General features: G+C 48.3%; 7 protein-coding genes and 1 long non-coding RNA gene across 21 annotated transcripts; 4 read left to right on the plus strand and 4 right to left on the minus strand.

Annotated features, from left to right (window-relative positions):
- Positions 1-11,164: 11,164 nt before the first annotated feature.
- Positions 11,165-15,536, minus strand: LOC143839138 (uncharacterized). 2 transcript variants are annotated; one of them, XM_077340966.1, is made up of 3 exons: positions 15,345-15,536; positions 13,864-13,981; positions 11,165-11,614 (listed from the first exon to the last, which is right to left on the minus strand). In XM_077340966.1, exons 1-3 carry the CDS (start codon positions 15,492-15,494, stop codon positions 11,274-11,276), a joined length of 609 nt encoding a protein of 202 aa, XP_077197081.1. In that variant the 5' UTR covers positions 15,495-15,536; the 3' UTR covers positions 11,165-11,273. The 2 variants fall into 2 exon arrangements, with proteins under 2 accessions (XP_077197081.1, XP_077197082.1); XM_077340967.1 differs by having other exon boundaries at positions 11,168-11,614; positions 13,864-14,086; positions 15,345-15,481.
- A 7,636-nt stretch (positions 15,537-23,172) lies between these two features.
- Positions 23,173-58,045, plus strand: GYS2 (glycogen synthase 2). The gene is made up of 16 exons (XM_077340232.1): positions 23,173-23,698; positions 30,396-30,577; positions 36,726-36,917; positions 37,492-37,677; positions 40,972-41,116; positions 44,476-44,593; positions 45,545-45,665; positions 46,861-46,967; positions 47,496-47,555; positions 48,059-48,137; positions 49,105-49,218; positions 50,614-50,740; positions 51,686-51,781; positions 53,604-53,767; positions 54,881-54,961; positions 55,892-58,045. The coding sequence occupies exons 1-16, from the start codon at positions 23,578-23,580 to the stop codon at positions 56,111-56,113; spliced, it is 2,115 nt and encodes a 704-aa protein (XP_077196347.1). The 5' UTR covers positions 23,173-23,577; the 3' UTR covers positions 56,114-58,045.
- Positions 58,046-59,402: 1,357 nt separating this feature from the next.
- Positions 59,403-66,960, minus strand: SPX (spexin hormone). Its single transcript, XM_077340234.1, has 6 exons — positions 66,868-66,960; positions 64,840-64,920; positions 64,673-64,730; positions 63,053-63,115; positions 62,353-62,439; positions 59,403-61,520 (listed from the first exon to the last, which is right to left on the minus strand). The coding sequence occupies exons 1-6, from the start codon at positions 66,871-66,873 to the stop codon at positions 61,462-61,464; spliced, it is 354 nt and encodes a 117-aa protein (XP_077196349.1). The 5' UTR covers positions 66,874-66,960; the 3' UTR covers positions 59,403-61,461.
- A 6,018-nt stretch (positions 66,961-72,978) lies between these two features.
- On the plus strand, positions 72,979-127,843 carry IRAG2 (inositol 1,4,5-triphosphate receptor associated 2). Of its 5 annotated transcripts, none has more exons than XM_077340236.1 (39): positions 72,979-73,145; positions 75,325-75,356; positions 76,286-76,910; positions 77,720-77,830; positions 79,842-80,022; positions 80,947-81,023; positions 83,695-83,773; positions 84,870-85,028; positions 86,106-86,223; positions 86,587-86,637; positions 87,340-87,417; positions 88,093-88,149; positions 94,133-94,192; positions 95,743-95,807; positions 95,919-96,018; positions 96,670-96,783; positions 96,953-97,054; positions 97,786-97,949; positions 98,575-98,689; positions 100,114-100,276; positions 102,001-102,062; positions 102,444-102,518; positions 107,062-107,155; positions 108,045-108,186; positions 110,561-110,642; positions 111,870-111,907; positions 111,991-112,055; positions 113,710-113,820; positions 115,003-115,060; positions 115,847-115,874; positions 116,836-116,976; positions 117,361-117,492; positions 118,690-118,837; positions 120,038-120,075; positions 122,655-122,729; positions 122,824-122,885; positions 124,413-124,514; positions 126,502-126,600; positions 127,313-127,843. In XM_077340236.1, the coding sequence occupies exons 3-39, from the start codon at positions 76,319-76,321 to the stop codon at positions 127,554-127,556; spliced, it is 4,182 nt and encodes a 1,393-aa protein (XP_077196351.1). In that variant the 5' UTR covers positions 72,979-73,145; positions 75,325-75,356; positions 76,286-76,318; the 3' UTR covers positions 127,557-127,843. The 5 variants fall into 5 exon arrangements, with proteins under 5 accessions (XP_077196351.1, XP_077196352.1, XP_077196350.1 ...); XM_077340237.1 differs by having other exon boundaries at positions 111,994-112,055; positions 115,000-115,060; XM_077340235.1 differs by having other exon boundaries at positions 72,980-73,145; positions 115,000-115,060.
- On the minus strand, positions 127,138-153,039 carry DNAI7 (dynein axonemal intermediate chain 7). 5 transcript variants are annotated; one of them, XM_077340242.1, is made up of 16 exons: positions 152,964-153,008; positions 150,894-150,908; positions 149,446-149,536; positions 148,628-148,719; positions 147,829-147,930; positions 145,636-145,773; positions 144,172-144,318; positions 142,854-142,957; positions 140,750-141,035; positions 138,726-138,834; positions 137,286-137,449; positions 136,296-136,446; positions 134,897-135,093; positions 130,546-130,716; positions 129,384-129,497; positions 127,138-128,245 (listed from the first exon to the last, which is right to left on the minus strand). In XM_077340242.1, the coding sequence occupies exons 1-16, from the start codon at positions 152,964-152,966 to the stop codon at positions 127,973-127,975; spliced, it is 2,157 nt and encodes a 718-aa protein (XP_077196357.1). In that variant the 5' UTR covers positions 152,967-153,008; the 3' UTR covers positions 127,138-127,972. The 5 variants fall into 5 exon arrangements, with proteins under 5 accessions (XP_077196357.1, XP_077196355.1, XP_077196356.1 ...); XM_077340240.1 differs by having other exon boundaries at positions 134,879-135,093; XM_077340241.1 differs by lacking the exon at positions 150,894-150,908 and having other exon boundaries at positions 134,879-135,093; positions 152,964-153,039.
- A 384-nt stretch (positions 153,040-153,423) lies between these two features.
- On the plus strand, positions 153,424-158,069 carry ETFRF1 (electron transfer flavoprotein regulatory factor 1). The gene is made up of 3 exons (XM_077340251.1): positions 153,424-153,594; positions 156,629-156,707; positions 157,119-158,069. Exons 2-3 carry the CDS (start codon positions 156,663-156,665, stop codon positions 157,332-157,334), a joined length of 261 nt encoding a protein of 86 aa, XP_077196366.1. The 5' UTR covers positions 153,424-153,594; positions 156,629-156,662; the 3' UTR covers positions 157,335-158,069.
- Positions 158,070-159,335: 1,266 nt separating this feature from the next.
- On the minus strand, positions 159,336-206,054 carry KRAS (KRAS proto-oncogene, GTPase). Of its 5 annotated transcripts, none has more exons than XM_077340248.1 (6): positions 205,920-206,054; positions 191,662-191,783; positions 181,733-181,911; positions 181,043-181,202; positions 169,329-169,414; positions 159,336-165,103 (listed from the first exon to the last, which is right to left on the minus strand). In XM_077340248.1, exons 1-6 carry the CDS (start codon positions 205,969-205,971, stop codon positions 165,076-165,078), a joined length of 627 nt encoding a protein of 208 aa, XP_077196363.1. In that variant the 5' UTR covers positions 205,972-206,054; the 3' UTR covers positions 159,336-165,075. The 5 variants fall into 5 exon arrangements, with proteins under 5 accessions (XP_077196363.1, XP_077196360.1, XP_077196365.1 ...); XM_077340245.1 differs by having other exon boundaries at positions 169,291-169,414; XM_077340250.1 differs by lacking the exon at positions 205,920-206,054 and adding an exon at positions 204,647-204,850 and having other exon boundaries at positions 169,291-169,414.
- Positions 206,055-206,141: 87 nt separating this feature from the next.
- On the plus strand, positions 206,142-207,596 carry LOC143838614 (uncharacterized). Its single transcript, XR_013231432.1, has 2 exons — positions 206,142-206,343; positions 207,114-207,596. It is a non-coding gene; the product is annotated as an uncharacterized LOC143838614 (long non-coding RNA).
- Positions 207,597-241,462: the final 33,866 nt, after the last annotated feature.

A 241,462-nucleotide genomic window follows, 5' to 3' on the forward strand; every position in this document is an offset into this window, starting at 1 on the left:
TACCCGAAGGAGTCTCAAAGCGGCTTACAATCGCCCACCCTTCCTCTCTCCACAACAGACACCCTGCAAGGCAGGTGAGGCTGGGAGAGCTTTGAGAGAACTGACTGTCCTAAGGTGACCCAGCAGGCCTTGCGTCTCAAAGCAGCTTACGACTGCCCACGAGGGATGTACAAAAATTTGTACCATTCAGATTCAGGCCAAAACTATTTGGACTGAGTCTGAATCTTAGGAATGCTCCTCCCTTGTTCAGATTCAGCCAAATTGATTTAGCTGAATTGGAAACATTCTGGGGGGGGGGTGTTTCTTCCCCTTACTAGGCAGCTGAGAGTATCTCTGCTGCCTGAGAAGGGGGAGGAAGAGAACACCAACTGCAGATCATGACAGGCGTGGGGAGGGATTTAAAGGGAGCAGGCAGGATGCCTGTTATTAGCCATTCAGTGCATTGCTCTCCCTTTAAATGCTTCCCCAACCTTAGCAGGCAAAGCTAATAGCCATTGATGGGCCTCTGCTCCATGTTAACCCAGGCTCCTCTTGAAGCTGTCTATGCTCTTGAGCAGGGGTGGTCAAACTGCGGCCTTCCAGATGCCCATGGACTACAATTCCCATGAGCCCCTGCCAGCGAATGCTGGCAGGGGCTCATGGGAATTGTAGTCCATGAGCATCTGGAGGGCCGCAGTTTGTCTACCCCTGCTCTTGAGAGATGGGGAGAAGTATTTTCTTTACCTTTATCCCACGCATAATTGTGTGAACCTTTATCATGTCGCCTCTCAGTCGTGGTTTCTCTGAGCTAAAGAGCCCCGAACCCCTTTAACCTTTCTTCATAGGTGTCCCATCCCATTAATCAGTTTAAATGTGCATAAGGAAGCTGTCAGGTGAATTCCACAAGCGGGGCACCACCACTGAGAAGGCTCTGCCCCATTTACTACTAGCTGAATTTATGCAGATGTGTCTCCTTCCAGAACTCAGATGAATCAGCAGGCTCATAGGGGAAGAGACAGTTTCTCAGGTGTTGTGGATGACTGTCTTATTGGCAGTGTATAATTTGTTCAAGTATTTTCTAGTTTTCTTGAGAGCAAATGGTGTAGTGGTTAAGAACAGCATACTCTAATCTGGAGAACTGGGCTTGATTCCCCACTCCTCCACTTGCAGCCAACTGGGTGATATTGGGCAAGTCAGTCCTTTTAGAGCTGTTTTTGTAGAGCAGTTCTCTCAGAGCTCATTTAGCCCCCTCTCACAGGGGGGTCTGTTGTGGGGCAGGGAAGGGAAAGACATTTTGGGACTCCCAAGTAGTGAAAAAAAGACAGCGCTTCTTCTGTTACACGTTGAGTAACAACCAAAGATTGAAGAAAGGTTTTATTCAAACAGAATAACAAAACTTCATTCATATCCTGTGCAGTTCATTGTCTTATCCAAGACTCTGGCCTGCCTCCTAGAAGAAAGGATTTTCTGTTTCTCATTTATTGCCAGTTCTTCTGATTCTTCGTAACCCACCAACAAAACCAGGAATAATTTGGAAATTATTATTTAATTCATTCATACCCCACTTACCTCCATGAGGGGGACCCAAAACACTTTATACCATTCTCCATTTTTATCCTCACAACAACCCTGTTAGCTAGGCTAGGTTGAGGGTGTGTGCCTGTCCCAAGCTTACCCCAGCCAGTTTCCATGGTACAAGTGGGGATTCGAACCCAAGTCTCCCAGATGCTAGTCCCAGCACTTTAACCACTGCCCCAGTGGAGAGCAGATGTACTGCAGAGATTATGACAAAGCAATAGGTAAAAGGCATCCCCTGTGCAAGCACCGAGTCATGTCTGACCCTTGGGGTGACGCCCTCTAGCGTTTTCATGGCAGACTCAATATGAGGTGGTTTGCCAGTGCCTTCCCCAGTCATTACCCAGCAAGCAAGCTGGGTACTCATTTTACCGACCTCGGAAGGATGGAAGGCTGAGTCAACCTTGAGTCGGCTGCTGGGATCGAACTCTCAGCCTCATGGGCAGAGCTTTCAGACTGTATGTCTGCTGCCTTACCACTCTGCACCACAAGAGGCTCTTTTTGTGAGCAATATAATGTGCTAAATTCATCCCTTGCAGCTTCTGTAGCAGTTTCCTCAATCTTATGTAATAGCAGAGGATTCTTATATTATGCCAAAATCTGCGCTTGGAGATCTCAAATGCTTTGTCGGTGCCCACGAGACCAAATTCTACAGTGATCATCTGAGCTTTGCTGACAAACAAGATAAGGACCTCGATTGAAGGCGAGACAAAAGAGTTTAAAGGCAGTGCCAGTGATATCAAAAGGCACTGGTATCCAAGGTTATCTTTGCAGGATTGCTTTATCGTTTTGTTTTTACAACTGAGAATAGAAATGAACTCTGCCTGCGCTGGAAGCATGCCACAAAATTTGATAGGCAGGGCGTCCTGTGGAGCAACAGTTCATTTGCTCAAAGGCAGGATATCCTGGATCGCTGCTTGTGAGAGAGTCCCTGCAGTTTTGCTTGTTAGCTGCAAACAGAATAATTCAGACACAAGCGAGTTTCCTTAAGAAGAGAAGAGCTGGTTTTGTATACCCCACTTTTCACTACTGCAAAGAGTCTCGAAGAGGTTTACGAACACCTTGTCCTTCCTCTCCCCACAACAGACCCCCTGCAAGGTAGTCAGAGAGCTCTGAGAGAACTGTGACAGACCAGGGTCACCCAGCTGCCTGCCTGTGGAGGAGCAGGTAACCAGACCCCAACACCAAGGGGGACTGTAGTTGTGGAAGAACAAACAACAGCAAAATATTACCTTGGGTCAATCCCTGTTCTTTCAAATTTCTCTCAGCCTCACCTACCTCACAAGGGGCCTGTTGTAGGCAGAGCCGGCATGGTGCGTAGTTAAGAGCCGCAGCTTCTAATCTAGAGAACAGGGTTTGATTCTCCACACTTCCTTCACATGCAGCCAGCTGGGTGACCTTGGGCTAATCACAGTTCTCTTATAGCTTTTGTCACACAGCAGTTCTGTCAGAGCGCTCTCAGCCTCCCCTCCCTCACAGGATGTCTGTTGTGGGGAAAGGAAGGGAAAGGTGATTGTTAACCACTTTGAGACTCCTTCAGGTAGTGAAAAACGGGGTACACGAAAAAGCTGTTTTTCTTCTTGAGAGAACATGATGGGGGAGGTATAAAGTTTTGAAAGTTATCTGAAGAAGTAAGATTGTCTGATGAAGGTGCCCAGTCATTTTCCTGGTACCCCGTTATTTATTTGACAAAATGTCTCTTCCCCATAGCTCAGAGAAAGACCCGAATTTCCACCCACCTAGAAGTCCCTTTGTGTCTGAAGGGATAATCCATTTAGAAACAATTAAAGCTGCTGGAGTGGAACCAGGTGACAGAATATGCAAGATCGGTAGTTTGCATGATTCAAAACCACATGAAGAATATCCCACAGGGGGCATTGGAGGACATGTGCAGTTAGCATAGGAACTTCCTGATATTTTTCAAATAATCTCTTCCAAGGTCCTGGTTGGCTTCTTTGAAGACTTCCTGCTCCTTTGAGTTCACTTCCTCCCTGCTTGCCTCTGGAACAGGTTGAATGAATGCAGAACAACAGTTACACAGTTATGAATCTCTCTCTCTCTCTCCTCTCTTCTAAATAAAACTATTATTCTTTTAAGCAGCTCGGTGCTGCAGTTTCCGGCATATTTAAACTCCCCGACACCAGGGAGGACACAAGGAATGTGTCGCATGTAGTTAGGTCCTCTGGTCTGGCCTTGAAGTCCAACCACCTGCACAGCAGAAAGCCTCGGTCCACACCACAATATCCAGCTCATGACAGGACCGGCTCTCAAAACAGATTTCCCCTTTATTATCCAATTCCAAATTGTCCCACCCTTTCCACATCTTGTAAGCCAGTACACAAGGGAGAGACTGTGGCTCAGTGCTAAAGCATCAGCTTTGCACGCAGAAGGTCCCAGGTTCAATCCCCGGCATCACCAGTTAAAAAGACCACGTGCTGTGAAAGACCTCGTGCTTGTGACCCTGGAGAGCTGCTGCCAGCCTGTGTAGCCAATAGTGACCTTGATGGACCCCTGTGTATCCCTTACCAGTTCTGGAACCAGCAGCACTGCTTGCCGTCAGCCACTGGCTTTCCATTCCTCTCTGCTTTACAGGGCATGAATACCCCATAGATACAGGGGCGGGCAGACTGTGGCTCTCCAGATGCCCATGGACTACAATACCCATGAGCCCCTGCCAGTGCACTGGCAGGGGCTCGTGGGTATTGTAGTCCATGGGCATCTGGAGAGCCACAGTCTGCCCACCCCTGCCATAGAAGCTCCAAAGCGCTCACTTTCTGAATCTCTCTCCTTCTCCTTTCTCCTTGCCTGCTGCAAACGCAAACGGTGAGTAAGGCCATTTCCGGAAGCGACAGCCAGACTAGCATGTTGCATCTATTACAAAGCTTACAAACTGGCATGTAAAATTGTGACAAGGCTGAGCCCAAATTCATTATCTTGGCCAGCGGCGAAAGCAGAATTACAATTGCCCCAAATGTTCTAAGACAGGCACGATCCATCACTTTTCCCAAAGAAATGCGCCTCTGCCTCAAACCTTATCCCCAGAATAAAGCTCGGCTGGTTTTAAAGGGGCCGCCGGATTAGAATTTTGCTCAGCTGCTTCAGACCCATCTTGATCTTGCTGCCAGATGGTTTCGTCCCTTCATCAGATATCTAATCTTTTTGGGAAACTGCCCCATAGCTCAATTTTTGAGACATTCTCCAGGGAGAAGCCATGTTGGTGGCATCGTGGTTAAGAGTGGTGGCCTTTAATCTGGAGAACCAGGTTCGATTCCCCACTCCTCCTCCACGGGCTGCCAGCTGGGTAAACTTGGGCCAGTCCCAGTTCTCTCAGAGCTCTCTCAGCCTTACCTACCTCAGAGGGTACGTGTTGTGGGGAGGACAGGAAGACAATTGTATGTTGCTTTGAGACACATGGAGTCTGCTAGGTCACTTTGGGCCAGTCACAGTTCTCTCAGAGCTCTCTCAGCATCATAATCTTCCTCTCAATGGTGTCTGTTGTGGGGAGAAGAAGGGTAGGCGATTATCAGCCGCTTCGAGACACATGAGGCCTGCTGGGTCATTTTGGGCCAGTCTCAGTTCTATCAGAGCTCTACAGGGAGTCTGCTGGATGTGGAAAGGGAAAGTGATTGTAAGCCGCTTTGTGACTCCTTTGGGTAGAGAAAAGCGGCATATAAGAACCAACTCTTCTTCAGTAATATCAGGGCTCTCTCAGCCTCTCCTACCTCACAGGGTGTCTGTTTTGAGGAGAGGAGAGGAAGGGAAGGTGTCTGTCAGCCGTTTTGAGACTCCTCCCGCCAGTAAAAAAGCAGTGTTCAAAAAACAACTCTTTCCCCCCTCAACTTGATAAGAACTTCCCATCCAGACTTCATTAGAGGACCCCTCATTAGACTGTACCGTGCCGTGTGCAACGCAACTGTGGTTTTGTGGGAGCGCACATTTGCATGGCTAGAGAAAACAGACCCAAAGACCACCCTGTGTTCATTATGCAATTAGAAGCGCTATTAATTCATCAGCAGATGGGGGGGAGACAGAAACCAGGAGGGTGGAAGAAAAGAAAACAAAGGCAGAATGATACAGGCCCATTTCCATCAAGAGAGGAACCAGAAGGAACACGGATCTCTGATAATTTCTCCTCAGTGTTGCCTCCCTTTTTCAATTCTTTCTCAGAAACGGAAAAGTCTTTCTTTTACACGTCTTATCAAAGAAACAGAACAGTACGAAGCCCCGTCTGTTAAAGTTTGGGATTTTCTCTTGTTCTGCTCCTCAGAAAGGAGCAAATTGAGCAACCGTTTGCTGAACAATGCCCAACCGTGAGCAATTTTTCCCGGGCTCAAAGCAGGCGGCGCTAACGCTGTAATTCGTCCCACCCCAAATTTTGCTCCTGTGTTCCACGGTCCCTTACAAAGTTACAAAGTGACTCCGAATGTTCTTGGAGTTTCGTTTGGCTTCCCTGGTGTTGGAGGGAAGCAAGATCCCTCCAACACAAGATCCCTCCAACAGTGTATACGGCACTGGTCAGACCACACCTGGAGCACTGTGTGCAGTTCTGGAGGCCTCACTTCAAGAAGGACATAGATAAAATTGAAAGGGTACAGAGGAGAGCGACGAAGATGATCTGGGGCCAAGGGACCAAGCCCTATGAAGATAGGTTGAGGGACTTGGGAATGTTCAGCCTGGAGAAAAGGAAGTTGAGAAGGGACATGATAGCCCTCTTTAAGGATTTGAAAGGTTGTCACTTGGAGGAGGGCAGGATGCTGTTCCCATTGGCTGCAGAGGAAAGGACGTGCAGTAATGAGTTTAAACTTCAAGTACAACGATATAGGCTAGATATCAGGAAAAAAATGTTCACAGTCAGAGTAGTTCAGCAGTGTAATAGGCTGCCTCAGGAGGTGGTGAGCTCCCCCTCACTGGGAGTCTTCAAGCAAAGGTTGGATACACACTTTTCTTGGATGCTTTAGGATGCTTTGGCTGATCCTGCGTTGAGCAGGGGGTTGGACTAGATGGCCTGTATAGCCCCTTCCAGCTCTATGATTCTATGATTCTAAGATGAGAAAGACTGATGTGAAGAGATGGTGGGAATCTTAGAACAGTTGCTCGTGGACGTTTTACTGCCTGTTGTAACAAGTTTGTAATTGGTTTCTACCCAGGTCTCACCAGCTCCATTTACCGAGAGGCATATGAGTGTTTATGGTTGCCATCTTCCAGACCTGGTCTGGAGATTTCCCTGAATTGCAACTGATTTCCAAACTGCAGAGATCCATTCCGCTGTAGAAAACAGCAGCTTTGCAGGTGGGATTCTATGCAGGGGTGGCCAAACGGTGGCTCTCCAGATGTCCATGGACTACAATTCCCATGAGCCCCTGCTAACATATGCTGGCAGGGGCTCATGGGAATTATAGTCCATGGACATCTGGAGAGCCACCATTTGGCCATCCCATAGGCGCTTTTCAAATTCTCACCCAGTGTGGTTGTCATAGCCACAAAATGGCTGCCGTTGGAGGCAGAGCCAACTACAAAATGGCTGCCTCATCTTGCCCTCCCCCATACAGTGAAGAGTCTTGGGCTGTTGCAGCAGCTGCTACCAACCGAAGCAATATTCTTAAAAAATTTGCACAGCCTATCCTATCTCCAATGGCTAATCAGAAGCCTTGATGGCTAAAGCCCCACCCGGCCCACCTATTTCCTAAAAACCCTGGGCGGGCACCAGGAAAGGCCTTGGTGGGTGCCATGTTGGGAAACTCTGGCATAAGATTTCAAGTCTTGGCCTAATCTAACATGGCTGAGTTCCAGGGATGGCCAAACTGTGGCTCTCCAGATGTTCATGAACTACAGTGCTCATGAGCCCATGCTGGCAAGGGCTCATGGGAATTGTAATCCATGGACACCTGGAGAGCCACAGTTTGGTTCCCTCTGTGGTAAACTGTGGCCCACCCGCTTGTATAAATAAGCCAGTCTTGGTTAAGTACCGGGATGTCTCCGATGGTTTTGTTCTGTTCCTAGAAATCAGGCAGTGTCCTGGCAAGTAATAAATAGGGCTCTTCCACACATTGGGCCTTGTAGCGTGAACCTTGCTGTATTGCAAAGCATAAGAAATAACTGATTCACCGACACTCCACACTTCTTGAGCTGTCTTGCATGTTTCTGGCTGCTTTTCCTGCTTTAGTCTTGTTGCACTTTGGCCTACCAGCGTCAATCCCCTCCCGGCATGGCTGATTGACAGATGAATTTCAAGCAATCCTCGTTCTTGTTTTAATAGACTTATTTGTTTAAACGTCTAGCCAAACCTTCATAGAGGTACAGACAATCTCAGACCAAGTGCCTATTCGTTGCTCCAGGCTGTTCGACATTTTTAAAAAGCACTTCCCGTCTCCTGGAAGAAGGGAGAGGGAGGTGGGTGCAAGGGTGGGACATTGGAGGCGGAGGTAGCGCTTCTTTGCCTCCATACCTTTCTTTTGTGGCCAGGGCAGGAAAGCGCTTTTAGGTTGGCGAATCCACTTTATGCAATTCCCCAGCTAGCGCTTTAAAATGGCAGATGTAGCGAGCAGTTTGCTGGCCAGACACAGGAGGTTGGCGACGTCATGCAGAGTGGCTGGAATATAGTGTTTTCACAAGGTAAGCATTTCACTATATTTATCATGTGCGGAAAAGCCCACATTATTTGGGAGCCAATCATAACTGAAGACACGGACCAGGGAGAAAGGGAGGGAGGAGGGGGTTTCGTCCCTGGGGCTGGGCTTCAAAGAGGTGGCGTCAAGCAAAACAGCTTTCCTCCTTCCACTCCCCTAAGGTTTTCATGTAAACATGATATGATCTCAAGGGCAGGTGTGTTAATTGGTGTCTGGTTGTAGCTGGTTTCTTATCATCTCAAGGCCAGCTCCCTGTCCTGGGTTATTGCTTAGGTGAAAAACCCAGGCGCTTGAGTTGGAAGGGGGAAGGAGCAAGGAACGCGGTAAATGTTCTGGAAATTTCCATCCGGTATGTCACCTGATTAACACTCTGGAAGGCCTGACCATGTTAGGACGAAACGTTAAATTTGGGCCTTGGCGTTGTGAATCAGAACTAGCTTGGATTGCAAGCTAGAAAGCAAGGTTGCCAGCTTTGGGTTGGGAAACACATGGAGATTTTGGGGGTGGAGTTGGGAGTGGGCGGGATTTGTGACAGGGAGGGGCCTCAGTATAATGCTCTGTAGTTTGCCCCCCAGAGCAACCATTTTCTCCAGGGGGACTAATCTGTTCGGTCTGGTTAGGAGCTATAATTCCAGGGGGTCCCCAGGCCCCACCTGGAATTTGGCATCCCAGTAGAAAGACCTGAATTGGTTGTGCGGTGTGTTCTCTTTCAAGCTGGTGGTTACCAAGGTTGATTCTGCACTTACTTTGTTTTTTCCGTTGTGGATCCTGCTGAATTCAGATTAATTTGAACTCGGGTCTTCCTCTATCCCCCCCCCCATCCCATTGAAACAAAAAAGTGTTCTGCACATGATTAGGGAAGCTCAGAGTGGGGAGGGGAACCAAGTGCAGCAGGAGGCTCTTTCTTTTCTTGAAGGAGGGGGAGATGATTGGAGACAGCAGAGGAGGGGGAATAAATCCAAGAGGCAAATCTCTGCTGAGAGAAGTTAGGGCTTCTGGAGCACAGTCACTTTAAAACAAGCCTTGCAACCGGGAACCAGGAAGTGTTTGAACTGATGCCCTGGCCAGTCTGCACTATACCAGTACACCAAGCTGTAGATGGCAGGGACTCATTCAGACTGGGAGTGGGTATAAAGCCCCATGCAGATTACACCCACATCTCCTCCTCACCAGAGATAAAGGGAAGCCATGTTGGATGAGGCCAGTGGCCTCTGTGTCACACAGTGGTCAAAACCCAGGTGCCCTCAGGAGGTCCACCAGAGGTCCAGAATTTCAGAAGACCTCCCACTGTTGTCCCCCCAAGTGCCAAAAGTACAAAGCATCATTGCCCCAGATATAGTGCATGATATACTGTGTAAGGCATTATACCGTGCTGACGCCCTCCCCTTCGGGCTGAAGTCCCTCTTCTCTCCATGCTCCACCCCCAATCTCCATGAATTCCTTATCTTGCAGCTGTCAAACCTAGTGCTGTGGAATCCTTACATTAGTGGTCCCCAATCTGCGGGCTGCGGCCCAGCACTGGGCCGCGAAGGCCATGGTGCCGGGTCGCGGCTCCCTCTCCCCGCCCCCCGCCCCCCGCAGTAAAAAACTTCCCAGGCCACAAGCTTGCGGCCCGGGAAGCTTCTTACTGCGGGAGGGCGGGGAGAGGGAATCAGGGCCGGGCTGTGCCCGCGCGGGCCGTGCCCACCTATTGCGCATGCACAATGCACAGGGCGCGGCCCGATGTGTGGGTGTGGCCCCCGCGGGCGCGGCCCCCGCAAGCGCGGCCCAATGCCCTGCCGGTCCCCAGCCTCAGAAAGGTTGGGGACCACTGCCTTACACCATGGCATGGGAAAGAGATCAGAGAGGTGGTCCACTCTAATTCGGCACACAGGACCCTTCTTCATGTTGACTGCAAGCCCAGTAAAGGGGGGCAGTAGAAGCATCCTTGACATCCACCTCTGCAGGAACATGGGCTCCAAAACACGGCACCTATGTCCGGAAGCAGCGTCCATGAATATGCTCCCTCCAGGAGGTCAGCAATATGCGGCCAGAAATCAGCATCCCTAATTAATTAGTGTATTTATTTATCGTAAGGCATGTGTCATGGCGCCAGGAGATCCGGTGATTGTCTGGCAGCCAGACAAGGGACCGCTGGAGCTGGCTGGCCATTGCCTGCCTCTGCATCATGCGCCATAGTGTTTCTTGGAGGGACAACCACTCACATCCTTAGAGGTTTCCCAGCCAAATGCTAGCCTGGGTCTGGCTTGTTTAGCTCCTTCCGTGGAGGGATTGTGTGCATAGGCCCAGTGGGTCACCCTCTTGGGCTTGAACCTTGAATCTTATACGTGCTGTCTGTGCATCCTGTGTGCTTTGCAGAGCAACATGGCGCCAGATTTCATGTATGTCTAGACTGTTCTTTGAAAATTTCAAAAGTACACTTCTTAAATTGGACTTTCACGCATGCCGAGTAGGGCAGTTTCAATCCACTTCAGCGACAGTTCGCAAGTGGAGTTTGCCATTCCATGCAACAAAATCCAACTGTGAAAGTGCATTGGAATTGGATCAAAAGTGCATTATTTAGTGTGCGTGAAAGTGCTCCACAGTCCACTGTGTTTTCACACATGCCGAACAACGCAGTTTCAATCCACTTCAACAACCATTTGCAAGTGGATTTTGCCTTTCCACACAGCAAATTTCCAGTTGCAAAAGTGCATTAGAACTGGATCAAAAGTGCATTATTTAGCGTGTGCGAAAGTGCCCAAACTGTGTCTCAAAGGAAGCCATAATTTAGCAGTTGCTAATATGTGAACTGACTGGCGACTGCATGAGCACTTTCTCACACACGAAATAAAGCACTTTTGATCCAATTCCAATGCACTTTGCATCCTACATGTGTACCGATTTAGTTAAGAAGTGAGGAGGAATGAACTTTAGTTTTGAAACCCCTGGAAGGACAAAGAACAAACGAAATCTGGTTTGCAGAAGTAATGAACATCCTGGGTTTTTTTTTTACAAGCAAGGCTTTTGGAGAGGATTCCTTCTACCCCCCTCCCAGCCGTCATATGCTATCACTGCCCAGGGACATGCTGTCTTCGAATGGCTTTGGAACACTTAGCAGTTTTCGGCCCAGGGTCCTCCACACTGAATCCCCCTCCTCTCCGGTCTGAGCTTGAGCAGAGCTTGTAGTATTTGGCCGCTGGTTTCGGAAACCGATTCCGTGTCGCTGGCCAGGACGCCTTCCTCCTGCCGTTTCCCGAAACGCAGCCCGAAAGGGTTGAAGTTAAATTTGCTCCTGGTGAAGCGGAGCCTGCAGGAGATCTGACTCTCGGTATCGCTCTCCTGGAGGAAGTAGCAGAGGCTGGAGGGATTGGACAGCTTAAGGACCTGGGAGTCCCGGGCGGCTTGGTAGGAATTCCTCTTGGCTTCCAAGTCGTTGTCCGGGTCTGCCAGGTCTAGGAGAAAGAGCAAAGAGCAGAATCATGCAAAGACACTTGAACCATCAGAACTAGCCAGTGTGTGTACCCTAAGGTAGGGGTGGTCAAACTGCGGCCCTCCAGATGTCCATGGACTACAATTCCCATGAGCCCCTGCCAGCATTCGCTGGCAGGGGCTCATGGGAATTGATTGTCCATGGACATCTGAAGGGCCGCAGTTTGACCACCCCTGCCCTAAGGGCTTTCCCGCATACTCATTTTCCTTACTTGTAAATTCATTTGGGGTCTCCTCCACCCCCGCTCCGTGGGACATGAGTTTTGCTTCCTCTAGTGGTGAATTAGTTATTATATTAGCTGATGTCCATCCTATACTCTTCTGAAGAACTATTGAAAGACAAACAGATTTCCCTGACAAAGCCTATTTGCAAAACACATTTTTGGATATTTTGTGTGTGTATATATATATGTTTTTATCAGTATATACCATATTTGCCGGCGTATAAGACGACCGGGCGTATAAGACGACCCCCCCAACATTTCCACTCAAAATACAGTACTATGAGCCACTATGGGCAACTATGTCTATCCCAACTGAAGTGCACCCGGCGTATAAGACGACCCCCCCCCCCCCACTTGGAGGCATGTTTTTCAAGGGGAAAAAGTAGTCTTATACGCCAGCAAATACTGTATATGTTCTATACGCTAGAGGGCATCACCCCAAGGGTCAGACATGACCCAATGCTTGCACAGGGGATACTTTTACCTTTATATGTTATAAATAAAAATAAAAATAAAAATAAAAATAAAAATAAAAATAAAAATAAAAATAAAAATAAAAATAAAAATAAAAATAAAAATAAAAATAAAAATAAAAATAAAAATAAAAATAAAAATACATATACATATACATATACATATACATATACATATACATATACATATACATACACACACACATGTATATGTATGTAAATATATATATATATATATATATATATATATATATATATATATATATATATATATATATATATATATATATATATATATATATATAATAATAAGTTAATGACTGGCTCTGTCACTGGTGTCGTCGGGAAAGGTTTGGATTTCTGGATCATGGTCCGCGATGTCAATATGAGGGGCTACTGTCAGGAGACAGGGTGCACCTCCCAAGGCACGGAATACAGTATTTTGGGGAGAACCCTCGCACACCTGGTGAAGAGGGCTTGAAACTAAATCCGAAAGGGGGAACGAGACGTAAATTCAGAACTTTTGGACTTGGCCTTTTAAAAATCTCCTATCATAAAAAAAACCCCCTGCAGTTTAAATCTGCCGGGAGGTATGTCCAACGCAAACCAATATAATATGTAATCAAAACATACATAGAATGGGGGGAACCCTGTAGGAATATTACAAGCAAGGAAAATGAGAATGCAGAAAAGACCTGATCTAGACTGCACTATTGTATATACTGCGTCTGCCTCACCAAACTTTCTCTCCATGTTTATAAGAAACCCACCCAGCCAGGGTTGCCAATCTCCAGGTGGGGCCTAAAGCTCTCCTAGAATTCCAGCTCATTTCCAGAACACAGATAGGGCTGCCAGCCTCCCGGTGATGCCTGGAGAACTGCTGGGAGAACACCTGAACTCCAGAGAGCAGTTCCCTTGGAGAAAATGGATGTTTTGGAGGGTGGACCAATCTATGGCAGGTCTGCAATTGCCATGCGCCCTTGCCAGCACACGCAAGCAAAGGTTCATGGGAATTGTAGTCTATGGACATCTGGGGAGCCACAGGTTGCCCACCCCTGGTCTATGGTATTAGATAAACTGCCCAGAGCCGTATGGAAGGGCGGTATAATAACATGAATGAATGAATGAATGAATGAATGAATGAATGAATGAATGAATGAATGAATGAATGAATGAATGAATGAATGAATGAATGAGTCAGTCAGTCAGTCAGTCAGTCAGTCAGTCAGTCAATCAATCAATGATAACCTGTTGAAGTCTCAACCCTCCCCAAACCATGTTGTCTGCAGACTTCCCCCCACCTCTCAAAAAATCTCCAGGCAGAAGTTGTCGGCTCTAACAGCAGAAGACGGTTGTTTTCAAGGAATTGGCCCTCTGGACAGGCAGGCTGTATGGCTTCCCATCCCTTATGATGCTCCATCTCTCCCCAAACTCTACTTTCTTCGTCCTGTCCCCAGACCTCTAGGGATTCCCCAATATGAAGCTGGCAGCTGTGCAGACACATGACCGACGTACCTGAGAAATCAACCTGCAGGACGGATCGGATGTCCCCGTAAAGAGGTTTCCCAAAAGCCGCATTCTGGTGGACGGTCAGCACCCAGACGAGAAGCAAAAGCCTGAACATTTCACCGTCCTGATTTGGGGAGGGGGGGAGAGGAGGGGCTTCGTTAGTGACAGGTCAGATCTTTTTGATTTCCTGCCTTTGCACTGAGTTCGCCTTCGAGGTGGCCCAAGAATCCTGTTAATGAAAATGATTTTTTTAAACCGTTAGCTGCCGTTCCACAGTTGAAGAATCTGTGCTCAACCCAGCAATGCCCTGAAGCTGTGTCCATACCAGTCCTTCCTTTTCTCAGCTCCGCCTCACAAGGGTGTTGTGAGAATGAAATGAAAGGAGGAGACCCTGGATGCTACTTTGAGCTCCTTTGAAGAGGAGGAGGAAATGGTCATCTCATCAGTCCATAGAAAGAAACTGGTCATTGCTAATGGTTATAGTTTGGTAGAACCCTAGAGTTAGAGGGGGCCATCCAGGCCATCTAGTCCAGCCCCTTGCTCAGTGCAGGATCAGCCTCAAGGATCCAGGAGAAGGATCTGCCCAGCTGCTGCTTGAAGACTGCCAGTGAGGGGGAGCTCCCCACCTCCTTAGGCAGCCCATTTCACTCCTGAACTACTGAGAATGCAGATCCTCCCCTCTGATATCTAGAAAATAGCATTTCACAGATAATTTAAACCCATGACTGCGGAAGGAAGGAAGGAAGGAAGGAAGGAAGGAAGGAAGGAAGGAAGGAAGGAAGGAAGCTGGGTTTTTTTGTACGCTGCTTTTTCCTACCTAAAGGAGTCTCAAAGTATCTTACATTCGCCTTCCCTTTCCTCTCCCCACAACAGACACCTGTGAAGTAGGTGGGGCTGAGAGAGCTCTGAGAGAACTGCCATTGGCCCAAGGTCATCCAGCTTGGTTGCATGTGGAGGGTTGGGGAATCAGACCCGGTTCTCCAGATTACAGGCCACCGCTCTTAACCACTACACTGAGCTGACTCTCAAAAGGAAGGAAAGAGAAAATTAGTAGATTACAGCAGAATTAGTAGATTACAGCAGAAAGATTAGTAGATTACAGCAGATAGATTAGAACAAGAGAATCCAGGGAGGGGGGGATGTCAACATAGATTTTAACAGAAAATCCTACAAAAATTGAAATCCTAAAGAAAGGAGAACAGTTCTGCGATGTGCAGAAATAGAAAACTGCCTAAACAGAACTAGAACCATTCCCAAGAACTGTTGGGCACACAGGGGTGATGTGAGAATGAAATAGAATCATAGAATCACAGAGTTGGAAGGGGCCATAGAGGCCATCTAGTCCAACCCCCTGCTCAACGCAGGATCAGCCCAAAGCATCCTTAAAAAGATGGAATCCAGGAACTTCTCTGGAGAAACACGCTCCGTACAGCCCCGGCCCTGGGGGATGCTCCACATCCCTGCAAGTCTGAATGCAAAGCACTCACCTTTGTGAACAGTCCAGCCTCTGGTGAGTTTCTCCCCTCCACTTCAAGTGCTCCACAGTGCAGGCAGGTCTCCTTGGTGAAGCAAACCAGCTTCTGCCTATCTGGGTTTTGTAGGCTTCGTAGAATTACGAACTTGACACAACAAATCATGATTTCAAAAGAACAGAAGCGGCAGCCCCCTCTTGCTGCCAAAGCCGACCCACCTTCTTATGGTGAGGTTGTTTTGCGGAGAGCGCCACCTGGTGAGCGGCTTTCACTGTGCAATGAGCTCCATGTGTAGTTTACCGACTCAGTTCTGTTTTAGAAAGCTGGGGAGAGGCTGTGGCTCAGTGCTTCTGGCTTGGCACGCAGAAGGTCCCAGGTTCAATCCCCAGCATCTCCAGTTCCAGGACCAGGCAGCAGGTGGTGTAGATTTCAGTAGATTTCAATCTACAGGAGGGATTGTGGTTCAGTGGGAGAGCCTCTGCTTGGCATGCAGAAGGTCCCAGGTTCAGTCCCCGACATCTCCAGGATCTGGCGTTGAGTTTAAACGCTCAACACAGATAGCCTGGAAGACTATTTCCATTTCCTCCTGCTGGTCAGAGCTCTCTGCCAGCTGGATATCTGGCTGGGCTAAGCCCTCATCCAGCTGAGGCTTGGGTGAAATTGGGAGCTCCTGGAAAGGCTTTTCCTCAGAGGAGCCCTCCCTAACAGGACCTGGGTTCTCAACACCTTCCCATTGTCCTGTAGTGCTGTTTGCTTTCCCCCACCTTCTCTCTCCTCAGAGTGGCTGGGGAGATCCAGCAGCTTTCTCCACCCACCATGGCCTTTGGGAGATGTGTGGGGTGAGAAGGAGGCAGTCCATCAAACCACAGCCTTCTCTATCCAGCCCAGCCTTTGGAAGAGGTGGGGGTGGATGGGAAGAAGGCAGCCCCCCCACACACGCACACCATTTCAGCCTTCTTTACCCAGCCTGCCCTTTGGGAGATGGGAGTGGGTGGGCAGCCCATCTCCTATGGCAGGGGTAGTCAAACTGCGGCCCTCCAGATGTCCATGGACTACAATTCCCATGAGCCCCCTGCCAGCATTGCTGGCAGGGGGCTCCTGGGAATTGTAGTCCATGGACATCTGGAGGGCCGCAGTTTGACTACCCCTGCCCTATGGTCTTCCCCAAGCAGCCTAGCCTTTGGGAGATGTTGGGATGGGTGAAAGAGGCAGCCCCCCTGTGGCCTTCCCCACCCAGCCTGGCGTTTGGGAGATGTGGAGGAAGGAAGGCAGCCCACATCTCCATGGATTACCTGGCCTGGCTTTTGGAAGATGTGGGGCTTGGTGAGGATAGCATTGACCTGTGTATGGGGGTGTGGGTAGAAGGACCAGTGCCCCTCCAAAACAGCTGTTTTCTCCAGGAGAACTGATCCTTTCCCCCTCTTTCTTTCTCTCTCTTTCATCTTCCTGAAGGACCCCACCTGGAAATTGGAAGTCCAGCTGGCTGCATATGGAGGAGGAGTAAGGAATCAAGCACAGCTCTTGAGATTAGAGTCTGCTGCTCTCAAGATGGAGCAGGGAGTGGGTGTGGGTGTGGGTGTGGGGGGAGAGGGATAGAACCTAGGAAGGTCACAGAGCAGGTGTAATTGCTGGTGCCCATTGTATTCCTGAAGATGAAACTCAAATACTTTGGCCACCTCATGAGAAGGAAGGACTCCCTGGAGAAGAGCCTAATGCTGGGAGCGATTGAGGGCAAAAGAAGAAGGGGACGACAGAGAATGAGGTGGCTGGATGGAGTCACTGAAGCAGTCGGTGCAAACTTAAATGGACTCCAGGGAATGGTAGAGGACAGGAAGGCCTGGGGGATCATTTGGCATGGGGTTGCGATGGGTCGGACATGACTTTGCACCTAACAACAACTACAACAATTGTATTCCTGGATGTAACGGCCTTTGCTTCTAATCAGAAATATAAAGTTGAAGCAACTCTTAATTTTAGCCTTTCCTTAGTATCAGACCCTTCCCTGGTATTTACAAGTTACTTTTAGCACAGCTTGATACCTGCTCTCCTAAATTTTACTGGGTGAAAGTTCATTTTTTAATATAGTGAAGAAAGAGAGATCTGCCTTCTCCACTATAGAACAAAGTCAATTTCCAATAATTGAATGACCCTTAGACAGTTGTAATCATGACCACCCCATCAACATCTCCAGTTAAAAGGTCTTCTTTGGGGGGGGGGGACCATAACTATATATATTCAGTTCTCACCAAACCTGGCAGGCAGGTAGAAGGGAGTCAGCTGAAGGTCTCCTTCAACTTTGGTGTTTCTAGCATGTTGTTGCCTATGCTGGCAGGGGCTCATGGGAATTGTGGTCCATGGACGTCTGGAGGACCACAGGTTGACTACCCCTGTTCTATGTGATCCCATGCCAACAGAATGCACCTGGAGAACTCTGGAGTCCAGCACTGTCCAAAACATGTCACTCTGAATGTCCATATTTGGGGCAGGGGGAAGTACACAATGGGCAGGACCCCAGATCCATTCTGCTAGCAGATCCAAACCATTTTCCTCCAGCCAAAAAAGAGAATTCCTGGATGCCTACAGCTTCTGCACAGGATGGCTTCGTCTTGTTGCAAGTCTTGTCCTCAAGGCTTGTCTCAGCAGAGATTTGCCTCTTGTTATTCCCCCCTCCTCTGCTGTCTCCAATCCTCTCCCCCCTCCCCTTGTTCAAGAAAAGAGACTCCTGCTGTGCTTGGCTCCCCTCCCCACTCTGAGCTTCCCCAATTGAATACAGAATACTTTCTGTTTTAATTGGAGGGGAGGGGTTAGAGGAAGATCCGTGTTCAAATCTATCTGAATTCAGCAGGATCCACAATGGAAAAAACAAAGTAAGTGCAGAATCAGCCCTGGTTGAGAAGGCCTGTTCTATTAAGTCCGCAAATGCTGTAGGAAAATCAGTTTTAGCTGGTGTTGGGGGACCTCTGCTGGTATGAAAAAGAAAACAAGACTCCAGCAGCCCCTTAAAGACAGTGTCATTGGCCGCAGATTGTGTTGTGCTACTTCAGACCAACACAGCTGCCCACTTGAATCTTCTTCAATAGGAGCTTTTATGAGTCAGAGCTCACTCACAAAAGCTGGTGAAGAAATAAATGCCGGTCGGTCTTTAAGATACCATTGGATTTTTTGCTTTATCAGATGATGAGCAACTGACCACTTTGCACGCCATCAGGAATTTGGGCGTGACCTTTGAGGCCTCACTTTCCACGCAGGCCCAGATCTCACCAGGCATTTTACCATCTGCACCAGGCAAACGTACCTGTGCCCTACCTGGCCCCGGAAGAACCTGCTACAGTCATCTATGCAACGGTCACCTCCAGACTGGATTACTGTAACTTGCTTTACATGGTCCTGACCTGGAAATTGTAGCTTGTGCAGAATGCAGCTGCTCGGGTCCTCACGAAGGCACATATTAGATCTGCCCTCCAATGGCTTCATTAGTTGCTGGTTGAATTCCAGATCAGGTTCAAAGTTTTGGTGCTGACCTTCAAGGCCCTGTGTGGTCCCAGGTTCAATCCCTGGCATCTCCAGTTGAACAATTTGGCAGTAGGTGAGGTAAAAGACCTTTACCTGAAAATATGGAGACCTGCCACCAACCTCAGAAGACAGTACTTTTCTCAATGGGCCAAGGGTCTCCGATTAGGTAAGGCAGCTTCATGAGCATTCATGTGTTCACACAGTTTGTAGGGATGCCAATCCCCAGGTAGGATCCCCTGGAATTCTAGCTTATCTCTAGACTAAAGAGATCAGTTCCCATGGAGAAAATGGCTGCTTTGGAGGGGGGAATTCCATAGCCCTGCCCCCAAATCCCACCCACTCCCCACAAAAAATCTCCATCCCAGTATTAACCAGCCCAGAGCTGGCAACCCTGTTTATAGGGTAACTATAAATCTAAAGCAGCCTTTATCAACTTTTTTACTGTTGAGAAACCTCTGAAACATTCTTCAGGCTTTAAGAAACCCTAGAAGTGGCGCAACCGTGCAGAATATGGTTGGGAAGCAGAGCTGTGGACACGCCCACCTGGGGCCCCTCCCCTTCCCGTCCACTCTAGGCCAATCACTGGCCATTTGGGGAGAGGGAAACAAGTCAACATGACAATATATGGTCATCTTACCCAATAAATGTTTAACAAATTACACAAACACACACTTATTTATTTATTTGTTTTCTGATTTGTATACCGTCACTCTCGGCTCACCTGGCTCGTGGCAGTTTACATTAATTAACTGATTGGTTAATTAATTAATTCACTCCCACCCATTTGGGAAACCTTTCCGGGGCCATCACGAGACCCCACAAAACCCTGGATGAGAAAGCCTACTCTAAAGGAATTCGTATTACAAAATTAAGAGTCCTTTTCTCCCATAATCCACTAGGGGGACTCATCTGCATTGAATTCCCCAACTGCGGCTCAGCTAAGAGAGGAGGGGGCATCTAGACTAACTTTGATTGTGTTCAGATTTCATCTCAGTTTTGTCTCTTTCTCAGACTATCCTGGGGGAAAAAAAGATTGTATCCTTTGTCCTCACAAAAGATGGAGCTCGTTTTGGATTTTTTAAAAACAGTTTCTCTTGCAGGCATGCACACCTGTGTTTTAAGGCAGGCTCAGGTGGGTTGCCTTGTTGCTCGGAAACAGCTGAATCAAGTCCAGTGGCACCTTGAGGATGCACAAAGTTTTATTCAAGATGTAGGCTTCTGTGTGTAAGCACTATCTGGTAGGGTGGCCGGGTCTTATCTTCATTGGTCTAAAAGAGGCTGCTGGACTTAGATGTGTGTTTTAAGTATTCATGTATTTCTTTGTGAGCATAGAACAGAAAGGCACAAAGAAATCTACTAGATCCGACTAGGCCAGCCATTCTCAACTTTTGTTTCTTATATCAGTGGTCCCCAACCTTTTTATCACCGGGGACCACTCAACGCCTTTTACTGAGGCCCGGTGGGGGGGGGTAGTTTACTCCTCTACTCTCAACCACTGCCCTAACGCTCTCTGATCGCTATGGTAATGTTTAAACATCCCTTCAAAATAAGATACAGACACACCACAACAATGAACATAAGGAACATTTTATTTTCATGGAAATTTTAACTCATGACAATGACAAATCAATGGGAACCTTGAGCTTGTTTCTCTGCAACGAGATGGTCCCATCTGGGAGTGATGGGAGATAATGACACCCGAAGTGTGTTGTAAAGGGCCGGGGGGGGGGGGGGGGAGAGAAGGCGTCCTTCGCAGCCCACCTCCAGTTAGTCCATGGACCACATGTGGTCCGCGGCCCACAGGTTGGGGATCGTTATCTTATATGATGCTTTTCTCTTCCCGAAGGAGTCTCATAGAATCATAAAGTTGGAAGGGACCTCCTGGGTCATCTAGTCCAACCCCCTGCACTATGCAGGACACTCACAACCCTATCGCTCATCCACTGTAACCTGCCACCCCCTTAAGCCTTCACAGAATCAGCCTCTCCGTCAGATGGCTCTCCAGCCTCTGCTTAAAAATTTCCAAAGATGGAGAACCCACCACATCCTGAGGAAGCCTGTTCCACTGAGAAACTGCTCTGACTGTCAGGAACTTCTTCTGGGTGTTTAGATGGAATTTCTTTTGAATTAATTTCATCCCATTCATTCTGGTCTGTCCCTCCGAGGCAAGAGAGAATAACTCTGCCCCATCCTCTACATGGCAGCCTTTTATATGCTTCAAGATGGTTATCAGATCTCCTCTCAGTCGTCTCCTCTCCAGGCTAAACAGAGCAAGCTCCCCCAACCTTTCCTCCTACATCTTGGTCTCCAAACCCCTCACCATCTTTTTTGCCCTCCTCTGGACACGCTCCAGTTTGTCTACATCCCTCTTCAACTGGGGTGTCCAAAACGAGAAGTCGGTGCTCCTAAGCATTACACCCAGCTGGCTTTCACAGAAACCCCTAAAACTTTCCTCAGACTTTGAGAAACTCAAGAAGTACTGCAATGGTGCAGAATATGTCTGGGAAGTCTAGCTGTGTACATGCCTACCTGGGGAACCTCCCCTCCCCACCTGCTCCAGGCCCATCTTTGGCCATCCCCAGGCCCCACCCCAAAAATCTACAGGCATTTCCCGGCTGGTAGAATCATAGAATCATAGAGTTGGAAGGGGCCACACAGGCCATCTAGTCCAACCCCCTGCTCAACGCAGGATCAGCCCTAAGCATCCTAAAGCATCCAAGAAAAATGTGTATCCAACCTTTGCTTGAAGACTGCCAGTGAGGGGGAGCTCACCACCTCCTTAGGCAGCCTATTCCACTGCTGAACTACTCTGACTGTGAAATTTGTTTTCCTGATATCCAGCCTATATCGTTGTAAATGTAGTTTAAACCCATTACTGTGTGTCCTCTCCTCTGCAGCCAGCAGAAACAGCGTCCTGCCCTCCTCCAAGTGACAACCTTTCAAATACTTAAAGAGGGCTATCATGTCCCCTCTCAACCTCCTTTTCTCCAGACTGAACATTCCCAAGTCCCTCAACCTATCTTCATAGGGCTTGGTCCCTTGGCCCCAGATCATCCTCGTCGCTCTCCTCTGTGCCCTTTCAATTTTATCCATGTCCTTCTTGAAGTGAGGCCTCCAGAACTGCACACAGTACTCCAGGTGTGGTCTGACCAGTGCCGTATACAATGGGACTATGACATCTTGTGATTTTGATGTGATGCCCCTGTTGATACAGCCCAAAATGGCATTCACCTTTTTTACCGCTGCATCACACTGCCCAGCTCAGAGCTGGCAGCCCTGTAGAAGAGCGACTGAGTAGAGTTTTCATTGGTCAAGGGACAGAACAAAAGTGGCGTGCAAGACCACTGAATACGGTCTGCAAAATGAACACACGTGTGAATCTGCAAAATTCAAACCGGGCCACCTCGTTTCAGGGTGTATATTGGATCTCCATGTCCTCCCCAGTCATAGGACAGGATATATGGCCAATATTAGAAATTAGCTTTCTGAATTTTAACTATACCAGGTTTCAGATCATATTTTAACAGCCAGCATGGCATAGTGGCTGAGAGTGGCAACTTCTAATCTGGGGAGCCGGGTTTGATTCCCTGCTCCTCCACATGCAGCCCGCTGGGTGAACTTGGGCTAGTCGCAGTCCTGTTGGAGCTATTCTCGCCGAGCACTTCCCTCAGAGCTCTCTCAGCCCCACCCACCTCACAGGGTGTCCGTTGTGGGGAGAGGAAAGGGAAGGCGATTGTAACCCGCTTGGAGACTCCTTCAGGCGGTGAAAAGCGGGGTATAAAAACCAACTCTCCTTCATCTAATATACAATACAATGCCATACCTTTATTGGCATAAAGCAGGCTAGCAAGATGAGCAGAGATAGTCAAAATACACCAGTCAGTTTGAATTTGAAGACTGAAGACAGAAATTCAGCCATAATATAAGTGACATCAGCATCTTTAATCACAATAAAAATCAGCAGATCATGTCTTGCTTCGGTAGCATATATAGTAAAATCGGAACGATACAGAGAAGATACAGAGAAGATACAGAGAAGATACAGAGAAGTGTGGCCCTTCTTCTAATATAAAAATGTTGTAATCCACCTTTGAGTCAGAGGAGGCAAGGCCGAATAGGTGTATAGTAAATTAATAATAATAGAAGAAGAAGAATTGGTTTCTTAATAATAATAATACAATTAACACTCAAGTGCCGAATGCAACAGTTTAGGAATCGGCAGGACCCGTGAGGATCACATGTGCTTCACCGGCAAGGCAATGGGGCAGAGCTTAACCCCAAAGCCACCCAGGGCTGGATCCTCCCCCAGGACTTACCTTGAGGCCCTCCAAGGGAGCTTTACTTAGTCCTGAACCTGGGGGCTTTCGAGCACAGCTCAGCACAGGCCTGTGAGGGATTGTGCAGCCACATCTGGGCCTCCTTTCGCTCCTGGCTGCCCAGCCCACTTGGAATTTTCTCTGTCTGCCAGCCGCCGCCGCAGTTACAGGATTGTGTTGAGCTAATTGAAAGACTGGTAGCCAGAAAATGCTTTAAGTCCATTAGCTGTCAAGCGCTCGGGGCAAGAACTCCGCCCCCCCCCAGCCCCGACTTCTCGAAGCCTCTTGTTTTCCTGACGGACTTTTCTAGCGCAAAGCAGCAGTGAGAAAGGACACTGCTTTTTTTTTTCTTCCAAAAAAGGGGGCCTAAAGATCATAAGGCTGAGTGGTGAAGAACCAGCAAAAGCTCCAGACCTCAGATGCCTCTAGGTCGGCGTCTGTCCGTCACCTCCCTCAATGGGCTGCCCCAGTGGGAAGACGAGGACTTACCTGTGGAGGATTTGTTGCTCTTCGAAGTGGCCTGGGAGGTGACTAATAAAGGTTGGTACCCTCTTGTTTTTAAATGTGTCAGCAACTGGTGCTCCGTAATGTTTTTGCCTGGAATGCAGAGTGGAAGGGTTTGTAAGCGCTAAGGACCGAAGGAACCAGGGTGGTTAAGGAAAGGACAGTCGTCTCATGCAGAGAAGATGCTAAAGAACTGTTGCACATGTGTGGAACTTTGCAAAGTTGGGTTGGTTTTCTTGCTGCCATGATTTTCATGGTGTGGGAATATGTGCAAAGTTTCAGCCACAAAATGTAATTTTTTTCCGAACTGCACACCTGTTTCCCCCCAGGGATTTTTAGCATGCAGGGAAATGCGTTCTTCAGATTGTATTGATTTTATTGATTCATTCATTCGTTTAATTGATATACCGCCCTTCACTGTGACATTTCAGGGCGGTGTACTTGGAATGGTAGAGCTAGTATACTTAAACCAACCTTTCTCAGCTTTTTGCCTGTTGAGAAACCTCTGAAATATTAGCTTCAAGAAACCCCAGAAGTGAATCATAGAATCATAGAATCACAGAATCATAGAATCGTAGAGTTGGAAGGGGCCATAGAGGCCATCTAGTCCAACTCCCTGCTCAACGCAGGATCAGCCCTAAGCATCCTACAGCATCCAAGAAAAGTGTGTATCCAAGTGGTGTGATCATGCCAAATACGGTTGGGAAGCCTAGCTGTGTACATTCCCCCCTCCAGGCCCATCATTGGCAATTTAAGGGGGGGTCAACATGACCATATATGATGATATCACCCAATAAATGCTTAACAACTTTTGAAAAAAATTAAAAAGTAACGCTCACCCATTCGGGAAACCCTTCCAGGGCCCTCAAGAAATTCCAGGGCTTTACGAAACCCTGGTTGAGAAAGCCTGGTTTATATATATATAACAATATGAACCGAAGGCAGAATGAACATGAACAGCCAGGCAGCAATAGAAATTCGGGGACTTTGCACACAGGGTAATAGATTGCAGTAGATCGGGCCGTGTGTGTTTGTGAGCAGGTGGGCAACAGCCTTAGGTTGGGGTGTGTGGAGTGTCGCTTGACAAGGGGCAGAGTTGAAGGAGGTTCCTGATTCCGGTCTCAACCAGAAACCTGTAACAATTGTACATACAAGGAGTCTTCCAATTGCACATATCATGTGCATGTACTGCCCTGGGACAACACACAGTTTGTCTGTGTGTGTACAGGCTTGGTATGCACTACACCAAATCCTGATTCTTTCCAAGATTCCAGTTTGTGAATACCAAAACCGAAAATTCGTACATTGGCGCTTTCTGACAACACCGCTGATATCTGGAAATGGCCAAAATGGAGCGAAAATTCTGCATTCACTGGAAATTAAGCGAAATGTCGGAATTCAAATGTTCTAAAATCGCAAATCAAAATCTTGCTCTTGAAATGTTGGCTTGTATGTTTTTGTACCGTGGCAATCCAAGCTGTATCTGGAATTAGGAAGGTTTGTATGTGAGTGGAGGGGAATTCAAATATAATGAAAATTCGGCACCCGCTAGAAATTAAGCAGAATATCGGACTTCGTACGTTTGAAAGTCACACTTCAAATTTTTGCTCTTGAAATGTTGGCTTGTACATTTTTGTACTGCAGCTTCCCAACTTGTATCTGGAATTGAGAAGGTGTGTGTGTGGCGGTGAGGGGGGGGGTGTTCAAATATAAAATTTAAATTTTTGTGAGCCAATTCCAGCTAGAAGGTTTTGGTCGAGAATCTTTTCCCACCTGAAAGAAAATGGTTTCATCTCTCAATGACACGCCGCTCCTGCAGACCAAATCTTACCCTATCGCATTGTTTATTGGATGAGACCCTGCCCCCTTCCCCCAAACACAGCTCTCCTCAGATCCCACCACAAAATCACTAGGAATTTCCCAATCTGGAGCTGGCAAGCCCTTGTCAGGCCTGGCCGCAAGAATCCCTCCCCCCCAAAGCCCCTGCCTCCTCCCCCTTCCTTTTTCGGACAGAACCAAGCAGGGAGTACTACGGCCACCTAGCAACATTCTCTGGGGGGGGGGTCTGTTTTTTTTAAAGCTACAGGTGCTTTTAAAAATCATTTCTGGCTTTTTAAAACCACCCAGTGTGTTATTTTTAGATTTCACATTATTCTGCAAACCTAGGCCCCCTTCAGCAGACGTTGGATAATGCACTTTCTGTGTGCAGAACAGGAAAATCTACTTCTAAAGTGCATTGGAAGTGCATTATCTTAACATGTGCAGACTTTTTCAGTTTTTTCACTGTTCTCTCTAAGCTCTCTCAGCCTCACTTACCTCACAGGCTGTCTGTTGCGGGGAGAGGAAGGGAAGGCGATTGTGAGCTATTTTGAGATCCGTTTGGGTTCCATAAAGCAATGGACAACAAACAACCTTCTTCTTCTCCTCCTCTGAAGCCAGGTGGCTGCTGGGCCCAGTTTGGTTGACAGGTGGCTAGCTGCCAGCCCACCCTCAGCATCACTGCAATGCTCACTGCCATGTAGTCTCAGCTTCCTTCACCACCATAGAAAGTAGTTGCATTGACTGCATATGCACAAGCAATGCTCTTGCTTAGAGGAAATTTTCTTAACACCATGTGATTTTTTTTACAGTTTTCAACTTTCTTTCTTTCTTTCTTTCTTTCTTTCTTTCTTTCTTTCTTTCTTTCTTTCTTTCTTTCTTTCTTTCTTTCTTTCTTTCTTTCTTTCTTTCTTTCTTTCTTTCTTTCTTGCAGGAAAATCTCTTTTTCCCAGTGGGGCTTGATCTGCAGATTTAAGCAGCCGCCCACGCTTGAGAAATAGATGTATAGATGATTGATGTACAGATGTATAGATGTACAGAGTTCCAGCGTCCCCCTCCACTTTGGCCACTTTCTCAACCCTGAACTGGCAGCCAATCTTGGTTTCATAGTTCTTTGGACCAAAGGCACCCTGTATAGGGGGGGGGGGGCTGGCCTGATTCAGTCCTGAAAAGATTGACCAACCTCACCCCAGCATGTCCTGCTGAGTTATATTTTGCAAGTAGAGTATTGCAATGGAATTAGAGGGTGAGACCTCTGGTCATCCTTCAGATTCACTCAGGGGGGTTCTTTGCAACAAAAGAGTCCGGGCGGTAGCAATGTGGGGGTGTTCCCCTCACTGATGCTGAAAGCTTTGCACGGTGTGAGTGTGCAAACAGCCATCAAGTAGCAGCCAACCTCTGGGGACTCCGTGAAATTAATGAGCAGTAGGCTTAGAACGGATTTTGAGGGCTGATGCATAATAGAGGTTGACAAAATTATATATGAGACTAGGGACAAAGCCCATTGCATTCAGGAATACAACAGGTACTAGATAAGGGGAGGCAGAGTGCAAGAACTCTGTGGACAGCCTCTCCCTCTCCCCAGGACCTGGAAAGGCTGCAGGCAGCTATTAGGGAACTCACCAGCAGGGGCAGCTCTCACCGGCAGGGATCTGCAGCCTCCGAGCCTCAGAGGGAGTGAAAGGAGGAGGGGGTGGTCAGGGGTGGGGGACGGAAGGCGATTGGCTGGCTGCTGGACAGACAGGCAAACGGAGGAGGAGGCACTTAGGGGTGGGACGTCTGCCCTGAGTGGGTGTTAAGCACTGAGTGGCACTTAACTTAAGCCATGAGACACATTCCTCCTCCAAGCCCTTACCCGAAATATTAGGTGGAACAGATAAAGTAGAGAAAGAAGTCCTTTTCTCCTTTCCTCACACTACAAGAACTCATGAACACTCAATGAAATTAATAAGCAGTAGGCTTGGAATGGAGAAGAGGAAGGCCTTCTTCACACCTAAAATTCACTTCTGCAGGAAGGGGTGGTGGCTACATGCAAGAAGGGATTGGATAGACGTAGGGAGCAGAGGTCTTTCAGAGACTATTAGTCACAAAGCATAAAGGGAACACTCTGGCAGCAGGGATGCTTGGGAGGGGAGGCACAGTGGGAGGGTCTCTTGGGTTCTGGCCCTGCTGGTGGACTTCCTGATGTCCCTGGGTTTTGGCCACTGCGTGACGCAGAGTGTTGGACTAGATGGACCATTGACCAGATCCAACATGGCTTCTCTAATGTTCTTACAGGTGGGACACTCTGTCTGGGGCAGGGATGCTCTGTATTCTTGGTGCTTGGGGAGCAACAGTGATCACCTGACTACTTTGGTAGGCAGACTCTAGGGCATTATGCCCCATGGAAGCATCTCCCCTCTCCAAACTCACCCCTGCCCAGGCTTCACCCCCTAAATCTCTAGGTATTTCCCGACCCAGAACTGGCAACCCCAAGTGGACACCCAGGTTATCTAAACAAAATCTCTGTGTTTGGCTGCAGAGACTTTAGACCAGGGGTAGTCAAACTGCGGCCCTCCAGATGTCCATGGACTACAATTCCCAGAAGCCCCTGCCAGCGAATGCTCTCAGGTCCCCGTTGAAGGCTGACCTTGGCCTGGTAAATAAACATTCAAAAATATTTGTTCTCCAGGCAGTTGGCAACCCTGCAAAGTGTAGGGCCCGGTCTTTCAGAGAGAGACTGATACACAAGGGCAAAAGTTGGTTCTTTCTCTCTCTCTCTCTTTTCATTCTTTCATTCTTCCAAAGGGGAAGGAGAGGGTGCTCTCTTTGACTATGAAACTGGGGTAGAGGTTATGATTCCTCAGCTAAATGTTGTCAAATGTACACCCAGGAGTAAAGTTGCTCCTCTTGATTATCAAGGATCTTGAGTTCCCTTGGGGGGTCATGTAATTTCCCCCCTGTCTTCTTGTAAAAATCCTACATTGTCCCTTCCCCAGGTTGTTATCCTAACAACTGTTGGTAAAGGAGTACTGGCTGCTTAAAACAGGGATTCCCAAACGGGGGTCCGCGTCTGCGCGCCTTTCCCCTCCTGCCTTAATGGACTTGGCCAAAAGTGACGGAACTGGCTGCCTCTGCCCAGAGGGTTCAGTGGGTCGGCCATGGGTGTAAAAATCAAAGGGGGGAGAGTCAGTTGTGTCATGGCATGGGGGAATTTGGCTGTCTTCCCACATCCTGCCATTCTTTCAAGCCAACACGAAGTGGAGCCGCTGTATAGCGGTTAGTATGGAAAGAGCAAAAGGAAGGCAAAGGGTGTGGATGGTGACGTCACTTCCAGCGGCATGTCACTTCCAGGGGGCGTGGCAGGGAGGCGTGTCGGTTCCAAAGCCCCCTGTAGGATATTCTCCATATCCAGTTGAATCAGGCCCTGTACTGATCTAGCAGAATCCAATCGGAAGTCTCCAAAAAGCCAATCTGGACACCAGAGGGGATTGTTTGAAAAACACCAGGAAGCTACTAATCTAACTATGCTAAGTACGCATTGCCCCTGATGCCCCCTGCAGGATATTCTCCATACGCTGTTGAATTAGGCACACTACTGATCTTGCAGATTTCGACAACAACCCTGGGAGGTAGGCTAGGGTGATAGAATGATATGAGTCACAGGTCTCCGGGTGAACTTCTCATCAGTACGGAGATCTGAACCCCTCGTCTTCCGGTTCTTAGTCCGGAAAGGTAGACTCTGTTGAATTATACCCCATAATTCCTTCCTCTCCACAAATCCCAGTCTTTAGACTTTACCTCCTCCCCGCAAAACACACACACCAATCTCCAGGTATTTCTGATCTTGGCAGCTTTATCCAAGACTTTTTCTTTTTGCTGTAACAAGCTAAGACGGCTATCCCACAGAAAGCTGGGACCTACGGTGGATTGGACAAAGACCCATCTCTCTGGTCTTTGGAATAGCTGCAGATCTAAGAGGAATTCTGAACTCTCCACCCAGCAGCCAGAAATGAAGCAGAGAAGAACGGGCCTAAGGCAGGCGGGTCAATGCGTAACTTCGAGTAAATCATTGACCGCTGGTCTCTCGCTCTGTGTGTGGCTCAAGATAAAGAGAAGATTAGATGAGAGAGGTGTTCAAAAGCCCTGAAAACTTGACCCCAGGAAGACAAACAAGAACCAGGCCTTTGAAGTCATCCTCGGGGCGAAATTCCACCAACCGAGGTCCCAAAGCCATCTTTTACACTTTTATTTGGGGTGAAGGAAGATGGACCTGAGGGATATCCGCTGTAACAGGTTGGGCAGCAAAAAGCAAGTTCAGAGACAGTGGTGGTCACTGTGGTTTAATGGTTAAAAGTGGCGGCTTCTAATCTGGCGAGCTGGCTTTGATTCCCCGCTCCTCCACATGTAGCTGGCTGGGTGACCTTGGGTCACTCACGGTCAAAGAATCATAGAGTTGAAAGGGATCTCCAGGGTAATCTAGTTCTTCTTCTTCAACAAGCTGTATATGGTTTAATCCAGTTCCTCCTGTTGTGGTGACCCCAAATTATGCAAGTGTTCTTTCCCAGAAATTAAACTGAAACCCACTAATGGCGTGCAGATCCATTGTTCATGATTGTCCGGGGTTTCTCAGTTCAGTTCTGCCTCTTGTCCCACCATGCCGATCTCACTCTTTTCTGCTGCTCCAGACGGATAAACATTCTATCTCGATCTACCCTGCAAGGCTGTTGTGTAGATGGCAACCCGCCAGCCAAGCTGCTTGCCCTGCCGTGACCCCTGTGAAAGGGTTGTTCGACCCCCAATGGAGTCCCGCCCCCAGGTTGAGAACCACTGCCCTAAATTAACCCACAAAAGGCTCTGTCTCCTGAAAAGAGCCCCGCAAACTTCAGCCTAACTCCGATGCTGACATGTTTTTTTCCCCCTCATTCCTTTCCAGTTGGCGGCATCTACACCGTGATCCAGACAAAAGCCAAAATCACGCTGGACGAATGGGGCGAGAACTACTTCCTCATCGGCCCTTATTTCGAGCACAACCTGAAGACTCAGGTGGAGGTGTGCGAACCTCCCAATACGGCCGTGAGCAAAGCGATGGATATCATGAGGGAAAACGGATGCCAGGTAAACGAGGCCTTCCTTTCCGTTTCCTGAGGCGATTAAGCCGACGCTGAGGCGATTAATGCACTCAGGTAATGCTCTCCTCATCCCACGCTAGCGTCCAACGGCCCTCCGGACAAGGTCCATAAACCTGTTTGCGCAGGTGTTAGAGCGGCAAAGGTAATCCCTCCCCGGTTATTTTGGAGGAAGGCACCCGCTTATCCAATTAGACGTGCTAAGAGTCATCTATCAGCCCGTCTCCTTAATGGGATTTGAGTGCTCGGTTTCCCGTCCCTGAATAAGGCAGTCCAGTTTCTACAGACGTATCATGACCTTAGGCTGGCTGGACAGCTTGCACTGCAGTGCAGAAATTAATACACTTAAAACGTCAGGCGGGAAGGAGAAAGACTTATGGGAGCTCGTCAACAAATCGCTGGGGCAAACGGCAAAATTTGTTAACGCCCGAAACAGTGAGAACCATCGGCCAGACAGGAATAAACAAAAATATTATGAGTCCAATGACTTTTTTCTTTCCAGAATTCCTATTGGTTTAAGAGTCAAGGAGCACCTAGAAGGCTGACAAAATTGGCTGCAGGGGAGGAGCTTTTGGCAGGGGGCGGGACACTGTGGCTTTTGACATATTTGGAGGCCCACCCTAAGCGGGGGGAAGAAGCCAACTGAGCTGTCAAATCTTTTACAACCGTTTTGGCGGTTTTGAAATCTTAGTGAAGCTGTCCAAGGGAATTCATGACATGTGCCCCCTGCTGCAATGCTGTTTTGCTGCTCAGAGAGCACATTTGCAGGGATCCTAGCATGGCTTGGCAGTCTTTTGAGGGCAAAGTTGGTTTCTCTTATGCAATTTCTGCAGAGTCTGGCCGTTCTTCGACTCTTTTGGTTCTTCTTGTCCGGCCGTGAATTGCTGTTGTCAGGTTCCATCATTTCCCACCCATGGTGGCTTTCGGGACAAAGTTTGGCCATCTGATTCCATCTGCAGACATTTCTTGAAGCTTTTGTGAGGCCAATCCACGTATCTCTTGGATTCTGTCCATCCACCTTGTTCTTTATCTACCTCTTCTTCTGCTTCCTTCTATCTTACTATTATGCCTGTAGACTGAGTAGTGCTAATGCAAACCACTATGCAAATCAGACCTGGAGAAGTGAGCCAATCGTTGACTAGAACTGCTGGGACTTGATAGACCAATCAAAGGGTTTTGTGAAGGGCCAATCAGGCTTCTTGGCAGTCCGTCCAAAAGAGTATATAAGTTTGTGGGTTTATCAGTGTTTACTTCAATAAAAGAGCTGTGTTTTCGTAGAACTTTGCAGTCTGGGTCTACCAAACCTGCGGACTTAATACTAACCAAGCAGTCAGTTTTTCTATTTGAATGCATTCTGTGAACAGAGCAGAGTTTTTTTCCCCCAGATCTTTGCTTCAAGAGGGTGTTGGGTTTAATTTGGTCCAGAACAGATCGATTTGTTCTTCTTGAAATCCGAAATAATTTCAGTCATCATCTCCAGAATTCAGTCATCATCTCCAGAATTCCCTCCTATCTCTCACACTGCCTTAGGGTCCAGCTTTCCCACCCATATATTACCACAGGAAAAAACATTGCTTTGACAATCCGGATCTTTGTTGCTTTAGGATGCTTAGGGCTGATCCTGCGTTGGGCAGGGGGTTGGACTAGATGGCCTGTGTGGCCCCTTCCAACTCTATGATTCTATGATTCTATGAAATATCTTTGCCCTTCAGATTGCGTAACCCATGTTCATCTGAGCCCGGTTACATATCGCACATCTTACTGTACTGCCCATCAGTCTCCAAGCTTCGCCACCAATTGATTGACCCAATTTTGGTCGACTCCGTGCGCTTCCCCAGAAGCGACACGCAAGTTTTATTATTAGGGAAGTTTCCTACTGTAACAGAGAAGGTGGTTGAATTTCTGGCCATAGTTCTTCAAAACGAAACTTGCATCTGTAAGGGATAATGTGCTTCTCTTACAACCACCCCCTTCCCAGGATGAGTATTAGGGGTTCTTTTTTGGTATTTTGATTTCCCTTTTAGCTAATCACTAGTGAGAGTGGTGTAGTGATTCAGGCCAGTGGCTTCTAATCTGGCAAGCCTAATTTGATTCCCTGCTTCTCCACATGCAGCCAGCTGGGTGACCTAGGGCCGGTCACAGTCCTGTTAGAGCTGTTCTCACAAAGCAGTTCTGTTAGAGCACTCTCAGCTCCACCTACCTCACAGGGTGTCTGTTGTGGTGGATCTTTAGAAAAGCCCCTTTCCTGGTTGCCATCCTCTCTCCCCTCCTCCCTCCTTCCCCCTCTCTCCATTCCCCAAAAAATATGCCTTCTTTTTAAAAGGAGGTGATCGTGTTACAACGCTGTTTCTAAGTTTTAAAAAATTAGTCTTGCATTTTTACACAGCAGTGTTATGACTTTGTAACATTATAACCATGTTTTAAATTACATTTGGGACACTTTGGGGAAAAGGGAAGAGAATGGGGAGTTTAAGGGACACAACAAAGACAAAGGTGTAAGCAGGCACCATTTTGCAAAAAAAGACATTTTTGGAAAAGGGGAAGGTGGTAAAGCACGATGGAGGCTGCCTCCATAGGACTCAATGCAGAAAGCATGTTGCGTATTTCAGCCTGGGAAATAAGGGGAGGGAAGCCAAAATGCAGAAAGGCTACAGTCGACTCACAGCATCCAAAGGAAATACAAAGTGAGGCTATATCAAAGTATATCTCCTAATGCGGAAACTGTCCTAGGTAAATTCCAGGAATACTCAACGTGTGTGTGAGGGGTTCATGTCTTTCAAACAGCAACATAACCCATTAAATGTGGCCCCAGCATCAAGAGTCACAGAGTTGCTTACCTAAAAGCATTTCATGATGCTTTCAATGGAATTCTGCCTGTTTGAAGTCCCCCATTTAAAATTTCCTCCTCTCCTCTAGAGAACCAGTAATGCTCTTTGCCATTTTCTGTGTGAGATTGAGTATCATCCATGACATTGTTGCTATCTTCATTATTTGACCCATGTTGGCAGACTTTAATATGTAGGCTGCCCAACGAATGCATAGCTTTATTGAGACCTGAGACAACTTAGTTAAGAGACAGAGGAGAGAGAGAGAGGGTCCAAGCAGTCTAACTGACTAACTGTTCTTTTTCATCTGAAGGTTGAAGGGAGGAAGTGTGTTCAAAGGAGCAGGAAGTCTCCAACTGGACTCAGGAGGAGATTATTGGGAGAAAAAAAACACCAGGAAGTTCCTAATCTAACTATGCTTAATTCCCATGTCCTCTGATGCCCCCTGTAGGATATTCTTCATAAAACATCAAATCATGCACACTACAGAGATTGCATATCCTAACAACCCAGAAGCTCATAGCCTCCAAATCTCCTTTGGCTTTTCACCAATCTGCCCCATGTCTCCCTCGGTGCTGTGTAAAGTTTTCCCCAGTACCTCTTCCTTCAACCCCTGTCACCTCCCTTAATCTTTCCATCGTGTCCTTCTTTAATCCTGTCCCTTAATCTGTCTCTGCCCTCCAGCTCCCATAGCTCCCCACTGTGCAGACCGTATTAAATCTGATAGATTAACCTCCCAATCCCAATTTATCTCAGGGGAGGGTCCTTTGTATGAAGGATCCTGCAGAAATCGGTAGGGGGTAGGATAGATGACCGGGGACCCAAGGTAGGGCAAAGAGTCAAGAGCTGTTTAATCACACCCATTCCAATTTGCGAATGCCTAATTATAACTGTTAATAGATCATCTGTCGTTTCCATGGATTTGCAGGGCAGGGCTGCTGGCATCCTCTTAATGGTTTCTCCAGGCCCCAGCCATAGGCCTAGCAAAACAGCCCCATTCTACAGGCCCTGTGGAACTGATTGAGCTCCCTCAGGGGTCCTGATCTCATTTGGTAGAGCATTTCACCAGGCTGGGGCCAGCCCCGAAAAGGCCCTGGCCCTGATTGAGCCCAGTTTTATTTCTTTGGGCTGGGAAACCTGAGCAGATGTTGATTGCTTGTCCTCAAGACTCTCTGGGGGGCATATGATACCCTGACCCCAGTCAAATATTTGGTGAAATTCTGCCAGATGGCCACAAACATTTCTTTAACGTCTGATTTTACTTGCTGGTGCCATGTTTTAAAGGGCTTGGGAGAGAAATCCAGGAGTTTGGAGTATTTGGACAAAACCCGGCCAACCTACCTGACGGAGATCTTAAAAATATCTCGGCTGACAAGCCATGGAGGCGGAAAGTCTGAACATACCACCCATCCCTTGACGTCCTCGGCGATGCTCCATTTTAAAACATTTTATACTTGCTGAGACATGCCGCTTGGATTACTCTCTCCTTCCCCCCTCTTCCAGTTTCCAGTTCAGGTTTTTAAAAGGGGCGTATCGAAGTCCTTATGCCTGCAGGTAGAAATGGGAAGGGGGTTAGTGCGGAATCTGAACAATGGTTTTAGGACTTTGGGTCCCCCGGGGCAGGTTTCAGCGTGTCTCTGCCTCCGCAGTTTGATGAAAAGACAAAGATGAGAAAGCAGGTCTGAGACCTGGGTGGGCTTTCGCCTGTTCTGCTCACAGTGAATGAAAGGATCGCGTAGGACCACCCAGCATATTGGGACGTTCTCAAACGCATGCAAAACTTCATCCTGACACTAGGCAAGAGATTTCTCCATATAATCTCTGCTGCCCGCAGCGAGATGGCTTATTTCTTTTAACGATTGTCACTGTTTAAGCAGTCAACTAAAATCGCACCATGGTTTAATGATCATAGAATCATAGAATCATAGAGTTGGAAGGGGCCATACAGGCCATCTAGTCCAACCCCCTGCTCAACGCAGGATCAGCCCTAAGCATCCTAAAGCATCCAAGAAAAGTGTGTATCCAACCTTTGCTTGAAGACTGCCAGTGAGGGGGAGCTCACCACCTCCTTAGGCAGCCTATTCCACTGCTGAACTACTCTGACTGTGAAAAACTTTTTCCTGATATCTAGCCTATATTGTTGTACTTGAAGTTTAAACCCATTACTGCGTGTCCTCTCCTCTGCAGCCAACGGGAACAGCATCCTGCCCTCCTCCAAGTGACAACCTTTCAAATACTTAAAGAGGGCTATCATGTCCCCTCTCAACCTCCTTTTCTCCAGGCTGAACATTCCCAAGTCCCTCAACCTATCTTCATAGGGCTTGGTCCCTTGGCCCCAGATCATCCTCGTCGCTCTCCTCTGTACCCTTTCAATTTTATCGACGTCCTTCTTGAAGTGAGGCCTCCATCACTGCACACAGTACTCCAGGTGTGGTCTGACCAGTGCCGTATACAATGGGACTATGACATCTTGTGATTTTGATGTGATGCCCCTGTTGATACAGCCCAAAATGGCATTTGCCTTTTTTACCGCTGCATCACATTGCCAGGTCCTGTTCTAGCATTCTGACCACTACAGCCTAGCCTACACCCCACAGCACACCAGTAGGATGAACTGGAGAGGAGGAAATCTGGGGGTTCCGACACCCGGTCGCACAGCTCCTAAGATGTAGAGCTATCTGAGAACATCCTCACCTAGCCCTATAGGAATGCCAGGCCCCCGGTGGGACCTGGAGATCCCCTGGAATCATAGCTCATCTTCAGGCAGCTAGATAGACTTCAGCAGTGAATTGATTTTGACTCTGAGTTTCAATCAATCAATATTTATTTACGGTCATTCAGACCAAAATTCAAATACGTGCAATTAAAAACTATTTGTTGTTGTTAGGTGCGAAGTCATGTCCGACCCATCACGACCCCATGGACAATGATCCTCCAGGCCTTCCTGTCCTCTACCATTCCCTGGAGTCCATTTAAGTTTGCACCGACTGCTTCAGTGACTCCAGCCAGCGACCTCATTCTCTGTCGTCCCCTTCTTCTTTTGTCCTCGATCGCTCCCAGCATTAGGCTCTTCTCCAGGGAGTCCTTCCTTCTCGTGAGGTGGCCAAAGTATTTGAGTTTCATCTTCAAATTAAAAACTAAGACAATTTAAAAAGACAAAAAACAGTAATGGTATTATAAAAAATTTTTTTTTAAAGACTCTGAGTTTCAATTCACACTTGGTGCGTTCTTAAGAAATGAAAATATCAAGATTTCCAACACGTTGTCTGCCTTTCGCCCGATGGGAACGTCACACCTTTCTGTTTCTAACAGGTACATTTTGGCCGGTGGCTGATAGAAGGTAACCCCTACGTGGTGCTGTTTGATATTGGGTCAGCGGCTTGGAATTTGGACCGCTGGAAAGGGGAATTCTGGGACGCGAGCAGCATCGGAATCCCGTACCACGACCGAGAAGCCAACGATGCACTCATGTTCGGGTCTCTAACGGCCTGGTTCTTGAAAGAGGTAGGATGCCAGACTTGGCAGATGGCCACATCTATCCTGAAGATGGGCAAGGGGAAGTTTTTCCAGCTAGGTACATGGTCTTTTCAGCAGTAGCCTTGAGCATGCGAGGCGGAAGGAGGAAGGAGGGAGGGTATTTATTTTCTTTTATTTATTTATATTTATATACCGCCCACCCTGATGGCTCAGGGCGGCTTACATGAAACAGGAAAAAGATACAGATAACAGAAAGAACAGGTGATAACAGTAATAACATTATAATAACAATAATATTGGCAGCCTTCAAGCAAAGGTTGGATACACACTTTTCTTGGATGCTTTAGGATGCTTAGGGCTGATCCTGCGTTGAGCAGGGGGTTGGACTAGATGGCCTGTGTGGCCCCTTCCAACTCTATGATTCTGTGATTCTAATAACCTTAACATGATTGCAAACATAATTCAACGTCTCAAAGACCCGTTTGCTTCACAAACAAACCATGGGTCATTCATGATGTCTGAGCAGAACCCTGATGTGCTTAAATCTTTACATCTTTAATCTTTAAATAATAATAGCAACGACGCATCAAACTCTTTGCAGCTGTCCGATCAGTTGGAAGAGAAGCCGAATATCATTGCTCACTTCCACGAATGGCAGGCTGGGCCAGGACTGATCCTCTGCCGGGCCAGGAAGCTGCCTGTGGCGACGATCTTCACCACCCACGCCACACTCTTGGGGAGGTACCTCTGTGCGGCCAGCATTGATTTCTACAACCACCTGGACCATGTAAGGAGGGAAGATCTTCCCACTTTCCCCTGTTGCCCCTTTAGCACCACAGGTGCTTTCTCTCCCGCTGTGCTACTTATTGTCTTTTGGGGTGTTGCTTTCAAGGTTTGGTATCGTTTTTTTAAAAAAGCTTTTATACTTACTTATTACTTTAAAAGAGCCTCTTGTGGTGCAGAGTGGTAAGGCAGCAGACATGCAGTCTGAAGCTCTGCCCATGAGGCTGGGAGTTCGATCCCAGCAGCCGGCTCAAGGTTGACTCAGCCTTCCATCCTTCCGAGGTCGGTAAAATCAGGACCCAGCTTGCTGGGGGGTAAACGGTAATGACTAGGGAAGGCACTGGCAAACCACCCCGTATTGAGTCTGCCATGAAAACGCTGGAGGGCGTCACCCCAAGGGTCAGACATGACTCAGTGCTTGCACAGGGGATACCTTTACCTTTATTACTTTATGATTCTAATTTGTATTGCAAGGGTTCCCTAGGTGGTACATGTGAGTGCTGGGGTGTACCTGTCAACACTTTGCCTGGTGCCCACCAAATGTTATCAGAATGCGGGTGGGGCCCAGTAGGTCACTTGCCCATCATGGCTTCTGGTTGTCCACTGAAGATTCATAAGAACATCCTGCTGGCTCAGACCTGTCATCTTTTTAGTCCATCCTCCTGTGTCACAGAGTGGACAACTGGTTCCTCTGGACAGCCAACAACAGGGCAGAGAGGCCAAGGCCATGATAACATCAGAAGAGCCCTGCTGGATCAGACCAGGGGTCCATCTAGTCCAACTGCCTAAGGAGAGTTCTGCTGGGTCAGACCTGTGATCTTTCTAGGCCAGCCTCCTGTCTCACGCGGTGACCAACAAGTTCCTTTGGACAGCCAACAACATGGCAGAGAAGCTGAGGCCTTCATAAGACCATCAGATAAGGGCTGCTGGATCAGACCAATGGTCAATCGAGCCCAGCCTCCTGTCTCACACAATGGCTAACCGGTTACTCTGGACAGCCAACCACAGGGCAGAGAGGCCGAGGCCTTCATAAGACCATCGGAAGAGGCCTGCTGGGTCAAACCAATGAGGGTCCATCTAGTCTGGCATCCTGTCTCATGCCAGAGGTCCAAAAAGAGGACATAGAGGCCAAGGCCTTCCCTTGATGTTGCCCTGGACACAATAGTGGTTCTTGACTACTTTCAAAGCAAGGGAGAAGCAGAGGAGGTTCACTAACTCCTGTACATGAAAGCTTTCACCCAGAGTTAAATTTTCTTGGTCTTAAACATGCCGCTGGACTCAAACTCTGTTCTGCTGCTTCGGACCAATGCGTCCACCCACGTGAATCGAGGATCATAATTCAGTTTGTATATTTCTGTTTCCACTTACAATTCTGGAATGACCAGTCTGGAGAATTCCAGTGCCGGCCACCCCACTCCAGAGCCTGCAGACACCCTCGTCTCTGTGCTTTCCCGCAAGGGACTGAGGCGGAACTCAAGGGGTTCTAGAGCTCATGGACGGTCCCCTCTTGAAAGGTGGGCGTTTGAAGGGTGCCAGGACAAGAGAGGACCCCGGATCCATCCTGTTGTTGCTGCCCCCCCCAGTTGCTTGCAGCCCGCAAGAGTACTTTCTGACAACCTCTCGCATTTCGTAAGAGATCGGCTGGTTTTAATGAGGCCATCTCCGGCTGTGAAAAGGTCATTTTGCCCCCGAGGCCCAATGAGAAAGCAGGGGAGGGGGGGGGAGAACCCAGAAGCTTCTTAGAAAAAGAACCTAGAGAGGCAGATCTGCGTGAGGCATCCTCCCCTCCGTCCGTCATCAGAAGACGATGAAGGTCAAGGGAGTGATTTGTCCAGTACTAAAAGGCTCCCGGACCTCAGGGCATTCGGCTTTCCTTTAACCTTTCAGATGAGACAACTGCTTTTTAAAAGGGCAGGTCGTGTCTCGATTCCTCCCCCCACCTCCCATGCTTTCAAATAGGATTTATGACATGTGTTGTTGTTGATGTTTTTCAAAAACACGCTTGGAATCAGATAGGTTTTCTCTGCACGGAGCTTTCTTGGAAAGTTCTCAGGCAGCTCTTGGGCTCGGCATGAAAGCGGGGCAGGAGGAGGAAGGAGAGGGGCGCATGGACGCATGCAGCTGCCCTCTGCTGAATCAGACCCTTGGTCCGTCACGGCCAGTATTGCCTCCTCAGACTGGAAGTGGCTCTCCAGGGTCTCTGGCAGAGGTCTTTCACATTGTCTTCTGTCTGTGGCAAGGGCTGACTAGTCTCCAGTTACTTATGGTGACCCCAGCAAGAGGCTTTCAAAGCAAGGGAGAAGCAGACGGGGGTTTGCCAATTTCTTCCTCTGCAGAGACTTCCTTGGTGGTCTCTCATCCAAGCTTTATGGTGACTCCAGGAAGGGGGTTTCAAGGCAAGGGAGAAGCTGAAGTGGTTTGCCATTGCCTTCCTCAGCAGAGCCTTCCTTGGTGGTCTCTCATCCAAGCCTGATAATGCCTCCTGCAAGGGGCTTTCAAAGCAAGGGAGAAGCAGAGGGGGTTCACCAATTCCTTCCTCTGTAGAGCCTTCCTTGGTGGTCTCTCTTTCAAGCCTTGTGGCAACCTCAGCAAGGGGTTTTCAAGGAAAAAAATAAGTGGAGATAGTTTGCCATTGCCTTGAATTTTGACTGCAAGCTCCATGTCTGAAATTATGATTGTATATTGTTGGGAGCTTCACATTTTAAGTGAAGGCCCCCTCCTCTGGTTAGGTAGCTTCACGGTCATAATTCAGAACAAAGTCTGAGACCGGTGGCACCTTTAACACCAACGGCATATAACTCTGGGGGTAAGCGTTCATGGGCATGCCCACTTTGTCAGATCCATCTGAAGTGTGAACAGGAAACTCATACCGTGCACATGGAAAGCTGGCTTCTAAGTTATACACAAACTATTATATTGATTCTGGTCCATTACATGGGATTTTCTTTTTGCATAACAATTGTACTGTGTAACCTTTTGTTTTTATGGAATGACAATTGCAGATGAATGACAATCCCGTCACATCATTCCCCTGCTATTGTCATTTGCCCGGTAATGTCATTCAACATTCCGCAGGAATTCGAAAGAGTAACATGCATTTTTAGCATGCATCATGGATACAAATATCTCTCTCTCTCTCTCTCTCTCTCTCTCTCTCTCTCTCTCTCTCTCTCTCTCTCTCTCTCTCTCTCTCTCTCTCTCTCTCTCTCTCTCTCCCTCTCATATTTTGGATGCATGTATGTGTGCAAGTATTGCTTCAAGGTTTCCATAACAGTTTGTATTTCTTGCCCTTTGACAGTTCGACATAGATAAAGAAGCTGGCGAGAGACAGATATACCACCGATACTGCATGGAGCGAGCATCAGTCCACTGCTCCCATGTCTTCACCACAGTCTCTCAGATAACTGCCATAGAAGCTGAGCACATGCTCAAGAGAAATCCCGGTAAGAACGGCATGGCTGCCCCTGGAAGAGACCTGACTGTGCAGATGAGCAGGCTGAAAAATCTCTAGGGGTTTGGGGGACAACAAAATGGCATCTTTAAGACCAACCAAGATTGATTCAAGGTGTGAGTTGTCGAATGCATGCACACTTCCTCAGACAATGGAACAGGGATCATGAGAGTACAGATATAAGGAGGGAGTAAATTAGTAGCAAATTAGTAAACTGTGTCATAACATCCCAATTATGCCGCATGATGATTCTTTGCTATAACAAGCTAATCAGTCCTTTGGGTTCAGTTGTAGTACACAAAAACATTGGAGAAATAAAAATGTCAAGGTTAGTAATTAACGGCAGACACTTTCCCAGTTGTGAAGAGATTTTCCCAGATGGGGAGAGATTTGGGGGTGGAGCCTTGGGGGAGGTGGGTCTTGGGGAGGGGAGGATGCTCCACAGGTTACAACACCATACAGCTCACCTTCCAAGGAAGCTATTTGTTCTCCTGGGGTATTGACCTCTGTTCTCTGGAGATGAGTTTTAATTCCAGGAGATCTCCAGGCCCCAACTGGAGTTTCCAAATATGAAAACTGGTCGAACCACGGAGATACAAACAGAAAGAAAGGAGGCTGTATAATAAAAGTTTTTCAAATCAAACAATCACGTCTCCATTTTGTTGTGAAAACCTTGGAGCTATACATTATAAATATTTATAGTTACAAATGTTATGTACGCTGGAGCAAGTCACTGAAGAAAACTGTATCTTTTGAAAACGAGTGCGTAAATCCGGGACTCGTTCTGGCTAGCTCCAAGATTCACACAGTAAAATGGAGATGTGATTCTTTGATTTGAAAAACTTTATTATACAGCCCCTGGGTCACAGTTTGGTACTGTTTTAAGACCGTTTTAATGGGATTTTATTGTTTTGGGGGTTTTATGCTGTGACCCGCCACGAACCAGCTTGCAGGGAGTGGCGGGTAAGAAATTTAATAAATAAATAAATAAAAATAAATTTGTACCCAACTGGAATTTGGCAACTAAAATGGAGGAGTTTGAGGCTGGTCATGGTAACCTGTGAGCCTTCCTTCCTTGCATACCCAGGGAATTGCTGATCACCACTGTGGGGTCGTAGGTGAATTTCCTCCAGGCCAGGCTGGATTCTGGAGATTCTTGGTAGAGGGATCACTTGGGCATGAAAGTGGGGTCACTGTGGGTGGGGAGGTAGTTGTGAGTTCCTGCATCATGCGGGGGTTGGACTAGATGGCCTTGGAGGTCCCTTCCAACTCTAGGATTCTATGACCATTCTTAACCAAGCAAAGAATTGTTTTGTTGATTACGGAATGAAGTTTGAGTCCAGCAACACCTTTAAGGCCAGTGTTAATACCCAGAGTTAAACTTGGTTGGACTTAAAGGTGCCATTGGACTCTGTTCTGCTGCTTCAGACCAACACGGCTACCCACCTGAACCTTTGTTGATTACTGATGTGCATTTTAACAGATTTATCAAACAGGCTCTGCTGCCTGGAGCTGGCTTGCTGGTAGGGCGGTATAAAAATCAAATAAATAAATGAAATACACAGGACCACTAATATACAAGGGCAGGGGAAATGCATAGCATCCGTGCCTGACCAGGGATTTCTGAAATTTCGCTCTCAAGTTTTCCTGTGATCTTTCCCGAAACTTTACAGTAGAGCAAGTTTGGGAAAGTTCAGAGAACAATTGGGGAAACTACAGGGAACAGGGGTTGGGGGGGAGGAGGACTTCTCAAAAGCATCGATCTCAGGGCATAACCCCCATGTGGAAACAGCCCTAGATTAGAAGCATTTAGTCTTTGGGATGTCAGTTGACAAAGCGGTGAAATACGCCCGGACTCTTGTTGGTCAAAATAGGGTCAGTGAACCCAGCAACAGTAGATCATTAACCCTGAAGCCTCTGCAAGGTCATGAGCGTAGAAGCAGAACGGCTGTCAAGAGAGCAACAGGCCCTGCTCCAGAGTCAGAACCATGTCTACCACCGGGATTCCCAACCATGGGTCTGTGGACTTCTGGGGAATTGCGGGAGCTCTGAAGTGGCGTGGTCTGGGCTGTCATCTCAGCTCCTGCTTTTCTTTCCAGGCTACATGAGGTGGAGCTGCCATAGTATCAGGAAATTCTGGGGAAATGTGGGGAGAGGGAGCAAAGCAGAGTGAAGGGGGTTGATGTCACTTCCGGGGGTGTGGCCAAATGACATCATCTCCGGGGCTCTTCAGAGCCTGAAAAATTATTTCCTCCACGGTCCAGTGTTCTACTCACTGACAGCCGCTATACTTCAAACGCCAGTATTTCTGTGAAGTTCTAGGCTGGCGTCAAAGTTTACTCTGCGAGGAGTCCCACTGATGTTAATCCGGGGGCTCACATGTCAGTCCTTCCAAGGACACTGCAGGCTCCTCTTTGCAGCCCGGACAATCTCCAGTCTTTGAACTCTGATGGTGGCTGTTTTGGAACTGCTCCGGTGTTTTCAGGCATTAGCCAAAAGAGGTCAAGTCTAAGTGGGTATTATAAGAAACAGACAGAGAGATGGCCATTTTGGGTGTGTTTAGGCATACATGAGATGCTTTTTAACAGTCACTGCTGTGGCTCCTGGTAGAGCAGGGATTTAGCCCCTTCTACGGTTGTCAGCAATGACAAACCATCCCTATTCATCTCTTCCCCCCCAAATCCTACGGGGTTGGCTGTGCCTTGGTAATACTTTCCCAGAGTTGCCAGCCCTACAGAGGCAAAACCTTGGGGACTTTGGGGGGCAGAGCTCGGGGAGGAGAAGTGGATGCTGTGACATCACTTCTGACCGAACTCCCAAGCAAGGTGTTTCAGCTCCTCTCTCGCACCCCTCTAGGAATTGCCTCAGTCTCGATGACAAAGACCATAGAGATGAGAGGAAATTCCTAGAATGTCTTGGATGGTCACACAGAAGTGACCACAGGGTCTGTACTATTGCTACCCCCATTATTCTCTCATTGCTCAATCAAGCGAGTGTGAGTAAAGGAGTGCAGAGGTGAGAGTTTGCCCATCACCGGTGGGCAACTGATAACACTAGCCCTTTCCCTATGCCATTTTGCAGTCGCTATTACCTACTGTCCCAGGTGTCCGAAAGATAAACTCTCAGCTGCTCTCAACATTCCATTTCTCAGCTGCTCTCAACATTCCATCCATCTCTCAGCTGCTCTCAACATTCCATTTCTCAGCTGCTCTCAACATTCCATCCATTTCTCAGCTGCTCTCAACATTCCGTCCATCTCTCAGCTCTTCTCAACATGCCATCCATCTAGAGTTTTCTTTTCTTCGGGACCTACTGAGATATTACCGCTTGTCTTCTGCTTTGTTTCCCTAGATGTCGTCACTCCAAACGGCCTGAACATTAAGAAATTCTCAGCCATGCATGAGTTTCAAAATCTGCATGCCACTTGTAAGGCTAGGATCCAAGAGTTTGTTCGAGGCCATTTCTATGGGTAAGACCCCAAACAAGTAGCTGGGTGGCCCATTTACATGCTGTTTCCTATGTGCCCGAGGTGCTGTGTCTCAGTGTTGGCTGAGAAACATATGTTTACCCAGTCTCACATAAAGGAGCATGTATTCCCAAGATGACCTCAACAAGTGGGTGTCATAGAGGGTCCACTAGCATTGACAGGTCAAGGCTGCACACGAAGGATGACATGGGAAAGATTCTCTCTTCTGTGCCTGCTATTTGGATGGATGGACAGAAGTTCAGATGATGGATGGATGGATGGATGGATGGATGGATGGATGGACAGATGATGGATGGATGGATGGATGGATGGATGATTGATGGATGGATGGACGGATGGATGATGGATGGATGATTGATGGATGGATGGACAGAAGGTCAGACAATGGACGGATGAATGGATAGATGATTGATGGATGGATGGACAGAAGGACAGATGATGGATGGATGGATGGATGGATGATTGATGGACAGAAGGACAGACGATGGATGGATGGATGGATGGATGGATGGATGGACAGAAGGACAGACAATGGATGGATGAATGGATAGATGATTGAAAGACGGACAGAAGGACAGATGATGGATGGATGGATGGATGGATGGATGATGGACAAATGGAAAGATGATGGATGGATGGATGGATGGATTCATACATGAATCCACATACCTCATCTCTGCTTAAGGCTATGGGTACTGGAGAATCTATCCCTCTCTGTCAAACAGACTTTCTTCTCCTCTGATAAGCAAATCTATGGACTCCACAGCCCAAGATACAGAGGGATCTGATGACTATTCAGGTTCCCTACATGGAAAAGCTAGGATGGGGATTCTGTTTCCTGCAACTAGCAGAAACAACGTTCCCTCCTTACAATACCAACAGCAAGAATTGTTTGGCTAATGGCTACTTTCTGTTTCTCTCTCCCCTTTTCAGCCATCTTGACTTCAGCCTTGAAAAGACCTTGTTTTTCTTCATCGCCGGGCGATACGAGTTTTCAAACAAAGGAGCCGACATGTTTTTAGAGGCCTTGTCTCGATTAAATTTCCTGTTGCGGGTAAGAAATGTGTGACGATTCCTTTTACTGAATGATACCCTTGATTTAGTGGCTTCGCTATCGCCTTCTCTGGTTGGTGATGGATCTCCAGTGCAGACCTTCCAGTCCTGGGCTGATTCTGCACTTACTTTTTTTATTCCGTTGTGGATCCTGTTGCATTCAGATCGATTTGAACTCAGGTCTTCCTCTATCCCCCTCCCTCCTTGAAACTGAATGTGTTCTGCACTTGATTGGGGAAGCTCAGAAGGGGGGGGCAAGCACAGCAGGAGCCTCTTTCTTTTCTTGAATGAGGGGTGGGGGGAGAGGATTGGAGACAACAGAGGAGTGGAGAATAAATCTAAGAGGCAAATCTCTGCTGAGAGAAGTTAGGGCTTCTGGAGCACAGTCACTTTATGACAAGCCTTGCAACTGTGAACCAGGAAGTCTTTGAATGATGCCCCGGCCAATCAGGGAAGACTGCTTTGCTACAGCCTCATGGCAGCAAGTTACTTTGCAAAGAGCAGAGAGCTGCACTCTTCCTGATGCCAGTTTTTGAAATATTGAGGCTTATATCCACTCCAGCATATTGTGGGGGAAAGATAGGGTCACCACGAATCAATCGTGCTTATTGCAGAGGGGAAATTTAAAGTGCTCCAAATCAAAATGCAAATCGAATTCAGTGTAGATGGGAGGGATTGATTCAAACTGGGACTGGGTAAAAAGCCCCGTGCAGACTACACCCTGGTGTTGAGAATCCTTGCAGGTAAGCTATTATTTCGTTATCGAATGGTGTGTAGTGCAGACGAAAGATCTGACGATTGTCGGGCAGCTGGGCAAGGGACATTCAGCAGTGCTTTCCCATTGCCTGCCTCTGCATCACGACCCCTAGTGTTCCTCGGAGGAATTACCACCCAAATCCTTGACGGTCTCTCATCCAAATGCTAGCCAGGATCTTCCAGGATCGGGCTTGCCTGGGCTATCCAGGTCAGGGTGCAGGGGAGGGGTATCAAAACAGGGTCCTTTGTGTACAAGGCACGTGTACCATCGATAACAAAGCCCATCAATCAGGAAAAGAAGTGGCTGCACATTTTACTTTGGGCAACTCGGTGGAGAATTATGGAGAAGCCAACGCAAACTAGCTTAAGCGTAGAAACCAATTCCTTGTCCCTGAGGTCTTCGGGAAGAGAACTGAGAAAAGAACTGTATCCTTTTTCAGGTCCACAAGAGCGAAATGACAGTTGTTGTGTTCTTTATCATGCCAGCAAGTACTAACAATTTCAACGTGGAAACCCTCAAGGGCCAGGCCGTCCGAAAGCAGCTCTGGTAACTACCCATTTATTTCTTTCTCTGTCTCAATTATCCATTTATTCTGGCAAGAGATAGGCTCGGGGCTCTTCCTTTTGTGAGTCCTTTGCTGCACATCCCATAAGGGGACTTATACCTTACGACCCAAAAGAGTCTCAAAGCAGCTTAAAATCACCTTCCCTTCCTCTCCCCACAACAAACACCCTGTGAAGCAGGTGAGGCTGAGAGAGCTCTGAGAGAATTGCTCTGTGAGAACAGCTCTCTAAGAACTGTGACTGACCCAAGGTGTCCCACCTGGCTGCATGGGGGGAGGAGTGGTGAGTCGAATCCGGGTCTCCAGATTAGAGGCTGCCGCTCTTAACCACGACACCACCACCACGTTTTCACTAAAAATTTAACAAGGTCTCCGCCAAAGGGGGCTCTACCTTGTCAAACGTGCAGGGGGGAAACAAGAATGAAAGATAATGAAAGTTGAAAACATGGTGGGGGTGGGAAGGAAGGGAGAATGGAGTGTCCTTACTCTTAATGCCTCACTTGCTCCTGTAGGGACACGGCACATTCGGTGAAAGAAAAATTCGGGAAGAAGCTCTACGAAGCGCTATTAAGGTGAGACTTGTTGAATCCCCTGAAATTACGATGCAAAGTTATGTGTCTAGCGTTGCAAGCTCAGAGTTACGTATTCATGGAGGAGCGCTATAGCAATACGCTTTTGCTGCTATAGCAGTATAGCATATTTAAAATGGGAAAGCACAACGGGTCCCAATTTATCGGTTTATCCTAGTAGCACGTGGAGCACATGCTACGGACCCTGCATTTCCAGGGGCCCCGTGGTGCTGTACAGTTTTGGGGGCTTCACAATGTGATTGTTAGTGCATCACATATGTGGCTTGTGGGCCACAAGAACAAAAAAAGGGCCCTGTAAATCCTTAAATTGTCGCTGGCACTACAGGCCCTGCAAATCCTTACATCATCACCATATGAGGTGTCCTGCATGAATGAATTCCCAGCAGTGCTGGCTGGAGAAGGGCCAGCCTTCGCGTGAAACCTTCAAGAGCTTGTTGAAGCCATCTTGTTGCTTCCCTAAAAGACCTTCCTTATTACTTCTACAGAGGAGAAATCCCTGATATGAACAAGATCCTGGATCGTGACGACATGACTATCATGAAGCGAGCCATCTATTCCACCCAGGTTTGAGGCTGGGTCCCTTGTTGCTATGCCTGAAACACAGATACCCACGGGGAGGGAGGGAGGGAGGGATAGATGTCTGCCTCCACCACGGTGAGGCCCAGGCCACCATTGCCCTCCCAGCCCCATTCCTCCCCATCACCCACACCACAGAGCGGCCAGGGGGCCAGAAGGACTCTGGTGGCCCTGAGCTCACAGAAACAGTCAGCAGCCAACAGGGAGGCCACTGGTAGCCCTGGCCTCACAGTGGTTGCTGGAAGTCAAATGGGAGGTAGGTAGGCCATGGACCAGGAGCCCTCTGGCAGACCAGGCCTCACAGTGATGGAAGGCGGGCGACAGAGAAGCAGGTGGGCAGGGGGCCGGGAGGGCTCTGCATGGGCATGGGGTCATGAGATGCTTCCCCTCCACTTGGTCACCTGCCTCAACCATTCCCTAGTGCTTGGTGCATTCCTGCCTGCACTGCTCTTTGCCCCTAAGTAAAAGACAAATATATGCAAATTAATCTTACACCTCTACATTCAAACCAGCCACCTGTTGAATTCTTTTTTTTTTAAGTTGGCACCGTTTATTTAAATGTTGCACCAAAGACTGACTGTTCTCAGCTTCCTTTGGGATGAAGTTTCATGATGATGGGGCCACTAACAAGAAGGCCCCCCTTGGCTAGGATCATAGAATCATAGAGTTGGAAGGGGCCATACAGGCCATCTAGTCCAGGGGTAGTCAACCTGTGGTCCTCCAGATGTCCATGGACTAAAATTCCCATGAGCCCCTGCCAGCAAACGCTGGCAGGGGCTCATGGAGATTGTAGTCCATGGACATCTGGAGGACCACAGGTTGACTACCCCTGATCTAGTCCAACCCCCTGCTCAACGCAGGATCAGCCCAGAGCATCCTAAAGCATCCTCTAATATCTGCCCTTTTGTCCATTTGGTCCCTTCTCAGTTCTTTCTCTCCTGTTGTTCCCCGGCAGCGACAGAGCCTCCCGCCGGTGACGACCCACAACATGATTGACGATTCTAATGACCCGATCCTCAACACTATCAGACGTATCGGGCTGTTCAACAGTCGAACAGATCGGGTTAAGGTGACCATCTGAACGGTTTCTGTACTATGCATACATAGGTCTTCCCCCTTTGAAATGGACCGGACTTAGGAGCAATTAAAGCCAGTTTGGTGTAGTGGTTAGCAGTGTGGACTTCTCATCTGGCGAGCTGGGTTCAATTCTTCACTCCCCCACATGCAGCCAGCTGGGTGACCTTGGGCTTGCCACGGCACTGATAAAACTGTTCTGACCAAGCAGTGATATCAGGGCTCTCTCAGCCTCACCCACCTCACAGGGTGTCTGTTGTGGGGGGAGGAATGGGAAGGTGACTGTAAACCACTTTGAGACTCCTTCGGGTAGAGAAAAGTGGCATTTAAGAACCAACTCTTCTTCTTCTTCCTTCTTCCTTCTTCCTTCTTCCTTCTTCCTTCTTCCTTCTTCCTTCTTCCTTCTTCCTTCTTCTTCAACTGACTCCGATCAGTTTATACAGGGGCTTGAGCTCTGGATACACACTGCATATCTAGTTTGCCCAGGGAACCTAGTCCTCCTGGGAAGATCAAGACGGGTAGCCGTGTTAGCAGTAGAAAAGAAAAAGAGCTGCTTTTTTGTACTCCACTTTCAAGGCAAGGGAGAAGCAGAGGTAGTTTGCCATTGCCTGCCTCTGCAAGCCGTCCTTGGTGGTCTCTCATCCAAGCCTTATGGTAACCCCAGCAAGGGGATTTAAAGGCAAGGGAGAAGCAGAGGTGGTTTATCATGGCCTTCCTCTGCGGAGCCTTCCTTATTGTTCTCTCATCGAAGCCTTATAGTGACTGCAGCAAGGAGCTTTTGACGCTCTGACGCTCTGGCCAATCAGGGAAGACTGCTTTGCTATGAGGCGGAGAAGAGAGTTAATTTTTAAAAAAGCAAACATTTGCACACTTCCTGAGGCCAGGTTTTCAAATATCGCGGGGGGGAAAGGTAGGGTCACTCCCTGGACCAATCATGCATGTTGCAGAGGAAAAATTTAAAGCGCCCCAAATCAAAATGCAGATCGAATTCAGTGTAGACAGGAGGGATTCATTCAAACTGGGGCCTATTCTGCACACAATAGACAATACACTTTCAATGCACTTTAGAAGTAGATTTTCCTGTTCTGCACAGGAAAATCCAGCTGCGAAAGCACATTGAAAGTGCATTATCCTATGTGTGCACACTGGGATTGGGTAAAAGCCCTGTGCAGACTATGCCCTGGATTCCTCTTGCATGCTGCCAGTTCAGTAATGCATTTCCTTGCATGGAAGGCAAACAAATAAATTATTTTCTAAGAATTCTAATATCCCAAGGATTGTGCACAATAGTTGTTGCATATATAAGCAATAGCCCTGCTATTGATGGCAGAGATTTGTAGAGTTGGATAACTTTTTTAACACCTCTGGCTAACTTTCTTGAACTCTGCAGGTGATCTTGCACCCTGAATTCCTTTCTTCAACAAGTCCGCTTCTGCCAATGGACTATGAAGAGTTTGTCCGGGGATGCCATCTCGGGGTGTTTCCATCGTACTATGAGCCCTGGGGCTATACCCCCGGTAAGGTATCTTGCTAGCTTTTATATATTAAGATTCATAGAATCATGAAGTTGGAAGGGTTCATAGAGACCATCTAGTCCAAACCCTGTTGATAATATTAATTGATAATATTAACATATACGATTCACTGCCAGAAGATGTCTGCAAGAATATATGATTTAAAAAAAGAAAGTACCTGTATTGGGCTGTGCCAATATCGCATCTAATTTTAAACTAGGCTGTAGAGGGCGGATCCTTAAATCCACAGACTAGGGCCATTTTTACAAACCTGAGAGGGAGAAAAACTGGGTTTGAAATCTGTATTCTAACAAATATATTATGGGAGAGTCAGCCTGATGAGATAATACAAGCAATGCCTGTAGGCTTTAGGAAATGAATGCCCTCAGAGGCTATTTTGGGAGTTCCTAAGCAAACAGCAATATTGCCAGCCTTCAAGCCTTGGCTTCTGTCATTAAAAGTCAAGGGTGGTGGTGGAGTAGAGACCTTTCCAATGCTGTTTGGTCTCCCAGACCATCCCTGATCCCCTCCTCCTTATCCTGAAGGACTAGTCAGATGATTCTTTTTTTTTAATTCTGTTTTATGTCATTTTCTGGTAGTTCAGTTACCTCTCGTACTGTACTCATTCTCTACTCTGCTTTCTACTCACTTTCAAATGCCTCTTTCCTTGACATTCAACTCTGTTCATCTGTTTTTACTTTCAGGTTCTTCTTTTCAGGCTCTTCTGTTTATCCTGGCTTTCTCTGTGGTCTCTTTGGTCACCGATCCTTTCCTCCTTTTTTTCCTTTTACACTTACATTGCAAGTTTGCGGACAGGGTGTCTCTTAGTTTTAAAGTAGTGCAGCATCTGGCTGTTATATCTATTAATAAATAATGTTTAAGTAATAACGATTAATATTTAAGTAATAACAATGACTAAAGAACAAACTTTCCCTTGTCTTCTGCTAGCCGAGTGCACCGTCATGGGAATTCCCAGTGTGACCACCAATCTCTCTGGATTTGGCTGTTTTATGCAGGAGCATGTAGCTGACCCAGCAGCTTACGGTGAGACTGTTTGAACTCAAAAGCTATTTTGAGCATCCACCATGTGACACACAGTGTTGGACTGGATGGGCCACCGGCCTGATCCAACATGGCTTTTCTTATGTTCTTATGGCCTTTCTGGTGGATCTCCTGATGGCACCTGGGCTTTGGCCACTGAGTAACACGGAGTGTTGGACAGGATGGAACACTGGCCTGATCCAACATTGCTTCTCTCATGTTCTTTTGGCCATGCTGGTGGACCTCCTGATGACTCCTGGGCTTTGGCCACTGTGTAACACAGAATATTGGACTGGTTGGAACACTGGCCTGATCCAACATGGCTTCTCTCATGTTCTTTTGGCCATGCTGGTGGACCTCCTGATGGCAACTGGGTTTTACCCACTATGTAACACAGATTATTGGACTGGATGGGCCACTGGCCTGATCCAACATGGCTTCTCTTATGGTCCCACTGGTGGACCTCCTGATGGCACCTGGTCTTTGGCCACTGTGTGACTCAGAGTGTGGGACTGGATGGGCCATTGGCCTGATCCACCATGTCTTCTCTTATGTTCTTATAGACGGAACACTCTGTCTGGGGCATTGATGCCTTGTATTCTTGGTCAATCCTGGTTAGTACAGGGACAGAAGCCCTTTAAGGAAGTCCACGATTGCTATGCAAAGGCAGGTAATGGCAAACCACCTCTGTTCTTCCCTTGCTTAGAAAAACCCTCCATGTTTGCCATGAGTTGATGGCATTTCCCACTGCCATTCCGCAAGCCAATGGTGCAGCTCAGTTTTCCAGTCTAGAATGTGAGCTTTGGGGCTCCAAGATCCACTACAATAAAAACAGCGAGATGAAAAGATCGAATATGAATCATAGAATCATAGAGTTGGAAGGGGCCATACAGGCCATCTAGTCCAACCCCCTGCTCAACGCAGGATTAGCCCTAAGCATCCTAAAGCATCCAAGAAAAGTGTGTATCCAACCTTTGCTTGAAGACTTCCAGTGAGGGGGAGCTCACCACCTCCTTAGGCAGCCTATTCCACTGCTGAACTACTCTGACTGTGAAAAACTTTTTCCTGATATCTAGCCTATATCGTTGTACTTGAAGTTTAAACCCATTACTGCGTGTCCTTTCCTCTGCAGCCAGCAGAAACAGCATCCTGCCCTCCTCCAAGTGACAACCTTTCAAATACTTAAAGAGGGCTATCATGTCCCCTCTCAATCTCCTTTTCTCCAGGCTGAACATTCCCAAGTCCCTCAACCTATCTTCATAGGGCTTGGTCCCTTGGCCCCAGATCATCTTCGTCGCTCTCCTCTGTACCCTTTCAATTTTATCTACGTCCTTCTTGAAGTGAGGCCTCCAGAACTGCACACAGTACTCCAGGTGTGGTCTGACCAGTGCTGTATACAATGGGACTATGACATCTTGTGATTTTGATGTGATGCCTCTGTTGATACAGCCCAAAATGGCATTTGCCTTTTTTACCGCTGCATCACACTGCCTGCTCATGTTTAGTTTACAATCCACAAGTACCCCAAGGTCTCGTTCACACACCGTGCTACCTAGAAGCGTATCCCCCATCCAGTAGGCATGCTTTTCATTTTTCTGACCCAGATGCAGAACTTTACACTTATCTTTATTAAATTGCATCTTGTTCTCATTTGCCCATTTTTCCATTGTGTTCAGATCTCGTTGAACTCTGTCTCTATCTTCCGGAGTATTTGCCAGTCCTCCCAATGAATGATTTTTTAAAAGATTATGATGCATAAAGACAGATGCAAAGGAATCCTCCAAAGGTTAAACGCCTCTGTGTCTGCCTGCCTTGTCTCCTACAGGTATTTACATTGTGGACAGGAGATATCGCTCTCCAGATGAGTCTTGCAACCAGCTGACGCAGTTCCTGTACGCCTTCTGCCAGCAGTCCCGTCGGCAAAGGATCGTCCAGAGAAACCGAACGGAGAGGCTCTCGGATTTGCTGGACTGGAGATACCTGGGCAGGGTACGCTAAGCCAGGGGTAGTCAACCTGTGGTCCTCCAGATGTCCATGGACTACAATTCCCATAAGCCCCTGTGGAGGACCACAGGTTGACTACCCCTGCGCTAAGCTGTGTCACGCAGGTCCCGTCTCTCCCTGCTTTTCAGAGAAGTCCCTGTATCACTCTGTCTGTTAAGTTGAGGCTATGATACTTGGGTCCCGTTATGAGAAGAGAAAAGTCTCTGGGGAAAAACCCGATAAAGCTGGAGAAGGTTGAAGGCCTCAGGATAAGAGGAAGGCCCAGCATGAGATGGCCCATGTCAATAAAGATGCCACGGCCCTCCGTTTGCAAGACTTGAGCACGGCAGTTAACGATTGGACGTTTCTTCCACCCCTAAATTTTAGTATCTTATCAGAAAAGTTAGCAGGAAGAAAAGTTGCAGAGATTTCATGTAACAAACCCAACCATCTTGGAATTCCTCTGGTGGTCTCAGGTTAATTAAATTAGTTAGCTTTGCCATTACCGCAGGCTCCCTAAGTGTTCTGGTCTATATCAGAATATTCTTGCTGCTTCCACCTCAATGCAATCTGGCAGGGGTGGCTGCATGAAAGATTTCCCTGGCTTGTTTTGGTAAGTCTGCAGGGAAAACACTTAGCGGCATATTTTTCAGATCCAAGGGAAACTTAAATCCAAGAATAGTTTGTAGCTTATCGTGGACTTTTAAAAACAATTTTTTAAACAGAGGCTGGAGAGCCATCTGACAGAGAGGTTGATTCTTTGAATGCAAAGGGGTGGCAGGTTACAGTAGATGAGCAATTGGGATGTGAGTGTCCTGCATAGAGCAGGGGGTGGACTAGATGACCCAGGAGGTCCCGTCCAACTCTATGATTCTATGACCTTTCTCCAAAACATTCTTATAACTTTACAAGACCCCCCAAAAAAAGACCCAATAGTCTCACGGCATCTCCAACACACACTATCACATTGACTTGACACTCTGCAAATAACTTTAGATGTTAGGTACCCTCTATAAAACAGTTTTATACCAACTCCCTCTCAATATCTGACATTGTGTCCCCATTAAATAACCCTATTGTTGAATGCCGTTTTCTCTCCACCTTCCATTCGTCTTGCAGTATTACATGCATGCCCGGCATTTGGCTCTGAGTCGAGCATTTCCTGAAAAATTCGAGATGGAACCAAACGCTCCTCCAAAGGTAACTTTTGCTGAAAAGGGTGTCATTTAAGGATCAGCTTTCTAAAATATGAAGGGGGTGGTTGGGAAATGACTGGGAACACAAGACAAGTCAAGGCTTCTGCTTGTAACGCAAAGACCTTTTCATGCCCGGTGAGTAGGAGGCAGCCCCGCCTTCCCACTAGTTATCAGCTAAGCCTCCATCTTTCAAGAAGCTTCACTTTTATCTGCACAACAGCCCTCTGAAGTAGGACAGGCAGAATTATCAGCCCGTTATCACCGAGTGATTCGCTAGGCCTGTGGCAAAGCCAAAAAAGACTCGAGACTTGATCGAGGCATGCACATTTGGGTGTGAAAAATCAAAACCAGGGGTAGTCAAACTGCGGCCCTCCAGATGTCCATGGACTACAATTCCCAGGAGCCCCCTGCCAGCGAATGCTGGCAGGGGGCTCCTGGGAATTGTAGTCCATGGACATCTGGAGGGCCGCAGCTTGACTACCCCTGATCAAAACTCACAAAAATTTGGCCTTGCAGCTCCAGTGAAAGGGCCCAGGCAGTAGGCAATGGGAAAGATCCCTGCCCGAGACCCTGGAAAGCTGTTTCCAGTCTGAGTAAACCACATCGTCTTTGATGGACTAATTTCATATAAGGCAGTATCCCGTGTGTTCCTGTAACCATTTCCTGTCCATTTTCTGCCTTTATTTCTGGGATTAAGAGGGGCAGCCTCTAATCTGGACAGCTGGCCTTGATTCCCCATTCCTCCACAGGCAGCCAAGCTGGGTGACCTTAGGTTAGTCACAGTTCTCTTTAGAGTTGCTCTCGCAGAGCAGTTCTTTCAGGGCTCTCCCTCCAGCTGCCTCACAGGATGTCCGGTGATTGTAAGCCACTTTGACACGCTTTCGGGCAGTGAAAAACGGGGTGTAACAACCAGCTCTTGTTCTTCCTCTTTCAGACCGAAGGATTTCGGTTTCCCCGTCCGTCGTCGGTGCCCCCTTCGCCCTCCGTATCTCAGCACAACAGCCCCCACCAAAGCGACGAGGAAGACGAAGACGAAGATGAAAGGTACGACGAAGAGGAAGAAGCCGAGAGGGACCGGCAGAACATAAAATCCCCTTTCGGCATCAGCACTGTGCCCCAAGAAAAAAAGAAGCCGCATGGAGAATACAGGAACTGATCAAATCTCTTGGCTCCTGGCTCCCCTGGGCACTGCCCGTTCAGCCCATACCTGTATCACCTTGAAGGTCAACCTGACACTAGGGGAATGCTCATGATGGTACATGAGCTCAATGTTGGAAAGATCTCTACTTCCCCCTTCTTCTGAAATAGTTTGGATGATATATCTTTCCCTTCCTTCCCTGTGCTGGAGGTAGAAGACATTCAGGGAAGGACATTAGGATCGTATCCTGGCTTTTGAATTTGTGTGCCTGATACTGGAGAGAGGAGGATCAAAGCATTCCAGTATCCGCAAACATGGCGGGATTATTGGGGAAGAAAACTACCGCCATGGGTGTATCTACTAAGCCTGCTGCTGTTTTTTAAAAAAGGGGAACTCATTGAGCATTTTAGAATATTCTATATCTAAGTCAATGATGCTGGGAAAAGCAAGGTAGGGAAAGATGAAAGTAGTGGGCAAAGAGGAAGAGCCAACCTAGAGCAGATTGACTCCCATCTCGAAATCCGTAGCCCTCAATCGGCAAGACTTGATGGGACTTTCTGGAATTTGTTAATTCATAAGGACCTGTGATGCACACATTAGCTAATGCACTTTAGATGTAGATTTTCCTGTTCTGCACGGGAAAATCCAGCAGCAAAACCACATTGAAAGTGCATTATCCAGTGTGTGCAGAATGGGTACAGCAGGTCTCCACAAGTCGGAAGTGACTTGATTGTGCTCATGACACATATGCAAATTCAGTTGGTATTCTGCAAGCACAGATGTGCTCTTGACCACCTCTGGAGTACGGTGTTCAGTTTTGGGCACCCCAGTTGAAGAAGGATGTAGACAAACTGGAACGTGTCCAGAGAAGGGCAACAAAGATGGTGAGGGGTTTGGAGACCAAGACATAGGAGGAAAGGTTGGGGGAGCTTGGTCTATTTAGCCTGGAGAGGAGACGACTGAGAGGGGATCTGGTAACCATCTTCAAGTATTTAAAAGGGTGCCATATAGAGGATGGAGCAGAGTTGTTCTCCTTGCCCCGGAGGGATGGACCAGAACCAGTGGGATGAAATTAATTCAGAAGAAATTCCATCTAAACATCTGGAAGAAGTTCCTGACAGTTAGAGCGGTTTCTCAGTGGAACAGGCTTCCTCAGGAGGTGGTGGGTTCTCCATCTTTGGAAATTTTTTAACAGAGGCTGGAGAGCCATCTGACGGAGAGGCTGATTCTGTGAAGGCTCAGGGGGTGGCAGGTGACAGTGGATGAGCGATTGGGATGTGAGCGTCCTGCATAGTGCAGGGGGTTGGACTAGATGACCCAGGAGATCCCTTCTATGCAAATCCTTTTTTCTATCAATCTTAACCAGATTCAAGTGTCTTTTAGCCAGTATCATTAGGCACCGAGAAATTGAGTGCTGTTTTCAGACCATTAGTGTTATGTCAGATTATTTATGGACCAAATTGCAGACCTTTGATGTCATCATCGGTGACTGTCTTTATATATTTCTGGTTAAGTTGTTTAAAATCAGCAGCAGGCTTAGACAGGTTTCTAAAAACAGTGCTTTTCTTTCCCTTTCCCATATGGCTAAAATGAATGTTTTCTTTGGAAGATTTTTAAAAAAATACAGAATGCGAACATGAACAGAAAAAAGAAACAAAATGGGTGAAAAACGAATACCAAGTCCAGCCGTCAACCTTGTTGAGCGTAGCAAATGTGATCTTCTGGCTTTCTTCTGGGTTTGCACGTACTGTAGATTAGATTTCTGATTCTTGGTAGTTTGACATTGTTAGTTCTGCTGCAAGGACCCGAAACCCATAGCAGAGAGCATGGGAACAATGGCTACCCTGCCCCCTCCTTGGCCTTCTCTGGACCAAGATTTCAACAAAATGGCAGATCTATAATGTAGAATCATATGTAGATGTGGAATTAAATCTCATTTGTTATCGCGTATGTTTTTGAAACATTCCAAGTCAGGTTGCAAAAAAAATCTAAAATAGATTGGGCCTAAATTGGATCCAAAGGTGCCCTTCTGCTTACAGAACATCTCCTTCCACCTGGAGAGGGGCACCTTGAATCCCTTTGTTTGGATCCAAGCCATTATGGGGATTTCAGAACTTATGATTTTTGGCCAACCATGCTCAGCCAAACCTGGGGACATCCTTATGCAAAAAGAGCCCACCCCCCACCAAGTCCTCTTCAAAATTGGAAATTCCATCGACACTAAATGATAGGCTGTCCTGTTTCATGTTCGCCTTGAATTTTGACTTTTTTTGAATTTTGAATTTTTTCATTCGCTTTGTCATGATTTGAAGATTCAGCTCAAACGAGAACGTCCCCCGTTCTTCATTCTGTTGTCTATTGCTTTTCCTCCCTGGAACCTGGGGGGCTAAGGGGTTTCAAATAGGGGGCTTTGGGCAAGCAGCCCCAGACACCTCACTCTGTGCCCATTGAGGTGCCCATTGCAGGATCTTTGCTTCTCTGGGTGCTGGGAAAATAGAGAGCTTGAGGGGAAGGAAAGTCCAGTGACACGCAGAACAGGGAGGGAAAGGGTCCAAGCAAGAAGTTGGTTACGGAGGAGGAATCCAAGGAAAGACACAGAGCCTTGATCCCCCACCCAAAAAACAGGCAGTTGTGAAAGGACATTGAGGAAAGAGAATTGAGGCCATGAACTTTGTGTAGGTTAGAGTTGCCAGCTCTGGGTTGGGAAATACCTGGAGTTTTGGGGGGGTGAAGCCTGAGGAGGGCAGGTTCAGGGTAAAGGTAAAGGTATCCCCTGTGCAAGCACCGGGTCATGTCTGACCCTTGGGGTGACGCCCTTTAGCTTTTTCATGGCAGACTCAATATGAGGTGGTTTGCCAGTGCCTTCCCCAGTCATTACCGTTTATCCCCCAGCAAGCTGGGTGCTCATTTTACCGATCTCAGAAGGATGGAAGGCTGAGTCAACCTTGAGCCAGCTGCTGGGATTGAACTCCCAACCTCATGGGCAGACAGCTTCAGACAGCATGTCGCTGCCTTACCACTCTGCGCCACAAGAGGCTCTAGGTTCAGGGTAGGGAGGGTGTAATACCATAGACTCCACCTTCCAAAGTGGCCATTTTCCCCAGGGGAACTGAATTCTGTTGCCCAGAGATTGTAATCCCAAGATCTTGATAGGTCCGAGAAGTGGGCTAAACTGAATAAAATGAAGTTCACTCAGTCTGACCACATCCTAGAAATCCAACTCAGATGAAATTCCCTTTAAAAGGAGGTTTCAGTTAAAAAACATCCAAAGGGGAAATCCCAGATCTTTCTCACACAGCTTATCTTGTATCCCAAATAGTCGATTTGACCAAACCTCCCCAACCCGCAAACCTTGACAGGAACATATCTTGGAGAGTCTGCTTAAAACGACACATGGGATGTCATCTCATCACATTCAATTTCAGACAATATAATCCATACCTCTAATGAACCATAAATTTATTATGGTCTCTTATTATCGTCTCTGGTCTCATTATAAGTCTCTGATGAATTTATTTGACGTGCCCTGAGAGATCAAGGGAGGGAGGGATACAAGTTGCAGAAACACACGTAGTTGTTTCCATTTCTTTTTTATTAAGTGACCCATCCACAGAGGCGAAACTCCAATCTCTCACTTAGGTGTAATAATAATTCCCCCTTTCCCCCAGTCCGTCGTTTCCGGGATAACGTGTGGTGAACCAGAAATTGACATAGTGCGGATAGCAGCACGGCTGAAAGTTTTACTGAGTTCGACAGTGGAAGTTTAAAATGCAAAATGGAAACCCAGAAATACCAAAAACACTAATAGGACAGAATAAGATCACAGACTTTTATGCAAACTAAAAATAACAAACGAAAGGTTCGGTGCCTCAAAATTTCGTGCAGGGCAATTATTTCTCGGAAGGCTGGGGAAGCAAATATTCACACACAAAAAAACTTTTTCACTCTTTGTATTTGCCTTTATGGTTATTCCCAGGCAGTGTTTCTATGAGCTGCTGATGCCTCAACATTATTTTTGTATCACGTGAGAATAGTAGGTCACTACCTGAGTCTAGCCAAATATGACATGATCAAAGTCTACCCAATTGAACTTCACTAGAAGTCTTCCTTTTAGCACTCTCCTTTGCCACATTCTGGCCTGTCTAATAGACATTCTGCTGTCCATTAACTCTAATTTTTGCCACCTTCTTTCCTTGTTCTGCGAAGCATTTGCTGATCTTTCCCTCAGTTGGAGAATAAGGAAAAACAGTCAATGCCAATAAGAAAGGAGGAGAAAAGGAACCAGAAATCCCATTGTTTCTTCACTTGTGTGTTCCTGTTGCTGTGGGGGGGGGGCGCACATGTTTTGCTCCTTTTAGGGTTCAAATCAATTTTCATTATTTTATATTCCGCATGAAAATCCTGCAATTTAAATCCGCAGGGAGATATGCTGGACATAAAGTGATGAAATACTGAAACGGCCACTAGGGGGAGCAAAAGAAATGCAGAATGGTGGTGGTGGTGGTGGGGGGGAAACGAGACATCCTGAAGCAACAGAAGCACACAAGGGAGGAAAATAAACATAGTGGGGAATCTCACAAAGGGAGAGTTATTACACTGAGAACTAAGTTTGGGGTGGAGGGATGGCAGCTAGAGAAAAAATTAAGCAGTTCACTTCCAACACTTTTTTCTTTAAAGAAAAAATGGCATTAGACCTCTGTTACAAATGTTTGCATGCTGCTTAAAAACAGGCCTTTGAATTTGCAGAAGACATTTATTCTCTTCAGAATACTCTGAGAGTGAAAATTCTACAAGAGGGATCTTTAGCAGCAAATTCTCTGTGCCCCCTTAAACCACAATTCTCAAGATTCTTTGGGATTAACCATAACAGCTAACCTCCTTTTTTTTTTTTTTTTAAGCTGTGTGTTTGTAGTTGAGTCCCCAGGCATCCAAATTGCCCACTGTTGAAGGAGAAAAAATTAACTCGAGATTTTGACCTAATTTTGTCGTGGCAGTTTCTTTCGGTTTCAAATTGTCAGCGATCCAAGCTCTGGAAATCTACGACCTGCCAACGCATGCGCAGGGGGTAGGAATTTTTTGTCATTGACTCCAGAATTTTGCAGAGCCAAAAAGAAAATTGGAAAATCTGTGACAAATCTGGGACTCAGTGCCGTAGTTAAGCGCACGCAAAACAGGTTCGGAAGCTTACAACGGTAATTCATCAACATACGGCATTCAGGTGGTTCATGGCTGAGAAGATACGGCAGGGAGCTGAGGCAGGAGGGCTGAGCAGACAAAAGGGAATCGTTTAATTTTTCCCATAGACAAGAAAATTTGTTCTAAGTACATTGAGCGTAGGGGTGATTTTGTCTAATGCTGGCCAGTTTTCACCAGTTTACTAGGCCATCCCCGATGTAGCCGGGATTTTCATTGGTGTCTTCTTCACCTGGAAAGAAAAAAAAGACAAAAGGAGATAGCGTAAGGTGCAGAAAGAACCAAGAAGAGTGGCTGCAGTGAAGAGGAATACACAGATTCATGGAAGATAGGTCTGTCAGAGACTATTCGCTGTGGTGACTAGGATTCCATCTGAGCTGTGTGCATGAGCAGTCGCTCAGTAAGAAGAAGAAGGAAAGTTGGCTCTTATAAGCTGCTTTTCTCTACCCGAAGGAGTCTCAAAGCGGCTTCCAGTCACCTTCCCTTTCCTCTCCCCACAACAGACACCCTGTGAGGTCGGTGAGGCTGTATAGAAGCTGCCAAGTTCAATCCCTGACATCTGTAGTTTCATAAGCAGATCCTGAGCTGAGAAAAAGACGCTGAAGCCTCTAGAAATCAAAGATAATTCTGAGATGACTAGGCCAGTACATTGACTTTGATATTCAATAAGAAGAAAAGCTGGGTTTTTTATATCCTGCTTTTCACAAACTTCTCTCCCAGAAGGAGTCTCAAAGCGGCTTACAGTCGCCTTCCCTTTCCTCTCCCCACAACAGGAACCCTGTGAGGGAGGGTGAGGCTGAGAGAGCCTTGATATTTCTGAAGAAGAAGAAGAGTTGGTTCTGCTGTGCTGCTTTTCTCTACCTGAAGGGGTCTCAAAATGGCTTAGAGAGCTCTGATATTACTGCTCAGTCACAACAGCTTTCTCAGTGCTGTGTCAAGCCCAAGGTCACCCAGCTGGTTGCATGTGGAGGATTGCAGAATCAAACCCGGCTCACCAGATTAGAAGTCAGCAGTCCTAACCACTACACCAAGGAAGGAACAAGAGGGACCAAACGTGCTCTTACCTTCCTCTTGCGCCTTCCGTAGAGAGGAAAGAAATAAGGCTGCCACTTCAGAAAGGGTTAAAGGGTTTGTGTTTGAGCTGCGGGTCTCTGCAAAGACAGAAAAGAATCCACATGCTTAGTTCTCGTTGCAAACCCCAGGGAAACATCAGAGTTTAAAAACATTCAATCACAAATAAAATACAGAGCATGAATCAAATATAAATTTAGTTTTAAGTTTTAAAATTACATTAAAAGCTGCCTCCTTATTATAGATAACGTTTGGATGAATTTTCTTTTTCTTTTTTCTTTTGGATGGATGGATGAGAGCAGACCGCTTTCTGTTTCACACAGTGGTCATCCATATGGCTCTGGAAGACTTACAAGCCAGGGACAACCACATCAGAGATGGCTTCAAGGGCAGCCCCACACAGCGTGTGTTACAGTAGTCTAGCCTTGAGGACTCCATAGTGCTGATTTAGCAGGCTCAGGTCAGCCAGTTCCAAAAAACCAGACGCCTCTGCCACTGCATCTCCTGTACAGAGGTACGCTGCCTCCGGATGTGGAAGCTCTGTTAAGCCCGTGATCGCATAATCCCCTTTCCTACTTGGCTACACATTTTATTTTATATTATTAGATGCTTCCCATGTGTAACTCGGCCATACGATCAATCAAGCAAGTAATCAATAATCCTGTCTCCAGTGGTTTCACAAGCCCCACTTACCTAGCTGCAACCTATCGTAAAGGTCCTTCCTCTGGCTGTCCTCTGAGATGAAACGACGGCCCTCTGGAATGCAAAGACACATGGCTAAAATGAGTATCACATCATGCATGGCCATCGCAAAGCCCAGCTGGCCACGATCTGCGATTTCAAAATCAAAGCTGCGAGGAGGGCAATTATACAGTTCCGGGAGATTTTGCCAGGCAGTCTCACAAGACTAATTTTTATAGGATGAGATTGCCCAGGCCTGAATTGCAGAAGGACTTGGCAGGAAATGCCTGGGTTCCATATAATTTGGGAAGGTTTGGGAGAGGGACAAGGTGCACCGGTCTGCTAAGGCACAGAGCATGGGATGTGGTTGTCATGAAACACTTCCACCTTTGGCCTTCCAGCTCCAGGTTGAGAAATGCTTGGAGATTTGAGTTGCCAGCCTCCAGGCGGTGCTTAAGAAAATCTCACGAGAAGGAAAAAAATGAGATTGTAACAACAGTTATTCTGACACAAAAGCCTTTACAAGACCAACTTTGAAAGACATTCAGAGAGACCTTCCAAACTGAGCTAAGAATGGCTACTGGTAAAAGGCTATTTTCTGGAAATGGAATCCCTTTCTTCAGAAAACTTTTAGATCTGCATGAAAGCAAATAATAAGATCTAAACAACAAACTAGATCAGTTAATAACTTTTTATTCACATTTCATTTTGGAAGGTTTCACTGATCTGGGCATATTTCAAAGTCGTCTTTGAAAGTGTTGAAAGTGTCAGAGTAAATTTTGTTACCATCAACATTTTTCTTCCTATTTTTTGCCTCTCCCGGGAATTTCTCTATCACCATGTGGCCAATCTCTTTTACCAACCTCCAGGTGGTAGCCGAAGATCTCTCCACTGCTACAACCGAACTCCAGGCGAGACAGATCAGTTCCCCTGGAGAAAATGGCCTCTTGGGAAGATGGCCTCATTCTACCCCACAAGCCCCACCCCTCTCAAGCTCCACCCTCCTCTGGCACCACCCCCAACATTATACTGTAAATGTTATCGCTATAAGAGGAAAGGGCCATTTGTAGGGCTGCCAACCTCCAGGTGGGGCCTGGATTTCGTCCAGAATGACAACTCATCTCCAGATGACACATGTGGGTTCCCCTAGAGAAAATGCCAGCCTCCAAGGGCAGATTCTATGATCACCATCATCACCCTTAACCGTTATTGGCATTTCAGAATATTACAGAGTATATATGATAGAGGGCCAGAGCAAGAGAAAATATACCATCGATTCTCCCTCCCCCAAATTGCCCCCTCTTAAGGATGCCAGCCTCCAGGTGGGACCTGGAGATCTCCTGGAGTTAGACTAAAAAGGTCTGTTCCCCAGGAGAAAATGGCTGCTTTGAAGGGGGGGGGGGGACTCCATAGAATTTTACTCCACTGAGTTCCCTCCCAGCCCCAAATCCCACCCACTCCCAGCTCCACCCTTCAAAGACTCCAGGTATTTCCCAACTCAAAGCTGGCAACCATACCACATCCACAAAGCCTACCCCCCTCTCCTGCAGTCACCAGGACTCTCCCAAAACAGATTTGGCAACTGCTCCCACTCGGAACAACGCCCAAGGAGAAACCCGTCATTAGACTTACGTGCGCCTTTTAAGTAGAGCATAGCCTGCGGAGTCCAGTTTCTTCTTTGGAAGTGACCCTTTGCACCAAAAGGAAAGAGAAAAAGGACATGACTCAGTGGGCATGCAGAGGCCAGGATTCAATTTGTGGTCTGCAGCGGAGCCTGTGAGCCCCCAGTGTGCTCTTACCTGAGGAGCGCTCCAGGAGTAGGAGAGGAAAGAAGCCGAGAGGAGCAAGGCCAGGGCTGTGGCCCTCCCTCTGCGCAGCCCCTGAAAGAGGAAAAGGGGCCAGAAGGACTCAGCAGGGATCAACCTGAACAGATCCCCCCTCTGACTCCCAAGACAGAGAATATATTATGCCATGCCTATAGAAATATGCAAGATCTGTAGAGTGCATAGCTGAACAGCTCGCTTATTTATTTTCTTACTTATATTTATTACATTTGTATACTGCCTTCCCCTAAGACTCAGGGCGGTTCACATAGAACACTGAAATCCACTGAAATCACAGGGAAACTCTTCCACTGATTGGTTCATTTGGAGACTTCCTGCTCCTTCGAGCCCACTTCCTCCCTCATTGCCTTCAGCGGAACAAAGTTAATTTATCAGTCAGTTAGTTAGGACTGTTTCTCTCCTCCCTCTTTAATAGTCATTTCAGTTCTCAATCTTCAGCCACTACCTGGACTTGGCAACTGCAAACTGGGAGCTCTCCCAGAGCTTACAAAGCTCAGCTCTTTCACTGAAATCAAGGAGATTTACATAGGACTTAAAGGGCTCAGCTTTTCCACTGAAATCAAGGAGACTTACATGGGAGTTATAGGGCTCAGTTCTTCTATTGAAATCAAGAAGATTTACATGGGACTTACAGGACTCAGTTCTACCATGGAAATCAAGGAGACTTACTTGGTCCTCATCCCTTCCACTAAAATCAAGGGGACTAAAATCAAGGGGGTTTAGCTGGATCCGAGAGCATGGGGCTTTACTGAGCTACATGAACCAGGCTCTAGTCCAGTCAGAAGCTCTGCAGGGTTACCTTTGGTTAGGACTGGGATGGCTCCCCCGAGGAAGCCCAAGATGGCTCCCTGCCTCTGAAGGTCCCTTGCCTTGAGGACCCGGGAGGGTCACCATAAGTCCGTTGCAACCTGACAGCAATGTCCACCGCCTTCCACGCAACTCAAGGCTTAATCCCAATGAAACGTTTGATCCATTACGGAGTAAACAACACTGGGTATTTTTAATGGCCGGCCTTCCACCCCCTTGAAACGAGAGTCAGTGCTCAGAGGCCATCATACAGTCCAATCAGTGCTTAAAATCAATCCTAAACAGAGTTGCACCCTTCAAAGCCAGTTGCCACCTGGGGTGTGAGAAGAGTTTAAGAGCCAGTGGTGTAGTAGTTAAAACCAGCTTCAAATGTGGTGAACTGGGTTTGATTCCCTGCTGCTCCTTGGGCTAGTCACAGTCCTGATAGTCACAGAGCCGTTCTCGCAGAGCTCTCTCAGTCCCACCTACCTCACAGGTTTGTGGGGAAAGCAAGGAAAGGCGATTGTAGGCTGCTTTGAGACTCCAGGCAGTGAAAAGCAGGGTATAAAACCCAACTCTTCTTCTTATAACTCTGTTAAGGGTTACTCTGTTATATTGCCTTTCCAAAGTGTGAACAGCTGAGAGCTTTTATCTCATTTCTGATTGTAATCTTCATTCAGTCGTTCTCAATATCTTACCACTTTCCCACTTATTTCAAATCAAACCCAAGGGTCCTCTTTTTAAAAAATTCCTGCTGTGTAGAGGTATTCTTGAGATTTGACTGGGGCTCAGAGATTTCGAAAGCAATAACAGGGCGTGGGGAAAGTTCTCTTGCAATGTCAAGGACTCTTAACTTCTCTCTGGCCCTCGGGAAAATCCTTTTGTCATTTGACCACAGGCCTAGTCCCTTAAATATTTAAATATACTTCCTGGGGAGATAACTGGACTCATTTTATTACCATTAATAATAATAATAATCTTTGAAGCCTGGAAATAAAAAGTGATTTCCATCGATTTCCTCTTGAGCTTCTAAGCTTAGCTAGACTTTTGTTTACTGCGCACAAACCATCTTTCTTAATACAAACATCACTAATACTTAAGCCGTCTGCAAAAAGCATAACAGCCCCCCAAAATCCCTGAAAACAGCATCCTTCGTCAACTAGAAACAGAGAAGACTCCAGTGCAATAGCCACGTACCTTCATCCTCTGCTCTCTTGCGGATGTCAAGCTTTCGGTAGCTACAGGTCGCCTGGAATACAGTACATGGTGCGCCTGTCATGTAGGAAACCCTATTTAAGTCTTCCGTGCAAAGGTGCCCTCCCCTCGGAGGCAGAATTGAGCGTTCTAAAGGGACCTCTTGTCATGTTGGACAAATAGGGATGGAACAGTTGACGTTTCCCGGAGACAGGGGAGGAGGAGGAGGATTCGGAGACCTTCCGGGAAAGGGTGGACATGTCTGACATCTGTGCTCACAATTGCGTTAGGTGAACGCATCAATGTCAAGTGCCCTTTAGGAGAGCAGATAAAGTTGTCAAACTTAATGAAAGCAGTGTTAGAACCAATAGCCGCCGCGGGTATTAATGAAGAACGTGACCCTTTCATAGAATCATAGTGCTGGAAGGGACCTCCTGGGTCATCTAGTCCAGCCCCCTGCACTGCGCATGACACTCACATCCCAATCACTCACCCACTGTCACCTGCCACCCCCATCACAGGATCCGCCTCTATATCAGATGGCTACCCAGCCCCTGTTTAAAAACTTCCAAAGATGGAGAACCCACCACTTCCCGAGGAAGCCTGTTCCACTGAGAAACTGCTCTGACTGTCAGGAACTACTTCCGGATGTTTAGATGGAATTTCTTTTGAATTAATTTCATTCCATTGGTGCTGGGCCATCCCTCTGGGGCAAGAGACAATAACTCTGCTCCATCCTCTATATGGCACCCTTTTAAAAACTTGAAGATGGTTATCATATTCCCCCCTCAGTCGTCTCCTCTCTAGGCTAAACAGACCAAGCTCCCCCAACCTTTCTTCCATACATCTTGGTCTCCAAACCCCTCACCATCTTTGTTGCCCTCCTCTGGACACGTTTCAGTTTGTCTACATCATTTTCAACTGGGGTGCCCAAAACTGAACACAGTACTCCAAGTGAGGCCGAACCAGAGCACAGTAAAGTAGTACCATAACCTCCCATGATCCGAACATGATACTCCGTTTGATACTGCAAAGAAGTCTTCCCTGATTGACCAAGGCATCAGTTCAAAGACTTCCTGGTTCCCGGTTGCAAGGCTATCCTTAAAGTGACTGCGCTCCAGAAGCCCTAACTTCTCTCAGCAGAGATTTGCCTCTTGGATTTATTCCCCCTCCTCTGCTGTCTCCAATCCCCTCTCCCCCTCACCGCTTGTTCAAGAAAAGTAAGAAAGAGGCTACCTCTGCGCTTGGATCCCCTCCCTGCTCTGAGCTTCCCCACTGTCTGTTTCAATGGGGGAGGGGGGATAGAGGAAGACCCAATCTGAATTCAGCAGGATCCACAACAGAAAAAACAAAATAAGTGTAGAGTCAGCCCTGGTGACCAAACTGCACACATTATTTCAAATGAGTTTGTACCCTGGATCTTCAATGCCAAGGCCATAAGATTTACTAAATGATTTGAGGTCATCTCTGAATGCAGATAGATTACACTCAGAATCAACCCACGTCATTAAGTTCCTCACAGTATTGCTGGCAGAGGCTCCTGGGAACTGTCCATAGACATCTGGAGAGCCACAGTTTGGCCACCCCTGCCATAGTACAATTAATAACTGTGAAACAGTCCCATGCAGGGATCAGGAGAACGTGAAGTAGTGTTCTCTTTCTTTCTTTTCTTGAAGGGGGAGAGGACTGGATACAGCAGGGGGGGGGATAAATCCGAGAGGCAAATCTCTGCTGGGTGAAGTTAGATCTTCTGGAGCGCAGTCACTTTAAAACTAGCCTTGCAACCAGGAACCATTTTCTCCAGGGGGACTAATCTGTTCAGTTTGGATATGAGCTATAATTCCAGGGGGTCCCTTGGCATCCCAAAATACTTGAATTGGTTATGTGTTGTGCTCTCTTTCCAGCTGGTAATTACTGGGGCTGATTCTGCACTTACTTTGTTCTTTCCATTGTGGATTCTGCTGAATTCAAATCGATTTGAACTCGGGTTTTCCTCTAACCCCCCCCCCCCAATTGAAACAGAAAGTGTTCTGCACTCAATTGGGAAAACTCAAAGCGGGGAGGGGAGTCAAGTGCAGCAGGAGTCTCTTTCCTTCCATTCTTGAACGGGGTGGGGGTGGGGGCAGAGTTTGGAGACAGCAGAAGAGGGGGGAATAAATCCAAGAGGCAAATCTCTGCTGAGTGAAGTTAGGGCTTCTGGAGTGCAGTCACTTTAAGACAAGCCTTGCAACCGGGAAGTCTTTGAACTGACGCTCTGGCCAATCAGGGAAGACTGCTTTGCTACATGGAATGGGAATGGAGTTAATTCGCGAAAAGCAGAAATCTGCCCACTTCCTGATGCTGGGTTTTCACATATCGAGGCTTACATCCACTTCTGGATATCGTGGGGGAAAGGTAGGGTCACTCAGAATCAATCATGCATGTTGCAGAGGGGAAATTTAAAGCGCCCAAAATCAAAATGGAAATCAGATTCAGTGTAGACGGCAGGGATTTAGTCGAGCTGGGAGTGGGTAAAACCCCCATGCAGACTACACCCAGGATAGAGTCCAATATGGCTGCGTCCTTGCCTCATGGATCCCCCATGTTAGTTGGTGTTTTGCAGGATGTTGAAAGCAGCTGTCCCTAATGATAAAATTATTGGATGCAGCAAAGGCCATCGTGAGGCACAGTCCATGGTCATTTATCTTCCACAATAAATAAATGCCCATTGTATCCATTTCAAACATTGGACATTTAAAAAAAGGTTTCCTATTTTGCATCTGGTAATCTTGATCAATCACACTTATCTGTGTACATTAGCAATGCGCTGATCTTCGTGCAGCTCCCCAGTCGTAGACACCAACACGTGAAGCTACTTGTACCGAGTCAGACCCTTGGTCCGTCCAGCTCAGTACTGTTTACTTAAGCAGGTAGCTGTGTTGGTCTAAAGCAGCAGAACGGTGTTGGAGTCTGTCGGCACCTTGAAGGTCCACAAAGTTTAATTCTGGGTTTAAGCTTCCCCGTGCAGGCAAATTCCATCAGATATCTGAAGAAGGGTGCGTTCACACAGAAGCTTATCCCCAGAATGAAACTGGGCTGGTCTTCAAGGTGCCACCGGACTCAAAACTTTATTCTACTGTCGACTCCAGGCTTCCTCAACCAGGGTTTTGTGAAAGCTCAAGGTTTCTTGAAGGCCCTGGAAGGGTTTCCTGAAGGGGGGGGGGTAGGTAATATTTTATTCATTTTTTAAATTTGTTAAACATTTATCAGGTAAAATGACCATATACGGTCATGTCGAGCCACACGTCTCCTCCCAAAATGGCCAATGACGGGCCTGGAGAGGGTGGGAAGAGGGAGGGGCCCCAGGGGGCGTGGCAACAGCTATACTTCCTAACCATCTTCTGTAAAATCACCATCTTCTGGGTTTTCTTGAAGCTTGAAGAATATTTCAGGGGCTTCTCAGCACTAAAAAAAAAAAAAAAGTTGAGAAAGACCAGTCTGCTCAGCCAGGCAGACACTTTAAAGGGACTCAAGTCAAGGTCTTAGCTGGAGAGGTGAGGGATTGAACCTGGGACTTTCTGTACATCAAGCAGATGCTCTGCCACTGAAACACAGCCCCCTCCCCAAAATGAAATGCATAATGTTTCCAAAGAAACGAAAGGCCCTTGGTTGTTTTGTTCCGAGCCCTTCCGGATGTGTTCAGTGCTCAAAAGTACTTTACGTCAAATGTCCACCTCCCGGCCGGTTGTCCTGCCGGCGAGAGACGCCTTCTGTCATGTAATCGATATCCCAAAGTCGGTCTCGTGAAGAGAAGATCACTGCATCAGCAGGGTCTCTAGTTAAAGGGAACTCCGAGCTCGCTTGGTTCTGAGTGAATGACCTCGGAAAGGCCAGCGGTCTGTCTACCTTGACGCTGTCCATCACAAACTCTGAGCTGCTAGAACAAAATTATTTGGGTGAATTTGTTATGGGTTGGGGTTAAATGCTGGCCTGCTCAGATGAGGCAAATACCATCCAAGGGATGAGTCAGTGCTGATCCCATGAGCACCACAGAAAGTAGGCTTCCTGACTTCAGGGAAATTCCTGAAGTTTTTGGGATGGAACTTGGGGGGGGGGGAGGATGGGATGCCAGTCCCCAGGTGGGACCTGGGGATTCCCTGAAATTATAGCTCATCTCCAGATTTAAGAGATCAGTTCCCTTGGAGAAAATGGCTGCTTTGGAGGGTGGAATCCATAGCATTCGACTCCACTGAGGTTGCTCCCACGCCAAATCCTGCCCACTTCCAGTTTAAGGTGATCTCCCAGCCACTTCCTGTTTCTTCAGGAAGAGAAAGAGCAGATGTGTGTGTGTGCTTTTGGAGAAGCAAGTAAGCTGCGGCCATTAACACTCTGCTGATGTGTAGGCATGTAGTCTGCTTCAGCCAGCCACAGGGGCTTGCAATGTGTTTTCTTTATACCTATCTTTTAAGCTTTTGTACTCTGCTTCAGTAAGGAGACTGAAGCAGGTGAATATGATATATTTCTGTAAACAGTCTTTCCAGTAAAGATTTGTTCTCTCTGGATCCATCTGTGCCTTATCCACAAAGCTAACTAATAACTACATACCTTCAACATGCTCTGTTACATGGCAACTCTAATTTTCTGGAAGGACTCAGGACCAAGTCAAGTCCAAAAGTCCTGAAAGGTTGCCAGATTCAGGTTAGGTAACTCGTGGATATTTGTGATGATCAATTTGAACTCGGGTCTTCCTCTACCCCCCCCCCCCCCAATTGAAACAAAGTGTTCTGCACTTGATTGGGGAAGCTGATCAAGGCAGACCAATGTGAGCTGAAAGCCACCAACCCATTCCAAAGTGACCTTTTAAATGAAGCGGGCAGGAATATATTCCAAAGAAGGCCAAGATTTATCATCAATAGTGTGAAGTGGTAGTTAAGACTATCAGACTAGGATCTGGGAGAGCCGAGTTCAAATCCTCACTCTGCCATAAAAACTGGCTGGGTGATCTTGGGCCTGTCGCACTCTTTCAGGCTGACCTACCTCGCAGGGCTGTTGTGAGGAGAAAAAGGAGAGAACAATGCAGGTCACTTTGTGCCCCCATTGTGGGAAAAGGCAGCGTATAAATGAAAGGAATTAATAAACCAGTTTTGGGGAGGGACTGTATTGGAGTGGTAGAATGTCTCCTTTGCGTGCAGTTTGGTGAACCAGCTTGTTGTAGTGGTTGAGAGCAGCAGCTTCTAATCTGGAGAGCTGGGTTGGATTGCCCGCTCCTCTACATTCAGGCATCTGGGTGACCTTGGGCTAGTCACAGTCCTGTTAGATCTGTTCTCACAGAGCAGTTCTCTCAGAGCTCTGTTGGCCCCATCTATCTCACAGGGCGTCTGTTACAGGGAGAGGAAGGCAATTTGTAAGCCGCTTTTGAGATTCCTTTGGGCAGTGAAAAGCAGGGCATAAAAAAACAACTCTTCTTCAGATAGATTCAGGTGGGTCACCACGCTGGTCTGAAGCAGCAGGGCAAACTTTGAGTCCAGCAGTACCTTGAGGACCAACCAATTATTATTCGAGGTGCAAGCTTTTATTCAAGGTATAAACAAGCCTGAATAAATCTCGGTTGGTCTTCAAGATGGATTCAAACTTTATTCTGCTTTCAGGTATGTAGTCGCGTTGGTCCGAAGCAGCAGGACAAAGTGAGTCCAGCGGCACCTTTAAGATCAACCAAATTTTCTGCAAAGTGTAAACGTATATGCCGAATAAAAGTTCGTTGGTTGGTCAACCTGAAAGCTTATGTCTTGAATAAGCCTCCTAACGGTCCTGGACTCAACTTCTATTTTGTTCTGGTGTGCTGAAAGTTCCAGGTTCAACCCTCAGCATCTCCACCTAAAAGGACCAAGAGGTCAGTGATGGGAAAGACCTCCACCTGAGAACCCAAAGAGCAGCTGCCAGCCTGAGCCAGCAATACTGATCATGGTGGACTAAGAGCCACCTACATGTGTGCTCATTGGGGCCAAAGCCATGCATTTTAATGATTGGGATTTTAAAGGGGGAGGGAGGCAAAGGAAACGCAATACCTCTTTTCAAAAGCCGGTGAGGGGGGTGGGGCTGCAGTGAGTTAATTAGACCCAAGACAGGTGTTTGTGGTCAGGTGATTTCCCCCAGATGGGATCTGATTCAGCCCCTGGAAGACACAGACAGAAAGCAGATGGAGATCCCCTCACTGGTCTGGAAAGGCAACTAGAGTGGTTGGAAGGGTTTTTGTTTTGTTTTTTCTCCAACAGAACTCTCTCTTCCCTCTTTGTGCATTTTGGGTAGGTTGTGGTTTATGGTTCCCCCCTTCTTCCCCACCCCATTGTATTGAAGAAAAACTTAAGAGATCTTTTAAGCAACTCAGTCAAGATGGGTAGCCATATTGGTCTGTCTGCAGCAGTAAAGGTAAAGGTATCCCCTGTGCAAGCACCGGGTCATGTCTGACCCTTGGGGTGACGCCCTCCAGCGTTTTCATGGCAGACTCAATACGGGGTGGTTTGCCAGTGCCTTCCCCAGTCATTACCATTTACCCCCCAGCAAGCAAGCTGGGTACTCATTTTACCGACCTCCGAAGGATGGAAGGCTGAGTCGACCTTGAGCCGGCTGCTGGGATCGAACTCCCAGCCTCATGGGCAGACAGCTTCAGACAGCATGTCTGCTGCCTTACCACTAAGGCGGATCTGAAGAAGTGAGCAGTGACTCACGGAAGCTCCTCTTAAGCCGTAAATTTTGTTAGTCTTGAAGGCGCTGCTGGAATCTCTTGCTCTAGTCTGCTTTTAAGAAACTGAACATTGTTTGAAAACTGACCTTTGCATTATCTGCACAAAAGCTTGTGTGCTGTTGTAGTTAAGGAGTTGGATTGGGGAGATGCCCTCCCTTTCGGAAATTCGTTAAGTGGCTTTGAGGGAGTGGCTTTCTTTGAGCTTGGCCTACCTCCAAGGGTGGTTGTGAAGATAAACAGGGGAGGACAGTATATGAAGCCTGAGTTCCAATGTGGTGTAGTGGCTAGGGGGCCAATTTGGAGAACTGGGTTTGTTTCCCTACCCCTCCACATGCAGCCAGCTGGGTGCCCTTAGACTAGTCACAGTTCTCTCAGCTGTTCTCTCAGAGCTCTCTCAACCTCACCTACCTCACAGGGTGTCTTGTGAGGAGAGAAAGGGAATGGTGTTTATAAGCCCCTTCAGGACTCCTTTAGGGAGTGAAAAGGGGGGTATGAAAGGCTCTTCTTCCCTTTTGGGAAGATTGGAATCAAACTACAGTATGGTTTCCAGAAAGGCAAAACTTATTGCTAGGCAGTTAATGGAATATCCAGGTGACGTTTCTAAACTGGAAGCATGTGGATTATCTGCAGCATTTTGAGTAGGTGTGTGTGAAAGAAGCAATGTTTCCCCTGGGTCATGTAACCCAGGGGTCGTCAACCTGTGGTCCTCCAGATGTCCATGGACTACAATTCCCAGGAGCCCCTGCCAGCAAATGCTGGCAGGGGCTCATGGGAATTGTAGTCCATGGACATCTGGAGGACCACAGGTAACCTACATTTGACAATTGATTGATTGTATGCCATGTATGCCGTTAAAGCCAGGAGATCCGAGGGGGCGTCTGGCAGCCAGCCCAAAGATGTTTGGAGGTGATTTTGCCATTACTTGCCTCTGTGTCCTGACCCCTCCTGCTCCTTGGAGGAACTCCATCCAAATCTTTGGAGGTCTCACCTCCAAACACTTGCCTGGGTCAACTCTGCTTAGATTCAGAGTCTGGCCTTGCCTGGCCAGCTTGGTGTAGTGGTTAGAAGTGCAGACTTCTAATCTGGTGAACCTAAGGTCACCCAGCTGGCTGCATGTGGAGGAGCAAGGAATCAGCTCACCAGATTAGAAGTCCGCACTCTTAACCACCACACCAAGGCAGCCCTGGGGAGGACAGGGACTTTAGTGGGACGTAATGCCACAGAGTCCCCCCTCCAAAGCAGCTATTTTCTCCTGGCAAATTGATCTCTGTAGTCTGGAGGTGAGGCGTAATTCTAGGGGATCCCCAGGTGCCACCTGGAGGTTGGCATCTGTAGGATGGTGCTCTTGAGGCTATGAAGCTGGTTCTCTTCTGTTCTATAGAATATGGGCCCAGGTAGGATGCTCAATTCTGATATCTGACTGATGATGTTAACCTGGATCATGACAAGGGTTGCTGAGAAATACCTGGAGTCTTTGGGGGTGGAACTGGGAGTGGGGTTTGCAGGAGGGAGGCGGGGGGGGGGAGAGAGGAGAAGAAGGGATGGGGGTCTGACAAATGAGGAGGAAGGGAAGGAGGCACTTAGTTAAAAACCATTACAGAGAGACTTAATGGTGTTTGAACTGATGGGGGGAATCTGCGTCCCTCGCCGGGCAGGAAATGGAGGGGGGAGGATGGGATCGAGGGTGGGACAAAGCTGAGCAGACAGTCATGCATTTCACCCTCTATACATTCTTTCAGCTGGTTGTTCGCCGTTGGCTCACACGTTTTAGGTAAGTAAATCCACTTTTCTCAATTCCCAAAATTGCAAGTTAAAAAAGGTGAAATTGCGAGCTGGCTGCTGGGCAGCCTCCAGATGTTGGCAACGTCATGTGGAGAGGCCAGAATATGATGCCTACATTCGGAGGCTGTACAGCTACATTTTTCACATGCGGAAACAACCTTTGTCTGGAACAGGACACATGTCAATGCAATAAGCAATCTTGCTCGCTGTCTTTTTGGTCATTTTATTTTGCTTGTTGTGACCCACAAAATGCTTGTTGTGACCCACAAAAAAGATAGAAAGCAAGATTGCTCATTGCACTGAAATTTGTCCTGTTTCAAACACAGTTTATAGTGATGCTAATTTTTCACTGTGTCTCCCACATTGTTGTTGTAACACTGTTCTGGAGGCAAGCAGGGAGGAAGTGTGCTTCAAGAAACAGGAAGTCTCCAAATGAGTCAATCAGGACACAGGAGGAGAGTATTTGAAAAAGTTTCTGCTCTACACATGCTAATTGAATATCCCTCCCCCCAATTCCCCCTGTAGGATATTCAATATATTCTCTACTACTTCCTATACTGCCCCTATAGGATATTCTGCCCCTATAGGATATTTAATATATTCTCTTGAATCAACCATACTGCCCCCTATAGGATATTTGACATATTCTCAGGGTGTCTGTTGTAGGGAGAGGAAAAGGGAGTCGACTGTAAGCTGCTTTGAGACTCCTTTGGGTAGAGAAAAACAGCATATAAGAACCAACTCCTCTTCTTGAATTATGCATACTGCCCTCTACAGGATATTCGACATATATTCTTGAATCATGCATACTACAGAATTGCAGATTCCAACCTATTTAACTCCAACATCCGCTGAATGAAGCACAAGGGAGAATTTAAAAGTGGTTTCCTGATTTGTGCTGTCTTCCCGTTCTGCTAGGCGATTTCAGAAGCCAAAGAAGAGGGGCGAGAGATGTCCAGGGGGATCGGTCCCGGCAAACGCCACCACAATCCGGTGGACAGCCTGTGTCGGAAACTCCAGTCGATCAACATGTTGGACAAGACCGCCAATCCGGCCCTGCAGATCCCAAAGCTGCGCTCCAAGAACTTCGACAGCCCGCAGGGCAACGTGAAGAAAAACCTGGAGGAGATCTTGAAGAAGAGGACTTTGAAGAGCAGCGAGGCCAGTGGAACCAGCAATGAGGCCTCTCTCCTCAGTCCTCTCAGTGACGAGGTCTTCTCTCCAGGCTTCTCAACGGTGGTCCCGAGTCACAGGCGCATCTCGGATATCCGCTTTGAAAACAAGACCTTTTCCGTCGGTAGAAATAAAGACCGATCCGGTCGGCTGGGCCTCCCGGCAGTACAATCAGGGAATTTTGCATCACCTCCCTTCAAAAGCAGAGAAACTGCCCTGGGCCAGTTATCTGGTACCCCCGGTACAGAGCACAAAAGTGGAGTTTCTCTAGAATGCAACTATTTCACATCAAGTCCCAAATTGTTTGCCCAGGAAGTGAAGTCTGAGCAGCCAGGGTTCCGGTCTCCGGTAGCAAAAAGGCTGTCTTTGGGTAAGGGGAAGGAGGGTTAGCTCTTGAGAGGCAGTGTGGTGTAGTGGGTAGAGCAGTGGGGAGGTGTTTTTAGAAGGCTTCTGGTTGGTCGTTGGAAATTAGATTGAATTTATGGATATTTAAAGGCGTTGCTTTGGCTGCAGCTGCCCCCACAGCACAAAGAATCTTCCCTTTGTGACTGAAGGTCAGCTGCGGCAGCCATTTTGAGCCTGGCTTCTTCTCCTATGACAGCCATTTTGTGGCTGCACCTGCCACAGTCTATTAGGATCCAAAAGGTGACTGCAGGCTCAAACAGGCTGGGAACCCCTGGAATAAAGCAACAGCTAAACAAGGCTAAAGAAAGCCAAATTCCCGACTTAGCCCAAAAGTTTACAAGGGAACACCGGGTCAGAATCTCCCCCAGATTAGGCATAGTTTCAAATTTCTTGCTTTCTGGAAAGCGCTATTTCAGTTTTGCATTCTCCCTCAAAGAAATCCTACTCTTGATTTTCATTTCTGTCGAATTTCCTCACATGGATTTTTCTCCTTATGAAACAGATGCACTTATGCCAATGCATGTGCTTTAGTCCATCGTCTGTCGGTGTTTCACGTACATCGTACATGGCGGTGTCCACAACCATTATGCCCATTGATGCAACGCCAATGCACCTGCCAAACCTGCAGGAAGAGGCAGAGAGGAATGGGACTGGAGAATTCCCCCAGAGCTCGCGTGCAAGTTTTGTTTCCACATCTTGATGGGAAATGACAACCTGTAGCCATGTTCCTGGTCGGGGAGCCTTCACAAATGTCAACTTTGCTTTCCTTTGTAGGATGCAGGCGATCGGCCAGGACGAAAGACTATGAAAACTCTGACATCAGCTTGATCTGTGAGGAAGACCTGCTGACGACCATCTTCTCCGCGTGCGATGTGGACAGAAGAGGTAAAATTAGGGATGCCAGTCCCCAGGTAAGGCCTGGGGATCCCCTGGAAGGACAGCTCATCTTCAGACTGAAGAGAGAAAATGGCTGCTTTAGGGGGCGGGCTCCCAGAGCATTGTGCTGTTTTTGTTGTTGTTGTTGTTATTGATATAATATTAATATATTAGCGATGTAATATAATATGAATAATAATAATACTTTTATTCATTCATTTATTCATTTATTTATATACTGCCCCTCCCAGCCAGCCAGCCAGCTCAGGTAGGTCACAATGAATAAAAGTACAATTTAAAATCAAAACAAACTAAGCCCGTCCACCCTGCCATGCAGTGGGTGCTAATGCTCCCTCCTACCATGAGTTTAGGTGGTTTGAGAGGGGGGTTATTATTATTATTATTATTATTATTATTATTATTATTATTATTATTAATAATAATAATAATAATATTTATATCTTGCCCCGCACTTAGAGTTTCAGGACCTCTAACAACACAATTTAAATACATATTAATTGCAATAAAAATTATAAAACCATAATCAAGATAAAACCAAAACAATTTACAATTTATAGGACTAGGATTAAGGTAAAGGTAAAGGTATCCCCTGTTCAAGCACCGAGTCATGTCTGACCCTTGGGGTGACGCCCTCTAGCGTTTTCTTGGCAGAGGATTAATTGACCTCTAGTCACTGAAATGCCCCCCCAAGACTTATAGGAGTGATTCCTGGTGAAACACTGAAAAGAAGGGAGAGTGGTAGGTAGGTAGGTAGCTTTGTGGGTATGGAAGGCCCATAATTACCTGGTTGTATCTGTGCTGGCCTCAACCAAAGGCATGGCAGAAGAGCTTTGTTTTACAGGCCTTGCAGAACTGTTGAAGTTCCGACAGGACCCTGATATCACTTGGGAGCTCATTCCAACAAGCCGGAGCCAGTGTCAAAAATGCCCCGGCCCTGGTTAAGGCCAGACATGCTTCTTTGGGGCCAGAGACCACCAGCCTGTTGGCATTGGCTGAATGTGCAGCCATTCAGAGGAAGTATTCAGATAGGCTGTCCCTAAGAGACCCTGGACCCAGACCGTATAGCCTTAAAGGCTAGTACCACCACCTTAAACTTGATCCAGAATTCAACTGGGAGCTAGTGCAGTCACCAAACAACTGATGTTATATGGGGCCTCCATGGTGTTCGAGTGAAGACCTGGGCAGCCTCTGAGGTCCTATCCATTCCTGCTCTGCCCCCGAAGTCTCTGGGTATTTTCTGACCCACAGCTGGCAACCCTACCCCTCTTCTAACTCCTAGCAGTCTTTACATGGGTGTTACAAGGTTTATTCAGGACTTAACATACTTGATAGTGCAGAGGAGAGACAGAGATAGTTGCAACTACATGTCTAGCTGAGAGAGAGAGACTGAACTGTGGCATCCAAGAAGAAGCAGGAAATTTCCCTAAGAGTAGCAATCCGGAGACAGACCAGGAACGACACTTAACAGGAGAGACGGTCATGACCTCACTAGCCTATTTAATAGTCTCTTGCTGCCTCCTGCAGGGTCATTGTCTATTCCAAAATTTTCAACCAAGATTTCATGAAACACAGAGGTTTCTTGATGGCCCTGGAAGGGTTTCCCAAATGGGTAGAAGTTAGTTAATTTTATATTTTTAAACTGTGTTAAATATTTATTGGATGATATGACCATTTATGGTCATGTTGACCTCGCCTCCTAAAATGGCCAATGATGGGCCTGGAGGGTGTAGGAAGGGGAGGGGCCTGGGGTGGGCATGTCCACAACTCTGCTTCCCAACCATATTCTGCACGATAACACCACTTTGGGGGTTTCTCAAAGCTTGAAGAATTTCAGGGGGTTCTCAATGGTAAAAAAGTTGAGGAAATCTGCCGTAGGGGAAAGCCCTCTTATGTCCGGGGAATGCTGGCGAGCAGCAACGAATGAGAGTTGACATTACGGTTCCCTTCTGCAAAATCAATAATGACACTTGGATGCTCGCTCTGTGATTTTTGGCTTTAGGCAAAGTGGCCGTTTCCACAATTGTTGACTTCCTGAGACATACGACCAGCCGCTGTTCTGAAGACAGCAGTCTTGAAGATCTGTGTAACATGCTCGACCCCGACCGCAGGGACATCTCCATGGACCTGGACACCTATCACGCCATTATGAAAGAGTGGATTGACGACTGCCGGCAAAACTGGTAACCGAATGTGCTGCCACCCCCATCCCCATGAACCAGTGTTGCCTGCCATTTGTTCTTAGGAGAACATCTTTCTCGGTCTATGGTTGAATTCACCCTTAACTATGTCTTCTAAGTTATTGGTAGGCTATCTCAGGATGTTTTTGAAATATGTTGTCAAGTAATGTATACATTTTTCCCCAGGCACATACCTGGGTGTTTTGGTGCCTGGGGCAAGGGTTGGAGCTTGGTGATGCAGGGGCAGGGCTGAAACCCTGTAGCTACCTGAGAACTCACCCATAACCCAACTTACCTTGTTGCCTGATGTCTTGCCAGGTGGAACACAGCAGAAGGGCCAGAACACAGCAGAACACAGCAGAAGGGCCAGTCGCTTTAGGCAGCGAGTCACCTGCCTCAGCCTTGGGGCTGTGGTGTGTGGGGTAGAGCAGCCCGGCCCAGCAGCCCTGGCTGCAGGGCATTCCCAGGCCAGAGCTGGTCAAAGTCACTGCCGTCAAACGCCCCACACTGTGCTCGTCAGCCCCCGTGCACAGTTTTATAACCTCAGCTCTTGCAGTTGCTTTTGGTTGCATACCACGCAGTGGTGCTCGTGCAGAAGGAGAGGAAGGTCCCTCCCCTTCTCACATCCTTCCCTCTTCAGGCTCCACCCCTCTAGGAATTTCCCAACCCAGAGTTAACTATCCGGTTTTCGAGAGATGAACAGAGATGGTTTGCTCGTTCTTCCTCTGCATAGTAACCCTAGATTTCCTTAGTCATCTCTCATCCAAGTACTAACCAGGGCTGACCCTGGTTAGCTTCTAGACAAGTAACCTAGCCTGGGCTATGTATATCAGGATATCCTGGATCATAATGAAATGTACAAAATTCCTATTTCTACTTAAGCGGTCCAAACTTGTGAAGAGATAGGGCTTCCTTTTCTTTTTCTAGGAAAGAGGAATCCATTATGGAGGGAACAACAGACTTGGAGGAACCCCTGATTAAGCTGCATGACAGCGTTCTACCAGGTACCAAATGCACCACATATGGAAATCAGTCTCTCATAAATCATAGGACTGAATTTGTGTACCTCTTACCCAGTATGCTAAGGTTATATTTATTGGCAGAGTTTGAATATGCAAAGAGGGTTATGGGCCCAGGAAGACCAGACAAAAGTAGTATATGTTGTAATGTTTAGAATGTGTGTGTATAATGCTAAGCAGAAGTGGCTTGAAATCTGCATGAAGCTCATCAGATTACTTCAGGCCACTCGTTCTCTTTTAGTGTAGCCTGCCTCGTGGGGTTGTTGTAAGGGTGGGATAAAAGTATATAGACTGATGCAACAGTTTTTGGGTCTAGGAGTGGAGACATTGTGCCACAAGCCCTGCACTAACATGCCACTAAATAGGTAGATAGAACCACTGAAGGGATGAAGCCCACCCAAAATGGCTGACAACATTCGCACAGTTCTCAGGGAACCAGGAAACTCTCACTTGTCCATAACACTTTGAGTCAGAGTTCAGGAATATTTGTTGATGTGAATGAAGCTAATAGGAGCTGAGTTGCCATCTTGCCTTTTTGTCTAATGCAGCCTTTCTCAACTTTTTTTCCATTGAGAAACCCGTGAAACAGCCTTCTGGCTTCAAGTAGCGCAATTGTGCAGAATATGGCTGGAAAGCATAGCTGTGTACACGTCCAACTGGGGCCTCCCTTTCCCACCCCCTTCAGGCCCATCATTGGGTATTTTCGGAAAGGGTGGTGGTTCAACATGACCATATAGGGCCACATCACCTGATAAATGTTTAACAAATCTTAAAAATATACAAAATATTAATTACCACCCATTTGGAAAACTCTTCCGGGCTGTCATGACACGCTGTTTGAGAAAGCATAATCTAATGCCTCATGGTTTGATAAGGTTGCCAGGTTCTTCTGGCAACTGGTAGGGGGTGGGGTGGGGGACTTGACAGGAGCAGCAGGAAGCCTATGTATAGTGACATGTCTATTTCATTACCCATGTGACCTGGAAGTGACTTCATCACTTTTGGAATGTTAGGGTGACATCTGATATTTAGGCAAAACCCCTGAGATAAGCCCGCAGTTTCAGATGAAGGTTAATCCAGAGTTTGGTAAATTTGGCCTCCACTGTAGATTTTTTACCCAAATACCAAATGTCGCCCCCAGTGTCCCAGAATTGATGGTGTCACTTCCGGGTCACATGGGGTACTGATGCTGCCTTATTTTCTGGGTGTGTCATTTCCTCTGGTCAGCTGATCGGCAATCTTATTGTGGGAAGGAGCACAAAGCTCTGGGAGGATGACGTGGCTGGAGCTTAGGCACGAGTTGACCACACCTGCCGCTTTCTGCACTGCTGGAGAGAAAAAAGGGCTGGGGGTGGGATGTAGATCAAGTGCCAAATCAGTCTGTGGCTGGCGCCAGCAGTAAAGGGCACCTCTTGCAGACTCTGGAAAGGCGGAAGTCGCTGCACCTGTTGGAAGCCTCCAGTTGCAAGGAGAGAACAAAGGCAATCAAAGAAAGCAGTGATGCAGATCTAAAGGGATCTTTGGTAGATAGCATTTTATTTTACAAAATGTAAGTTTATTTAAAAAAAAAACATTTGTTAGCTGCCTTTCTGCCTTGCACAACTCAAGGCGTTTTGCGAAACGATTATTAAAACACACACACGACCACAGTTTAAAATCTTCAGTAAGGATTTCCAGTTAAAAAGACAACATCAGGCAAATGCCACCCTCAACAAAACTATCTTGGAGATTGGGCTAGGTGCAGCTCCCTGGGGAGGTGGCTCCATAAATGTGGGGTTCATGGGAATTGTAGTTCATGGCCACCTGGAAAGTCACAATTTGGCCACCCCTGTTATAGGGGTTAAGAGCAGTGGCCTCTAATCTGGAGAACTGGGCTTGATTCCCCACTCCTCTTCTACAGACAGTAAGGTGACCAGATTGTCCCACTTTTTGAGGGACATCTGGAGGCACCTGTCCAATTGTACTTATGTTGAAATTAAATATATCTATATTACAATACTATTTTTGCTTTATATGTGTTCTATGAAACTTTTTGTTGCTCCAGATAGACCAAATTTTTCATCAAGAACCCCCTCCCCCCCCCCCGGTCAATGGTGCCCCGCTTTACCAATGTTAAAATCTGGCCACCTTAACATACAGCCAACTGGGTGACCTTGAGCCACCCACAGTTCTCTCAGAGCTCTCTCAGCTTCACCTGCATACCTTATGGGGAGAGGAAAGGAAGGCAATCGTAAGTCACTTTGATAAACGTGAGGCCTGCTGGGTGACCTTGGACCAGTCACAGTTCTCTCAGGGCTCTCTCAGCCTCATCTACCTCACAGGGTGTCTGTTGAGGGGAGAGGAAGGGAAGGTGATTATAAGTGGCTTTGAGATTCTTTCGGGTAGTAAAAAGCCGGGTACAAAAAAACAGCTCTTCTTGTTCTAATCGTGACTGTAATACCCAGTCGTCGTCCTCTCCTGTGGTAAGCACCCAACCATGGTCAGCTCAGAAGCCGTGAGGCTTGGCTGCCCAGCTGGCCTGGGGCCTTGCTCTCTGAAGCACTGCGCAACCAGCCCGGCTATGACGGGATGTGGCTTTAGTCCCTGTAAAGCAATAGCTGAACCGGGGAAAACCCACAAGACCTTTCACTGCTTAGCCTAAACGTTTGCTTTGCAGCTAAGAGGACTCCTGTTCGGGTAAACGTAACTTCTGGAAGCCTGGAAGCTCTGGGAGGAGACATGTCAAAAGGAGACCTGTGAGTTCCTTTTAATATATATTGTCATTTTTAATATATATCTGTTGCCATAAGGAAGGCTGAGCGTCCAAGAATTGAGGCTTTTGAACTCTGGACTGCTGGAGAAGACTCTTGCGAGTCCCTTGGACTGCCAGGCGAACAAACTGGTCAGTCCTAGAGGAGATCAGCCCTGACTGCTCTTTAGAAGGCCAGATCCTGAAGATGAAACTCAAATACTTTGGCCACCTCATGAGAAGGAAGGACTCCCTGGAGAAGAGCCTAATGCTGGGAGCTATTGAGGGCAAAAGAAGAAGGGGACGACAGAGAATGAGGCGGCTGGATGGAGTCCCTGAAGCAGTAGGTGCAAACTGAAATGGACTCCAGGGAATGGTAGAGGACAGGAAGGCCTGGAGGATCATTGTCCATGGGGTCGCGATGGGTCGGACATGACTTCGCACATAACAACAACAAATTGTCATTTGATTTAATTCTTTTATTTATCCAACTTATATCCCGCTCTCTGTCTCTCTCCCCCAGATGTGACACGGGGCAGCTAGCAGCAAATAAAACACACCTAATAATAATAAATACAGAGAGACAATAAATGATCTTTAGAATATAATTTTAAAATCTCTCCCCATTAGAATTATTATTATGTATTAAATGTACTGACTGCCGTTATCGGCGGAAGCCTGGTTGGAAGGGCCGTTTTACTTGCCTGCAGAACTTGAGGGCCATTGGCAGTAGTCTCTTTAGATAGGAGAGTAGGAGGAAAACCCAAAATTGGCAAAATTGTGTATTGTTCTCGTTCTCCTGGGTGAACTGGCCTCTACCATATGCCTGGCGGAAGAGCTCTATCTTGCAGGCCCTGCGGAACTGTCTCGGTTCCATCAGGGCCTTGATGTTTTCCCGGAGTTCTTTCCACCAGGCAGGGGCCAGGACCGAAAGGACTCCAGCCCTGGCCGAGGCTAGTCACCCTTAAAGGTGCCACCGGACTTGATCTTTGTTCTTCCAGCTCTACTTCCATGTTTGTCCTTCCACACGTTTTCATGTTTCCAGTCGACTTGTCATACCTGGCAGGTACGGGACACAAGGTCTCTTTTCCTGTTCCCGGTAGGGAGACGTCGGACTTGATCACCTGCATAGCAGATCTTCAGTTCAACAATCAGAAACTTCAGGAGGAGAACGGCCAGCTGAAGTTGGCAGTGGACAGCTTGGAGGAGGCCAGCAACCAGCTGGCAGAAGAGAGCGAGGAGCTACGTGGGCAGATGAAAAGGTGCGGCAGACGCTTCTGAGTTTGCTCGGCCTAAGCCATGAGCAAAGGGGGCTCAGGAGGAGCAGGAGCCAGTGCAAATCAGTAGCATCAAGTTAGTCACCGGGCTGGTTTTTAAGCTGAGATCTTACCCAGGAAGGACCAAAGACCTTGAGAAACGAATGCGGAGTGAAACGGCCACTTGAAATTTCGGCCAAGTTAGTTCAATGTGTCTCCCCCCTACCCACATTGCTCTGTTTGTGCAAATTGTAAATGACGGGCCCTTTTTTAAGAAAGCAGTTGTGTGTTTTTATTTTTGGTTTATTTTATTTGTCACATTTCTATGCTGCCCGTCCCTGATGCCAAAACTTGTTGAAACATGGCAGTGGGTTTTTGCCATTGGTCATTTGCTTGAATTCAACCATTTACGGTTGGCTCCTTTTGACCTGGGAGGCAGGGACTTGGGAGGGGGCGCAGTTGCTGACAATGTTGTGGTTCTACTTCTGGGGGAAACAGGAAGTGACACCATGCCTCTCTGGGAATTCCTGGAAATTCTGTGGTAAAACCATAGAGTTTTTGGTGATTCCAAGAGACAGATGACATCGCTTTCAGGTTTTCCTGGGAGATTATGATGTGTTATTGTCCCAATATCCATTTTAAATAAAATTCTTCCCTACTACCAGTTTGAATGGCAGCTGGAAACAGGTGGAACATGGGATCCTCCACCAGCATGGTGTGGTGGTTAAGAGCAGCAGACTCTGATCTGGAGAACTGGGTTTAATCCCCCTCTCCTCCGCCACATGTAGCCTGCTGGATGACCTTGAGCCAGTCACAGTTCTCTTAGAACTCTCTCAGCCCCACTTGCCACACAAAAGGTGCCTGTGGTGGAGAGAGGGAGGGGTAGAAAGAATAAGTAGATTTTTAAAGCCCACTTTTCTCTCTTTCCTTAAGTAGTAAGGAAACAGCATTCACTTACATAGCCACCTGCTCATCCAAGATCCCGAACTGTCTTTCTAACACCTTGTTACATCTCCTGGTTTTGTTCCTGTTCCAATAAATCATTCTCTGTGGCTTACGAAAGTTGGTTTGGGGCTCTTTCAGTTTCCAGCAGTCCATCGCTCAAGTGAAAAGCTTGAAAGAGGAATTGGAAGATGCCAAAAATAATTTGAATACCTCTGAAGAGAAGGCGGGAAAACTATTAACGCAGAATAAACAGCTAGTAAGTGGACTTCCCCTCTTTCAGGCACCCTTGCTTGTGACAAATGCCAGAGACACAGATGTTGAGCCAGGGCCTTATGCTGTAATTCTGCAGAGAGCAAAGTTAACAAAAAAAGTTTCTAGTCCTTGTGAATACAGAGATGTTTACAAGTATGTTGGCAGAAATTTCAAAAGAGAAATTCCAATTGGGATTCAGGAGTATCGGGAAATACCGATATTTTTTTGATTCAGTATACCCAAATATGAAAAACACCATGTTGGCGTTTTTTGCACGCCCCTATGTGCAATGTCACTGAGCTGACTGGCTCTGTGAAATTCTGCATTCTTTCAAAACCTACCCATCTTGTCTTCAATTTTTCACCAGGAGAAAGAGAACCAGTCTCTTGTTCAAAAGATTTCAAGTCTCCAAGAAGAGGTAAGTGTGCCATCTGTTGTTTTATTTTTATTTTTATTTTTATTTTTATTTTTATTTTTATTTTTATTTTTATTTTTATTTTTATTTTTATTTTTATTTTTATTTTTTTTATTTTTATTTTTATTTTTATTTTTATTTTTATTTTTATTTTTATTTTTATTTTTATTTTTATTTTTATTTTTATTTTTATTTTTATTTTTATTTTTATTTTTATTTTTATTTTTATTTTTATTTTTATTTTTATTTTTATTTTTATTTTTATTTTTATTTTTGTTAATTCCCCCAGGTGGACGCCAAGACAGAGAAAGCTCTGGTCCCGGTTGAGGTCAAATGTGCTTCCTTGAGTGAGATTTCAGGGAGGATTGGCCTAAAGGGGGTTTGGTGCATTGGCCAAAACTGTAACTTTGGTCACACACACCTTTATTCAACAAAGAGAAATGTCAGAGTGCAGTCCATTAACCCTCTGATACAAATAAAGGGTTTTCCTTTCTAGATAGGTCAATGATCTGACTCTGTCGAAGACCCTGCTTCTTCCACTCAGGACAGGGTTTGGGGGGCTGCTCTAACTCTGGCACCATAGGCAATTGCCTTGGTTTGCCTGATGGTCAGGCCGGCCCTGCTGATGTATCTTTTTCCTACATTCGGCCTGCAGCCATTTTCTGGGTTTTACGGAGCGTGACATGGTATATGCTTTTCATCTAGAATATCAGGAATGCTCTGGATACAGACGGTCTGCAGAAGAACATTACAGAGTTATCCCGAAATGTGGCTGAACTCCAAGTAAGTCACTTCTACATGGTCTTTACAGCCCTAACCTATTCACGTTGACATTCAAGGTAACATAGATCCAGAAGGGACACCAAGGGTCATCTAGTCCAACCCCTCCCACCCACAAGGCAGGAAATTCACAGCTCCTCCCTCCACTCCCCCAGTGGCCACCTACTTCATGCCCAGAAAAATCAATAAAGCTCCAGAATCTCTGGGCCAAGCTGGATGCAAATTCCTTCCTGACTCCCACATGGCAATACCCTATAATCATAGAATCATAGAGTTGGAAGGGGCCCTACAGGCCATCTAGTCCAACCCCCTGTGCATTAAAGAAAAAGCCATAAGAGCCAAGCACCGGCACATCCTGACCTCTGATCTGCCTTAATTAATAAGGGAGGCTTAAGTCTCCATTAGATTGACGGAGATGTGCGCATGCTGAAGAGTAGAAACAGTAGAAATAGGGTAGTCTGGAATACTTTTTCACACAAATTGCATGCTTAACCAGCAGAACTCACTGCCACATGGTATAAGTTTGGCTTGAAGAGGTGTCTAGTCAAATCCATGGCCCTTAGCTCCCTGGATGTTGGTACTGATGGCTAAATGGAGCCTCCATGTTCAGAGGCAGGATACCTCTGAATAGCAGTCCTGGGCAGGATTTGGCCTTCCAACGCCTTCCTTTCTGTCCAGTTGCAGGCACACGTGTATGAAAATGCTCTGACGAATAAAGACACCTCCCTCCAGAAGGTTAGTAATTCTTTTCTTTGCGCGGGGGGGGTACATTTTCCCCAGGAACAAACTGTAGAAATGTGAATGTCAGAATAAACGGTTGACATCCCAATCCAAAATTTTCAATAACATGTTTTCCTCGGGAGGGGTGGGGGGCTGGGGGGGGGGGGGAGATGAGCTCCCAGAAGAGATCAGAGCCTGTCCCATCTATCCTCACATAGCAAGTGAGGATAGATCAGCAAGAAACACACCAGCCGTTTTTCCTTTCGACACTTCCACCATGCTTGTACCCCAGGGGCCCCAACATGTTGCCCACTGGAACATTTCTTGTGCTTGCCAAAGTGGGTGGGACTAGGTGGGACTCCACCCCCAAATTGCCAAGAATTTCCCAACCCAGAGCTAGGAACCCTAATTTCAAGGTACTTTAAAAAAAAAACCCTAAATTCTTCAGTATCTCCTTGGTGGCTATAGGTGGCGGGATTCTCCTGGAAGTCAAAAAGCAGGCAGCACAAATCTTTCCCTCACATTCTTGTTGAATGTGAACCTTTTTGCTACTCTCTGGTCATAAATCCCTTGACTTTTACCATGCAACAATAGCCCACAGCCTGCTGGGAGAAAGGCGGAGCTTGGCCCAAGGGTCAAAGCCGATGAGACGCTGATAGGCCTGTGATTGGCTCAGTCCTTTTCAGAGCCAAATGGCAGCTGTGCATGTTCTGGTGGGGGGAGGGAAGGGTGGGATTGAACCCTCCCCTCCCCTGCACAGCACACCTCTTCGAAGCCATTGGCTCTGGGAGGGGAGCTAAAAGCAAGTCTAGGTGCCCAATGGCTCAGTCTGCAATTTAGTTTGGGGGCTAGGGGGCAGCACTTTTATGGTGCAAAGGAAGTCCATCCTGAGACTATATAGGACAGGGGTCCCCAACACACAGTCCATGGGCACCCACCAAGACCTTCCTGGCACCTGCCAAGTGCTTTTAGGAAGTGGGCAGAGTTAGGTGCGGCTTTTTCTCCCAGGGAACTGATCTCTGCAGTCTGGAGATGAGCTGTAACTCTAGGGGATCTTGAGGTCCCACCTGGAGGCTGGCATCTCTAGAAGGGAGCCATGGTCCAGAGGAGTAGCTCACCATAGGTAGTTGGTTTGTTTAAAGAGTTTTTCCTGCTTTCTTATTTTCTGGAATCTACCACGGCTGAACTAGCTAGCAGAAAATAATTACTTCTGCACAGAAAGTAAGTGAGTTTCCTGGATCTCCCTTTCCTAGCTACTGGTCCGGGTAGGTAGCCACGTTGGCCTGAAGGAACAGAACAACCAAGTTTAATTCTGGGTACAGGCTTTCATAGAATCATAGAGTTGGAAGGGGCCATACAGGCCATCTAGTCCAACCCCCTGCTCTACGCAGGATCAGCCCTAAGCATCCTAAAGCATCCAAGAAAAGTGCGTATCCAACCTTTGCTTGAAGACTGCCAGTGAGGGGGAGCTCACCACCTCCTTAGGCAGCCTATTCAAGTGCAGATATGTATATCTGACAAAGTGTGCATGCACACGAAGATTTAATTAAACTTGGTTGTTGTTTATGGTTCCGCTGGACTCAGACTTCAGGCTGCAAAGAGTTACGCTGGCTGTCTTGCTGTAGCCTCCCTAACCCACATTAGGGCTTGTTTTGGAGAAATATCCACGATAAAGTTGTCGGTTGCTGTCAGTCGGAGGGGAGGCGCTCTCTGGGAGCTCCCCCTGCATTTACTGGAACCCAGAAGAGCATCTGGCATGGGGGCAACTTTGAATCTGGAGAACCGGGTTTGATTCCCCACTCCTCCTCCCCATGCAGCCAGCTGGGTGACCTTGGGCTAGCCACCATCATGTTAGAGCTGTTCTCGCAGAGCAGTTCTGTCAGAGCTCTCTCAGCTCTCTACCTCCCAGGGGAGAGGAAGGGAGGGCCACTGTAAGCCACTTGGAGACTCCTTTGAGTAGTGAAAAATGGGGTATAAAGCCTCCTGTCGTCATCTGGAAGTGATGTCAGAGATGTTTGTGTGTGTGTGTGTGTGGGGGGGATGCTCTGGCTTTGGGGAAAACTCTATGGTAAAAAATCAGTCTCACATCGTAGAGTTTTGCCAAAAACCCAGAGGGTCGCCTCCCAACAAACCTGGCACCCCCATGTCGCTTCTTGGTAACACTGGGACATTCTTCCAGGTTCCGGAGAGTGGGGGGCCTGGGGGGGGGGTGGCAAGGATTGCTTTGAAAGCCGCTGTTTTGGAGGGGATTTCCCCCTGCTTTCTGAAACCCCCAAAGTAGGAGAGAGAAACCCCTCCCCCCAAATGGGGTTTTCCCCAGCCCAGCGGGGTCTGGCATCCCTAGTCCACGAGGGGTTTTTTGCTAGGATGGGGAAGAGAAGCAGCCAGCCAGCCTAGGAACGGATTACAGCTGAACGGCTGTCTGTCCAAGGTAATACGGCCCTTTCTGCAGCAATCTAGCAGGCGGGAACAGTGTCTGCAGAGCTGATTCTATTTTGGCAGCCGGGGGAGGCGATTTGTTATTCCTGCTTCTGCACATCTTAAGAGGAAATGGGTGGGTGCACTCCTGTGAATGCCTCAACATCATGGCTGGATCGGTTAAACCAGGACAGGGTTAAATTGCATTTTCGGGGATAATCCCTCCCACCCGCCCGCCCCAGTTTAGGCAATCTGGGGGCTTTCAGGCCTTTGCCAAGTAAACCTGATTCCGTTCTTTTGGAAATCACCTACAAATTGATCGCTTTTTGGGGCAGGGGGCAGGCACCACGTTCTTCAGTGGACCTTTGTAGAGTTTTGGCAGCAGCCAGGAGTTACGCTGGGGTGATATCGATGCCACGCGGCTGCCCTCTCCAGGCTGGGAAATTCCTGGAGGTATTTTGGGGGGGCAGGGGTTACATCTTGGAGAAGGTGGGATTTGTGGAGGGGAGGGAGCTCACCCTTGCTTTAGGATGCTTTGGGCTGATCCTGCGTTGAGCAGGGGGTTGGACTAGATGGCCTGTGTGGCCCCTTCCAACTCTATGAAATCGGTTGTGATACCCAGAGATCTCCAGTCCCCACCTGGAGGTTGGCAACCCTGTGAGGCTGTCTTGTTGGGTTCTGAATGCCTCCGTTGCAGGTAGGAGGGTGGGGAAGGGACTGGTGCTGTCTGCTGAACAAAGGCAGAAGGAGTGAGGTGACGGATCCAAATACCAGGGATAGCTCTCGGGGGATACCCCCCCACCACCACCAGCAACAGCTTGGGGCATCATGCTGCGTAAGGCGTGAATGTCCTGCAGTAATGAAGCTTTCTCTCAGCATTTATGGTCCCCTCCGGGGTTTGTGCCGCTACAGGGTAGGCACAGGGGCTTGGCTTGAACCTCCTGGTGGCAGCGTGAGCCCAGGGTGTACCTTTCTTGGTACGGGGGATGCACAGTACTTTGAATCAGCCCTGGTCGGAGCTGCTAAGTCAGGCTTTCTCAGCCAGGGTTTTGTGAAACCCTGTTTTTTTTGACAACCCTGGCAGGGTTTCCTGAATGGGTGGGAGTTAATTTTTAATATCGTTTAAAAATTTGTTAAAGATTTATCAGTGATATTGACCCTATACGGTCATGCCAGCCTTCCCCCTCCCAAAATGGCCAGTGTTGGGCCTGGAGGGTGTAGGAAGGGGAGGGACCTGGAGGGTGTAGGAAGGGGAGGGGCCTGGGGTGGGCGTGTCCACAGCTCTGCTTCCCACCGTATTCTGCCTGATTGCGCCACTTCTGGGGTTTCTCAAAGTCTGAAGAACGTTTCAGCGGTTTCTCAATAGTAATAGAAAAGACTAGAAAGGCCTTGGCAGAGAGCAGGGGTGGCTGAGGGGGTGGGGTGGGGGCTGAATGTGCTGCGTTGTGCAAGGGGTCAGACTAGATGACCAGTGGGGCCTTTCCAGCTTTATGATTCAGCTTAAGTAAAAGAAGAGCGCTGAGCTCGACATGGGCAGATGGGGCTGGTCAAACCCCACTACCCACCCCGACCCATCCAAGCAGCTATTTTAGCCCACAACCAATGTCCTCTCGAGCCTTTCCCTTGGCTCGTACTAGTTTGCATTGCTCCGAAACCCTGCAGTTAATTTGAATTATGCAAAAACAAAAAAACAAAAGAAAACCACTCCTTCCTGGCTTTGGGGAGGCAAATCGCTGCTCTCTGTTTGTGATAATCAAACTTTGCAAGCCAGGGCCGAAACAGACAAGAGGGTACCTAGAGATGTGTCAACCTGTTTCATGTCCATGGGGGGGGGGGATGGAAATGAGGGGGGCTGTGTAAATAGGGTTAGTCCTCTTTTGCAACTTGTCTCTCCCTGTCCCATGTTTTTCAGCGTTCACCCAGTATACTTCTATCCTGTCCTTCCTCAAGAGCAGCATACAAAGTTCTCCTTGTTGGCAGAATTTTGAGATGCCAAAAAGGAGCATCCCTTTTCTCCTTGAATCAGAATCATAGAGTTGGAAAGGACCTCCTGGGTCATCTAGTCCAACCCCCTGCACTATGCAGGACACTCACAACCCTATCGCTCCTCCACTGTCACCTGCCACCCCCTTGAGCCTTCACAGCATCAGCCTCTCCGTCAGATGGCTCTCCAGTCTCTGCTTAAAAATCTCCAAAGATGGAGAACCCACCACCTCCCGAGGAAGCCTGTTCCACTGAGAAACCGCTCTGACTGTCAGGAACTTATTCTAGATGTTGAGACTGAATTTAGAATCCTAGAATCATAGCGTTGGAAGGTACCTGGGTCATCTAGTCCAACCCCCCTGCACAATGCAGGACACTCACATCCCAATCGCTCATCCACTGTCACCTGCCACCCCCTTGAGCCTTCACAGAATCAGCCTCTCCATCAGATGGCTCTCCAGCCTCTGTTCAAAAATCTCCAAAGATGGAGAACCAACCACCTCCCGAGGAAGCCTGTTCCACTGAGAAACCGCTCTGTCAGGAACTTCTTCCGGATGTTGAGACGGAATTTCTTTTGAATTAATTCCATCCAATTTATTCTGGTCTGTCCCTCCGGGGCAAGAGAGAACAACTCTGCTCCATCCTCCATATGGCACCCTTTTAAATACTTGGAGATGGCTATCAGATCCCCTCTCAGTCGTCTCCTCTCCAGGCTAAACAGACCAAGCTCCCCCAACCTTTCCTCATACGACTTGGTCTCCAATACTGATCTCCACAATCTGAATGTGAACTGTAATTCCAGGAGATCCCCAGGTCCCACCTGGAGGTTGGCATCCCTGGGGTAGACTATTGGACTAGGAGTTGGGGGTCCTGGGTTCAAATCTCCTCTCTGCTGTGCAACTTGCTGGCTGACTATGAACCAGTGACATAGCTACTTTGTGGGTTCATTCGGGCAACATATGAAGGAGGAGGACGATATTGTACACCCCAATTTATGTTATTTATTTTATTTTATTAATTTCATTTGTATACTGCCCTCCCCTGAGGCTCAGTGCGGTTCACATGGAACGTAAACAGTATATAGGAAGAAATCATAGAATCACGGAATCGTAGAGTTGGAAGGGGCCATAGAGGCCATCTAGTCCAACCCCCTGCTCTACGCAGGATCAGCCCTAAGCATCCTAAAGCATCCAAGAAAAGTGTGTATCCAACCTTTGCTTGAAGACTGCCAGTGAGGGGGAGCTCACCACCTCCTTAGGCAGCCTGTTCCACTGCTGAACTACTCTGACTGTGAAAATTTTTTCCTGATATCTAGCCTATATCGTTGTACTTGAAGTTTAAACCCATTACTGCGTGTCCTCTCCTCTCCAGCCAATGGGAACAGCATCCTGCCCTCCTCCAAGTGACAACCTTTCAAATACTTAAAGAGGGCTATCATGTCCCCTCTCATGAAAGCCCCCCCCACCCCAAAATTTGACAAAACATCTTAAATTATCAGCAGTGTTCTCTGTTGCCTCGGCTTACTTGACAAAGCTCCTTTGTAGAGTAGATCAGCCAACAGGCTGCCTTTCAGGTTTACGCTTCTAATATTTTGCAGAAAGACCTGGACATCCAAGAGCTGAAGTCGACTCTTAAAGAATATGCTACCGTAGTAGAGGTGAGTCCCTTTGTGATATTTAGTAGCTGCAGCGGGAGGCCGGTCTCAATCCATAGGTCCGTGCTGTGTACAGTTCTGGTCACCGTAGCTCCAAAAGGACCTTGAGGGGCTGTGGAAAGTACAAAGGAGAGCAACCAAGATGGTTTAGGGGGTTGGAGGACCTTCCCTACGAAGAGAGGCTGAAGGGTGTGGGACTTTTCAGGTCAGAAAAGAGGGGACACAATAGAGCAGCCTAATTCAACTCTTTGACTGTGGAGCAGCCCCTGAAATGAATTTTCAGGTTTCAAGGAGCCCCAGATGTTAACTGGCCACACCTCTCTGCCACGCCCACTGGAAGTGACATGTCACCGGAGGTGACATCACCACCTGCATTCTTTGTCCTCCTTTCTCTCCTTTCCCCTGCCTTTACTGCTGCTACGGCATCTCCACCGCATGTAGAGGGTAGGGACTGAGAAGACACTCCCTACACTATGCCACAAGCAACTCCCCCCCCTTGGATTTTTACACCCACGGTTTCCCCCCAAGCCCTCCAAGCAGAGGCAGCTAATTCTTAGCATGTAGCCAAGTCCACTAAGGCAGGAAAAGAAAGGCCACGGACCCCCTCTGGAGGTTCTGCAGACCCCCAGATATCCGCAGACTCCTTGGTTGGAAATCCCTGATCTAGAGGTTGGTAAAATAACGCAGGGGGGTGTGGGGGGTGGGGAGTTGACAAAAGAGATATTTTTCTCCCCCTGCCCAAATATTAGAGCTCAGTAGCATTGAAAGGGGATTAGATGCAGTCATGGAGGATAAGTCTATCGGTAGGTACTAGCCATGGTGACTGAAGGGAACCTCCACATTCAGAGGCACTAAACCTCTGAATCCCAGAGCCAGGAGGGAAAGGACTTGGTCTCTATGCCCTGTTGTTGGATCTCCAGAGCAACTGGCTGGCCACTATGTGAGATAGGATGCTCAACTAGAATCACTGGTGGTTTGATCCAGCAGGGCTCTTCTGATGTTCTTAGGAAGCTGGACTAGATGGACCCCTGGTCTGATCCAGCAGGGCTCTTCTGATGTTCTTAGGAAGCTGGACTAGATGGACCCCTGGTCTGATCCAGCAGGGCTCTTCTGATGTTCTCGGGATGCTGGACTAGATGGACCCCTGGTCTGACCCAGCAGGGCTCTTCTGATGTTCTTGGGATGCTGGACTAGATGGACCCCTGGTCTGACCCAGCAGGGCTCTTCTGATGTTCTTGGGATGCTGGACTAGATGGACCCCTGGTCTGACCCAGCAGGGCTCTTGTGATGTTCTTAGGATGTTGGACTAGATGGACCCCTGGTCTGACCCAGCAGGGCTCTTCTGATGTTCTTAGGATGCTGGACTAGATGGACCCCTGGTCTGATCCAACAGAGCTCTTCTGATGTTCTTAGGATGCTGGACTAAATGGACCACTGGTCTGATCCAGCTAGTCTCTTCTTATTTTCTTTGGACACTGGATTAGATGGACTAGTGGCCTGACCCCATGGGCCACTTTTAATGCTTTAACTCCTTGTTCCCAATGTGATTCTAGACTCTGCGTGCTGAGAAAAATAAACTGGTGAGCAACATACAGCAGATGCAACAAGAGCTGATCTCGTGAGTTCATCTCTCTGGATATCAGAATTTTGTGCCATAAATAGGATTAGTGTTTTCTCTATCTTTAAGCAGCTTTGTGCTTATCAAACTCCCCCCCCTCCACCCTTCCAGAAATGGCATCAATTTTCCTCTGATGTACAAGTTCAACAGCAGCGTCTTTGAAGGGACCAAATCACTGCACTCTGAACTGGAGCTTGCTCAGGAGTCAGAGGTAAGTTGGAAGGGGCCATACAGCCATCTAGTCCCACCCCCTGCTCAAGGCAGGATCACTCTAAAGCATCTCTGTCCAGCTGCTGCTTGAAGACCACCAGTGAGGGGGAGCTCTCCACCTCCTTACGCAGCCCATTCCACAGCTGAACTAGACTCATGGAATCCTAGAATGGGAAGGGGCCATGAAGGCCATCTAGTCCCACCCCTGCCTCAAGGATAAGTCTCTGTCCAGCTGCTGATTGAAGACTGCCAGTGAGGGGGAGCTCACCACCTCCTTAGGCAGCCCCTTCCACTGCTGGACTACTCGGACTGTGAATTTTCTCCCTCTGATATCTAGCCAGTACCATTCAACACAAAGTTTGAAGCCATTACTGCATGTCCTTTCCTCTGCTGCCAACTGGAACCGCTCCCTGCCCTCCTCCAAATGACAACTTTTCAGATACTCAAAGAGAGCCAGCCTGTCCCTTCTTAATCGCCATTTCTCCAGGCTGAACAATCCTGGACATGTCCCATGTCCTGCCAGTCTGTATCTGCTTCAAAGAGATCCTTCAGAACCAGCTGCGGAGGGGATATTTGCATCCAGATAGCATTGGCTAAGATCCGGAATGGCTCATACCATTCAGCATATTTTTTTTGTTTGTGTGTTTTGAAGATCACTGAAATTGAATGGACGGCGCTGGACGAATCTCTGGAAAATGAGGTCTTGCTTCTCCTGCAAGGTCCAGAGCAAGTAGGGGAGAAGTTTAAGGCCACCATCCAAACGCTGGTATGGAGAAGAATGAGGATGTGACAGACCCATCAAGGAGGCTGAAGGGGGACTGGGTGTTGTGCGGGATTCATAATTGGGGGCTCCATACAGGGGTGGAATTCCTTGTGTCTGGGCACTCTTGAAGGCGGAGTCCTGAAAGAACTATGAATGGGTCTCTTACCTGCAGGAAGAAGAACTCTCCCAAGTGGAGGAACTGGTAGGGCTTCGTCTGCTGCAGACCGAAGACCTGGAGACGAATAGGCAAGAAGCCTACGAGAAGAAGCTTGAGGTATCTGTTTTCCCTTGGAGTTGCCCTTGGTATATGACAGGAACTGGCTGGCTACTGTGTGAGAGAGGATGCAGGACTAGATGAACACCTGGTCTGATCCAGCAGGGCTCTTCTGATGTTCTTAGGATGCTGGACTAGATGAACACCTGGTCTGATCAAGCAGGGCTTTTCTTATGTTCTTACGAAGGCCTACATCTCTCTGCCCTGTTGTAGGCCCTCCAGAGGAATTGGTTGGCCGCTGGGTAAGACAGGATGCTAGACTAGGTGAACCAAAGGTCTGATCCAGCAGGGAGAGCTGAGGGCCCAGATGGAGCTGCCAAAGTTCTGCAGGGCCTGTGAAACGGAGCTCTTCCGCCAAGTCTTTGGTTGAGGCTGGTCTTGTAAGATCACTGGGCCCCCCTCAGGCTACATTATGTCATCAAACCCCTTCGTGAAAAACCGTGGGGAGGATTGGAGGGTTTGTCTGCCATCTGAAGTTCTTGGTTTTAAGATTGGGGTTTTTATGGGGTTTTGTAGGATTCTATTATGTAATCCACATTGAGTCTAAGGAGGAAGGCAGACTAGAAATTTAAATAGTAGTAGTAGTAGTAGTAGTAGTTGTTGTTGTTGTTGTTTTAGTAGTTGTTTTAGTAGTAGTTCTACTAGTAGTAGTAGTGTACACTGCCCCAAGATGGCAGGCTCATGTGGGGCAGGTTACAAATGTAAACATTAATTAACATTAATTAATCTAGGCTCTGAAACAAGACCTGGCAAGCAAGAGAGCTCTCTGGCTTCAGAAGCTCAGTCTCTTGGAGGCCCAGAAGGGATCCTTGGACAAAGAGTTGATAAAAATGGCGGGAAACCTGAGGCGAATGAGAATCGAGCAGCTGCACTTGAAAAAAGAGCTGTCTTTGAGGTATTTTTACTTCCTTGTAATGGGTGCCGTGTGGGACTTGGGGGCACAGCAGCCCACATTGGGGTGATAATGGAGCTGAACATTTGACTGTCTTCACCTTCTTCTCAACACATCATCCGACTCTGTCACTGGTTTCTTTGAACCTGGATTGGTTTCATTTCCAACCGTTGTGAAGGCCCCTGTTCCCAAAAAATGCTGGGAAATGTAGATTTGTGGAAGGCTGTGAGAATTTAGTTACCAAAATACGCTTCTCATTAGTCCAGGGGAAGGGATGTGATTGGATCGATTTGACACTCTTATTTAGGAAGGGGGGAAAAGTTGGTTTTTATACCCCACTTTTCACTGCCCAAAGTGGCTTATAATTGCTTTCCTGTCCACTCCCCACACCAGATGCCCTGTGAGGTTGGTGGAGATGAGAAAGTCCTGACAGAACTGCTCGGTCAGAACAGCACTATCAGGACTAGCCCAAGGTCACCCAGCTGGCTACATGTGGAATAGGAGCGGGGAATCAAATCCAACTCGCCAGATTAGACGTTCTCATTCCTAACCACTACACCACGTTGGCTGAAAGATGGAGGTCTTCCTTCTTGTGCGTAACCTTTTGCTCTTACCCAACCTTTTCTAGACAGCAGGAGCTGGAATCCGCCAGACAGCTGCAAGAAGACGCCATTGGAGAAGGGGACCTCTTGCGATCAACTCTCCAAGAGCTGACCAAACAGCTGGAGGACACTAGCAAGAAGGTACGTCAGAACAGCCATGATGGATCAAACCAATGATCCATCATCTCCAGCATCCTTTTGGGCATCGTGGACAACCAAACAGCCTCCTTAGGCCTACTAACAAAGCACAGAGGTCCAAATCTCTCTCTTTCGTTGCGTTCAAGGAGTCGTATTTAGAAGGCTACAGCCACTGACCACCAAGCTTCCATTCAGTGGTCGCAGCTACTGATGGGCTACTCTGCTGTGGATTTGTTCGGTCACTTCTTAAACCCAGAGTCTGGTAGAGCCTTGAAGACTATTAAGATGTCCAGGGTGTATCCTAGGACCAGCTGTTGGAGGATGAGTGAACTTACCGGAAGCAGGGAGGGAAGATGCTAAAAATAAACCCAGTTTGCATACGTCACCCAGAAATGACATTGGGACTTTGGGGACATCAATGAAAATGATATGGTGTGGGCAAAACCTCTGTGGTATAATTAGCTTCTTGCCCTAGAGTTTTCCCCCAAAACCAGAGTATCACCCCTTTCATATGCCTACTTCATTTCCTGGTGATGTATAGAATCATAGAGTTGGAAGGGGCCACACAGGCCATCTAGTCCAACCCCCTGCTCAACGCAGGATCAGCCCTAAGCATCCTAAAGCATCCAGGAAAAGTGTACATCCAACCTTTGCTTGAAGACTGCCAGTGAGGGGGAGCTCACCACCTCCTTAGGCAGCCTATATTCACTGCTGAATTACTCTGACTGTGAAAATTTTGTTCCTGATATCTAGCCTATATCGTTGTACTTGAAGTTTAAACCCAATGTAGACACGTTGCATTTATTTCTGACAATTTGCCTGTTGTTGTTTTTTTGGTGGGGGTTAATTTCCGCAATCCCTGATAGCCCAGATGTGAGGGGAGAGGCCCCAAACTGGGGGACCCCTCTCCCTCACCTGTGGACCGACAACCCTAGTATAACCTTTAAGAGTCAAAATTCCCTGGCTCTTCTGTAGATCTCCATGTCTCAGTCCACTTTCCACTAAACTAAAAAGCCCCCCATCCTGTTGCCTCTCCATGCAGGGAAGGTTATGCAGATCAGCTGCCCCTTTTCTGCCCTTCTTCGGGATTAGCGTACAAGCCAGGGCTTGACGGCCAATGGGGGAGACAGCCTTGAATGAGCACATCCTGTGCGAAAAGCAGAAGACACATGCCAGTCTGGGGCTTGCAAAACTCTGCCTGCAGAGGAAGTCAGAGGAGGGGGGCGGTGGAAGCACCCTGCGCAGGAAAACGACTGCTTTACACACATCTGGCTTGAGAAGCAGCCCGAACTGGCAAGTGTCAAAAATGCAGAAGCCTGCCTGGTGCCTGCAGCTTCCGGACGGAGCGCAGATGCGCCTGGTTTCGTTTGCATGCCGTCCCGATGCCGAAGGGGCTGTTTGACCCTCTCGCCTTGCCGCTTGCTCAGGTGAAGGGCCAGGAGGGAGACCTTCGGGCCGCCTGCGAGCGAGCGGCAGCGTTGCAGAAGAGGCTGGAAGAGAGCACCACTGAGCAAAGAGAGCTCCGGGCTGCCAACGCAAGCTTGGCATGCACTTGCCAGGCGCTAGAAGAGAGCGCGAGAGAACAGAGCGGTGAGTACATTGTGTTGGCATCCTCCAGAGTGTCCAAGGGCTGGTTCTGAAAATTCAGGCAGCGACCGTGCGTAATCTGTTTTTGTTCAAACCGGAGTCATGTCTCTCTGCCAATGGAGGAGTGCTGAAGAGAGGGCCCACATCCAGCCTGTGCTGAGGCAGCTGCATTGGTTGCCAGTTGCTGCCCAGATCTGGTTCAAGGTTCTGGTTTTGGCCTTTAAGGCCCTCCGTGGTCTGGGACCCACATATCTGAGAGACCACCTGTCGCCTTACGCTCTGCGGATTCTAACCTACTGGTTGTTCCTGGCCCCAGGGAAGCATGCCTAGCCTCGACCAGGGAGCACTTCCGCCAAGTCTATGGTTGAGGCTAGGGCAGTGAGGAAGATTGATTTGTGGTGTCGATTGGCTATCATGTCCCCTCTCAACCTCCTTTTCTCCAGGCTGAACATTCCCGAGTCCCTCAACCTATCTTCATAGGGCTTGGTCCCTTGGCCCCAGATCACCTTCGTCGCTCTCCTCTGTACCCTTTCAATTTTATCCACGTCCTTCTTGAAGTGAGGCCTCCAGAACTGCACACAGTACTCCAGGTGTGGTCTGACCAGTGCCGTATACAACGGGACTATGACATCTTGTGATTTTGATGTGATGCCCCTGTTGATATTATGGCGGTTGAGAACCACTACCCTACTGGGACTGTTCAGCAGACCTGGCCAGGACTGGAGGACCAATCACCTGTGAATCAGCAACTGTCCCCCATCATTCGTTTGTTCATTCTTTCATTAGTTTGTTTGTTTGTTCATTGTTCATTTATTTACTTACTTGCTTATTCACTCACTCATTTATGGGATTTCTAGCCCGCCCTGCTCCAAAATTGGCCTGGGAACCCTACAAACTACCTCTGTTTGTCTCTTGCCTTCAAGGATTCACTGCAAAGGGGCTGTGTAGCACCCAAAATTCAACAGCTTTCCCTTCCTCTCCCCTGTCTGTGGGGTAGGTGGGGCTGAGAGAGCTCTAAGAGGACTGTAACTGGCCCAAGGGCACCCAGCTGGCTGTGTTTGGAGGAGAGGGGAATCGAACCCGGTTCTCTAGATCAGGGGTAGTCAACCTATGGTCCTCCAGATATCCATGGACTACAATTCCCATGAGTGTTTTCTGGCAGGGGCTCATGGGAATTGTAGTCCATGGACATCTGGAGGACCACAGGTTGACTACCCCTGCTCTAGATTAGACACTGCTGCTCTTGCTCACAACACAAGGTTGGCTCTCGTAGAGCTTCTCATGCAGCTGAAGGCAGTTCATCACGTTCCAGGCCCCAAGCAATATTGGCCTTTCCAGGTTGGAGCCAGTACTTGGCAGTGGATCCGGGATAAATGCTAACCTGCAGGTGGGGCCAGGAATTGCAAATCATCTCTAGACCAGAGGTCAGTTCCCCTGGAGAAAATGGCTGCTTTAGAGGGTGGACTCCATATTGTTATACTCCACTGAAGTCCCTCCCTTCCCCAAATCCCACCCACTCCTGGCTCCACCCCCAAGGTCTCCAGGTATTTCTGAACCCAGAGCGGGCTCTGTGGAACAGTACCCCACCGAGGTCCCTGTTGTCCTGGGTTCCACCCCACCCCCGAATTCCCAGGAATTTCCCTTCCTAGAGCAGGCACCCCAATCAGGAATCATGCATAAATTTGGGACATCATCTGACTGCTATCCCTGTGTCTTTCTTTCCTTAGTTGCTCTCGCCTTAATCAGAGAGAACTGCTTTGAAAGGCTCCTAGGCAGAGTCCCATGCCAGGTAGGCAGTGTCGTTTTATGGCTTATTAATTCTCAGTAGTTGGACTGGTTTGGGGATCTTGTGCTCATTTCCTGTGGACTGTCTCCAAAGACAGGGAAGGCAGGGTACAAATCTATTAAACATTGCTGTTATTTTAATTTCTAGTTTGCACATCGCTTCCCCCGTAGCAGCTCAGCGAGTTCAGGGTTATTTCTTAAACTCTTTGGACAAAAGGGAGGACAGCGTAACAGATGACGTATAATAATTGTCGAGCTTGTTTTGCCTGTTCATTGGGGGCTTCTGGAAGGTCTCTTTTTGGGGAAGAGTCTTGTTCTCACCACAGCTTGGCTGGTCTCTTCCCCCCCTTTTCATTCAAACTTCCTTCATCCCATTTCAAAACAGAGCTGCGTGTCTGCTCATGAGACCCCTTTGTCTTCAGAGAGTTTTGACTTCAGCGAAGAGGGAAGGGTGGAGAAGGTGAGTGCGTACAAGTTTTTTGGGAGGGGAAATACCTTTGGTTTTCTTTCATGCATTTTTATGAAGAGATTTGTATACCGCTTTAAAAGGGGGAAAGGTGCCAATCAGAGAAGGGTAAAAATAAAACAAAGCACAGGCATATCTTCATTACAATAATTTTGTGAGTCTGCAGCCAACCAGATCGTAAGCCAAGGTTGGCCAAACGGTGGCGCTCCAATTGCCCATGGATTACGATTCCCATGAGCCCCTGCCAGCTGGCAGGGGCTCATGGGAATCGTAGTCCATGGGTCATCAGGAGAGCCACAACCCTGTCATAAGCTATAGTCTATACATCAGACTTCTCAATTTCTACCAAGTTTACTGGTTACGATTGTAACTAAAATTAATTCTACATTTGCTTTCTTTAATCTCTAAAACCACGAATCATCCAATCGTTGTTTTGTCTTTCCCACAAGAAGTCGATAAGAGGCCTCCGGTTAGTCATACAGGAAATTGTTGTCTTATCAGTGACGTAAATTTAGCCTATTTTCTCACATCTTCAACAGCCAGGTCTCTATTGTCGGCAGTTTTGTATTTTTCCAGTTCTGTATAAAAGCCTTGCAGCCCTTATCATATATGCAAACCAAGTCTGTTTTCCAGCTCGTTGCCTATCAAACCCAACAGAAACGCTTCTGATCTCATTTGTAGATTCAACTTTAAGGGCCATTTCGCACGGCTTCAAAATAGCACAATGGTTGCTAATTGAAAACGCTACTAATTTGCCTTAACGCACGACGTCGCAGACAATCTGCAACACTCCTGAAACCAATCAGCAAAAAGCGCTTCGTTGTAGCGCTTTTAGGGGAATCCAGAAAAGTGGATTCACCCTCCGGATAGCGATACACTCCTGCAATCAATCTGCAACACTAGCGCTAAAGACCTGTGCGTTACCATTGTTGCGGGTTCTTCAAAGTCCCTCCTCCTGAGCCTGTCCTACAAACTTCCGGCGAAGCGATCGCCATTTTTTTTTCTCCGAGCGAGCGGGGATAAACGCACCAGCGAGCCTCTTTCTGTTTAGAGGCTTCCCTGGCTTCAGTCCTTCACCTTTAGTCACTAAGCACAAACCACATAAAAGCCCGTTTGCTGAAATAAAGTCCCTTTATTTTTTACACATTAATTCAGCCGAAAATCGGGCCCGTGAGAGGGGGGGGATTTTTTTTTTATCACTCGAGGCAGCGTGCCAACGATCATACAATCAAACGACAGCTCACATTAGGCAGCTGGATGGGTCTCTCCGTTGCAACGAATCTACCTAGATTCGTTGCTATGGGTCTGTTTTTTTTTTTTAAAAACCTTTCTTAAAGGGAAAGGGGCTGTTTGGGAGCATGCTAACGGCTGCCCATTGGCTGCTTGACGGCCAGGGGCGGGACGAGCTTGGCAATAGCGCTTCCTTTCTAGCGATTTCTGCCGAGACCGGAAGCCTGTGGGAAATGCTAAAAAACGCAACTGATTCCACTACAAAGGCAGGTATGCATAACGACGAATTCCACTATTTTAAATGGCGATTTTTCATTCCGCAAACAATTTGCAACAAAGATCCCCGTGCGTAAAGGCCCTCAAAATTCCTCCGTGTGTAAGCATGGATTTGTAGCCAAAATGTCTGTGCTCTCCTGCAAGTCCACCACATATGACAGAAGGTTCCTGCTAATTCACTTTTCCCACACACCATATAACATCTATACAGCCATATTGAGGAAAAAAATGTATGTTTTAGCAGAAGTGCCAGAAGCTTCCTCTTCCTAGACTCTTTTGTACATGATGCATACCATGTCAAAACTATCTGCTGTTGTAATTTTTTTTTAAAGAAGTCACCTTAAGTTGGCCCAGACCTCCATGGTTCAGGTTAGCCCTGGTTAGTACCAAGTTAATGCCTGGGGTCATATGAAATTAGAAATTTAAATCTGCATGGTATCATGGTTAAGAGCAGAAGCGTCTAATCTGGTAAACCGGGTTGGATTCCCCACTCCTCCACATGCAGCCAGTTACGGTTCTCTCAGAGCTCCCTCAGCCTCACTTACCTCCCAGGGCGTCTGCTGTGGGGAGATGAAGGGAAGGCGATTGTAAGCCGCTTTGAGACTCCTTTGGGCAGAGAAAAGCAGGGTATAAAAACCAACTCTTCTTCTTCTAAAATGCCTGAAGTGAGGAATAGTTTATTTTGTAGAAGAACAAATGTTGATTCCATGGGAACTTGTAAGACCGATAAAGTTTTATTCAAGTTGCAAACTTCCAAGTGCACACAGCACATCATCTGACGATGAAATCCCAGTCCACACATATAAGGAGAAATCCATGACTGACTTTCTCCTTAAAGATGTGGTTTGGCCATTTCCATTCTACTGTCTGGTGAAGCGTGCTTGCCCATGAAAACTTACAACTTGAATAAAACTGTCTTAAAGGTGCCACTGGAGTCAAAAAAAATTTCCTGTTACTTCAGTCCAACATGGCTGCCTGCTTGAATGTATTTTGTAGAGAATGTTTTAAGGATTATAACGAAGAGGAATATTTGATAGCTTGTAGTATAATAATGTTATATATGATTTGTCATGTATCCCTTTCCTCTTTCTTTGCGTCCCTTTTCTTCTGATATCTTGTTTTCTAAAATAAAAATACTCTTAAGAATACCCAGCATCCCTATGCAGAAGAAAGCCATGGCATACCAATTCCGGATGTCTCTTCCCTTGAAGGCCTAACAGCAGGAGTGGCCAAACTGTGGCTCTTCAGATGCCCATGGACTACAAATCCCATGAGCCCCTGCCAGTGCTGGCAGGGGCTCATGGGATTTGTAGTCCATGGACATCTGGAGAGCCACAGTTTGGCCACTCCTGCCTTACAGGGTCACCAAAAGTTAACTGTGACTTGATCACCACCAATGTAAACTTGGGATAACTTTGACCTCTGCCCCTTAGCAATGGCCAACAGTCTCACCCTTTTCCCACCCCGCCTACATCTTGCACCATCTAGTTAAAATAAGCACTGGACTGGGGAAGTGGGCTGAGAGGGGAAGAGTTCACCAGCCAGCCACGAAACGTATCTTTGCTTGCACAGTGCAGCAGCATTCTGACAATTTCCCCTCTGGAACAGTGGTTCTCAACCTTGGTGTCGCAACCCCATTTGGGGTCGCCAGGTTGCCTGCCACTGGGGCGGCGGGCAGCTGAGGCGGGGGGAGGTGGTGGAGCTATGGCAATGGCCACCTTCACACCGCCGCAATTGTTGTGCGCATGCCACCCATGCGTGCGCGCAAAACTGTTCTGACCGGGCAGTGATATCAGGGCTCTCTCAGCCTCACCCACCTCACAGGGTGTCTGTTGTGGGGAGAGGAAAGGGAAGGCGAATGGAAGCCGCTTTGAGACTCCTTCGGGTAGGGAAAAGCGGCATATAAGAACCAACTCTTCTTCTTCAGTAATATCAGGGCTCTCTCAGCCTCCCCTCCCTCACAGGGTGTCTGTTGTGGGGAGAGGAAAGGGAAGACGACTGTAAGCCACTTTGAGTCTCCTTTGGGTAGAGAAAGGCAGCATATAAGAACCAACTCTTCTTCTTCAGTAATATCAGGGCTCTCTCAGCCTCACCCACCTCACAGGGTGTCTGTTGTGGGGAGAGGAAAGGGAAGGCGAATGTAAGCTGCTTTAAGCCTCCTTCGGGTAGAGAAAAGAAGCTTATACGAACCAACTCTTCTTCTTCTTCTTCTTTCTTCTTCCTTCTTCCTTCTTCTTCTTCTTCCACCACACCAGCCACTGCCAAGTAGGAGAGGAGGAGGTAAGGTTGAGGACCACTGCTCTAGAACATCTATGTCTACTTGAAAGAGGCCAAATCATCCTGCCTCCATAATCTAGAATGTTAGCCACACCTTTCAATTGGTACCAGGGTTATTTACTTACTTATTTACTTATTTACTTATTTACTTATTTACTTATTTACTTATTTACTTATTTACTTATTTACTTATTTACTTATTTACTTATTTACTTATTTACTTATTTACTTATTTACTTATTTATATACCACCCTTCCCGAAGGCATTATCAAATGCCCCCTGGGAGTGGGACATCTCCCACATATCACAGCCCTTGCCCACCGATTATTTTCAAAATTGCGTTTTCCCCCTAAAATCGACCACATTGTGATGTCACTTCCTGGAACCCTGGTATCGATTTAAAGGCATTGTTCACATTCCTGGAAGTGACATCCTACCTTTATCGGAATTCCCAGAAAAAACCATAGGCGTTGGCAGTTCCAAGAGAGGTGTGATGTCTCATGTCAGTTCTTGCTGGAGGTGATTTTGGGCTGTTGCTAAGGATCTTCCCTGCCTTCTGGTCTTCATTTTGTTACTAGAATATCCCTGGCTCTCCTAGTTGCTGCTGGGAATGGGAAATGCTTGCTAATGCAATTCCTCGATCCAGTCTTTGATTGTTGTCAAAGGGACTTTATTTCGGCTACAAGTTAAGAAGAGTTCGGAGGGGGAGCAAAGCTGTTTCATGTGCCATTGAGTACCTTTTCTCCCGTTTAGAACAAACTCTGCTGTAAAGGACCTGAAACTCGAGGAACGAGTCCGTTCTCCTTCCTGTTCTTGAACGGGTTCTTGCCGTTGTCTCCCCTGCTGGGTAAGACCAAGCTGCCTTCTCTTCTGAATTGCCCCAAAATGACCTTTGGAAATTTTCTTGTAGGCTTGACAATGCAGGACATGAGGACTGAAATCCTAATTTGGCCCTGAGTTCTCGGTGACCTTCTACCGAAGGCCAACTCCAAGTTTCATTGTGTCTAGCAGTGAGCGAATCTCTCATAGTCCTCTTCTAGGTAAAGGTAAAGGTATCCCCTGTGCAAGCACCGGGTCATGTCTGACCCTTGGGGTGACGCCCTCCAGCGTTTTCATGGCAGACTCAACACGGGGTGGTTTGCCAGAGCCTTCCCCAGTCATTACCGTTTACCCCCCAGCAAGCAAGCGGGGTACTCATTTTACCCACCTCGGAAGGATGGAAGGCTGAGTCAACCTTGAGCCGGCTGCTGGGATCGAACTCCCAGCCTCGTGGGCAGAGCTTTCAGACTGCATGTCTGCTGCCTTGCCACTCTGCGCCTCAAGAGCCTCTTCTAGATGCCTTGTTTAATCCTCTATTATTGTTGTAATGGTTAAGAACAGCCGATTCTAATCTGGAGAGCCAGGTTTGATTTTCCGCTCTTTAACAGACAGACAGCTCAGTGACCTAGGGCTAGTCAAAGTCCTGTTCTCGCTGTTCTCGCTGAGCAATGTCTCACCCCACCTCCTGCACAGGGGTCTCTGGCAGGGAGAGGAAGGGAAAGCGATTGTAAGCTGCTCTGAGACTCTTTCAGGCAGTGAAAAGAGGGGTATAAAAACCAACTCTTCTTCTTCATTGAGGTTTATGTTCCTCGTAATGGCAGTGAAAAGACTCCTCATGGCAGTGAAAAGCCATAGTGGGGAAATGGGCTTGCAGATTTCCTTTCCAAAACATATGGGTGCTTCCTATTTTTCAACAGATGCGTTGGCCCTTGACTGTCTCCAGCAGATTCAGAAGTATTCTAGGTTCGGGACTCCAGGAAAGGCCGGGATCCCACTGACACCTCTAGAGCGACATCTAAGAAATGGATCCTTTTTGGATGTGATGTCGGAGGGGCACAAGTAAGTACAGTGGCCCAGGTTCAAAACCTCTGCTGTGGTTCTTAGAATCCCTGGGACGGATGTCAGTTGCTTTCCAGCTCTCTCTCGGGAAATTCCTGGCAGTTTGAGGTTGAGCCTGAAGAGAGCAGAGTTTGAGAAGGGGGCTTACTGATGGAAGAATTTAAAGATGCACCGGAGCAGAGCAGAAGCTGCTTAAAAGAATAAAATCGTTTTAAGGAGGGAATCAAACTTTGTAAGTAAGGAAAGGGGAGTGAGATACTCCTAACTGATGAACTGTTCTGGAGGGGAATCAGGGAGGAAGTGTGCTTAAAGGAGCAGGAAGTCTCCAATTGAGGACCCAGTTGGAAACCTAACTTATAGCTCAAGTTTTCCCAGACCGCTGTGTATGACAGGGAGGAGGCACTGGCGTTTCAGGGCTTCTCAGAATGTCTGTCTGGCTTCCTTTCCCCCTACAGGATCTACACAAATTAGAAGTACAACTTCTTTACAATAATAATTCCAGAGTGGGAGCTCTGCTTAGTCAGTAGTAGTTGTTGTTGTTAGGTGCGAAGTCGTGTCCGACCCATCGCGACCCCATGGACAATGATCCCCCAGGCCTTCCTGTCCTCTACCATTCCCCGGAGTCCATTTAAGTTTGCATAGTCAGTAGGAGGGTAGTACAAAGTCTATATATAAAATAATATTAATCCGGTAAATTTCAGGTCCAGTCCCAATAGGCCTGAACCTGATTTGGCTTACCCTGAGTTCATCTTGATTTGGGGAAATGCTCCGAGGCATTTAATTTATTAATTTAATTAATTAATTTAAAGAGATAGGTCCACTGAAATGCCTCCGGATCTTCCAAACAGCTGGTCCCTGGAGACCCTTTTCCAGGAATCCTTTGGGCTGTATGAGGAGGGCAGGATCCAAATGTTCCTGCTCCCTTGTTTGGTCCTATCTCTCCTCTGTGTCCTCTGGGAACTAGCTTTGAGGGTCTGGGTTGGCTCAAGTCATGGGTCTCCAGCCATTTTGAGCCTGTGGCCACCTTTAAAATCCTGACACAATATGGCGGGCACCGCAACAAAATGGCGGCTGAACAAGGCGGAGCCAGCCACAAACAGAAGCTGCTGCCGCAGACCTTCCGTCACACAGTAAATCCTTGTCTTAAAGGGTTACCTGCTGTCCAAGCCATGTTTTTGAAAATCTGTGCAGCCAATTAAATCTCCAGGGGCCGGTCAGATGCCTTACTGCCACCCTTTTTTCTAATAAGGTTTGGTGGGCACCGGAAAAGACTTCAGTGTCTCAATGGCAGCCAGAGGGCCACTTGTTGGGGGGCCCTGTAAGGGTTATGGCATGTTGGGACCATAACGCTAGAGGTTGACGTCCTCATTGTGGAACTCTTCTCCCTTTAGGTATTCAGGAACCCTCTTGCACGTATTTATGTTAAAAGCTAGGTTTTTGCAGCATAAGCCATCAATGGTCAGACCACACCTGGAGTACTGTGTGCAGTTCTGGAGGCCTCACTTCAAGAAGGACGTGGATAAAATTGAAAGGGTACAGAGGAGAGCGACGAAGATGATCTGGGGCCAAGGGACCAAGCCCTATGAAGATAGGTTGAGTGACTTGGGAATGTTCAGCCTGGAGAAAAGGAGGTTGAGAGGGGACATGATAGCCCTCTTTAAGTATTTGAAAGGTTGTCACTTGGAGGAGGGCAGGATGCTGTTCCCGTTGGCTGCAGAGGAAAGGACACGCAGTAATGGGTTTAAACTTCAAGTACAACGATATAGGCTAGATATCAGGAAAAATATTTTCACAGTCAGAGTAGTTCAGCAGTGGAATAGGCTGCTTAAGGAGGTGGTGAGCTCCCCCTCACTGGCAGTCTTCAAGCAAAGGTTGGATACACACTTTTCTTGGATGCTTTAGGATGCTTAGGGCTGATCCTGCGTTGAGCAGGGGGTTGGACTAGATGGCCTGTATGGCCCCTTCCAACTCTATGATTCTATGATTCTAATGCTCTCCTGGAGGGTGCAGTGCTATCTGGTCATTTGTGACTTTTGGCCACCCTATGAACGAATGACCTCCAGACGGGCGAGGGAGATCACCGTGTGAACTTCCTGCTTCCGGCATTGAAGTGATTCTGAATTGCGTGCAGATTGTTTGGTGGTTCTCTTCGGAGACATTAACGGCCGTTCAGCTGCTTCCTCCCCCCCCCACCACCACCCCCGGCCCGGTCGATTTTAACTTTCCAAGCTTGCTTCCACATCATGGCTGAGTTACATTTCCCCCCATGTAAATGCTGTAGACGAAAATATCCCTGATATTGTGCTTTACAAGTAAGAACGGTGAAATATAACGCTCCCGTGACCGTATGCAAATAGGCCCTCTCTGCTCTCAGGTGCGAGGACTGTGCCGTGGGGCGCCAGGCCAGTGCAGACCTCCGTGTCTACAGCACAGGGATGGATGGTGACTTGGCCCAGGTGAGTGTTCCGTCTGCTCTCCGAGGGGGCACAGCTGGTGGGGCAACCTGTCCGTAGAAAAATATCTCCTCTGGCTGCTTCCAGAGATCTGGATTGTTAAAGGACATCTGTGTTGTTAAAGGACATTAGCAAAACGGTCACAGAATGATAGTTTTGAAGCAGCTATTCTCAACGGGGGACATATGCCCCCCTGTGGGGGCCCTGGTACATTTGAAGAGGGCCACAGACAAAGAGCCAGTTTGGTGTAGTGGTTAGGAGTGCGGACTTCTAATCTGGCAAGCTGGGTTTAATTCCCTGCGCCTCCTCCACATGCAACCAGCTGGGTGACCTTGGGCTCTTCACAGCACTGATAAAACTATTATGACCGAGCAGGGATATCAGGGATCTCTCAGCCTCACCCACCCCACAGGGTGTCTGCTGTGAGAGGAAAGGGAAGGCGACTGTAAGCAGCTTTGAGACTCCTTCGGGTAGAGAAAAGCAGCATATAAGAACAAACTCTTCTTCTTCAGTAATCTCAGGGTTCTCTCAGCCTCCCCTCCCACTCAGGGTGTCTGTTGTGGGGAGAGGAAAGGGAAGGCGAATGTAAGCTGCTTTGAGATGCCTTTGGGCAGAGAAAAGTGGCACAGAAGAACCAACTCCTCCTCCTCTCCCTCCTCCTCCTTCTAATGTGTGAAAGGGGGCCCAAAAGAATGCCGTAGAGATGCCTCCAGGCTTGAGAGGAGATGGGTACTCATTTTACCAACCTCGGAAGGATGGACGGCTGAGTCAACCTTGAGCCGGCTGCTGGGATCAAACTCCCAGCCTCATGGGCAGAGCTTTCAGACTGCATGTCAGCTGCCTTACCACTCTGCGCCACAAGAGGCTCTTATATGCGAGTATATACGGTAAATAAATAAGAAAACTACTCTCTTGAAGTGGCCCAAACCAGCTAGCATCACTTCCCCCAAGCCAAAAAGAATGCAAATGACAGAGGCGCACTTCCTGAACATTTACATGTGAGGACACAGGCCAGGAGGGACCTGGCTCACGTCTCTGAAACAAATCAGCCACCCAGTTGCCCTCCTGCTGGAAAACATGTACTAGGGAGCAGGCTCATTAGAGGCTGACAGTGATCTATGCTCCCACCCCCACCCTGGGAGTGGCCAAGCCTTGATCCAGCTTTCTTGTTCATTCTGCGCATCCTTTGTGTGTCCCTATCAATGCTAATTTTTGTGATCTCTTTGCAAGGAGAACGACGCGGATCCGTTGACGGATGCCCCTTCCAGGTAAGAATGTGTGCCGGCACTATCATTCTGTTTGCGTTCTGCTGTCAGGTCGGGCTCTCAGGTGGGTTTTCTCGTTCTCTTAGCAGGGAGCACCTCCCGTCCCAGGACGTTTCCACCCCTGCATCGGGAAACAGTGAAGGTGTACATGGTGAGTGGTGTGGGCATTATGCCGAACGGGTGGGCGGGCAGGTCGTCGTGAATTTCCTGCGTTCTGCGGGAGATGGAACTCGATGATCCTGGAGGTCCCTTCCAACTCTGTGATTCTATGATTCTAACAGCCACTGTGTTAGGGGGCTCAAGGCAAGAGACCAACTCATGCCCCAGAGAGCGCTATGATCTAGCAATTCCAATCAGTTAAGGATCCCTGGCCACGAAGAAATATGTCTGGCCTCAACCAGAGCCAGGACCGTAGGCCTGGCGGAAGAGCTCCGTCTAGCAGGCCCTGCGGAACTTGGCAAGTTCCGCCAGGGCCCTGATCTCCCCAGGGAGCTGATTCCACCAGGCAGGAGCCAGGACCTCCTTGGTCCTGGCTCCTGCCTGGTGGAATCAGCTCCCTGGGGAGATTAGGGCCCTGGCGGAACTTGCCAAGGAGGTCCTGGCTCCTGCCTGGTGGAATCAGCTCCCTGGGGAGATCAGGGCCCTGGCGGAACTTGTCAAGTTCCACAGGGCCTGCTAGACGGAGCTCTTCCACCGGGCCTACGGTTGAGGCCAGCCAAGAAGTTAGACCATCTAAATAGTGGGCCTCTGTCCTGTCCCCCCTCCCTCGACTGCTTAGTAACATCACAAATGGTCAACACTGTCACCATTGGTGCTGATCACAGTTTTAGTGGCTGCTTCTAAATTGCATCTATTGATTTTGATGTTAATTTTTATCATTATTTGTATTACGCTGTAATTAACCGTCGTTCACCGCCTTGAGACAGCAGGTCTGACAGGGGAGATATCGACCACTCAATCAATCAATCAATAGAGGGGGCTTGCCACTGCTGGTCTCTTGGGATTCTTGGTGGTTTCCCCCCAAGGGCTGACCAGGGCTGGACCTGCTTAGCTTCTGAGATCCGACACAACCGGGTTCATGTCTCCTCCTATCCCCCTGTAGGATATTCTGCTGCTGCTGTTGAATCAAAATCACAAGAAGTCATAGTCCCATTGTATACGGCACTGGTCAGACCACACCTGGAGTACTGTGTGCAGTTCTGGAGGCCTCACTTCAAGAAGGATGTAGATAAAATTGAAAGGGTACAGAGGAGAGCGACGAAGATGATCTGGGGCCAAGGGACCAAGCCCTATGAAGACAGGTTGAGGGACTTGGGAATGTTCAGCCTGGAGAAAAGGAGGTTGAGAGGGGACATGATAGCCCTCTTTAAGTATTTGAAAGGTTGTCCCTTGGAGGAGGGCAGGATGCTGTTTCTGTTGGCTGCAGAGGAGAGGACATGCAGTAATGGGTTTAAACTACAAGTACAATGATATAGGCTAGATATCAGGGGAAAAAATTTCACAGTCAGAGTAGTTCAGCAGTGGAATAGGCTGCCTAAGGAGGTGGTGAGCTCCCCCTCACTGGCAGTCTTCAAGCAAAGGTTGGATACACACTTTTCTCGGATGCTTTAGGATGCTTTGGGCTGATCCTGCATTGAGCAGGGGGATGGACTAGATGGCCTGTATGGCCCCTTCCAACTCTAAGATTCTATGATTCTAATCAGGCAAATCTTGCATTTTCTAACAGTTCTAAGGGGTCTCAGTCTCAGAGACACCAAGTGGATCCCAGTCATGTTCTCCACCACCATTCCCCTTTCTGTTGATAGTTACCAACACTCCACCAGCACCTACCGTGAAGGAGAGAACGTGTGAAGTTACCTCTGTGGCAGAACGGGAACCGAAAGAGGATGGTCTAAACGACATGGCCGGGGTTCCAGGTGGGGCTCTGGGGCAGAGGAAGGCTCTCGGTCTTTGGACAGCCAACTGTGGAGCCTTGTGGGGCAGAAATCCACGTGGGCCAAGCTGAAGAGAGGAAGGAGACTTGAGCTCTGTCACCTGTCTTCCCTCGAGGAGCAGCAGAAGAGCTGGGAGGACCTGGGTCAGAAACGTCCTCAGCAAAGACTGAGGTTTATCCAGTTGTCCTGCTAGAAAATTCCTCAAAGTTGCCGCCATAATTATCCAGACATGCTTCTATGCATGTGTTTTCGTCACCACCGAGCTGTAAATTGTGCCCCCCCCTCTCAAATAATTCTTTCTAGACCAGGGTTTCCCAGTTATGGCACCAGGGTACCTTGTGGTACTCAAATAATTCTTTCTAGACCAGCGTTTCCCAATTATGGCACCAGGGTACCTTGTGGTACTCAAATAATTCTTTCTAGACCAGGGTTTCCCAATTATGGCACCAGGGTACCTTGTGGTACTCAAATAATTCTTTCTAGACCAGCGTTTCCCAATTATGGCACCAGGGTACCTTGTGGTACTCAAATAATTCTTTCTAGACCAGGGTTTCCCAATTATGGCACCAGGGTACCTTGTGGTACTCAAATAATTCTTTCTAGACCAGCGTTTCCCAATTATGGCACCAGGGTACCTTGTGGTACTCAAATAATTCTTTCTAGACCAGCGTTTCCCAATTATGGCACCAGGGTACCTTGTGGTACTATGAAGGCCCCTCAATGGTACTGCAATGTGGGAGGGTTTCAAAATGGCGGCTGGAGAGAACCCCTCCACACACACACTAGGTGGCTGCCGTTTCTAGCTCCAAGCAAAGAGGAAAGAAACTTCTTAATTTTTTAATTCTACCCTTATTGGCAGGCTGACCCTCTCCTCCCCTCCCAACGTGGCCAATGATGGGGTGGGGGTGGGGGTGGGGGTGAGGAGGGGCCATGGCCTTTGCCATCCAAGGCTCCTCTCACTTTTTTGGGGGGGTGGCAGGGAGGCGTGGCCAGCTGACTTCCTGGCACCTCAAAGCCTGAAAAAAATATTTCAGCCATGCCTCAGCAGTCAAAAGGCTGTTCTAGGCCCCTGACAATCTCGGTCTGAAGTTTGCTTTCTGAAAGAGACGGGCTTTTCCCTTACTGTGTTTGTTGTTCCTTCTTTCTCTTTGCTAAATCCAGCAGGGGATTCTTCTCCCGCTGCGTCCAGCATCACCGTGGAAAGAAGCAGACAGAAGGGCGAGTGAGTGCTGGGTTACCATCTGGTGGCCAAATAGACCCTGTTGTGGTCAGAGGCCAAGTGGCTTCCGGACCAACAGCCCCCCAATTGGGATGGGGGATGGTGGTCTTTGGCCCCCTAGGCCCTGTTGCCTGCTGCCCCTCCAAGCAGGTGGGAGAAAAAGAATGGTGGCATTACATGTGCCATGACATCACTTCCAGTTAAAACCTGGAGGTGATAGAGAGTAGCTCTAGGAATTGCCAGAAGCTCCACAGGTCTACCATGGAGTTCCCAGCCACTCCTAGAGCTACCCTTCTGGGTTCTCACTGGAAGTGACAGCAGCACATCCACTGCTGTGGTCCTCATGTCCCCTCCTTCCGACCTCCCATCAGGTGTCAAGAGCTGACTGGCCACATGAAGCAACAGCGTGTAGAGGATATTGGCACCTTGTGGGCCTTTCTGAAGTCCTCCCGGGAGCCTCTAGTTGGCCGTGGTAGAAAACGGGATGCTGCCTGGGTTGCCAGCGCTGGGTTGGGAAAGACCTGGAGACTTTGGGCTGGAGTTGGGAACGGGCAGGATTTGGGGCAGGGAGGCATCTCAGTGGAGAATAAAGTTGGAGAGTCTATCCTCAAAAACAGCCATTTTCTCCAGGGGAACTGATCCCTATCCCTTGGAGATAAGTTGGGGGATCCCCAGATACAATTTGGGGGTTGGCACCACTAGATGCTGGTCTAGCTGGCCCATTCTTATCTAACAGCACAGCTGGCCTTACGATCTGCTAATGTGACCTTTGCCTTGTTCTAATTTCAGCGTTTCTCCCAATGAGAGAGAAGTGGAGGTAAGTCTTGAATCATAGAATCATAGAGGTGGAAGGGAGCTCCTGGGTCATCTAGTCCAACCCCCTGCACTATGCAGGACACTCACAACCCTCTCGCTCATCCACTGTAACCTGCCACCCCCTTGAACCTTCACAGAATCAGCCTCTTCGTCAGATGGCTATCCAGCCTCTGTTTAAAAATCATCAAAGACGGAGAACCCACCTCCTCCCGAGGAAGCCTGTTCCACTGAGAAACTGCTCTGTCAGGAATTTCTTCCGGATGTTTAGATGGAAATTCTTTTGAATTTATTTCATCCCATTCATTCTGGTCTGTCCCTCTGGGGCAAGAGAGAACCACTCTGCCCCATCCTCTACATGGCACCCTTTTAAATACTTGAAGATGGTTCTCAGATCCCCTCTCAGTCGTCTCCTCTCTAGGCTAAACAGACCAAGCTCCCCCAACCTTTCTTCATATGTCTTGGTCTCCAAACCCCGCACCCTCTTTGTTGCCCTCCTCTGGACACGCTCCAGTTTGTCTACATCCCTCTTCAACTGGAGTACCCAAAGATCTTGGCAAGATCTTTTTTCCCCATCCCATGATGTTAACAATTGCTATTGTAACTCTTTGTGATTCTCGCTATATCTTGAGGGGCAATATACCACCCCGAAACATTTTTTATCAGTTTTCTTTTAACATTTGACATCTGATAAATTTCAACTCATTCACCCACAATCCCTCCCATTGATCTATACTTACATTCTTTCCAATATTCTGATCCCATTTTAATGTACGGTTTTTACTTGTTCCATTTATTTATTTATTTATTTATCATACTTATATACCGCCCTCCCCGGAGGCTCAGGGGTCGTGCTGCAATAACCATTTATAGTTTTTGCCCAACAAATGTTCTATTATCTGTTATCAATTTTTCATAAGCAGTTTTTCCCCCCTCTCAACTGGAATATCTGTCCCTCTCTACAGGCCGAATTCCTTAGGCTCTCTCTGGGATTCAAATGCGACCTCTTTACTCTGAAGAAGAGAGTGAGGCTGGAAGAGAGGTCCCGGGATCTGGCAGAAGAAAACCTAAAAAAGGAGATTGCCAATGCCTTAAAATTATTAGAGGTAAGAAGCAGCGCAAGCAGCAGAGGAGGACGTGGAGGTTGGGGAGAGGAATCCTAAATTTTGTATGTATTTTGGGGTCTGCAGTTGCCCTCAGCAGGTGCAGAGCAGGGTTGGTTGGGAGAGAACTGTGTCTGAGGAATGGAAGAAAGAAAAGGTCTGTGATTTGAATGGGGGGAAATGCAGCAGTGGGAGGCGTCAGCCGGCTGGCACTTTACGCAGGGATGCCATTTTCAGCAGCAGCCTCTCTGCCGACGAGTCCAGCTCCACCCTAGGTGGCTGGTGTTTTGTCTTCGTTTGACTGCACTTAGGGGACTTGGCTAGAAGACCATTTGGGGCACCTGAGTTCTGTTTCTCCCTCTGACTGTGCCTGTGCTCTTTGACCAGTCTCTGGCCCCGCTCAGTGAAGACAACCAAGCTCAGGAGATAGTCAAGAAACTGCAGAAGAGCTTGGAGCTGCTCAGCGTGTACGCCAGCCGTGTGGCCAGCAAGGCGGAAATGCTGGGAGCCAGCCATCAAGTAAGTGGTATTTCCCAGGGAGCGGTCAGAGTGGACTGTTTTAATGTCCAAGCCAAGGACGGCCCATTCTTTAAAGCCATTCCTTGTTTTGGGCTGAGCCGCTGTGATGTCACCGTGGCAAGGGCCGAGAAGGAAAGGTCAGTCGTAGAATGTTCAAAAATGGCACACCTGTCGAAAGAGAAGTGAAAGTTTGGTTTTGGAGGGTGAAAGGCTCTGTGTAGGAGCCTGGTGCTGGTGTTGTCAGGGCAGTGGAGCCTGTAAGCCAAATGGAACTGGGGAAGGAAATTTAAGCATGAAAGCATGAGAAGAGTCGTGCGCAAGCTCTAGTGCTAGAGAGGTTGCCAGCGGGAAGACCAATGTTTGCATTGATTCAGAACACCCAAAGAAATGTCTCTATGTGTTTTGTGTATGCAGATCGTTTTGTTTTTTTGTTTTTGTTTTGGTATGAACTCCCGCCACGTGGATCTTATTGATATTTTACGTTCCCCAACCTCCGGGTGAGATCCTTAATACTCACCCACAATTACAACTTGCCTCCAGACTACACAGATCAGTTCCCCTGGAGAAAACGGCTGCCCTTTTTATGATGCTGAGGTCCCTCCCCTTCCTAAACCCCACCCACCCCAGGCTCCCGATTGGGCAGCCACCTCGATATTGTTAAGGCCAGGGCACAATGTACATACATAAGGGAAACGGGGTCTGGAGGGGTTCAGAGGAGCCCCACCTGGACTGGAAGCATGGGCTCTGTGACACTCCAGGGTATTTAAAAAATGATTCATGGGGCTCTAGGCCTTGCTTTCTCAGCCTGGGTTTCATGAAACCTTGGGATTTCTTGACGGCCATGGAAGGGTTTCCTGACTGGTTGGGAGTTATTTAATTGTGTGTGTGTGTGTGTATAATTATATATATGTGTGTATAATTATATATGTGTGTGTGTGTGTGCGCGCGCATTATCTGACCTGTGCGGAATGGGCCAAGGTTGTGTTCTCTTCAAGGTGACCATGCAGAATTAAACCCCACTTGGTCTCCCTAGTGCCATTTTGAATTCCTCCCTGCCTGTAGAACAGCCGGAGTGTGTGAGTGAGATGCTTGCGCGGTCCGGGTGTGTGGCCCCCCAGGTCTCCACCCCTGCCGGCGATGAGGCAGCCACTGAACTCACCAGCTGGTCTCTTTCCGCTCTTCCCTTTAAATTCGTAGGAGAGTCGGGTCAGTAAAGCAGTAGAGGTGATGATTCAGCACGTGGAAAACCTCAAGCGGACCTATACAAGGGAGCACGCAGAGCTGGAGGAGCTGAAGGAGGTGTTGTTCCAGAACGAAAAGTCCTTCAGCTCTTCGGGGGAGCGAGGTAACAGCGGAGAAGACACTCATAAGAGCCCCCCCGGCAGCTGCTTGCTTTCTTGTAGGGTAGGGAATGGACAGCCGATGCTAGCCTGGTCACATCAGAAGCTAAGCAGTGGAGAGGTTTTAGTTGGCAGACCACCAAAGAATACCGGGGTCATGACATGAGAGCGTAAGTGAAGCCATGTTGGATCAGGCCAGTGGCCCATCTAGTCCAGCTCTGTGTCACACAGTGGCCAAAATCCAGGTGCCATCAGGAGGTCCACCAGCAGGGCCATAAGAACATGAGAGAAGCCATGTTGGATCAGGCCAGTGGCCCATCTAGTCCAACTCTCTGTGGCACACAGTGGCCAAAATCCAGGTGCCATCAGGAGGTCCACCAGCAGGGCCATAAGAACATGAGAGAAGCCATGTTGGATCAGGCCAATGGCCCCTCCACTCCAGCAATCTGTGTCACCTCGTGGCCAAAACCCAGGTGCCATCAAGACAGCCACCAGCAGAATTAAACAATGCCAAACCGCCTCTGAACATCTTTTTGCCTTGAAAACCCTCTGGGGCTGCCGTAAGCCAGCTGTTACTTGGCAGCAAGCAACAACAACAACAAAGGGCACAGTTGCCTTAGCATCAAACACTGTGGCAGGCAGCATATGCACATGCCTTCCATTGCAGGATGTGCCTGATTTTGCCAGTCTGGTATAGTGGAGAACGGAGTTTGATTCCCCACTCCTCCACACGCAGCTAGTTGGGTGATCTTGGGCCTGTCACAGTTCTCTAAGAGCTCTTTCAGTCTCACCTACCTCACAGGGTGCCTGTTGCGGGGAGAGGAAGGGTAGGTGATTGTGAGCTGCTTCAAGTAAAGTAGTAAGAAGTGAGGCACAAAAACCCAGCTCTTCTTCCCCCTTCTCCCCCCTAAGTGCACCTTGTGAGGTAGGTAGGGTTGAGAAAGCCCTGAGAGAACTGTGACTAGCCCAAGGTCACCCAGAGATCTTCATGTGGAGGAGGGGGGAATTGAACCTGGTTCTCCAGATTAGACTCTGCTGCTCTTAATTGCCACACCACTCTGGCTCCCATACCTTAGCTTGCTCCTTTTAGATGGCTTAGCACCACTGGCGATCCTTAGCGCAGATATAGGTCTGTTGTGTTTGGCCTCTGGAGGCCCTTGCCCTCCTGTATTCACCTCCTGCTGCCGTTCTTCTTCCTCTTGCAGATGAACCATCAAGTAAAAAGCTCTCGGGCTCTCTCAAGGTACTTGCGCGACTGTGGCTAAGAGCTGCTCGCTTTTCGGCTGGCTTCCTGCTTGACATGCCCTTTCCTGTGCACAGCTATAATTGTTGGAAGTGGAGCGGACTGAACGGTCCCCCCACTTCCCTTCCCCAGCCATCCCTAGTGCTGCAGAATGCAAACCGGCCAATTGTTAGAAGGTCTATGGTTTAACTGCCCTCTCCTAGGCAGTCCAGCCTAACCTGATCCCATCAGAGCTCAGAAGCTAAGCAGGTCGACCCCAGTTTGTACTTGGATGGGAGACCACCAAGGAAGTCCAGGGTGACGGCTGACGGCTCTTTCCACTGCTGTCCTGGTACAATTTGGCAGGTCCCTTGAAGAAGGGGCCTTGAAATTGCATTCTTCAGGGCTTTCAGAACTTCGCTACAGCTGTATGCTTTCTGCTGCTTACACGGCCCCAATTCCCAAAGAGGTACCGAATTGGACATCGGGCACCTTGAGAACCATGGCTTCCTCCGAACAAGCAGCTAGTCCTTTGGGAAGTCCCAAGGATGCACTTGTTGGCAGTGGGCAAGGGGTGTTGAATTCTCCAAAGGGGAGAAACGATGAGTAGGATCTCCAGTGATTGGGGTGGAGGCGCCGAAATTGTCACAGAGCCCTTCTCCTCCCTGGGAAAGCGGCATCGTGTCTACTTGTGCCGTAGCTTAGCGCATTCATGATTGTGTGTGTGTGGCAGGGGACCATCCCACATTGGCAACTACAGTACTTGCCTTCAGCAGCATGTGGAGGGCTTTGAAGAACTGAGTGGACAAGATACTTTTGCCCTGGCCACTATTTTATCAATGTGCCGTCTTTAGCTCGCAGATCTTCCTGGAAACGGAGAAGCCGAGGTCCAGTTCTGCTTGTTGCTTGCCTTGTCAGGCCCGGGCTGGTTCTGACGCTGCGGTCTCTCTCCTGTTCCAATCTTATGCTTCGCTTCTGGCCTTTTCCCCTCTGCTTGTAGCATCTAGCTGACTTGGTGTTTCCGTCCCCCGCTGTGCATTGATCGTTGGCGCATGGGGTTAGCCAAGCGAAATGGGGAGCTGGGACATCACAACAACAGTGCAAAGTGCATCTGGGGAGATGCGTGTCTTCTCAACAGAGGCATGCCAAGCCTTGTTTCTTTTTCTTTTTTGCTGGAGTGCACAGAGCCCAGTCCTTCGCCCAAGGTCAGTCCCTGAGGTCCTGATGACATTGCCAGGAGTCTGATAGCTGCCATGCAGGCGTGTACGTTTGATGTCTCTCCCTTTCCCCACTTCCATTGACTGGCACACCCAGTCGTCTCGCGAGGTGATGCTTTGCAGGGGCCGACAGCCAGGCAGGAAAGGCTGTCCGCTCTCCTCCCCTGCAGGTGTTCCAGGGGAGCTAAGTGATGCGCTAAGTCAGGCTTTATCAATCGGGATCTTGTGAAACCCTGGCGTTTCGTGATGGCCCTGGAAAAGTTTCCCAAATGGATGGGAGTTAATTATTTTTAAAATTAAATTTTAAATTAAAAAAATATTATTAAAAAAATTGTTAAACATTTATCGGATGATATGATATGTCGGGGGAAAAAAACCATGTCTAATTATTGGCCTGGAGGGGGTGGGGAGGGGCCCCAGGTGGCGCCCTGCCCTATTCTGCACAATTCTGGGGTTTCTTGAAGCCTGAAGAATGTTTCAGGGGTTTCTCAATGGCAGGAACATTGAGAAAGGCTGCGTTGAGACCACTGTTGACTGCTGAAGAGCCGTTGGAATTAAAACTGCACAAATCATGCCCGTAGCTTCTATAATAAAGAGCTGGCTGAAAGAATTAGGAAAGGGAGATAAAATGACGAACACGACCGGCTCTCTGCTTTCTAACATCACCACCTTGGCTGCTCCGGCTCTACGCGCCAAAGGCACAGGAAACTCCCGCCTCGAATCTCCTCCCTCTGTGTGCGTGTGACCAATGGGCAATGCATTGACTAACCAATCAGAGTTTTGAAAGCCTGCTTCATTTGCATGGCCCTTCCTCTTTCCTGGCAGGAAACGGTTCCACGATGCCCTACAGCAGGGGCGGCCACACTGCGGCTCTCCGTCCCGATGTCCACGGACGACAATGACCATGAGCCCCTGCCGTATAGGCAGGGGCTCATGGTCATTGTAGTCCGTGGACATCGGGACGGAGAGCCGCAGTGTGGGCCAGCCGTGCCCTATAGGCTCTGTGCTAACTAGCTAGACAATTAAACAACAGCCGTATAACTCTTTCACGCCTGAAGTCGCTGCTGCTTGCTGTTCCAATTAAAGGTCATGTGCTTTGTCCTATGGGGGAAAACATGTGGGTTAGAGTCTGTAGATGTTCTCCACTAACAGGGGCTACTTTCCTCTTCCTGTGGGCCTGATCTGCTGGGGGGCGGGAGCGCTGTCTTCTTCCATGGGCCGCTGCCAAGAAAATGGATCCTTTCCTACAGAACAAAGTCTGGACAACGGCCAGGCCTTTCTGGAATGACCCTTTGCTTCTCTAAGCCCTGGCCTCTACCTCGAAGGGGCAGGGCTCCTCAGCTGCCAGGTAACCCCTCGTGCAATTATCTCTCGCTTCCCCAGCCGTTGTCCCTACGGAGAGTTAGCATCACGGCCTTGCCCAGGAATGCGGGAAACGCCAGCTCCGGCTTGCCCTTGGTACGTAGGCACGTTTCCGAACACCCTTTCTCTTGCTTCTCCTCAACGCCCTGGGCCGGATCCAGACTGAGGGCTCTTCTCTCTTCCTTCAAAGGCGCCGTTGAACGAGATGGACGGCAGCAACCGGAGCGATAAATTCAACAGGCGCCCGAGTTGGTAAGGCCGCTAAGAGAAGCTGAGGGACTTGGGAATGTTCAGCCTGGAGAAAAGGAGGTTGAGAGGGGACATGATAGCCCTCTTTAAGTATTTGAAAGGTTGTCACTTGGAGGAGGGCAGGATGCTGTTTCTGCTGGCTGCAGAGGAGAGGACACGCAGTAATGAGTTTAAATTTCAAGTACAACGATATAGGCTAGATATCAGGAAGAAAATGTTCACAGTCAGAGTAGTTCAGCAGTGGAATAGGCTGCCTAAGGAGGTGGTGAGCTCCCCCTCACTGGCAGTCTTCAAGCAAAGGTTGGATACACACTTTTCTTGGATGCTTTAGGATGCTTAGGGCTAATCCTGCATTGAGCAGGGGGTTGGACTAGATGGCCTGTGTGGCCCCTTCCAACTCTATGGTTCTATGATTCTATGATTCTATGAGAATCAGCGCTTCCGAGGGCACCTGTAATGTAGGTCTAAACCTACATCCCAACGAACAAAGTAAGGGCAGCTGCAGCCATCAGGGGTCATCAGGAGGGCTTGTTCATTAAGTTTGAATCCATTCCAGTGAAACTTGAAAATTGTTCCCAGGAGCCCACGGGGCGCAGTGGTGAAGAGCGGTGACTTTTAATCTGGCAAGCCAGGTTTGATTCCCTGCTCCTCCTCTGCATAGAGCCAGCTGAGTGAACTTGGGCAAGTCATGGTCCTGTTAGAGCTGCTGTCATTTAACAGTTCTCTCAGAGCTCTCTCAGCCCCACTTATCTCACAGGGTGTCCGTTGTGGGAGGAGGAAAAGTGTCTGTAAGCTGCTTTGGGGCTTTGTTTTGTAGTGGAAAGCAGGGTGTAAAAACCAACTCTTCCTCCTAACTCTGGTGGCTGAAGGGGTGCTCCCCAATTCACCTTTTACTGCCCTTAGATAGGGAACTTGAACTGGGGGAAGAAGTTCTCCTTTTAAGATCCTACAGTTCCTCTTCAGGAGTCCCTGCTGCCTCTCCTTCCTCTTTCAAGCGTTTTTTGCTATGGAAAGTGCCCAGATTAGTATACAGCAGATTGTATCTTCGTGTGCTGTAAACTTTCACCTCACAACAAAAGACCTGGACTTATTTTGTGCTAACCCTTGTTTTGAGTGGCAGGACCTGACCTTAGACCGCAAGGTCTCCCGATCAAGTTCAGGGTATGTTCTGCTTCTGAGTTGCAGGACAACAAAGGGTTTTTGTTGGAGGGTTTCCTGTCAGCAGAGTTTAAATATGCAAAGGAAGCGGCTCTTTTCTGGAGAAGTGAGCAGTGACTCATGATAGCTCCTCCCCTGCCCCAAATTTGGTTACTCGTTAAGGGGCTACAGGACTCTTGCTCTTAATTTCTCTTTTACACTCTCCTCTCCCCCTTGATCATGGGGGGAAGGAGCGGCGTCTCCCTGTGAAGATGAGTCTAGGAAGAACTCTGTGCATGTTTCCTATCTGGAGGTCCCTTTCTCCGTCCCTCCCCATCCGTCCCCTTAAAAGCCTGCCGGGTGCTGTGACACGTGGCCGAATTAATCCAACAGGAGCATGGCGGGGGCCAAGCCGGACGAGAAACGCCCTTCCCTGAAGCGATACGTCAGCTCGCATTCCTGGACAGAGTCAGAAGAAGACCAGCCTGAGACAAAGTAAGCCTCTTTCTGCTTGTGTCCCTCCTTCTGCGGGGCCTTTGGTCCTGAAAGCCAGAGCTCTGGCCCACGGGTGGTCTCCAGAGCGTTTACACATCCAAAGGGCGATTCACGGAAGAGGCCAAGTTTTAACCTGGAAACTTCTAGGAGTTGGAACCATCCCAAAGGGTAAGAGATGTCTGGGGAGTTGCTCCAGGAAGCCAAACGTGCTTTATGGATTCTGTGTTGAGACTTAATTGGCCCTCGAGGAGGACAAGGTTCACCCTTTGAGTGGTGGCAGTGTGGAAAAGGGTCTATCGACCCCCCTGGGGGTTACTACCCCCAGGTTGAAGCCTCTGTACTAGGCCTTACTGTAGGTAGACCATTGAGAGAGCTGCTCTTCTAGTTTTTCTTAGCTGTTGAGTTTTTTTTTTCTAACATACTAGTGGAGAAGCCCGTTTTAAAACCAGGCAAGGAGTCATGGTGGCCTCCCAAGTTTCTCAGTGGCCAGGTGTCTGGTGGGAGCAGCGTGGCCAGTATACAGCATGCCCAGCTGGCCTTCCCCGCCCTCACGCGGCAGCCAGGAAGCCGCGAGAGCCGTGTGGCCGGCGTTCCACACACCCAACCAGTCTTCTGCTCCCTCCCCTGCTGCTGAGGACGGTAGGAGGGGGGTGGCAGCACACAGTGTGGCCCACCAGTCATCACCTCCCTTCCCCGGTGCCTGGGAAACTGGGGAGGGTGGCGAGGCTGGTGCGGAAGGCAATGGCTCGACCATCCCCAAACTCCCCTGGCAGCCAGGAGAGTGGGGCGGCCACAGCTTACCCCCTCCTGCTTGGCTCATTGTCACTGTGGGAAGCGCTCAGGAGGAGGAAGACGGGGGTGTGGAAAAGCCGGTGATTGGCACTCAGTGGGGCAGAGCTCTCATCCTATTGGGGGAACGGTCCTCGGGGGAGGGCCAATCAGAGGCACACGTCGTCAGGAAGCACGGAAAGGATTTTACATATAAAGATGACTTAATATCAAACGCTCTATATTTTCATTGGTTTCTGTATTCGTGTCGGTTCTGTGCTAGTATCATAGGCTACCTTGAGTTTTGCTGGGGGGAAAGTATTTAAAAGTGGTGGAAATAAAGAAGGGGAGTAGCTCCCCAGGTCGATGCACGTAGGGCACAGACTAGAAATTTCAAATGTGATAAATGGTTTGCATCTAACTTGTAAGACAGTAGAATCATAGAATCATAGAGTTGGAAGGGACCTCCTGGGTCATCTAGTCCAACCCCTTGCACTATGCAGGGCACTCACAACCCTATCGCTCATCCGCTGTAACCTGACACCCCTTTGCCTTCACAGAATCAGCCTCTCTGTCAGTAAGTGGAGATATGTTCTGTGTCATATGTTGGAAGAAGGGGTGAACTTCTCCCCCAAAAGAAAGGATACACAGCAGGGGTCCACTACTTATTTGAATCTGTGGGCACATTTGGAATTCTGACAATGTGATTTGTTTATTTATTTGTTTTTGGACTCTCAAGAGACTCACAGTAGTTCACAGGTGGGTGGGGCTACAAAATCACAGCCGCAGGAGGTGGAGTGAGCCACAAAATGGCTGCCACAGTCATAGAATCATAGAGTTGGAAGGGTCCATACAGGCCATCTAGTCCAACCCCCTGCTCAACGCAGGATCAGCCCTAAGCATCCTAAAGCATCCAAGAAAAGTGTGTATCCAACCTTTGCTTGAAGACTGCCAGTCCATCATACAGTGACGATTCTTGTGCTGTGGTGGCTACAATTTTTTTTTTAATTGCAAGGCTAATTAAATTGCTATCGGCCAAGCAGAATACTGGCTGGGCAAAAAACCCAGCTGGCCCCACCCACGTTCTAAATACACTTGGAGGGCGCCAGGAATGGCACCCACGGGCGCCTTGGCGCCCACAGAGAGTATGTTGGGGACCCCTGACATAGACCCCCCCTTCTAGCACCGGTTTCTGACTGACCGTGAGCCTTCCTTGCAGGAACCTTCCTGTGGAACGGCCAGCTCCTGACCCGAGAGCAAGCAAGACTCGGAAGCTGAGTGAAAAGGAAAGCAGCTCATCGGCCTGGTTGAACTTGGCGTAAGTGGAAACGAAACCAGCCAACCCAAACCTGCTTTGAATGTAGGAAAGAAGCCTCCACGTGCAGCGTGACCTTCCTCCTATGCTTCTGGGCGGGGCATGTGGGTGGAGACACCTCTGTGGGGCCATCGTATGCTGCCTGCACGCCCTTCCCCAGGAATGGGCATTTGTGGAGGGCTTTGCAGCAATGGCCCCACCAGAAACCCTGGCCCCCAGGAGCTGCCCCACCTCAAGGCATGCTGACCCCAGCCCGTCATGGGGAATGTGTTCCCCAGTCCCTTCCTTATCCAGTCCAATTGGGATGACCTCTCGCTCGTCCGCATGTCAACCGGGAAGGGCAAGCTATAAAAAAAAGTTATCCTTTTTTAGTATTATTTTGAAAGGAGGGTTTCTATACAAATTGGATTGCCAGAAGGCCTAGAAATTGTGGGGAACATCAGTGCAAGACCCGGTTCCTCCCCTCCTCGGCAATTTATTCCAACGGGATCATATTCTGACCGCTTTCCTTCTGAACTGGCCCGTCCGGACTGAGCAAACTATCGTCAATCACAGCTTTATTTTAAAAAGGGAATAACGCAGACCTCGCTAACATGACCGCAGCAAAACCGTTTTGCCGTCTCGTTTCCCTGCCCCCAGCGCCTTGGCTGTGAATTACGCTGGCATCGGCCTACAGCCCACGTTGGGTTGGCTTGACGGCTGCTTTTCTCCACAGGCGCACCCGCGTTTCCTCCTGGGCCTCCTCTCTTCGGACCGCCTTCTGCAGGGCCAGCAAGGCTCTCTGTGTGTCTCTGGTTGCCGTTGTGGCCTTGGCCATCCTGTCCTCGTTCATCATGGCCTTCCCGTTCCAGAGGCCTGCCGACGCCGCCCCCGTCGGGATGGGTAGCGCATGGACTTCGATCCAGCAGCTGCTGTGGCCCCACACGGGGCTCCGGCACGAGGCGCCCCCACCTGTGTAAGAGGCATCATCGCTGGTGCATCTTGCGGCTCTTTGCTTGCTGAGCCAGGTGCCGGCTTGCAGTAGATGCCTGACGATCCGGGGGCCCTGCCTAGAAAAGCAAAACCAACTCTCTTTTGTTTTCAGTCTCTAGAAAGGTGACAATGTTACGTCCCTTAACCCTTTCTGGCGCTGCGATTCTGTCTTTCGAACGCACAACTTTTTCTTTTTATTTTAAGTCTCTTTTCCTCTTTTCTATCCTACTTAACGTTTCAAGGCTTTTGGGAAAAATAAACATTTCTTCATGTATTTTGGAAGCGAACGTGGCTTTTGATTAAAGGGAGTATTTATTTTAAAAAAACACCGGAGTTGTCCTAAATCTCCTTCGGGTCAAGCCTCTTACGAATGAGGCTCTTCTTCCTCCACCCTGCTTGTGTCTCAGGCGTAGGACAGGACTCGGGTGGCCATGAGCAGCTGGTAGACGCAGTCGACAAAGAGGTAGTGGGCCTCCTTGACTCTGTCCAGGGCGGCTTCGCTGGCGGTGTCCTTCAGCAGGTGGAACAGCGTGGAGTGGAATTCAGACTCATCTGCGATGGCTTTGGAGAAGGCCTCGCTGTCCTCGGTGATCTTCAGCTGCTGAGATCGCTGCGCATTGAACATGTACAGGGTCCAGTTTTCCTCAGCAGGGTCCTTTTCCAAATGCTCGCAGGCCTGCAAGAAGAAGAAGAAGAAGAGTTGGTTCTTATATGCCGCTTTTCTCTACATGAAGGAGTCTCAAAGGGGCTTACAGTCGCCTTCCCTTTCCTCTCCCCACAACAGACACCCTCTGAGGGAGGGGAGGCTGAGAGAGCCCTGATATTCCTGCCCAAGGTCACCCAAGCTGGTATGGGGAGAGTTAGATTATTGCATGGTGATAGCTCAGAGAGGCACTCTAGGCTTCCAGGATGGCTCAAAGCTTTGGAGGCTCCCGGGCAGAGAAAGCCAGTGTGGTGTCATAGAATCACAGAGTTGGAAGGGACCTCCAGGGCCATCTAGGCTAACTGCCTGCACAATATGAGAAACTCATAACTACCTGCCCACCCACAGTGATGCCAGTTCCATGCCCTCCCCTCAAAAAAAAAAAAATCTCTGGCCAGTCTGGCCTGGAGGAAATTCACCTCCTGACCCCCCAAGTGCCGATTGGCATTTCCCTGGGCATGCAAGAAAGGGCCACAAGAGCCAAGCATTGGCACAATACCAGCCGACTCGAATCCAAAGTACTGGGTTTGATTCCCCGCTCCTCCAGATGCAGCCAGCTGGGTGACCTTGGGCTGGGCACACTTCTCTCAAGAGCTGTTCTCACAGCCGTTCTCTTAGAACTCTCCCAGCCCTACCAACCTCACAGGGTATCTGTTGTGAGGAGAGGAAGAAAGCAGGGTATTTTGGGGAAAAAAGAAAACAGCTCTTCTTCTATACCCAGTGGAGAAATGCAGAACTAAACCCAGCTCGCCAGATTAGAAGTCCGCACTCCTAACCACTGCACCAAGAAAGGTGCTTTTACTTTTATTTGAAAGTAAGAAGTTTAGGTCAGCCACAATCCCTCTTTCCCTCCCCAAAATAAAGGTGTCTCGGGCATAAGGATTTGGGTGAAGTGCTGAGTTTCCCTGACAGGGAGGGCACGTGAAACTTGGGCTTCCCAGATCTTCATCCCATGCTAACTCCTGATCGGCCCTGAACTTTTTGGAGGGAAGGCGGAAGAGAAACGTGGGGCACCAAAGCCGTCAGTCTGCAAAAGGCATGTCCGGGGGAGGGGGGGGCAGAGCAACTAGCCAACGGCAGGCCGAGTGTGGGGCGAGGCGGCCTTCCTCACCTTAAAGACGACCTGATCTTCGCCGCACTTCCAGTTCCACTTGCTCCATCCGAAGGCGAAAGCCGACGCGACCAGGGCCATCTGCTGGTAGCAGGTGAGCTCTGTAGAAAGGCTCTACAATGAAGGGGAAAGAGCAGACGGGAGGTGAGCGAGGGGCTCCGCCAGGCACCATCGGCCCCTCGTCCCAATGTCAGAGGCAGTGAGGGGCTCTTACGTGGTTTCACTGGAGAGCCCCAGGCCAAGAAAACAGCTCCCTTCCCTCAAGGAGATTGATAAGAGAACAATATTTGAATCCAGGGGCATCTTTAAAACCAACCAAGCTAAATTCTGGGCATGTACTTTCCTATGCAAGCACGCTTCTTCAGATATATCGGAATGGTGCATGAGCACAAAAGGTTATACCCAGAATTAGACGTGCTCAGTCTTAAGGAAGAGCTGGTTTCTTGCGCCCTGCTTTTCATTGCCCAAAGCAGTGGTCCCCAACCTGCGGTCCGCGGCCCGGTGCCGGGCCGCGAAGGCCAGGGCGCCGGGCCACGGTTCCCTCTCCCCGCAGTAAAAAACTTCCCAGGCCGCAAGCTTGCAGCCTGGGAAGCTTCTTACTGCGGGAGGGGGGGGGGAGGGAATCAGGGCCGTGCCGCGCATCGCGCATGCGCGGACCGACCGCGCATGCGCACATGCGAGCTGTGCGGCCGAAATCGCGCGTGCACTGCACTTACGCGCATGCGCGCAAGTGCCGTGCATTCGCGCAAGTGGCACGCAGCGTGCATGTGCGCATGAGCAGCCCGGCCACGCATGCACGCTGCGAGGGCGTGGCCGTCGCCCTGCCGGTCCCCAGCCGAAAAAAGGTTGGGGACCACTGGCCCAAAGGTGTCTCAAATCAGCTTAAATGGAAACGCTGAAGGGCGTCAGCCCAAGGGCACAGGGGGATACCTTTACCTTTACCTTTTTAGAATAAGCCCAGCCCTGAATGTGGCAAACTTTCACCGCATTAGGCCAACCTGGGCTGCTTTTGCAACCCAGCAATCAAGCCTATCCCTTGCAAACATGATAAAACTGTACCCCCACCATCCCGTCCCGTAGCCCCTCGTAGTTGGTTGTCTTCCCTTTGCACCGAAGGAATTCGGCTTCACCGAAACAGATCATGACAGTCGGCTAGACTTACTTTCTTATTCAGGCTGACGTACTTGGCCGAGTATTCGGCGGGGAAGATGTTCATGCCGGCTCGCCTCAGGGCAACGGTGAGGGCCAGAGGAGGCATCCATATCCCCCGCAGGTTGGAAAGGAGGTCGGGTTCTTCCATTGTGGAGACCGATATCAGCATGCACTGGTTTTTCTGCCCCCAAAAGCAACGGAAGGCCCGGTTAGCCACTTAAGGTCTTTCAGAATGGCTCCCCAAATCGCTAATGCACACTTCTTCTTTAAAAATTTGGAGATTTTTAAACAGAGGCTGGAGAGCCATCTGACGGAGAGGCTGATTCTGTGAAGGCTCAAGGGGGTGGCAGGGGACAGAGGAGGAGCGATAGGATTGTGAGTGTCCTGCATAGTGCAGGAGGTTGGACTAGATGACCCAGGTCCCTTCCAACGCTATGATTCTAGGATTCTAAATTCAGTCTCAACATCTGGAATAAGTTCCTGACAGTCAGAGCGGTTTCTCAGTGGAACAGGCTTCCTCGGGAGTTGGTGGGTTCTCCATCTTTGGAGATTTTTAAGCAGAGACTGGAGAGCCATCTGACGGAGAGGCTGATTCTATGACGGTTCAAGGGGGTGGCAGGTGACAGTGGATGAGCGATAGGGTTGTGAGTGTCCTGCATAGTGCAGGGGGCTGGACTAGATGACCCAGGAGGTCCCTTCCAACTATGATTCTAGGATTCTTTTGAGGGGTGGTCTGAGCTAAAATCCAAGCCATGCTTAGCTGCAGTGGCAAAAATGGTGGAACATTTGCAATGGGAAACTGAGCATGAAATACCTGCAAACGAAGGAAGCTGATCGGTAGGACCAAGGATGAGGCTGGACGAATGGATGGTCCAGTGTTTGCTGTGAGCCATGCTTGCACGCTCCCAAGTCGATAACTGGTTTTCATAGAATCATAGAATCATAGAATCATAGAATCATAGAGTTGGAAGGGGCCATACAGGCCATCTAGTCCAACCCCCTGCTCAACGCAGGATTAGCCCTAAGCATCCTAAAGCATCCAAGAAAAGTGTGTATCCAACCTTTGCTTGAAGACTTCCAGTGAGGGGGCACTCACCACCTCCTTAGGCAGCCTATTCCACTGCTGAACGACTCTGACTGAGAAAAACTTTTTCCTGATATCTAGCCTATATCGTTGTACTTGAAGTTTAAACCCATTACTGCGTGTCCTTTCCTCTGCAGCCAGCAGAAACAGCATCCTGCCCTCCTCCAAGTGACAACCTTTCAAATACTTAAAGAGGGCTATCATGTCCCCTCTCAACCTCCTTTTCTCCAGGCTGAACATTCCCAAGTCCCTCAACCTATCTTCATAGGGCTTGGTCCCTTGGCCCCAGATCATCTTCGTCGCTCTCCTCTGTACCCTTTCAATTTTATCGATGTCCTTCTTGAAGTGAGGCCTCCAGAACTGCACACAGTACTCCAGGTGTGGTCTGACCAGTGCCGTATACAATGGGACTATGACATCTTGTGATTTTGATGTGATGCCTCTGTTGATACAGCCCAAAATGGCATTTGCCTTTTTTACCGCTGCATCACACTGCCTGCTCATGTTTAGTTTACAATCCACAAGTACCCCAAGGTCTCGTTCACACACAGTGCTACCTAGAAGCGTATCCCCCATCCAGTAGGCATGCTTTTCATTTTTCTGACCCAGATGCAGAACTTTACACTTATCTTTATTAAATTGCATCTTGTTCTCATTTGCCCATTTTTCCATTGTGTTCAGATCTCGTTGAACTCTGTCTCTATCTTCCGGAGTATTTGCCAGTCCTCCCAATTTGGTGTCATCTGCAAACTTGATGAGTAGTCCCTCCACCCCCTCATCTAGATCATTAATAAATATGTTAAAAAGTACCGGGCCGAGCACCGAACCCTGAGGTACCCCGCTACTCACCTCTCTCCAGTCTGATGAAACACCATTGACAACAACTCTTTGAATGCGGTTCTCTAACCAATTCCCTATCCACCTAACGATCTGAAAATCCAGATTGCAGTCCTTCAACTTATCCATCAGAACATCATGGGGAACCTTGTCAAAAGCTTTACTAAAATCCAAGTAAATGACATCAACCAAATTTCCCCGATCCAGCAAACCTGTTACTTGGTCAAAAAAGGAAACTAGGTTGGTCTGGCAGGACCTGTTGGAGACAAATCCATGCTGACTTCCTTGGATCACCAAATTGTCCTCCAGATGTTTGCAGATCGCTCCCTTTAATATCTGCTCCATTATCTTCCCCACAACAGAGGTCAGACTCACTGGTCTGTAGTTTCCCGGGTCATCCTTCCTCCCTTTTTTGAAGATCGGAATAACGTTTGCTCTTTTCCAGTCCTCCGGGACATCTCCAGTCCTTAAAGAGGTTCCGAAGATGATGGACAAGGGCTGTGCAAGTTCTCTGGAAAGTTCTTTGAGTACTCTCGGGTGCATTTCATCTGGACCAGGGGATTTGAACTCATCCAGTGCAGCTAAATGCCTCTCGACCACCTCTCTATCCATGTTAACCTGCCACCCAGACACTATCCTTTGGCTACAGCCATCTCTAGATGTGCCTAAACACTTAGACCTGTGGGAAAAAACAGATGTAAAATAGGCACTAAGCCTTTCTGCTTTCTCTGCATCTTTCGTTAGAGTTTGTCCATCCGCACCCAACAGCGGGCCTATTGCCTCCTTTACTTTACGTTTGCTCCTCACGTAACTGAAAAATCTTTTCTTGTTACAATGGGCTTCCCTGGCCAATCTTAGCTCACTCTCAGCTTTGGCCTTTCTGATGAGGCCAAAGTGCATACTTTGCTTTTATATCTGTACTGGCTTATTTTCAGTCTCCCAACCTTGAACTTGTGTGTGAACTTGAGACATATTTATTTTTATTAATTTTTTTCTATTCATTTGGTTTTATCAGCCGCCCTAATCGCCGAAGGCAGATTCAGGGCGATGTAAAGAAGAGATGGTTCCACTGCCTGATGCAGCTTTGAAGCAAGTAGTAGAGCTCTGGGATACCAGTACAGAATCCTAGAGCTGGAAGGGACCTCCTGGGTCATCTAGTCCAACCCCCTGCGCTATGCAGGACACTCACAACCCTATCGCTCCTCCACTGTAAATGTTATAGTATAATCAACAGACTTTTACAGAGTCTTCAAACTTCAGCGGTTCTTTAATGTCCGGAATATTAAACAAATCCCAACGTGTTTTCCTGTGTGGCTTTTTCAAGGGACATCAATTTCAATGTTTTCAACAGGAAACTTCAGTTTAGAGAAACACTCTCTTAACAGAGCGTAAGACTATTATAAGAACTGCTACTCCTAGCTTAAGCAGTTATCATAGCAGTCTTGCTCTCTGCTAAGAGAGTGTTTCTCTAAACTGAGGTTTCCTGTTGAAAACATTGAAATTGATGTCCCTTGAAAAAGCCACACAGGAAAACACGTTGGGATTTGTTTAATATTCCGGACATTAAAGAACCACTGAAGTTTGAAGACTCCGTAGAAGTCTGTTGATTATACTGTAACATTTGATACGCCACACTGGTATCCTAGTGTCCTTTTACTTGCTTTGTGTCCACTGGGTCCTACCCCTCCTAGTTCATTTTTGCTGATGCAGCCTCAAAGCAGCTTACGATCGCCAACTCTTCCTCTCCTCACGACGGTCACCCTGTGAGGTAGGTGGGACTGAGAGAGTGCTGAGAGAACTGGGACTGGCCCAAGGTCACCCAGCAAGGTGGGAGCAGGGAATCTCAGAATCACAGAGTTGGAAGGGGCCATACAGGCCATCTAGTCCAACCCCCTCCTCAATGCAGGATCAGCCCTAAGCATCCTAAAGCATCCAAGAAAAGTGTGTATCCAGCCTTTGCTTGAAGACTGCCAGTGAAGGGGAGCTCACCACCTCCTTACGCAGCCTATTCCACTGCTGAACTACTCTGACTGTGAAAAACTTTTTCCTGATATCTAGCCTATATCGTTGTACTTGTAGTTTAAACCCATTACTGCGTGTCCTCTCCTCTGCAGCCAATGGGAACAGCATCCCGCCCTCCTCCAAGTGACAACCTTTCAAATACTTAAAGAGGGCTATCGTGTCCCCTCTCAACCTCCAACCTGGGTCTCCAGATTTGAGATTGCCACTCTTAACAGCTACACCAAGCTGGCTCTCTTAGAACTCTGACTGGGAAATAAAAACTCAGAAGTCTCCTTTCTCCCAGCAGCTGTTTCCCAAAGCTGATTCAAACCTTGTGTGAGGTGGTGGCCTGGGCCAGCGGTCCTTTCCTGAATATGGGAGATTCAAGTGAGTGCAGGGGCTGGCGGGTGGCTGAGCGTACCTGGACCTGAATATGCACCTCGGCAAAAGTCGTGAGGACTGTGAAGAGGGCCTGGTCGACTCCGTGGGGCCGGAGCTCCCACGACTGGTAGGGCATGTTGAGATACGCGTCCTGTAGGAGGGTGACGGTGTTGAAGCCGTTCATCTTGAACGAGACTTCCCTTTCCTTCATGTTGTAGGCCACATCTCCGATCGAGTCCGTTCGCCAGTATTTGCCTGGGAGGCGGGGAGGACAGGAAGGAAAAGATCCTGCGTTGAGCAGGGGGTTGGACTAGATGGCCTGTATGGCCCCTTCCAACTCTATGATCTCTGTGGGCACAGAGAGGAAAAGATTCTTCTGGCTTGGATCCATGTCCGTTTCTGCAAGGCCTTTCATAGAATCCTAGATCTGGAAGGGGCCATCCAGGACATCTAGTCCAGAAGAGTTAGGGCAGGGGTGGGCAAACTGTGGCCCTCCAGATGTCCATGGACTACAATTCCCATGTGGCCTCCAGATGTCCATTGACTACAATTCTCATGGGCCACTCCATGGACTACAATTCCCATGGGCCCTCCAGATGTCCATGGACTATAATTCCCATGGGGCCTCCAGATGTCCATGGACTACAATTCTCATGGGCCCTCCATGGACTACAATTCCCATGGGGCCTCCAGATGTCCATGGACTACAATTCCCATGGGAATTGTAGTCCATGGACATCTGAAGGGCCACAGTTTGCCCACCCCTGAGTTAGGGAAACAACTTATTATTACAGCTCAAAAAGGGTTTAAAACCGTAAAACAATCATATCTATTGGGCACTTATAAAACATCTCAGTATGCACACCACAAAGGCCAACAAGTTTAGACCAGAGGTCAATATATAGATACACACAGTTGTATATAACATTTTTTTTTCAATTTGCAACAGGTTTCCAGCTTGGCCGTGGAGTAGAAAAAACGCCGGTCGCCCTGATGGACGACCTCTGTCGCCAATTGGACTGAGGCGGGTCAGCGCTGCTTGTATTATTAGACCTTTCAGCAACGTTTGACAGTCAACCATGAGCTTCTAGCTCACCGATGCTGGTTCGCCATATTAGAGTTGACCTCTCTTAACCACTACCCCATGCTGGCTTTCCCCACATTAGGTGCCTGGTGAGGTAGGTGGGGCTGAGAGAGCTTGGAGAGAGCAGTGACTGGCCCAAGGTTACTCAGCAGGCTGCATGTAAAGAAGTGGGGACTTAAACCCGGTTCTCCAGGTTGGAATCTACCAGTCTTAATCACGACATCAGGCTGGCTCCCAACATTCCTGAGAAGGATCATAGGGAAGAATCAGTGGGTGCAGATGGAGGGGGAAGAGACCACCTCTACATTGACGCTACTACTGGGCACATGCCCAAACATGACTTGCTTTCCATGACTGCTGGTCCAGGTCAGACCTTTGGTATCCCATCTTCCAATGAGAGGCTCTTCAAAGAAGATCACGCTGTCCAGAAGGTTGACGGTGAGCCCTACAATGTAGAGGGAGGTGTCCTCTGATTCTTCACACAGTGCGTTGTAGTTACAGGACTCCAAACCAGTGTCCAGCACCTTAAGAAAGAAGTGGGAAACGCACAATGGTTTGGTCCTGTTCGCTGATTCCTTCTCGTTTTTTTAATTTTTTCATTTATTTTGCTAGAGAATTCAGTCCACCAGTCGAAAATGTGAAAAGAGCGCCCCTGTGCAGTGTTCTGACTGATTTGTGTATGCCGAAATCTCCCTGAAGATTAGTGCTGTGCCCTAGATACGCCCAATCAGTGCCCTACCTGAACTACAATTCCCAGGTTTCTTTGCAGGCAGTCAAGCCATTTAAACTGATCTAAGACCATTGAAAGCAGCTTGGCCGGGGGGGGGGGGGCATCCACACAATAACCTTGTGGGGTAGATCGAGATAGAGCATTCGTCTGACTGTAGTGGTGGAAAAGAGCGAGATCGGCATGGTGGGACAAGAGGCAGAACTGAACTGGGAAAACCAATTTATACACAATCCTGAACAATGGATCTTCATGCCATTGGTCAGTTTTGGTTTAATTTCTGGGAAAGAACCCTTGCATAATTTTATGGTTGGGGTTCAACACCACATGAGGAACTGGATTAAGGGGTCGCGGCATTAGGAAGGTTGAGAACCACTGCTGTAACGTAAATTGCTGAGAGCTTTCCAAGGCCTACTGAACTGAGAACAGCCTGGGCTGCAGCCACTGTTTCTGTTCTGCTGATGGTGGAGTTGTCCCCTGGCCTAACACAGACTGTCACAGGTTGTCACAACCAAGGCCATCAGCGGTATGGCATCCTTACCTACCAACCTCTGCGATTACGGAGTCCGTTCTATTGAGCAAGCCAAACAAGTGCTTCCCCGAACTCCCTCCCCGCACCCCAGTGATGAAAGTTACCTCCACCATGGTCCAGCCTTTCACTTGCTTGGCTTGGGGCGGCAGCTTCAGGGCGTCAAAATGGTACACGCCCCCCACGGGCATGAACTGGTGCAGATCCACGATGTAGTCTTCGGGGAGCGGCTCATCGTCCATGTCCGGGAAATTCAGTGCTGAAAACTGAGCTAAACGACATGAAACATGGGAAGGATCCCGTATTGTAACACCCAGGATCGTTGCCCTGTGATGGCACACCATCAAGGTCTACTGTGCTTGCGCCCGTGGCCAACTGGGCTAGTATGCAGGGTGCAGAGTTCTTGCACATTGTTTATTTATCATATTTACAGACCGCCGCTGCGGTTCCCTCTCCCCGCCCCCCCCACCCCCCGCAGTAAGAAACTTCCCAGGCCGCAAGCTTGCGGCCCGGGAAGCTTCTTACTGCGGGAGGGGGGGGAGAGGGGATCAGGGGGGATCAGAGGGGATCGCTTGCGCGATGAGCGGGCACGGCCACGCATGCGCGCTGCGCGGGCGTGGCCATCACCCTGCCGGTCCCCAGCCGAAAAAGCATGGGACCACTGCTTTACAGCTCTTACCGCGGAGCTTTCTTTGGCCGCTGTACATAATTGATATGTGTAATGGTGTCCGTTCAAACCAGACCTTTGAAGAAGGCCATACGAAGGCCAAAACATATTGGTCTATTGGTCCACACAGGGCACAGTATACTAGTTTGCAATACCCTATGGCCTGGATATATGTTTTTAATTCCTAAAGCTGTTTTTTAAAAAACTGTGCACCATAAAAGGTAATATAATTTTGACAATAAAACAGACATTCAACCTTTAAAGGTCCTAACTGCACTTCCAAGGTACATAATATGTTACATTTTTTAAATTATTTTTCTTTATTATAAACTAAACTAGCTTCAAAGCCCGTTCCTAACAACAGGCCTTGAAACGGTCCCCTGGCCCCCAGCCCTACAGCTTAAGGTGGCTTTGGGCCGCAACTCGCAGCCAGATCAAGTGGGGCGGGTGGGGGCTGGGCAACTCATTAGCAGGCCCAGGACAGAGCTCCTTAGCAGGCAGTTAGCAGGCCGGGAGGCTGTTGTTAACAGGTCAAGAGGCCCTCGTGAGCAGGCCCTCCACCACGACCCTTTGCCCAGGGACCTCTCCCCTTACCTGCTGCTGGCTCCAGGCACTGAGGCACATCTGAGAGCAAAGAGGCTAGAATCCAGGGACAGAGGGCGGGAGCTGCAGGGGCAGGGCCAATCAAGGTGCAGCCAGCTTTGCTAATTGGCCCTATAGCACCCGGATTGGCCCTATTCCAATTTGGGCAGACGGACACGTTCCACCCCTCAGGCTGTTTCACAAATATATAGAGGAACCATGGATGGATAAGAATTTTATGTTTTATAAAATACTGTTGACATTTAACCCAATACCGCCAGCATCGTAGATCAGGTACCTCTGGAAACAGAGTTCAAGATCATGGATTTCCTCTCGTAGATCTCTGCCGGGATTTCGTCCAATACTATGTTTTTCTTTTCTTTAATGGAGACGGCACTTGTGTGTGGCTAGACATGAAGAACGCATTAAAACAGACGTTTTAGACTATGGATCAAAAAAATTCTAGAAAAGATTTTGTAGGGGGATTTGGGTCAGGGACTGGAGAGGGGGCAGACGCCAGTGGACTCTTTCTCCACAAAACTGGAAATAAGTTGCAATCTCAGGAGACTGCAATCACAAGGCATCACCTGGAGGTTGGCAACCTCACCAAGGTGACTAATGAGACCCTCCTCAGGCAGTCTCTGAATCCCAGGGCCAGGAGGCAACATCAGAGGAAGGCTTTGGCCTCTATGCCCTGTTGTTGGCTGTACAAAGGAACTGGACCACTAGGTTGATCCAGCAGGGCTCTTCTGATGTTCTTAGGATGCTGGACTAGATGGACCACTGGTCTGACCCAGCAGGGCTCTTCTGATGTTCTTAGGATGCTGGACTAGATGGACTCCTGGTCTGACCCAGCAGGGCTCTTCTGATGTTCTTAGGATGCTGGATTAGATGGACCCCTGGTCTGATCCAGCAGGGCTCTTCTGATGTTCTCAGGATGCTGGACTAGATGGACCCCTGGTCTGATCCAGCAGGGCTCTTCTGATGTTCTTAGGAAGATGGACTGGATGGACCCCTGGCCTGACCCAGCAGGGCTCTTCTGATGTTCTTAGGAGGCTGGACTAGATGGACTCCTGGTCTGACCCAGCAGGGCTCTTCTGATGTTCTTAGGAAGATGGACTGGATGGACCCCTGGTCTGATCCAGCAGGGCTCTTCTGATGTTCTTAGGATGCTGGACTAGATGGATTATCAATGAGATCCTGCAGGGCTCCTCCAATGTTCTTACAAGAACTCCATGCTGCAATCCCGATCAGGCTCTCACAGTAGCACTATCCTTGAGGCTATTACATCTATTTCAGCTGATGCTACATTTAGCCAAAAGGAAAGCTCATGTTTTGTTGTTTTTCTCAGGTGCGCTATCAAGAAAAATGGGACCAGTTTTGGTGTGGGGGTGGGAGTGGTTTGACCTGAAGTCACATACAAATTGCAAGTACACACAGTCATTAAAAACTTTCATAAAAAACAGAAAAAGTTTTATAATGTTGCTAGCCTACATTCAGGGTCATCTCTCTTTCAGAGAGCCAGTTTGGTGTAGTGGTTAGGAGTGTGGACTTCTAATCTGGCGAGCCAGGTTCGATTCTGACCTCCCCCACATGCAGCCAGCTGGGTGACCTTGGGCTCCCCACGGCACTGATAAAACTGTTCTGACCAAGCAGGAATATCAGGGCTCTCTCAGCCTCACCCACCCCACAGGGTGTCTGTTGTGGGGAGAGGAATGGGAAGGCGACTGTAAGCCGCTTTGAACCAACTCTGCTGCTGCTGCTGCTGCTGCTGCTGCTGCTGCTGCTTCTTCTTCTTCTTCTTCTTCTTCTTCTTCTTCTTCTTCTTCTTCTTCTTCTTCTTCTTCTTCTTCTTCTTCTTCTTCTTCTTCTTCTTCTTCTTCTTCTTCTTCTTCTTCTTCTTCTTCTTCTTCTTCTTCTTCTTCTATGTGGTATAATCCAGGGGTAGTCAAACTGTGGCCCTCCAGATGTCCATGGACTACAATTCGCTGGCAAGGGCTCATGGGAATTGTAGTCCGTGGACATCTGGAGGGCCAGTTTAACTACCCCAGGTATAATCCCAAGAAATACCAAGGACAGCTCCTCCTCCCCTAATCCTTGCCCAAGGAGCATCATTTTAACCCTCATTGGTGCTCTCCATTTAGTAGGTATTCTCCTTAAATTGTTTGTTGAGCCTGCACAGATTCATTTGTTTATCCAAGCCAGGTTTGTGGCCATGGCATGGATTCTGTTTGTTCAATCAATCATGTATGTATGTTACAAATGCCTCAGCTAATGCTTAATCAATACCATATGCTGTCCTTTCTCGCTACCCTGACTTACCTTCACCGCTTGATTGGATTGCCCTTCATGGGTTCCCGAAAAGGACTCTTTGACCGACTTCTGATCTTCGTTTCCTTCCTTCCCCTCGGTGGGCCCAGCGAGGGAAGGAATTCCTGCCAAGATGTCCAGCTTTACGGGCTCCCTTGGAAAAGACTCTAAAGGGGATAAGTGGTCGTAATGCGTGTGCAAGATGCGAACCGCGATGTCGCAGATGGTCAGCGGTTTGGGGAGATCAAAGCCATTTATTGGGACCCGCTCTTCGTCACGAAATATTTGGTTGCGGAACCTGGTGGGGAGGAATTGAAAAAAAGTGGTAATAGCATAAGAGGAGCCGTGCTGGATGAGACCAGTGGTCCATCTAGTCCAGCATCCCAAGAACATCAAAAAAGCCCTACTGGATCAGACCAGTGGTCCATCTAGTCCAGCATCCCAAGAACATCAGAAGAGCCCTGCTGGATCAGACCAGGGGTCCATCTAGTCCAGCATCCTGAGAACATCAGAAGAGCCCAGCTGGGTCAGACCAGGGGTCCATCTAGTCCAGCCTCCTAAGAACATCAGAAGAGCTCTGCTGGGTCAGACCAGGGGTCCATCTAGTCCAGCATCCCAAGAACATCAGAAGAGCCCTGCTGGATCAGACCAGGGGTCCATCTAGTCCAGCATCCCAAGAACATCAGAAGAGCCCTGCTGGATGAGACCAGTGGTCCATCTAGTCCAGCATCCCAAGAACATCAGAAGAGCCCTGCTGGATGAGACCAGTGGTCCATCTAGTCCAGCATCCCAAGAACATCAGAAGAGCCCTGCTGGATCAGACCAGGGGTCCATCTAGTCCAGCATCTCAAGAACATCAGAAGAGCCCTGCTGGATCAGACCAGGGGTCCATCTAGTCCAGCATCCCAAGAACATCAGAAGAGCCTTGCTGGGACAGACCAGTGGTCCATCTAGCCCAGCTTTCTAAGACCATAAGAGGAACCCTGATAGATCAGATGAGGGGTCCATCTAGTCCAGCATCCCAAGAACATAAGAAGAGCCCTGCTGTATCTGACCCTGATGGATCCAACAAGGGGTTCATCTAATCCAGAACCCTGTCTCCTACACAGGCCAAGCAGGGCCGACAAGTGGGCACAGAGACCAAGGCATTTCCCTGGTGTTGCCCTGGCTCTGGGATTGAGAGGACGACTGGCTTTGAATGTGGAGGGTCCCATTAGTTCCCTAATGATGGTTGGTGATCGTAATTTCCCGGGATTGCAACTAATTTCCAGAAAACTGAGATCAATTCTATTGAAGGAATCCCTCCTCTCCCCAGTCCTGGACCTCCTCAGACTCTGCCCCCAAAATCCCCAAATATTTCTCAACCCAGACTTGGCAACTTAACACCATGGCTAGCATCCACTGACCGACCTCTCCTCCATGAATGTGCCTAATCCCCTTTTACAGCCATCTATGCCTGTGGCCATCACTATATCCTTTGTGTAAAATAGTATTTCCTTTTGTCTGTCCTGTACCTACTGCCCATCCGCCTCATTGGATGCCCTCGAGTTCTAATACTTTAAGCAATGGAGAAAAAAGTTCTCTTTGTCAACTTTCTGTCCCGTGCAAAATATGATCATCCACTGTCCTCTTTCCTTTTAGTTGTCTCTTTCTCTAAACTCAAAAAGTCCTAAACTCTTCAGCCCTTCCTCCTAGGGAGGAGGAGGAGAAGGAGGAGAAGAGGAAGGAGAAGAAGGAGAAGAAGAAGAGTTGGTTCTTATATGCCATTTTTCTCTACCCAAAGGAGTCTCAAAGCGACCTTCCCTTTCCTCTCCCCACAACAGACACCCTGTGAGGGAGGTGAGGCTGAGGGAGCCCTGATATTACTGCTCGGTCAGAACAGCTTTATCAGTGCCGTGGCGAGCTCAAGGTCACCCAGCTGGCTGCATGTGTGGGAGTGGAGAATCGAACTGGGCTTGCCGCACTCCTAACCACTATACCAAACTGGCCACACCAAAAGGCACTCCAGCCCCTCCATCATCCTGGCTGCCCTCTCCTGCACATTTTCCAGCTCTGTTGCTTCTTTTTTGAGACCTGGTGGCCCGAAACTGCAGGACCACTGACTTGAACGACGCACCTTGGGTTCTTCTTGAGGTTTGCCCAGATGCACAAGGTGACATTGGCGTCTTTGATGACCACCTCCATGTTCCCGCTCTCGGATTCAGCGTAACTGCTGGCTTGCTACGACAAATGTCAAAGCAAACAGGAGCGTTAAGCGAATTAAAAGGAGAATGCATTTGTTTCAGGCAGAAACACAGATGGCTCTTGATTCAGAGCTGCCACTGAAATTGGCATCCCTGTGTTGAACTCTGCCCTTTCTGACTGTGGAGATACGTCACAGTGCTGGGTAAACAGATGTTGCAGAGGCCCATCTGTGGCTATCTGCCACACGGTATAGATGGAACACAGTCTGGGGCAGTGATGAATTGACTTCTTGGAGCTTGGGGAGGCCACAGGGGGAGGGCTTCTGGAGTTTTTATCCTTCCTGCACTATGTGAGTGGGAAACTTCTCCCCATAGAGATTTAGGCCAGCGGTAGTCAACCTGTGGTCCTCCAGATGTCCATGGACTACAATTCCCATGAGCCCCTGCCAGCAAATGCTGGCAGGGGCTCATGGGAATTGTAGTCCATGGTCATCTGGAGAACCACAGGTTGACTACCCCTGATTTAGGCGACTTGCCCTGCTTCGGAAGATGTACCCCATTCTCCTGTCGATGATCCTTGATCATGGGTCTCACAGATTTCCATATCCAGATCACAGAAGCTATCCATCCCGCCTCCCTAGCAGTCAGACAAGTGGTCCTTTCCCACGAAAACTCATCTCCTGGGTTCTGACCTCTTTGTGCATTTCGTGGTTCCCTTCTCTGAGAAAATAAAAGGCTGTAAGGATTCCAGGAACTTGCTGACGTACGTCAAAGTACCTTATATCTCTGAATCAAAACAGACTGTCCCTTGTTTGGAACAGCAAAGTACCTTGAACCGCCCCTCCAAAACTAAAAAACAAACAAATCCATACTTCTCCTGGATGCTTGAGGCTGATCATGCACTGAGCAGGGGGTGGGACTAGATGGCCTTTGTGGCCCCTTCCCACTCTAGGATTCTAGGAGTCTAGTTCAGCAGTGGTGGGCTGCCTCGGGAGGTGGGGAGCTCCCCCTCACTGGTGGTCTTCAAGCAGCGGCTGGACAGATCCTTCTCCTGGATGCTTGAGGCTGATCCTGCACTGAGCAGAGGGTGGGACTAGATGGCCTGCATGGCCCCTTCCCACTCTAGGATTCTATGAGTCTAGTTCAGCAGTGGGATGGGCAGTAGGATCCCACTTTGGGATTCTATAATTAATGAGCCCTAAACATGAACTGTACACTGGGAATGTGAAACAAAGATGAGCGTCCATTTACCTTCAGCAACTGTTCCGTCGCGTCATTGTATTTCTGATGAAGAAGAACCTGCAGTTTTTGAATGGTGTCTTGGTACTGAGCCACCTCATCCGAAGTCAGTTCCTCGTACGGAGCATCCAGGATGGAAAACTGCAACTTCTGGATTAACTACAAGAAGGCACACACTCTAGGTCAGGGGTAGTCAAACTGCGGCCCTCCAGATGTCCATGGACCACAATTCCCAGAAGCCCCTGCCAGCGAATGCTGGCAGGGGCTCCTGGGAATTGTAGTCCATGGACATCTGGAGGGCCGCAGTGTGACTACCCCTTCTCTAGGTCCACTTGAGAGATGAATTATGGGAACCCTGGATCCAACCTGATGACAATTTTAGGAGACTTTTGCCATTTAAAAACAGGTACCTGCCCAAGTGCCAAAAAAGTTGGAAGGGGAGGGGCCCTTTTGGCACGGGGGGGGGGGGGAGGAAACCAGATCACACAGTGCTGCCATACTCCGGACCAAGCAGAGCCTGGCCCTTGGGGGTCCCTGACCTGTTTAAGTCTATTCCCGAACATCACGGGAGGTGGAAATGTTCTCCCACTGGTTTCTGAGAGCTCCAGATCTTCTTTGGATCTGTGCAATCAAGCACATACGTTGCAAGTTCTACAAAAGGACTCAGGCCAAATCTGGATCAGAACTACAGCACATGAGGGCCTTAAGCCTCCACCCCCTGTGCCTTTCACTAGACTTAAGAGGCTTACAATCGCCTTAGCTTTCCTCTCCCCACAACAGACACCCTGTGAGGAAGATGAGGCTGAGAGAGCCCTGATATTACTGAAGAAGAAGAAGAAGAGTTGGTTCTTACATGCTGCTTTAAAGGTAAAGGTACAGGTATCCCCTGTGCAAGCACCGGGTCATGTCTGACCCTTGGGGTGACGCCCTCCAGCGTTTTCATGGCAGACTCAATACGGGGTGGTTTGCCAGTGCCTTCCCCACTCATTACCGTTTACCCCCCAGCAAGCTGGGTACTCATTTTACCGACCTCGGAAGGATGGAAGGCTGAGTCAACCTTGAGCCGGCTGCTGGGATCGAACTCCCAACCTCATGGGCAGACAGCTTCAGACAGCATATCGCTGCCTTACCACTCTGCGCCACAAGAGGCTCATACATGCTGCTTTTATCTACAATAAAGAGTTTCAAAGCGGCTTCCAATCCCCTTCCCTTTCCTCTCCCCACAACAGACACCCTGTGAGGTGGGTGAGGCTGAGAGAGCTCTGATATCACTGCTCGGTCAGAACAGTTTTATCAGTGTCGTGGCGAGCCCAAGGTCACCCAGCTGGCTGCATGTGGGGGAGCGCAGAATCGAACCCGGCATGCCAGATTAGAAGTCTGCACTCCTAACCACTACACCACATAGGCTCTCAGAAGGCCATCTGGCCAATGAGCAGCCCAGAATGAACCCTGCAGGAGACCACTGTACAGAGTTACCTCCAGCACCCTGTTTCCCTTCTCCAATACAATCTGAATATCGTTGTTCTTATCTTCTTGCCACAGGCTCATGAAGGTGTTGATTTCTCGGGGAACGGTCGGATCCGGACTCCCGTCGCAGGCCAGATAATGGCCCCACTGGTGAGAAAGAAGATAAAAATACACGTGCTGCAGAAATGAAGAACTGGAGGCACAACTGGACGTGGTTTAAGGTCTGCTCTACAAAGCATGGACCCAGGCTAGGCCAAACAGAATGTCCTCAGCCATTATGATGGAGTAGGGGTTGAACTTTTCATAGAATCATAGAGTTGGAAGGGGCCATACAGGCCATCTAGTGCAACCCCCCTGCTCAACGCAGGATCAGCCGTAAGCATCCTAAAGCAACATCTTCACTTTTGTTATGCTATGAAATACTAAGATTCCTAAAGTGCCCATTCAGTGCTTAAACACTGTATGTGACAATGCAAAGTTCTGTAATATTCTGACTCTGTCACTTAGCTTCTGGAACTATGCCTTAATCAGAAGGCCTTGAAATGCTGCCAAATAGTGCCAGTGTCGACGTACGGACTGGCCTGTTTCCAAGGCCAGCGGAAGGAACTAGAATTGTTGATACTAAACCAGGGGTAGTCAACCTGTGGTCCTCCAGATGTCCATGGACTACAATTCCCATGAGCCCCTGCCAGCGTTTGCTGGCAGGGACTCATGGGAATTGTAGTCCATGGACATCTGGAGGACCACAGGTTGACTACGCCTGTACTAAACCATTGGGAGTCGGGCGGAGGGCTGGGAGGAACGGATATCGCCTTTTAGGGACCTTTCCGGTGACTTAGCAAAATGGCATAAGGGTGGTCCCGGGGGGATGTTCAAAGGCTGGAGACCTTAGGTTATTGGTTTGATCCGTGAGGGCAACACCTTTTCCCGCCTCCATTGAGAAGTTATATCATTTTATGTAACTTTATTGTTCTATACACAGGCTCTTTCGGGACCAACCTGCCTGTGTCATTTTGTTGAATAAAATCATTAAAGGTTTTCCGGTCTAGTGGTCCTTCTAGTAGTCCTGGTCCACCTGGCCTCGATCAGGGCTAGGGCCTTTTTGGTCTTGGCCCCAACCTGGTGGAATGAGCTCCCGGGAGAGCTGAGGGCCCTGCAGGAATTACCAGGATTCCGCAGGGCCTGTAAGACGGAGCTCTTCCACCAGGCTTATGGTTGAGGCCGGGCGGTAAGGAAGATCAGTGCCCCCATCACAAACTGGCGGTAGTGAGTGTCAACCCCCTGTAGTTGAGGATGCGGAGATTAGACGAGTAAAGTTATGCCATCATTGTTGCTACTGTGACCAACGGGTTACTAACCACTGCAATTTTACTGTTATCGTACGGATTTTAGGGGATGGGGTTATGTAAGCCGCCTCGAGCCTTCGGGGGAGGCAGGATATAAATACAACAACAACAACAATAATAATTTGGGTACTGCACACTAGGCAAACGATCCTAAAAGGCCCAGATCCGGCCCTGGGCCATCAATTATATACAGGTAGAGAGAAGGAGAGGGGTTTAATTGCTTGGAAGGGCTAGTGCACACAGAAAAAACTGGGTGATTATAGGTGAGACTGGGTTAAGGCAGATAAAACCAGTGAATTCCCTCCAGGCCATGCTGGAGTCTGGAGATTTTGGTGGGGAGGGGGATCACTGGGGCATGGAACTGGGGTCCCTGTGGATGGGCAGGTAGTTGTGAGTTCCTGCATTGTGCAGGGGGTTGGACTAGATGACCCTGGAGGTCCCTTCCAACTCTGTACTTTTGAGGAACAAACTATGGTGTGTGCGTGTGTGCTGAGCCATTGTGAAAAGCTGAGTTCCATGTACTCTTTTCTGCGTTTTTATGTAAACCGCCCTGAGCCTCAGGGAAGGGTGGTATATAAATACAATGAATGAATGAATGAATGAATGAATGAATGAATGAATGAATGAATGAATGAAACAGGAAAATGAAAATTGAGCTCGATGGCTCCTAACACTTTTGTTCACTTTTTCCCTGGATCCATAGCATGTAGGAAGGGATCACGCAACACCAACCAGATACCCAGGGTATATAAGCTTTCATGCATCAAAGGGGGTGCCTGTTAAAAGCTCCTACCCTGCAAATCTTGATGGCCTCTAAGACCTGAGTGACAACGGCCCGCTCTTCGTACCAGCATACCTTTGCGGAGGTTCGATAATCGGCTTTCCACTTGGATGCGATCAAGAAATTTTCTTCCAGGATGCTCAGTTCCGCCATCTCAAGTCCACGGCGCTCTTGATCCTATCAGGGACACAACCGAGGAAAGAGAAGATTGTTTTACTTGGTTCCAAACACTTTATAACAAGTCTCAGATGCTCAAAGCGCCAGGATGGGTGCCTACTGGGCTACACTGGGGGGTGTCCGGTAGTCTTCCTGCAGAAGGCTCAGCATTTCAGGACCAAGGGCAGCAGTTGGTGGCTAGGGTCACACCCTCGGATCCATGCAGCATTTACTTGTGTGTAAGAGGTAGGGTTGTCAGCTCCAGGTTGGGAAGCCCCTGGAGAGTTGGGGAGGGAACCTGAGGAGAACTTCAGTGGGGTCCTCTTCTGCAGATCCCACCCCTCAAAGCACCTATTTTCTCCAGGGGAACAGATATCTATAGTCTGAAGGTGATCTGCAATTCCAAGGGATCCCCAGGTCCCTCCTGGCGGCTGGCATCCCTAATAAGAGGACTTGCTTTGTGCTTAAGTCGGATTACCAGAGGCTTTCTGGAAGCTTTCCAAAATGTAACATCACCCGGAAGTGACATCAGCACGTTGGAGACGTTGGGGTGGGCGGTTCTCTGGCTTAGGGGCAAAACTCTATGGTAGAATTTGCTTCAAACCATAAGCGTTTTGCTCCAAGAGTGTGGGTCGTCATCCCCGATGACCCCAGCACGTAAGTTAGAGAAATTTAGAAACCAGGTGGAAAAGTGTTCGGCGGGTGTGCGTCAGCTCACTTTGGCCTCCAGGCGTTCCGTCTTCTCTCTTTCGATCCGTTCCCTTTCAAGCCTTTCTGCTTCCTCTAGTTCAGCCCGTAAGCGGGCCTGCTCTGAAAAACGAAAGTTTGTTGGGGTGAGCAACTCAGCAGGCCTGCACATTGCAGGGTGCACTACATCACTCTCGGGGCGCATAGGTGTTATATCCTTGAATGGGATGCCTTTGTTTTTGTGCCCTCTGCCCCCCCCCCCATCTTTCTCTCTGTGTTCTTTATCCTCTCACACTCTTTACATGGCGTTCCATGGAGACGTCTGTCTCTGCAGGTCTCTCTTGTACGGACAACGCCCTCATATTCCCACCCATGTGATGCAAGACATACTGGCAATCCGTGAAAGGGGAACTGCCCTTTGGTTTAAGCTTCTCTCTCTCTCTTTCTCTCTCTTTCTCTCTCTTTCTCTCTCTCTTTTCGACTGCAACCTGAATCTGAACTGGATCTACTTGGCCTCAACCAGGGCCAGGGCCTTTTCGGTCCTGGCTCCTATCTGAAGGAACGATCTCACAGAAGAGCTGAGGGCCCTGTCGGACCTGTCACAGTCCCACAGGGTCTTTGGGAGCTCTCCCACCAGGCATTTGGTTGAGGCCAGGGCAGGGAAGATCTGAGAGAACTGCACCTGGGCCAAGGTCATCCAGTTGGCTGCATGTGGAAGAGTGGAGAGTCAAGCCAGGTTCTCCAGGTTAGAGGCCGCTGCTCTTAACAATGACACCAAGTTAATCAGGATAACCCCCCTCCGATACCCTTCTAAAAGGATCACAGTCCAAGGTACAGAATTCGCCGTACGTTCTTCAAACAGCCTCCTCTCCTCCTCCTCTCTCTGCATCCGCAGCCGTTCAGCTTTGCTGGGCTTCTTCTTGCCGCCGCTGCCAGCAGACTGGGTGCCAGTTAAAAATTAAAAAAGGAAATACATTTAGATGATAGTTTTATAAAATCTCCATAGTAGAACCAAAATCTTCACGCCCCCTAAAAGCTACATGACCCTGTCTGTACCAGTAAAAAAGACAAAGAGTCCAGGGATACCTTCAAAACTAACATCTGTGTGACTCCTAAAATCTCACCCCCTTCCACAGATTTGGTTAGTCTTTAGAATCATAGGGCCATTCCGCACAAAGGGCAATGTGGCTAAATCTGCGCGCTATTGAAAAGCGCTGCAGGCAAAAGCGGCAGATCACAGCCGTTTCTAGCGAAAAAAGGCTCTCCCACTAGCGCTGTTCTCCTCCATGTAACAACCTTTCAGATACTGAAAAAGAGCAATCGTGTCCCCTTTCCACCTCCTCTTCTCCGAGCTGAACATTCCTGAGTCCCTCAGCCTTTCCTCCTAGGGTACAGATCATCCTCATCGCTCTCCACTGCCCCCTCTCCATTTTGTCCACGTCCTTTTTGAAGTGAGGTCTCCAGAACTGCACATGGTTTGACCAATGCGGTATACAGCGGGACTAAAAATCTTGCTCTTTCCCCCTGGAAGTTAGTGTTCTGGAAATGACCTTCTCTGACACAAAACTGAGGATCTTAAGAAGATAACTATCATAAAACAAAGGTACAGGATCTATTTCCTTCTCATGTTTTCCTTTTTTTTAACATCAGAGGCAAGGCACATGCAATGAAACTGCCTGGCAGTAGATGCAAAATCAAAATGTAATAATAATAATAATAATAATAAATAATTAATAATTAATAATTAATAATTAATAATAATAATAATAATAATAATAATAATAATAATAATGCATGATTAATTTATAGAGACTGCAACTATTGCTCAGGAAATACTTCTTTACACAGAGCGATTAATATGTGGAAGTCGCTGCCAGAGGAAGTAGTGATGGCCACAGGAATGAACAGTTTTGAAAGGGGATTGGATAGATTCATGGGTAATCAGTCTGTGAATGGCTACTAGCCATGGCGTCTAAAGGGAACTTCCATATTCAGGGGCAGTCAGGCTCCGAATCCCAGAATCAGGAGGCAACATCAGGAGAAGGCCTCAGCCTTTTTGCCCTGTTGTTGGACCTCTCATGAAGTCACACAGGTTGTATCATTTGCTTTCATGCAATGTGTAAGGGGAGTCAGGCTGGCGTGACAAGAAACCCAGAAGACACCTTTGCCTGAGGGCCTGGATTCCTGGCCTGCAGGACAGGTGCTTTACTCTCCATGTGACATCACCACCTTTAAGGTTACAGCACAATTACGGGAAATCTACCGCGAATAGCGTCTGTCATGATCTACCTACATACCTTTTTCTTTGGACCCTAAACGTTGGAAGGAAAAAGAACAGAAAAGGTCAGGAAAGAGCATCAGTCAGAATAAAATTGTCAAGGCTGAGGGGGAAAAATATTTCAGATCCCACCACCAAGATCTGTGACACCAAGGGCATAAGGTCAAAACTGTGCTGACAGGTACGGTTTGGCACTCTGTCCCTGAGTTGCACTGGAAAATTAATCTAAATGGGAAGTGGACAGGGGGAAAGAAGTAGAAGCTGTGGGCATCTTTCACAGGAAAGAGACACGGGGGAGAGGAAAGCATCACCTGTTGAATTTCGGTCTGCTCTGCAGATGGTAAAAATAACAGAGCCGCTTTGGGGCTTTGCCCAGCTCCAGAACAGACAGTTCATCTGAACCAAAAATACCTTCAGGTGGGAGTGGCTGCGTTGATCTGAAGAAGAGCCCAGGGGCACCTTAAAGACCAACAAGATATCCAGGGGGTATTCATTCAAGAGCCAAAACACCCTCTTTTTTGGTCTTCAACGTGCCACCAGACTTGAATCTTGCTCTGAATCAGGAGCACCCCGCCATTATGAGGCTCTGAGCACCTTTGGAATTCTGACGCAGCATGGTCACAAAATGGCTGCTGCAGGAGGTGGAGCCAGCCACAAAAATGGCTGCCACTGTTTACCTTCAGTCACACGGTCAAGATCCTTGTGCTGTGGTGCAGCTGCTGTCCAAGCAATGTTTTTAAAAATTGGCACAGCTAGATTCGCTCTCCAGTGGCCAGTCAGAAGCTTGCTGGGCAAAAGACAACCCCCCTCCCCTACTTAAAAAAAACTTGCTGGGTGCCAGGAAGGGTGACAGTGGGCACCATGGCGCTCATGGGCGCTACGTTGGGGACCCCTGCTCTCAACCGAAAACGACATCCTTTCTACCCCAACGTGGCTCCAATAAGAAGAATATTATACAACAGAGGGCTGTATATAACTATAGGCGTATATATGGAAGAAAAACAAGATATGAGAGCTTTCTGTAAAATGTATGCCCTTGCGCCCCCCCTTCCCAGTTAACATGCCCCAGAGATGGCCAGGTTCCACTACGGGATGCCAACCTCCAGTTGGCAGCTGGAGATCTATACAAGATCTCCAGGTGGCAGAGATCAGTTCCCCTGGAGAAAATGACCATTTTGGAAGCTGGACTTTGCTATTCTCCCCAAATCCTGCCTCCCTCACCCACAAATCTCCAGCTGTTTCCCAACCCACAGCTGGCAACCTTAGCTCCACCCCATTTATTAGGCTCCACCTCCCAGATTCGACTCCACCCCCAGTCCAAGACATATGGACAAACGAGCCCTAAATTCTCCCATTTCAAGAGTTTATCAAGAGGATGATCATGACTGTATCATTGTTTACACTGTTTATTGTTACAACTCCATGTTATTAATATTGTATGGTTATTCGTGTGTTACTGATTGTTCTATGTATCATTCCTACGTTCCATGTAAAACCGCCCTGAGCCTCCGGGGAGGGCGGTATATAAATAAAATATAAATAAAAATAAAATAAATAAATAAACCCCGGGGGGGGGGAAACGCTGGGTTAATTAGACTTCATTCCCCCAATCATTCAAATAAATAAATAAATACCATCTTCCAATGTTCTCCTGTTCATAACATTATAGTTATTATGGTATTATTATAAACTAAGTTGTTGGCAATGTTCCTCTTTGATTTAAACCGCCCTGATCTTTTGGGGAGGGCGGCATATAAATTAATTAATTAATTAATCAATTAATTGATTGATTAATTAATTAAATAAAGTGTGCATATTTTGCATTAAGTAAAAGTAGAAAACACATCATATTAATTATTATAAATTTAATTAGCTTATTTAAAAAGTGGATTTTTTGGGGGAGGGGGGAAGCATTTATTTCAGGAGAGGGGAGTTTGCGTGCGTTGACGCTGCATCTGCATATGGAGATTTATGCAAAGCGGAGCCCCACCCCCGGGCCCCCCATCCCCTCCCATGCAAACGGCTTTGCCCGGGCCGTGCAATGCATTGCAATGCACGCGTGGCCCTCCCGCCGCCGCCTCCTGCTCACCATCGCTCCGCCGCCGCCGCCGCCGCCGCCGCCGAGGACCCGCAGACAACCCCGCGGAAAGTAACTGTTGACACTTCCCGCTCCTGGTTTCCCGGACAACCGCCCCCGCCCTTGCGCAGGCGCAGTGTGCCCTAGAGCTCCCTTCTCCCATTCTCCGTTGCGTTACGTCACGTTAACGTCCGCTTCGAGGGACAGTTGCAGGGCGTGATTTCCATTTCACGATACGTCCGGTTGCCTATTGAATAAGCTGGGCCGGGTGGGCGAAGCGAGCGCCGCAAAGATTTAGGGATAATTAAGTCCGTTTTTTCTTTTACTGTTCTATGGGGCTTGGAAGGAAGTGGGGAGTAAAGCGGGTCTCCTTTGTTATTCTTGCCCCGCATCCTTCGAATGGATCCCGGAAGTGAATAATGTAGCCTTCTTGCCTCTACGGTTTGGCTCGCGGGCTTTGTTTTTTGCGCGGGCGCAGTAGCCTTGCGACGGGCAACTCACGCCTCCGACGCGGCCACAATCCTGCGCAGCCGCACTAAGTCCGAGAAGCAGCCCCCTTGCCCCGTCTTCTTCGTGCGCAGGCGCGGTATTCTCTCGCTGGCCCTACCTGGCAGAAACTTCTGGGTGGGTGCTGAAGCCCCAGGTAATTTGCGGGCTGGAAGAGTGCAAAGTTGGCTTGCTTGAATGGGAGTTGGGGGTGAAGGATTCTCATGGGGAAGGGCCTGAGGTCCAGTGCAGAAGGTCCCGGGTTCAATCCCCAGCGTCTCCAGTTAAAAAGGACCAGGCAGCAGGTGATATGAAGGACTGCGAGCCTGACCAGCCATGGGAAAGGGCGCTGGCTCAGTGGTAGATTCTCTGCTTGGCATGCTGAAGGTCCCAGGTTCAATCCTCAGGATCTCCACTTAAAAGGACTAGGCAGTAGTAGATGGGAAAGACCTCAGCATGAGACCCTGGAGAGTCATGGATCTCCACTGTAAAAGACCAGGCAGTAGTAGATGGGAAAGACCTCAGCCTGAGACTGAGACCCTGAAGGGCCTTGGGAAGGGGCTGAGGCTCAGTGGTAGAGCCTCTGCTTGGCATGCTGAAGGTCCCAGGTTCAATCCCCGGCATTGCCAGCAGGTGGTAGGTGATGCCAAAAACTGGAGACCGGCTGCCAGTCTGAGTAAGCAATACTGACCTTGTTGGTCTTGAGGGTCTGATCTGGTATAGAGCAGCCTTAGTTGTCCAAGTGCTTTCCATGGTTGTTGATAGCAGCTACTAAAAGGCTTGTGTGGGTATGGATCGAGATTGTTCCCAATGACCAGGAGAGACCTTTTGATCTTAAAAATGGCAGGCGCTCATGGTAATTGTAGTCCATGGACAACTGGAGAGCCAGTTTGGCCATCCCTGGGACACAAGGGTCCTTTCTCACTCCGGATGCTCATTTTCTACTTTCTACCATTTCTCCTCTGCTCAACGTGTCTAGAGTGTGCATTGGAAAAGTACCCCTTAAAGACTAACCAAATTTGGGGCAGGGCAGGTGCGTTCAGGAGTCACTGCACACTTCTTCAGAGTCCTTTGCATTCTGAGTTTCTTCTTCACAACAACACCCCTCCCGCCTTGTGACTGAGATATGAAGACCTATATTTCCATTCGTACTCTTACCTGACAAAGGGAGCTTCGTTCTAGAAAACTCAGACCCTGGAAATCTTGTTGGTGTCTTAAGGTTCTCTTGAACTTGCATCTAACTGTTCTAGTGCAGATCTCACTTCCGGAGGGCAACCGTGTCAGTCTGAAAAGACAGGAGTTTTAGTCCAGCAGCACCTTTAAAACCAGCTAAGTTTAATTCTCGGTGTGGGCTTTTTTGTATATGACGACACGAAAGCTGATACCCAGAATTAAACTTGGTTGGTCTTAAAGGTGCCAGTCTTATTTTCTTCTGCAGACCCTCTGAAACAGAAGAAACCTGTTCATAGTACTCTGTGCCCAGAGGTTTAGTGTGTAGAAAGATTTCATATCCCAATTTACCTTAAGGCAGGGGTAGTCAAAACTGCGGCCCTCCAGATATCCATGGACTACAATTCCCAGGAGCCCCTGCCAGCGAATGCTGGCAGGGGCTCCTGGGAATTGTCATCCATGGACATCTGGAGGGCCACAGTTTGACTACCCCTGCCTTAAGGAGTCCCAAAGCAGCTTACTGTCTGTTATGTTCACACAACAGACACCCTGTGAGGTAACTGAGGCTGAGAGAGCTCTGAGAGAACTGCTACTGGCCCAGGATCACCCATTGGGTTGCTAAGTGGGAGCTGCTATCACTGTGCTGGTCTTTTACTCTCTGTCCTCTTCCCCGGTCTGTGTGTATTTATTTTAATTTTATTTCTTTGAATTTGTAAACCGCCCTCTCCACCGCAGCAGACTCAGGGCAGTGAACAAATTATACCCAGTAATATAATTTAAATCACAATGAAAACCATTCTAAATTACCTCAAACAGTTTCAGAAGAAGAGTTGGTTCTTAGATGCCGCTTTTCTCTACCCAAAGGAGTCTCAAAGCGGCTTCCAATTGCCTTCCCTTTCCTCTCCCCACAACAGACACCCTGTGAGGGAGGGGAGGCTGAGAGAGCCCTGCGATCACTGCTTGGTGAGAACAATTTTATCAGTGCCGTGGCGAGCCGAAGATCACCCAGCTGGTTTCATGTGGGGGAGCTCAGATTCAAACCCAGTTTGCCAGATTAGAAGTCCACACTCCTAACCACTATACAAAGCTGGCTCTCCCACTCTTTAAAAGTCACAACCCCGAATGGTACAGGACACAACCCTGAATGGTACAGGATACCAACCCTGAATGGTACAGGATACCAATCTCACGTTGATATGGATGTGAACTATTTTACTGGCCTACAAGCCCTGTGGAACATATTGAGCTCCAGCAGGGCCCTGATGTATTCTGGGAGCTCCTTTCATGAGGCAGGAGCCAGAGCCAAACAAATTTATTTAGGGCCAGGGACAACTAGCCTGTTTGTATGGGCAGAGGGCAAGGATCTTCTGGGGACATATAGATCACTTACCACTCTTTCCCCATGTGCTTGGACTTGTATATGTGGCTCCGCCTCCTATGGCAGCCATTTTGTGGTTGCATTCCCCCACCCGATTTAAAAATTCCAGATGCACCCCACAGGCTCAAAAAGGTTGGGGATCCCTAGGGGAAATCAGTAAGTTGGAGCATTCCATAAGCAATGTGATAGGATTAAGATTTTGAAACCTAAAACCAAGTTGAAAATCTGGACGAAAGCTTTAAGCATGAACAGGTCGAAAGACGAATAACAAAACTGAAATCAGCGAATTGTATCCGAACTGGGAGACTATTGAAACTGGTCACAGTGCACCCACAAAAGCCCACAAAGTGCAGCAATACTTAATCAAGCATTCGTTGTTGAATGCCAAACTAGAGCAACAATATCGATATCCTATATCGCATTGTGTTGTGAGCTCCTACTGTTAATATTTTCTTAACAGTAAGAACAATTGAAAGTATTCAAACCAAAACATTATAATTATGAAAGTTTCAATGTAAACCATCCCACGCCACAAGGGAGGGCAGTATATAAATAAAAATTAGATAAATAAAACAATGATAAAAAGTTGTTTCAACTTAGAAATCAATGCTATCCAGCTAATACTAAAATGATTATTCCTCAGGTATTTGCCAGTGCAGAAGATATGCTGGTGAATTATGGCCAATCCTTTAAGATATGAAGTATTGAATCTTTACAAAAATGTAAGTTCTCGGCAGTAACCCAGGTTTCTCAACCAGGGTTTTATGAAACCCTGGGGTTTCTTGATGGCCCTGAAAAGGTTTACTGAATGGGTGGGAGTTAATTAATTTTGGATATATTTTTCAAATGGGTTAAACGTTTATCAGGTGATACAACCATATATGGTCATATCGACCCCCCTCCCCAAATGGCCAATGATGGCCCTGGAGGGGGTGGGAAGGAGAGGGGCCCCAGGTGGGCATGTCCCCAGCTCTGCTCCCCAACCATATTCTGCACGATCGTGCCCCTTCTGGGATTTCTCGAAGCCTGAAGAATATTTCAGGGGTTTCTCGATGATCAAAAAGTTAAGGAAGATTGCTTGAACCAAAACTGGATGCCTGTAACTCTCCCGATGCTTTGCGTTTGTTTTCTAGCTGCTGTATCTGGGAAGGGAGTATCCCAAAGGGGCAGACTACTTCCGCACCCGGCTGAAGGCAGCTTTTTTAAAAAACAAAGCGGAGAAGGACCCGGAAAAAATAAAAGAGCTCATCACTCGCGGGGAGTTTGTCATCAAAGAGCTGGAGGCACTCTACTTTCTGCGGAAGTACCGAGCGCTGAAGCAGCGGTACTACGAGGACGACAACAAATGATCCACAGGGCTGTTTCGGGAGCCTGCACGGGTGTAGGGAAGCTGCAAGGAACTGATGTACAATTAAAAACAGAACCGCTTGCTGAAAGAAAATCTGGTTTCTGGGCCGTCTTGAGTTTAATGCTGGATGGAGAGAGAATGGACAAGACGGCCGGGTCCTGGAGATGCACCCCTCAGCACTTGTGTATACGAAAGTGCCATTGAGTCATGCCCAGCGAGGGGCTTCCAAGGCAAGTAAGAAGCAGAGGGAGTTTGCCTTGGTCTTCCTCTGCAGAGTCTTCCTTGGTGGTCTCTCATCCAAACCGTATGGTTATCCCAGAAAGGGGCTTTCAAGGCAAGGGAGAAGCAGAGGTGGCTGGCCATGGCCCTCCTCTGCAGAGCCTTTTTTGGTGGTCTTTCATCTAGCTTAATGGTGACCCCACAAGGGGCCTCCAAGTCAAGAGAGAACCACCTGTATAGACTTCCTTGGTCTCTCATCCCACCTTATAGCGTCCCCAGCAAGGGGCTATCAAGGCAAGCGAGAGGCAGAGGTGGGTCGCAATGGCCTTCCTTTGTAGAGCCTTCCAGTATGGTGATGGCCATGTGAGTAGTCCCTTAAAGACTAACCATATTTGTGGCAGGGGAGGAGCTCTGGTGAGTCTCTGCTCACTACTTTAGTCAGCAGGGACCCCCCCCCCCAAAAAAAGCTTGTAACCCTGCCGCAATTTTTGTTAGTCCTAATGCGTTATTGGGATTTTTCTACCTCTTTAAAAAGGGAGGGTGGGAAGACTGACTTGATCTTTGACAGGAGAGAATTTGGCTACGTTTGAATGGCTTTGCCTTAAAAAAAACTCAGGAAAGGGATAAGCTCCAGGCAGGTGGAATTAAGGCCAGTAGATTCTGTGCCAAGCAAACTGGAATGCCATAACCAAGATACTAAGGAGAGACAGAATCTATCCAGTGGCTTAATTAAGTATAAGAAGATAAAAAGTCTCTTATGTCATTTATTTAGACTTTGACTCTGCCAAAACGGTCTCTAGATTCATTTGTTTTCCGTTTTCAGTCTGGCTTTTGTCAGTGGCAATGAGTCCGTCCTTGTTAATGTTTGAATATAATGAGGCAAACGCTCCTGTATAATGGAGAGTCAAGGCTGCGAGCTCTTAAAATCGTCCACTTTTTTCGTGCAGCACATAACAGAGATAATGCTTGACTGCTGTTTTCAATCTTCATTTTGTAAAATTCACTGATAATCGTTTCTGATCCAAAATAAAGAGTTCAACACGTTGACCGGGAGGCTTAATATCTAACCAGACGGATGCATGCAGACTTCTGAATTATGATCCTTCGGTGTTGACAAGGGCATTTCATTTATTTTAAAATAACTTGCAGGGCTGCTCTTGGGAGGAGGGGGCGGGTAAACAAGCCTGAACTGCTACAAACTGAATCCAGGTGCTCCTTAACTCCAGAATTATGGCAGACATGTTTGAAGAAACAAATTAAAATTGCTGGGGAACTCAAAGCACTAAAATATTATTTAATTATCTATTTAATAATTAATTTATATGCCGCCACCCAATGTGGCTCATGTAGAAGAGGCTGCCTGGTGTGACCCTGCACGATTGCCGTAGCTCTCCCCTGCCTTTCAGTGAGACTCTTTCAGGGGCAAAGATGTTGTCTGCCTGCATCAGGAGTGATCGTAGAGCCCCTGTTGCTTCCCCTGAAGAATTAACCGCCCTTCGCAAAACAAGTCGCGGCTTTGCATCTGGAACGGTTAAAGCGATGTTCCCGTTTCATTCAGCGACTCACGCAGAGACAGGCTAGGGTCCTCCAAGGAAGCTGGACTAAATGTACTACTTGACTGATGCAGCAGGACTCTTTTTATGTTTTGAATAAATTAGCTAAGAATTTTAAAAATAATACTCTTACAATCATTCCGATAAAATGAAAGGGCTATGAACCAAAAAGAGAGGCCTCGAATGGCCTGAAAAATAGCGGGATGAAAAAAAACCTCTCAACAATCATGGCCGAACAACAGAAACACTTTTTTTTTTTATTAATCACAACAGAAGCAGGATTGTTTGTGACAAATTGACAGTTTTCATTTCACAGCAGACGCTGCTGACAAACGCTTGTAAAGTGAACAGTGGTCATTCTTGAGTGTCTGTGACCAACATTCTGAGGTCACAAAACTAAAACACAGGGAGGGGGGAGAGAAAAATCACCCAAATTACATTGCATATATTCAGCTTCCTCCCCCCCCCCCGCCCCCTATCCTGGACAGAACCCAAAAGAGAGCACGATGTACAAAAACATGTCATGTTTAGTTTATACTATACAAAAATAGTTAAAATACATTCTAGGTAAACACGTTGCATTTTAAGAAACAGTTCTAGTTAAGAGATTTGGCACGTGAGAGGGAGAAAGACTTTTTCCAACATGGGAACAGAAAGACAGTGCAATCCTCAAGAAGCCATTCGAGGAATGGAACAGTCGAAGGTCACGATTCGCCGTAGCGACCGCGGTTCGTTTCGACGTCGCCTCTTCCGTACATGAAAACAGAAAGACAGTGGGATCCTCGAGCCATTCCGGGAACCGTACAGCCTAAGAGCACGATTTGCCACCGTGCCACAAAACCGCCTGCCTGTCATTTCGGTCACCAATTCCGCACAGCCGAAGGAAACAAAGGGGAGCCGTCCTGCCTCAGGGCGTGGTGAATTTCTCCTTGTGTATGCTTTTTTTTATGGACTTGCCTCTGCCACTACCTGTCTCCCTCCGGGAGCTGCACCGTGGGCCCAAATCTGGGGTGCGGCCACACTATTGCACGTGCTAAATATTTCTTCTAAAGGCCGTGCCAAATGGAGTGAGAACGGACTGCCTCGTCTGACGTGATCCGCCCTATTTTCGTTCAGGGAGTGATCCTGCTTGGAAACCTGGTCCAAAGTGAGGGGGGCGAGGACCGCGAAGGTTAGGGATAAAGCCACATGTAGAAAAATAGAAACTATCTATTATTAGAGCTCAAAACATTTAAAAAGCATAAAAGAATATCTTCTCTTAGGCACACGAAAACCATGTCCGTGCATGCCATGCGCCACTGCTGCCAAGTTCAGATCCAATGTGTTTCAATCGTCCTGATCCTCCTCAGAGGTCAATATACAGACACACACAATTGTACATTTAAAAAAATCCAATTTTCCACAGGGGTGTGTGTTTCTCTGTGAAAGGTCCAACGCGAGATGCGTTAATAATAAAAACTTTTTATGTTTTTTCTGGATACGGTTTTATCCCTAACCTATATGGTTCTCACCTATTTTCCAGCTTGGGTTTTTGGTTCCCGTTATATTCTTTGTTGCCAAAATGATGGGGAACGGGACGAGGCCTTTGCAATACTGCTTGCCAGCATGGCCAACTGGCCCTCTTGGGAAGAATAATCCTGGACTTCCAGGTTAACCAAGCTGTTCATCTCTTTTTAAAAAACCAGCCAACAGGGCTTAACCTGCATTAGAACAGGGGTCCCCAAGGTAGTGCCCGCGAGCACCAGGGAACCCGATAACTGTTTTGAGAAAACAAGGAGAGCCCGCTGGGGCTTCTGCCCAGCGGGACTTCCCATTGGCTCTGCAAATTAAACAAAAAACAAAAGATTTTTTGGGCAGCAGAACCAGCCAGCACACCGCAAGGATCTGTGCGACCAAAGGGAAGCTGTGCGTATGGACAAAAATATTTCCAAAGTGTTTGTTTTAAAAAGCGCCCTGTAAAACAGAGCCTCTGCCTGAGTGACTGTTAAAAATGATCCATCGCCTCGCTTCCCAACATTCTCTGGGTTGGCTCCGCCTTCTGCAGCAGCCATTTTGGGGGGTTCCGCCTACAACCTCATGTCAGAATTCCAAAGCTGTCCACGGGATTAGAGAGGATGGAGATCCCTGCCCTAGAACGTTACTGAACGCCAACAAGAACTACTTCGAAGAAGTTCTTATATGCCACTTTTCTCTACCCGAAGGAGTCTCAATCGCCTTCCCTTTCCTCTCCCCACAACGGACACCCTGTGAGGGAGGTGAGGCTGAGAGAGCCCTGATATTACAGAAGAAGAAGAAGAAGAGTTGGTTCTTATATGCCGCTTTTCTCTACCCAAAGGAGTCTCAAAGTGGCTTCCAATCGCCTTCCCTTTCCTCTTCCCACAACAGACACCCTGTGAGGGAGGTGAGGCTGAGAAAGCCCTGATATTACTGAAGGAGAAGAAGAGTTGGTTCTTATATGCCGCTTTTCTCTACCCAAAGGAGTCTCAAAGTGGCTTACATTTGCCTTCCCTTTCCTCTCCCCACAACAGACACCCTGTGAGGGAGGTGAGGCTGAGGACCAACCTTCTCCTGTATGCTCCTCCCCACTCAAATGTGGTAAGTCCTGCTTTGGAACCCAGAGCAAACATTCCCCTCTTGGAAAATGAGACGTACAGGCAGAGAAAAAAATAAAATACTTTTGTCCTGCTGAGGACTGCAATAGCGCAAGCGCCGTTGTCCTCGTGACTGATTTCTGCCTTACAGCTGGGATACGGAATTGACTGTCCATCCGTCCCGTCCCCCTCCCTTGTGGAATGGCCGGCCCAAGGAGATCAGGAGGGCTCCCGCTCACCTGGCTGACCGCAAACTAGGCAAAACTGATTCAGGTGGGTCGCCGTGTTGGTCTAAAGCATCAGGACAAAGCTTGAGTCTAGGGGCACCTTTACGACCAACACGGTTTTATTCAAGGTAAAAGTAGTGAAGAAGCATCAAGAAAAAGCCAATGGAGTGAAAGGGACAAGGTACAGTTGTATTCTATGGGTAAATATTTTATCCTCGAGCAAATGGATCTTGGTAAGCTCCTAGAATGCTACAGCTGCCTGGCATGAAGAGAAATGAAGGGCATGACCCCCTACAGACACCTCCCACGTGCGCCCCATTGACCATTTATGCACTGGGAACTTCACTGCCCCAGCTCCTATGCAGGAGCACAAATTGGGGGCGGGTGAGCTCACCGGCCCAAATGCTCCCCCCGTGTGGGTGCAGGAAGAGGTGGGGCAACCTAGCACGACCAGAACTCCAGCCTGCAGCCCGGCATGAAACCTCCAGTGCATAAACGGTCATTGAAAGGACTGGATTTGTACCAGGGTCTTGTTCCAGCACAGCTTCCGACTTGTTCCAGTCGCATTCGAGTGGAAACTTCTGAGGTCTGAGAGCTTCTCTTGCGAACGCACAAATATTTGGGATACGAAATTCTCCAGAACAAACCAACAGAACTAGAAAATTTGCTTTTCCTCTCTTCCCCCTACCCGGTTTTTGTAACTTTCTAGGTCAGAGAGTTTCTCTTGTGAATGCACAAATATTCGGGATACAAAATTCTTTATGACAAACCGCCCGAATTAGAAAATTCGCTTTTCCTCTCCTCCCCCTATCCGGTTTTTGTAACTTTTTTTTTAAGTAGAAAAAATAGCAATTTTACCCTTGATTCACTACAGGGGAGGGGGAGCGCTGTGAAAATGCTTTCTCGGTCTTTGTTTAAAACATTCATCCAACTTGACTGGAAGCGCTACAAGAAACAGTGCCTTGAAATCAAAGGGACAGGAAGGCTTATTTTAAAAGGCTTCTGGTATATCAATATTGCCACCAGTCCGGCCCCAGAGGGATGGACCAGAACCAATGGGATGAAATTAATGCAAAAGAAATTCCATCTAAACATCCGGAAGGAGTTCCTGACAGTCAGAGCGGTTTCTCAGTGGAACAGGCTTCCTCGGGAGGTGGTGGGTTCTCCGTCTTTGGAGATTTTTAAACAGAGGCTGGGTAGCCATCTGACGGAGAGACTGATTCTGCGAAGGCTCAAGGGGGTGGCAGGTGACAGTGGGTGAGCGACAGGGTTGTGAGTGTCCTGCATGGTGCAGGGGGTTGGACTAGATGACCCAGGGGTCCCTTCCAACTCTATGATTCTATTAAATTGTTATCCTTAAAAGGGGGAAAAAAGAATGGATGTGGGAACCCCAGATCTCTTGTGCTGACTAGCCTCTGTAACCGAAGCTGGTAAAAGAACATGGAAAACTGAACAGAGACTGTAGTGCAGGGGTAGTCAAACTGCGGCCCTCCAGATGTCCATGAACTACAATTCCCAGGAGCCCCCTGCCAGCATTCGCATAAGGTTCTCCCCCTCGCAGCTAGGGTGGAGCCTGAGAAGCCAGGCCACACCCATTTCTCCAGGCTCAAACCTCCCTTCCCGCAACTATCCTGTTTCTGAGACCTCTGGCTTTTCATCCTTGGCCCCGCTCAGCTGGATGATCTAGCAGAGCTTTTGTCCCCGCCTCTCGCTAACAGTGGAGATGCATTTTTCCTTTTGGTCGATCTGCTGCACATCACACAGGGCCCCCAAAACTGGTGTGCTCATTGTCGGGGGTCTAATGCTTCTCACTGGGCTTCGGTGACTGTCCACCCTCGGCCTCCAGCTGCCAAGGGGGCCCTGGTATCGTGCGGCATCCGGGCACCTCTCGGCTGCAAAGGGCGAGATATGCAAAACCTTCCCTGCAGAGCGTGCTGGGGTTGCCGGGTTCATCGATGCTGCCAGCAGGGAATGGGGGCGTGCATTCTGGGAGCTTACCCCAAAGGAGGACTCTGACAATTGACCTGACATGCTGACGTCACCTGGAATTGCCATCGGCACCTCGGAGGGGTTGACGCTCTAGCTTCTGAGCAAAACTCTATGGCAGACTACTATAGAATAAGGGTGGCCAAACTGGCAGGGGCTCATGATAATTGTAGCCTATGGACTACAATTTGGCCACCCCTGCCATAGAGCTCTGCCCAAAGGCCAGGGCATCTCCCCCAACATCACTCGTAGCGGAGATCAGCATGTTGGATTAAATTTTCGAGGCCTTCCAGCTTGGGGAGAGTTGGGGGAGGGGGTAAGGTGTGTCAGGAAAGCAGGGAACCTCACCTAGACCAGGGAACCTGGCAGCCCTAGTTCCCTGCTGGTTCTATCTGTCCCCCCCACAATGGGATGCTTCATTCTCCCAAAGCCCCTCTTTCTTCTTCATGTGGCAGGCGCTCCCCCCAGACTTGGGAGGGTAGGGAAAAGCGTTCTGCTCTGCCTGTTCGTTGCTCCCTGCTCCATGAGGAATTGTATGCACCTTGGCACGAGGAGATCCCCACGTGTTATTGCAGCTGGAGAGCTTTTCTCCCTTCCTTTCCCCGTCCTGCAAAAAAAGCCACTCCTTGCAAAGAAACGCCCTAACACGCAGGTAGTCTGACCTAACGGTTAAGGCCGGCCTCTATAAAGAACAAAAACAGTCACGATTTCCGAGGAAGAGGAGACGTTACTGAGTTTTGCATGCACCAAAGTACCCTGAATTTTAAAAACGAACAAACAAACAAACAAAAAAACACGTCCGGGGATTGTTTTTCACAGGCATTGCTACGGTTTCAAAACCGACGCTTAAAAAAAAGGTAACTGGCACAGGGAGGAGTTTTTTGGCCCCCGCCACGGAAAAGCAAGCATCCAGATCGAAAAGGCCGACAGGTTCAGAAAGCAGGAAGGTTTTAAGTAATGCTTTAAAACAAAAACAAAAACGAGTGTGCTAATAATTTAGTATAATGGTACAAAAAAAAAAAAGAATCGGATTACGTTTACCGACGTACACCTTAAGAAGAAAGGGCGAGTTGCGTTTTACATAATGGTACACTTTGTCTTTGATTTCTTTTTCTTCTTCTTCCCATCTTTGCTCATCTTTTCTTTGTGCTTTCGGATTTCCCGAACTAACGTGTAGAAGGCGTCGTCGACCCCCTGCAAAGGAAAGCAGTGCCTTTAATAGTGAATCAAACATTTTGGACCTAAATGCTGTCGCAAGATCACCGTGAAGAATCTTTATTAGCTAGGTGCAATTTGTTGCGGCATGATTTGCAACGGCTACTTTGGGAGTTTTCGCCGGGATCGTGGAAAAAAGAATCCGTTTCATTTTACAGAGAAGGCCGCTGACCGAGACCCACCACCTGGGAAATTAGTCCCGCTCTGTGAAGGGTAGGGATGGAGTCACTGAAGCAGTAGGTGCTCTCATGAGATGCTCTGTGAAGGGTAGGGATGGAGTCACTGGAGCAGTAGGTGCAAACTTAAATGGACTCCGGGGAATGGGAGAGGACAGGAAGGCCTGGAGGATCATTGTCCATGGGGTCGCGATGGGTCGGACACGACTTCGCACATAACAAGACAAGACAAGTGAAGGGTAGGGAGGCAGAGCCCCGCTGAATTTGGATTAAAACATTATTGATAATTCAATTTATAAGACCTCCCTTCTAGGCCCAGCCATGCATCATATTAAAACAACATAGTTATTAAACTGTTAATTCTAAACATCTGCAAACCTCACTTCCAGGCCTCTCCCACATCACCCTCCCATGGTGATTGCCAGGACCTAAATGTTAAGGGGAAGGGTGTTACCAGCACAGGGGGGGCGGGGTTAGATGTTTCTGGCAGCCCAATCCCAACCAAATGCCTGGTGGAAAAGCTCCATTTTGCAGGCCCTGCAGAACTAGGTAAGCTTCAACAGGGCCCATGTCTCCTCTGGGAGCTCATTCTACCAGGTAAGGGCCAGGCCTGAGAAGGCGCTGGCCCTGGTTGAGGCCAGACGTACTAGTAACCTAGTCTGGCATCGATGAAAAAATGCCTCTTGAGTTCCTTTTGTGACTTGCACCTCCATCTTTCCACCTTATAGGATTCAGGGTAGTTCACAATATAAATTTTGTTTCATCGCACGCCTAACCTTCTAAGACAAAAAAAAAAAATTATTCAAACAGGACCTTTCCATTGTCATTCCTGAACCTCTCCTAAAGAATTATGGTGTGTTGGCACTTCACAAAGCCAAAGACCACAACCGTGTCCGATGGTACCATCTCTGATGCCCCACCCAACCCCCATCCTAAGGAAAACATTATTCACGGCCTCACAAATCTACTTCCAGAAAACTCAACTAAAAACCCTTCTGTATTCCACTCTATGTAGAGTTAATTACTCAGGGGAGAGGGGGGAACTGTGCCAGCTTGTGAGGAATGCACAAAATTTAAAATCCAAAAGCAAAACATTAAAAGGTATTACCTAAAATCTAGGATAAGAACACCGACACGGACAGCTTAAAAACAAAAAGTTTCTAGACTGAAACAGCATTAAAAGATCGGTTCAATTATAAGCCTGGGTGAAAAGAAATGTTTTGGTCTGGAACGTAGAATAAAGCAAGGAAGGTGCCCGGCAAGCCTCAAGGGGAAGGGAATTCTAAAAACAAGGTGCCACTACTGAAAAAGCCCTGTAACTTCTGAGTAATCTGGTCAAGCTCATATCAATGCATTCTTGTAGTCATGTTCTTCAATCTAACCGGCTCTACAATAATCACCTAGTCCTCTCATTTACTGTCTCCAGAGATCTGTTGTTCTGAACAATGGGTTGGATCCTGCTTCCTTTTCCCACTAATTGGGCACTTCTGTTAACTGAAAAGAACTTCCCTATCTCCTGCTACAGCCCTTGCCAGTTGTTTTAATTTGGGAAATCGACTCATCCATTAAGAACAAGAGTAATGGAGCACAAATCAAGGATAAAAAACAAGGTTATGGAAGATCCCCTTGTCTTTCACTTTCTTGAAAAGGAACATCGTGCAGAATCCATGCGAGTCTGTACTTTAGAACATGACAGCCTACTGAGAATGTCAACATGAGAAAAGAAATTACTTCAAAGGGAATTACTTTTTTTTCACTTTAAGTCATTCAGAGAATCATAGAGTTGGAAGGGGCCATGCAGGCCATCTAGTCCAACCCCCTGCTCAACTCAGGATCAGCCCAAAGCATCCTAAGGCATCCAAGAAAAGTGTGTATCCAAACTTTGCTTGAAGACTGCCAGTGAGGGGGAGCTCACCACCTCCTTAGGCATTATTTACTCATGGGCTTAATCTGAACTGGGACCTCATACCGTTCTTGTGAACAGATCTAATTAGATACGAGTTTAGTTATAAGGACATGATTAAGGGGATTCGTTGAACTTATTTCATAACTAAGATTAAAAAAATATTATTGTATTTTATTGAAGCCAATTTTTGGAACTCGTTGAATCTGCAAAGACTTAGTCACTAATTTAGAATGACTTGGATTTTATGTGATACACCTTTAAGTATAATTCATGATTGTTTTAAAACTACTATAAATGAACCTTTTGACAGATTGTATGTTGAAGAGCTTTAAGAAAAGTAGGTATTTGTCACTATTCACAGCTTTCCACATTTCTGTCTAACATTTACTAAAACTCTTTGTTATTTTTGACAAGGTATGTAACTTATTTCTCCAAGTACTTTCCTTTGTATGCTTCTATGTGTTGCCTTTATCTTCAAATGAATGTCTCTTTATGGCTATGCAGAACAGGATAATTTGTATTAGCTCCTTGTGAAAGCTATTATAAAAAGAATGCAAGTAGGTGTCATTTATCTGCTTCTTATTGCACATAACGCACACAGGATAAATTATCTATCTTTGTTCATTACATTTACTATTTTTATTCAGACTTGCGATGGAAGAGATTTTTTTCTAAAAGCATTTCTAGAACTGGGAAACACTCTGCCAGGTAGAAACCTGTTTACCAGAATCAAAAGAAAATGAAGAAATTCTAGTGGTTCAGCTTTATGCTCCAGTTTTTTTTCTTCTTTTGAGCAATACAGAAAGGACACAAACTAAGCCAATTATATTAACAACCGCTAGTTACTTAGTAGAAGAAGAAGAAGAAGAAGAAGAAGAAGAAGAAGAAGAAGAAGAAGAAGAAGAAGAGTTGGTTCTTATATGCCGCTTTTCCCTACCCGAAGGAGGCTCAAAGTGGCTTAAAGTCGCCTTCCCATTCCTCTCCCCACAACAGACACCCTGTGGGGTGGGTGAGGCTGAGAAAGCCCTGATATTCCTGCTCGGTCAGAACAGTTTTATCAGTGCTGTGGCGAGCCCAAGGTAACCCAGCTGGCTGCATGTGGGGGAGCGCAGAATCGAACCCGGCATGCCAGATTAGAAGTCCGCACTCCTAACCACTACACCAAACTGGCTCTCATGAGATGCATGTCTCTGAAGGGGCCCTTGGCAGATGTGAAATGTGGAAACTGCAGTTGTGGGGCAATTCTACTGAATATTATACTGTATAAACCAAAGGGGAAATGAATACACACATTTAGTTTAGTGTGAGACAGAAATAGGGGAAATCCACATTGGTCTGAAGTAATGGAACAAAGTTTTGAGTCCAGGGGCATCTTTAAGACCAACAAAGTTTAATTCTGGGGGTGTACCTGAAGAAGTGTGCATCTCCAGATGTGAAATGTGGAAACTGCAGTTGTGGGGCAATTCTACTGAATATTATACTGTATAAACCAAAGGGGAAATGGATACACACATTTAGTTTAGTGCGAGACAGAAATAGGGGAAATCCACATTGGTCTGAAGCAATGGAACAAAGTTTTGAGTCCAGGGGCATCTTTAAGACCAACAAAGTTTAATTCTGGGGGTGTACCTGAAGAAGTGTGCATCTCCGTTTGCCAAGTCACTCAGCGCTCGCTTATACCCAGAATTAAAGTTTGTGGGTCTTTTAAAGGTGCCAGGGGAAATCAAGATCCTCCGTCCTTCATTGAGCACCAACCCGTACGTTCACAAGCTCGAGAAAGAAAATTCCATGGACAACTCGCCACCACCGTGACCGGACATCTCAACTCACAGGTCTTCGTGACCCTTGTTTGTCCCCAACGAGGTGGGGTGGGGACTGAGTAAATGGCACCCTTTTCTTTGCTACCGGGAGCAGAGCCAAAGTTTCGTGCCACGAGAGGATGATGCTGGTATTGCAAATCATTCCGAAATTTTCTGGAATCACCATTACAGACGTCGCAAGACACGATTTGATTGGTATGGGTGATCAGAATCCACACACGCCCCGCTAGACGCTGTTTGTTCTTAAACGAAAACAAAACTTACCCTGTCACATTAAAAGGCATTTTTTAATTGTCACGCACCCGGGGGTCTTTTCTTCTCTGCTGATTTTTCTCAGTCTGTACTGACGGATCTCTCGCACGAGCGTATAAAAAGCATCCTCCACTCTCTGCATTGCAAAACACAACTCCTTTAAAGGTGAATTCTCTTAAGCGGGGTGATGGTGAAGGGAGGTCCCACTCGGCAGAAGACGGTAGCGAGTCGGGAACCAGGATTTTGGGGGGATGTTTTCTTGGAAGCTAGGTGGGGAGCTGATTTCCGGGACAGAGGGGTTTCATTGGGGTTTACAGCAAAACCCAGAATTTCTCAAGGCTCCAGTCCCTATCTTTGATATTCACACCTCTTTGGAAGATAGACACTGATCCCTATATCCCCAATGCACAGAAGAAGTGCTGTTTTTTTATATCCCGCTTTTGCTACCTGAAGGAGTCTCAAAGCGGCTTGCAAGCCCCTTTCCCTTCCTCTCCCCACCACAGACATCCGGTGAGGTAGGTGGGGCTAAGAGCCCTGAGAGATCTGCTCTGCGAGAACAGCTCTAAGAGAACTGTGACTAGCCCAAGGTCACCCAGCTGGCTGCATGTGGAGGAGGAGTGGGGAATCAAACCTGATTCTCCAGATTAGAGTCTGCCAGTCTTTAACCACGATGCCACGCTGGCCCTCCATGTGGCAGTGAAGCTTCCGGTCCCACAGACACTTTGCATAGATGGTTAAATGGAGTATTTTTTAGACTTTCAACCTCCCAAGAAATGATTTTCAGGCTGAATCCTCTGCTGAGAAATCCCAATGCATTGCTGAAGATTTTGGGACTCCAGACAAAGCACACATTCCATGAATACACGGCGCTGCTAGACCTCCCCTCATAAGATTAGAGCACGTCCTGGAATCCTGCCCACATAACTGCACACTGAAAGAGAAAGAAGTCAGCAGAAGAGCTGAAAGTGATCTTTCAAAAAGCCCTTATCTGCTATATTTACACACCATACTTGGAGCCAGAGTGGTGTAGTGCAGGGGTAGTCAACCTGTGGTCCTCCAGATGTCCATGGACTACAATTCCCAGGAGCCCCTGCCAGCGTTTGCTGGCAGGGGATCCTGGGAATTGTAGTCCATGGACATCTGGAGGACCACAGGTTGACTTCCCCCGGTGTAGTGGTTAAGAGTGACAGACTCTTATCTGCAGAACCAGGTTTGATTCCCCACTCCTCCTCACATGAAGCCAGTTGGCTGACCTTGGACCAGTCACAGTTCTCCTGGAGCTCTCTCAGCGCCACCTAAATCACACGGTGAATACTATGGGGAAAGGAGGGGAAAGCGATTATAAGCCGCTCTGAAACTCCCTAAAGTAGAGAAAAGTGAAGTATAAAAACCTATTCTTTCACACGGTGACCTTGGAGCAATCCACAGTTCTCCCAGAGCTCTCTCGCCCCCCCCCCCATCGCCTGACAAGATGCATGTGGTGGGGAGAGGAAAGGAAGGGGAGTCTACCGTAAGCTGCTTTGACACGCTTGATAGTAGAGGAAAACAAGGTATTAAAAACCCTACTCTTCATTGTCGTCATCTTCTGCTGGTCTTTTCAAATGCCAGAACTCCCACAGTATCCAGAATGAAGACTAAATCGTAATTAAATTTTGCAAACAAGGCATAACAAGACTTCCCCGAGCAGTGCAATGGCAGAAACCCAGAGATGGAACTGGATCGTTTTGATCCACCATGTGATATGAGATGGCATTGCATTCAACACTCCCTGGAAAGGCCTCCGTCAAAAGCCCTGGCTAAAACCAGTAGGGGCTTCCACGCAGTGTGTTCCGGGGTCACAATCTGTCCATTGCAACGGACGCGCAAGAGAAGCCACTTCCGGGCCGCCTGCTCTGCTGCGCCCACCCCAAAAGCAGGAGCCATGATTTGTTTCAGCGACACGACAGAGAGATGGAGAAAGAAGCACCGTCAACCAGCCCCGCCACCAGGAAAGCCAAAGAGCTGCTTGAGAGGAACAGATTGCAAAGAACACCTTTCAACCCACAACCGTTTTGAAGAGCCACGATAACACAAGGTGTCTAATGAATGGTTTGAAACTTTGCCTTTTCTTTGTGGAGTATTACATAGAATCATAGAATCATAGAGTTGGAAGGGGCCATCTAGTCCAACCCCCTGCTCAACGCAGGATCAGCCGAAAGGGGGTGGCCATGGGGCAGGGGTGGCCAAAAGTAGGGTCCGTGGACCACAATTCCCAAAGCCCCTGCTCTGGGCTGTGCCCCTCAAGAGCTCCCCTGCCGCTCCACTTCCTTGTCTTTTGTTCCCAGCAGAGAGCATATTTCAGGAGGGATTTCCAAAATGGGACGCTCTCCTTTGCCCAACCTCCATGCCCAAGGGCCAACATTCCCTAAATAGATTATTAATTGTGTTATTGTTGTCATCTGTTGACTGCCCTTTTTTCACAGACTGTAAATCAGTAATAAAGAATATTTAGGCACAAGGGGTGGCATTTAGTATACCACATTACTAGTCGGAGCTTTCAAAAAGTGGTATCTGCGTTAGTATTTGCGTTATCCCGGAGAGGAGATGACTGAGAGGGGATCTGATAGCCAACCTCAAGTATTTAAAAGGGATGCCATAAAGAGGATGGAGCAGAGGGGCAATGGGAGGAAATTAATCCAAAAGAAATTCCGTCTAAACATCCGGAAGAAGTTCCTGACAGTCAGAGCGGTTCCTCAGTGGAACAGGCTTCCTCGGGAGGTGGTGGGTTCTCTGTCTTTGGAGATTTTTAAACAGAGGCTGGAGAGCCATCTGACGGAGAGGCTGATTCTGCGAAGGTTCAAGAGGGAGGCAGGTCACAGTGGGTGAGCGATAGGGTTGTGAGTGTCCTGCATAGTGCAGGGGGTTGGACTAGATGACCCATGAGGTCCCTTCAAACTCATTCTAAAGAGGAGACAAGCCATTAAACAGCACAAACAACTGCCCCCCACCCGCCCCGAATAGAGGCAGGAAAACACTGCTGGAGCTATAATCAAGATGGCAGATCTATATTGCCTCAAATTCCAAGGAGCAAACTATAAATGCTAGAAAATAGTAACGAAAGGGGGGCGGGGGGAAGTGTAAAAATACTAACTTCATTCCCACTGCCATGGTAAGATGGTTTACCATTACAGAAAGTGCTAAGATGGGATTCAGAAACTTATCTCTCATTATGACCGACAACAACGGGTCAAATATGACTTCTCCCGCAGGGAGTTGCAGATAACTGCTCTTAGCCACTGATTCTACATCTACACATGGTTCTCCCACTGAGATGTGTTTACTGACCCCACTGTGTCATCCCCTGGAATTCAATCCCTCGGAATGGAATCCAAACAAATAGCTTCTTATTTATATTTATCCCTAGAATCTGTTCCACGCTTTCGTTCTGCTGCATGTTAATTTACTGCTTACGCTATGCTGACATGTACGGACGGAGGATGTCCATTCCTTGACGCTGTGTCCAAGGAAGTGTGTGCATGCGTGCGACAGCTCATGCCTGAAATAAAATGTTGTAAGTCGCGGGACTCAAAATCTGTTCTTCTCCCTACCAGCTCATGAGAGACTAGGTCACCACCACTGGCCGCCTGGCAATCTAACCTCAGTTCCATGGGGGCCTTCAAGATGCAGCCCCTCCGCCAAGCTTTTGGTCGGGGCCGGTGATCCTGTAACATCAATTGGGGCCTCCCCTGGATAACCCCCCCACGGAGAATGACTTCTGACAGTTATACATCTGAAAAAAATTGCACGCTTGCCCCGAGATGTTTGTGGTTGCAGTTTTATGATAGGGTTTTTACTAGCATTTTACTAAGATGTTTATTAGTGTCTATTATGTTTTACTGTTGTTAATAGACTACTGAGCCACTAGGAGGGGTGGTATATAAATTAAACTGAAATAAATAAATAAATTAACACGTCCTAGAGCGTGTCTATGCTCTCTGTAACTGTGTCAGCTCCATGTAACCGTGACTTCTACTTTTGTGGTATATAAATTAAATCAAAGGGTGGTATATAAATTAAATAAAAGGATAGCATATAAATTAAATTAATAAATTAAAATGCCCTACAGTGTGTGGTTTCTGTAACTGTATCAGCACCATGTAACCGTGACTTCTAGTTTTGTGGAATATAAATTAAATTAAAGGACGGTATATAAATTGATATACGAGCCTCTTGTGGCTCAGGGTGGTAAGGCAGCCAACATGCTATCTGAAGCTCTGCCCATGAGGCTGGGAGTTCGATCCCAGCAGCCGGCTCAAGGTTGACTCCGCCTTCCATCTTTCCGAGGTCGGTGAAATGAGTACCCAGCTTGCTGGGGGGTAAACGGTAATGACTGGGGAAGGCACTGGCAAACCACCCCGTATTGAGTCTGCCATGAAAACACTAGAGGGCATCACCCCAAGGGTCAGACATGACTCAGTGCTTGCACAGGAGATGCCTTTACCTTTATATAAATTGAATTAAAGGATAGTATATAAATTAAATTAATTAAAATGCCCTACAGTGTATCTATGCAATCTAAAATCAGAGTCCAGTGCCGCCTTTAAGACCAACAAAGATTTATTCAAGGCGTGAGCTTTCAAGTGCAAGCACTCTTCCTCAGATTAATGCTTGTACTCGAAAGCTCACGCCTTGAATAAATCTTGGTTGGTTTTAAAGGTGCTGCTGGACTCTGATTTTATTGTGCTACTTCTGATCAACGAGGCTACCCATTTGAATCTATGCAATCTGCAACTGCATCAGCTCCACGTATCTATGCCATCTGTAACTATGTAACTATGCAATCTGAATCTAAGCAATCTGTAACGGTATCATCTCCACTTTTAATTCTGTCCACATGGGGGTAGGCTTGCAGCAGTTTCTGCTTCCGAGATTCCCAGAAGTGAACTGATTCCTTTTTGGGTTGGGCACTGCCGCAGTGCCACTGGTTCTCCTGGGAAGTACTGCACTGGTTCTGTGCTGCAGCCCTTTTGAGCTGGTATTTGTCCTCCCAAGGGGGCATTGGTACGTGCCCTCCCACAGGGGCGCTGGTTCTGCTAGGCAGTATTGCACTGGTTCTGTTGCTGGGCTGGCTTTGAAAATGTCCCCCCCCCCCCCCGCACCTTCATGTTCACTGCAGAGATTCTCTGGGACATCCTGCTGGGCTTTTACTGCTGCCTAGCTATTTTCTTCCTTTGGAAACCACAGAGGATGAGGGCACCTTCTTTGGGCGCCCGCAGAACTGGACCCCCTTTGTGAAACTTTTGAGGTTCTTTGGAGGAGAGGCTCATGCAGCTATGGGGCAAATCTGGTGCGTCTACCTCAAATCTTTCCCCCACCAGACCACTAAATAGACTCAGCCTAGATTTGTCACGGACTTTAATGGCCCCATAGAGTATGATGGAGCTGAAAAACATTCAGTATTCCCGACTATTGCCGACTCAGAACATTGCTGAATACCGGCAAATGCTGACATTTTTCGGGTCCGATATACCTGAACCTGAAAAATACAAAAATATATATTCTTGCAGATGTCTAGCACAATAAGCTCGAGAGCACTGGAAACTTGAAATCTTAGAAATATTCAGAGAAAACCTAATAAAATAATTTCTTCCACCATTACCGTGGAACTGTGGGAAACTCCTTTCTATACCACACATTCCACCTACCAGCCTTTATCGTCCCTATGCCTCGCTTCAACATCAACTGCATTGTTGTTGTAAGGTGCGAAGTCGTGTCTGACCCATCGCGACCCCATGGACAATGATCCTCCAGGCCTTCCTGTCCTCTACCATTCCCCGGAGTCCATTTAAGTTTGCACCGACTGCTTCAGGGACTCCAGCCACCTCATTCTCTGTCGTCCCCTTCTTCTTTTGCCCTCAATAGCTCCCAGCATTGGGCTCTTCTCCAGGGAGTCCTTCCTTCTCATGAGCTGGCCAAAGTGTTTGAGTTTCATCTTCAGGATCTGGCCTTCTAAGGAGCAGTCAGGGCTGATCTCCTCTAGGACTGACCGGTTTGTTCGCCTTGCAGTCCAAGGGACTCGCAAGAGTCTTCTCCAGCACCAGAGTTCAAAAGCCTCAATTCTTTGACGCTCGGCCTTCCTTATGGTCCAACTTTCGCAGCCATACATTGCAACTGGGAAGACCATAGCCTTGACTAAATGCACTTTTGTTGGCAGGGTGATTTGCCATAGCTTTCCTCCCCAGGAGCAAGCGTCTTTTAACTGCATACTTGGTATCAAACCAGTATGAAGAAAGAATCCTGACCGTCCATCACCGTCCACATGGGTGCCCCCCTTGTGCTTAACGGAGGTTCACACTGGCGAGGGGAGGGGGTGCTCCCAAAAGGGAGGAGAGGGGCAAGACCCACATGCACCCAAATCCCAAGTAGAGATGTTCTGAAAGGCATGGGATGTAAAATGTAAAATACGAACTCCGTAAAGCAGGGGTAGTCAAACTGCGGCCCTCCAGATGTCCATGGACTACAATTCCCAGGAGCCCCTGCCAGCGAATGCTGGCAGGGGCTCCTGGGAATTGTAGTCCATGGACATCTGGAGAGCCGCAGTTTGACTACCCCTGCCGTAAAGCGTCCAACAGGTGGCAACATACAGTCCCACCCATTCGGGAAACCCTTCCAGGGCCGTCGAGAAACCCTGGGTTGAGAAAGCCTGAGCTAAAATCTGAAACGTATAGTTTTGTGTAGCTCTTTAAAAAGCCTGTTGAATTTAACATCCCAAGGGGAGGGGGGGAAACAAAATCAAACATGTAGAGCAAAGAAAAATGATTTAATTATCAAGCAAAATCAAGTAATCCCCCCTTTTTAAGCACACATAAGCCACATTCTACCATAATCACAAGAAGATACGGAAGCTAGATACCAACATCGTGCGAAATATATTCAAGGCTGAGGTTTTTTTTTGCACTGCTGACAATACGGAATTTCTAACCTGGGCACCGATTAAGGCCAATCCTGGAAGTCTTGTCCCATATACCTGCTTATGCTTCAAAAGGAAGAGTTTTCACTGCCAGACGTTGGAGGAAGGTCAGCAAAGAGCAGGGAGAAGGGTTGACCTTCCCGAAAGTGGCCAGAAGCAGAGCTCCACAAGTACCCCAGCATGGAGGGGTGCTGTGGCTCAGCGGTAGAGTCTCTGCTTTGCACGCAGAAGGCCTGAAGTTCAATTTCCGGAATCTCCAGTAAAAAGAACCAGGCAGTGGGTAATGTGAAAAACCTGAGACCTTGGAGAGCCACTGCCAATCCAAGCAGACAATTCTGATGGTTCAGTGGTGTGATAACAATATAAAATAGGTTTGTATGCTCACATCCCTTTGCTTCCTCCTCTACAGCCAATAAGAAAGCCTGTAAGCAGGTGAGCTTTATACACACCCTAAGAAGCCTACATCATCCAGATCAATTTCGGAACTCTGCTGGGTGCCCCTGGACATTTGCGGGCTTGATCTCGGGTTCCCAAATTGCTGCAGTTTGGAGCCCCACTGCAAAGTCTTTCTGAAGCTCCAAAAAGCCATGGATGAGAAGAGGGTTTCTGCTACGTGCTTGCTCCGGAGTCACTACCACCACTCTCGTGGGGCTACCTGCGTGGTAATGACTGGCGCTCCAGGCAGAGTACCTGCTCAGCATGCAGAAGGTCCCAGGTTCAATCCCTGGCATCTCCAGGGTTAAATAGACCAAGTACTGGGTGATGGAAAGACCTCTGCAGAGCAGACAATACTGACCCTAACGGACCAAGGGTCTGATTGCGTAGAAGTCAGCTTCCCATGGAGCAGGCAAAAATCAAATTCTGAAATATTTCCCCAAATGAGTATAACTGAGGCATACCAGTCCAGATACCCCAACATTATAACCCCCCCCAAAAAAACAAAAGATTCATGAGATATCGGTAACACTGGCCCAAGTGCTACCAAACTATTTCTCAAACTATTTCTCGCTACCATGAGGACTAGATACTCATACTGGCTCACAAACTTCCCAAGTCTGTACTAGAGGCCAATGATCTACCTCGTGCAGTGCTCTCATGCAGCCTTGGACACATTCCTGACATACTGCAATTCATTTTTTTTAAATCACTTCATTTCAGTAAAAAGGATTACAGGAAGAGACACAAATGATTTCCGCATCAAGGTAAGGTCGTGACAAGAGTCTAGGAAGCAAAGGGGGGGGAAAAAACAGCTACGAAGCAGTGTTTGTTCTGGCACGCCCGTTGCATTTGCACCTTTGTGTCGAGTGAACAGCAGATACCCAGAGAGCCCACCTGGCCTGGCTGCAACACCCAGCGCCGTTCAGCATCGGCTCGTTCGGGGTTACAGTCCAAAACGGGGAGAAATGCTGCGAAGAGCTAACAAAAAGTGGAGATTCTCATATATCACATATATACAGCATGTTTTGTGCCAATAAAAGGTTACTGGCTGACTGACTGATATACAGCATGTATTATTAAACACACTGAATCACAATCCACCACAATGGCTGTCCAAACCCTCAAGTCCGTTGACTCCCAAAAAGATCCATCGCTGCAGGAAAAGCCTTCACCAGATTCACTCAATGCAGACTCTTTTTTCTCCGCCTGGTGAAAAGCCCCCACGGACTCATGATACCAATTTCGGCTGGAACGAACGTGGCACAAAGGTAGGAGTCATAATTTAGACAGGATTACAGGGACATCCACATTGATCTGGGCGGAATCTGCTGTAGAAATTATGCCGTCATCTTTTCCTTGGTGTCATTTTCGTTTTGTATAATTAAGGGTTTTCATGGGGTTTTATGCTGTATTTTTATTGGTTTTATGTGTAAACCGCCCCGAGACGACCTGTTGTGAGGGGCGATATAGAAGTATGAACATGAATGAATGAATGAATGAATGAATGAATGAATGAATGAATGAATGAATGAATGAATGAATGAATGAATATTAAACGAAAGACCAACAGAACTCTGGAATGCAATTCTCTGCTTCGCGTGACTTCAACCAAGTTCAATTAGAATGCACAAAACACCTCCTCGTCTTCAGATCACTCTGGCGGACTGTGGCTTTGCATGAGGATATTTGAAAGCATGATGCTCAGTCTCTCCACTGATACAAAACCCGCCAAGCTAATATGAAGACAAGAAGGCGTGGGTGAAGAGATATGAAACAGAAAAACATACCCAGGAGTTCTGTTGGCCCCTAGTTCATTTGAGGACTCCTGTCTTTAAGGCACACTTGTTCCAGCCAAAATTGGCATCGTGACTCCATGGCAACTTTCCACTAAGCAGGGAAAAGAGAACCTGCACTGAGTGAATCCTGGTGAAGGTTTTTTCCTGCAGTGAGTAGATCTATCTGGGAGTCAAAGGACTTCGAGGTTTTGACACCCATCATTGTGGATTATCTTTGTGACTAAGTGTGTGTATGAATACATGCTATATATGTGAAATATTAAGAGTCTCCACTCATTGTTAGCTCTTCACAGTATTTCCCCCTTTTGGGGATTGTATATTCTTATTCCTGTGCGTCCTGCTTATCTGCCTTGATCGTTCAGGGTTACTGCAAACCTAAAACCTATTTCCCTCTTCCATCTACTATGCATCTAGCTGGAAAGATGCTTTTGATTAACACTCCCTGTTACGAGAAGGACTAAAAATAACTCAGACAAAACTGCAGCGGGGACATTCTGCCGTTTAGTGCATACCAGATGTTCATGCAAATGCACTCCAGACAAGCACTGGCAGTGAAATGCAGTGAAGGAAACCTTCACTTGGAGAATAGGGCCATGGAACTGAGAAGAGGTTTCTGTCCTCCTTCTGTCTTAAGAGAGGCTGGGGAAGAGATGAAAAACTGAAGCCCCAACCTGAGAAAACAAGCCAGGACCCCAAAGGTTGAGCAACAAATATATATAATATATTAAAATAAGATTCAAATGCAAATGCTTTGTACATTAAGCAGATTAAAAACAACATTAAAAATCGCAGTCTGTGCAAATATCTTTTTTTCAAAAATCCTCAATAAAATATCTTTTATTTATCTCAGGATTCTTATGCCACCAACTATGTCTTCTGACTATACTATACTATTATTTATTTTTATTTTATTGTATTTATATACCTTCCCTCATGGCTCTGGGCGGTTTACGCTAAAGGTTTAATGAGTTCAATATATTTAAACATTGTGGTTTGAACATGTAACATTTTAAACCAGGGGTAGTCAAACTGTGGCCCTCCAGATGTCCATGGACTACGATTCCCATGAGTCCCTGCCAGCAAATGCAGGCAGGGGCTCATGGGAATTGTAGTCCATGGACATCTGGAGGGCCGCAGTTTGACTAAAGGTAAAGGTAAAGGTATCCCCTGTGCAAGCACCGAGTCATGTCTGACCCTTGGGGTGATGTCCTCCAGCGTTTTCATGGCAGACTCAATATGGGGTGGTTTGCCAGTGCCTTCCCCAGTCATTACCATTTACCCCCCAGAAAGCTGGGTACTCATTTTACCGACCTCGGAATGATGGAAGGCTGAGTCAACCAGTTTGACTACCCCTGTTTTAAACAGCAGGAAATTGAGCCGTAATATAACAGTTAACACAGAATAATAGAGCGTTGTAACTTTAACTCTATATATTAACCGCACTGCGGTTTCTGCTCTTCTTCAGCGGGTACAGTTGATGGTGGGAGGGACCTCTGGGCTCTGGTTGGTGAGTTGATCTACTTGACCTAAGTCCTGCTGGAAGAGCTCCCATTTGGCAGGCCCTGTAGAATAACTTTAGCTCTGGCAGGGCCCTGATGTTATCTAGGAGCTCATTCCACCAGATGGGGGCCAGGAAAGAGAAAGCCCTGGCCCTGGTCAAGGCCAGATGAGCATCCCTGGGGCCAGGGACAACCAGTTTGTGGTATTAGGGCAGGGGTAGTCAACCTGTGGTCCTCCAGATGTTCATGGATTACAATTCCCATAAGCCCCTGCCAGCAAATGCTGGCAGGGGCTCCTGGGACTTGTAGTCCATGAACATCTGGAGGACCACAGGTTGACTACCCCTGTATTAGGGTATATTCAGGAAACCCTTCCAGAGTCGTCAAGAAACCCCAAGGTTTCACCAAACCCTGATTGAAAAAGTCCCGTCTCTGATTGAAACAGGTGCAACCACCAAGACTACACACCCAATACTGCACAGACTGTAAATCTTACGTTTTGATGATATTTTTAAACCACTTAATGTGCACTAAATAATAAATATTTGTATCTTATCTTCATATACGTTTCTTGTTCAGCCTTTGGGCTTCCAGACTGGGGAAGAGGCCATAGCTCACTGCCCCTCCAATCGAGCCTAGGCTCAGAGCCCTCATCTCCCCTTGAAAGCATCTTGGGCAGCTAATACTGTAAAGAGGCGGAATAGAGAAATACTGAGTTAGTTGGGCCACTCCATAAACCTGGCACAAGTAGGTGTGCAGAAAGCACTGTCCAATCACAGCCAACTTATGGCGGCCCCTGGTGGGATTCTCAGTGCAAGCGCTGTTCAGAGGTGGTTTGCCCTTGCCTCCCTCTGGGCCACAACCCTAGACACCCTTGGAGGTCTCCCATCCAAACGGCAACCGGGGTCCTCCATGTTTGGCTTCCGAGATCTGATGAGATCGAGCTAGCCTGGGCCCCCCAGGTCAGACAGCCTCCTGTGAGCAACAAGTTCGCCAGGAATCTGCCATTGCTAGTCTTGCGGATCTCCCCTATGCCGCTCACCCCGGCGTATTCCCTCCCACCTGCCCCGGACACACTTTACCTGTCTCGTTTTTGCTGACGTTTCGATGAAAGGGATTCCGTAACTTCTGGCTAAGTCCTGAGCTTGTTTTGTGTCTACCGTCCTGGAAGGCAAGTCACATTTGTTGCCTACTAGCACCATGGGGACATCTTCCGAATCTTTCACTCTTTTTATTTGTTCTCTGCGGGGGAGGGGGGGGAGAAAAGAGAGAAATCGCTTTAGTGCAACGAGATAATTGCATGCATTTAGGGCAGTTCAACGCAATCTTGAGGCAGCTTAAAATTAGGACTATGTTGTAATAGTGTCGGTACGATTCAGTGATCCCGACCTGGAGAGCCCCCAGCCTAACCCATTGTGGTCAGATTTTGGAAGCTAAGAAGAGCCAACTTTGGCTGGTACTTCCAAAGAATTCCAGGGGCTGTGATGAGAATAGAGAACCATTCACAACCAGAGTTTCAGGAAATATCGGGGTTTCTTGGTGGCCCTAGGTGGAGTAATATCCCCATCCAAATTGTTCAGCTGTGGAATCGGCTGCCTTAGGAGGTGGGGAGCTCTCCCTCACTGATGGTCTCCAAGCAGCGGCCGGCCGGACAGATCCGTATCCTGGATGCTTTGGGCTAATCCTGCACTGACCAGGGGGTGGGACTGGAGGGCCTGCATGGCCCCTTCCCACTCTAGGATTCTGATTCTATGAACCCGGGCAAAGGTTACCTATAATGGTGAATATCTTCAAAAGACTTTGTGTTATTTATCGCAAAGACGCATAAAAAGCCCTCTCCCGTCCTCATGTACTGGTCCCGCATAGCGCTGTACTCCTCTTGACCGGCTGTGTCCAGAATATCCAAGAGACAGGTTTCTCCATCGATGACGACTTGCTTCCGGTAGGAATCCTAAAACAGACAGGGTGGGGTTTTTTTAGTTAGTTAGTCAGTTCAGGCACTGCTGGGGAGTGCTTTAAGGATTCACTGGGCCCGTAACACAAGAGACAGGTTAAGGATGTGCTGGACACTAGCAGAACACAGCTGCAGCAGGAGCACCCAGAAGGGTCCTCCACAGCGGAAAGGGGTGTCACTGTGAATGTCACAGAGGGGAAAGGAGAGAGGCTACGGCCCTGATCCATGGGGGTAAGGCACCTTGTGGGGCCCGTGTAAGGACAAGGCCCGTAGCTTGTGCTACCTCCGCTACAAGGATAAACTGGCCCTGCTTATAGTACCCGAAGGAGTTCCAAAGCAGCTTGTAAGCACCTTTCCCCGCAACAGACACCCTGGGAGAGAGGTGGGGCTGAGAGAGCTCTGAGAGAACTCCTCTGCGAGAACAGCCCTAAGTGAACTGTGACTGGCCCAAGGTCAGCTTGGCTGCATGCAGAAGTTGAGTAGGGAATCAAACCCGGTTCTTCGGATTAGAGTCCGCTGCTCTTAACCGCTACACCACAGCTGACTCTCAAAGAGGGGTGGCCAAACTGCGGCTCTCCAGATGGCCATGGACTACAATTCCCATGAGCCCCTGCTGGCAGGGGCTCATGGGAATTGTAGTCCATGGCCATCTGGAGAGCCGCAGTTTGGCCACCTGTGCTCTAAACTTTAAGGACCCTTCAGGAGAGATGAGCTAAAGACTGGGGGATCAGTTGGCAGAGGGAAAAAGCAAGGAGGCACACAGACCAGAGAACCAAGCGGGAAATTGTTATATATATGCGGCTCAACGACCCCCCGATTTCCAAAATTGTTCAGACTGGCACCGCCGGGCCCACAGCGCATGTGACGTACACTCCTAAGACAAACCATTTCTGATTCCTGCTCCCCCCCCCCGCCGCTGCAGTCTTCGAAATCTTGCATTCGGAGCGCCAAAAGCATCTTGCTTACATAACCAGAGGAGCACAGAGGAGCGATTATATAAAACGAGAATCTCCACAAAGGGTTTGAGCGGCGGCACCGGGGTGGCTGAATCTTTTCACCCGGGGACACACCTACATGAATTCTCTGCGCATTTCAGGGGCATGATCTCATCGGCCTGTTCCACGGCACGAGGCCTTAGAGCCGCGTTTCCGAAGCTAGACGCTCGGCTGTGCGTCCGCGGGGCAAGAGAAGGCTTTGGAGCCCAAAGAATGGCACGGGGGGAAGTGTTTTGCTCAGGACGTTTGGGAGTCTGGAAATTGCATTCCCAGCCTTCGTTCTGAGCCGAGGGGCACAAGAGCTAAAGACTTCACCAAACGGGGCGGGATTTTGCCCCTTCCAGCGGCCAGGGAAATGCTTTCAGGAAGCCCATGTCACAAAACAGCCTCTGCCCTCATTTAGAGGCGTGTTTCCTCTGAATATGGAGGATCCGCTCACCCACCACTGTCAATACCCACGGACAGGCCTAGCCTCCCTGTTTTCCGGCCTATCTTGCAGCCTGTCCGAGCTGACACCCGTCACCACCGTTGGGGTCAGTGGATTCCACGCTATCGCCATGTTCTGCTTGGCATTTCCTCTTTTTTCGGTCTGGCCAAAGCTGGTAACCTGTTGATTTATTCAGACGACTGCGAGTTCTAGCATTAGGGGATGGGAAACGGAGGAAATCCACCTACTGGCTCTACACTTTTCCATATACGTTGCTCTTGGATATTTCTGTCACGTTTTAGCCCTAAAGTTATGGTTTTTATAGCCTGCTCCTCTGTACCCGAAGGATTCTCGAAGCGGCTTACAATCGCCTTCCCTTCCTCTCCCCACGACAGGTAGGTGAGGTAGGTGGGGCTGAGAGAGTTCTGAGAGAACTGGGACAGGCACAAGGTCACCCACCAGGCTGCCTATGGAGGAGGACTGGGGTATCAAACCCAGGTCTACAGATTAGAGCAGGGGTAGTCAAACTGCGCCCCTCCAGATGTCTATAGACTACAATTCCCAGGAGCCCCCTGCCAGCGTTCGCTGGCAGGGGGCTCCTGGGAATTGTAGTCCATGGACATCTGGAGGGACGCAGTTTGACTACCCCTGGATTAGAGTCTGCTGTTCTTAACCACCCCAACATGCAGGATCTCCCTTCCTGTCCTGAAACAGGCCCACTGTGGGGGCAGATGGGTATGAGAGAGCTCTGAAAGAACTGTGCCGAGCCCAAGGTCACCCAGCAGGCTTGATGTGTCTCAAAGTGGCCTACAATCGTCTTCCCTTCCTCTCCCTACAACAGCCACCTTGTGAGGCGGTTAGAGCTGAGAGAGCTATGAGAGAACTGTGCCCAGGCGACCTTTCTCTCCCGTCAGAAGGCTACCGAGCGTACGCTTTTGCTCTCGGACCTCGCCTCAGTTACGGTAGGGACAATGAAGCTGACACCTGTGATTTCTGACCTCTGGCACCAAGATACTCCTGGACACACACAGGAAACAGACAGCGGTGGGAATGGAATCGGATTTCGTTAGAGGCCTTTTTAAGACCATCCAGAGAGGTCTCTCCACAGGTACAGGACGAAAACAGAGACCTTTATAGTTTACCGGCAATGACTGCTTGAGCCCCGACCACCACAGTCCGATTAAAAACGCCACTAAAAGTTCTGCTCCACCCTTCCTGTCATACTGATTCAGTTTACTTAGAATCATAGAATAACAGAGTTGGAAGGGGACCTCATGGGTCATCTAGTCCAGCCCCCTGCACTATGCAGGACACTCACAACCCTCTCGCTCATCCACTGTCACCTGCCACCCCCTTGAGCCTTCACAGAATCAGCCTCTCCGTCAGATGGCTATCCAGCCTCTGTACAAAATTTCCAAATATGGAGAACCCACCACCTCCCGAGGAAGCCTGTTCCACTGAGGAACCGCTCTGACTGTCAGGAACTTCTTCCGGATGTTGGGATGGAATTTCTTTTGAATTAATTTCATCCCATTTGTTCTGGTCTGTCCCTCTGGGGCAAGAGAGGACAACTCTGCTCCATCCTCTACGTAGCAGCCTTTTAAATCCTTGAAGATGGTTATCAGATCCCCTCTCAGTCGTCTCCTGAGTATTTGTGCGTGGGAATTGGTGTGTGTCTGTGCGTCTCTCTGTGTACACATAATACCTTGTAATTAAGTTTGCCGAGTCTCCCACCCAGCCACAAGCTGGAATGGGGAGAGCGGGAGGGGTGTCAGATCCAGGTGGGGAAATTCCTGGGGATTTTGGGGTGCAGCCGAGGGAGGACAGGGACATCAGTGGGGGACAATGCCACAGAAAGACCACCCTCAAAGCAGCCATTTTCCTGCAGGGGGACTAATCTTTGTAGCCTGGAGATGAGCTGTAATTCTAAGGGATCCCTTGCTTCTGTCTGTAGGTTGGCATGCCTGCTTGCATGAATGGTACAAAAGAGTCTGCCGTTTTTATATAGTGCTGCTTAATCTCTACATATTTTGGCATTCACCTGCAAACATTAGCATGCCAGAGACAAAAAGCCATCCACCGCCGTGCTATTTTGATCAAATGCCTTTCAAAACAAATAAGACAGGGAAAGCGACACTGTTAGAAGAAGAGTTGGTTTTTATACCCCGCTTTTCACTGCCTGAAGGAGGCTCAAAGCAGCTTACAATCGCCTTCTCCCCACAACAGACATCCTGTGAGGGAGGTGGGGCTGAGAGAGCTCTGGCAGGATTGCTCTGGGAGAACAGCACTCCCAAGGCTGTGACTAGCCCAAGGTCACCCATCTGGCTGCATGTGGAAGAGCAGGGAATCAAACCCAGCTTGCCAGATTAGAAGCCGTCGCTCTTCACCACTACACCAGGGGTAGTCAAACTGCGGCCCTCCAGATGTCCGTGGACTACAATTCCCAGGAGCCCCTGCCAGCATTCGCTGGCAGGGGCTTCTGGGAATTGTAGTCCATGGACATCTGGAGGGCCGCAGTTTGACTACCCCTGCACTACACCATGCTAGCTCTTGGCAAAGTCAGGATAATGCTGCAGCTAGTATTGCTGGAGCCAAAAACTTCCCAAACCAAATGATCTTTCCTTTGTCTCGGAAACCGGCACGAGGGACGGTGTGTTGCGATATCCATGCTGGGCCGTTTCCAGTTCCTGAGGAACAGCAGATGGAAAGAATTCCACAGGAAATGGGAGGCCAGGGGTACAGGAAGCAAGCAGGTCAGAAAGGAGAAGGGACTGGCGGCAAAGGGCAGGAGGCTAGCGGACTGAAAAGTCAAAATGTTTTGAAGCTCTGGTGTCAGAGGCACAGTCATGCATGAGGTTTAAGAGGCACAATAACTCTGCATAATAAAAGGAACATGCTTTTAATCCTATTCCTAGAATCACAGAGTTAGAAGGGGCCAAACAGGCCATCCAGTCCCACCCCCTGCTCAATGCAGGACCAGCCTCAAGCATCCAGGAGAAAGATCTGTCCAGCCGCTGCTTGAAGATGGCCAGTGAGGGGGAGCTCCCCACCTCTTCAGGCAGCCAATTCCCCTGCTGAACTAGACTCCTAGAATCCTAGAGTGGGAAGGGGCCATCCAGTCCCACCCCCTTCAAAACAGGGTTAGTTCAGGAGGTAGAACGAGCCGTGGATTTCCAAAATATGTGTAGTCCTGCCTAGATTTCTCAACTGGGGTTTTGTGAAATGTAGGGATTTCTTGACATCCCTGGGAGGGTTTCCCAAATGGGTGGGACAACCTCCCCTCCTAAAATGGCCAATGATGAGCCTGGAGGGGGTGGGAAGAAGAGGAGGGGCCCCGGGTGGGCGTGTCCACAGCTCTGCTCCCCAACCATATTCTGCCTGATTGCACCACTTCTGGGGTTTCTCAAAGCCTGAAGAATGTTTCAGAGGTTTCTCAATGGCAAAATTCTTTTAAACAACTGGCCTAAACCCTTAGAGTGCAATTTCCCATTGTTCCCTGTGGGGACACAATCATGACACCACCCGCAATTTGTTGTGCAAGATCAAAAAAGTGCCATAGGTTGAACCATAGGATTTTCAAGAGTTGGACTCGACTGAACGGCTATCATTATCATCATGGGAGGTGAAGCTAGCCATTATGCCCCGCTCATCCACCTCAGAGTATTTCGCTAAGTGCCTGACTTGGCAGGTAGCAGCTATCTCATAGCATCATAGAATCATAGAGTTGGAAGGGACCTCCTGGGTCATCTAGTCCAACCCCCTGTACAATGCAGGATGCTCAAAATCCCATCGCTCATCCACTGTCACCTGCCATCCCCTTAAGCTTTCACAGAATCAGCCTCTCCGTCAGAGATATTTCCAAAGATAGAGAACCCACCACCTCCCGAGGAAGCCTGTTCCACTGAGGAACCGCTCTAACTGTCAGGAACTTCTTCTGGATGTTTAAATGGAATTTCTTTTGAATTAATTTCATTCCATTCGTTCTGGTCCTTCCCTCCGAGGCAAGAGAGAACAACTCTGCTCCATCCTCTACATTAGGGGTAGTCAACCTGTGGTCCTCCAGATGTTCATGGACTACAATTCCCATGAAACCCTGCCAGCGTTTGCTCATGGGAATTGTAGTCGATGAACATCTGGAGGACCACAGGTTGACTACTCCTGCTCTACATGGCAGCCTTTTAAATACTTGAAGAAGGTTATCAGATCCCCTCTCAGTCGCCTCCTCTCCAGGCTAAACAGACCAAGCTCCCCCAACCTTTCCTCCTACGTCTTGGTCTCCAAACTATTTGATCTCCTGAAATATTTTCCAGGCTTCAAGGAGCTCTGTAAGTGGTGAGGTCCCTTCAGTGGGCTGGAAGGGAGACCGTTTCTGTTGTGGAGCAAGAGGCGAGGCCTGCAGAGCAACAGGGGAAGTGGACTCCAGGGAAATCTAGCGGTGTCAGCGGCCATCCAGACTTCTGGGAAAGGCTGCATAACCCCTGGGGAGCTCTCACAGAACCTCAGGGACAACTGAGGCCACCAAGAGAAGATGGCAGGCCCAAAAGCCACCAAGAGAGGCGGTCACTTTCACAACTCCTGGAGCAGCAAAATGAAACGGGAGTCTCGTGGCACCATAAAAACCTAACTAGTGGAGACCTCGAGCACAATTCACAGCTTTAAGGCTGAGTCTGGCCTAGGAAATCACAAGCTGCCCTGGCCTCGCCGTCTAGCATCCCCTGCATTCGCCCGCCTCTTCCTGGGAAGAAGAAGCCGATCGTGTTGCACAGGCCTTGTGCCTCTCGCTGCTCTGGAAATGCCTCCTCCCGAGCTTCTCTGGGTTCCCGCAGGCTGGGCCGCCTTCCCAGCTGCACCCGGTATCCTCGTAAACAAGGGTGTGTAGAAAGTGTGCTCCGTCCGGTGCTTTTCAAGTAGGGAACACCCTTCCCCTGGAGGCTGGCTACGGGCCATCTTTCGGGAAGGACGTCAGCTCCTAATTTGGACTGGTTACGGGGCACCTGGATAATGCAGAGGTGGAAGCCTCAAGCCGGGCTTTTCAGAACGATCGCCGTGCCCAGCATCATCGCTGGAATCACGCTTCTGGCGTAGGCTGTGTTCCAACCACGTCCATCAATAACCCCGGTGCGAACGGTGAATGTTATGTGCAGAAGTGGAAACCCAGCACCTATGAAAACCGACTTCGGCAACCTCTGTTCGTTACGCCAACCTTTCTCAACTTTTTTTTTTGCCTTTGAAGAACCCCTGAAACATTTTTCAGGCTTTGAGACACCCCAGAAGGGACCCGATCATGTGGAACAGGAGTAATCAAACTGCGGCCCTCCAGATGTCCATGGACTACAATTCCCATGAGCCCCTGCCAGCGTTTGCTGGCAGGGGCTCATGGGAATTGTAGTCCATGGACATCTGGAGGGCCGCAGTTTGACTACCCCTGTGGAATATGCTTGGGAAGCAGAGCTGAGGACACGCCCAACCGGGGACCCTCCCCTTCCCAGCCCCTCCAGGCCCATTATTGGCCATGGGGGGGGGGGCGACATGACCACATATGGACATATCACCTGATGAATGTTTAACCAATTTTTTAAAATACATCAAAAATGTTTTGATTCCCAGCTGTTTGGGAAACCCAGGGCCGCCAAGAAACCCCAGGGTTTCAAACTTCGGCTGATGGGTCATCTCTGGAACCTTCTGAATGTTGCCGCCATATTTGTGTGAACAGAGACGACCCATGAGCCAAAAATGTGTAGACAGGAGAAAGGTAGTTTTCAAGCTGGCGATGGCAAAAAACTTTATTCAAACAATCTAAACTCTTATGAGCAGAACGAGTTCCTAGGTACAACAGCCCCGATTTCGTTTTCACTTCATCAGTGAAATTAATATAGTGCAGTATTTCTTTAAACTGTTTTATACAAGGATACTAACAAAGTTAAGTCTTCAGCAAGCAACCTTATATTTTAAGACATATGTCTTCGCTCTACTAATATCAAAGGTCCAACTAAGGGAATCTTATCAATACTACTCTATATTGATAAGTCCACTGATGAAGTCAAAACGAAAACGGGGCTGTTGAACCTGGGAACTCGCTCTGCTTATACCAGTTTATGTTGTTTGAATAAAGCTTTTCCCATCGCCAGCTTGAAAACTACCTTTGTCCTGTCTCCATATTTGTGCGAGCCAGTCGCAATACCCTATCACGTTTATTAGCATTTGCACAACATCCAATGGCTAATCAGGGTCGAACCCACTTCGCTTACAGGCTCCGATAAGATCACGTTGCGCTGGGCGACCCAGGCTGCCTTCTCTGAAGGCAGGAGGCGTTAGAGCCCTTTAACTTCAAACGAATGCTGGCTGCAATTTGAGGCCTGTTCTTACATGAAGCGAGCAGCACGGCCACGCCAAGAACAAAAAAACAGACTTAGGCTCCTTGCAGGAAGCCAGGCGAAGGGACTCCCAGCCCGGCCCAGGAATGCAAACCGAAGAAAAGGTTTGGCTAGCAAAGCCCAAAGGCTCCTGTGTCACCCAGCCAAGACAGTTGCGGGGACACTACAGCAAAGAATGCCTCCAAACAAGGTAGCCCTGCATCCAGCTCTCCCTCATGACATCAAGCGCAAGTCACAACTTTCAAAAAGTTTATCTCCCCCTAATAGTTTGTTGATCTCTATGGGGCTAACGGACACAAACCTAGCTTTTCTATCCAGACTGATGAAGCCATCCTCTGTAATCAGTATGTTCCTCACTGGGACACAAGGCAGATGCAAAGAATGAACAGATGAGAATCCACATTGGACCAAGCCAATGGCCCATCCAGTCCAAAGCTCTGTGTCACGCAGTGGCCAAAACCCAGGTGACATCAGGAGGTCCACCAGCAGAGCCATAAGAACATAATAAAAGCCATATTGGATCAGGTCAATGGCCCATCCAGTCCAACACTTTGCATCACACAATGGCCAAAACCCAGGTGACATCAGGAAGTCCACCTGCGGGGCCATAAGAACATAAGAGAAGCCATGTTGGATCAGGTCAATGGCCCATCCAGTTCAACACTTTAGATCACACAGTGGCCAATACCCAGGTGACATCAGGAGGTCCACCTGCGGGGCCATAAGAACATAAGAGAAGCCATGTTGGATCAGGTCAATGGCCCATCCAGTCCATCACTGCCTCATGGTCAAAGCCATCCTTGTCCCAAAGCTCACCACTTTAACTAGATTGCAATCACGAACTCTGGTCAGAGAGAAAACTGCTGTCTGCCGCAGAGAGACCAAGGTCAGGGAGGAAACTTTCCCCTGCCCCAGCCTTCCCCACCCTGCCCCCTGGCAGAGGGAGGTGCACAGTTTATACTTCTTCCTTATCAATTGTTGTGAAAATACCTGAAGCCAGTGAAGGTGATCTATCGCAGGTGAGCCCAGAAGTGATAAGACACGATGAGAGAATGCCGAAGCAGAAGAGACGGCACTAAGGGTAGGGAGGAGTAATCTTTTATTGCTGCAATCCACATTCGTTTGAAGAGTGTTTTCGCCAAGGGTTGCATTACCAGCTCCCTCTGTAATGCCCGCGTGTCTCATGCCACATGTCTTTTCAGTGCACAATCGCACAACCACGACTTTACAGCGGGTTAGCCAGTTCAGGATGTGGCAGGCCAGTCTGAATACAGTTCATTGGACTCTACATTTTGACCCCAACCTGATGAGAATGTGGGGTCAGGTGTGTACACATCAGAAAGTGTCATGTGGCCAAACACGGAGTACAGGGACTTCCTAGACACTGGGACCCAGGGAACGGTAGATTTAAAGGTAAAGGTATCCCCTGTGCAAGCACCGAGTCATGTCTGACCCTTGGGGTGACACCCTCCAGCGTTTTCATGGCAGACTCAATACGGGGTGGTTTGCCAGTGCCTTCCCCAGTCATCACCGTTTACCCCCCAGCAAGCTGGGTCCTCATTTTACCGACCTCGGAAGGATGGAAGGCTGAGTCAACCTTGAGCCGGCTGCTGGGATTGAACTCCCAGCCTCATGGGCAGAGCTTTCAGACTGCATGTCTGCTGCCTTACCACTCTGCGCCACAAGAGGCTCTACGGCGGGTTTACCTTCTCCTAATTTCAAGGTGGTCAGAATTTCAGATTCCTTTCCCTACACACAAGTCCTCCTTCAAAATCCATCTGTCCTGGCTCTGTATGTTAATTTTGGGTGATCTTTTTATACAAGCAGGCTGGTTAGACCTTGGTCGCCTAAAAACACAGATGCAAACACACCAACTTAAGCAAGGGGGAAACGCGGCCTGTAGGCCTGGATACCAGAATGCACAACACGGACGCCGGACGCGATCCTTTACCTCTATCGTTGGGTCGTATTCGTCTACAAAATGATTCTGGATTAGCTGTATCGTCAAGGCGCTCTTGCCTACGCCACCAGCTCCGACCACCACGAGCTTGTATTCCGTCATCTTCTGCAGGCCTGATGAAGGTCAAGACAGGAAAGAGAAGCAACATTATTAAACAGGGCAATGCAGAATTGCTGCCGTTAGAATCTCCTGGGTAGGACTCCCCGTCTGGTTCGTGACAAAGGAATCCTCGTGCCAACAGCATACATCGTTGAACAAAATTCTTATTATCTAGATCAGGGATTCCCAACCGGAGCTCTCTGTAGCCCAGGGGATCTGTGAGAGCTTTCTGGAGAAGGAGTCCCCTGCCTTACCCCTATATCCTGCCCTAGTAGACTCAGGCACAAGCTAGTCCCGGCACTGCCATGAAAGCAGGACCTGGGGGTGGTGTTCTCACATCATTACCATGTCTGAGAAAGGGGGTGGAGCCTGGACTCCTTCCTCAATCTGCCTCCTTTCTCTCCCCCTCTTGTCCTCCTTGGGCATCATAGGCCAGGTGACATCACTTCTATTCTCGTTTGGGGGCACCTTGAAGCCTGAAAAATATTTTAGGGGCTCCTCTACAGTCCAGAGGTTAGAACACACCAATCTGGACCATCTGCGGTCTCTTCCAGGTGACTGGATTAGAGGTGAAACGATGGTTCAGTAAATTATCACAAAATAAGTTCATTTCGCTGGTTCTAAGTGATCCGAGGTGAAGGAACACCACCCCCAACCCTGCAAGTTCTTATTTCAAGGTCTTAGTCAGGGCAATTCTAATCCTAACCTAAGGGATTACATATACCACACACCTGCTTATCTTGTTCAAGAAAGTGGCCACCATGGAGCCAGACAGAGACCGATTCTTGGCCCAGATGCACAAAAAACAGTAGGTACAACTAAGGTTGATAGGAAATTCCAGGAGACTTTGGGGGGGGGGGGCGAAAAAGTGGGCGGGATTCTAAGTCCATCTAGTCCCGGTTTCTGTCTCACAGAGTGGCCAACCAGTTCCTTTGAACAGCCAACAACAGGCCATAAAGGCCAAGGCCTTCCCCTGAGGTTGCCCCCTGGCTCTAGGTTTCAGATGATTAGTGCTTCTGAATGTGGAGGTTCCCCTCAGTCACCATGGACAATTACCACTGACAGATCTATCCTCGATGACTCTAATTCCCTTTTTAATCTGTCTATTCCTATTTATTTCACAGAGTGTTGTGTGAGTACCCACAGAACGGAGTCCACCCATTGTTTCCAAGGTCCATGTCTAGTATAGTAATTATCCTTATCCATTGTTGTTCTTCTATATATTTATGAAACAGCCTAGGAGGTGGGACATGTCTGGCTGTCCAAGTTAGAATAGGGCCAATCAGGGTGCAGCCAGCTTTGTCCTGATTGGCCCTGCCCCTGCGGCTCCCGCCCTCCGGCCCTGGACTCTAGCCTCTTTGCTCTCATTCACCTCAGTGCCTGGAGCCAGCAGCAGGTAAGGGGAGAGGTCCTGGGAAAAGTTGGGGTGGAGGGCTTGCTAACGAGGGCCTCGTGGCCTGATGACTACCTGCTAAAGAGCTCTGTCCCAGGCCTCCTAACAAGCTGGCCAGCCCCCGCTCTTCCCACTTGATCTGGCTGTGAGCTGCAGCCCAAAGCCATCTTAAGCTGCCTGGCTGGAGGCCAGGGGAGGGGAACCTTTTAGGCCCCGTTCTTAGGAACGGGCTTTGAAGCTAGTATATCATAATTCGATTTCTATGACCGCTCCTCTTGGCATAGCCCTCTAGGGGCAGCTGACAACAATTCGATAAAAACAATTAAATACAGCAAACAATACAGACAAAATCAACCGTTTAAAATTTTTAAAGTCTGAATCCTTAAAAGATGTATCCGCTCACTGTAGCTGCCAAACAAAATTATCAGTCACATCATCACAGATTCAATCGCCGGCGCATTAGACAGCACAAAAGAAAGCTCTCTTGCCGACAAGATAGGATTAGTGTTCTTTTGAGTCATATTTAACTTCAGCGCCGATCTGAAAGCCACACCTCGTTGCTCAAATCCACATTGACAGACCTTCTGATGGAATGGCCAAATGCCACTATTATATTCGGGACGTCAAACAACATTATCCTCCGATAAAGAGGAGCAATCGTGCCCTTGACTCAATTAGAGTCAATTTTTTAATCTCAGCATGTCATCTATGCGCCGGTAAGCCTGAAACACGGACTGTTCTTGCACCTTGAACTCGAGTGCGTTACTCAGAAACTTCTGCCACCATTAATGGGACTGTATTTCCACGTAGGGTGTTTAGAAGCAAGAGAAACAGGGATGTCTTGTCTGCAGAAATTATTAGGACAAAGTGCTACAGCAGGGGTAGTCAAACTGCGGCCCTCCAGATGTCCATGGACTACAATTCCCATGAGCCTCTGCCAGCAAACGCTGGCGTTTGCTGGCAGAGGTTCATGGGAATTGTAGTCCATGGACATCTGGAGGGCCGCAGTTTGACTACCCCTGTGCTACAGTTTGTGGCTATTTTTGCCTTACAACAGCAATCAGAACCAGAGTTTCTAACTACTAAACACAACATGCTAACATGTTTTTTTTATGACTTCTGACCACTGGAGAACGCTTTCTAGTCACCCAAAACACCCCCTGTAAGATGAAGAGCATCCTGGGACACATTCAAGGGTCCATGCTGAGTTTTACAGAGTGGTGCCTGCACCAGCTGTGTATCACTAGCAATTAAGAAGAAGAGTTGGTTCTTATATGTTGCCTTTCTCTACCCGAAGGAGTCTCAAAGTGGCTTACAGTCGCCTTCCCTTTCCTCTCCCCACAACAGACACCCTGTGAGGGAGTTGGGGCTGAGAGAGCCCTGATATTACTTAAGAAGAAGAGTTGGTTCTTATATGCTGCCTTTCTCTACCCGAAGGAGTCTCAAAGTGGCTTACAGTCGCCTTCCCTTTCCTCTCCCCACAACAGACACCCTGTGAGGTGGGTGAGGCTGAGAGAGCCCTGATATTACTGAAGAAGAAGAAGAGTTGGTTCTTATATGCTGCTTTCTCTACCCAAAGGGGTCTCAAAGTGGCTTACAACCCTCTTTCCTCTCCCCACAACAGACACCCTGTGAGGCTTAGAGAGCCCTGATATTATTACTAAGTTAGAACAGCTTTCTCAGTGCTGTGGTGAGCCCAAGGTCACCCAGCTGGTTGCATGTGGAGGAGCCTGGAATGAAACCCAGCTCCACAGATTACAAGTCCACACTCCTAACCACTGCACCAAGCTGGCTCTACCACTGAGCTGCAACCCCTCCCGTAGTAGGGTGCTTGTTTTAGAATGTACCCCCCCCCCCCAAAACAAAATCCAACACAACTTTAAGATCCTGTCGCTCCTGCCCTGAGCAGGGGGTTGGATTGGATGGTCCAACTCTATGAATTTTTCTCTTTGTCATTCCGGCTGACTAGATACAAGAGGAGGTTCAAACGAAAGCCAACCAGGTGGAGAAGAACGTTCCCTAGCAGGCTGCCTAAAATCACTACATGGAATGCACTTTTTGAAACTACCCAATCCTTTCATTTCAGCCCCTGTGGCAGCACAGGGAAATTAAACTGAGCAGAGACCATGAGTCACGCCAGGTAATCTGCACAATGCAGCAACAGCTGTGCCCAAAATGCTGGAGAACATCTCTCTGCACTCACTTCAAGAAAGGTAGGATAAAAACCAGGCTGATGCATAGAACGGCTTCCGCACAAGCTGCAGTGCCTGTGCAAGCTTGCAATGGAGCCGTCTCACAGGAGTCCGTGATTTCTTTTCTAATCCTGTTTCTTTTACAAGTCATAAATGTCTGTCACAGCTGGGGAGGCGGGAGGACACAGCTCCCCCACTACCATCCCATCAGGGCTTGAGCTCGTAAAAGGCTGAGATTAAAGCAATATGATTATAGCGATAGGGAAAGGCCAAGATTAAAGCGATAGATAAGGATGGAAGCCAGCTGTGCCGATCTCACACCCCCATGATGGACACCACTGCAGGGCCAACCGGCCTAGTGTATCCCCCCGCATCTTTGCTATACAGGCCCAGCAAGTGGACAATGCCCCAGCCTGGACCGACCAGGCTGAGAGGAAGAAGAAAAGCTACAACAAGCAGGGCGTAAAATCACTACTTTCTCTTCATTGCGCTCACAGCAAACACACCTGATGCCGTTGCCAGACAACTCTTGATCCCAGTCAAGTCTGCTTGCAGGCAAGATAGGAATTGCTGCATGCCCAGCACTTAACCCTCCAGCTTCCAGTTTTGATTCGACGTGCATCAGCCACGGGATTTTTGCATAATCCTTGGCTCCTCATCGTGGAGCAAACGAGCCCCGATTCTGGGCAAACAACACTCAAATTGCCCCAGGGCCACAATGCAGAGTGACCGGAAGTGCTGTCACCCCCCTCTTCCTTGTGCTATACAGTTCAACCAATTGTCCAGTGCCGGATTGCACCTTTCCCACCTCTCAGATTCCTTCTTTGCTAGATTTTTGTTCCCCTTTCCACAGCACTGTGGGGCAGGGGCCATTTCGACAAGCAAAGGGTCAAATCCCCTGCTCATCGGGGGTCTCCTGTAGCTGCTCGTTTCATTAAGTAAACACTGGAGTATTCCTCCAGCTCACTTGGTTTGGAACTTTTCCAGTTCCCGTAGCTGGAAGCAGGACCGCTAACCTCAAAAAGGGAGAAACTAGCCACATTTACGGGCTAACGGGTAATTGCCAACGAGACCAGCCCTTCTTAACTTTTTGATCATCGAGAAACCCCTGAAATATTCTTCAGGCTTCGAGAAACCCCAGAAGTGGCGCAATCATGTAGTACAGGGGTAGTCAAACTGCGGCCCTCCAGATGTCCATGGACTACAATTCCCAGAAGCCCCTGCCAGCATTCGCTGGCAGGGGCTCCTGGGAATTGTAGTCCATGGACATCTGGAGGGCCGCAGTTTGACTACCCCTGATGTAGTATAATGCTTGGGAAGCAGAGCTGTGGACACGCCCACTCGAGGCCCCTCCCCTTGCCAGCCCCTCCAGGCCCATCACTGGCCATTTGGGAGGGGGGTCGGTGGGTTGACGTGCCCATATATGGTCATGCCATCATCACCTACTGTGCCCCCCAGCCAAACCCCCCATCAGCCTCCATTTTGTGCCTGGACAGTAACTGGACACTTCAACAGCCAGGTACATAGGGATGCTGGAATCAGGATGTTGGTTTTAATGCATTTTAAATTTTAATGCTAAATCGTTTCACCGCTGATGTAAGCCGGCCCAAGACTATTAGGAGAGGGGCAGCATATATATTAAATATTATAACATTCATTAATTCCTTCATTCATTTACCGCCCTCCCCTGAGGCTGAGGACGGTTCACGTGAAACATAGAAGAGCAGGAACGGTACAGGAAAAAAAAATCAGTAATGATAAATAACAATAGAACAGTAATAAACTGTCAGGACAGTGAATTCATAACTACAATGTACCCAAGATTGGTCGGTTCAAAGGTGCTGAAATTCATGGGAGGGAGCCTCGGGGGCCCAGGAGAAGACGTTAATTTTGGTCAATCTCAACCAAATGCCTGGCGGAAGAGTTCCCTTTTGCAGGCCCTGCGGAACTGTTCCAAGTTCCGTAAGGGCCCTGATCTCCTCTGGGAGCTTGTTCCACCAGGTGGGGTTCAGGACGGAGAAAGCTCTGGCCCTGGTTGAGGTCAAGCGGGCTTCCTTGGGGCCAGGGATCCCCAGCCAGTTGAAGGTAGCCGAGCGTCTTTGAGGGGTGTAGGCAGAAAGGTGGTAGTCCCTCAGGTACACTGGGCCCAGGCCATATATGACCTTAAAGATGAGTACCAGAACTTTTAAGTCTGAACCGGAATTTGACTTGGCAACCTGCACGGTTGTTGGAGAACGGGCCTGATAAACACTTAACACATTTCAAAAATATATTAAATATATTAAAAATTAATTAAAGTCCACGCATTTGGGGAAACCTTCCAGGACCATCTAGAAACTCCAGAGTTTCAGCAAACCCCAAACAAGACTCCCCTTTTCCATGAAGCTTTTGACGCAACCACTGCAGATATTCCCCCAAGCTCACAGTGTAGGCCAGGCGTTGTCAAACTGCGGCCCTCCAGATGTCCATGGACTACAATTCCCATGAGCCCCTGCCAGCATTCGCTGGAGGGCCGCAGTTTGACTAGGCTTTTGGGGGGACAATGCTCCCTTCGTCTTGTTGGTCCCTAAAGCTCTCCTGGATTCGAATCTAACTATTGTATTGCATACCAACACGGCTACCCTATGAAATTATTTCTAGAAAAGGGTTATCTTTTGGGTTCAAGTGATTCATCTCACCTCCTCGCTTGGGAAGCAAGGACCCAGAAAGTTAATGTGGCTTTGTGAAGAAGAAGAAGAAGAAGAAGAAGAAGAAGAAGAAGAAGAAGAAGAAGAAGAAGAAGAAGAAGAAGAAGAAGAGTTGGTTCTTATATGCCGCTTTTCCCTACCCAAAGGAGGCTCAAAGCAGCTTACAGTCACCTTCCCATTCCTCTCCCCACAACAAGACACCCTGTGAGGTGGGTGAGGCTGAGAGAGCCCTGATATTCCTGCTCGGTCAGAACAGTTTTCTCAGTGCTGTGGCGAGCCCAAGGTCACCCAGCTGGTTGCATGTGGGGGAGCGCAGAATCGAACCCAGCATGCCAGATTAGAAGTCCGCACTCCTAACCACTACACCAAACTGGCTGTCTTTATTACACTCTCTTTATTAAAGAGATGCAAATGGTAGCAATATGTGAGACATGGATACCATTCAAAGGAGGATACATGTGCAGTTACACACGCAAGAAGCCTCCGGCCTTCTACGGGGAGGCAAGATGACGCGGAGAGGGGTCCTCCTAACAGAGCTTTGTGTATCTCCCAAATGGCACGAGGGAACCCAACGGATGTTTCGGTGGCAGGAAAGATTAACTCCGTACGGTGCCTCGAGGGGGAGGAAGAGAGGTCGGATCAAAGGGAAGCCCCCAAATTTATCTCACTCCCATGCCGATCTCTGTTTTCCACCGCCTCGCGTGACCACAGCCCGAGATCTGAACAACCCAACGTCCAACCGGTTTCCCAGAGACTCAAAGCCCCCATTGTCAGACCTCCTCGGCGGAAGAGCAGCTCTCAAAAACTCGGACCCCAGACCTTGTGTTGGTCTTTAAGCTGCTTCCGGATTCGAATCTTGCTCTTCCGCTGCTTCCCAGCCCAGCTGCCTGACTGAAGTTATTGATCAGAGTGACATTTTATGGTGTTTGTATACACGGGGCAGATTCAGCAGGAGCTGAGGGCTCTGCCGGAACTGTCAGCTTTTTGCAGGGCCTGCAAGACAGAGCTCTTCCGCCAGTCATACAGTTGAGGCCAGGGTGGAGTCCCGGCGTTTCCACGAGAGGACCCCCCTCGATGCCTTTTAGATCTGGATCCTCACCCTCAGTGGAAGAAGGCTTGACCCTCCGGCTGAATGGGGGGGGGGGGAGAAAGATACTCATAAGAATGAACCTAGTTTGCCATCTGTCTATATGGCAAACTGCTTTAGGGTGCTTAGGGCTGATCCTGCATTGAGCAGGGGGTTGGACTAGATGGCCTGTATGGCCCCTTCCAACTCTAGGATTCTGTGATTCTATATATTTATTGTTATAAGGCGTGTTTTTATGGGGTTTTATTGTATTTTACTGTTTTATTTAGTGTGAACCGCCACGAGACCACTGGAAGAGCAGCGGTATAACAATCCACATATGAATGAATGAATGAATGAATGAATGAATGAATGAATGAATGAATGAATGAATGAATGAATGAATGAATGAATGAATGAATGAAATTTAAGTCCTTGCGTGACCAGTGGCTTTAATGGAAGAGCGAAACACCTATTTGAAATGACACCCATTGCCATCGACCAGGCTTGAAAAGGGCTCACCTTTGTTTGGGGCATGTTCTCCATCCCTCAACCACACCCCTTTGACGGCCCTTTTTTCATCAAGAGCTGCCCTCCAATTCACCCCTAGGAACTTCTCATTTAAAATCCCTCCTCAACATCCACCGTCCTCCAAAGTCCTTGGGACAACCTCTTCGTTCCCCTTCCGTTTCAGTGGGGAAGGAGTGAGCCATGACTCACAAAAGCTCTTCCCCTGCCACAAATGTTGTTAGCTTCTGTCAGCAGTGGAATAGGCTGCCTAAGGAGGTGGTGAGCTCCCCCTCACTGGCAGTCTTCAAGCAAAGGTTGGATGCACACTTTTCTTGGGTGCTTTAGGATGCTTAGGGCTGATCCTGCGTTGAGCAGGGGGTTGGACTAGATGGCCTGTGTGGCCCCTTCCAACTCTATGATTCTATAATTCTATGATTCTAAGTGATGTCAGCTGGTCACACCTCCCTGCCACACTCCCAGAAGTGATGTAACCACACACACACACCCTTGTTCCCGTTCCCTGCTACATTACTACAACCATGGCTCCGCCTCATGTAGGCTGGAAAGTAGGGCAGGAACTAAGAAGAGAGCCTGGATCCCCCATACCACACTACAACTGCCCCCACCCCCGATATTTATGCCCCAGACTAGCCACCAAGCCCTCCAGCTAGCCAGTTCTGTAGCTTGTGGCCAAGACAGGAGCGGAAAGACTATGGACCCCCTCTGAGGCTCCTGTAGTCCCCCCCTCCCCAGGGGTCTGCAGACCCCTGGTTGGAAATCCCTGGTATAAACAGACATGCGTGCTTCGTAGATAAACAACAAGTAACAGAAAAGGAAAACAAAAACCCAGCATGAAATACAGGTGAGAACGAAAAAGGTTAGGGATAAATTCAATTTTAGAAAAATACAAACTGTTTTCTTACAGGAGCGCAAAAGGTTTAAAAGCCATGAAAGAATATCCATTTAACACCCATAAAACACCTAAGTGCGTACACCTCTACTGCCAAATAATTTTTTTTACCTTGAAGATCAAACAGATCTTCATCAGCGGTCAATTGTACAAATGCACACCGATACAACTGCATTTTGACCCTTTTCAACAGGTGTGAAAAATCTTATTTAGTTTGTTCCGGCTAGTTTGAGTCCTGCAGATGTTCATAATAGCAGAATCCTCAGCCAGTCAATATTTCTTGTTCCTTATTGGTGAATCATACTGTGTGCCTCTCTGAAGACAGATCCAAAATGAGACCCTGGACCCCTGTTTGAGAATCATAGAATCATAGAACCATAGAGTTGGAAGGGGCCATACAGGCCACCTAGTCCATCCCCCTGCTCAACGCAGGATCAGCCCTAACCATCCTAAAGCATACAAGAAAAGTGTGTATCCAACCTTTGCTTGAAGACTGCCAGTGAGGGGGAGCTCACCACCTCCTTAGGCAGCCTATTCCACTGCTGAACCACTCTGACTGTGAACATTTTTTTCCTGATATCTAGCCTATATCGTTGTACTTGAAGTTTAAACCCATTACTGCGCGTCCTTTCCTCTGCAGCCAACAGAAACAGCATCCTGCCCTCCTCCAAGTGACAACCTTTCAAATAAAGAGGGCTTGAAATCCCTGGTATAAACAGACATGCATGCTTGGTGGATAAATACACACAGACACCTATTTACAGGGACCAGCAACAATTACAAGGCATACCTTTTGTTGGTCTTAAAGGTGCTACTGGACTCTGATTTTATTGTGCTACTTCAGACCAACACGGCTACTCATTTGAATCTATCCTTTTGAAATAAAGGCAGGCAGGAAAGGAGTGGGTACAATCACTCTGGCCTTCTCCGCAAACTACCCAGAATCCTCAGCTCATGACCACAGGAAGTGTACCCTGTTACTGGGAGAGCTCCTTTTTCAAATGCGCCTGATCCTAGTGGCGGCTTATGAATTCAGGCACCGTGCTCTCAAGCAGGGGACAGGCCTGCTCCCTTCTTGATTTCAACGGCCCTTTTGGCACACATAGGATAATGCGCTTCCAATGTGCTTTTGCAGCTGGGTTTTCCTGTGCGGAACAGGAAAATCTACTTCTACAGCGCATTGCCAGTGCATTATCCAACATGTGCAAAATAGGCCAACGTGCGCAGTATTGTGTAAAGAAGGCAAACGTGCCTTGTACACAAATTTCAGGGAGCCGGTTTATAAGAAAGAGCAAGTGTTCGCTCTCCTTAGAAGTAAAACTGAGGAGCACAACCTAGAAAAAGGAGGGGCCCTTAAGCAGCACATTCAGTCACACGGTAGTTGAAGACTAGGTAACAATGACTCAAGGTGCACACAAAGAATAATCACGTCGGACATGCACTCTCTGCCAAGTTTGTCCAGGGCTACGCGCACATTTTATTATCCTTGCACACGCCCAGCTCCGCAGAGATTACAGATTGCAGACAATGTTATGTCCATGATATACAAACAGACACACCCGCATAAACATACACGTGTACACAGATATGCACATTTCGTTATGTGTACACAGGGGCCTTTACGGGTTTTACCAAGGCTAGAAAGAGAAAGTCTTACCAAGGCTGGAAAGAGAAAGCAAGCAGACCAAAGTTGCCAGTGGGTTTCTATGACAGAGTCTGGATTTGAAAACAAGTCTCCCCCCCCCCCCCCCGCCATGCAACACATGGCAGCCAATTCAATGATGGCTACATACAGACACACCAGGGTTTTGTAGACATGTGCATGCAAGACACACATCTTCTGTACAGACACACCAGGGTTTAAACCAGTGGTTCTCAACCTGGGGATCGGGACTCCTTTCACAGGGCTCGCGAGAGGGCAAGCAGCATGGCCAAATGGGTGCCATCTACACAACAGCCTTGCGGGGTAGATCAAGTTAGATCAAGATAGAGCGTTCGTCTGTCTGGAGCAGCAGAAAAGAGCGAGATCGGCATGGTGGGACAAGAGGCGGAACAGAACTGAGAAACCCACGGAAAAAACCAATTTATATACAATCATGAACAATGGATCTTCATGCCATTGGTCAATTTAGGTTTAATTTCTGTGAAAGAACCCTTGCCTAATTTTCTGGTTGGGGGGTCACCCCAACATGAGGAACTGTATTAAAGGGTTGAGGGCCACTGGTTTAAATAGACATGGGTACACAAAGATTTTTTTACAGCAACCCATGTTTTGATATGTGTCCAGAGCAGGCTTCATCAACCAGGGTTTTGTGAAACTAACATGGACATGTTTTATTTACTAAAAAAATGGACAGTTTGAGTTCTCCAAAGTTTTTGTGAACTGCAAAATGAACTCAAAAAGGGCTGATTAGCTGTTTTAGCAAAGAATTATCATATGGCATCATTTGGATACGATGACACACTAATTGTTCCTTTTCTATATATCTGCACTCTCATGATTCTTGTTCCATTTTGTCTGAGGGAGAGTGCTTGCACTCGAAAGCTCACGCCTTGAATAAATCTTTGTTGGTCTTAAAGGTGCCCCTGGACTCAATTTTTTCCCCTGGGTTTCTTGATGGCCTTGGAAGGGTTTCCCCCATGGGTGGGAGTTAATTAATTTTGTATATATTTTTTAATGTGTTAAACATTGATTGGATGACACAACCCTATATGGTCATGTCGACTCGTTTACCCACCCACCGACCCCAAATGGCCAATGATGGGCCTGGGGGTGGGTGGGGAGGGGCTCCAGGTGGGCATGTCTACAGCTGTATTTCTCAACCACACGTTGGGCCACTCCTGTAGTTTCTCAAAGACCAAAAAATCCTTTAGGGCAGGGGTAGTCAACCTGTGGCCCTCCAGATGTCCATGGACTACAATTCCCATGAGCCCCTGCCAGCTTTTGCTGGCAGGGGCTCCTGGGAATTGTAGTCCATGGACATCTGGAGGACCACAGGTTGACTACCCCTGCTTTAGAGGTTTCTCAACAGTAAAAAAAAACTTGGAAAAGGCTGGCATAGAGACCAAAGCCTTCCATTTAGGCATGCCAGGGTTTCAGAGACATGTGCCCACAGACAGTGGGCATAGAGTGAGGGTCACCAGGAGAGTAGGGGGGGGAAGAGTTGTGACCTTCCTGCATTGGATTAATTGCAAATTCCCTGTGTTTAGCTGTGGTTCAGTGGCAAACCATCTGCCTGGCATGCAGGAGATCCCAGGTTCGATCCCCGGCATCGCTGCCAGCCTGAGCGGGCGATACTGGTCTTAATGGACTGAGGAGCTGATTCAGTAGCAGGGGTTCATTTTGCAGGGGGTCCTGCTGGGTGACCCTCGAGACTCCTTCCATTTTTAGGTTCCTACCCCATTCACCGTACAAACAGACCCACGTGTAGTGGCATGCAGCACCCGTACAGATCCGTGTATACTGACACGCACTTTCCATCCAGACACACACCTCCCATCTAGACACGTGTATATTGGCATGCCCCATCCATACAGACCCGTGTATCCCAGCACATATCCTCCATCCAGAGACACACCTTCCCCGCAGAACCGTGTGCACAGACATGCACCTTCCATCCAGACACACCAGGATGTCACAAACACGTATCTACCGAGACGCCTGCAATTCTCACCCAGGTTCCATAGACACGTGTCTGCAGACCCGCATTCCCCCCCCCCAACGCGGGCTAGGAGCATACACACAACCCGGCACGGGGTCCCAAGAGGCTCTCGACCAGCCCTGGCCAAACAGTGGGGAGGGGGGGCAGGCTCCGACCAGCAGGCATCCTGGGGGGAGGGGAGTCCAAAATTGGGGAGGGGAAGGCTGAAAATTGGGGAGGAGGAGGCTGAAATCCGAGGCGTTAGCGAGAGGGAAGGGGCGAGGCCCTTCTTCAAAGGGAGAAATCCCTATAGATAGGGAAAGCCCCCCACCCCCGGCCTGGCCTTTCCCCTTGGGGTCCCGAAAGCCCCCCAAAAGCCCCCACTCCTCCAAAAGGGCGCTCAGGGCGGCCCCCGCCCCTCCCCCTCACCAAGTCCCGAACCGGCGGACCGAGGCGCCAGCCCCCCCGGCCTCCCTACCTGTGGGACTCCCGCCTGCCCGTCCGGCGCTCCTCGCTCGCTCGCGCGCTCCGTCTCCCGCGCCCGGCGCCGCCCAACCGGTCGAGTCGACGGCGTGGAACGGCCGGGGCTGGCGCTGCCGAGCGCCGAGCGCGCGGATGGGGGCGAGCCGGGCGGAGCGATCGACGGCCTCCGGCGCTCGACTCCGCGGCTGGGCCGGGCAGGGGAAGGGCGAGGGGGCGGGGCCTGCCCGGCCCTGGGCGGGGCGAAGGGGAAGGAGCCGCCGCAGAGGCGAGCCGGCTGGCGCAGCGTCCCCCCACGCGGTGCGGCTCGGCGCGGGCAGGGGGCGGCGGGTTACATAAAGGCGCGGGAGGGGCTTCCTCGCGAGTAAATCCTCCAGAGGGGGGGGAGGTGAGGGTTTCTCCAACGCTTTGCACCCTGCATTGCACCCGCCCTGGGAAGAGTCGGACGCCGCGCGCGCAGCGGGGATCGAGCCCCCCCCCGTGCATCATGTCTACTCGAGAGTAAAAGCTTCGGCGAGCGCGGGATTGCAAAGGCTTCCAGCAATGTAGCAGGATCTCCCAACGCCAATTGCACGGGTCACCCGCTTTCCCCAAAAATATAATTGGAGAAAGTTAGGGGTGGGGGAGGGGGAGGGGGAGGGGGAGGGGGCGGCGTTGCTTTAAAAAATGATAAATAAATTCTGCAGAATTGGTTAATAAAGACGACGAGGAAAGAAGCAGAGCAACGCACGGGAGCGGAACACGGCGCGGGTAATTAATAATAATCATCATCAACTAGTACTAATAATAATAATAGCATGCACCTGCAATCACGCCTAAGGCAGCGGAGCGTGTCCCTAAATATTCGCCCAGGGGAGCAAAAAAACCCCAATAAAAGGTAAGCGTCTCTGTTTTGGGTCAGGGGGATGCAATAGGCTAAGGACAGACGGCCAGGAACAAAATTAAGCCAGAATAGGAAAGGCTGCCTGTGATTCTGCAAAATCAGAGCCCACCGTCCCTGCTTTGCCAAGGAAAAACGCGGGGAGAATTTGGCCCTACTGCAGGAATAAGCCCAAGGGGGGTTGGCTCCAGGGGGGAAGGCAGCCGGGATCGGTGCCCCCTCACCCATGCGCACACCCCACTTTCCTAGGGTCAACCAAGTTGCAGGAGATTGACACCTTCGGAGAAAGGAATGGGTTAGGGGCAGGAGGATTACCCAGTTGGGGAGATTTGGCGCCTTCTGTGTCCCCAAACGCATCCTTTGACCCAGCTGCCCCCCAATGCCGCCTTACCCCTGTCTGCGTTGCCCGTTCGAGCTGCTTTGGCTGCTTCCAGGACGTACATACACCGGCTGCTTCTCTGCTCCTTGGCAGCTTCCAAAATAACAGGCGAGCGAGACGGTTATTGGCTAGCCAGGAGAAAGATGGGAGGGATCCCAAGTCTATTTGTTTTGTTTTTTTTCCCCCTTCCTTTTGGTTCGCTGTACCTATGGCATAGGTGCCCTGGCTGCGGAACCCGAGGTGTTTACGAAGTACATGGCTGATTTTCGGATGGCGCTCGACTTGGCGCAACACGCCGAAATGTGTTTTCTGATTCTAGGGCTCGCCCGTCAAGACCTGCTTCCTCGGAGGGTGCTGCACCGGTAATTAAGTGGCGAATGAGCCACGTCTCCAGCAGCTGCACTGGCTACCAGCTGAATACCGGATCAGGTTTAAGGTGCTGGCACTCACCTTCAAGGCCATATGCGGTCAGGGTCCTGCATACCTCAAGGACCATCTGCTTGCCTATACTCTCCAAAGATGAAGAGCAATTTGGTCTGTCCGTTCCAAGAACCTGGTGGTCCCTGGCCCCTAAAAATCCGCCCGGCCTCAACCTAAGCCAGAGCTTTGTCATCTGCCTCCCAAACCAGGTGGAATAAGCTCCCCAACAAGATCAAGGTCCTATCAGAACTTAGTTCTGTAGGGCCTGTTAAATGAAGCTTTTCCGCCAGGCTTTTGGATAAAACCAGCAACGAGGACCCACATAATTGACCCATTGGCCAGGAAACTAACCCTGACACCCAATGCGTCCCACTCATCTGTTACAGGCCGTTCTTTGTTATGTTATACGCTATATATGATTGAGCCTCTTGTGGCGCAGAGTGGTAAGGTAGCGACATGCTGTCTGAAACTGTCTGCCCATGAGGCTGGGAGTTCGATCCCAGCAGCCGGCTCAAGGTTGACTCCGCCTTCCATCCTTCCGAGGTCGGTAAAATGAGCACCCAGCTTGCTGCTGGGGGGTAAACGGTAACGACTGGGGGAGGCACTGGCAAACCACCCCGTATTGAGTCTGCCGTGAAAACGCTGGAGGACGTCACCCCAAGGGTCAGACATGACCCGGTGCTTGAACAGGGGATACCTTTACCTTTACACTATATATATATTAGCTAGGACAGTTATATTTCTTTGTTTCAAATGATTGCAAATGTTTTATGAATTTTCTTCCAGGCACGCTGCCCCACGACGTCACAGTGAGGGGCGGCATATAAGCTGAATGAATAAAATGAAAATAATAAAATAGGCTGAAATTGCCCCTTCTAGGCCCAGCTGGACCAACTGCAGCTTGGGCTTGAGCCCTTTTGATTTGAAGGGGATTCACCGCCAAGCTAGTATTTTTATGGAGTTGGGCCTTGGAGGAGGCTTTCTCAAGGAAATGCCGGAAGACTCGTGACAGAAAAAGACACAATCTGTGTATTAGTTATGCCACTGACTTGGAGCCTGCTAGAAAATTATCTTTCGACTTAGCTCTTGATGTTGGCGTTGATAGATCTTAAAACACTGGAAAATGAAACGAAGGGCGGTGCCTTTCTATCAAGATATCTGTCTGAAGAAGAATTAACAAAACCATCTGAACTTGTGGCTCGTCACTACAATTGAAGTCAAGAATAGTGAAACGGAATCTATTGGAATAAAGAATATTTAAGATGACAACTTTTCTTCAAGACGCCTTGATATTATGGTGTTTAACCCGTAATTCACGGGTCTTTTTTTTCTATTGCTTGATTCTGTGTATCCTTTTTTTTTTGATATTATTGGAAGAATCTTGTGGGCAGATGGATAGGATTTCCCTCCGAAGTTACATTTAGAATGCTAACACATTCTGTATCTTTGAATATTTCCTTTTTCTTGATTTGTGATTGGGGGGGGGGTATAATGTATGGTTGGCTAGTCCCCCCTTCCCAACAACAGGGTCAGGTAGCTCTCTCCAGTTTGGGAAATTCTTGGGGATTGGAGGATGGCACCTGGGGGGGACTGGGACCTCAGTGGGGTACAAGACCCTAGAGACCACCCTCCAAGCAACAGGAGAGCTAATCTCTGTAGTCTGGAGATGAGGTGTAATTCTAGTCCCACATGAAGACTGTCATCCCTAATATAATATTTCATTGAATCATAGTCTTCAGGTATTTCCCAACCCAGAGCTGGCAACCCTTTGTCCTGCCTGGTCTTCTGTTCTTCTTTGTACACAAAGCACATCACAAACACTTAGAAATCATAGAATCATAGAGTTGGAAGGGACCTCCTGGGTTATCTAGTCCAACCTCCTGCATTATGCAGGACACTCACAACCCTATGGCTCCTCCACTGTCACCTGCCACCCCCTTGAACCTTCACAGAATCAGCCTCTCCGTCAGATGGCTATCCAGCCTGTTTAAAATTTTCCAAAGATGGAGAACCCACCACCTCCCGAGGAAGCCTGTTCCACTGAGAAACCGAGAAATTTCGTCAATGCTTGTTTTTGTTGTTTATTTTTAAAAATGGTTTTAATAAGTCTGCAGGTTCAGCAGAGGCAGACTCCAAAATTTATTTGGAAACAGCCTTCGGGGGGAGGCGGGGAATAAATACAATAATAATAATAATAAAACACAGCTCCTTTATTGAAGTAAACACCAAGGCCGAATGAGAAACAAGGGGAAACCCACGAACTTATACGCACTTCAGTCTGCTCGCCAATGAGCCCTGTCTGGCCCGGAATTTTCTATATTTGACGTCCTCATTCTATCGTGAGTTGCATTTCTGCTTGTGGATAACATTAGGGATGGTGAGAACACCAGCCCAAGATGCGAACATTGGCAATGTCTCTAGAATCATGGCTGCATGCAAGGAACCACGGATTGGAATGGGTACGTTTTTCTTCTCTCGAAGGACTGGTCCTGTATGCGAAGCCTGATGTGGGAATTTCACTGCCGTGGGAAGTAGCTTTCGTATATCACCAGAGTCACTGTGGAAGGTATACAGAGCCAATCAGAGCTTGTCCCCTTGTTATAGTTTCATAAACAGGTTCACACTTACAGAAGAGAACACCCGTATCGTCTTATATGGAATACCAGTGCCTTGGGTGCAGTGCTTGTCACTGTGTTGAGAAATCAGTTCCCGGATCTGAGTTCAAATCTATGCCATGAAGCTCGCTGGATGAACTTGGGTCAGTCAGTTTCTCAGTCTGGCCTACCTTGCAGGGTTGATGTGACAGACAACTGGAAGGGAAAGATAACCATATGCACTGCTCTGAACCTCTGGAATGAAGAACAGGGATTTTTTTTAAAAGCCATGATTTCCACACAGTGGTCAAAATAACATGTTACATGCTCAAGCACAATAGTTTATAGGGTCTTACTGGTATTTTACACGTGAGCGCTGTCTCACCTCTTTCAGTTTGCTTCCACCTGCAGTCTGAAATGGCGTGTTCCATTCCGCCCGCTTCAGACACAGGAAGGATGTGCAACGTCAGCTGCTGTGATTGGCTGGCAGTATGAAGCCCCAGGACTGGTCAGAATTGATGCGTCCTTTTGCCCGCTTAAACTTCGTAGCTCCGTGGCAGGCACAGGTTTGGCTCAGGGTATCCCAGGAGTCCCTGGTCTTTTTGAGAGTGCAGAAATTCTGACACAGTGTACAACTGCAAAATGGTTGCCACAGGAGGCGGAGCCTGCCACAAAATGGCCGCTGTGATATACCCCAGGGAAGGTCCTTGTGCTATAGTTACAACTGCTACCAAAGCAACAATTTAAAAATTTTGCCCAGCCAATCAGAAGCCTTGCTGGGAACAAAACCCACCTACCCTCCTCGCTTTTTAATGTTTCTTTTATTGGTTAACAAATTTATACATGTGCATTTCCTACCTTCCCATTAACAAGGCTCATAAAACGCACAGAAGTCTCAATTCAAAATGAAAAACATCCCCAGTAGAGCTGCCCAACTAATCCGTTAGAGAGAGAAAAAAACAAAACAGCAATCTGGTTATTAGAGAATTATAAAGATTTCAGGAATGGAATCCAAGGGAATACACCCTTGGAAAGGAAACAACCAAGGTTTTGGCACCTCCTTGAAAATTTCTCTCCTTGAGACACTGCTGTTTCCTCCTTCCCTTAGAAAAATGTTGGCCTGATGCAAAACAGCTGGTTAACAAGTTGTGCGTATTCCCATGCTCTAATCTAGTGGCTCTCAACCTTCCTAATGTTGCTGCCCTTTAACACAGTTCCCCACATTGTGATGACCCCCAACCATAAAATTATGCAATGTTCTTTCAAAGAAATTTAACCAAAACTGACCACTGGCATGAAGATCCATTGTTCATGATTAAATACAAATTGTTTTTTCCCCGGGGTTTCTCAGTTCAGTTCTGCCTCTTGTCCCACCAAGCCGATCTCGCTCTTTTCCGCTGCGCCAGACAGACGAACGCCCTATCTCGATCTACCCTGCAAGGCTGTTGTGTGGATGGCACTCCCCCCCCCTCCATGAAAGCTGCTTGCCCTGCTGTGACCCCTGTGAAAGAGTTGTTCGAACCCCAAAGGGGTCCGGACCCCCAGGTTGAGAACCACTGATCTAATCATACCTGACTTGAGTGGCGTCTTTAAGAACAACATAGTTTAATTCTAGGTATAAGCATTCATGTGCAAATTAAACTTGGTTGGTCATAAAGGTGCCACTGGCTTCAGGCCAACACATGAAATCTCATCATATGTTTTGGTGAAAAAGAACATGGCCGAGGTGAGCATCACAAAATGACACATCCTCTTGGGATTGACTGTTTGAGAAATCAATGGTCTCCTTCAATATTTAATATATTTACAAGATTTATACCCTGCCTTTTTGTTCCCCTCACAGCCACCAAGGGGGCTAATAGATTAAATGCACATATTTTTTTACAAAGTCTTAAAAAGCCAAGCACAGACCTCGTTAAAACAATTAGAAACAAATCAGAATGCTGCTTAAAAACCACACAAACAATTGAAACAGGGTTAAGAGGAGAAGCTGCTGAGGGAGAACCAGACTAAGCAAAACAGCCTTCAATAGTGGCAGAAGATGCCAACATAAAGGGACAGGCGAGTCTCTCTGAGAAGATAGATCCAGAGTTTTGGTGCCATCACCGAGAAGGCTCGGATTGGGAAATTTGTTTTGGGGGTGCGGGTTGGGGGAGGAAAGGGACTTTAGTGTTGTGTAATACCATAGACAGCCTCTTGTGGCACAGAGTGTTAAGGCAGCAGACATGCAGTCTGAAGCTCTGCCCATGAATCTGGGAGTGCAAATGAACCCCAGATGAAGATACACAAAACCGGAAAACCTGCATTCTGTTGGTCTGTTGTTTAGTCTGTATTGGGTCTCTTTATCTTGTGACACATTTGCTCCAGGTGGAATTGGCATCGTGACTCCATGGAAACTTTCCACCAGGTGGGGAAAAGATAACCTATACCTGGGCTTTTCCTGCAGTGAGCAAACTTATTTGGGAGTCAATAGACTTGAAGCTGTTTCGACAGCTGTTATGGTGATTTATCTTTGTGACTCAGCATGTTCTACGAATATTTATGTTATATATGCTCTCTATGAGAGTCTCCACATTGTTAACTTTTCACAGCTTTTTTGGACGGTAGCCTCCAGGGTGAGGTCGGTCAATCTCCCAGAAGAACAAGGGAGTCCGTTATTTGTTTATTATTTATGCACTGAAAGCATTGCTTCCACTTTCCCTGACGTCTCAGGGAGAAAGCTGAATTTCCCTGATATCTAGCTTTCTACCTGCGTGGATTTTTATTGTTTTTTTTTTCAAAATGGAAGGGCATTGAATGATAGAAGATCCCACTTGCGGTCAGAAATGGCACGGCCCAGCTCAGTGTGGTGGTTAAGGGAGTGTAATGCAATGGAGTCCACCCTCCAAAAGATGCAATTTTCTGCACAGGTGAGTACTTACCTGTCTTGACGCCAATCGCTATCACATGCAGCAAGCCTTGGCCCTTCCCACCCCGCCCAATCAGAGTATAAAAACCAATGGCATGGCCAAAAGGCAAGGGCTCATGGGAAATGTAGTCCATGGACATCTGGAGAGCCACAGTTTGGCCATGTACCCCACTGAGAGATCCTGTCTCTCCCTATTTATACATTAAAAATGTATAAACATTAATTGATTCCCAACCCATTGGGGAAACCCTGCTGGGACCGTCAAGAAACCCCAGGGTTTCACAGAACCCCTGTTGAGAAAGCCTGTTTGGAGGTATCCCTTCCAAATCCTAACTGGAGCTGAACCTTAAAATCAGAGTCCAGTAGCACCTTTAAGACCAAGATTTATTCAAGGCGTGAGCTTTCAAGTGCAAGCACCCCTCGTCAGACTATGAACTGACCATCGTGACAGTGTGAATAAATAAGCAAAAGTTAATCCTGTTAAACTGTGTCACAGCATCCAAATACAGCCATATGATAATTCTTTGCTAAACCAGCCAATCAGACCCCCTCGAGTTCAGTTGTAGTTCACAAAGACATATGAGAAATAAAACTGTCATTGCCAGTGTTCAGCTGATGAGATCAAGCTAGCCTAAGCTCTGGTAAGGTAGGACAGTATTAACCCCACATTGTTTGGCATGGGGGGGTGGGGTGGCCAGAAACACAACTGAGGCCGAGGGATTGTGCCAGAGGGTAGGATTGGAACTGGGAACCTCCTGCGTCTCAGCTCACTCCCTAAGCCGCAACACGTACCACGTCAGCTAGTGACCTGTCAGCGGGAAATTAGTAAGCGCCGGTGACCCTGAAAACGTAACCTCTGACACTCTGCTGGTGTTGACACAGCATTACATTATGTACACTGAAATCACTCCCGATGTGCTTATTCACTCGCCAAGATGCAATAATGCTCTGGAAAAGGGAGGGGAACAGGTTTTCTAACATGCGGCATGCTTGGTTTCTCTTGCTAATGGCTCCTTCGAATGAGAAGAGAGACTTTCCCCTTGGGAATGCTCCACAACAGGTTCTGTGTAGGGATTTGGTGAGAATATATTGCAGGATATTTCTCTCTGTGTTAAGGCAATCCATTTGCTGTTGGGTTTTCCTTTTTCCTGAGGACTTCAACCTTCCCTAGCATTACTGTCATGATTTCCAAGGACTCTTTGTCTTCTCATGATGTGACCAAAAATACATTGGCCTCCACTGAACCATGTCAGATTCTAGGGAGAGTTCAGGCTTGAACAAAAAAGGAGAAGGGGCAAAAAAACAGTTATAGAAAACTACTGTCTCAGGGAGAAAGCTGAACTAGAGCCTATCTCCCTGTTACCTTGTTTTCTACTTGCATGGATTTTATATATTTGTTGTTGCTGTTGTTAGTTGCGAAGTCATGTCCGACCCATCGCGACCCCATGGACAATGATCCTCCAGGCCTTCCTGTCCTCTACCATTCCCCGGAGTCCATTTAAGTTTGCACCGACTGCTTCAGTGACTCCATCCAGCCGCCTCATTCTCTGTCGTCCCCTTCTTCTTTTGCCCTCGATCGCTCCCAGCATCAGGCTCTTCTCCAGGGAGTCCTTCCTTCTCATGAGGTGGCCAAAGTATTTGAGTTTCATCTTCAGGATCTGGCCTTCTAAAGAGCAGTCAGGGCTGATCTCCTCTAGGACTGACCAGTTTGTTTGCCTTGCAGTCCAAAGGACTCTCAAGAGTCTTCTCCAGCACTATATATATATGTGTGTGTTTGTGTGTGTGTGTATGTACATATACATATACATATACATATACATATACATATACATATACATATACATATACATATACATACATACATACATACATACATACATACATACATACATAGATACATAGATACATACATACATATATATATATATATATATATATATATATATATATATATATATATATATATATATATATATATATATATATATATAAATGTAAGGGCAATGATAGAAGTTCCCATGGCTTTATGGTTAAAAGTGGTGGCCTCTAAACTGATGGGCTGGGCTTAATACCCCGCTCTTCCACATGCAGCCAGCTGGGTGACCTTGGGCTAGTCACAATCCTGATAGTGCTGTTCTCACAGAGCAGTTCTATCAGGGCTCTCTCAGCCTCACCTACCTCACAGGGTGCCTGTTCTGAGGAGGGGAAGGGAAGACTATTGTAAGCTGCTTTGAGACTCCTATGGCTTGTGTAAAGCAGAGTATAAAACCCAACAGCATGGCCAGTTGGCACAGGAAATGTAGTCCATGAACATCTGGAGAGCCACAGTTCGGCCACCCCTGCCTATGATGTACCCCAATGAGAGATCTCGCCTCTCCCCAGACTTCTCCCTCCCCAGGCTCCCCCCCCCCCCAGATTTCCAGGTATTTTCTATCTGGCAACGGCGCCTCGAGGCCTAATCCTCAAAAATCTAACCGGGAGATGGACATTTCTCTCTTAGCAGTACTCTCAAGCCGCACAGCTTGATGGCAGAAGGTGCTAGCCGAAATATGTGTGTGTGTGTATGTCTATTAACCTGACAATGTTGTTGACGATATTTTTCTCCCCCCCCCCCCCAGCTCCTCCTTTTTAATAAATATCAAATGGAAGATTTCCTTCGCTGCGGAATGAATCATTTCCCCTTCCTTTGCTTTGAAATGCACTTTAGCCTACAACTGACAATAAATCTCTCGCCACACAACTGCAAATCCTCCAGATCTCTCCTCTCCACCGTTGAGCCGAATGAGTAAGAAGCTCCCTTACGTCTTTTGGCCCCTTAAATGGGAACGGCCCTCTTCCTTTTTTAAAACCTCGCTTTCTCTTTCCCACCTGCAAGCAAACCTCATCTACCCAGTTTTTTCACTGTTATGCCACAGGATGGAAAGTCGGTGGAAATGCTTTACGGAGGGATTGCTGTTGTTTTCTTTGGGGAAAAACAGAGTCGCGGATGGAAAAATCTAGGGGGAAATGTTTTATGAGACCACAAGAAAAGAGGGCTGGTTCAGGGCTTTTGATGTCTACCACCCAGGTCTTTTTTTGTTTGTTTGTTTTGTTTTTTAAGGAAACCTCTAGGTAAGAAATAGGGGGCTAGTAGAAAAAACTAAAACCTCTTTTCATATGGCCACTAACGTGAACCTCAATCAAAAGGCGTTGCTCTTTGCCAAATGAAGCTTCCTTAATTTAGGGAAGTACAAAAATTGGTAACAGTCCAATAAAGCAATGAATTATGTAACCCAGGAGTCCTCCGTACAGCTTGGTGTCGTGGTTAGGAATGCGGACTTCTAATCTGGCGAGCCAGGTTTGATTCTGCGCTCCCCCACATGCTGCCAGCTGGGTGACCTTGGGCTCGCCACGGCACTGATAAAACTGTTCTGACCGAGCAGTGATATCAGGGCTCTCTCAGCCTCACTCACCCCACAGGGTGTCTGTTGTGAGGAGAGGAAAGGGAAGGTGACTGCAAGCCACTTTGAGACTCCAAGGGACCGAGCCCTACGAAGATAGGTTGAGGGATTTGGGAATGTTCAGCCTGGAGAAAAGGAAGTTGAGAGGGGACATGATAGCCCTCTTTAAGTATTTGAAAGGTTGACACTTGGAGGAGGGCAGGATGCTGTTTCCGCTGGCTGCAGAGGAGAGGACACGCGGTAATGGGTTTAAACTACAAGTACAACTATATAGGCTTGATATCAGGAAAATATTTTTCACAGTCAGAGTAGTTAAGCAGTGGAATAGGCTGCCTAAGGAGGTGGTGAGCTCCCCCTCACTGGCAGTCTTCAAGCAAAGGCTGGATGCACACTTTTCTTGGATGCTTTAGGATGCTTAGGGCTGATCCTGCGTTGAGCAGGGGGTTGGACTAGATGGCCTCTATGGCCCCTTCCAACTCTATGATTCTATGATTCCTTCTTATAAAGAAAAGCAGCATATAAGAACCAACTCTTCTTCTTCTTGTTGTTCTTCTTCTTGTTCTTCTTCTTTGTAACCTTTTTTCTTTCAGGGCTGTTGCCAGGGATCAGGAAATTGTAATAGCCTATGGCCTTGTGCAATACATTTTGGCTGACTTTTATTTTGGTGGGTGGACTCTATGGTGTAATGGCAGTGGTGACCAAACTGTAGCTCTCCAGATGCTCATGGACTACATCTCCCATGAGCCCCTGCCAATTGGCCATGGTGTCAGGGGATCGCGATGATTGTAATCCATGCGTATCTGGTGAGCCACAGTTTGGTCACCCCTGGTCTAGGGCCACATACAAACAATTTTGATGGATGTTTCAGAGGCTGGACTCGATGATGATGTACTCCATTGAGGTCCCTGCCCCCTCCCCTGGCTCCGTCCCCAAATTTCTAAGCGTTTCCCAACCTGGATCTGACCACTTTATTCCCCCCGCTCCCCTTCCAGTGGCCAGGAAGGAGATACAGTGTAACGGGGGATGCTGGGAGAATTCTGCCTTCACTTGCCTTCACTTTCCACCATTCTAGCCAATGGGTAAAAGGCACAAAGATGCCTGATGAGTAAAAGAAGCAGTGAAGTCCTACTTTGTCTCCCTTTTTGGGGCCAATAAAGGAAGCCAAAACAGGAGTTCTTCATTTCCTTCTCTCCTGTTTACTTCCTGTCGGCTACTGCAGTGGTTTCCTTCGGCTTAGCCAGGGCTGCGTTATTTTCCTTGCCCCCTTCAGGAGGGGAAAAAGAAGTGGCCGTATTAAAAACCTCATGTTTTGATTGATCTCTTCTGCATTTCATGTATCCGCGTATTCAAGCCCTTCCGATAAGCTTTAAACTTACTTGTCATTTGACAGAACAAAATTTGGAGTCCTAAAAGGAAGAAGGGAGAAATCTTGTGACCCGCTTTGAATCGCAGCTGGGGAGAAAGTGTGGTATAAATGAAGCAAACAAATTAGAGGGATTGCGCTTAGACGTTATAGTTCCTCATCATTCTAGAATGCTCCGTGAAACGCCTACAGCGACCATATTTCAGGCCTTTTTCCCCCTCCCCGTTCTCTTCCAATCTGCACAGCATGGTGCCAATATGGTTGGTGAAGAGAAGGCTAATTAATACCGTTCTGATCTTTTAACATCACATTTTCTCCATATGTTATTCCTCTTTGATGATGGGGATTCTGTAGGCTTATAAAATTAAAGCTGTGAAGGATGCGGCGGCGGGAGGGGGAAGGCGCCTAATAAAATCTCTCTGGGAGATGTCCCATCTATTAGATCTGCTGATCAAACTCAGCTAACCAAATATCCTTCCCGGATGAGTCAGAGGTCTCACCTCCTACTCAAAGTGGCTACTCAAAGTACTTTTTATTTATTTATTTTTAAGAACCAACTCTTTGGGTTTCTATTCCTGGCGTGAAACCGTGACTAAAACAGAGCTGTACGATATCACAAGGCCTTGCTGACTCGACAGTAATTGAGGGCCAGGATGGATGGGTGGTGAAAACAGACCAGTGCGGTGTGGATAGAACTTGATGGGCAGCCCTGTTAGTCTGTCTGCAGCAGTAGAAAAGTACAAGGGTCCAGGAGCACCTTCGAAACTAAGGAAATCTGGACCAGGAGAGGAGCTCTCCCCTACCTTTCCCCCGCGATATCCTGGAGTGGATATAACCCTTGATATTTGAAAAATATTGTTAGTGTGCAGCTATCTGCTTTCCCTGAAATAACTTGCTGCAGAGCCTGTAGAAAAGCCCTGATTGGCCAGGGTGTCAGTTCAAAAGCTTCCTCATCCCCAGGTTGGAAGGCTTCCCTTAAAGGGGAAGCTCTAACTTCCCTCAGCAGAAGCTCCAGATGCCCTAACTTTTCTTGGCAGAGATTTGCCTCTTGGATTTATTCCCGCTCCTCTGCTGCTTCCCTCCCCAAACACAATGGTTTGAGCCCCAACCACTTGCAAGATGATCTACTGCAGACTTCAGATTGGGAAATTCCTGGAGGTTTGGGGTGGACCCTGGAGAAGGAGGGGCGGGACCTCTGTGACATATAACTAGGGATGCCAGTCCCCAGGTGAGACCTGGGGATCCCCCAGTTTTACAGCTCATTTCCGGGTGACAGAGACCAGTTCCCCTGGAGGAAATGGCTGCTTTGAGGTAGATCCCACAACATTATACTCCACTGAGGTCTCTCCCCATCCCAAATCCCGCCCCCTCCCAGCCCCAGCCCCAAAGTCTCCAGGTATTTCCAAACCCAGAGCTGTCAACCCTAAGTAAAATGCTATAGATGCCTCACTCAATAGCAGCCATTTCTCTAGGGCAGGGGTAGTCAACCTGTGGTCCTCCAGATGTCCATGGACCACGATTCCCATGAGCTCATGGGAATTGTAGTCCATGAACATCTGGAGGACCACAGGGTGACTACCCCTGCTCTAGGGGGTCCGACCTCTTTAGCCTGGAGATCAGTCTGGAGGTTGGTGACCCTTTGAAGTACTCATGATCCTTAAAACAGGTGGATATTCTGTTGGTAAAGCTTGTTTCCACTGAGTCAACCAACCAACCTGGTAACCATGTTTCCATTCATGCAATAGGAATAACATCAAATTGTGTTCATTTTAAATGCTGTTTGTTGGACCTAAGGTGTGTGTGTGTGTGTGTGTGTGGAGGGGGTGCAATTCTCCTCCAAGGGGGCGGAAATATGCAGGTTGAGGTTTAAATGTTCAAAAGATGCAAGGGGGGGGGGTGAGAGGAAGTGTAATGAATTTATTCTTCTTCTCCCTCCAATATATTTTTGCAGCACCCTTTCTGGAGAACGGTTTGAGTCATTCGTCTCTTAATTTGATTTTTCTCTTTGCTGACTGCGAAAATGCAAATGTCAGATCACTCCGGCGAGTCTGCAGGGAGGATAAAGGTAGCGTTAATTTCATTTCTGTATTGATTTGGGGGAAGGGGGGGGAGGTTTTTGCAGAAAAGCATATTGCTGCTCCAACACTTTAAAAATAATTAAGCCTCTTTCTACCCACCTGCTTTGTAAAGCCCGGTCAGCTCTCACAAAGGCTACAGGCAGAATCGGACCACAGTGGAATGGATTTGTCCCTCTAATACAGGGACCCCCGACGTGGTGCCCATGTGCCCCCTGACACGTTTCCTGGAGCCCATCAAGACCAGGTGGGGGTCTTTGCCTAGCAAACCTTCTGACTGGCCTTTGGAGATTTGATTGGCTGTGCAGATTTCGACAAACGAGGCTGTTCAATCCGTAGGTTCAGAGGTGGACACGGAGGCTGGGCGTGATTTGAGCTTTTTGTCGTGGCCCCAGCATGGCACAGGAAGCACTGAACTGAACCAACAAACTGCTCGAAACTCCCAATTTATGTACACACGCAAACAATGGATCATCCTGCCAATGGGTGCTATTGGTCAGTTTCAGTTTAAACCGACTGGATCCGGCAGAGGGGATCTAGCTGCGCATTGGTCAATTACATTGTAAGCTAGGATCCTGCCTCGGACCCTAAGCTCGGTCCTCCACAGGTCTACAGACACAGCAATGGCTATGGGAGGAGCTACCACTACAGTGCAAGGATCTTCACTGAGTGAGTGAAGATAAGCTGGGGCAGCCATTTTGTGGCTTGCTCCGCCTTCTGCGTCAGCCATTTTGTGGCAGCCATTTTGTAGCTGCGTTCAGCACTGTGTCAGAATCCCAAGTGTACCCAAAAACTGAAAAAGGTTTGGGGACTTCTACTCCATCATCATGGAATCGTCATGGTTGGAAGAGACTGTAGTTTCCAAATTTCAGCCTGGTAGGAAGCCTCCCGGCTCAGTTCTGCGCAGGTTAAGGTGTGAAGTTTTTGTTCTCTGCACCTGTGTCCTCCATTCGCCCTTTTTAAAAAGTTGGATCCCTTAACTCCTCTTTATGTGTGAATAACTATAACCTGAATGACCTGAGGCCAACCGGTTCCTCACAGCCGGCCTACTTTGCAAGGTTGTTGTGAAGATAAAATGGGCACTGAAGAAAGATCACGTGTGCTGACCGGAGGTGCTTATAGCTGGGGTCTCCAGCTTTTCTGAGCCGGCAAGCGCAGATGCAGTAGCCACAGCCACAAAATGGTGGCGGCTGCATGGCAGGAGGCGGAGCCAGCTGCAAAATGGCTGCCGCCACTGTTATTGTAAGTAGACTCAATATTTCTGCAACTGTCTCACATGTAAATGAAGGATTCTAACGCAGCCAATCAGTGGCTCTTATGACAGGAACTTATGGACCAATGAACTGCTGCCCCTTAGGACTAATCAGGTTCTTTGGCGGGCCAGCAATACTATATATAAGCGTGGCTTGTTTCTACATTCAGTGTTTGGAGTTTTTCTGAATAAAGAGCTGTCAGTTACTTGAGAGCCAGTTTGGTGTAGTGGTTAGGAGTGCGGACTTCTAATCTGGCAAGCCGGGTTCGATTCTGCGCTCCCCCACATGCAGCCAGCTGGGTGACCTTGGGCTCGCCACGGCACTGATAAAACTGTTCTGACCGGGCAGTGATATCAGGGCTCTCTCAGCCTCACCCACCCCACAGGGTGTCTGTTGTGGGGAGAGGAAAGGGAAGGCGACTGTAAGCCGCTTTGAGCCTCCTTCGGGTAGGGAAAAGCGGCATATAAGAACCAACTCTTCTTCTTCTTCTTCTTCTACTTAGAATGTCTAGTCTGTGCCTACCAAACCTCAAACTTATTAGCTACAACCTACATTCAGTCCCACAGTGAAGATCCTTGTGCTGTTCTGGCAGCTTTACTGAAGCACCTTTTTAACAAATCATCAAAGCCAATCAAATCTCCAACGGCCAATCAAAAGGCTTGTTGGCAAAAGCCCCACCCATTTTCTAAAAACACCCAGTGGGTGCCAGGGCAGGTGTCAGTGGGTGCCCTGGTGCCCATGGGCACCACCTTGGAGACATCTGTGAGGAAGGATGAATTTTTTAAAAAAAAATTGTGTAGGGGGTTGGACTAGATGATCCTGGGGTACCTTGCAACTCTATGATTCTAATAATAACAGAGCACTGTAATGAGATTGTCAATAATCAGAGGGCGACTCCTTTGCAGTACACTCATCTCCCAAAAACATACACCTTGCGTTGGGGAACCGCCTTTGCTGCCCACAGCAAACACATTTGCAAAACTTATGCTAACAATCTTCTACGAGAGAAAAAAACCAAACAAGTGGGGGAGGGAAAGCCTTTTGAACGTGCTGCGCCCCGAAACCCTGGGTGTGTATGGATCATCAGTCAGAGGTTGCTTCAGACTCCCATAGTCTGTTTTCTGTTTCAAGCTGAAAGGGATATAAAAACAATTTTAGGATTGGGACGAAAACATGACAAAAGCAGCTTTCAGGGGCACCCAGTTGCTCCCTGTAGGCTACTGAAAACTGGACTAGAGGAAGAATTGGTTTTTATACCCTGCTTTTCACTTTCCCTACCTCTCCTCACTACAGGCGCCCTGTCAAGTGTGTAAGGCCGAGAGAGCTCTGACAGAACCGTTCTGTGAAAACAGCTCTAACTGGACTGGACTTGCCCAAGGTCACCCGCCTGGCTGCATGTGGGGGAGCAGGGAATCAAACCCGGCTCTCCAGATTAGAAGCTGCCACTGTAAACCGCGACACCAAGCAGACTAGAGGGGCTTTCTGCAATGATCCAATGATGTTTTAAAAGTGGTGCTTTCTTCATCCTTGAAGGCAGAGCTGGTTGAATGGCTCTGTAAGATAACCGTTCTGCGAACGACACACAGTTTCCGCACTTCAAGGATTCAGGATTCAGAGTACCTTCATTCCGCACTTACACACACAGCAGCTAAGGTTCCCAACCACCAGGTGGGGCCTGGAGATCCAGACTACAGGGGAGATGGCTTTGAAGGATAGGGTCTGTGGCCTTGGACCTCCCTGGGTACCATTCCTAAATCTTCAGGAGTTTCCCAGCTCTGCATTGGCAAGGATACACACCAGAAGCAGAGGTGGTTTGCCACTGCCTCCCTCCGCAGAGCCTTCCTTGGAGGTCTCCCATCTGTAAGGGGGGGGGGGGGGTGTTAGATCTATTTTATAAACTGCCACGAGATGGCTGGGCCAAGAGTGGTGGTCTATAAGTCTAATAAATAAATAATGTAAGACATCCTTCTGTTTTTGGAAGTAAAATTTCTTTCTCTTGTTACCACTGGAGCTAGATCATCTTTGCCATTTATTTAAACAGCACTCTCCTTTAACTGGGCAACACAGAAGATCGGGGATACCGCATGAAGCTTCTGTGCTTCCAAGGCATTTAAAAAAAACACATTTAACCCAGTAGACTTGGGGGTGAAGTCTGGGGAGACGATGATGCCATTACAATCCCAAAGTCGCCAAATTTTTCTCCAGGGGAAGGCATGACTGTCGTCTGGCAATTAATTGTCATTCCAGGAGTTCTCCAAGCCACAGCTGGAGGTTGATAAACCTAGATGTCCGCAGGTTTGGATAGGCATGGTGGCCTGGGGTGGTGATTCATTGCAGTTTGGCTGCCAGGTTTACTGGCAGGTACCAAAGGTTTATGCAATTCTTGCAACAGCCACCACCAAAAGCTTCCCACAGTGCAGCGTGATGGGGAAGAGCTGATTTCAGGGCACAAACTTTCTCACTGCATTCCAGATAGCCCAGCCCTTCCTCAGCCTGAGATGGCCCTTTCTTCTTGGGAGGGGTTTAGGAGCGAGGGAGTTTGACTCATCTTTTGGCTTCCAAGAGCATTTTCACACCTGAGGCTTTCACTGCCCTGAAATTCTCCTCCCACTGTTGGTGGGGAAGGACAGCAGGACAGAGATGTTTTGGGGAGAGCATTTGGCCAGTGCATATTCTGCATTTGTATTGCACACACGTGACTGAGGCACGAACTTCTGTTAGGAAGGGATTAAGCTGGAGTTGCCAGCTCTGGGTTGGGAAATACCTGGATGGAGGCGTTGGGGGTGAAGCAGGAATGGGTGGGATCTGGGGTGGAGTGTAATTCCGTTGGCTGCAGAGGAGAGGACGCGCAGTAATGGGTTTAAACTTCAAGTACAACGATATAGGCTAGATATCAGGGAAAAATTGTTCACAGTCAGAGTAGTTCAGCAGTGGAATAGGCTGCCTAAGGAGGTGGTGAGCTCCCCCTCACTGGCAGTCTTCAAGCAAAGGTTGGATACACACTTTTCTTGGATGCTTTAGGATGCTTTGGGCTGATCCTGCGTTGAGCAGGGGGTTGGACTAGATGGCCTGTGTGGCCCCTTCCAACTCTATGGTTCTATGATTCTATAACAGCAGGGGGAGGCCAAAACGGCAGCATCAGTGGCCCCGTGGTCTCGACCAGCCGTGTGGCAGGATCTTGGCAGGTGTCACGAGATGAGAATGGTCGCTTAGTAGCTAAGCTAAATACAGGCAGCAATTACAGTCACAATGGGAACAATTTGAACTCCTCTGCGTCGGGCTTTTCAATCGAGGCACTCAAAATATTTTCCAGAGCCGCCTTCATTAAGCAGAACAACAGTTCCGTGTGTTAAGCAAAGACCATCTGCCGCTCCGGGTGGGGAAGGAGTCCCAAAGGAAAGGGTGGTGCTTGCTCTCTCTTTGCCTGGAGTGTGGCTTCATGTCCTCGGATTTCGCAGTCGTCCAGTATAATAGAAAGACTGGAAAAAAGGTGTCCTCTTGGAGAGGAGAAGAAAAGCTGGCTTTTTATACCCCAGCTTTCACAACCTGGAGGAGTACCAAAGTGCCTTACAATTGCCTTCCCCTTCCTCTTCCCCCAAAAGATGCCCTGTGAGGTAGGTGAGGCTGAGAGAACTCTGCCAGAACAGCTCTAAGAAGACTGTGACTAGCCCAAGGTCACCCAGCTGGCTGTCTACGGAAAAGTGGGGGAAAAAGAAGTGGGTTCTCCAGATTAGGGGCCCCTGTAGTGGATAAGAGTGGCAACTTCTAATTTGGCAAGCTGGGTTTCATTCCCCGCTCCTCCATATGCAGCCAGTTGGGTGATCTTGGGCTAGTCACAGTCCTGATCGAGCTGTTCTCACATAGCAGTGCTGTCAGAGGTCTCTCAGCCTCACCTCCCTCACAGGGTGTCTGTGGCAGGGAGAGGAAGGGAAGGCGAATGTAAGTCGCTTTGAGATTCCTTTGGGAAATGAAAAGTTGGGCATAATAACCAACTCTTCTTCTACACCATACTGGCTCTCACAATAAATGCTGCAGAATGGACAGTGTCTCTTAATGGAACGTGTCATGAAGTCCTAGCCAACCCTAGATTTTCAAGACAAGGTGAGCAGAGATGGTTTAAGAACATAAGAGCCCTGCTGGGTCAGACCAATCATCCAGTCCAGCATCTGGTCACAAACAGTGGCCAGCCACTTACACTGAAGGGCCAACAACAGAGCATAGAGGCTGAGGTCTTTCCCTGAGAAGAACATCAGAAAAGCCCTGCTGGGTCAGACCAGGGGTCCATCTAGTCCAGCATCCTGAGAACATCAGAAGAGTCCTGCTGGGTCAGACCAGGGGTCCATCTAGTCCAGCATCCTGAAAATATCAGAAGAGTCCTGCTGGGTCAGACCAGGGGTCCATCTAGTCCAGCATCCCAAGAACATCAGAAGAGCCCTGCTGGATCAGACCAGGCGTCCATCTAGTCCAGCTTCCTAAGAATACAAGAAGAGCCCTGCTGGATCAGACCAGGGGTCCATCTAGTCCAGCCTCCTAAGAACACCAGAAGAGCCCTGCTGGATCTGACCAGGGGTCCATCTAGTCCAGCATCCTAAGAACATCAGAAGAGCCCTGCTGGATCAGACCAGGGGTCCATCTAGTCCAGTATCCTAAGAACATCAGAAGAGCCCTGCTGGATCAGACCAGGGGTCCATCTAGTCCAGCATCCTGAGAACATAAGAAGAGCCCTGCTGGATCTGACCAGTGGTCCAAACAGTCCAGCATCCTAAGAACATAAGAAGAGCCCTGCCACAAATTTTGTCAGCCTTTAAGGTGCTGCTGGACTCTGATTGGCTTTTGTGGGAAACAGGTTACTCGGTGTTCTGATCCAGCAGAGGTCTTACAGTCCCCTCGCTGGCTTGACTGGAGAGCAAAACAGCGGGAATTTCAAGACAAACGAAGCCCACACAAGGCATCTTGTGCAAAATAGGCACATTGCATAATTCATCTTTGTGCAGATTAGGGCTGCCAACTCTGGATGGGGTTATTCCCAGAGATTTGGGTGTGGAGCCTGGCCAGGCAGGGACCTCAACAATGCCCTATAGTCCATCTCCCAGAGCGGCCACTGTCTCCAAGGGGAACTGAGATCAGCTGTAGTTTTGGGCAATCTCCAGGCCCTACCTGGAGTTTGGCAACCATAGCCCTGCAAGCTTTGGCTTGCCCCCTCCCTACAGAATTTGAATTGAGCCCATAAGAGACTCTGCTCTTATGCAGTAAAGTGCTTCTGCCATTAAAAAAGGGATCCTCTATTGCAGTCTTCTATTGCTCATTTTAGAGCCTCTTGTGGTGCAGAGAGGTAAGGCAGCCGTCTGAAAGCTCTGCCCATGAGGCTGTGAGTTCAATCCCAGCAGCCGGCTCAAGGTTGACTCAGCCTTCCATCCTTCCGAGGTCAGTAAAATGAGTACCCAGCTTGCTGGGGGATAAACAGTAATGACTGGGGAAGGCACTGGCAAACCACCCCGTATGGAGTCTGCCATGAAAACGCTGGAGGGCGTCACCCCAAGGGTCAGACATGACTCGGTGCTTCCACAGGGGAGACCTTTACCTTTACCTTTATTGCTCATTTTGTTGCGAGTTTTGAGGATTATGCTGGAATCCTGATGTCCATCGATCTCTTTGTTAAAATAGAATGAAATCCACGTGAAAGCTGTTAGGCCCAGGCAGAGTTCGCAGGGAGGTGAGAAAAATGTGTCTGTAACCATCAGGATACTGTTGCTCTTTCCTGGCTGTTATTCTTCTTCTGAAATAAAGGTCTACTCTTCGTTTCGCCGGAATTCAAGTGGTTTCCTTGCGGTCTGTCAAAGGTTTCGACACAAAGATTTCCCATGAACTGCTTCCACCGAGGAAATTCTCGTCCAAGGATATCCTTTGTTCTGGTTAGGTCACGTGACATTTCTGTTCTGCTGCGCGGTTTCTCTAATACACAAAACATATAGGCAGAGAGATCATCTTTCACTGTCTGATGGACTGGATCCCTCCAGCAGCACCTTAAAGACTGAAAAAATTTGTGGCCGTGGCTTGGCCTCTTGGCCCTCCAGAAGAACAGTTTGGCTGCTGCGTTAGCCAGGATACTGGACAAGATGGACCACTGGTCAGATCCAGCAGGGCTCTTCTGGTGTTCTTAGGATACTGGACTAGATGGACCCCTGGTCTGATCCAGCAGGGCTCTTCTTGTGTTCTTAGGATACTGGACTAGATGGACCCCTGGTCTGACCCAGCAGGGCTCTTCTGATGTTCTTAGGATACTGGACTAGATGGACCCCTGGTCAGATCCAGCAGGGCTCTTCTTGTGTTCTTAGGATACTGGACTAGATGGACCCCTGGTCAGATCCAGCAGGGCTCTTCTGATGTTGTTAGGATACTGGACTAGATGGACCCCTGGTCTGACCCAGCAGGGCTCTTCTTGTGTTCTTAGGATACTGGACTAGATGGACCCCTGGTCTGATCCAGCAGGGCTCTTCTGATGTTCTTAGGATACTGGACTAGATGGACCCCTGGTCAGATCCAGCAGGGCTCTTCTTGTGTTCTTAGGATACTGGACTAGATGGACCCCTGGTCTGACCCAGCAGGGCTCTTCTTGTGTTCTTAGGAAGCTGGACTAGATGGACCCCTGGTCTGATCCAGCAAGGGTCTCCTTATGTTCTTAGGAAGCTGGACTAGATGGACCCCTGGTCTGATCCAGCAGGGCTCTTCTTGTGTTCTTAGGAAGCTGGACTAGATGGACCCCTGGTCTGATCCAGCAGGGCTCTTCTTGTGTTCTTAGGAAGCTGGACTAGATGGACCCCTGGTCTGATCCAGCAAGGGTCTCCTTATGTTCTTAGGATGCTGGACTAGATGGACCCCTGGTGTGACCCAGCAGGGCTCTTCTGATGTTCTTAGGGTGCTGGATTACATGGACATCTGGTCTGATCCAGCAGGGCTCTTCTTGTGTTCTTAGGAAGCTGGACATGCACTCCCTGGCTCGCTCCCGTACCAACTGTCACTCACCTTTAATAAAGGCCAAATGTGTAAAAATGGCAGGTGAGAGGAGGCAGGGAGAGAAGCATAAAACCTGATTATTAAAAGTGACCCAACTGTTAGTCCAGGCTGGTTGGCAACTAGCCACAAACTTCTTATTTGGACTTTGGATAGAATCCTCTTTATCTCCCATTCCCTCCCATCCACCCTTTTCCCTCTGTCTTCCAACTTCAGCCTCTACATATGCAGAGTTACCGCAAGAATTACAAGCAAGGGAAGACAGAAATTGAGCCCAACAGCACCTTTGAGACCAGCTAAGATCTATTCAAGGTGTGAGCTTTTGAGGACATGAAGTGCTTGGAGCATTCAAGGGAGTTATCGTCATTAGGACAAGGGATACATTTGTTATGGCATCCAACCGGTCTTTCTCTCCCTGGCCTGAAATTTGAGATCCTTGGGAACTTCTGATGAACACGATGAGATCCCTGGAATGCAGCTGCCTTTCCAGAACAGGAAATCATGAACAAACTCAGTCATTGGGCTCTAAAGAACATCTACCCAGGTGAGTCTCAGGGCCAAAATATACATGAAGTTTGACATGTGTCAAATGTTAGAGTGGGCACTAATCCTTTAAGAAGAGTTGGTTCTTAGATGCCACTTTTCTCTACCCGAAGGAGTCTCAAAGCGGCTTACAATCTCCTTCCCTTTCCTCTCCGTACGACACCGACCCTGTGAGGTGGGTGAGGCTGAGAGCCTGGGCCTAGCCCTCTAAAATTGACTCTTCTGGGGAACCTGAAAATGTGGCAGCCAAGTTGTTAAATGTGAACTTCAGCCAAAGATTCGCTCTTGCTGGTGTTACTCAAGAATATCCTGTATCCTTGACAAATCCATGTGTATATATATAAACACACACACACGTTATTTCCTCGTCTGGCAACCCCTACCTGGACCTACCTAACAGGTTCTTTTAACTGGACCACATTGAGGTGTCTTGACATTAAACAAAAGAACGGTTGCCCTTTATACGGTTTGTGGACAATGTCAAAGAATGGGTCACAGGAACTGTTTTGGTGAGATTCAAGTGGGTCACTGTGTTGGTCTGAAGTAGTACAACAAAAAATTAGAGTCCAAGAGCACATTTAAGACCAACAAAGATTTATTCAAGGCGTAAGTTTCCGAGTGCAGGCGCCCTTCCTCAGTCTAAATGAAAAACCATCATAACTGTGGAGATACAGGGCAAAAGCAAATTATTGTCCTGAGAACAGAGAGTTAAATTCCAAATTACATTACAAATTCAAAAATTACATTTGGCGAGAGCCAGCGTGTAGCAGTTAAAAGCAGGAGATACAAATCTGGTAACTGGGTTACAATCCCTGCACCTGCAATGTGAAGCCAGCTGGGTGACCTTGGGCCACTCACAGTTCTCTCAGAGCTCTCTCAGCTCCCTCCCACAAATCCATCAATGCGTTCTGCTCCTGGACCTGTTTACACTGTTACCATTGTTACAATTATCAGTGTTAATAGTATTAATGTTATGTTTATCTATATATTATGGATTATCTATATATTATGGAGTGCGGACTTCTAATCTTGCGAGCTGGTTTCGATTCTGCACTCCCCCACATGCAGCCAGCTGGGTGACCTTGGGCTTGCCACGGCACTGATAAAACTGTTCTGACCAAGCTGTAATATCAGGGCTCCCTCAGCCTCACCCACCTCACAGGGTGTCTGTTGTGGGGAGAGGAATGGGAAGGCGACTGTAAGCCACTTTGAGCCTCCTTCGGGTAGAGAAATGCGGCATAGAAGAACCAACTCTTCTTCTTCTTCAGTAATATCAGGGCTCTCTCAGCCTCACCCGCCCCACAGGGTGTCTGTTGTGGGGAGAGGAAAGGGAAGGCGAATGTAAGCCGCTTTGAGACTCCTTCGGGTAGAGAAAAGCGGCATATAAGAACCAACTCTTCTTCTTCTTCTTCTTCTTGTATTGTTTTATGTAAACTGCCCTGAGCCTCCGGGGAGGGTGGTATATAAGTAAAATAAATAAATACACACATACATACATACCTCACAAGGTGTCAGTTGCAGGGAGAGGAAGGGAAGGTGACCATAAGCCGCTTTGAGACTGGATAGTGAAAGGTGGGGTAGAAAAACCAGCTCTTCTACTTCTTCTCAAATAGGGAGGGGCGGCCCGGAGCCTGCAAGCTTCCATTCTAAAGAATCCACAGAGCCAATCCCGTCTCCAATGGCCAACAGCCGCACCTTGTCCCTTTTCCTTTCCAAAAGCATTCGGGAGGCACTGAGAAATGTCTCTGTGGATGTCAATGCGCCCGCAGGCACCATGTTGGGGACCCTTGGCCTAAACCCTATGAACCTCCCAACGAAAGACAAAGCACCCAAGTCTCCTTCCCACTTGAATACAGGTCAATGGGGCTATCTGCCTACGGCTGAAGACCATAACCTTATTCTTCATGGCTTCTCCCCTGCCAGTTATCTATACCAGCAAGATCTCTCTCTCTCTCCCTCCCTCTTTCTATCTCTTCTGTATTCACATTAGCAAGATAATCAGAATGTCCTGCCAAGCAAATAATGTGACAGACTTATTTAAAACGTTTTCTATAGCGCCACTGTCTGTGCAGGAAGGATGATAATATAATCAGGGAAGAATGAATGGAATAGATTAATTGGAAGGACTTGGCGTCCGCACAGGCCAACTGGAAGCAAAGGCCCAAGCTGATGTTCAGAGGGTCTCGGCCCAGGGGATTCCAGGCAAAGCACACCAATAATAAAAATTAAAAAACCAAGCCCCTCAATTCCCAGGGCGCAATTTGTTATCCTCCCTTTTACATCTTCGGATCTGGGATTCCCAACTGCCTAAATTGTTCTTTAAAAATAATGACAAGATAACAAAGGTTTCTAGTCCTCATGGAGGACAAGAGCCAGCTCAGAAAGATGTGAACACTTTCTAAAGGCTATGCACATTTTCTTGGAAGTAAGCCCCGTTGAACAGAGTAGGGTTGCCAGCTCAGCCTTGGGAAATTTCTGGAGATTTTGGGCTGTGACTGAAGACGACAGAGTTTGTGAAGGGCATGGAACTCTGCAGGGATGTGATGCCACTCTAGGATTTTCATGTTTCCTAGACTCTATGGCATAAAAAGGTAAAGGTATCCCCTGTGCAAGCACCGAGTCATGTCTGACCCTTGGGTTGACGCCCTCCAGCATTTTCATGGCAGACTCAATACAGGGTGGTTTGCCAGTGCCTTCCCCAGTCATTACCATTTACCCCTCAGCAAGCTGGGTACTCATTTTACCGACCTTAGAAGGATGGAAGGCTGAGTCAACCTTGAGCCGGCTGCTGGGATTGAACTCCCAGCCTCATGGGCAAAGCTTTCAGACAGCTGCTTTACCACTCTGCGCCACAAGAGGCTCTTACTCTATGGCATACCATACGGCTATCCTATTGTAGGTGTGAATTCCTGTATAGTGCAGGGGGTGGACTAGATGACCCTGGAGGCCCCTTCCAACTGGGAGGCCCCATATGATTCTATGATTCTACTCCCTTCCTCTCTTCTACCATCTGTCTTCTACCTCTAGGGCTGCAAGACTAACACCAGAAGTCCACTGAGTTACTCAGAAGGAAGTCCCAGTTAAATCAACGCAGAGTACACCAGTCCAATCAAAGTTTAATGTGAAATCTAACATCCAGCCAAATGCAGTGTCCAGTCAAACGCACATATATTTTTTAATTTATATATATTTTGATTTATTGACTGTCACTCCCGGACCTTACTAACTCGTGGCAGTTTACCAAAAGACAATAAAACAAGGATACCGTTCTACACTTAGTTTAAAGCCATTACTGCAGCTCCTGTCTTCTGCTGCAAACTGGAACCTCTCCCTTCTCAGCCTCCTCTTCTCCAGTCTGGGCATACCCAAGTCCTACACCCTAATTCTTTTACACTGGATCCATATGCAACTGTTCCTTTTTCTTAGTTTTTTATCCATTCATGATTGATTTTATATCTGTAATCTTATGTTTTCTACTGGCTGCTCTATGACCGCAAATAAAACCGATCGACTGATTAAACTTTGTGACTGGGAGAAAATATGCCCTTTAAGGATCGTCTGCACAGGAGACCTTCTCCCCATAATTGACCTGGATTGGTGAGAAAAGGGAGCCATCCAGAACTGAACATCGCAGGTCTCAAAGGGGCCACCGAGACTCCAGCTTGGTTCCACAAAACCCGGCTCTTAATCGTCGCGAGCGCTTCCTTAAATGCCACCTTGCAAGGAAGCCGGCCCAACCGGATCCTTTCCCAGCAGCTTCCTTTGGCTTTGCAAGAGGAGACGCGGGTGTTTAGGAAGGGAGGAGGGGAAGCTCGGTCCAAGCCTCCAGTTCCCACCGAGGAGACCCGGAAACCAAGGCGCACTGCAAGGCAGGAGCGGGGAGGAGGGGAAGCGTCCGTGTGCACGCTCCCCTTCCCTTCCTTCCCTCCCCAGAAGCGGCCAGACGCCGCACTGCGCTTCCGCCTCTCCCTTTTGCAAAGGCGACCCGGCCGCACGTGCGCCGCGCGCGCTGCCAAGCCCCGGGTCGAGAGAGAGAGAGAGAGAGAGAGAGAGCGAGCGCGCGCCGCTCCCAGGGGCTCTTTAAATAGGATCTATAAATAATCCGGCCCAGGCGCGCTCCTGATTGGGCCGCTCGGGCCGGGTTGTTTTGCATACTGACGTCACGCGGGCGGCCCTTGTTGGAGGCGATGAGCTCAACTCTGACCCGTCCTTGTCTGCGAGGCGCCATCCCGTGTCGACACGGCGCTTTCACACGTGCGTGCGGGAGTCAGGCCTTTGGAAACCCCCAGGTGGGGCAGGACTGGAGGTCCTCCGAGGGGAGGCAGCTGGTGCACGCTCTGCACATCCTCAGAGGAATTTTATTCCAGCCCCTGCAGGATTTGAACCTCGGATCTTCACCCAGTTTGAGTCCAGGGCCCCCTTGAGGACCAACGATCTTTGCCTCTGGGTAGAAGACAGAGGTGGCCAAACTGTGACTTCTCCAGATGTCCGTGGACTACTGTTACCATGTGCCTCTGTGGCGGGGGTACGTGGTAACTGAAGTCTGTGGACATTTGGATAGCCACAGTTTGGCCACCCCTGGAAGCTTCGGTGTGCCTGTAATCTGAGGAAGCATGCAATCTCTCATAGAGTTGGAAGGGGCCATGTAGGCCATCAAGTCCAGCCCCCTGTTCAATGCAGGACCAGCCTCAAGCATACAGCAGAAGGATCTGTCCAGCCGCTGCTTGAAGACCCCCAGTGAGGGGGAGCTCCCCATCTCCTGAGGCAGCCATTCCATTGCTGAAATACTCTTGAAATTTCCTCCCCCCTGATATCTAGCCAGGACCGTTCTACGCATACTTTAAACCTATTACTGTTTAAACCTCCTCCGCTGCCCTCCTCCAAGTGACAACCTTTCAAATCCGTCAAGAGAGCCATCCTGTCCCTTCTCCACCTCCTCTTCTCCAGGCTGAACATTCCCCAGTCCCTCAGCCTTTCCTTGGAGGGCTTGGTCCCCAGGCCCTGGATCCTCCTCGTCACTCTCCTCTGCCCCCTCTCCATTTTGTCCAAACCCTTTTTAAAATGAGGCCTTCAGAACTGCACCCAGGACTCCAGATGGGGTCTGACCAATGTAGTATACAGTGGGACCATGATAACTTGTGATTTTGATGTGATTATGGATACAGCCCAAGACTGCATTCACCTTGCGTTGAACAGGGGATTCTGCGTTGAGCAGGGGGTTGGACTAGATGGCCTGTATGGCCCCTTCCAACTGTATGAGTCTATGATTCTATGATTCTTTACCACCACATCACACTGTCTGCTCACATTTAGCTCACAGTCCACAAGTACCCCAAGATCTCCCTCACCAACACATGCTGCTATCCACGATGCATGCTTCTCATTTTGTGACCCAGATGTGACCTGCCTCGAGCTTCCAAGGGGAGGTGGGATATAAATTAAAGGATAACAACAACAACAACAATAACATAGAACTCTGCACTTCACCTTTTTGAATGGCATCCTGTTCTCATTGGCTCACTTTTCCAGCATGTTGAGATCTCGTTGAACTCTTATCTCCATCTTCTGGGGTGTTTGCTATTCCTTCCAATTTGGTGTCTTCTGCAAAGTTAATGAGTAGACCCTTCACCTCTCAGTAATCCCTTCACTCCTCCAGGAAATCCCTGGAGATTTGAGGACGGACCCTGGGGAGGATATAGACCTCCCTCCAACGCATTCTTTTTCTCCAGAGGATCTGATATCCACAGTTTGGAAGCGAGCTGTAATTCTGGGGGATCCCCAGGTCCCACCATGAGACAGGCATCCCCAAGAACCACGCAGGTGGGGGCATCACTTGGGCATGAAATTGGGGTCACTGTAGGTGGGCAGGTAGTTGTGAGTTCCTGTATTGTGTAGGGAATTAGACTAGTTGACCCTGAAGGTCCCTTCCAACTCTATGATTCTAGGTGGGACCATTCCCTTACCTGGGAGACGATAAAGAAGTCCAAGAAAGCTTCAGAAGGGGTAGGCTGAAGAGTAGAGGATTCTCGTCTAGGGTTGCCAACTCTGGGTTGGGAAATACCTGGAGACTTTGGGGGCTGAACCGGGAGTGGGCGGGATTTGGGGTGGGGAGGGAGCATAATGCTATGGAGTCCCCCCTCCAAAGCAGCCATTTTCTCCTGGGGAACTGAGCTGTGTCATCTCAAGATGAGCTTTAAAACCAGAGGAATTCCAGGTTCTAGCTGGGGATTGGCATCCTTAGGGACCACCAAGGATGGCACGGGTCATGACACAGAGAAAGGTAATGGCCAACCACCTCTGAACGTCTCCTAGCTTGAAAACCCTACAGCCACACATCGGCTGGGACTTGATGGCACCTTCCACCACCACCTGACGGAAGGACAAATGCGCTGGGCATGGCGCAAAACCTTGTACAAATGGGACTATGCTGAGTTTATTTATGCTTCCACTTGTGTGCCCCTGGATCTGAGCCAGAGGTCATGTGAAAGTTGATGCAACTTTTTCCTCTGGCTCTTCTTTGTGAAAGTTAGACAATGGGCGGGGGAGGGGGGCCATTTCCACAGGTTTATTGCGCTTTCTGAAGAATGGCTCTTCCTTTCGTTTCGTCCTCATCCGCTGCCCTTCTGCTTCACCCAGAGAAATGATGATCTGGCTTCTCCGTGCCATTCATAATTTCGTAAACGTCTGGCAGAATCATCCCCAGGTATCTTCCCCTGAATTATTAATAATAGTCTCATAGGCTGCTTCTCCAGAGACCTGCCCTTGGTGGGTCACAAACAAAAAATACACAATAAAATCATTAAAACAACAATTAAATAGCAGAGCAGGGATCCCCAACATACCGCCCAGGAGTCCTATGGCCCCCCCATGGACACAATTCCTGGTAGCCTTTGTGTGTTTTTTTGAAAGCAGGTGAGGCCAGGTATGGGTTTTGCCTTGTAAGATTTCTGATCGACCATTAGAGATTTTGTTGGCTGCTTGGATTTTTAAAGATGTAGCTTTGGTGGCGACCGTCGCCATAGCAAAAGGATTTTAACTGTAAACCATGGCAGCCATTTTGTGGGTGGCTCCACCTCCTGAGGCAGCCATTTTGTGGGTAGCTCCACCTCCTGAGGCAGCCATTTTGGGTTGTGCCCACCATACTAGGTTAGAATTCCAAAGCTGCCCACCAGGACCTCTGGACGAGAGTCATTCGAACAAGGTAGGGGCATAAAAACGTCACAGAGCAATATTTCAGCAGCCTAAATACATATCGATATAACAGTCCTCAAGCTGGAAAGATAACCAAACTGTGGTTCGTGAAACCCTGGGCGTTTTTAATGGTCCTGAAAGGATTTCCTGGATGGGTGGGAGTTAATAAATTATTAATTTTGTTACAAAAAAATTGTTAAACATTTACTAGGTGGTATGACCATATAAGGTCATTGACCTGCCACACTCTCCCAAAATGGCAGGTGATGGGCCTGGAGGAGCTGGGAAGGGGAGGAGCCCCAGGTGGGCGTGTCCACAGCTCTGCTTCCCGACCTGATTCTGCACAATCGAACCACTTCTGAGGTTTCTCGAAGCCTGAAGAATGTTTCAGGGATTTCCCAAGTGTAAAAAAGTTGAGAAAGGCCGTTCTAATCACTACACCATGCTGGCTTTCCAAGGGGGGGGGGAGAGACATAGATCCTTTACCAAATTTTCCGCCACCTTTGACCCTTGCCTTAGTGAATCCATTATCTCACCTTTTTATTTCTCTCCTTCCCTCCTTTGCTCAGACAGACTTGTGTTTATCAGATTCCTAGGGATCAGGGCGGGGAAGATAAACAGAGCTTTCAATGCCACGGACGTCAGCCCTCGTCGTCAATGGGCTCTGCGGTTCCATGCGCCCGGAGGGTGTGAGAGGAAGGAAGGCCCTTTGTTGTTGGGCTGAAGTTACCCTTTGCTTTCGTTCAGGCAGGAGGGAGGCCTGGCTTCGGAATAGGAACACATTAACTAGGGGAAGCTCTGGGGTCACAACTTAGAGCAGTGGTTGAGACCTGGGGGTCGGGACCCATTTGGGGGTCGAATGACCCTTTCACAGGGGTTGTGGCAGGGCAAGCAACTTGGCTAGGGGGGGGGCACCGTCCACACAACAGCCCTGCGGGGTAGACCGAGAGAGTGTTCATCTGTCTAGAGCAGCGGAAAAGAACGAGATCGGCATGGTGGGACAAGAGGCAGAGCTGAACTGAGAAACCTCGGAAAAACACAATTTATATACAGTCATGAACAATGGATCTTCACGCCAATGGTCAGTTGGGGTTTAATTTCTGCGAAAGAACCCTTGCATAGTTTTAGGGGGGTCACCACAACATGAGGAATGGTTTTAAAGGGTCGCGGCATTAGGAAGGTTGGGAATCACTGACTAAGAGGGAGAGCATCCATCTGGTTACGGGATGCAGACCGTCCCAGGTGACATCCCCAAAGTCTTTCTCTAAAAATTGGAGCTACTGGGGATGGAATCATGGACATTGTGCATCCTAAAAGTAGATGCATTACCACTGAGCCACAGCTGCCTCCCTCCCTCCCTCCCTCCCTCCCCAAGCTGTACCCTGCTCTCCAAGATTTAACATCAAATCTGAAATCCCACAAATCTTTTAGATCATTGAGCCTCAAGCATGCCATAATCTGGAGAAGTGGAATAGATTTTGGTGAAGCAGCGCCCTCTCTTGGTCAGAATATTCTCCTGTGCTTTTGACAAAACAAACAGAAGACATTTCTTGGTTGATCCTATTCACAACGTTCATATCCTGCCTTTCTGCCCTCACAAGAGCCCCCCCCCCCCGGGCGGCTAACGATTTAAAACATTCACTGCCGGAGGATGACGTCATGGCTTTAAAAGAAGTTGACACAGATTTCAGTAGTGATAACTCGGAACCTCCACATTCAGAGGCAGTCTACCTTGTGACTGCCAGAACCGGGAGGCAACATCAGGGAAACATCATGGCTCCTCTGCCCTGTTGTTGGCCCTCCAGAGGAACCGGGTGGCCACCGTGGCAGATAGGACGGGCCACTGGTGGTCTTTTCCCCGATAAAATCTCATTATAAAATAGGGTTGCCAGCTCTAGGTTGGGAAATACAGGAGATTCTGCGGGTGGGACCGGGGGTGGGCAGGATTTGGGGCAGGGGGGACCTCAGTGGAGTCTAAATCTATGGAATTGAGCCTGAGGGAGAAATAGTCCTCTCACTGTGACTTTTTTTAGTGGAAAGCTAATCATGGCTCATCCTGTTCTAATCTGGGCCCTAAGAGGGAACAGAGCTCAGAATTCACGGTTCAAAAGCGGGGAGCAGCTAAGCTTGATTTGAAATAAATATCTTGATTTCAGGATCCAAGCCACTGACTTTTCTATACAATGATAGTTTGTACTGGGAAACCCAGGATCTCCTCCGCTGAAGTCCACAAGGCTGAAAGATGCTTTTGAATCATTTGGTGGGATTTGGATTCGAATGCTGATAGTTTTGAATCTGTACCAGGAGTTAAGGAATGTGGCATTTTGGAGGAAGAAGCATGCCTTATCTCAGGGTGGGCGTCTGCATGCATGTTTCCATCTCCGGGCTGGGCAGTTTTGTGGTGGCTTTTCGCCCCTCCTTTGCAAATGGAAACTCTACCCGCAAAAATCGCTGGCCATAACTCTGACCTTTCTCCATTAAAACAAAATCAGAGTCCAGTGGCACCTTTAAGACCAACAAAGATTTATTCAAGGTGTTGGTCCTTGTTGGCCTTAAAGGTGCCACTGGACTCTGTTTTTGTTTTGTTGTGCTGCTTCAGACCAACATGGCCACCCACTTGAATCTTTCTCCACAAGTCATCCAAAATCAATCAGATTTCATCTCATGGACAGCAGAGGCTTTCCTGCTGCATGGGGGAATCTTACAGTGGTGCCCCACTTTGGGCTGAGTTTTGAAAGACCCCAGTTATCTATGGGTACAGCACAGGGTTGCCAGACAACAGAGATCAGTTTCTGTGGAGAGAATTTGCAGGGAATCAGGTCCTGTTGAATCCCCAGAGTTGTTTCTCAGGGTCATTCCGCACCAGGACCTATGTGGCAAATTGGTTGCGGGACGAAAATCGCCATTTTAAATTGTGGAATTTGTCGTTATGCATCCCTGGCTTTGTAGTGGAATCCAGTTGCGTTTCTATCGTTTCCCACAGGTTGCCGGTCTCGGCAAAAATCGCTAGCCAGGAAGCAATATTGCCGAGCTCGTCCCGCCCCTGGCCATCAAGCAGCCAATGGGCGGCCGTTATCATGATCCCAAAAAGCCCCTTTCCCTTTAAGGAAGTTTTTTTTTTTTTTTTTTTGCATAACAGCAAAACAGTAGCGATTTCAATTTGTAACCATTGTGCTATTTTGGATGAGTGCGGAATGGCCCTCTATTTCACTTGGGACAACCACTATAATTACCCTCTCTCTCTCTCTCTCTCTCTCTCTTTCACACACACAGACAGACACACACACACACCCTGGAACCACAGTTATTTCTTCAAGGTGTGAGCTTTCGGGTGCAAGCACTTGTCTGACGAAGAGTGCTTGCACTCGAAAGCTCACACCTTGAATAAATCTTTGTTGGTCTTAAAGGTGCCACTGGACTCTGATTTTATTAAAATAAAAATGGATTATTTGGAGGATGGACTCTTTGATTATATCTCACTGAGGTCCCTTCCCTTCCGGAAACCTTACCCCAAAAATCTCCAGGGATTTCCAAACCCTCGTTTGGCAACCCTGAATTGCAGTTACGTTCACTCGAGATTTCGTTGCAGTTGGAAGAAGAGCTAGGCAGTGTGCCTCAGCAGGCCTTAACCACATAACACAACGTCTGTTCAGGTGAGTCACCATGTTGATCTGAAGCAGTAGAACGACATTTGAGTCTAGGGGGCCTCTCTAAGGCCAACCAAGTTTTATTCCAGGTGTGAGCTTCCGTGTGTATGCCCTCCTCGTTAATCTGAATCCCAAATCTGTAGGTTGAAATATACCAGCAGGTGGCTGTGTAGCCCTCTGTTGTGTGGAGAAAGAAACCGCAACCAGCAGGAACCCCCCCCCCCCCAAGCCACAACAAAATCATTTTTGTCTTCTGCTCGGAAATGTGCGTGCCCCAGAGAGCTTTCCTTTGGCACACACACATTCATAAAATACAAAATACACAAAGCGGCCAGTAAAATAAATAAATTTGTGTATTTTGTTTTTTTATGAACGTGTGTGTGTTTTCCATCTCAGCCATTTCCCCTCCCCTCACTTTCTCCTGTTGGGGCTTTGTTCTCCTGTTGGGAAATTAGGGTGGCCAGGTGCAATAGAGACCTGTATTGGTCAGGACTTCTGACAGCCAATGTCAGCTCCAAAGGACCCTGTGTACCCTGTGCAAGCACTGAGTCATGTCTGACCCTTGGGGTGACGCCCTCCAGCGTTTTCATGGCAGACTCAATACGGGGTGGTTTGCAAGTGCCTTCCCCAGTCATTACCGTTTACCCCCCAGCAAGCTGGGTACTCATTTTACCGACCTCGGAAGGATGGAAGGCTGAGTCGACTGCTGGGATCGAACTCCCAGCCTCATGGGCAGAGCTTTCAGACTGCATGTCTGCTGCCTTACCACTCTGCGCCACAAGAGGCTCATACACTCTGCCATACGATAGACAAATAAAATAAATCTCCATAACAAGCGAATTCAGGTGGGCTGTATTGAAGTTTCACTACTCCTCCAGCTTATGCCTCCTGTGTTGCAACAGCAAAACATCTAGAATAAACATAACCATGCCGCCCTCGGATGGTAAATGAACTAACTGACTCTGCCGGGCAGAGCTGCCTCCGTCTGATATTTCTTTCTCTCCGAGTTAATCAATAGAGGTATTTGAGAGTCTTGTAAATGATTGGAGACCCACTAGCCCTTCGTGATGGATGGCTCCAGGCAAGACTCGAAAAAATGTAAATAATTGCGAGGTTATTGTTTAACTCGATAGGGAAATACCACAATTAGGCAGCTGAATGGAAGGAGTCTTTGCTTACTATTAGGACAGGATCGATGTCCCCTCTGATTTTTTCCCCTCCCCTGCTGAGCAGAGAAGTTTATGCATCCTAGTCAGAATTGTTGTTAGGTGCGAAGTCGTGTCTGACCCATCGCGACCCCATGGACAATGATCCTCCAGGCCTTCCTGTCTTCTAGGCCAGGGGTAGTCAACCTGTGGTCCTCCAGATGTTCATGGACTACAATTCCCATGAACCCCTGCCAGCAAATGCTGGCAGGGGCTCATGGGAATTGTAGTCCATGAACATCTGGAGGACCACAGATTGACTACCCCTGTTATAGGCGAACAAACCGGTCAGTCCTAGAGGAGATCAGCCCTGCCTGCTCCTTAGAAGGCCAGATCCTGAAGATGAAACTCAAATACTTTGGCCACCTCATGAGAAGGAAGGACTCCCTGGAGAAGAGCCTAATGCTGGGAGCGATCGAGGGCAAAAGAAGAAGGGGACGACAGAGAATGAGGCGGCTGGATGGAGTCACTGAAGCAGTCGGTGCAAACTTAAATGGACTCCGGAGAACGGTAGAAGACAGGAAGGCAGAATAGAACTGGGGTAATCATCAAATGGCCTAACTCAGTGGTTGTTAACCTGGGGCTCTGGACCCCTTTGGGGGTCACAGCAGGGCAAGCAGCTTGGCCGGGGGGGGGGCCCATCCACACAACAGCCTTGCTGAGTAGATCAAGACAGAGCGTTTGTCTATCTGGAGCAGAAGAAAACAGCGAGATCGGCATGGTGGGTCAAGAGGCAGAACTGAACTGAGAAGCCCTGGGAAAAAAAACAATTTATAGACAACCATGAACAATGGATCTTCACACCATTGGTCAGCTTCGGTTTAATTTCTGCGAAAGAATACTTGCATAATTTGGGGTCACCACAACATGAGGAACGGTATTAAAGGGTTGTGGCATTAGGAAGGTTGAGAACCACTGGCCTAACTAGAATTAGCTAGGACCGGAAGGCTGGGTGTTTGTGAAATTATGAAATTATCTAAACTTTTATTGTGCGGGGCTTTAACAAATAATTCTTTGAGGCCAAAGGCACATACAAAGCCTAGAGGCACTGACTGAAAAATTATCCTATGCACTGTGCAATCTTAGGTCTTAGACCTGATGTGTTCCGGCCCTCACTGGGTGATCCTCAGAGGTCTAATTTTTGACACGCACACATTCATAAAATAAAAAACGCACAAAGCAGCCAGTAAAATAAATACATTTTTGTGTTTTGCTATTTATGAATGTGTGTGCGTCAAAAATTAGACCTCTGAGGAAGACCCAGTGGGGGTCAAAACACATCAGATCTAAGACTTAAGATTGTATGGCGAGATGCAGAGGGGACACCAACTAGAATAGAAGAAGAAGAGTTGGTCCTTAAATGCCTCTTTTCTCTGCCCGAAGGAGTCTCAACGTGGCTTACAGTTGCCTTCCCTTTCCTCTCCCCACAACGGACACCCTGAGAGGGAGGTGAGGCTGAGAGAGCCCTGATATTACTGAAGAAGAAGAAGAGTTGGTTCTTATATGCCGCTTTTCTCTACCTGAAGGAGGCTCAAAGCGGCTTACAGTCGCCTTCCCATTCCTCTCCCCACAACAGACACCCTGTGAGGTGGGTGAGGCTGAGAGAGCGCTGATATTCCTGCTCGGTCAGAACAGTTTTATCAGTGCCGTGGCGAGCCCAAGGTCACCCAGCTGGCTGCATGTGGGGGAGTGCAGAATCGAACCCGCCTCGCCAGACTATAAGTGCGCACTCCTAACCACAACACCAAGCTGTCTTCCTACTTGTGAAATCCGTGGGTTCAGAGGAAGCCAGGACACTGGGCATACAGAAAGCTCTTTTTATTTGGATGTTAGCATGAGTACCAGTTGCTGGGAACCAGACAACAAGACAAATCCCCCCCCCCCCAGAAAGTCCCAATATTTATA

The sequence above is a fragment of the Paroedura picta genome, chromosome 5 (assembly GCF_049243985.1).
Source record: "Paroedura picta isolate Pp20150507F chromosome 5, Ppicta_v3.0, whole genome shotgun sequence".
In the NCBI taxonomy this organism is placed as follows: domain Eukaryota; kingdom Metazoa; phylum Chordata; class Lepidosauria; order Squamata; family Gekkonidae; genus Paroedura; species Paroedura picta.

Bases quoted from the DNA above. Each gene is read 5' to 3' on its own strand.
- GYS2 (XM_077340232.1), top strand. From the start codon at position 23,578: ATGCCTCTAGGTCGGCGTCTGTCCGTCACCTCCCTCAATGGGCTGCCC. The intron at 23,699-30,395 runs GTTGGTACCCTC...ATTCCTTTCCAG, and splicing joins CTGGGAGGTGACTAATAAAG to TTGGCGGCATCTACACCGTG. The intron at 41,117-44,475 runs GTAAGAACGGCA...TTGTTTCCCTAG, and splicing joins CATGCTCAAGAGAAATCCCG to ATGTCGTCACTCCAAACGGC.
- LOC143839138 (XM_077340966.1), bottom strand. From the start codon at position 15,494: ATGATTTGTTGTGTCAAGTTCGTAATTCTACGAAGCCTACAAAACCCA. The intron at 13,982-15,344 runs GTGAGTGCTTTG...TCCCCAAATCAG, and splicing joins AGGCTGGACTGTTCACAAAG to GACGGTGAAATGTTCAGGCT. The intron at 11,615-13,863 runs GTACGTCGGTCA...TCTTTCTCCTAG, and splicing joins CCTGCAGGTTGATTTCTCAG to ACCTGGCAGACCCGGACAAC.
- SPX (XM_077340234.1), bottom strand. The intron at 63,116-64,672 runs GTAAGTCTAATG...TTTGCATTCCAG, and splicing joins GCTCTACTTAAAAGGCGCAC to AGGGCCGTCGTTTCATCTCA. The intron at 61,521-62,352 runs GTAAGAGCACGT...TTTTCTTTCCAG, and splicing joins ACGGAAGGCGCAAGAGGAAG to GTGAAGAAGACACCAATGAA.
- DNAI7 (XM_077340240.1), bottom strand. The intron at 138,835-140,749 runs GTAAGTCAGGGT...CTTCATGTCTAG, and splicing joins AATCCAATCAAGCGGTGAAG to CCACACACAAGTGCCGTCTC. The intron at 129,498-130,545 runs GTAAGTCTAGCC...CCTTCATTGTAG, and splicing joins ACGTCAGCCTGAATAAGAAA to AGCCTTTCTACAGAGCTCAC.
- ETFRF1 (XM_077340251.1), top strand. From the start codon at position 156,663: ATGGCCAATCCTTTAAGATATGAAGTATTGAATCTTTACAAAAAT. The intron at 156,708-157,118 runs GTAAGTTCTCGG...TTTGTTTTCTAG, and splicing joins TATTGAATCTTTACAAAAAT to CTGCTGTATCTGGGAAGGGA.
- KRAS (XM_077340245.1), bottom strand. From the start codon at position 205,971: ATGTACGTCCTGGAAGCAGCCAAAGCAGCTCGAACGGGCAACGCAGAC. The intron at 191,784-205,919 runs GTAAGGCGGCAT...GACCTTCATCAG, and splicing joins AACGGGCAACGCAGACAGGG to GCCTGCAGAAGATGACGGAA. The intron at 181,912-191,661 runs GTAAAGGATCGC...TGTCTGTTTTAG, and splicing joins AATACGACCCAACGATAGAG to GATTCCTACCGGAAGCAAGT.
- IRAG2 (XM_077340235.1), top strand. From the start codon at position 76,319: ATGTCCAGGGGGATCGGTCCCGGCAAACGCCACCACAATCCGGTGGAC. The intron at 107,156-108,044 runs GTAAGACCAAGC...ATTTTTCAACAG, and splicing joins GCCGTTGTCTCCCCTGCTGG to ATGCGTTGGCCCTTGACTGT. The intron at 111,908-111,990 runs GTAAGAATGTGT...TCGTTCTCTTAG, and splicing joins TTGACGGATGCCCCTTCCAG to CAGGGAGCACCTCCCGTCCC.